This window comes from Ochotona princeps, chromosome 3 (genome assembly GCF_030435755.1).
Source record: "Ochotona princeps isolate mOchPri1 chromosome 3, mOchPri1.hap1, whole genome shotgun sequence".
NCBI classification, from domain to species: domain Eukaryota; kingdom Metazoa; phylum Chordata; class Mammalia; order Lagomorpha; family Ochotonidae; genus Ochotona; species Ochotona princeps.
In genome coordinates, this window is record NC_080834.1 from 96,431,801 (window position 1) to 96,640,278 (window position 208,478).

The 208,478-nt window shown below is 38.5% G+C and overlaps 2 protein-coding genes, 1 non-coding gene and 1 pseudogene across 3 annotated transcripts; 3 read left to right on the plus strand and 1 right to left on the minus strand.

Moving 5' to 3' along the window:
• Window positions 1–1,721: 1,721 nt before the first annotated feature.
• On the minus strand, window positions 1,722–21,185 carry CLDN16 (claudin 16). Its single transcript, XM_004578233.4, is given in 5 exon segments — window positions 1,722–1,855; window positions 3,047–3,238; window positions 8,104–8,268; window positions 10,795–10,897; window positions 20,862–21,185. Coding segments are annotated over 5 exon segments (918 nt in total).
• An 80,029-nt stretch (window positions 21,186–101,214) lies between these two features.
• On the plus strand, window positions 101,215–116,653 carry CLDN1 (claudin 1). Its single transcript, XM_058662117.1, has 4 exons — window positions 101,215–101,663; window positions 111,520–111,684; window positions 114,404–114,488; window positions 116,124–116,653. The coding sequence occupies exons 1-4, from the start codon at window positions 101,441–101,443 to the stop codon at window positions 116,284–116,286; spliced, it is 636 nt and encodes a 211-aa protein (XP_058518100.1). The 5' UTR covers window positions 101,215–101,440; the 3' UTR covers window positions 116,287–116,653.
• Window positions 116,654–119,227: 2,574 nt separating this feature from the next.
• LOC101534434 (histone H3.3A-like) lies at window positions 119,228–203,332 on the plus strand (annotated as a pseudogene).
• LOC118758958 (U6 spliceosomal RNA) lies at window positions 172,844–172,947 on the plus strand. Its single transcript, XR_004995901.2, has one exon. It is a non-coding gene; the product is annotated as a U6 spliceosomal RNA (small nuclear RNA).
• Window positions 203,333–208,478: the final 5,146 nt, after the last annotated feature.

Below are 208,478 nucleotides of genomic sequence, written 5' to 3' on the forward strand. Positions count from 1 at the left end.
TAACGGTGTAGGAATAATATTTCAAAGAAATTTTCACAAAATATATTATTACTTGTAGAACATACAAATATTTTAATTAAGAAAAAAGAAAACAGTTATGTACACAAATTATCCTAAATCTTTGAAATATTCTCTCATGCAAATAAAATAAAATTGGGGAAGTTTATAATCAAATAAATCTCAATTTTTCCTATTTTTCCCCAATGGATTTAAAGAAATTTAAAATTCATAAAATGCAATAAACATGTAACATATAGATAGGAAAAAATAAAGATGTAAAAAAAGATGTAAAGCAGTACAAGTTTTTACGTACATAGGATAATGCATGGAAATCAGCACATACCATCTACAAACAATCTTGAAATGTTCATCTGTCAATGAAACGGTTAGTATTCATGAAATAGAAAACCCGATTTCTCTTAATCCTAAGATTAGAGTTTCTCCTAGAAATACTGCCAAAAGCATGAGTTACATTATCAACAACATTAATACATTTGCTGGATTTTCGTTATAGAACTTACACATTTTAAACTTGCAATACATCTTACGGAGTTTCCAAACTCATAACTTAGTTTCCATGTTTTCAAATCACTGATTCCTAAGTCAAATGATAGGGCTTTAAAGTTTTTGCATAGATTTTTCTTATTTACATGAATTAAAGAATCAGGTAACAATATTACATTTTCAAATGTTTTAAATTCTCTTATGAAATTCAATGAGCTTACATTACTATCATGAATGAATTCCCTTGCATTTCTTGAATTTGTGTAAAATTCTGTTTTACAAAAGAATACATTTTTAGGAGCAAAAATTTCTTTTCCGTAGAAGTTTGAAATTTTATTGCTTTTTCTCAAAATACATTTGTTAAATCCTGTGGTTACTTTGCTGGGTGCCAATGACCTTTTGGTAAATGGATTTCTGAGTTGTTGAATCTTAATATGGTGCGTTCATGAATCGTATTTGGATGTTCAATCAATAAATGAGTAACTTCTTGGTTGAGTTATTTTGGCTCTAGTAATAAATTTGTGATATGTAGAACAAGTATGGGTAGTGTTGAAACAATACACAGAGCTTTAAGTTTTTAATGAAGGAGGAAGGCACCAAAGGCTCCAATGTTAGTTTAGATCTTTCCTTAGACATTCAGAGTATGTCAGACAGACTTCTTTTAATTGACTCTCACTAGTAACTGATGCACAATCTATTACGTTCTCTGTTTTACCAGAATCAAGGCAATAATAGGCTTTGATATTCTCCTGTGAATTTGAAAGGAAAAAAAAAATCTTAAAATTGTCAAATAATTTCACTCAGCAAGAATACAAAAATTAAAGACATGGAGAAAGTTAAGAAGGTGTCAAAAGTTAAAGTGTCAATGCTTTGTTTCAAAAATTAGAAATTTGGCCTTTTTAGCAGGTTGCTCAGCATTTTGCTCAGCATTTTGAACTTGCAATTTTATGTTTAAATCGTCATGTCATAATATACAAGAGCAATGTAGCAATCATCAGCAAATATTTTTACATGCTGGTAGCATTATTTTTCAAAAAAGAAGTGTGTTAGAATTAGGGAGGAAGAGTAAAAATAAAGATGATTAAAAAAATAGTAGTAAGTGGCTAATTTAGTTGAATGTGAAATCTAAATTGCTTTGTCTCAATTAAACTAATATTTCTATTGAACATGCTCATTGTTTAGTTTACAAATATCTACAGGGATTGACTATTGGCAATTTACACCCTTGTGTCTATAGCATACATTTTGGCAGTCTCTGTGCGAGGGGCTGCATATAACTTGGCCGCAGACACACCTGTGGTTGAATAGGGCTTCCTCATGGAATAAGGATAGTTTCTTTCAGATCCAACATCTGTTTGAGAGAGATAAATGCAAAGATATATAATATATGATACACATGTATATATTACAGTAAGCACCAGAGAATGAAAAAAAAAACTGTTGGTATATTCTTCTCCAAAAGAATTAACTTTATAAATATTCTTGGTAGAAAATAAGTGGAAAACAAAGAATAGCCCATGAAGAAAACCTGAGGACTTCATATCAAAAGTCATTTTCAGATTTAATTCGACCCAGTGAATTTCCCAACCCCCTATTTCTGTCTTTCTGATGAGGAGAGGGGTTGTCTTACTGCATCAAATGATATTTTTAGGAACTCAAAGTAAAACCCTAAATTGTTTTTTGAGGTTCTCTTTCTCTTAAATGATTTGCTGTATTTGTTTTTTAATATCTATCATGTATAATTGACACATAAGCGTTGTGTATATTTGTGGTGCACCTTGTGTGTTTGCATGTATATATTGTATAGATTGTGCAGGCTCAATTAAAGATAAACATACCTACTTCCTGAAGTATTTATTTCTTTTTGGTGAACACTTTTGTGTCCTATTTTCAAAATTTTAAAAATATACAATATATTGTGATTATCAAGACTTGTCCCAGTGTGCAAAAGCCACTAGAATGTATTTGTACTACTCATTTATGATTTAATACCTATTTATGAAGTTTCCCGTTTTCTCTACTCTGATAGCCATTATTCTACATGCTTTATTCTTTCACAATAAATATTTGTCTCTCAGTTTACTCATCCATTTAATTCTAAATATAAATTTAGTTCATTGAGTGAAGTATATGTATAGGAAAATACATCAAAATAGCCATTGTATTTTTTGTATATTGGACAACATTGTAAGTGTGTATTTTCTTTATCAAAACTGTGCCAATATTGGAGTAACAAGTGTTCACTATTTACTGTAATTTAATTGTTCTTTTTAAATGTTTTTATTGGTTACATTGCATTATGTGACACAGTTTAATAGGCAGTGGGATTCCTCCCACCCCTCCCCAAAGCCTCTACTCCCCCCCCCCCATGGTGGACTCCTCCACCCTGTTGCATTACCACAGTTCAAATTCAGCACTTTTGAAATATTGTGGTAATATAGATCTTGTAGGAAACATTATTTTGGCCAGCTGAGATGGTTTCAGTGGATTGGAAAAGAAGAAATTTGAAGGGAGGTAGTATGTTATTGTAGATTGTTCTTACCTTGAAGGCGATATAAGCAGCATGTGAGGACAGCTCCAGCCAAAAAGCAACCCAAGGACCCAGCCATTGCAAGCCAACAGGACCAACCAAATTTGTATTGGATGCCAAGAAATACATTGTGAAAAATCAGAGAAGAACGTTCCACGTAAACATCAACAGCATACCACAAAGAGCCAATGATTCCTGGGGCGCCTGGCAGGGAAGAAAAAGGCTATAGTAACTTGAGACAAAAATATAAGGATGTTGGCTTCCTACTCAATACGAACAGCATTTGGGGACAACTCAAAGACTGTGCAATTCCTGCATCCCTTTTGTATAACTTGTGAGTTATACAAATAATTCAGTGAAAACCTAAAGTTAGCATTACAATTTTCTTTATTTTTTCTCTTTTCATTGCTGTTATGGCATGAAGGAAAATACTAAAAACAATTATAAAACAGTAAAATCAAATCTAACACAAATGATTGAGTGCATCATCTTTCAAAGTTGAAATTTAAGATTGCACCTGTCCATCATTAATGATGTTCTATCATTTCCTAAACCCATGATTAATTGTGCACCACTCAGTACCTGAATGGAAATTAGGCTTCTAACATTATTAATTTTAGTGTGTTGGACTGAAAAATAAGTAATGTAAAAATAGTCTTCATTTTGAAGTAAATCCTTATCTGCCAACACCACATCACATAATAATGGGCAAATGATCCTCTTTTAACGAAGATTAATTTCTACAGTTTAGACACTGAATATTCATTTCATTTTTATTTGAGAAAAAGAGTTAGAAAGGGAGGGAGAGAGAGAAGCAGAAGCAGCTAGTGGGATATCCTGAATACAGTGGCCCCTCCCCAAATGACCGCAACTGAGGAACAGGGTAAGTCAAAAGCCAGAGACCTGTGCTCACTAACACAGGTGTGGGGGCTTCAGCATCACCCTCACAGGAGGACCACCAGGGAGCTGGATCAGAAGAAAAGCCTTAGTGAATGCAACCAGCATCCATTTAGAATGCTGGTGCTGGGAGGCAGAGAAATACCATGTTAAAGACACTGATCTTTTCAACAAACGCTGTTGGCGCCAATTAGATAGCAGCCTGCTATCTCACCTTATCCAAAAATCAGCTCCAAATGAATTAAGCACCTACGTCTGCACCAAGAAGCCATCAAACCATTAGAGGAAAACTTAGGAAGCATTTTCCAAGATACAGGAATTGGAAAAAAAAATTCTTAGAAAAGTCACCATATGCACAGGTAGTTAAAGCAAAACAAAAACAAAAGCAAAAACAAAAACAAGAACAAACAAATAAAACAAGTGGGACTACATCAAATTACAAAGCAAAGAAAATGATCATCAAAGCAAAGAAGCAAAAATGGAATGGGAGAAAGATCTTTGCACACCACACATTCAATAGGGGACTAACATCCAGCACTTACAAAGAACTTCAGAAACTCAATGACAGCAAAACAAACAATCTTGTAAAGAAAGTGGCAAAGGACAAAGTCCAAAGAACAAATTCCAGTGACTAATAGAAATATCAAAAAAATCCTCAGGTTTCCTAGCTATAAGGAAAATACAAATGAAAATCACACTGCAGTTTCTCCAGTGAGATTGGCCTATGTTCAGACCTCTGCTAACAACAGCTGCTGGTATGGATGCGGGGAGAAAGGTTCCCCCCTGCATTGTTGGTGAGTGTGTAGGCTAGGACAACCACCCTAGAAACCAGTATGGAGACTGCTAAGAGAACTGAATATTGACCTGCCATAGTCACAGTTTATTCGGTAAAACAAGAATGCTTATTTGAATCGACTGATTATAATTGACTAACTCATCAGGAGGCATTTACAATTTAGTAGCTGAAACTGAAGGATTACTATAAACATCAGTGACATTTTAGCTGAAGCTCTCGTGTTCAGATCCCACTGGACAGATTAAAATATCACTTTCTAAAATTCATTATGCTGTATTGATGCTTGCAAGTGACAACTGGTGCAAATAACTACTTTAAATGTTTCCTGCAGCAGGTTCCGGGAGAGCCATTGTGATACAAAAGATGAAGTCACAGCCTAGGACATCCACATCCCACACAGGCATGACTGGTTCTGAGATCTGCTTTTTTGTTTTTGACCCTACATGTCTGATGCACTCAGCGAGGCAGAAAGTGATGACTAGTGATTGGGTCCTACCACCCACTGTGAGACCCCCGACTGAATTCGGACTTCTGGCTTGGCTGTGTTCTCCTATCCTGGCTGTTTGGACATTTGGGGAGTGAATTTGGGAGGGTAGGCTAGTACAAACACCACGGAGGTCAGTATGGAGAGTACTAAGAGAACTGAAGATCCATCTGCCCTGTGACCCGGCTATCTCACTTCTGGGAACATACCCAAAGGAAATGAAGTCTGCATATGAGAAAAGTATCCATAATCCCAACTTTACAGCTTACAATCTTTTTCATTTCTTCAGTGACACATTGGTCATTCATCAGCATGTTATTTAACTTCATGTCATAAATTTTCTATTTGGCTTCTATCTGTTGATTTTGTTTTATGGCTTTGCATTTAAAGAGATATATAGTAACTGTAATACAGATAACATATCCAGATGTGAAGTATGCATCTCTACTTCCAAATCAAAGATGGATTTCCAATGAAACTGTTCAATACATCTTGACAATAGGAAGCTGCATTCCCTGCCATTGTCCATACCTACAACGTCAGGATACACTTATATAGCAGAATGATGGACTGGAGTTATGAGTGGTTATTAAGTACTATATTGTTGTAATGATATAGAGGATGTCGGGGGTTGGGGATTTGGGATGTATGCTTGGGAGAGGAGGAAAGAGACATCCCAGAACCTATCGAACTGTATCATCAAATAATAAAATAAAATAAATAAATTTTTAAAAAATTAGGTTTCAGAAGCTTCCACTATTTTTACTCTAAGGTGTAAAATATTTTATTGCATTGCAGCACTAACTGCTTAATTCTAGAAGTACTAAATAATAAACATACACCCTACATCAAACTATAAATTGCTGATATTATTTTTTAGAGCTTTTAGTTAAAAATTCTTTTTTGAACCTTATAAACAGAAATAGATTTTAAAAGACACTTTTTTATACAATTAATTCTGAATCATGTTTCAAAATGTTTGGTCAAGCATGGCCATATATTTGATCATCTATATGAATTCCCTAAAGGATTTTCTTCAAACATTTGACTTTCTTTAAATTTTGTTTTGCTGTTTCATTTTAAAAATAAGGCATATAATGATGTCACCAGAAGTATTCTTGAGTTAAAGCGGTGCAGTGTCATGCAATGTTTAAATTTCCTTTTTTTTTTTTTTAAGATTTTATTATTATTGGAAAGTCGGATATACAGAGAGGAGGAGAGACAGAGAGGAAGATCTTCCATCCGATGTTTCACTCCCCAAGTGAGCTGCTACGGGCCGATGCGCGCCGATCCGAAGCCGGGAACCAGGAACCTCTTCCGGGTCTCCCACGTGGGTGCAGTGTCCCAAAGCTTTGGGCCGTCCTCGACTGCTTTCCCAGGCCACAAGCAGGGAGCTGGATGGGAAGTGGAGCTGCCAGGATTAGAACCGGCGCCCATATGGGATCCTGGGGCTTTCAAGGCGAGGACTTTAGCCGCTAGGCCATGCCGCCGGGCCCCAAATTTCCTTAAAACTTCATTGGTACATGCTCGAGTTTTGTTGTATCAGGCGGTTAAAATATTTTTTAAAAAGATTTATTTAATTTTTTATTGTTGAAAGGCAGATATTCAGAGAGGACAGACAGAGAGAAAGATTTTCTGTCCAATGATTCACTCCCCAAGCGGCCACAATAACTGGTGCTGAGCCAATCTGAAACCCAGAGCCTACTCTGGGTCTCCCACGCAGGTGCAGGGTCCTAAAGTCTTGGGCTGTCCTCGATTGCTTTCCCAGGCCACAGGCTGGGAGCTGGATGGGAAGCGGGGCCACTGGAATTAGAACGGGCAACTATATGGGATCCTGGCATAGTCACAGCGAGGACCTTAACCACTACACTATTGCGCTGGGCCCAAGGAGGTTAAAATATTAAAACAAATGTTTTGAGAAGTAAGAATTGTTGAGAAATTGACTTTTTAATTTAAGCTGAAGATAAGGTCCTTAAGCCAGCATTTCTGGGTATTTAGTGGTAAAGACGTTATGTCGTGATAGAGGAAAATTAAGTTTTGAAGTTGAAGAAATATAAGAATTAAATAGTTTATTAATAAATCCCATAACATTTTATTTTATTAATTATGCTTCATTTATTCATCTTCAGAACACCGTGTTTTAATTGGTTTCTTCAATCCAGATAATAATGTAATCTGCTTATTATTATTATGTTAGTACAATAGTCAAACAAACTTATACTTAATAAATGTCTGACACAGGATCTGATACATTTTATCTCATTGCTAAAAAATAATCAGTAGAGGTGAATGAAGGTGGCAGCTTGAGGTTTACTTTTTCATTTAACTCCAGGTATAATCACAAAAAAATATTTTAAAATTTTCAAACAGTGTATAATGTTTTAAATAATTAAAAATATATAATGACAACTATTATATATCTTACCTGGCATGTTAGCCTAAGATTAATTATTTGACATTAAAGCTAGGTATGGCTGGTCAATGTGTTTTTAAAAAATAAATTTGTTTTTTTTGAAAAACGGAGCTACAGAGAGATGGTGAGAGATAGAGAAAGTGGTCTTTCGTCTGCTGGCTCTCTCCCCAGATGGTCACAATGGCCTGGCTGCCAGAAGCTTCAACCAGGCCTTCAACATATTTGTAGGATTCCTGCTTTTTCCAAGCCGTTAGCAGGGCATTGGGACAGAATTAGAGCAGCTGGAATACAAGAATCCAGATGCAATACAGACATTGTTGGCCACAGCTTTACCCAGTCCACCACCATGCCATTCCCCGATAGAACAAAAGCAAACTACACATGATCTTAAAACAAACTGTATCAGAACAGCATTCTTCACCTTCACCTCAAGTTCCTAGATGGCTTTCTCAACTGTAATTGCTAGTCCAGGTCAGTACCTGCTATTAGCATCATGGTTCCTGCAACAAAGCATATGCGGACTTTAATGTACGGTTCATCGGGAAGGAATTTTATGCAGTCAAGTCCGAGGAGCAGGCTGATGAATCCAAATCCAGCTAGAATATCTGCGATAATCATCAGAGCTCGAGTTGCCACCAGCTTCACTGGAAGACCAGGACATGTGGTTACATCAGAGTCAGAGGAAGGAAACGCAACTTGAGAGGCACATCAGAAAGCAGACAAACCGTATGTTTCAATACAGGTGCACAAATAGAAGTCAGATAGTACTTTTGCATGAACTTGGAAAAGAGGATCCTTAATTTTTTTCATGAATAAAAAATATAATATCACATTATTATTTAAACATACATTTTAGTTGGTTTTTCCAGCTCATAGCAAAAAGTGCTTTAATATGTACTGGGGAGCCAAATTGCCTCATGTTCTGGAAAAAATGGTTCACTTGTATTACCGTGCAAGGCTGAGCTGACAGATTGACTATTATGTAGAAATTACCCAATAACTATCAAATGACTAAATGGTTATACAGTTGCAATTTTGTTCTGCAAAGATGTAAAATTTAGTTAAAATTTGATCCAGGGAAGCAGGACAGAACATATTTTAAACCTTTTAATTCACATTTCTGGCAGCCATCAGCAATTCTTTAGAAGAATTCACTTCTGGTATCTGTAGCCGACTAACTCTAGAAGACAGGCTATGCCTTCCTTCAACATTTCAGATTGTGGTCTTTCCTGGACAACATTCCCTACTAATCTTTGCATTTTGCATTGTCAAATTAGCATATTTTAATGCTACAGTTCCACAAGAATACATGGTAGAAGGTCCAGGAAAGAGAAGATCAGGTATGTAGTTGAGGGGTTCTAGTATATTATGCCATTTGGTTATTTCTACAGTCAAAGTGGCCATTATACTGGTTTAAAAATAGGGACATTTTGTCACAAATGCAGGGCACATACTTGAAGTTGAATTACTGTGATATCTGATTGAGTGACAGTGACAGTAATACAATTTATTCCAATCATAGTACCATAATTCTATTCTATTTTTATGGTGATCCAGGGTCTGCTTGAATGGTAAATGTTTTTTCAATAGTTGAGGTAATCCTAGGGCTTACTTGTTAATAAATAGATTGTTTGCAGAAATACAGACAGTTTCTCTCATTCAAATTTTAAAGTTTGATTTTTCTGAAGAATTCAATATTAAAATTTATTTCTGCTAATGAATGAGCTAATATGCTATAGATATGATGATATATTTTTTTAAAGATTTATTGTTATTGGAAAGTCAGATATACAGAGAGGAGGAGAGACAGAGAGGAAGATCTTCCATCCGATGTTTCACTCCCCAAGTGAGCCGCAATGGGCCGGTGCGCGCCAATCCGATGCCGGGAACCAGGATCCTCTTCCAGGTCTCCCACACGGGTGCAGGGTCCCAAAGCTTTGGTCCATCCTCGACTGCTTTCCCAGGCCACAAGCAGGGAGCTGGATGGGAAGTGGAGCTGCCAGGATTAGAACCGGCGCCCATATGGGATCCCGGGGATTTCAAGGCGAGGACTTTAGCCGCTAGGCCATGCCGCCGGTCCCGATATGATGATCTTAACTATGTGAATGAGTTCATATTTATTCTTCTATAGTACATATAAAATAAAGGCTTTCTGGGTTACATTTTGAAATGTTTCAGCAATGCAACTCTGAAACAGCAGCTGTTTCTTGTCAGTGCTTGTCTTGCACTGCAATATCTGTCTAGATGAACAACCACATTCCAAGGGTCTACCTTTCATTGATCTTGAGAAAAGAAGTCGCCATGAGTTTCCATCACCCATTATTTGCATTGAAAGAGATGAAAACCACTTTGGTCTAATAACAAGTCCAGTATTTTTTGGCACAGTTCGAAGTTTAAGAAAAATGGGAGAAAGATTGAAGCAATCAAGGATTGCTTTTTTTTTAATTTAAGAAATATCCTTATTCATAACATTGGCTTTTCTAACACCTAAATGTAATTTCAAGCTGACAGTGAGGAAGATGAAAGATACAACTTTACTACTGCCAATGAAATGTCCTCTGTGCTAGCTTTTTAAAAAATTATTCGCCTATCATCAAGAGTCCCTCTCCAACTCTCCTTCCTAGAAACACTCATTTGAAGTTTCTGTAAACCTTTTCTATTTTATCCAAGTCTCAGGATGCAGACATTTGTAAAACACTTCTCATTTAGCATTTCTGTTTAAGTGATTACAACACAATGCCCCACATAAGTCATTTTAATTGAAAAAGCATTTCTTCCAACGGTTTACTATGTACGAGGGACTGTATCACAGCCTTAGGGGTACCCATGGTGAATGACATAACATTTGTAACCTCAAGAAATTTACAAATGTATGAAAAAATAAAAGATATGCCAAATTAATTGCAAATGCTATTTCAGAAAAGAATTCAATTGCTAATTGAAACATTTTAATACATACGGGATCTTTTTTTAAGATTCATTTATTTGGCAAGTCAGATATACAGGGAGGAGGAGAGACAGAGGAAGATCTCCCATCTATCATATAGCATATTAACACAATGCCATAGAAAACAAACAAAAAAAAGAAGAATTAAGGTTTAGGTTCAGTTCTGTTTAGGTTGCTCCAGTCTTCCCTTCCTGAAAAGCAGGGAGAGCCGAGGCATACGTACAGGGATGCTCTGCATATATAGAGTCGTACTCATCACAGGTGCGAATCCCATCAAAGGCGTTGGTGACACACTCCCACCAGAGGCCTCGACATTGTGTGCTCACCTGGAGGTTGGAGAAGACAGCAGATGAAACGACTTGTGCAGACACACTTCAGTTCCGGTGATCAAAGGCAGCACCATGCAGTTGTGTTTGACAGTAAAGTACAGTGGTGACAAGCATGATAGGATTTCATTTATAGCAACAAAATGTGTTCTAGCATATTTTCCCAAAGTTCTGAGAAGTAAAGGCCTTCTAAGTGAAATAAATCTGCTTCCTGAGGGGAGCGCTAACAGAGAAGGCAGAAAAAAGTCCAGGGTGGAAGGGATAAGATTAGAACTATAAATATTCAAATAGCTATTATTGGTTCTATGTTTAACCTGAAGACAATCCATTTCACTTCCCATGCTGACATTTACTTAGAAAAAATCTATATAACAGTGGTTGATAATTGTTAACATTTTAAGTCTATTGGGAACGTGTATTAATTTGTCTTCATCATAAATACTACATCCCATAAAGAAATGTGTGATTTTATAGAAGGCTCCCAAATGTAAAAACATTAGCCAAGAAAGCCAACAAGCAAAAACACACTAATATCTGAGGTATAATAGTGTATTCCACGTATTTTCCCTCCCTGCTTCATTGACACATTACAAATGTTTTTGCTGTTATAGATGTTAAAAAAATTCCAAACATTAATTTAATATAAGCTCGACCTCTAGAAACCATTTTTACCTGGAAATGATGATTACTAAGAGTTGCAAGCCATCAGTGCCTTGAACTTTCCCAAACTTAATCCATAAAATGCAAGTAATAATATATTTCTTAAGTTGCAAACATGCCAACAGCAAACAGCTTCAAGCGCTCTTGACAGAGCTCATGCATATGGAACACAGCTTTTTCAGACTGATTACAGATTCACATTACCTAGGAAATCCGGGAATACTTTAGTAAAGTTTAACTAAGAATTATTTGGGAAAAGAAAAATTTCAATATTTTTCCCAAAGAGGAATATATAGCTGAGAAAGAGTTTTAGAAAATGGAAAAGGAATTGTGAAACAAGGTAGCAAATTTGGCTTAGAGTAGAAAACAAGATGAACTGAACACTTGCATAAGAAAATAATGTCAAGGAAAACATCCATGATGAAACTCTGCCCATGCCCTGTTTTTCAGTGCTGGTTTGTGCCAAGGGAAGTGCCACCGCTGCCTGAAACCCCATTACTCAATATGAAACCTCTCTTTCTATGAAAAATACATTTAACTGGTAATACTTAATGACTAAATGCTGAATACATACTATAAAATAGATAATATATAAGCTTATTATTTCATATATCCTTAGAAATGTTGTGAGGTATTATTATTATTCATTTCACAAATAAATTAAGCAAAACAGAATTAAACAATAACTGCAAGAGAGTAGTGTTACAATATAGAAAGGTTAGGATTTGATCACACATGTCTCTGTGCTATTAAATCTTACAGTGTACTTGAAATCCATTTTCAAAACAAGTCAAATTTGTTTCAGACTAAAGGACTACAGAATTGGATGTTAGAAGGTCATTTTGGCTGAATTGAGCTCTAGCTTGAATCTCATTCCTGGACCGTTATTCAAAAAGGCACTCTTTCCCTTGCTTTTCTTATGGTTAAATCTGTAAGCAATGTTCTGAACTTTTCAGAAAACTAGCTAAGTAAAGCCAGATAACATGAAGTAGGTCTTTCTTGTGAAGTCTAAGCCATCGGTTCTTAAAGAAGAATGAGAGTCAACATTTGTTCATGCATATGCCTTAAACACAAATTGACACAAATATTAACTATGTTGGACATGGGGAAAAATCTTGTTTTTGAACCTCAGATCCTTATCTGTATGAAGAAGGTAAAATGGGAGGTGAATTATATATATCAAAAATAGCAAATATAGGGCCGAGCATGGTGGCCTAGCGGCTAAAGTGCTTGCATGCAGGGATCCCATATGGGCGCCTGTTTTAATCCCGATGGCCCCGCTTCCCATCCAGCTCCCTACTTGTGACCTGGGAAAGTAGCTGAGGGCAGGCCCAATGCCTTGGGAACCAGCACCAGTGTGGGAGACCCAGAAGAGGCTCCTGGCTCCTGGCTTCGGATCAGCTCAGCTCCAGCTGGTGTAGCTACTTTGGGAGGGAATCATCAGACAAAATATCTCTCTGTCTCTCCTCATCTCTGTGTATCTGACTTTGGAATAAAAAAACTTTAAAAATAGTAAAAATATATAATATAAATGGTTTCTCAATGAATGGAAATGGTAGTATAGTGCTCAAATATTATAATGACCTAAAAAATAGCTGTGTCAGATTTCATTAATTAAATAATTGAGGGGCTGGCACTGTTGTAAAGCTGACTAAGCCACCATCTGTGGTGCCAGCATCCCTATAGATGTTGATTCCAAATCTAGTCACTCCACTTTTGATCCAGCTCCTCACTGATGCAGCTGGGAATGTAGAAGAAGATGGTCCAAGTTTTGGGCCCCTTCCCCCATGTGGAAGACCAGAGAGAAGCTCCTAACTCCTGCCTTTGGCCTGGCTCTACATTGATCATTGCAACCCTTTGGGGTATGAACCAGTAGCTGGACAAGTTCTCTCTCATTCTTTCCCCATGCCCAATCCTGCCTTTGAAATGTACAAACAAGTAATTGGAGACAACATAGATTGTTGCCTCTAAAAACATGCCTGCATCATCCTAATAATTGGAGACTGTGAGCGTGACTCTGTTGGTAACAGGGTCTTCGCAGTTATAATTAGAAATCTTCAGATGGCAATATCATCTTGGATTATCAAGATGAGCTCAAAGTTAATGTCAGCCATCCACATAAGAACAACACAAAGGAGAGAGACATGCACAGAGGAGGCAATGTACCACAGAGGTGAGGAGTGTCCTGGTGCGCACCAGGGTAGGGGTGAGGAACAGAGCTTCCTCTAGACCTGCCAGAGGCAGTTCATCCTTGCCAACAATAAAATCTCAGATTTCTGGCCTCTGGAATTGCAAGAAATAATTTTTTTTGTTAAGCTCCTGGATTTTGACTTTTACTGCAACAGTTCTAAATATCCAAGTACAGATAGATCTCATTGAACTACAACAAAGCAGAGAAGGCCTTGTAATAGCCTTCTGCCCTCCATCAGTGCAAGCTGAGCTAGGAATGTGGATCTGAGGCTACTGCACCAAAATCAGGAAGTGACTATTCACAGTTTACTGCATTTTAAGTCATCCACTGGGGAAAAAAACAAGCTAACTAACCTACCACACTCTTTTCAAACATATATGAAATTATTTAGAAAGTGGTCTGAGATTACCTGCAAAAATTTATTTTCACTATTAAGAGTATTTCTGGGTTTCCAAACTAATCCAGTAGTAGTAGCAATTTCAAGGCCATTGATCATTTACCTGCAAAGACCATATTTAGAAAAGCAATGAGCTCATTAGCAGAAACAAGGAATCCAATTTCATTAGGTATTAATGCTCAGGGGCATACTATTATATTATTCAGTATTCACATCCAGTTAAGGTATGTGAAAATACGGGCTGTAATTAACTAAACTTCTGTGTTAATACAGCACTTAGGGGAGACACCCTAAAGGTGCCTTTGTGCACAAAAAACAAGGGGAAAATAGCTTATATACTTATCAGATTTATGTCAGACTTCCTTGATATAATATATAATCTCCATCTTCTTACCTCTCTGCTAAAACAGGGCTTGTTAGAAACTCCGTAGAAGTCAACAAAATGTTAAGTTCTTGAAACTTTTAAGAAAAGATACTTAAAAACAAATTATGCCTAAAATACTATATATAGTTAACATTTCTGAAATGTGGAAAACAGAAAAACAGGAAGTTGAAGTGGAGCAGCCGAGACTCAAATTGACACTCATATGGGATGCCATTATATTTACAGTATCAAAACCTAAAATTTGATTTTTAACTTGTCATGTGGAATTTTTACAGTGTAATGGTCTAGAAAAACTTAAGACTAGCCTTAACAAAGATGAAGGATTTCACATTTTTACAAAGCCATGGTCTAGAAGAACTTAAGACTAGCCTCAACAAAGATGGAGAAAGAATAAAATAACTGCAATAGCTACCTTTTTACTACCTTTATGTTCCATATTTATAAAATCTGAATGAACGTTGTGAATTTGTCTACTAAAATGAATTTGTTCTTACTGTATCTTGTTATTCGCCATGGAATAAAATTATAAATAATAAAGTATGTTATAATGCAATATATAAGCTATAGCAATTGTGGTCTTCATAATTATATGACCAATTTATTTCTTCAAAATCTCATTTCAATTTTAATATTTTTTATTTAATTTGTTTAAATTACATATGTTAGAATCATCTTTCTTTTGAGAGTATTTTGTCACAACTTTGCCATTATTACTGGCCAGTGAAAAAAATAACAATTCACTAAACTGTGAATACTTAACAAAATATTATTAAATTTTCTACTTCACTCTTTTTTTTCACTTCTGTAATTCTTAAAAGAGTAGGAGGAACAGCTTTTTCACATTTTTTTAGACTAGAATACATTCTTTGCAAACCTATTTAGACAGTGTATGGATATTACATTCTAATCCAATCTTATTAAACATTGAGAAAAATACATGTGTTAAGTTTTTAATCATAGCAAGATAAAAGCTCTTGTTAAAAAAAAATGCCTGCAAGTATCTTTTCATTTAGAGTTCAATGTGAGATTTCCAAAGATCATTTCTTATTATACTTAATCTTTATGCATTTTTTCAACACGTATGCCCAGTATCCAATCAGTGTTCCATCAATTCATGTGAACAAAGGTATCCTGACTTCCTATGATTTGATTGCCTTTGCAAGGTGCTGCAGAAAACCAGGAGATTAATAGAAAAATACCTATAGCCTCAAGCATCTGCAGAAAGAGTTTGAAATCAACTAAAAAGTAAAACTGGCATAAAAATAATCATGGTGAATGTAAGATATAATCATTTACTATGAATTTTATTTCTGAAAGAATTGTAGCATCATTAATGCAAATTGAATTGCCAGGAGAGAATATGATTATGGGATGAAATAAATTCACATGTGAGCAACCTTTCTTAGATGTAATAAAACTACGATCATAGTGGTGTTTGGTGTAGAGCAGATTACCAGCAAATAATTAACAAAAACTAACTGAAAATGAATGTATCTTTTTTTTTTATTAATGTTATGCATTATGTGACAGTTTCATAGGCTCTGGGAATCCCCTCCCCCCTCCCCTCCCCTCCCCCCGGTGGATTCCTCCACCTTGATGCAGCATTACAGTTCAAGTTCAATCAAGATTCTTTCCTTGCAAACATATACCAAGCTCTTAACATGAATGTATCTTTTTGAAAACTACCTTTTCCTTCTGATGACTGAGACAACACTCTGTGGAGAAACTGTTTTTTCTACTTCACTATGTAAAACCAAGAATTGCATTGTCTTGCAGTTAACACGCTAATAATGTGGGAAGTTCACAGTTTGTTTTCCTTGATAAAAGCTGACATTCATAGATAAGTTTTACTATTTGACTCTATTGTCTCCCCCTTTTCCTTTGTCAGACAAAGAGGAAACAGACATAAGTATATAAATGAGCAAAGAGAGCTCAGAGAAGTAAACGTTTATTTTCTAAAGAATCAATGGCAAAAATAATAATAGAATGAGCCTTCGTATCTATCTGTTCAGTGAACATGATACAAAATGGCATCCCCTCCTCCAGAACAAAAACACAATAATGAACTGCAAATAGACAATAATATATCAAACATTTATTGGCTGATTCGTATTTCCCTGGGGCTGTGGCAAATGCTTTAGATACACAAGCTCATTTAATGCTTACAAGAAGCTTCTGAGGGATATGTCATTATTCTCTCTTTACAGAACAGAACACACAGTTTACGGCATTTAGACAGATGCTGTCTGACAAGGTGAGATGTAATTTCAGATCCTTTGGATATATCAAGTCTGACCTGTACACTTTACCACCATAAAGGACTTTTTGTCCGCTTCCAGATGTTTGATAAACTAAATCAGAAGGGTGGGGGAATGGTGGGATGAGAAACATTGTTCCTTAAGAATACACTAGTTTTTCTCTATTTAATCTCTAAGTTTGTGTTTGTACCAAGCCTCCAATTGCCCCTGTTTGGTACAGTAGATTTGTCTTGACCTCTCTACCACTGTTTTAAATTATCAGTCTCCCAAATTCCAGTTCTTGAGGGTTTTCTCATATCTTGACATATTTCTTCTTGAAAGCCATCCCCCTTGTTCAGACCACTACTCTGTCTCCCACCACCTTTACCACATGTGACAAAAGCCTGAATTGCTTTTCCATGCTTCATTTTACTCTTTCCACTGATTCCCCATCAGTAATAGCCACGATGACCAGCCTCTAAAATACACATGTGTGTTTGTTTATTGTGAGGCATACCAACTGTACACACTGCATGAAATGCAAAGCTTTTGATGACTTAACTCTGTATGGTCTTTGCATTGAAATCTTACCACACTGAAATATGTAAAAGGCCACCAAGTTTCACTGTGTCTAGTTCCATCTGCACACCACTTTCTAATTAAAGCAGTGGCTCATTCACCTGTTTTTCAAATTCTCACAATGGCATATCTTCTTATGAGTAGACTTCCATAATTAGTTGATAGCAAGTGACCTGTCCAACTAGATAACTTGCTGTCAGAGCACTTGACACATTAACTGTCAATTTACATGTCTGTGAACACATTACACTGACGTAATGTAAGGAAGGTTCAGTTATTTTTCACTAAATTGTGCTTACTGTGGTTTCAAGCGTACAATATTTCTTAGAAAATACTGATGAAATAGAGGATGTAGAAAGTAAGGAGAGGAAGGAGGGATACATAAAGTAGGGATAAATAGAGAAATGATAAAAGACTAAAATGTAAATGGAAAAAGGGAGAAAGAAGTATAAAAAAGGGGGAAGAGTGGTAAGAAAAAAGAAAGGAGGAAGAAGAAAAAAAGATGAATGAAAGAAAGAAAAGAGGAAAAAGTATTATAAGAAAAGTAGGTGGAAGAAAGAATGCATAAAATTAGAGGGAGAAAAAAAGTAAAATATTTGCACTAACCCCTCAGTGACTTTTCTGGGCGATGTTTGAGACATCCCTGATCCCTCAGTAACTGAATATCTCTCTGGGTTCCCAACATAGTCAAAGCAGCCCAGTATTAAACAAAGTTAAGAATGACAAGGACCATAGAAATAAACGGTTCAACTTTATGTTAAAGTTGAGGAAATCCAGTCTAAGACAAGGATGTGGCTTATTAGCAGAAGAAAACTAATGTGGCTCAAGATTTGAAACTAGCTTGAAAACTCGAACAGTTAAGTTTTCTTCACCACATCAGTCTCCCAGAGACACAATGAAATCAATGGTGATAGGAACCTGTGAGTAATGTAGGGCTTTAGGTCACTGATTAAGGGCTGTGTCTACTGCAGGTTGCTTACATGATTTATCACTTATTAATATTTTAATTAATACAAAACTTTGCTTGTCATGATAGATTTGCTGCAGTATGCAAAAGAACATTTGATCTGCTTTGACTCTTGCTTTGTAATCTCAGATCCTGGGTCTCTCTTCGTTTCTATGTCAGATATCAATCCTCTCATCCAAAAGTCTACTCTGTATTGCTCACCTTTGGAAACACTTCACATTCTGCCAAGACTTTTCTCAAACGACTCTTGTTCTGTGAGTCCTGCTTCAATGTTCCTAACAGGAAGGATCATACTGTCTACTCTGTTCAAGTGTTACTTTGTTCATGTTTTTCTGAAAATTGTTTTTTTATTTATTTTATAGTTACGTTTATCTGCCTTTTCCTAAGCTAAGTGTACACCCATAAAAGGCAATATCCATTCATATTTTATGTTTACTTTTCACAGCAGTATTGGCATCATACATTTATATGGCATATTTTCTATATGTTGAAATAAAAAACACACCCACTTTCCTACTCTCATACTTGTCCAGCTAAACTACCAATTAACCTATAAATTCACTATACCCTTTTATTTAAATTATATATGTATATACATATATATATTCTTTTTACTTAACACTTGTGTTGACTTTTGTTCAACAATTGTTTGCAATGAGTTTTAAATATTGACTAAGGAGGTACATAACAGAGGGGAGAGATGTTTGAGCAATGCATATCATAATCTTTGAATTTGTGGATAATAACATGACATAATATTGGCCAACTGGAGGAGGAGCTATATAGACCAGTTCTAAAAATATATTGAAAAATAAAGGTATTGAAACATAAGGTATCTTAATAAAGAGGCATATCTGAAAATTTGTATTATTAACACATTTCAAGTTGGGGAAATGAGAAGGAAGCTACGAAATATTCACTAACTTTTATTCAAAATTAGCGTCAATAATTGCTTGAGGTGAATAAACTGAAATGTTCTATCTAGTCATTTTAACTAAACTTGTTCTCGTACAAGCAGATGGCAAATTGGCTTGATCTACTGAGAGCGAAGCAGGAAGGCATTTCAAATGCCTTGATGCAGAAGCTTTCTCAGAGAAGTTTGACCCTTTCCAAAACTCTGTTTCTTATCATTTGAAGTAATTGTATCAGCTTCAGAATAAAAATTTTTAAATTGTTTCAGAAAATATTTTAACAATGCCTCCAGATAGTTTTACAAAATTTTAACATCTTTAAAATATAATTTTAAGTATGTTCAAGCCAAACATTTTTCTTATTAATTACCTACTCTTAGCAGTCTAGATAATGGCAAGTTAATGGCAGCAGAGCATTTTATCTGTGCTTTCTCCTGAATTTTGTACAAAGGTCATGATTTTATTCATTGTTTGTACGCATAACCAGATAGAATGCATTAGTGGACTCACTTTAAAGCAGACATTTGTTGCAACACTTCAATTCTATCACAAATTTCAGAAATATAATTGTTGACTGTTGGAGAGGTATTTATAACTCCTCTGAAATGTCATGCAGAAGAAAGAGGAAAATTAAAAGTAAGATAAAATTCGCAGTAAGAATAATATACAATAAAATAGATAATTACTTGCCTCTTGTACTTCCCGCTTGAGAGTAATGAATAAAATTATAAGGAAAATGTATATACTTGCTCTCAAGTATCTTTTGTAGACCTCATAGAGGTGACATTATAACATTTGTTGCAGCAAATTGTTTCCTTCAGGAGTATCAAGAAGCAAACTGTGTTACCATATAGCCTGTGCTTGAGTTCCCTTTAAATTGCTTCTTTTCTTACCTGCACTTTCTGAAGCCTTAGTAACCAACAGCAGATTATGAAGATTTTCTTTTTTACTCAGTTTTACTTGTGTTAGAATCCTACGGCCTCAGGAAATTATTTTGAGTTTCAAAACTACTTTCTTCCTAGCTGCGACAGTGAGGAAAACAAAATGTGTAGATACTTATTTGTTTCTGCAATACAAATAAGTTCTCAAGAGTAGCTTATTTGTTACAAAGGATTTCTTAAATCTATGTATGTCTTGTATATCAGGATTCAATGGAAGACACCTTCTCCCTTGCTATGCATTCCACTTGGGATTTCATTGAAATGTATTTCTATTGCATGCCAGTTTTTATATACCTCGAGTTTAATTATTGAATTCTTAAAACATTATTTATCTTTAGGAAAATGTATCATACTACCATCAATGACATCACTAATATAAAAATATCTGTTTTTGAAAGAAAAGGTGTTCCTGCATTGTTGCTGAGTGTCGTAAAGCAGCAATGTAAGAAGTTAATTTCTATAGTATTCAACAGCAGAAATTACATAACCACACTCCTTTGAAGTTATCCTTATCTGTAAAATAGCACATCTACACAATCTATCTCATAGACACAGTCAGTTGTTGCCCCACTATTTACTACCCATGTCGACTTTCTTTGCTGTCATTGATAGCAAAGGAATGTATTGGAGATTGAGTGTGGCAGTGAAGCTTAGAAGAGAATGAAGACTTGGAAAGAAAAAAAATGTGGTTCTTACCTCCAATGAATCATCAGCATTCACCATCCAACAGTCTGTCCAGGTGGCCGTAATCAAAAACCCAGTGGAGAAAAAGGCCAAAAAACAGGCGAGGTACTGAAGGTAATCTCTCATGGTGGCTAGCAGCCTGCTGCCAAGCAATCCATGGGCAGAAGTCAGCCCCTGACCCACTTCAGGAGCTGGAATGCTGTCAGTTTTCTGCTTCTGGTACTCTGGAAGGAGGACATCTGATCTCTTGCTTTCCATACCCCCTCACTGCAGGTGTCTTAAGTTGTAATAATAGTACAAACAGGCTGAAACTGACAGAAGGGTCCTAGACGTCATTATCCGAAGCAACTGACCTCTAGTCAGAAGCCAGTTCAGTGGCTGAACTACCTGGGTTCTAGGTATGGGAGAGAAGGAGGGCTGGGAAGTCTCCCTCTCAGATTATGGACTGGCAGCAGATGCTGGTCCCTGGAAGCACATACCACTGCTAAGAGGGAGCTGAGGAGGTGGGTCCTAATTTATGTCAGAACCTGGAAACTAATGTTTCTCAGACCCTCCTGGGAAGGTGAGGTATTCTCCTCCCCCCTCAGAAAGCTACATGGTTGACTGAGCAGTACTTTATTGTTAGGACTGTTTTAATATTCACTGACTGCCATAGACAGACAAGCCACTAGTGAAACTATGCTAACTAACAGCTTGCTTAAGGGAAGTTGCATTCCGAAGTGTTTGAATACAACAGCACCTTAAAGGATTTCTAGTACATGGGGAACCCACAAAATCATGGCACCTAACATTTCAACACTACAGGTTTGGGAGTGAGTGCACATTAGAACCATACATCTACCTTCAACTGCTAATTGACATGAAATCACTCTTTGTACAGGATATGGTGTGGCATGTCAATATAGATGCATGAGTATTTACAGTTATTTGAGTAATAATTTATCAACTCAAACATCTGCTGTTTATGATGGGACATTTGAAATTGTCTCCTCTGGCTATTTTTAAATACACAATGCATGTTCATTAACTCTTGTCATTCTGCTGTGCCAGATCATTCCAACTCTTGGTCAGATTTACATGTTGTCTCTGCTCTCCTTAATGTCCTTCTCCCACTTGTCCCAGTCCCTGGTAGCCACCATTTTATGTTATGCTTCTACGAGATCAACCTTTTTTAGTCTCCACTGATACACTTTTCTGTTCTCAAATAAAAATGTGAGTGATAACTGTAAAGATTTATTTGATAGGTTTCTTAATGTAAGAGAGTGACAATGAGGAGGAGAAAAAAAGTCAGGGAGAGAATGTCAGGGAAATATATCATAAGTAAGTCATCACTTTGACAAGATCAGCTGCTGAGATAACACAAGGGATTACTTTTTTCTGTCTAAGTAATGCTTTACATGTAGTATTTTTAGGTAACAGACTAAAAGGCCAAAATCAGTATTGAAAAGACAATCATCAATCTGGAATAATACTGGAAACAAATATGTCAAACTACACCAGAAGATATGCAAATACCTGGTAATCAATTAACATTTAGAGGAATCCCAATCAGACTCACAGCTGACCTCTCACAGGAAAGTCAACAGGCCAGTATAGAATGGAGTGACATAGTCCAGATTTTAAAGGAGAAAAAAAAATGTCAGCTGAGAATAACTTACCTAGCAAAGCTTTCCTTTGTCTTTTAAAATGCATCAAAATTCTTTCATAGTGAAGAAAAGCTCAAAGAATTTTCTCTGCCATACCTGCCCTGCAAATGATGTCTAAAGATGTTCTCTTGACAGAGCTAAGGAAGAACATTTACCAAAACCAAAAACAAGGGTAGGTAACATTCCAGTTAACTGACGACAGATGACCAAGTCAAAGAATGAACAACCTATTGCTAAAAACACAGGACCAAATTATGATATCAACCTTGAATGTTAATGGATTAAATTCATCAATCAAATTACATAACTTGGCAGACGGGACCAAAAAATAAAACCCACCTACCTATTGTCTACAGGAGACACTTGTCACCTCTTTAGCATTCAACAATTTTATTTCTGAAGTTTGTGGTAGAGTTGAAGTATTGAAGCAAATGTCTGGCTTAAAGTTAGTCTAGTGACGAATAAAATCATGTTAATGTTAAGAAATTTAAAAAGACCAAGTGAATGAGCTAAACATACTTCTGAAGGAGTCAGAAAAACAGCAGCAAAGCAATCTGAAGATTAGCAGGAAAAATAACCAAAATAAGAGAGGAAATAAATCAAACAGCCCGAAAGAACAGTACATAAGAACAATGAATCAAAGGACTGATTCTTTAAGAAAATCAACAAAACAGATTCCCTGCTAGTCCAACCAATCAGAATAAGGCGGGAGAAAATTTAAGTCAATAATAACATTAGGATCATTACCATCATTTACTTAAAGAAGATTTTTAATTTTCATTTCTTCAGAGAAACATTGGTCATTCAGTAGCATGTTATTTACCTTCATGTTGTTGCAAATATTCTATTTTTGTTCCTATTGTTGATTTTGTTTTATGGCTTTCCATTTAAAGGGATGTATATTGATTGTGTAATAAAGACTAGTATATCCAGATGTGAAGAGTCATTGCAGTATGTATCTCTGCTTCCAAATAAAAGATGGACTCCCAATGAAAACTGTTAAATGTATCTTTTAAATTGGATGCTGGACTGTCTCATTGTTCATACCTAAAATATTAGGATACACTTAAGTGATCGAATGATGGATATATGACTGCTTGTGAAACGCTATACTAATATAAAGATATAGGGCAACCGGTGTGGATGGGGTGGGGAAGATAAATGGATTTGAGTAGAGGAAGGGAAATCCCAGAGCCTATGGAAATGTATAAAACATTATATATAATAAAACTAAATATTGTGACTAAGCTTCATTATTTTTCATTTTAATCATTTTTACTCATGCTTATAAAATGTGCATTTAAATGAAAAATAAGGAAAAAACAGAATGGCATGTAAGTCTAATTATTACCATGGTTAAAGACATGCATGCCAATAATAGTTGTCACTAGATGAGTGGTGCTTACATGGGCCTTATTATACTTGTTTTACTTAATAATTGGAAATAATAGCTAATTTTTAAGTGTTAATTCAAAGAATGCCATTACCTAATATGCTGGGCAGCCACAGGACACACATTCTGCTTTGGTGAGTCACAAATGAATATTTCCCTGGGCTATGAATTTAAATCCTTATGCTCTGTTGGTGTGGAAGAGCAATCTTATTTTCAAAAGTCATGCCTATTATGGGCAAAGGCCTGAACTTAGCTACTAGATTGCTTCCTGGAATTTTTCACAGGCCAGTGGCATTCAGCTTGTGTGTACAGTGAAGTCTTCAAGACCATTTGACATATAGGCAGACTCAGGAGTCTCACTCCCATATATATGTATTTAAAAAATTTGGAGTTAGGCATAAGAATCCAAATACCAATGCATTTTGCATATAATATGGACTCTGAGAGAGATTATTTTAGCTTGTGGGACTAATTTAACACAAGGAAAATAAATCACCAAAAAAACCCAGCACAGTACTTTTCAGACATAGACTGTAGATCAAGGACAAAGATGCAGAAAAAGGGATGTTGGAATCATTTCCATGGTACCAACTCCTTCATCACTACCAAGAGCTGATTCCAAATCCCAATAAGGAGTAAAAGAAGCAAATGGTAAGCATTGCCACATGGAGACATTAACATACACTTGTACACACATCTTGGGGAAATCAGAGATTTATCTCACAAGGAAGAGTTACACATTGACTTATGTATTTACTTCCCAATATTTCCCGGGAAATACATGTATTTGGGGATAGGTGCTTATTTGGGAAACTAAAGAACTGCTCCTGAATCGAAGCTTTTTTGCTTTTGAAGAATAAAGTGATCACTTTTACATGTTAATTCCTGTCAAGGTAAAACCAGAGCATGATATATCTAAGAAGGTGACTGAGAAGCAAAGATTCCAAGACTGAGAACTGAGAACTAAAAAAGAGGTCAATATTCAGGGAACTGTGAGAATGAAGGGTGCAACGCAGAACAAATCACATGCCAATATAGACACTTCATAGACAAAAAGCCAGGGTGGTAGATAACCAGGAGATTCTAAAATCTTAGCCTGGTGTAGTTAAAATGCTGGGAGGTCAGGAACACAATGTACAGTGTATTAACCAAGACGTTTTTCTTAGGAGTCTTGCAGAACAAACAAGTCAGATGCTTCCAAGCTGTTCAGGCCAATTCTGCCAGTCTACCATACATCCTGAGATAACCCTGAATGATTCAAACAAACTAAGTAAATAATAGCCCTTACTGTGTAAAATACAGAGGGATAAATAATTAGGCAATGGTAGAAAGCCAAAGATCCTATTGTCAAGATACATTTAGTATTTCCAATGGGAGTCAGTTTTTATTCAGATATAGAAATGCAAATTGCAATGTATTCACAGTTCATGGTATATTTGTCTCCATTATACAGATCCTCTAGATAAATATATGTGTACACATGTTTGCCTATATGTTTTTGATCTTATATTTTATATGAAGGTTGCTTTATATTAGAGAGAACATATAGTATTTGTCATTTTGCTATTGGCTTATTTCATTGAGGATAATGTTATGATATGCTTAAATAGAAAAGTTATGGACTTGTGACTGTTGTTGAAGGATGATACTACTATTACAAAATAGGGGGAAAGATTGGGAGGATACACGAATTGGAAATATCTGAGCCTATGGAACTGAATCATGGAAAATAAAAACTTAAAAAGATCTGAACAGGCAGCTCACCAGAGCAAGCAGTGGGCAGATGAGATGTTTCACACTGTTTATCATTAGGAAACTGCAACACAGTAAATAGATTCTAAAAATGACATAAGAAAAAGAAAGGAAATAATCATAGAACTGGAAATACTACAGCTGTTCTTTTGATCTGAAAGTAAAAGCAATACTGCTTTTTCAGTTAATACTTTTGAATTAATTATTTTTCTGCTAGTGTCATAAAACATGATCTTTCTACATTTAATATGCTAATATGAATCCTTAGATTGAACTAATTTATTTTACACCATATGAGTAATATTCTTGCTCCTTTTAGGTGATCTTTGCTCATTTGAAAGATCTATAAACAAACATACAAAAAATCAGTCATTATTGTGAAAGGCCATGCTGGCCATAACTAATAGTGACATGAATTAATGGCTATGAGCTTGTATCTCAGACTCAGACAGACTGACTTTAGTTTAAGCATTAAATATATGTAGGATTCTGAGTAAGCTGCGTAATATTTCTAAGGCAACATTCTTGTCCATACAATGAGAATTATGACTTCTATTCTGCATAAATCAAAACAAATAATTAATAAGTTATAATTATATACTGTTACCACCTTGCCTTTTAAAATGTGTTTCCTATATATACACATTTGTATAACATTATGTGCATATCTATATAAATCTAGTTATGAATTTTCACATAAAATGATTTATTAAAATGAATATTTAGAACTCAAAAGATAAAGTCATAAGAAACTTCATTTCTTTTTCATTTAATTTAATTTAATTTTTAATATCATTTACATAGTTGACAAGACTACAGGCCCATGAGAACCACTGACAGAGTGGGGAAGATTAGAGTACGGGAGAAAGTAGTGAGACAAATGCTTTCAATTTTCCTTCTCTTCACTTTCCTCTTGTATAGTGCTGGTGAGGGAGGAGGGGCTGCTCCAGCTACCAGGGCATATCAGTACCCAGGGATGGGGGGTATGCACTTGATACCATCTTAGAAATCCAGATGTGGAGAATAATGTTTTGATGCTATGGTTTGAGTGTTTTTTTTTTCTAAAAAGATTTATTTATTTACATTGGAAAGTCAGATACACAGAGAGGAAGATCTTCTGCCCGCAAATTTACTCCCTAAGTGGAGCTGAGCCGATCCGAAGCCAGGAGTTTCTTTTGTGTCTCCCACACAGGTGCAGGATCCCAAGGCTTTGGGCCATCCCTGGCTGCCTTCCCGGGCCACAGGCAGGGAACTGATTGGGAGGTGAGTCTGTCCGGACTAGAACCAGGATCCTGGCATGTGCAAGGTGAAGACTTCAGCTGCTAGGCTACCATTCTAGAGCTGCTTGAGTGGTTTTGATAGTTCCAAGTTATTGTTGGTTTCATTGCTCCAAGGTTGAGAAAATCCTTCCAAGAATCGAAAAGTTAGCCAGGAGAGTTATCCAATCTACTCTTCTCTCCATCTTCTGACATGCCACTCAATGTCCTCTGCAGGTCCCAATTATCTGACCATCATGTCCCTGGTATAAACCTTGGCATGTCATCCATTGCATAGACATCAGCAATCAGGATGGCCTGTCGCAATACAGGCATTCCAAGGTAGAACTACAAGTGCTAAGATTCTCCCTGTGACTGAAGCTTTGAGTACAGTTGTTAAGTTTGGTAGTCCCCAAGAAACCTCAGAACCCATACCTTTCTCTTGCATGTGCCAGTCAGTAGAAGGTTCAGTTCAGTCCATCACCCACATCAGCCTATGCACACATTGGTGATTGTGGCTGCCTGGTTAGTTCCTTTCCCAGCCCATTAGTGCAGCCTTGCTCAACCCAGCACAGCCCAGTGTACTTCTGGTCTGGCCTTTGCACCCACCAGCAGGATCTGCAGCCTAGTTGAGGCAACACCCACCTGACCCACACCCAGCCCAGGTTCTTATGCATGCCGGTATGTGCAGCAGACTAATTTGCTCCATGTTGCATCCCAATTGGGCTTTTGTGTACACCTATGAGTTTGGCAGCTTAGCTCAGCCCACACCACCACATGAACCAGTCTGCATGTATGCTGATGGATGCTGCCACCTTATCCAGCCTTGCCTGCTCCCAGACCTGATATTTTAAAAATTAATTAATGTATTTATTTATTTGTATCATTTTATGACACAGTTTCATAGGCTCTGGGATTCCCCCAGCCCCTCCCTAAACCCTGCCCCCATATTGTATTCCTCCATATTGTTACAGTAGTACAGATCATATCCAGTCACGATTCCTTTGTTGTGGGCACGGGCCATGTAGAGAGTCCAGCAGCTTATTGTCCAGATAAATTCAACAGTTTCATTGGGAGACCATCTTTGTTCTGAAAGTAGAGCTGGCAGAATATCATTTCCTCCAATGAGATGTCACTACACAACTTCAACAACAGGAAGAAACATAAAGATTAACAATGTCTTTGTAAAATCCAACATGGTGATACATGTGGTTCCAGCTCAATCATTTTCTTTTTTCAAAATCTACTTTTGAAACATGTCAAATAATAGTAAATATTATTTAGGCGCATGCTTAGTACATCAATACAATGTGTTTATGAACTGGCAATTTGCCATCTATTCATCAACTGTGCTTTGGGAAGGATTAAACCCACATTTAGCACAAGGATTATTAAAAACAAAGATGGAATATACTTGAGGAAGAGCTTATGGAAAATGGGTGAAATTTTAATTCTTCAGGTGATTGAAGAATGAGATAGAATTTATTGTGCTTCTTGTCTATGTCTGTAGATATGTTGAAGTGAAATTTTAAAATAAATGTTTTGAATGATACAGTAAAAAAAAAAAGAAAAAAGAAAAGGTTTGCAGCAAAATAAATTCCCCTTTGAGTTCCCAAAAAAAAAAAATTAACAACGTCATGAAGTTAATTAATATGGTATCCAGTGACCAATATGTTAGAAAATGCAAGTTCTTAACCACATCTTGTAACTACTTCCTTGGCATCTCAATTTTAGTATATACACAGCCAGCTGCTAAAAATTTTTTTTTCTCCCAAGATAGCATGCTTTTGAGTTTAACCTAAACAGTGTGGCACAGGAACAGTGGAAGGATCAACATGAACATCCATCATATATATAACTGCTGAGTACAAACTTAACATGCAAGTTTCTATGCAGTTACATCTTGTTCAGCATTAACAGTCATAAGCTGATAAAGTATTTTGGGGGGAAAATTAAGCCACGATTTAACCTTTGCAGTATATAGTGGTTAAGCATGGCTTTACAGAACTTTGCATTTTAACAACTGAAGAATAGAAAAGTTTTAGGCAAGTGAGCAAGGAAATCAACAACTCAGTGAGTTAGGAAGAATTTAACTCTACATCCTACCTAGTGAAGTCCAGGAGAAGCAAATAGGGAGCCTGACCAGCAAGTACAGGCTGAGCGATTATAGGCTAGTTGGCCTTTTCCCTGCTGTTCCAGACTTTCTGCATCTATGTCTATGTCTCTCTCTATCTGAAAAGCCAAATGGGAAGCCTGATCAGTAAGGTACATGCTGAGGTATTAAAAATAAATAAATTAATTAATTAAAAAAATTGGAACTGCAGTCAGGAGCCCTGGGTGGTACTCAGAGATAAAAGGGTTGTAAATTTCCTTCTGGATTCAGGAGAGGAGTTTTCTCTGGTCCTTATCTAGTTCCAGCCTCGGCTCCTAGGCCTCTCTTACACTGACCATCAGGGTTGATTGTGATGCCCAAAATTAGTTAAGATAGACAGCCTGATAAAGGATAGCTAATTGATACTCAGACCTGACTTTCATGCATGCCAGCAGGAGCTGTTGTTCAGTAGAGAAGTGCCACAGTTTCCCTATTAGGCCCACCCCAAGTCCCAGATCTTGCATGTTCCAAGGAGTACTATGGTCCAGCCCAATGATAATCAACACCCTGTTCTGGTCCTTGCTAGCAGATATTGCAGCAAAGCCCAACCAGTCAACACCTGTTTTGGTCCTTGCATGCACCAGTGAATGCAGTGGCCTGACCTAGCCTGGCCCTCCCAAGTGTCAGCTCACATGCAGGCTGACATTTGTTGCACTCATGCTGAGCCTAGTCCATCCCCAGTCCCAGCTCTCACACTCACCGCTGGGAGCAGTGACCCAGTAAGGGAGGCTTTGTAGCCTCCCAGGTTCACTCTCACCCTGGAGTCTTACATGTACTGGTGGATGGATGGCCCAGTCAAGCAAGCTGCATCTTGCCTCAGCATTCACCGCCATGTGCTGTAGCCCAGAACAGCCAGGCCCCAGTCCTGGCCCTAATGTGAAAGGGTGAGTATTGCTTCCTAACATCGTCTGGTATGCACCACATCTTGACTCCTGCAGCTGCCAGCAAGTATGGCGGACTGACTCATGCCAACATTTCCCAAGACAGTACCCATGTGTATGCTGATGGGTACTGTAGCCCAGCCTGGACATCCCCCAGACTCAGTACAGGGATAAACAAGGGAGTTCCCCAAGCTCCCCTATCAGATCAGCTCCTAGTTGTGAATCTTGCGCACATCAGTGGGTGTTTGACTGAACCTGACTTGTCCCACCTCCAGTCCTGATCTTCACCAGTGGGTATTGTGGATTTGCCAAACCCAACACCCATTCTGGGTATCACCAGTGGATGTTAAAGCCCAATCTGGCCTGGCCCAACCACTTGCCTGGTTCTCAAGTGGATCAGAAGATGCCAAAACTTATCTCAGCCTATCCCACACCCATTCTGGTTCTCATGAATACCAGCAGGCAGTCTGGCAAACCCCCAGACTCAGCCCACACACATGCAGAAGGATGTTCTAGCCATGTTCAGTCTGGTCCACCCTCATTTCTGGCTCTTACTCTCACTAGCAGGAACCACAGCCCAGCAGGGGGCCCATTAGCTCCCCAACCAGGTCTGTTCCAAGCCACAAATCTTGCACATGCCAATGGTTGCTCCAACAGCCTGCATGGCCAATTCTGCATCTTGGTCTTTGCCACTGGATTCTTCAGTCTGGCCTGACCTGGCCAGCCCTTTGTACCAGCTCCCATTGGTGGATGTTGCACTCTAGCCTGCCCCCATCCCTGTTTTTAATGCAAACTAACGGATATGATAGCGTAACCCAGCATGGTCCACTTCCTGTCCTGGCTCCTGTATATGCCAGTGTGGTTCAGTTTGGCCCAGTCTTTGCAGGCGTACCGTCCAAGCGGTTTCACACACTTACCAAGAAGTGGAGTCATCTTGCCTGATCTGGCCCACATCCACCTCTGACTCTTGTGATCACCAGTAGCAACAGCCCAGTAAGAAAGTTTCAGAAGTCCCCCAACCAGGACCACTCCCAGCTTCAGATTTCTCACATGCCAGTGGCTTCTAGACCCTTACCAAGTATACTCTACCCTCAGTGTTGGCCTTTGTGTGTGCTACTGGATGTTGCAACCTGGCCTGACCTACACCCAATTCTTGAATGTGCCTATGGGTGCTGCAATCTGGACCAGCCCAGTGTTCCTAATTCTAGTTCCCATAGTGTTGGTGAGTTCCATGATCATGCCTAAAATCCCTCGAGCAAACCAGCTGATATGGCAGTGAACCCCCAGAATATGCCCCCTGATTATGCCCCAGAATCATTTTCCCCCAGACTCAGTTCTCATGCATGTGTTAGTGTCATGACCCAGCCTAACATGTATGGCCCACCCCTGACCCAACACTCATTGGTGGCTAATGTGATCTAGCACTGCTAGGCAGGCCTCCCGTCACCCCCAGTCCTAGCTTTCATGTGTGCCTGCAGATGGTGATTAATACCAACAATGTTGTGAGTTAAGGAGTTGATTAGTGCTTGTTAGCTTGGGCAGGAACAGGAACTGGGCTTGTGGCTAAAAACACCTAGACTAATTTACTCATCTGTATCCAATATCCTGTTAAATGAGGATGTGGGGGGAAGAGTATATAAGGAGAGGTGATGGAGCAATAAAGTGAGACTTCACACAGACCTCTACCATCACTGGTCTCCTGTTGGTGCTTCATCCCCAGACCCTCCCCATGTCCACGTTACTGGCTCTGCTGGCTGGAGCACAACAAGACCATCTCAGATCTCTCACAGGAGTAAGTGTACTGGTCTGACCCAAAGCCCACCTCCGGTTTCTGTCCTCCAAACCACCCAATCTCAGTTCCCTTTATTTACCAGCAAGTACAGTAGCCTGGTCAGTGGAAGTCCCCCAGAAGTCATTCCTCATCTGAAACATTCTTCCACAGCAGTCCTCCCTCCCACACATCCCCATACAGCCTGACTTGAGCAAGCCACAGCCCCTATGCCACACAAATCTCCAAGCCTAGGCTTCCAGTGATGTTCTAGCTCAGGACACTTCTTTCCTGCACTGGCCCCATGTGTACTCACAGCGGTCTGCAGACATGATCCACTGGCATGCTGGCATTTACTTTAGATATCTTTAAAAATAAATAAATAAATAAATAAATAAATAAATAAATAAATAAATAAAAGAGACAATTATGCTGGCACACTGGTATAATAAACACAAATTTGGCTTTAATTAGGTATAAAATGCCTGCCAACTACTAGTCGTTTTGTCTTAGCAAAGTAAAATTTGCTTAGGTACAAGGTGACCCAGGCAGTTGCCTACAGCTGGGATTATTTTATTTTATTTTCGTTTAAATTTTAAATTAATATTCAACAGATTAGAAAAATTCTAGGAACAAAATGGAATTCCATATCCCTTTGCTTTCCCCTTCCCTCCCATCTTCTCTCCCTCTTCACTACTCCATTTCATTTTTTTTCAATTTTTGAGATAATATGTTAGAATTACACCACAGTAAGAAGTTTAACTGCTATTTATTTACAAGTAAATAGAAAAAGATCTTAGTTTAGTGTAATACAGACAGTGGCTACCAACAATAATTAAATAGAAAATTACCATTTCACGTATATACAGTAAATTATAAAATAATGTCAGGTCTTCAAAACCATTGTAGTATACGAGGTTGAAGCTGTGATATACAAAGCTAAGCTTCCACCTGTGCCCTGGCATCTCATATGGGTGCTGGTCCATGTCCTGGCAACTCTACTTTTGAGTCAGCAGAAAGCAGAAGATAAAGTCCTATGATTTTATACCCACACTGGAGACCTTGAGGAGGCTCCTGGCTTCTGGCTTTGGATTGGCTTAATTCTGGTCATTGTGGCTATGTGGGAAGTAAACCAAGCAATGAAATCTCTTTCTCTCTCTCTCTCTCTTTTTTATCTTTTTCCCTCTCTTGCACACAATCTCTCTCTCTGTATCTCTTCTCTGTGTAACTCTGCCCTTAAAGTAAAAATAAAATAAATCTTTGAAATAATTATAGTTGTATAACATTAAGATATGTTTGTTTTACTTGAAATTGGAGAAGGGACAAAGGGAGAGGTTATCCACCTGCTGACTCATTCATCAAATGGTCACAATGGCATGAGCTGGACCGGGCCAAAGTTGGAAGCCAGGAGCTTGTTATGGGTCTCCCAAAAGGTTTCTGGAGCCCTAGCCCTTAGGCCATTTTCCACTGCTTTCCCAGGCCACAAGCAGGGAGATGGGTTGGAGGTGGAACAGCCAGGACTTGAACTGGTACCCATTTGGAATGATGGAGTCACAGAGAGAAGACTAGTCTGCTATGCCAGTGTGCTGGCACTAAGTTGTATTTCATTCATACGTACATTTGTTTATTTATTTTCTTTTTTTTAAATTTTAGCTCCTACATATATGAGAGAATATGGTTATTTGTATTTCTGGGTCTTTTCACTCAATATGATGCCCTCCAGTTAAGTTCATTTTTCTGCAAATGATATGCTTTCATTGTTTTTTCATAGCTGAGTAATGTTCCATTGTGTATATATGCCACATTTTTAATCCATTCATCTGATGAAGGAGACATTGAATGATTTCAAATTTTAGCTATTACACAGTACTACTATAAACATGGTAGGTGCAAAAACGTGTTTGATTAATTACATTAAAACATATAGTATATATTCCCAGAAATGAGATTGATGCATCATAAAACAAACATATTGCTCATGTTTTGGGGAATCTTCACCTTGCTTTCCACTGTGACTGGATTGTTTCACGATCCAGAAAACAGAATGTGTTTCCTTTTCTCCTAATATCACCAACTCTTGTTATTCTCTATTTTGAATTTTAGCCATTCTGGCAGGATGACATAATATCCCCCTGTGGTTTTGATTTGCTTTTCCCTGAGGGATAGTGTTGCTAAGCCTTTTTTCATGTATTTGTTAATGATTTCTTTCTTTATTTGAGAATTCCCTACTGAAGACCATTTCTCAACTGAATTTTTTAAAGCAACTTCATTTTTTTAAAAAAGATTTATTTATTTTTATTGGAAAGGCGGATATACAGAGAGGAGAGGAGGAGAGACAGAGAGGAAGATCTTCCATCCAATGATTCACTCCCCAAGCGGCTGCAATGGCTGGAGCTGAGTCAATCCAAAGCCAGGAACTTGGAGCCTCTTCCAGGTCTCCTACGTGGTTGCAGGGTCCCAAGGCTTTGGGCCATCCTCGGCTGCTGTCCCAGGTCACAAGCAGGGAACTGGATGGGAAGCAGGGCTACTAGAATCAGAACCGGCGCTCACATGGGATTCCAGCACATTTAAGGTGAGGACTTTAACTGCTACGCTATCGCGCCAGGCCCTAAACAACTTCTTTTTTATCATCTTGGTCTTTTCTAATTCATTTGATGTGAGCCAATGGTTACTTTTTTCTTGGATAAAATCTGGGGCATGACTTATGACCTTTTTTAATTTTCAAGCATTATAACTCCCAGATATTTCAAGGCATGAAGATACAGCTTCATTCCAATGTTGTAAAGACCTGTTCTTATATATAGTCCAAGTCATTGCAGCCAACCATCCTCATATTCTTTACCCTTTAGATCATTAGATTAGACATACACAGTGGTCCAATAGTTCCCTCTGAATTAAAAGAGCAAATACCAAGGTTCAGAGTAGGTGAGTTAAAACCCTCTTCTTTAGACATAATGTGAAGTATTCAAATCCCCAGTGCTCTCTTCATGGTGACAAGGAATTGCACCCAACACTTTTCATACCAATAGATCTTTCCTAATCTTAACTCTTTCCCTGGAGTTTGTTGGTGTTACTCTTTGTTTAAGGGGATGAATGAAGATGTAAATAATGGTATACTGAAGACTGAAATACCAACTGTCAGTCATTTTGTTTTTAGAATTATTTATTTTTATTCAAACGGTAGATTTTACGGAGAGAAGAGACAGATGAGATCTTCCATTTGCTGGTTGATTCTCCAAGTGGCCACAAGGGGTAGAATTGAGCTGATCCGACACTGAGAGCCTGGAGCCTCCTCCAGACTGCTCATGTGGATGTAGGGTCCCCAGGACTTGGGGCATCCTCTGCTGCTTTAACATGTCATAAGCATACAGCTGGATTGGAAATGGAGTGTCTGGTTCTTGAACTGATGCCCATATGAGATTAGCCTCCTGCAGGTGGAGGATTATCCGGTGGAACCATCTTGCTGACCCCTCAGAATCATTTTTTCAGCTCCTACCTGAAGGTCTTTCATTTCATTTGGAACATGTTATTTATTACCTAGTGACCTCAGTTGAAACAGGGACTACAATTGTTCCAAATGAAACGCATATTTTGTAGTCTTGTGTTAGATTGGAACTCCAGTGTGTATCTTGGCCAGACCACATAACTGGATTTCTTTTGTCCACTCTGCAGTATCGCCATTTAAGTCAAACTGTAGTTCTTCAAGAGAAGATTTTAGTTAGTGAGATCAGTGAAGACCAGGTTGGCAGTTACCTCACATGACTCATAACTCGAGTAAGTTAGGAAGACAATCGTTTTAGTCTGAAAATGGAGATTAACCAAGTAACATCAGGAATTCTGATCCTTAAGTAGGCTTTAGAGAACATGTTTAGAAAACAAAAAACACAGAGAAGTAGCATTGTGCTCAAAGCATTGCCAACCAGTTAGAAGTGACTATAAGCCAAGCTGTCTGCTTGTGATGGAGTTTCTGAGAGTAGAGCTTTAACCAGAGGCAGGATCACCATTGACAAAAAAATGTGTTCTGTGGTGTTCATGGAACTGTTTACATAGGAATAACTGACTTCTATTATTAGGAAATGCTTGGGGGAGGATGTATTCTTTCAAAATTTATGCTGTGTTTCTTATAATGTGGAATTTGAGTTACCTGTTGAGATTCCCATATCTGCTATCATAGTACCCAGTTGATGTCTGCACACTCATCTTCCCAATCAGCTTCCTGCTTATACACACCTATGAAGGCAACAAGTGAAGGCTCAAGTGTTTGGGCCCCTAGTGCCTATGTGGGAAGCCAAGATGCAGTCCCAGTGTCCTCACTTCAGCTCTGCTCAGCCGCATCTGATGTGGGCATGGGCAGGGAACCTGTACATGCAGGAACTGTTTATGTCGGTCTCTCTGCCTTTCCAATAAAGTGAAAATGAATACATTGTAATTACACCACAGATTCAGAAACAAGCATATGCCATTACTGACTCTGAAATACATTTTACCTGGATGAACAAGATATTCTTCAGGATATAACTCAATTAATTTATCCAGGGTGATTTGGGTGAACCCTCAGAAAATAGACTTGATCTTAAAGGTTCATATTTTACCTCCTTTGTTAACTAATGGATAACTTATGAGGCCATTCTGGCATGAAATCCTCTCTTGAGTCTTCCACATATACCCTTAGGTTCATTACCAAATTGGAAGTAAAACAAATCCATTTGATTCAGGCTTACTCTTATAAGATGAAGTTTTTCAATTGACTCAGGCACATCCAATTTACCATTATCGATTTTCCTCCGCATCAATTTGCATTTCTTTCTTCTGGTTTTCTCTGCAAATATTTAAACATCATCTTATAGAGCGAGTGTCAGTTCGTTTGAAATCATTTAGTTATAGGAGAGTTTGAACTCTCAGAATATTCAGTATTTAAGTCCTTTGAAATAAACGGATACAGGACAGATTACAGAAGATAAGTCATACAAATTTATATGATTAGGGTTGTCTTATATTTAAGAGTCCTCAGATTGAAGTTTCAGAAGCCCAGCACAAACCATTCATTTTCACATGGAAATTTGGTGACATCTCTACAAGTCTGCATAAATCTAATTGGACAAAGTGTGCAATTCAATAATATACTGAGGAAGCAGGGAAAACCAAACAAAGCCCATCTGTTCAGAGTCATCTTGGGCTCGCTGAACGCTCCTATTGTCTGGGAATGAGGTGGGAACCTTTTGTGCAGTTGAATTTATGACAAAACATTAAAACCAAGTAAGTCAGAGTATTTCTTAATGGATAAGTCTTATACAGAAAGGCAGGGACAGCTTGGAATACAATTTGGTTTAGGTCTTATAGCTGGCTGTGGTGAATAAAGGCATTGTGGTTCTACGCCCTCCCTTGAGAGATGATTCTAATTTATGTGCAGTGTTCCTCAAGGAGCAATGAGGCGTGGGCAGAGTGCAAAGGGAAACTGTTTCTGAAGCTTTAACTTTGGGGTATAACTTCCAGGTTCTGATAAAGGCTATGTGTATATTCAGTGCATTCTTAATGCATTTTGGACAAAGAAATACTGAAATAATCAGGAGACTGTAGAGCACACCTGGTGGACTGTGAGGTCGTATCTTTATCATTGTAGTCATGCTCACCTTTCCAGTCCGGTTAGCTTAATTGATGTAACATTGCTCAGTTCATCTACTCCTATCTAATTACTCTGGAATGACAAGTGAATAAATAGGGTCACTATCTAAGACAGTGTATTAACTTTGAATTTTATTCGATTCTGCAGTGCATAATGACATCAGGGATACAAATAATGGATCCAAGGCCTATAGACAGGAGGACAAAGTCTAAGGTGAGAAGCAGTGAAATTTCAGTACCTCCAGAGTTTGAAACAACTTTAGGACAGCAGAAGAAATTGAAGCTGGAGTGATAGCTTATGATAACGACAATGAAAGATCTCCAGTGGCACATGGAGAAGAATGAGTTAACACAAGCTGACTGAAAGTCACTGAAACTTTTAGACAAGAGGTTATATGTGATCAAGCAACAGAAAGATTAAGTAGTGTACTTCGGGGCTTGACTAAATGGCTAAATCCTTACCTTGCAACTGCCAGGATCCTATATATGGGCATTGGTTCACGTCCTGACTACACCTTGTCCCTTCCAGCTTTTTTGCTTCTGGCCTGGGAAAGAAGTAAATGATGGCCCAAAGCCTTGGAACCCTGCATCCACATTCAAGACACAGAGACGCTCCTGGCTTTGGATTGGCTGAGTTATGGCTGTTGCAGCCATCTCTGGAATGAACAAGTGGATCAAAGGTCTTCCTGCCTATCTCCTTCTTTCTGTAAATCTCATTTGCATTTCAATAGTCTGGAGATTTCAATAGTAAATGCCAGACATAAATTCTCATTTAGGTTCAAGGCATATTTTATAATTTCTTAGGCTGTATTATATGACTTTGAGAGTGCAATTTTGACTTATGTAATAAATTTGGTTATTGTAGATACCTTATCTGTATAATTGGAAATCAAAGCAAAATATTTGAGCATATACCTTGAATGAGTAAAGTACCTATTGATGAACACTGAAGAATTCCAATAACAGTTTATCACTCCTCATTTTAGCCATATTACTACAATACATAACATTACCATATTGTCATGCTCTGTATGATGGTGTTAGGATCAACAGTGATGAACCCACAACATCAAAATGGAGATAAAAATTTCTTATAAACTGTGTTGTGTTTTAAGCAACATTTATTTACAAAATATTTTAAAAGTTAAAATGATTTTTATGAAATGTAAGATATTTCAGTAAACTCCAGTCAATTTGTTATCAAAGAAATACAAATTTTTCATTAAAAATATTTTCTGTTTATTTGAGTGACAAAGAATTAGAGACATACATGTATATAGGATCAGATTCCTCATCTATTTCTCACTCCAAAGACCTGCAATATGGTGGGATTGGATTAGTGTTGGAAGCTAGAAACTCAATCCAGATCTAGCAGGAATGCAATTATTTGCTCTGTTACTTCTGCCTACCAAGGTCTATATTATCAGGGGTAAGGAGACAGGAAATGGACCCATGAATCAAATCCAGACATTCTGCTATGATGCCTATATAGAGTTTATTTATTTTTATCGGAAAGTCACATATACATTGAGGAGGAGAGACAGAGAGGAACATCATCCATTTGTGGATTCACTCCCCAAATGGTCCCAAAAGCTGGAGCTGAGCTGATCTGAATCCAGAACACAGGGGCTTCTTCTGGATTTCCACTCAGGTGCAGGGTCCCAAGGCTTCTGTCCTACCTCGATTGCTTTTCCAGGCCACATGCATGGAGCTTGATGCGAAGTGGGGCTACCAGGACACAAACTGGCATCCATTGGGGATGCTGGCATGTACAAGGTGAGGACTTCAGCTAGGCTGCTCCACTGGGCCAAGCGCCCCTGCCCTCAAAGTTATAGATGTAATGCAAAGCATCCAAATTTAAACTGTGCAATATTTATAAAGCCTACAATGGCATACAAAACATGTTAGGCCTTCACATCGACTCATCAGGCATTCACTGACTCAATGCAACCTCCAGTCCTGCAATCTTCATTCATATGAAGTGTCACTTACAGGTGTTCCGTTTTAAAGAATATTTTATGCCATTTTCTCTGCCTTTTCTATGTTCAGATACATAAGCATCACTGTGTTATAGATGCCCACACTATTCAGAGCAGCAGCATGTTGTTTTAGTTTGTAGCCTAACATCAACAGGCTATACCATATAACCTAGGTGTGAAGTAGGTTATTCTATCAAGATTTGCTTAAATTCTAGGATGTTCACATAAAAAAATTGCCTAATGCCTTTCCAAGAATATATACTAATCATGTAGTCATGTGTGACTATGATTATTTATCTTTTTTTTTTACTTAAAAGTTTATTGGAAAGGTAACATGTTTTCATAAAGAAGATCATTTCTTAATTAACATATCCAATTTTAACAGATCAATGTGGTAGAAGAATCAGATTCTTAATCCAAGACAGTTAAAGTGAAACACAGGCAAACATCCAGCAGGAACTATGAAAGCTGAAGCAGATGAGTCAGGAAAATGGAAGCCTTCCCAGTGAGAGCAAAGCCTACTCAGACTGGCACCTGTTCAGGCAGAGGCTTCTACGCCACTTTGCCAGTCTCAAACCCTTTCTCATTAAGATTCCGAAGAATTCAGATGTAGTATCTATCCTCATCCATCATCAAATAGGATAGAAGCAGGGCTTGGCAGTATGCTTGGTTCATCATCCCAATTCCATGACACATCTTTGCTGAAACTATGAAGCAAGTAATTTTATTCCTTTGGATGCATCAGTGAAGCGGATCAATCAATCTGTCCTTGTGAAAGCATCAGTCATCAGTCATCGGAGCCAGAATGCTCCATTGTACTTTATGCCCTGCTTTATACGTGAGTGCAAACGTTGTGCAAATTCTTCCCTTACAAAGACTTCCTCTCTTACCTGTCTCTTCTCTCATTGTTGCTAATCCTACCTGTTGGGATCTACTTCATTCTTCAACAATTTCAAATGCTATCTTTTTAGGAGTGCAGAAGAGTTTCTATTTATATGCCATTGCCCCTTTTAGTCAATGTTCATTTTATTGTGGTGACAATTATATTACAATTATATAACAATCAATATTATAAATACATATTTAATGGGTGAGAAAACAAATGTTCCAAGTGGTAATTTAAACTATCCTACTTTTTTATGACTAGTGATTGGTGAACCTAGAATCCAAATTCGAGTCTGACTCTGCCAGAGAACCTGGTCCTAGTACCTTTGACAAACACAGGCATCCCTCTTGTATTATCATTGTATCTTTTTAAGAGGTCACTGAAGACACAGCATTAGTACTGCAAAGATATGGAATGGATTATTGTCATCCATCTTACTTTATAAATTGAGACTCCAGGAAAGAATTTCACACAGTGTGACAGACATAAATGAAACAGAGTTAGAATCTCCTCTTTACTTTTGGCACAGCCTCTAAGACTCAGAAAGGCACAGAGGGCACCAAGACATTCTCTTTTCACCTTCAGCATCATACGCACATCTTGCTCTGTAACAATTGGTGAACACATTAAATTTCTTTTTTTAAAAAAAAGATTTATTCATTTATTATTACAAAGTCAGATATACAGAGAGGAGGAGAGACAGAAAGGAAGATCTTCCGTCTGATGATTCACTCCCCAAGTGACTGCAATGGCCGGTGCTGAGCTGATCCGAAGCTGGTAACCTGGAACCTCTTCCGGGTCTCCCACGTGGTTGCAGGGTCCCAAAGCTTTAGGCCGTCCTCGACTGCTTTCTCAGGCCACAAGCAGGGAACTGGATGGGAAGTGGAGCTGCCGGGATCAGAACCGGCGCCCATATGGGATCCCGGGGCCTTCAAGGTTAGGACTTTAGCCACTAGGCCATGCCGCCAGGCCCGAACACATTAAATTTCATTGTAAATTTTTGTGACTAGAGAACTCTATGTCAAAGACAGATATGGGAGCTTATTATGATTGTTAATTATAATCACAGATACAAAGTAAAAATTATAACATACTTGTGTGGCTAAAGAGAGAGGGCTGCAAAATAATCTTTTCTGACTTTTTTTAGCCAAAGACCAACTAAACTCCATTAAACTAAAGCTATCTACAGCAATGAAATGAAGTAGTGTAATAAAAGCCCAAATTGTGGACCAGTGCCATGCCGTAACAGGTTCAGCCTCTGCCTTTGCTGCCTGTATACCACATGTTCGCTCCACTTTCAATCCACGTCCCTGCTGAAGACCTGGAAAATCTTTGGATGATGGTCCAAATGCCATGGGGTGACCTGGAAGAAGAAGCTCCTGGGTCCTGGTTTCAGACGGCCCCATCCCAGTGGCTATGTGTAGAGTGAACCAGTGAATGAAAGATCTCTTTCATCTCTTTCCTGTCTCTCCTTCTTTCTCTCTTTAACTCTGCCTTTCAAACAAATTTAAATAGATCTGAAAAAACAAAAGAAACACAAAATTTAACCTGAGAGTAAACACATATGATGGAAGGATAATTACTGTGTGACCCTTTCCATCTTAGTGAAATGTTTCAACTATGGAACTTAAATATCAATGTAAATCAAAAACAAGACAAATAAAACAAATAGCGCATCCCTTCTGTCCCACCTATTGTGTAATTTAAACCCTATCTCACTAAGAGCCTGAATCAAGATCCAGAAATGTAACATTCACCCACCACCATTCAATAGGCTGGAATCAGGATGTGATACAAAAAAAAGGAGCAAATACATTAGTAGTGCTTCCTTAGTTACTTCTTTGCCACATTTTTCTCCACTACCCTTTCGAATGTTGCCATTGTTATCAGCATAATATATATGTAGTACTAAATGCAAGATTTTTCACAATCTGCTGTATTTCCCTGATTCCCTGTATTCATTGCTTTTGAGCTCCTAGGAGTCAATCTGCATCCCAATCATTCTAAAATGCATGCAGTTACTTTCAACATCCTCTTCTCTGACATCTGAAAATGCCTCATTCCTTTGTCTGAAAATTCCTATCTTTCCTTTTTCCTCTCACTCTCACTACATAATTACATGCTCAGACTCCTGGACTCAAATTTCATCACTTCATAGCCCATTGATGTATGCATCTCTACTCCCAAAGAAAAGAACTCCCAATGAAACTGTTAGATATATCTTGACAAAAGGATGCTGGACTTTTTACCACTGTCTATACATACGATGTCAGGGTACACTTACATAGCTGAATGATGGACTTGGGATAGTTTCTATTGTAATAATATGGGAGTAAACAGTTGAGGGAAAGGGTAAAGGGAAAATCCCTGATCCGATGGAACTATACCATGAAAAATTAAAATAAATAAGTCAACAACTGGATGTCAAAAATCAGATACAGATATTTGAATTCCAAGTATCATAATTGCTTCAAATTACCTCATTAATGATTTGGAAGAATCATTTGTTTAGCATAATTTCTTTGAGCCGAACTACCCTGTCATCACTAGCTATCAGAATGCAGTATTCATCATTTCTAATCCTTATCACATTGAAAATTCTTCTGGTCAGAGTTCTGCCCTGATTTCCAGCAATCAACCAATAGCAAAGATTGGTGGGATGAATGAATAATGAGGTTGGAAAACCTTTAGCTTCTTTACTAAAATACAACAATATGATTAAAACTATCACTTTATGTTCTCATAATATTTTCATTAAAATGTTTATCTATCATATATTTTCATTATAATCAAGAATGTACTTCAAAAAGCTCATGGAAATGAGATTTAAAATTAGATTTATTTTTGCAGCAAAAACAAAATAAAACAAAACAAAACCTGAAACCCATCCATAGACTTGCTATAATACGCATTACTTCGAACTTTTCAAAGACTCATATTTTCCTCTTATGGTCCTTTCTAATCACTCTTATTTATTCACTTTAAGTATCTCCCACTGAGTCTTGACATCAGATAATAAGACTGTCTTGATTTGTGAATTCTTCAACATATTTTATACCAATTGTTTAGTTAATCTACATTTCTAGTTATTTCTTTCCTTTCTAATCGCTCCCACCATGCAGTCCCAGACTAACACTTGGACCAGTTCATACTTCACAGAAAAATAGGTCAGATCTCATGCTTATGACTTGAGGGAAATCTATGTTCCAATTGGCCAGAGAATTCTCAAAAATTAACAGTTTTGTAATTGGTGGTTTCAGTCAATGCAATATAGATTAATTTGCAATGTGTGCCCCAACTATCGATGTGTAGTGACATACTGTGCTGTGGCCCATATGTATGCACATTTATAGTTAGTAAAAATTTAAAACTATGAGATCATACAACTCCTGCTATTCTTATTAGGCAAGATATCTAAATCTATGAACTCTAACAGGGATCTACCATTTAACAAACTGGTCATGACTGAAGTATTTCTTCTTTCTTTGTGACATGATCCCCTTTCTACTGCGTTAATGTATGAGCAATGGCTTTCTGTTATGTGACTCAACTCACATTTATGACAATGCTACTCATAGCTCTACCATTCCACACAGCTCTGGGTGGTGGCAGAAGTAAATGCCAAGTCTGAAAAGTAGAATCAAATAGACTAAATCCCTTTGGTCAGTTAACATTTGCAAAAATTCTGTCAGTAAGTTATTAGACAAATATTATTTCTATGACCTTCAGGAATTACATATGAAAGGAAAAGGTAGGGCTGCTTACCACTTATCCTAAAGTACATCTTACTAACTGGAGTTTAAATATCCCTGCTGAATAAATAAAAATGGCAGAGGAGAGGCAGGAGATAAATGGAAAGATAGCATGTCACAATAACATAAAAGGTACAGTTGAAAGGTCATAAGCATATGTCTCTTTTTCCATAAGGAAATATGATATGCCTACACATGTCAGTGACTTGTTCAACATGAGCATACTATGCAGGTAAAGCTTATAGAATCTTCTTTGAGGTATAGGTAGTCTTCGAAAATTTTTTTAAAGAAGCTTTCATTTGTTTGTTTGCTTAAAAATCGTCTGGTTATTTTTTTTTACATAAATGTGACCTGAAGATTTTAGAGTACTGATGAAGTGTCTATATCTGCTAGATAAGTACATGTCTGGATGTAGCAAAGAAACCACAAATATTGCACGCTGAACTGCAGCTGCTGTGTGTATTAGATCCAACCACAAGAGGATTGTTTTTCAGAAAGATGATCAACAACACGTCAAGTCCTGCAGAGTGATGAAAAACGAAGCGCTTCAAGGTATCGGAAAGGTCAAAGGGAGAATCCACAGTAAGTCTGCCCCTCCTGTAGATGGCATGAGCTATGAGTTTTTTGGGCTCAGTAAATTGTCGAAACAGTTGATTACATACATTTTATTCCTAAACACATCACTTCTGCCTGTGCTTCAGGTAAAACTATGCACACACACAAGCACACACACATATATCCATAAAGACAGCTCATACGTTTACAACCCAGAGGAACAGAAAAGTACCCCAGACTGAAGGTTTAATGGCTGGGAAGTTTCTTCTTTCCACAAAGGCATATAAAGGAGGAAATCAGAAGCTCCCTAGCATGTAACATTTGTTTTCAATTGCAATGAAATTGTGAAATATTCTTCCATGTCCTTTGACAGACTACCAAACCATGACTGTTTTATCTCATATATTTTTAAAGTATGAATACATTCTAACTAATTTAAAATATATATCACTATCAAATGTGTTTTTAATTACACTGATGGTTCTGAAGAAATTTTTTATAAAGTAAAAATGCTGATTTGGCACTTGATATTGGATAATTTTAGATATTGGATGAATTTTAGATGACTATGAATTTCATCTCTAGGAACACATAACCTATCTCAAGCACAATAGCATTATTTAATGAATATGAATAATGTAAATGCAATACACTACAGCTTAAGAAATTCAGAAAAATAAGGCAAGCTTTATTGGAAACTCCATGCTGAAAACCCAAATTAAGCCAAAATTTCTCAAGCAGATTAGGAACCCAAGCAAATATTTTTGACAGATGAATAACTGATAAAATCATAAAATGTCCATATGTACGTATGTACGTATTTATTTTATCATTACATAGGCTCTGAGATTTTCCTTCTTCCTTTCCAAATGTTGCCATGCCCCACACTGATTTCCCATATATCATTTTAATAGTGTAGTTCTGAACCCGGCACAGTGGCATATTGGCTAATGTCCTCACCTTGCATGTGCCAGGATCCCAAATGGACACTGGTTCTAATCCTGGGCAGCCCTGCTTCCCATCCAGCTCCCTACTTGAAAGCAGTCAAGAACGACCTAAGGCCTTGCATGGGACCCTGCGCTCATGTGGGAGACCTGGAAGAAGCTCCTGGCTCCTGGCTTTTGATCAGCTCAACTCTGGCTGCTGTGGCCACTTGGGGAGAGAACCATCAGATGGAAGATCTTTTTGTCTCTCCCCCGTATATCTGACTTCCCAATAAAAATAAATAAATCTTTTTTAAAAAAAGCATAATCCTTCACAGTCATGAATCCATCATTCTGATATTTAACTGTATCCTGACATTGCAGGTACAGTCAGTGGCAGAGAGTCCGGCATCCTATTCTCAAGATAAATTTAACAGTTTCATTGAGAGTCCATCTTTGAAGCAGAGATGCATAATGTAGTGTATCTTCACATCTGGACATCTGGATGTGATAGTCCCTACTACACAGTTACTACACATCACTTTAAATGAAAAACCACAAAACAAAGTGAACAGGAAGAAAAACAGAAAATGTATAATGCCATGAAGTTAAACAACATTCTACTGAATGACAAATGTGTCTTTGAATGAATGAAAATGAAAATCAAAAAACTTCAGCAAATGAATCTACTCTATGGGCTATGAGTCAGTGAGGAAATTAGTAAGAAAAAAAATGAAAAACATGAAAATTAAAACAAAAATATCAAATCCCCTGAGATGTGACACAAACAGTATTGAAAGGGCTATTGATTTTGTATTTGCATGAAGGTTGCCTCATCTCAGAGAGAATTTTGTCCTTTGGAATTTTGGGGATTTGATATTTGTCCTTTTAGGATTGACTTGTTTGAGCATAATGGTCTCTAGTTGACACCATTTGGTCTCAAATGGTAGAATTTTGTTCTTTTTAATGGATGAGTAGTATTCCATGAAACAGAGGTACCATGATTTCTTTAGCCACAGTCTTTGGACCAGTATGTGGGAGGTTTCCATGTCTTTGCTATTACAGATTGTGCTTCTATAATTTATAGTATTACAGATTCCTTTCTCAACTGCAGATTTTATTTGCTTTGGATAGATTTCTGGAAATGGGAGGCTAGACTATATGGTAGAACAATTGTCAGTTCTCTTACCACTCTCGAATTGACTTCCATGGTGGTTGTATTGGCCTACACTCCTGTCAAGGATGAAGGAAGATAACTTTCACCGCACATCTAAGCCTGGGAGAGCAGTCGAGGAAGGCCTAGAGCCTTGGGACTCCGCACCTGCACGGGAGACACAGAGGAAGCTCCTAGCTCCTGGCTTTAGACCAGCTCAGCTCAGGCCATTACAGCCACTTGGGGTGTGAATCAGCAAACAGAAGATCTTTCTGTTTCTACTTTTCTGTGTAAATCTGCCTTTCCAATAAAAATAAAATAAATCTTTTTTTAAAAGATGTTTTAAAATTAAAATGAAACAAGACCTCCACTTAATTCCCTTGTGTTTTATAAAGGAAAAATACATTCTTTGATATGATATTAAAACCATAGAAAATATGAGTTCAGATACCTGTCAGTACTTTCTGAAAGGAAGAGATCTTCCAAAAGTTTCATAGCTGTAGTGACAGTCCTGAGTTTCAGAACTAGAATTTCCCAAGAGTTTATACGATACACATTGTACCTTGCCTCCAACACATCGTCATACCTTTAATAGAAAAGAATGCCAGTTTTGTAGAGTAGTATCAAATATTCTGTCTGTGTATCGGGCTTCCTCAGGATACAAAAATCCTCCTTGAAACACAGTTGTAATTCTGACTCAGTTCACGGAAACTTCACAGGTTTCATCCACCCACACCTGCTTTTATTTGTGCAAGGGAAAATAATATTTAGTTCTTTCCTCAATGAACAAGTCTCAACAATGTCAAAGCTGCTTTAGTCATTTATCCAGCCACTCTTTCGTAAGATTTTGTTTATAATAATGAACTTGAGTCACTGTTTTCCCTGAAGAGAGACAGAAAGAAATACATGAAAGTATGATTTCGATGACACACAACTGATACAATTAGCATATTTATCTTGCTTACTGGAATGGCATTTAAGATACATGCTTAAATGATAAGAAGGTAGTGTGTGTTCATTTTTATAAAGTAACCATGTAGTTTTTACTATAAGAAGATGATGATGATTTATGTCAGAATTTATAGTAGTTTTATTTGATACATTTATTTGATAGAGTAGTTTGCCTATACAGAATTTCAAATTTTTCTATAATGATAAAATGAGTTTTTCTATAAAGTAAGAGACAAAACCATCAGGTAATGCCAATTTATCATTAATGTTTTCACGTGGACATTTAGATATCATCATTAATTTTTAAAGTTAAGAAGCAGTTTTTTATCTTACTTAGTTCTGAAAGGCAAAACAACAGAGAAAGAGGAAGAATCACTTTCTATCCACTGGTTCACTCTGCAGATGACGGGAAAGACTAGGTCTGGGCCAGGTCGAAGCCAGCAGGTAGTCACTTCTTTTACAGAAGTGACAGGATTCTAATGCCTGAGCCATAATCCACTGCCTCAACAATGCTAGCAGAAAGCTGGTCAGGAAGCCTGACAGACAGAAGTCAAAGTTCCATTCTGACATGATGTGGTTTAATCTACTGAAACAGAATACAGGCCCCAAGGACTCTTTATGGTGGGTAGTGTGGCCATGCATTGGGTTAAGTTACCGTTTGTGCTGGTATCTCATTTAGAGTGGCAGTTTGAGTTCTGGCTGCTCTGTTTGCAATGCTTACCCTTTGAGGCAAAAAGGGTGACTCAGTTTCTTGAGTCCTATCACCATGAATGGAGCTCTTGGCTCCTGCCTTTCACTTAGCTAAGCTTGATACCAAAAACATTTGAATGATGAATCAGTGGATGGAAATATCTCCTCCACCCCTAGTTGTCACTCAGCCTTTCATATAATAAAAATAAATCTTAACAAAACTCATTATATTAAGAAAGCATTTTTCCACATTTACCGAAAATACACAGCAGACTTACATGCAGTTTGATCTACACCTCACAACAGCTAGATGAGTGGTTCGGGTAAATTATATACTGGGAAAGGACCTTAATGATAGTCAACAAAGGGCAAAGAGAAGTGTGGTCAGGTACAAGGAGACCACATAGCTTATCTGACCTTAGAACTGGCCCCTCAGAAGGTGTTGCTGTCAGAGAATGGAGTCTAAGTCACATATATGGTACAGAAGGATTTACTAGTCATAGAGTAACCTAAATGAAATGAATAACAGCATTATGCTGAAAAACAGCTTTATTTTTAGGATTTTTTAATTTCTCTAACAGGTACAGTTAAAGAGAAAGATGATGAGAGAGGTCTTCATCCACTGGCCCACACTCCAAATGGCTACAGCAACCAGAGCTGAACTGATTTGAAGCCGGGGACAGGAGCTTTCTCAGGTCCCCCCGTAGGTTGCAGGGACCATCCTCTGCTGCCTTCCCAGGTGCATTAGTAAGGAGTTGGATTGAATTAGAGCAGCAGGGACTCAAACCCTTATGAGATGCAGAGACTGTAGGCTGTGGCTTGATGCATTGCACCACAACGCTGCCCTGGGAAAAACACATTTCAAGAGGTGCTGCTTAACACCACATAGTCTACAGTAAAGGAAAGAAACACTAATAAGATAAAAATGACATGGTTGAGATCAGTAAAGCAGGGATATTCTGATAAGACTTCTCTTTGTATACTAATAATATAGCTTAAACTAAGACACATGAATATATAAAAATATGATCTATCTCTCTCTATATATATAGGTACACACTAGTTTTTTATACACATGACAAAAAACCCAATGGAAACATATTGAAATAATGAAAAGATTTGGCTACTCACTGTAATGGAAAGATATCGACTTCTGGATGTTCTTCCATAATTCTCTTCAAATGGGCAGCTCTCCTAAGCCTGGCTGCCCTCATCCTGACAAAGTGGCTCCTTAATTGTTGAACGGACTTCAGTGTCTAGGAGACAGGAGAGGACATCAATACATTGGAATTCATCTGAAAGATCCTCAAAGTTATCCTGAATGGATAAGAGCAAATGTCCATGTCTATTCCAAGCATTGCGGCAAGATAATTAAAGTACCTTGATGTCCTAAATGTAAATTATTGTACTAGGCATCAACTGATGTATAACAAGTGTCTGCCAAACTTAGCCTCATAAAATACAAACATGCAGAGCAGAAACACGAGATCATTGTATTTGCATGTATCTGTCTAGGGGTGGCTCATAACTTTATATTCAAGAGGTTGGCTGGTGTTGCCCACTAGTCTGAAGTCACTACTGGCAGAAGGCTCACTTTAAGTCTGTCATCAACGGAAGTGCCATTTCCTCACAGCTCATTGGCTGATATTTCAGATTTCTATCATAGAAATCATTTCCTAGGCTGCCCAAGGTCTCTCAAGACAAGATAAATAGCTTCCCATGGCAGGAGTGGTTAGAAACAGAAAAAGAATGTTGTCAAGAAAAAAAGAAACTGTGGTCTTTTTGTATCTTAGTTTCAGAAATGACATAGTATCAATTCTGTTGAATTGTCTTGGTCACACAGAAAGATCCAGACTAAATTTGGGAGGGAATTGTGCATCACATGAACACCAAGAGAAGAAAGATCATTTGGGCTCTTTTGAAGCTACTACCACAGTCCTGCGTATGCTTCTGCATTAGAAGCAAGATTAGCTTCTTCGGGGCTTCCTGGGAACCTGATATAAATTAGGTCACAAAGGATCATAGCAGGGTCTGGCACAGTGGCTGAATGGCTAATGGATGCCATGTGGGCGTCGGTTAGTGTATCCACTTCTCCACTTTCCAACCAGCTCCCCACTAATGGCCTGGAAAAGTCATAGAGGCTAGCTTAAAGCCTTATGTCTCTAGACCCACTGGAGAACTAGAAGAAGCTCCTGGCTTCTGGCATTGGACCAGCTCATTGGGCCATTACTGCCGTTTGGGGGAGCGAACCAGCAAATGGAAAATCTTTTGCTTTGTAGCTCCTCTCCATAAATATGATCTGCCTTTAAAACATAAAGAAAACAGGGCTCGGCAATGTGGCCTAGTGGCTAAGGTCCTTGCCTTGATCCCATATGGTCGCTGGTTCTAATCCCGGCAGCTCCACTTCCTCTCTATCTCTCCTCCTCTCAATATATCTGACTTTGTAATAAAAATAAAAATAAATCTCAAAAACAAAACAAAACAAACAAACAAAAAAAACATAAAGAAAATAACAAAAGATTATAGGAAACTTTTGAAAGAGAAAATGGAGTAAGTATTCTTAATTTTTTTAAGAGTAAAAATTTTATTGGGAACATTTAATTTAAATCACTTCTCTTGGAGATATAATTTAATAGAATTTCTCTACACAATACACACATTCCCTATTTGATTTAAATTTAAGACATATCTTTTATAACACACAGGTAGGTGTAAGTTCTATTTTTGTCAAAGAGCTGGAATCACACAGTTCCATTCCATAATTTTAAATTAATTTTGGGGTAGATTTATTTTTTGTATCCTTTTTTTTTTTTTTAATTATTTATTATTTAACTTCAGTAATTACATTGTATTATGTGACACAGTTACATAGATACTTGGGTTCTCCCCACCCCTCCCCAAACCCTCCCACCATGGTGGATTCCTCCACCTTATTGCATAACCACAGCTCAAGTTCAGTTGAGATTCCCCCATTGCAAGCGTATACCAAACATAGAGTCCAGCATCTTATTGTCCCGTCAAGTTCAACGGTTTCTTAGGTATACCCTCTCTGGTCTGATGACAGAGCCAGCAGAGTATCATCCCAGTCAATTGAAAGCTCCAACATACCATCAGCAAAAATTTACATCATTATGGAATTAATTGACATAGTAATGAGTAACCAATATGTTAAAAGTAAATGCGGGTTCCCAGCCACCTTCTGTGACCACCTCACCTATACTTCAATTTTAGTTTATACACAACATATAACATTCAAAACATAACATGTTATACATAACATCATATCATCTTAAATTAAGGCAAACATGTGGTATTTAACCTTTTGGGATTGGCTCATTTCCCTTAGCATGATGGTTTCCAGTTTGGCCCATTTGGCCACAAAGAACTGCATTTTGTTTTTTTTAATAGCTGAGTAGTATTCCATGGAGTAGATGAACCATAGCTTTCTTATCCAATCCTCTGTTGATGGGCATTTTGGTTGTTTCCATGTTTTTGCAATTACTGATTGTGCTGCTATGAACATAGGAGTACATGTTGGTTTCTCATAGAACAAGTGTTCTGGATATATTCCTAGGAGTGCTATTGCTGGATCATACGGTATGTTGAATTTGAGTTGTTTGAATATTCTCCATACTGATTTCCATAGAGGCTGTACCAGCCTGCAGCCCCACCAGCAGTGGAGTAGGGTTCCCTTTTCCCCGCAACCTCGCCAACAAGTGTCGTTGGTGCTTTAATCTTTTTTATTTATTATTATTATTATCACTTTATGATAGTTTCATGGGCTCCTGGGATTTCATTTGTCCCCTCCCCAATTCCACCCCCACCTAGTTCCTCTATATCATTGCTAAAGTATAGTTCCTCATACACAGTCATATGTCCATTATTGCCGGCATAGACAATGGCAGAGAGTCCAGCATCTTATTGTCAAGATATAGTAAACAGTTTCATTGTAAGTCCATCTTTGTCTGAAAGTAGAGACGCCTACTACATTGTATCCTCACATCTGGATATGTTAGTCTCCATTTCACAGTTACTGTACATCCCTTAAATGAAAAGTCACAGTACAAAATCAACAATAGGAAAAAAATAGAAATTTACAATGCCATGAAGTTAAACAACATGTTACTACACATGACAGTCTCCATTACACAGCTACTATACATCCCCTTAAATGAAAAGACACAAAATATGTAACCAACTAGTCACAGCTGCAGCCTTTAACTTGGCTTCCTATTTTGTTCAGTTATTTTTTATTATTATTTTAAATCGATCTTAAAAGACTCAATTTCATTTTTTAAAGATTTATTTTATTGTATTGGAAAGTCAGACATACAGAGGAAGAGAGACAGAAAGGAAGATCTTCCATCCATTGATTCACTCCCCAAGCGGCAACATCGGCTGTAGCTGAGCCAATCCAAAGCCAGGAGCCAGGAGCTTCTTCTGGGTCTCCCACGCTGGTGCCAGGTCCCAAGGCTTTGGGACATCCTTGACTGCTTTCCCTGGCCACAAATAGGGAACTGGATGGGAAATAGGAACTCCAGGATTAGAACCGGCACCCATATGGGATACCAGCATGTGCAAGGCGAAGACTTTAGCTGCTAGGCTAGGCCAGCAGGTCCTAAAAGATTCAGTTGTAAGAATGCAGTGGCCTCCCCTCCTTCCTCCTTCACTTCCCTTCTACTTTGTTCTTCCTGTCTTTTTTTTCTTTTTTGGTATTTGAGATACCTTTCTCCATACTTATACCACAGCAAAAGGCTTATTACTTCATCCAATAAGAATTTAAACAAGTAGAAATAAAAAAGACCTTAGTGAGAAAAAGACATTGTAAAAAAAAATAATTAAATATGGCCACTTCATTGTTATAAAGTTAATTCAAAAGTTATCAAAGATCATTAAAACTCTAGTATTACATTATTCTTAATCACTGATTTAACAAAGACACAAAACAAAGTTTTATAACTCTCTATTTGTGGTAATACCAATATATGCAAATATTTCTTTCTTTTTTTTTTCTTTTTAATTTGAGCTCTCCTGTGCAAGGGAGAACATGTGGAATTTACCTTCCTTGGTTAGATTTAATTCACTCAACATGATGTCTGGATATGCATAATGCTTCAGATTAATTCCATATTGGGATGGTGGGACATATCTTAGTTTTCTCACATCCTGGATTGTGGACTGCTTCTAGAAGGGAGGGTAGTCTCCAATGACACAAAGTTCTCTGAAAAAGAGCAATATCTGATAAGAACCTGAGCTGTGAACCAACAGCACCGGATACTCTGCATTTTGGGGTGGGACAGAGCATCCCAGTCTTGCAGGGGGTTCAGGTAACATGCCACAGCTTCTGCTACATTTGATACGATATGAGCTCGGGCCTCCAAGACGGAGAAAGTTTGAGAATGGCAAGGACTTTAAAATGGCTGCAACTAGCATATGGGCATGTCCCAGAAGCATACAAACACTGGAAGCAATTATTTCAACACAAAATTTCAAAGTATAGATAATTTTGAAACTCTCTCTTTCTCAATCTTTTTTTCCCCCTCTGTGGTTAATGATGTCATCCTTGATAATGACTCAAGTTTGGGTTTGAGAATGGATATAAAAATACCTACTAAGTTTAATGTGATAGAAATCATTAGTACTTCCTTGAAACAATTTAGCTGCGCGGTGATTTTTTAGAACATTGATGCATTGGACTTGAAATTATAGGAGTAAACTATCTTGCCTCGGGAATTTATTCCATACCATGTATAACTCATCAAACAGAGAAATTTGGCCTGTGACCTAATGACTCAATACTACTCCCGTGTGACTGTCTCCAGGGGGTAGATTTTACATATGCATTCTGAATAATTGAGGAGTATCAAATGTATCAAGGTTGGAAGGGTGTCTAACATTTTGAAAGCATCTTTAAATATACAAAGCATCATTTGTCAAAGAGTATTTACTATCCCAAAAGAAACTTACAAATCTGGTTTTCCTGTCTGAATTGAATTGTTTGAATCTTTACAATTCATTGCATAACTGGGGCCCAGCTCGGTAGCCTTAGCGGCTAAAGTCCTCACCTCGTATGCTCCAGGATCCCAGTGGGTGCTGATTCTAATCCCAATGGCCATGCTTCACATCTAGCTTCCTTCTTGTGGCCTGGGAAAGCAGTGGAGAACAGCCTAAAGACTTGCGTGGGACGCTGCACCCGCGTGGCAAACCTCGAAGAGGCTCCTGGCTGCTGGCTTCGGATCAGCTCAGGTCCGTCTGTTGTGGCTACTTTGGGAGTGAATCATTGGACAGAATATCTTTCTGTCTCTCCTCCTCTCTGTATATCTGACTTTACAATAATTAAAAAAAAACTGCAAAAAAAATTTCATTGCATAACAAACTACATGTTTTATGTGTTTTTTGGTTTTTTGCTGTTTGTTTGCATGATTTTATTTTCAGAAATATTTGGTGATTCTAGCTAGGCCCCCAAACAATATGGGCATATAAAGGAATAATTGGGCTAATGCAGGCTTTTTTTTTTTAAGCTTTATTTTTCTTTGGAAAGTCAGATATACAGAGAAGAGGAGAGACAGAGCAAAATCTTCTGTTCTATGATTCACTCCCCAAGTGGCCACAGCAGCTGGAGCTGAGCCGATCTGAAGGCAGGAGCAAGGAGCTTCTTCCAGGATCCTGGCGTGCAAGGTGAGGATTTTAGCTACTAGGCTACCGCACCAGGCCCACTAATGCAGGTTTACATACCAGATTCAAAATGGCATTTTAGAAATACTCTAACAATTGAACTGTCTCTTCATACTCAGTGATTAATATATTGTGATTTGCGTGATCAATAAATGCTGGCAGAATAAAACAATGAATCATACTTTTACATTAGAGGGCTCAATGTTTGTGCAATTATATTAAAAGCTTCTTTGCTCTTAAAATTTTATTGAGATAATTAGTGTGAAACCACAGGGGGAAAAGTCCCTATCTTTGAGATATGTATTACCAAGTATGAAAACTAGAATTTTTAAGGAATTTTATTTATTTGTATTGGAAAGGAAGATATATATAGAGAAAAAGAGACAAAGGTGTTCTGTCCGCTGAGTCCCTCCCCAAGGAGTTGATTATGGTTCATAGCTCCTGCAAACACTATGACATTTAATTTTTATTTCTTTAACCCTTCACTTGCTAGAGCATTAATGCTGTAACGATAACAGAAATTTAAAATATCGCACCTAAATATAATAAGTAAGACGTTATGTTGAAAAAAAGAGATAAAGTCACATTGCATAGGATATAAAAGGAGTTAGTTGATTGGCAACACGTGCCAAGGAAGATAAACCCAAAATGTAGGTACCTCGCAAATAGCAAAAAATATCAGAAGCTATTTAGTAAAGGAGAAAATTTTGGAGACTGAGAAGTAATAACATGACAGAAACTATAGCACAGAAAAGTTTAACTTTTTAAAAAGGTTTATTTATTTGTCTACTTGACAGGCAGTATTATAGAGAGACGGAGGAGGGGAAACAGAGTTGCCATTTGCTCATTCACTTCCCAATAGCTATAAGGTCCAGGGCTGGCCAGACAGAAACAAAGAGCTAGGAATATCTGGATTTTCCACATGGGTACATGGGCCCACATATTTGGGCCATTTTCTGCTACTATCCTAGGTGCATTATCAGGGACCTGGATCAGAAGTGCAGCAATCAGGGCTCAAACAAGTGCCCATACAGAATGCTGGCATTGCAAGTCGCATTCTGACCCATTGCATTGGCCCCAATGAAACATAATTAATTTAAACATAACATAATTTACAAAAGAACAAAGGAAATCATTAGAGATACACATAAATCTTCCAATTCCTCAGTTCCATTCTAGATCCAATAACATTCATCTGTATGAATATTCTCTGGTTATTGAACATTTAGTCAATACCCCTACACAATTAAAAAAAAACACACACAACTCTACTCACAGAAGAAGTTGAGTGAATGTCAATTGATAGTGATGGTCTCTTCCAAACTGATGTTTTTACTATAAACTGGAATATTTGCATGCTTCCAGAAATTTAAATAACAATATATGTAGAGCCAAAGAAGTAATTTTAACAATTTACACTAAAAATTTTCAGGGGAGATAACATCACGGTTCAGTGGAATTTGAATTTTTGATTCTGAATATTTGAATATCAATCTAAGCCCTAGATGCCCTCTTTCCATCCTAGCTATGTTAATGTGTCTGGGAGACAGTGGATGATGCTGCCAGTACCTGGATCCTTGTCAAACTTTTGGAAGACCAGGGGGAACTTCCAGGATCCAGAATTTCGCCTGGTTCAATCCCTGCCTTTAAAGATATTTGGGGTGTGAACCAGTGAATTAAAAAATCTGTCTGCCTCTTTATCCCTCTATCTTTGTGGATTTCAAATAAGATAAACAAATAAAATCTTAACAGTAAAATATTGTGTTTCAATAATGTACTTGATTATTAATAACTTAAAAAAAGAAGGGCCCTGAGGTTTTTTCTGTATGCAATTTTATCTTCTAAATTGTATCATGAATTTCTGTGAGCAAAGGTGTCCTTCCAAGATTAACTGCTAGAGGAAAGAAACATGATTTGGAGCAGAGAAGGAATGATAAAACATAATGGCTGCCGCATTTCAACTGGAGTAGCCCAACACGGTAAGTCAGGCCATCAATAATTTGCTATCATAATTTTGCCTTATAGAAATCTCAAGCAATGAATTCATATTTGAGTTTTACAGGAAATGTTCACCATGAAAATTAATGATCACATCCCAGTCAACTCATATTGAAAAACTTCACACAATTTGCTGTCATCCTACAGTTGCTCTCTCGCTGGAGGGGTTCTTACTTTTCAGGCACCTGTCCTTTGAGGAAGCTAATTTACAGGATGCATTTGTCTAGCTGTATGATCTGTTTATTTTGTTCATTTTAGATTTTTATCTGAACTGAAGTATGTGGTCCTGGATGGGATTGTTACTTCAAAAGTTGCTGAACTTGGGAAGCTAATACATTTGCACGTATTTGTTCTCTACTGTTAAATAAAAATTATTTTATAAAGTATGCTTATTTCCATTATGTACATCTCAGTGACCCTCATCCTATTGACATAAAATCTATATTGTTTGTAAAACAGGCATTTGGGGACAAAAATTATTTTCTTCCAAACACAAAACTAATTATAACAATTCTCATGAATGGAATAAATCTGAAAAGGAAAAAAATCAACGAGCAAAGATTGAAGCTTCAGCTTCCTCCAACAGTACTCTATTTTTAATTAACTAATTCATAGAAATCATTTTGTGTATGTAAAAAATCTAAGATGAATGGGTAGAGAGAAGCAGCACTCAGTGAATCATAGAAAAATACAAGAACATCAGTGGAAAGATTCCATTTCTAGGGAACTGATTCAATGTGTGTTTTTAGTAAAGAAGTGAAAGAATAGCAGAGATTCAAGTCAGCAGAGGGAGAAGACAAATATTCTAGTGCACCAGCTGCTGCCACTTATGTACCCCTGGCTCCCACCTAGGGGGTGACATCATAGTTGGAAAAGGAAAGAATAATTTGGTGTAGCCTCTGCAATCAATACAAACCATGCTCCCTGACTATGGGAAAATTGACCAGTCCTTGAGTCCAGCCTAGAGAGCTGACTGGGACCTCAGTGTCTCCTTGGCTCCAAATTGGGATCTCACATATCATCTCTTTGCCCAAGTACCAGACTTTACTTTGTTATGGCAGAAACACTTCTGAACTCTATTCTGACTTGGAGGACACCCAGCAGCCATGTTGCTATCAGAAACCTACAGAGCAAAAGACAGGATAACACCTTTCAGGACAGACAGAAGACCTCTGCACTCTATGTCTGTGACAGTTTCGCTCATAAACCTCGGAGCCTTGCATACTCACTGTGCTTGATCCAAGGGAGAGCCCCTTCAGATTCTTATAGCTAATACAAGCGACAGTCAGTAACAATAACAACAACATGAAGAGGACCAGCCCTGAGGAGGGTCCTCCATGTCTCCTAACGCACAATGCTGGGAGTCCAGGAATAAACACCAGCATCACTCATGCAGTCTGGCGTCGAACAGGTGGCAGGTCCATCTACCTCTTCCAGATCTAGAGCTACTGATGTCCTTGTTACAATGTATGCATGGAGTGAATATACACTCACTTGCAGTGTCTGGAGAATTTAATAAACATCCCTCTACTTGTCACATCTGATCCACAATCTCCAACACAGCTGGTTCCCATATTGAGCCCTGATTCATGATCTCACAACATCCTAGAGCACCAGGCCTATGAGTGTTAGTACGAAATTCCTCAGGTTTATCAAAATCAAGCTTCAAAGACCTAGAGAAGAAACCATCTGAACATCACCTCTCCAGACCGATACCCACCAGTGCAAAATCCACAACATCTCTTACAGTAACCCTGTAGGACTAGAGCAGAAACCCTTTTCATTACCCAGCTCTGGGACTAGGTCATTTGGTGTTAAAACCCCCAATACCAGTTACACTGTCCTAGCACAACCTGTGAGACACATCTACATTAAATAACCCTAGAGCCATATCTATTGCCTTGGTGCAATAAGCCTCAATATCACATAGGCTTGGCCACTGGGACAAGGTAAAAGCCTCCTCTGTGTATCCAGGCACCCAGAATGAGTGTCTAGTTTCAGAAAGCTTAGTTTTACTGACAATCAGCTCTCTAGGAAACAAAGATATATACTCCAAGAAGGCCACAAGTATTTCACAGTCATATTCCTACCTCCACAAACTGCTATGGACTAGACAGCTGTACCACTTACCATTACTGTTGACAATGAATAAGGACAAATAAACCACTCAGAGATTACACTTGTGGAATCACCTAAAACCAAAGCCAAGTCATTATGCCAAATTGCACCCTGTATTTCAGCTAAACATTTTTTCTATAAATACTTTTTTTCCACAAAGGAGGGACTGACACCTCACATGCAGACAGCATTGTAGGGCCACAGGGAACATAAAGAGGTGATGAAGCATGACACTCCCAAAGTCAAAACTGCCAAGATGTAGATTATGAACTGGACAAAATATATGAAATATATGAAATGCCTGCTATAAAATTCAACATAATCATTCTAATGATATTCAATGGTACAAGAGAATAAAGCCAAATAAAGAAACAAAGAAAATAATAGATGCTATGAATAAGCAATTCACTAATGAAATAAAAAATCACTTAAAAAGTCAGATGTTTTGGAGCTGGAAACCTCAATACCCAAAAACATAAACACAGTGAAGGCTTTCAACAGCAGAGCAGATCAAGGGGAGGACAGAATTTCTGATCTATAGCATAAGACTCTAGAAATAGAAAAGAATTTAACAGAATGTAGAACACCTACTTAAAACATGGGATACCAGTATGTGAATATTTGCTTCTGTTGTAAAATATGCAGTCAAGGGTCCAGCACAGTAGCCTAGCAGCTGAAGTCCTCGCTGGAAATTAAACAGTGTTGCTGTAAGACCAAGTCACTGACTAAATTAAAAAAGAAATCAACAATATTCCTGAAATCCACGAAAATGAATACACAACATGGCAAAACTGTGGAATAAATACAGTGAAAGCAGTATGAAGATATGAGTTTTGGGTCTGCTTCCTTAGCATGCTAAGCCTTTGTCTGAAGTACTGGCATCCCATATGAATAACAATTGAAGTCCTAGATGCTCCTTCTGGCCCAGTTCCCTGCTGGTGACCTGGGAGAGCAGAGAAGGATGGCCCGTTGGCTTGTTCCATGGCATGTCTGCGGAGACCCAGCGGAAGCTCCTTGTTCCTGGATTTCAAGTAGCCCAGTTTCAGTCATTGCAGCCATTTGCGAAGCGAAACAGTGAATCAAAGCGCTTTTTCTCTCTCTCATTCTCTTTCTCTCTTTGTCCCTGCCTCTCTCTTACTCTGTGTAATTCTCTGTTTCAAATAAAATTAAATATTAAAAAAAGACATAAGTGTATCACAACCTGTATGAGCGATACAAATGCAGAAAGTTCTCAGATAAATGTTTATATGATGCTTTTCATGGACTTTGAACCAAACACTGAATTACAGGGGGTGAGAAATAAAAATCAATACAGAAATAAATGAAATTGAAAGTTAAAGAAAAAAATCTATGAAACATAAAGCTGGAATTTGGGGAGTTATAAACAAAGTAAACAAATCTGTACCCAGACTAACATAAAGAAGAAAAAAGAAAGAAAAATCTCTAGAAAATAATATTAAGGAAGAAAAAGAAGAAAGGCAATAATTAATACCACAGAAATACAACACATCACAATAAACTATTATGAACTTAAGCATGTCAAGAAGTTGGAAAACTTTGATGAAGTGGATATATTTCTGTGTACAAGATTAAGTCAAGAAAATATATAGAAATTCTACAGAGACTTCTAACAAGCAATGGAGATTAAAGCAGTCATGAAAAGTTTACAAACACATAGGAAAAAAATCCAGGACCTAATGATTTTACTGTTTTATCCTGCACATTATTTAAGGAGAAAATGTTCAAATTCTGAGAAGGATGAAACTCTGCTGAATGCTTTTGATGAGGCTAGCAATACTGTGAAACCAAAAGTAAACAAACACAACGTAAAAAAGGAAATTTCATCCAATATCCTTGCTGAACAGGCTTGCAAGTATCTTCAAAAAATACAATAGTACACTGCATTAAAACGTGTCATATATCATGCTCGTGAGATTTATGCTGGAGATGCAAAGATAGTTCAAAATTTGCAAATCTATAAGTCTAATAAATCATAAACATAGAAGGAAGAACAAAATCCATGTGATCATCTCAATAGATGCAGAGTAAGCATTTCATAAGACTTAACATCCTCTCATAATAAAAATCCCTCAGAAATTATATATAGAAGAATAATATTTCAAAATTATGAAAGCTATGTGTTACAAGTGAATGACCAGTATCATCCTGAATGAAGAAACGTTGAAAGCATTTCCCATCAGATCTGGAACAAAGCAAGAATATTCACTTTTTCCAAGTTTAGTCTTTAAAATGCTGTGAATATTAGCAAGAATAATTAGGAAGGAGAAAAAATAAAAGGAATCATTGGAATGTAGGAAGTGAAAATGCCCATGTTTGCAAATGATGCATTGTACAAGATGTAAATATCCCATTAAAACAGAATTCAGACTAATAAATCAGCTAGTGAAGTTGTACATTACAAAATCAGCATGCAATACACAGTAGCATTTTCATACATCAATAATAAACTTACTGAAGGAGGAATTAAGAAAGAAATCCCATTCAATATATTTAAAAAATCCACAAATAATTAGAAAAATAAACCAAAAAAGTGAAAAATAACCACAATAAGAATTATAAAACACTGATGAAAGAAATCATCACGACACAAAATATGGAAAGCTATCCTTTGTGTATGGATTGGAAGAATCAATGTAATTGAGAAGTGTCTAGTACCTAAAGTAATCTATAGATTCAGTGCATCCTTATCATGATGATTCTTTGGCTGGTGAGCAAAACGTGTTGAACACGGCTCAGAGCCGAAGGTGATCCATTCTGGCCCCCACCTTCATATACCTGGAGAGAGCTGATCTGGGTATGCGAAGTACTTCGATTTGAGTCCCTTAACCCTAGGTGAGCCCTTCTGTACCAGTAGTGTCCCAGCTTAAATCCGTGTACCAATCAAAGCTCACCTGATCCACAAATTGCTGGACTTCCCTCTGTTCTCCCTCCAGTCAGCCACAGCCACTGGGTCACCACCATTAAGCCAACACTCACAGCCAGTGCCCAACTATAAGGAGGGAAATTTTTATAGGTGCCAATTGTGCTTTAGAACCTGTCTTGGAAAATACAGCTGAGCCAATAAAACTCAGATGTTACACAATTCAGGGGTTACTTCCTGTCACTATTTTTAAAATTAAACTGAATAGTCATTTTTTAATGTACACTGGATATGAGTGACTCAAATGCCCTCCTTTTCTGCAAATAATGATTAATATTTCAGTGTGGCATTTTCCTAGATTTATAGATGTTACTGTACACAATGATTTCTTGCTGTGGGAAATGTTGACTGAGCTGCATGTTTCTGAAATAAATTTTACAACTACTATTCAACAAACTTAAATCACAAAATGAATTTGGGACTGGGAAGGTATTTAAGAATTATCAATATCTATTGTTTTATTATAAAGATGATAATAAAGCCAGGTACAAAACCAAACAATAAGTAATACATATGTAAGACTTGCAACTCTCTCTCTCTCTCTCTCACTCTCTCTATCTATCTATGCATATCCTGTAATATCCAAATCAGGGTCAACACAGCTGTTTCCTGGAAGATGCATCATTCATTTCAATAGAATCATTAAAATCTCTTCTGGTCATTTCTTTTAAAGAAGATATATAGTACATCATCATTATAGTTATTATACAGTACAGAACTCCAGAACTTCTTACTCTTATCTAACCAGAATTATTTTTTAATTTGTTAATTAAAATTTCCTCCCTCACTCTTTGCCCTACTCTCCATAGCCTCTCCATGCTCTCAGCTTCTATCAGATCACATGTTTGCCTTAATTTAAGATGATATGATGTTATGTATAACATGTTATGTTATGAATGTTATATGTTGTGTATAAACTAAAATTGAAATGTAAGTGAGGTGGTCACAGAAGGTGGCTAGGAACTCGCATTTACTTTTAACATATTGGTTACTCATTACTATGTCAATTAATTCCATAATGATGTAAATTTTTGCTGATGGTATGTTGGAGCTTTCAATTGACTGGGATAATACTCTGCTGGCTCTGTCTTCAGACCAGAGAGGGTATACCTGAGAAGCCGTTGAACTTGACTGGACAATAAGATGCTGGACTCTATGTTTGGTATGCGCTTGCAATGGGGGAATCTCAACTGAACTTGAGCTGTGGTTATGCAACAAGGTGGAGGAATCCACCATGGTGGGAGGATTTGAGGAGGGGTGGGGAGAACCCAAGTACCTATGTAACTGTGTCACATAATACAATGTAATTAATGAATTACAAATAATAAATAATAAAAAATAATAAAAATAAAATAATTTTTAAATATTTATTTATTTTTATTGGAAAGGCAGATATACAGAGAGGAAGAGAGACAGAGAAGATCTTCCGTCCGATGATTCACTCCCCAAGTGACCACAACGGCCGGTGCTGTGCCAATCCGAAGCCAGGAACCTCTTCCGGATCTCCCACATGGGTGCAGGGTCCCAAAGCTTTGGGCCATCCTCGACTGCTTTCCCAGGCCACAAGCAGGGAGCCGGATGGGAAGTGGAGCTGCCAGGATTAGAACCGGCGCCCATATGGGATCCCTGGGCGTTCAAGGCAAGGACTTTGGCCATCACGCTGTCGCGCTGGGTCCAGATCAACATTTTTGAAGACATGAACACCATGTACATGTACACCATCCCCATTATCCCACTAGTTACAATAGGCAAGAAATGGGAACAAATGTCTATGAACTACTGAACTGCCAAAGAAAATGTGGCACACATACACAGTGGAATATTACTCATTCTCAAGAGGTGAATTCAGCCACGGCAGGCACATTCATTGGACTGGAGGTCATTAGGGATATTAGCCGAGCTCAACATTGCAAGAATGATATCATTTCACTCACACGAGAAACTTACAATTTTATAGCAGATTCATACACCCATATGTGTCTTATATTTAGAATATTACTATGTAAATATGTATTGAACTTATATTGAGTTCAATACATCTGGGAGATATCTGGGCTAATGCCTATGATACAGGAAAATTTACACTATTAGAACAAACAATTTCTTTCCCGAAAAAAATGTAAAAATTGTAATAGAGGGACTAATTAATGCTTAAAATATATCAAAGTGCAATTTGAGCCTGTCGTTCTGGAGATGGAAGTGTAACTGACAAGAAGAATCCAAGATGGCTTTACAGAGGTTGTCATGCACGGATTTTAAAACAACGGACAATTTATAAAGGGCAAGAAAAAGATAGAACAGCAACCTGGGCTAGCCATTGTGACTAAAACAACCAAGTGAGAGAAAAATGCGGTGAGTGCCATGGTACCGTAGGGAGCAGTGTGTACATCAGGAAGGGAGTTGACATCATGTGTGAGCAGCTTGAGGGCAGCAGTAGGGAACCAGACATTAATTCAGTGCAAAGAAGAATGGCTTGATGACTACATACAGTCAAGATGACATTGGCTTCATTTTTAGCCCTACATAGACTTAGAGAAATCTTATGCCTTAAAGTCAGAGTGTGGAGTGTGCAAGACCTGCAATATTCACCTGTGAAAAGCGAGGCAGCTTCTTTCTGAGTACAAAGGAGGAAAAAAGTGGATTGTGATTAATTGAAACCCTTTCAGGGTATATATTGACAAACATTAAATATATTAGATACTTATTAATAGGCACTTTCACTGCGTAGATTTGTATGTTTTGAAAATACAAAATGCAATTGTGTATAACCTAGCACAGAATTGTATGACAACTATACTAATATCCTTTATATTAATTCACAAAGGATAATTTCTCAATTTGAATGCAATATTATATAGCATGTTGAATAATTGAGCAATCTTTTCAAACTAAGTGATAAATATACTGTCAGCAATCATTAGGTTTCAAAAGTATATAAATGATTCATAGTTGTAATATTTTATCCAGTAAAATTTTATGGCATAAGAAAATGATCATATTTCATTTCTTCAAACTAGACAGCTATATCAATTCTACTTATTGAATATCATATCTCAGTTGCTTTAAATGCCAGCTTTATTACAAAATAAGTCATTTTCTTTGTTTTGTATGAATAATGTTAGGTTTTAAAACAGCCTAGGGAAAAGCAATCTAATCATTTTGGATAAACATGCCTTTGGTTGACCACAGATAAGTAATTCACCAGGGTTATTTGTGCCTGGCAGTACAGAATTTTCCATCACCAGGCACATGAGTCTGGAGCTGCACAGATTTGCCCCAACATGAAGTATTTATGCTCCAGGTGTACAAATATTTTGCTACAAACAGGAGTCTTTGAAACCTGAGCATTATTATATCATCTTGATCTTATATCTACCCTAGCTGCATTTTATCAGCAATTCAAGTAAACAATAGAAAAAAACGAAGAGATATTTTTTGCTCATTGGATAATCCCATTAGGTACAGGAACGAAAAAAGAGAATGTGATAACAATGGTCTTACCCACTTTCCTCTATCCCTTGACCTTTTCCCCCCTAAGGAACTATGAAAGATTATCAACAAAATAAAAATAAAGAAAAAACATTGGGCCCTTCAGGCAGCTTTCAAATACAAAAAAGAATTGAGTTAATATGCACAAATGAAAAATCTAAGCACGTGTTTTTACACATTATTTTTCTATGCCGAAGCAACAGCAATTTTACCATTATATGGGCAATCTGAAATAGATTCTGCATATCCTAGGACCTTCAAGAAAGGTGAACATTCCATTAGTATATGCTTTATTGGTTCTCACAGGCCTGTGAAGCTTTTTTTTTTTATTACAATGTGACAAATGTTTATTATTATGGTTGTTCTATAACAATATATAAAGTTCATAATTTACACATTTTATAACATAAGAGATGGGATGCTTTACTTGAAATACTAAGTATAAACCTATCACAAAGGAGAAGTTTTCTAAAATATGCTCATATCATAAATTTCATTAGAAGTATTTCAATAAAGAAAAAGGTCAGAGACTATAAATTGTTGCCTTTGTAGTATTAAAGCCACAATTTAAAGAAAAATAAAAAGGGCTTGGCAATTTTCAACAAGTCAGTGCCTGCTAAGTTTTGGACTAAGAAAAACATCATAAAAATGAATATTTTGGTAGAAACTAAAATATGAAAACTACAAAGTTTAAAATGTCAACAACTAGAAAACAATTGAGTCTTAGTCTAGCCATGACAAATCCTGTTTGTCATATCATTCAATTACCTCTGGAAGTGTATAATAATGGTGTGAAAAGGAGCAAGCAGGTTAGAGGATGGGTATGTACTGTCAGAATTGTGAGACATGTCTGAAATGAAGGTGTTCTTTAAAGAGCTTAGCATTTGTGTACAAATGATCAGATTGCTAAGCTTTTAAAAATGACACTTTCAATAATACTTACTTAGTAGTGACTTTGACATCTGCCAGTCAGAGCATTTGTTTGGTCTTCAATGTGCTAGAGCCAGGTCTTCAAAGTGTATAGAAATTCACTTACTATCAGTAAAGGAGATGATGAATGAGCTCACATGAAAACGCAGATATTAGAAAAAGGCAGCATTAAATCTGATATTGGTAATGTCCAAATTCAAGATATGAAGCTCTTTAGACATTCCCACTTCTTCTTTCTGCCCCTCCCTCTGTACAAATACAGTTCTTAGCCTCAATGTAGTCACAATTTATCCCTAAATGCAGTAAGAATTCTCCATAACACTATTATATGAATCTTGTACCATTGGCAAAAAAAAAAAAAAAAAAAAAAAAGTGCTAATAAGCCAGTGCTAAGACTCAACTGGGAATACAGAGTCATCTTTTTCTAAAACTAGGCTTGGTAATCTTTGCATACTAGGGACTTCCACGTGTCACTGATTAATGGATTATACTCCACACTTTTTTTTAAACATTTATTTATTTTTATTACAAAGTCAGATATACAGAGAGGAGAGACAGAGACGAAGATCTTCCATACGATGATTCACTCCACAATTGACTGCAACGGCCGGTGCTATGCCAATCCGAAGCTGGGTATCAGGAACTTCTTTCCAGGTCTCCTACGGGGTGCAGGGTCCCAAAGCTTTGGACCGTCCTCCACTGCTTTCCCAGGCCACAAGCAGGGAGCTGGATGGGAAGTGGAGCTGCTGGGATTAGAACAGGCGCCCATATGGGATCCCGGGGCAGTTCAAGGTGAGGACGTTAGCCACTAGACCACACCACACCAACGGGCCCTATACTCCACACTTTTTACTTGGGATTTGCTTAACTGTTAACTTTTTAAGTATTATTGTAACCTTTTTATATAAATAATTATACATGCTTATGGAAAATAATGTGATGTTTCAATACATGTATATACTATGTAATAAACAAACCAAGATAAATGTATATCTCCTCAAAAAAGTGCTGATAGACAAAGAAGTGATCATTTAAATTAGAGAATAATAGATGGCTGAAAATTATCTTATATTTGAATTGAGTGTTGAATAACAAAAAAAAATTGCCAAGTAGATGTAACTAGAAATTTGTTAGTAAAGTTGCTGGAATGCAGCTTTTTTAAAAAATGTGTAAAGTAGAAGTTTGCAATGAAAGTCAGTTCCTGTTCCAGGGCTGTTTTTAATGTTTATTTATGCATTTGAGAGGAAGAAACACAGAATGAGAGGGTCAGATAAAGAGAGAGCTAGTTTTGCCTTACTGATTTACTCCCCAAATTCTCAGAATAATTAGGGCTAAGCTGTGTTAAAAGCTGGACATCAGGATGCAACACAGGTCTCAGACGGGGTGCCAGAAGCTCAGTTCCTTGAGCCATCACGTGTAGTCATCCAGGTCTACATTAACAAGAAACTGAAGTCCAGAACTGGAACCGGGAATTGAACACAGGCACTGTGATACAGAACGCTGATGTTGATCATTTTATTAATGGTTAGGACAAATGTCATCTCCTCAGTACTTTTTTAACAACTGGGACACAAAATGAGAGATGGAAAAGAGAGAGATCTAGAAGAAAATTAGGTTGTGGATTGTGGAAGTGTTTCAAGGTCAACAACGATTTTAAAAACTGCGTTTGGACCAGCTGGATAATCTGAACAACAATCAACTAATCATATGTGAAGTAAAGTAAAGCAAACCACCGTGAGATGTAAAAATTAAGAGGCCTCTACGTCTGCAGCAGTATTTATTCAAAATCAAAGCACAGCTTGTTATATTGCAGTGTTGTTTTCCTATCCATAGACAATTCTGTCTGGGTTTGACTAAGCTGATGTTCACAAAAAACATGTTGCTTTATTTTGTTATCCTGTTATTGTTTTCTCTTGATGACTAAAGTTTCACCACAAACTACGTGGCTTTAAACAACACCCACTTATTATCTTACATTTCACTGCTCAGCCTTATATTAATAGTCTTGCCAAATGAGAAAAGAACTGTTGTAAGTGATATAATAATGTCTTACTGGAAAGCGTATCTTAACTCTGAAAGAAAAGAGACAGAAAGAATGAGAGAGAGAGAAAGGGAAAGAAAGAAAGAAAGGAAGGAAGAAAGAATGAAGGAAAGGAGGAAGGGAGAGAATACAGGTGCTATAGCTAAATCATAGCTCTTCATATGGAGAAATAACTGAATGTCTATGGTGAGCCCTGCTTGCAGCCACTTATATCATCCGTCATCAGTTTGATTGAAACAGAGGGGTTGCCTGTGAGATCACACAGGCAGAATCTAGAGACAAATTAGGGAAAGGTAGTCATAAGCTGAGAAAAGCTAATAGTCATTTGAATAAAAAAGACAAAGCATATTTCTCTAGAACTCCCAAAGGGAGTGCAGTCGTGCAATGCCTTTATTTCAACCCAATGATACCAGTTTTGGATTATTGTCCCCCCAATTCTTTGAGGAATATCTTCTATTCTTTTCAACTATCAAGTTGGTGCTAATTTGTCACAATAAACAAATAAAACTAACACTGAAACCAAGGGTGAAAATCAATAATTCAAAAATAGGGAAGCTCCATAAGAAGAAAAAAAGGATATAACTTTTATTTAATAAACAAGTAGTTTTCTGTTAGTAATTTCGTGAGTGTAAATGATGGTATAAGCATGTTTGATCAAGTCAACCATAAATAAATATATGAGTAAGAAACATATTTAGCATCTCAGATGTTAAAATGAAATCTTATCCTAAGCATATGCTAAGTCTTCAAAATTAAAATAAACTCGCTGTGTTTAATAATTATTTTTTCTAATAATAAGTTTATTTTATTTTTGATGATGTTTACATAATTAAGAAGGATGTGCGCCCATGTGGACCACCAATTAGGGTGGCAAGGGTCAAGGAATGGAGAAAAGTGGGTAAGACAACTCCAATATCCTTGTTTTCTTCCTATATCAGGGGAAGTAGGGAGAAAAGGTGAGAAGTCCGCTCCCAACAACCCAACCGCATCAGTATCCTGGAATGGAGAACAGCCATTGATGTCATCCCAGGGTCCCCAATGTGGAGCATATTCTGAAGGACTGCTTAAGTGGTTTGATCATTCTGAGATGCTGTTGATTTCATTGCTCCAAGGATGAGGAAATCCTTCCAAGATACATTGGTTGACATTGGCCACCTTAGAGTCTCCACTCACCCATAATCTCACTGTCAAAGTTTGGCCAGGAGATCTGTCCAATTTATTTTGCTTCCCATGGTACTAGACATCCTCTAAAGCCTCAAAGAACTGGTTGCCATGACTTCCATGTGCACCTGGGCATGCCATTTGCTGCACACCCTTCAAGAACTAAGGAGATCCAGTTATGAAACACGTAATCCACGAACAGAATACAGATCCTGTGATTTTCCCCATGGTTGGAGTTCTGAGTCCAGTGGTCCAGCTGGGGTTCCCCAAAGAAACCTCATCAGAGGTGACCCTAGATCTGACTTCTGCATGTGCCAGCCAGTGCGAAGAGGTTTGGATCAGTCCATCACTCACATCAGATTACATCCACACAGGAGGTTGTTGTCATCTGATCAGTTCTGTCCCCAGCCCTATCTCATATGCAAACCAACGGATGATATGACCCAGCTCCTCCTTTCTTACCACACATTTGGCCCTTACAAACACCAACGGGAACTAAAGTCTAGTCAGAGCAACCCAAAATAACCCCCATTTGGCCCACTCCCAACCCCAGTTCCTGCACTGGCTGGTGTATGTGGCAGACTTGTCCAGACTTGTCATATGTCCGATTTGGTTTTCATACACATCAATGAGTTTTGGAGACTGGCTCAACCTGACCAACTCCACTACCCATTCTATAATCCTGCTAGTTGGTGTCATTGCCTGTCCCTCCAGGCCTGACACCAGATCCTGATTGCCATGCTCTCTGATCGGAGCTGCATCCGACCAGATGGGTACCCACAATAACCCTACTAGGTCTTGGGGTTTAAGCGTGCCAGCAGGCACCGAGGTCACTGAGGGTGAGGCAATGGTGTTCTTTGGCCATAAGCACTGGAGACAAGCTGGTGAGGAATTACCACTTTATTATGCAAAGGTTACAGCCCACCAAAGACACTGTAATTCGCTACATGACACATGTCACTTGATCTTCTAGCCTTGTCAGAGGTCATGTTCCACATGACCTTGACCTTCTATGTTCCCCTTGACCTTATAGTTATGTTGAAGGTCACACTCCATGTGTAGGCCTGGGAACTGTGTCTCAAGCCATAGGGAAGTAAGCTTTAGGCCACGCCCACCAGGTAGCAGGGCATTTCCCACAACTAGGCCCACTCCTAACCCCAGATATTGCACTTTCCAAGTAGTTCTGTGACCTAGCCAAACAGGAATTTTTCCTAGTCCCAGCACCTGCTAACCAATGCTGTTGCAAAGCCCAACCAACCCACATTTACTTTAGGTCATGCATGAACCAATGGATATGAGTGATTACCTAGCCTGGGTCTCCCCCTAACTCAGCTCACATTCAGGCCAGCAGGTTTTGTAACCCTACCCAACCTGGTCTTCGCCATATCCCAGTTCTTATGTTCACCTGCAGAAGCAGTGGATCAGCAGGGGAATTCTTGCTGCCCCCTCCTACATGGCTCAGCTCCCCGCCTCCCAGATCTTTTCAGTGCTGGTGGATGGAGCAACCCAGTCTGTCATGTCTTGTATTACCTTGGCATTCTTGTCTCACCTTGGCATTCCATCACGTGCTATAGCCTGGCTCCGCCTGGTCTGCCCCCAGTCTCAGTTCATGCTGGTAGGTACTGCAGCCTCACCCAGCTAAGCCAGCCCCCAGTCCTGGCTGCAATGTGCATTGGTTGGTGTTGTGGTTCCTGTCCTCATTCTTACATTTGCCAGTGGGTGCTATGAACTGGCGCAGCCTAGCCCACACCCACACCTGGCCACACATACGCCAACAGGTAATATAACATGGCTTGGTCTGGGCTGCTCTCAACCTTGGTTCTTCGTCTCACCTGCACAGACTACATCTTGACAGAGGAGTTCCACAAGCTCGTCTATCAGGTCACCTCCCAGTCACAGATCTTGTACCCACTGGCGGGTTCTTGGCCTAGCCTGAATTGGTCCACCTCTTGTCCTGGCAGAAGCAGTGGCCTTGCCTGACCAACCTACACCTACTCTTACTATTTGGTGCTACAGCCCAGCCTACCCTGGTCCATTCTCAGACCCAGCTTTTGTGTGGTTCAGTGAGTGAAAAGACCTATCCCAGCCTGACTTGCACCTACTCTGGTTCTTGCAAACACCTGTGAGAACTGGACGCAAGCCTAGTCTGGCACACCTCAAACCAATCCACACCCATGTGGAGGGATGCTTGCAGTCATGTCCAGTCCATTTTGTTTCTTCCATTCTAGTTGTCCCAGCTGGGATGTCTCCTTCGTTCCCCAGCAAGCCCGTTCCTAGTCCAATCTTGTGTGTGCCAGTAGTTGCTCCAACCCAGCCCAGCATAACCCATTACCCAGCTTAGCCTCTGCCATTGATGCTACAACCTGACCTTGACTCACTTGCCCCTAGTCCCAATTATCTCTGATGGTTACTACAGACTAGACCGCCCCATCCCTAGCTTTCATAAAAACTAGCAGTTGTGATAGCTTAGCTTAGAGAACATGACTTGTACCTGATCCTGACTCCTGTGCATGCCAGTATGTCATGGTTTGGCCTGGCACTACCCAGTCTGCTCCTCCAGAGCCAACCCACACATCTGCCGACAAGTGAAGCAGCTCTGCCCAGCCTGACCAACACCCACCCAACTCACATGTTCACCAGTGGGAGCTATGGCCCACCAGAAGAGCTCCCTGAGTTTTTCTACCAGGCCTACTCCCCAACCTAGATCTCAAGCATGTCAGCAGATGGTTATGCCCTTAACTGGCATAGTCTGTCCCTCAGTATCAGCTCTCATGTGTGTGCTGGTGGATATTGTGGCCTGGCCCATCCCACATCCAATTATAAGGCACACCTGTACATGCTGCAGCCTGGGCCTGCTGGCCTTTCCCAACCCCAATACCCATGAGTGTTGGTAATTTCCATGGTCATGCCTAACCAGTCCCATCATCATCCCCAGTTCTTGAGAAAAACGACTGGTATGGCAATCTCACAGGGGTGAGCTCACAAGCTCCCCACAGAATCTGCTCTCAGTCTTGGATCTTGTGTGCCAGCTAGTGCTATGGCCAGATTTGACATGGTTTGCACCCTACCTTGACATTCACTGGGGGGTACTGGGGTTGAGCCTGCCTGGTAGTCCCCTCAGCCATGGCTGTCTTCTGTGCTGGTAGATGATGATGGGTTCCAACAATCCCAGCTCAGGTCTCCCACGTGGGTAGATGTATTCATCTGGCCCTCAAAGGTCCTCCAGGTTTCCTCTTTCACATCACCTGATCTCAGTCCTGTTGTTTGTCTGCAAGGGCAGTAGCCTGGTTGGTGGAAGTCCACCAGAAGCCACTCCTCATCTGCAACACATTCTCCTTCAGCAATCTTCCCTCCCACACATCTCCAGACCCCCTTCTGTGAGCAATCTATAGTCCTCCATGCTAGCGAGCATGCAGAGCACCAAGCCCAGTCGTCCAGTGGTGCATCATGCCACCTTGCTGCTTTGCGAGTCTGCCTGGGTCCCACGCAAACTTGGGTGTGTGTTCCTAGACCCCTTCTGCTGGTGTGCAGGCATCTGCCTCCCACATATCTTTATTTAAAAAAAAATAGGCAACTATGCTGGCATACTGGTATTTTTAACATACATTCTGGCTTTAACCAACTTAACCAGGCCCAGGATGCCCACCAGCTATTTGTTGCTTTTCTCCCAGTGGTGTAACACTTACCTAAGTACAATACAACCTAGGAAGTTGCCTACAGCTTATTTTTACCTTGATGACAACTTGAGGACAACTTTTTAAGGTTTTAGTTTTAGATATTTATAAAAAGTAATGCAACAACTTTTTGATCCGTGAGCATAAATTAAATAAGTAAGTATATTTCTGGAAAAAAATGCTTTATTTATTTTTGCCATTAGGATTCATTGACCAAGAAAAACTTTGAAAAGTTGTAGCCATTAAAAAGCAGAAGCAGAAGGTGGTTTGGAATCATGAACTTTTCATGATAAAAATAGCACATGTGCCACACACATTGCCTAGAAAAACAAAAGTTATAAATTCCCTTCCTAATCCTACCTTACTCTGTAAATTTTGTGATTTATAATTACAGCTGAAGCTCAAAAGAAACAGTCATAAGTTATCTTCTTTTCTTTTTTTTACTTAATGTATCCTTTTTTTTTAGCTTATCACCCCTTTAGTTAAGTTACAATTTCAGTTTCAGACAAATAATGTTGAGTGAAATGTGATCTCAAAATCATAATCATCATAAAACTAAGACCGTTAATTATCTGTGTGTTCTCAACCTAAGCAAAATGTAGAATGCATGCAATTACTAGCATCATTTGAAGCAGGGAAGGCATTTTGCTGTTCTTGCTAGATATCTTCCTGACATCCTAATTTGTGTTTGGGAGAATATATTTCAGTTTATCCTGAAATGTTCTTCAATTTTTTCCCCACAATTCAGAGATTTTAAAACTCAATGTCCCTATAGCTGCAAGGCCAAGCCTTCCATTTTAGATGGCTAAGAAGTAAAACAATTTTTGTGATGTTTCATTACTGTATTTACTCTAATTATCTATAGAGTACATTTCTCAATTATTTTATTTCTCACCATTAGCAGGATCTGCTCATGGGTCATGTGATTTTTTACTTAATAAACAAATAGCAGCTTTAAAATTAGTAACAAAACAATAATAAAAAGTCCCATTAATTAATTAAAACTTTACTAAACATCAACCTTCATGAATGTCGGGGACTATACATTTCTTGTTCTAAATGCATTGGTTCGTCTCCATGTTTGCACATACTTTGATCAGGCTCTACTTGACCCATTAAAAAGCTTATGATTCAGAGAGCCTATTGTGTTAGTCTAGACTTTGCCTAATGAACCCCAAATTTGAATTAAGTAGGCAAAGACTTAATTAGTACAAAACACCAGTAGAGAAGATACTAGGGCATTAGGGGGAAATGGAGAAATTGGGGAAGGGAAACAGGGAATGAGATATGTTTAGACCAGAATTAAGGAATCTGCTAATATGAAACTTATCTAAAATGCCTTCAGATTGAAGAAGTTTAGGGAAAATGGCCAGGTTTTCAGATGAGCTCACAACGTGAGAGTCTCTTGACACTGAGAAACAATGTGACCCCTTATCATGGTTATAGTCACTCACTAGGCATGTGAGCACAGAAGCAGGGCCCCAGCTCAGTGACGGATCACAGCCTCAGCTGTCAGTCAGTTATTCTCCATGTACAGGCTTTGCCAGGGCCTCACAAGGCAACTGACATGGACCTGAAATTCAACTCGGTATGTTTTCTAATGTCAAAGGCCTTTCCTGTCTTGTATTTTTCATGATCTCTGCATGTACTTTCGATTTTGGTATCAAATACGTTTTCAACATTTTAAAATAAAAATTAAGAATTCTTAAAAATACTTGTGAAAATATACTTTTCTCTGGTTTTAACATTGAGTGAATTTTTTATAGCTTTTAGATGGAAAAATAGTTTAATAATGTAATCTAACATCTATAAAGTGGTTTGCATGATACCGTTTTAATTATGATTCTTAAACTAAAATGTGTGTCTCAGGCAGAAAAGTTTTATCATTTTATCCCACACTATGGGTCAATTTGAAGAGGTTTATTGAGGTAATAAAAAGAAACTTATCTCAAAAAGCCTATTTCTCTCTAACACAAATCTGCAGATATTTCTAATGGATTTGACTGTAACATTCAAACATTCATAAAACACTGGAATATTCTTAGATATAGAAGATGACTGCTTTTCCCCACATTCTGCTCTAACCCACCTATCAATTCCTCGTGACCTCACAACCTGTTCGACTAGAAACTCATGTTAAATGAATGGTCAATCAGTTATTGAGTATAGTTATTCCACCCCCATTTCCAATTGCTTTTTTTTTTTTTTTTAAATCCATTTTATTGTATTGTTGTTGACAATCTTTACATAGTTAACTATAGTTGAAGGAAAATCAAGAAAGAGAAGAAAAAAAAAAAAAAAAAGGTTCAGGGGGATAGGGAGGTGGGCAATGCTATTATGTCCATATTGTTTCCATCATGTATCTGAGGTAAAAGGGGATATTGAGGGAGAAGCCCCACCCAGTTTCCCGCCCACCCCAAGTCCCGGATGTGGGGCATGCTCTGAGATATGTGCTCAAGTGGAGTTAATAGTTCTCCAGTTATGAGTCACTGCCAGTTTCGCTCGATGAGGTGGTCCACTGATTGATATGGTCCATCATGAAGTCTCCATTTGTCCCATATTTCGCTGCCAACATGTAGCTGAGATGAATGATTGTCCTATTCTGTCTTCTGTCTTTTCTTGATTAGAATTCTGAGTCCAGCAGTTCAAGTGGGGAGATCTCCAAAGATACTTTGAGGTATTCCCAGACCAGATTCTTGTATGTTCTAGCAAGCACAGGGCCCGGCACAGTCCATCACCCTGATCAGCTGGTGGTTGCAATTGCTGTGTTGGTTCTGTTTTCAGTCCCGAGTTGCACTGGAACCAATGGGTGTTGCAGTCCAGTCTGGTTCGGCCCTTACATCAACCAGTGGGAGCTGCAGCCTAGTCGGGGCGACCCACAATAACCCCCACCAAGCCTGCCCCCTACCCTGGTTTGCCAATTTGTGTAGCAGAAGACCAGTCTGTCCCCCATCCCATTTGGCTCTGGTACTTGTCAATGGGTATTAAAGCTTAGTTCTATCTAATCGACTCAACCATCCAGCCCTCACAGATGTTGTTGAGTGCCTCTCTATCTAGCCATCCCAGCCCCCGTCCTAGTTTTCATGCCCTCCCACGGGAATAGTGACCCAAGAAGGGGGAACCCACTTTTTCCCTCCCAGGTCTCTCTGTCCCGGTTTATGCACTCTTTAGGTGGTCCTGTGATTTGACTCGATAGAATTAGTCCCCAGTGCCAGCTTCTGCCAGCTGATGCTGTGGCCCTGATCTTGTCCACATGCAGCGCACAGGTGTTGTAGCCTTGCTTAGTCGTGTCTGTCTCTATCCCAGCCAACACTCTCCAGTGGGAGTGGTTGTCCAGCGAGGGGACCAGCCCCTTAACCCCCCCGCCAGCTCTGCCCCTCCCTTCCTGGATCTCACGTGTGCTGGATGGGTGCTGCATTCATATCCAGTACAGGCAACCACGCCCTGGCGTTCCAGAATGTGTACTGGTTTTGTCGCAACCAAACCCGGCCCATTCCACACTCTGTTCTGGTGATCGGATTTGCCAGAGGATGACATGAACTGATTCAGCCTGGCCTGCTCCTGACCCATGCCGAATGCATGCCAGTGGGAAACTTTCCATGGCCTATTCTGGGCTGTTTCCAATCATGCTTCTCACGCTTACCTGCAGGGACTGTGTCCTGCCAGAGGAGTTGCCCAGGCTCCTCCATCAGAACCCCTCCCAATGCCAGATTTTGCGCTTGCCAGGGGGTTCTTGAGCCAACCCTACTCAGTTCACCTCCTGTCCTAGCAGGAACAGTGGCTTTTCCTGGCTGGCTTTCACCCCATTCTGACTCTTGTTGTTGGATGTTTCAGCCCAGCCATGGCTCGTCCATACCCACATACAGCTCACACATGGCTCAGAAGGGGATTGAGACCCAGCCTAGTCAGTCCCACATCTACCCTGTTTCTCCATAACACCAGATGGTGCTGGGATCTGAACCGGCCTGGTGCATCCAATCCCAGCCCACACTAGTACCTCGGGTGACTGCAACTGTTTCCTAGATAGAATGCAGCCCCCATTCCAGCACATACACCCCTTGGTGGGAACCTCATCCCAGCTGTGGCATCCCAGATTGGGACCGTTCCTAGCTGTAAATCACGCACCTGCACGTGGTTGCTCCGAGGACCATTAGGTGCCAGCCTGCTACACAAGCCGGAGCTTATCTTTTACTTGATAGGTGTTCAAAGCTCAGCATTATTAAGGGATTGGAAGTTCTTCAAAGGAAGAGTTACTGGCATTGGGAATCTTTAGGATTGACTCAGATCCCAGAAACAGTGGGGTCACTCTAGAGCTATCTCAGCAGCGATTCAGATGTCCAATACCCCAGAGCTCCCCGGCCGGGCGGCCAGCAGGCTCAGCCTGGCGCCAAATGGCGCACTGGCCGCCCGGGCCCAGCCCGCCATGAGCCATGGGCACATGGCGGACTGGGTTCGGGATCCGAGCTAGACGTCCTCTCCCGCAGCCCTCGGCTCGCCTCTGGCAGCCGGAGGTTAAATCCTGCAGGCCCGAGGTTGCGCCCCTCCCCAATCCCGTTCACCCACCACCCAATGAGGGTGTTGGGTGGGTCCCGGACATGCCCAGTCACGGAGGCCTCCCCCCTCGGCGTACTCACCCCAGAAGGAAGCAGGCCGCACCCAGGCATGTCCGGGCCCAGCCCGCCATGAGCCATGGGCACATGGCGGACTGGGTTCGGGATCCGAGCTAGACGTCCTCTCCCGCAGCCCTCGGCTCGCCTCTGGCAGCCGGAGGTTAAATCCTGCAGGCCCGAGGTTGCGCCCCTCCCCAATCCCGTTCACCCACCACCCAATGAGGGTGTTGGGTGGGTCCCGGACATGCCCAGTCACGGAGGCCTCCCCCCTCGGCGTACTCACCCCAGAAGGAAGCAGGCCGCACCCAGGCATGTCCGGGCCCAGCCCGCCATGAGCCATGGGCACATGGCGGACTGGGTTCGGGATCCGAGCTAGACGTCCTCTCCCGCAGCCCTCGGCTCGCCTCTTCATTTCCAATTGCTTTTACAGTAATCCTTGAGTAGTGTAGTTCCCATGCTTGTGTGTTAGCTGGCTTGATTAGAGAGATCCAGGCTGGACCCATTCATACACATGCAGTTGAGCTGAGGGCTCTGCTCTGGGCATGGATGGAACAGCAGAGCTGTGATAAGCTGCATTCTGCCCAATGCATCCTCTTGCTGGGTCTAGCTTGGACAATTCCTCAACACGATGGCAAGAGTGCACGTATAAAGAGGAGAGGTGCAAGGTCCATGCAGCCCACATTCAGAACTGCTGTGTGCCTTCCACCTCAAGATACTGTCCAAACCAAATCACACAACAAAAGCCTGAAAATCTTGAAAAACTACTATTTTTTTTTTTGAGTGTGTGTGGGGGGGGGAGTGGATATCAACATCACACAGCAAAATCATGGATTTAGGAAAAATAAAGAGTTGGTGTTATTAGTGAAATGCCACAAATGGGAGCCTTATCTTACAACTGCTTTTCCCTTAGTTGAAATCAATGTGTGAAATATTCTTTCACACAATTGTGAATAAGACACTTTGCTTGATACAGAGGAATAGCCTTCATTTTTACTGAGAGACAGGCTTGAACGCACATGACTTTCTTTCTATCCGAGTAGCTCATTTCCATGGAATTTAAAAACTTCAGTCTTGTGTCAAAGGCTTTGGTTTCTCACTCTGCTGTCCGAACAATATCTTCTATTCCCATGGCTTTAAATTACGTAGAACCAATTTTGTATAGTGCGGTGTGTGTGTGTGTGTAAATCTTTGTAAAAAATATAATCCTCTAAACACGCACATGCACACACACACAGCACAAAGCAGAGCTTCCTTGGTAGCAAGTCTGACCCTGTATCATCTCACTCCTGCCTTAAATTCACTGTGTGCTCCAGCTAGGTTGGTCTTTTGTCCCTCACAAGCTACAAGTACATCACCGCATCTGGGCTGTCATACACTTCACTCCATGAGGTCAGGCCCTTCCGCCACTGCCTTTCCTGATTAAATGCAGGGTCACCGTCTCTGAGAAGCCTGCTCAACTCAACCTAACAGAAGAGGGCAATCTCTACCAGCCTTTCACTTAGACCTAGATCCTGCCCTTCTTATAGTCTACACAGCGCTACTTTCTATTTGAAATGATCTGTTTTCTGTTCATTGTCTGTGTCCCTCATCAGGAAAGCATTTCCATGAGAGTAGAAATGTTGTCCACATCTGTGCCCTGAGTATCTCAAAGAGTACCTGACACACTGTAGGCACACACAGATTTGAGGAAGGATGAAAGGGCATGTCGGTTTTTGGATTGAATCCATTTCTAATGATTATTTTATTATTCTGAATCTCCTCCCCCCTTCTTTCTCTCTCTTTTTCAGGTAGATAAAAATAAATAAATAAATAAATACACATAAAAAAGAAAAAGAAAAAAAAACACCTTTCCTTATAGATCTCCCTCCCAGTCCAGTTGTGCAATATAGTAGATTAATGATCTCAGACATTTTCTAGAACTTGAAAGTGACTTGATTTTTCTTCCTGATAAAGTTGGGTTAATCTCTCTGAGAATATTTTATTAGATTAAACAGTGTTCTCCAAGATTCTTTTTTTTTTTTCAAGATTTTATTATTATTGTTGGAAAGCCGGATATACAGAGAGGAGGAGAGACAGAGAGGAAGATCTTCCATCCGATGTTTTACTCCCCAAGTAAGCGGCAACGGGCTGGTACTATGCCAATCCGATGCCGAGACCAGGAACCTCTTCCAGGTCTCCCACGTGGGTGCAGGGTCCCAATGCATTGGGCCGTCCTCAGCTGCTTTCCCAGGCCACAAGCAGGGAGCTGGATGGGAAGTGGAGCTGCTGGGATTAGAACCGGCGCCCATATGGGATCCCGGGGCTTTCAAGGCGAGGACTTTAGCCGTTAAGCCACGGCACTGGGCCCCCTCCAAGATTCTTAATAGTCCAGAAACTCAGAATGTTAATTTATTTGTAAAGAGAATTCTTACGGAAGCAGTAAGCAATAATGTTGCCTTTGATTAGGATGCGCCCTAATACAATGGTCAGTGTCTTCATAAGGACGAGACATTTGGACACATAAACACGGACAGAGATAAGATGAGAGACAAGGGCAGCTGCTGCTGAAGTCAGCGGCTGAGATTGCAGTGACGAGTGTCCACAGTAAGAAGGGCCATGTCACCAAGGGAAGCTAGGAAGACAGTAGGCATCCCCTCTAGCGTCTTCAGGGAGAGCATAGTTTTTCTGGCATTTTGATTTCAACATTCTAAGCTTGGAATAGTGATAAAATATATTTATATTTATGTTATTTATATTATATTAGTTATTTATTTTAAGTGACTCACATTGTGACAATCTGTTGGAGTATCCCTAAAAAAAATAGTATACCTGTGAGGATTAAATAGGACTATCTTGTGCTAAAGAATTTATAGTTTTGTCTGGCATGAAATGAAACTTAGTTATCACTATCAATCCAGACGGAAACTTTTAACATACAAATATGACCAGGGCACAATCCTCTTTAAGATTTGTCAGAGGGTTTTTGTTCTTTTTTGGCTTCTGCTATTTTCATCATACTTGTGAATGTCTATTTATTTTCCTGGCAACATTGTACATTCTAAGTGATTGTCCTGATTTTCTTACTTAGTCTACAATTAGAAAGATTCTGGTTGAGTACATATGTACTATATAAATAAATGAATACAATCAGTGAAACGTAATGTACCAAATTTGTAAGAAATGTACAGTCATTACCTCATGGGCGGACAGAGAGGTAGGCTGGAGGTCTCCTGTGTGAAATTAAAAATGAGAAATTTAAGGAAGGAAATAATGAAGGTGCATTCATTACGTCTTCCTACCCTATTTCATGAATGAGTACCTGGAAAACCAGTGAGATAAAGCAACTATTCAAAACTGGACAGCTGTCTATGATAAAACTATCATTAGAATTCATTTACTGCTCAAAGCTTCCCATCACCTTATGCCCCTTACACTGAAGACAGATGGAGCTAGATCTGTTTAAGATAAATGATAAATGAATAAGAGATAATACAATGGGAGGAACAGAACTTGGAAAAGTATCAGACTTGTTTACAGAAGTAAAATAATAATAATAACAATAATAATAATAATAATAATAATAATAAAGCTGAGATGAGAGCAGCTTCATTAAGATTGCCACACATGGTGATTCAAAACTGATGGGAAGTGGCTCGAATTCCTTAAGAGCAGTGAGAGGATGTGCAACCACGGGAGGAAAAATCAAATTCCTGAAGTGCAACGAATGTGTGATCTGAGTAGGAAAAGAGAAATTCCCTAAACTGTGATGCACCACAGAAGCAGCAGAAACTTAATGGAAAATCCTATTACCTGGAAATGCCCTCCCCCAGCAAAATGCTGTCTGTCTGCTTCTGGAAGTTTTGTCAGATCTGTCTCTGGTGCCAATAAGTTAGAAAGGTAACAAAGATCAGCACCTAAAACAACAGATTAAGCCAACAGTGTCAGCACTGCTTTTGGCAGGGTGAAGTAGAGTTGCTTTCACCAGAGCCCTTTACCCCTTAAATCAACAAAATCCAATGTAAACAATGAAGTTAATTAACTTTTTCCTCCTTTCCCGAGTTCTGATTCTTTTTCCCACACTCTTTGTTAACCAAATATCCAATGACAAAAACATCTTTCTTAGAGTTCCACTTCTGACTACTTGGGATGAATTCAGTTCAATCAATCAATCTGAAGACTCGAACAGGGTCCCATCATAAACATTCACATCCTAAACCCCAAGCCTGTCCTTCTCATGGGCAAGAAGGCCTCCTTCACTGCACAAGCCAGGCTTTTATAAACCTCTCCTCAGATGCCTATTCTCATGTAACCAATATTCTAGCCATATGTTCTTTCATATCATTAATCATTTCTTTACATTTCACACCTTTATTTATGTTACTCATTTTAGAATGACAAGAGATAATTTCATGATTTGACTCTGAATGTCTTGTCAAAATAAAAATTTAGAATGACATCATTAATAATATATAAATACTATTTTAGCATGTTTTCACATGTATACATATAAAATACTTAATATGTAATACAATATGTATCATTTATTTCATAAAACCTACATATGACATATCCTTTGTGCCTTACCTGTATTTATAAAAGTTAAAAATTAGCAATCTAGATGTGCTTTAAATCCAAATCTTAATAAAGTTTAAAATTATATTTTCATATACATGTAATAACAGTAACAATATTGAACAGGATCAGAAAACATATCCCCTGGGAAACTCATGACTAAAAATCTACATATGGCTTCTTTTTAATTTTAAGAAATTACACAGAGATGTTTAAGATATAGTTTCTTTGAAAATAGTGCCTATTTATAAACATTAAGTAATTCTGCACTTTATAATAATAAATTGATGACCATTTACTGAGAAATGCTATCATAATCCTTGAATATTTTATTTTATTTTATGACTTTTAAAATAAAGTGTTTTATATGCATTTAAGGCATACAATATGATCTTTTTCAATATGTATGTAAAGTGTTTCATACAGTTAACCAAAGTATCATATGCAACACCTCATGTGATTGGCCATGTTCCCCTGTATTAAGATCAGAAATAATCTGTTTCTGTAGCCAAGATTCTGCATAGAATACCTGCTATTGACTATGGTCTTTAGTTTTATATGGAATCATCTCTATTTGCTTCTTGGTTTACTTTTCAAAAAACGGTGTATTAATTTTTATTTGTGTCCACTGGTCAGCCCTCAAGATGCAGTATGACTGTTGCCAGCTCAAAGCCAGGAGTCTGGAGCTTCCTTGGGGACTTGCCTATGAATGCAGAAACCAAAGCACTTGTGCCATCTTCCTTTGCTTTCCCAGGCACATGGAGAGTGAGCTGGACTGAAAGTGGGGCAGCTGGGGCGGGAACGGTGCCACATGGGGTGCCAGTGCCTCAGGCAGCAGCTTTACTCAATATGCCGCAGCTCCAGCTGCAATGCCTTTGTGTAACTACATCTCAGCTCTCCATCTCTTCCCCTCACTCCTTCTGAATCCTGGTTGCCACTGTGTTCTTTAGTCATTCTAATTCTATTCATTATTATTCTATGCACTATCTTGTCTTTTCATATGTTCATTATATATAAGTGACATCGTGATTTTTTTTTTCTGTCTTATTTCACTTAGCATTACATCCTAAGGGTTCATTTGTGCTGTGACAAATGATAGGACTTCTCTTATAAAATTGAATAATATTTATTTATTTTTGGGGGGATTTTCATCATATTTTATTCAGACAAAATTTACAGTAAAATAATCCATATTAACCTTGTAAATTGTGTTCCTTGGACAATCTTTTTTTTCTCTGTTAAATGCATGGGGCTATTCTTCCCTTTAGCAGGAAAGTGTGTTTCATCACCTTCTCTTGGAAACATGAGTTCAAGGGAGCTCTCATTTTTCTTCTTGATTGTGAGAAGAATAGGGAAAGGATAATGATTAAAGACAAAAACCTAAGACCTCTATATAGCGAGAAAAAACTGATAAAGGCCAGCATTCCCTGTGGTGCAAGAATTCTCCAGAGCGGATACAGCAAGAAGAGAGATTTACTGAGCGCTGCAATGAATCAGGAGGGAAGCAGGGGAGGGAGAGGCTGATTACTGTTACAACATAGTTAACAGTCTCTGAGGTCCACCTGTAGTGATAGTGGCAGCCCCTTCTTGGAGTGATTGTTGCCATCTGCTCACAAGGCAGCAGTGGGCACGACAGCCAGAGGCTGTCTATTGCAATGTGAACTGCAAAGCAAGAGGCAATACTTCTTTTTTTGTTTGTTTTGTTTTGTTTTGTTTTGTTTTGTTTTAATTTTATTTTAAATTCATTCATTACATTGCATTATGTGACACAGTTACATAGATACTTGGATTCTCCCCACCCCTCCCCAAACCCTCCCACCATAGTGGATTCCTCCACCTTGTTGCATAACCACAGTTCAAGTTCAGTTGAGATTCCCCCATTGCAAGCATATTCCAAACATAGAGTCCAGCATCTTATTGTCTAGTCAAGTGCAACGGCTTCAGAGGCAATACTTCTAACTGTAGTATTTCCTCATTTAGGATGAGTTCTAGGGTGGGTGATATGGATCTCTGGGTGGAGCAGGGAAACCCACATCCAGGGACACTGCATATTGGGCATGATAGGAGGCATGGCAGAACATGAAAAATTAGAACAATATTGCACCAGATGAAGGTTGCAACAATAACTTGGCCCTAATCAATTAGGACCATTGAACTAGAGGATTGAGGCCCTACTCATGTTTTATGTAATAACTACAACAGTTGCACAGGTTACCCAAATAACCCTTTTCAAAATGAACAATCAATCCTATTCTCAAACTTGTGTCTGTGTACAGAGTATTCATGTCTTATTTTCTGGATATTGAAGCCTTAACATCTTAGGGTCTTGTTGATCCTGGAGAGACTCTTCCTCCTACCCTTAATCAGTTCCTCATAGAAAAAAAATTACCTGAAAATGCAAATCAACCAGTCTAAAGTACACACTCCCAAGCACTGCTCTCAAACCCTTGGCCATTATGTCTTGTCATAATCAATACAGATTCAGGTATGAGGCAACTGAAGTTAGAGGAGCCTGTGTCTCAGAGCTTGTTGAAATTATGCAGACTATTATTTATTTTTTAGTTTTTTTTTAATTTTATTTTTTTTTTAATTCATTGATTACATTGTATTATGTGATACAGTTTCGTTGGAACTGGGAATCACCCCACCCCTCCCCCCACCCTCTCCCATGTGGAATATTCCACCTTGTTGCATATCCACTGATCAATTACAGTTGAGATTCCCTCTTTGCAAGCATAAACTAAACATAGAGTCCAACATCTTATAGTCCAGTCTAGTTCCTCAGCTTCCTGGGGAGACCCTGACTGGTCAATTGAATAATATTTAAATATATATAGCTTTAGCAATAAGCTTCTAAAGGGTAATAAATAGTATTTTTAATATCAGTAAGAAAGCAATCATTTTTTGAAGATGTATTTGGAAGACAATATATGTCGTTTCAATTTTTTAAGGAAGGTAAGACATTTTAATCATTAAATCTGTTTTATTGTCTACATATTTTGTAAATGTATCCCAACAAGCTATCTTCTAATTGAAGTTGTATTTTTTCATTTATTTCCCAATTATTGTCATCACCTATTAACGAATGTTTTTTTGTAGAAAGACTTTCCTTCTCCATAATCACACCACACTGTTGCCAGGCTGATGTTTCTGAAAGTAAATCTGACGGTAAGCTTCCCTGCTTTCTCCCGCTTTGCAAGTCATGATTATGACAAGAAATAAGCGTCAGACGCAAAGAGGGGAATTGAGCAAGATGAACAGAATGTTTTTCACTCTGTGGAATGGTAAAGCTTCCAGGATAATCAGCAGGAACAAAACACTGCAGCAATGTCTGGAAAGGGAATGGGCAGAGAGCCTGTACTAGTGCCTGGGAGGAGAGGTGTGGATACAGGAAAGAGCCGCCAGATAAGCCTGTGCTGCTGATAGAGAAACAGGCTGTTTCCATGCCCAGTTGAGCTGGATCATTGGGCTCAGAAGCTTCACATTAAGCAGGCAGTCTTGTCCAAGCAGTTTATGGAGGGAATGCTCTTAGTAGAGATCTATAAGAAAGAAGGGCTAGCAGGACAACTCAAAGTATGGAACCATACAAGAGGCGACTTCTTTAATTTTCTTTTTCCGCTTTTAATAGATTCAATACAATTCATAGATACAATTTTGACAACATATTGATATTTCTTTTCTCCCTCCCTTCCTCCCCTTGACAAACTGACCCCATAGGAAACTCTAGAACTTAGCTTTTCACCCAAGATTATTCAATGTCCAGACAAAAAAGAACTGTACTGCTATATCCCTGCAACCATCAGTTGTTGGTTACAGGATGACATCTTGGGAAATGAGCATTTTAATGCCTCAAACATTTCTAGGTGAAGTAATGTCAGTCAGCTTAGGGTAATGTCAGACAGAATGGTTCCAACATAATCAGTTACCAGCCAATATGCAACTGGGAAAGGCCACGCCAGTCAAGATGCAGGCAGAGGTAGCCTAAGTGCTTATGTGAATCACTTGAAATCTCGGATACACTTGCTTCTATTCCAAAGCCCTTCTAGTCTCAGGATGAATGCAATGCTCTCGAGGGAAATTCATCTCAAAATTCGAAACAATACTTGCTTTTCCCTTCAGCTACAATTTTAAATTCTTCTTAACCATCTATTAGAATTTGAGTTAGTCTACACAGCTTGTCTCATTCCAGAGAAGATTGATTTCACAGTCACCATGACATTAGTAGATAATGATTGCTATACTTGTTAATTTATAACTAAAATTTGGCAATGCTAAGAGATATCCTGTGGTTCATTCAAGAGCCAAAAGTATTATTCCTTGTTCCTATTAGGTAGATAATCCTACTGTGTTAGATAATCAAACTAAAGTAATCTGATTCATATTAAAATATCTTAGTCTATATGACATGGTTATTAAGATATTTCTTTGTTTCCTGCTCTTTTTTTAAATATTTATTTTTATTGGAAAGCCAGATATACATAGAGGAGGAGAGACAGAGAGAAAGATCTTCCCTCTGATGATTAACTCCTCAAGTGGCTGCAATGACCAGAACTGTGCCAACACAAAGCCAGGAACCCTGCAGGAGCCTCTTCAGGGTCTCCCATGTGGGTACAGGGTCCCAAGGCTTTGGGCTAATCTCAGCTGCTTTCCCAGGCCACAAGCAGGGAGCTGGATGGGAAGCAGGACTGCTAGGATAAGAACCAGCACCCATATGGGATCCTGGCGCATGCAAGGCGAGGTCTTTAGCTACTAAGCTATCATGTTCGGCCCTCCTGATCTCTTTTTTAAAGTGTTCAGCTATAAACTATGACTTTGTAAGGCTTTTGCTGTGTTTCTCAGTGAAAACATCCCTTCTGTGTACAAAAGGGCTTCTGAACCTGTGAGTTCTAAAGTTGGGAGCAGAAACACAAAATCCCATACTTACACCATGAAGTACGGTGACGTGGGCCCATACCTCTTCCATTTAAACTCATAGATTCTGTCTCTTGTAGACCTAGCACCATAACATGACCCTGGTATTGTGATAAAGTTAATGCTCCCTTGATGGTGGGTGCTGCTATTTCATGCTGTCTCCTCCAAGGTGGTACTGAACTACCACTTTGTAAGAGGATATCTGTTTTCTTCGGGGACAGAAAACCTCCAAGTGATACCATATATCATTGAACCAGAGGAGCCCTTCATAGTATTCCTACAGTCATGCCTTCCTTTCTGTAATAAGTCTCCTATTCTGGGATAGTTGAAGATGGGCTTACGTCAAATATATCCCCCTGTGAATACTTTCATATGAAATTGGCTGAGATTGCACTGATAGCAAAGGTAACTCAGGATGAACTTTTGCCTTTGTCAAGATTAAAGAAATCCATTTTTTATCACCTCACTGCTAAGTGTCTGCTATTTTCCTCAAAAGATGGTTTTATGTCAGGGCCTCAGCATAGGAATTTATTTTTGGATAAGATGCACATTTGGCCTTGGCATTAGCTTCATCAGTTTGTTGGGAGGAGATCCGGGGATTTGATGTGCACAGATTTTCTCCACCTGTGTTCCTTTATTTTTTGCATTCATGAGCTTATTCAGTTGTATAGAGTTTGCTTAATATCCTGTTAGAGTAATTATTCTCCACACTTCATTGTCTTGTACCTCTTTGATAGCAGATTCTTTCTCCTGTTGGTTAATCGTGGCACTCACTGCCACTAATTTGACATTTGTTTTTCTTTTAGGCCAAAGGAAGCCAGGCAAGCCATTCATCATCACCCATGCATTCATGGATACAGTAGTCCTCTTTTCTTTGTAGCTTTGCCTTCTGTGATTTCAGTTCTCTGTAGTAAACAATGGTCTGAAAATGCCAAACAGAAATTTTCAGAAAGAAATAACTTAAGGTTTTACATGGCACAGCGATTTGAATAGCATATGAAACCCCACTCTGTCTCACTCAGCGTGTGAATCAACCTTTTGTCCAGTGACTGATGCTTGTACACTGCCTTCCTGTTAATCACTGAACAGCTCTCTTGGTTGCCAGATCTACTGTCCAAGTATGTCACTGTTTGTACTTAAGTAGCCCTTACTTTACTTAAAAGCAGTGCAGAAGCACAAGTAAGAACAGTAAGGTTGGCACTTTGGATCCATCTAGGAGAAGCCACAAGGTGTTTAAGTGAAAAGATAAACTTTTGACATAATGTAAGAAGAAAAGAGTCCATGCTGAGGTTGATACAGTTTATCATAAGAATAAAGCTGAGGTTGGTGCCTTGGTGAGCAGATCAGGCCATGTGGATACCCTAATTGGGTGATGGGTGGGGTCCTAGCTGCTTCACTTCTGATTCAGCCCATGCTAATGGCCTGCAAAATCCCCCAAGAATGTCCAAAATTCTGGGACAGAAAAAAATGAATTTTGGATAACTCCAGTATTATACCTCAAACTGCAAAATATACAGCTACATTTTGTGATAAATGCTTAATAAATATGGAAAATCCATTAAACTTGGGTACAGAAAAAATCCATAATACACGTATGTTGTATGTATTCTACATGCTACTCTTGGTTTCAGAGATGCACTAGGGGCTTTAGAATGTATCCCCTGCAGGAATACAGCATTATTTCTGAATCACTTTTTCTCTTGATATTATTAGATGAAAAAAAGGTGACCCAAAATACCCAACTACAATTTTTTATTGTTCCATTATTGCTATATTTCAGAGCTTCCAGAGTGGGGCCTGTATTTACCAGTAGTTCATATTTGAAAAACAGCAACATACTAGGCTCCACCATCCACAGACCAACCTGGAGCTGTTTTCTTCATCTGTTAGCAAGTCATAAAGATTTTCAGTGAGACCTCAGTGTGCATGGAGTGACAAGTATCTGAAAAAACTGATGATGAGTTTGGAGTCTGAGATACTTTTTCCTCCAGCTCACTGGTGCCATTTGCACTCACTTAGGAGTGGTTCAAGATGAATGGCTTCCTTTTTATCAATAATTGCTTCTGGGCTTGCCTGAGTTTATGATGTGGCAGGTCTGCTGATCCTCAGCTCATGCTGAGCAGCTCTTATCTGATAGTTTCTTGATATTCCTTGGTCAAGTATTTCCTCTCCATTTCCAGTAGCATTCCAGTAGCTGTTTTTTTAATGTGTTCTCTGCTGCAGATGTTGTGGCCTTGCTCCAAAACTTCAGCAATCTACTTTAAATCTTTTGTCAGGGCTTGCCATGGACTCCATAATATGTGTTTGCATCCAAAAGATAATTCTTGCATCACAATTGGATCTGTTGAATCAAAGGATCCATGGGGGTAGGACATGTCCTTTCCTGCTCAGAGCCCAAATTGAAGCTGACAGCTTTTCTCATCCCACGTTAAAGTTTTCAGTGTGGTATTTTCATTGACAGCAGTTCCTTCTTTTTCCGTAGTAAACTGCACAAAATGCAATCTTTTTAACTTTTACATCTGAGGGGGTATACTGGTGCAAGTCAGATCATTTGCAGGTTACTACATACTGTTGTGGTTATTCTCTCAGTCCCAAAGCACACACTTGTGGTTTATCACAGTATCCTGAGTCTTACACTGGTAATAAATTCAGCCTTCTCTGAGTTCTGCTCCTCTCATAGTTAAGTCCTATGACAGCTCACTAGCTCGGTATGCCTTCCAGCTTCAAGCAATAAAAATCTCTTTAAAGACTTCCAAGGAAACCGTGTGACTTTTGCGTTCAATGTTAAATTAATATAGTCATTTTCTTTCCTAAATGCACCAAAAGGCATTCAACAACAGTCACCCAATTCCTATTCTGTCACCTTATTATTTTCCCTGATTCTCATAAATGTCTAAGACATATCAAAAGCTAATATATCTCCATTAAATTTGCAGTTGCATTGCTGCGTCCAAGGAACTATTAATACTCCAGGATGGGATCTTCATTGCCGAACATCTGGACTTGATTCATTTCCAGGATTAAATCTAGTGTGTAGGCAGAAAAATATTTCTGGCAGCCACACTCAGAGTGGTTTGATAAAAGCAGAGTTTCAGAAGAAAATCCTTTACAAGTTCTTTACTCAGGGACTGCTACAAGATACACATTAAAGAAAGGAAAAATCAAAGAATAGAAAATTATTTCCGAGAAAATAATTCTCTTCCTGAACCCATTATGACCTACAGTGTCAACTGTTCACAGAGGTAACTGCTGCCTAACTTCAAAAGGGCTTTGCTATAATACCTTGCCCAAACAAGCCAGCTGGTCACCTGCCCGGGCTGAAGTGCAAAGTTATGTAATTTTAAACATCTCCTGATGATACATCTCTTGATAATCAAGAGTTCTGTTCATTGCTGCTGGCAAAGTAAATTGTCAACTCATGACCCCAGGAACTCATGGGGAGTTAGTGTGTCATTCTCCTAATAAAGAAAATGGAATGGTTACTTAGAGAATCTACCACACTGGTCACATTCTCTTTCTGTCCCCTGATTTTCTACAGCTGTGTAAAAGCACAAGAAGTTGTGTGTGTAAGCATACACAATCACTATCTGGTGTATATAGTCGGCAAAGATTGGAGACAGAAGAACATACAGAAAATGCCTAGTGTTGTTACTGCTGATTTGTCAACATATTTATACTATCAGGAATTCCAAGATTTATAAGAGTAGTGACTTTTAGGGTTAACATCATTTTGAAGGAAGGAGATGATTAAAATATGATGTAGTTTGAAAGTGGTAGTTCCTCAGGGTTTATAAATCCAAGACGTATTGCATTTTAAAATTATCTCCTAGGGAGTCTGTGTTGTGGCATAAAGGTTTAAGCCACCATTTGCACTTCCAGAATTTCACATGGACCTGTCCTGTGAAATTTCACAAGTCCTAGCTGCTCCACTTCAGACCCAGTAACCCAGTTTCCTGGTAATGTGTTTGGGAAAGCAGCAAACAATGGCCCAAGTCAGCAGCCCCTGCAATCACATGGGAGACTTGTAAGAAATTCCTGGCTCCTTCTTTGTCCTGGCCCAGCATTGGCTGTTGTGGCATTTGAGGAGTGAATAAAAGGATGAAAGGTTCTTTCTCTCTTTCAAATAAATAATTATTAAATAACAAATGTTCTTCCTTCCTAATTGCTTTTGGTGGTGAGGGGAAGGAGTCTCCACTTCCTGTGGGATGAGCTTGCAGGGAGCTGCTGCATATGCACAGGCTCATGTCCACCACCCAGATAGAGTCCATTGTTGATGAACTTTGTTGAGTCCAAAGGTTTACCTGTATACAGTCTTATAATCTTTGATGAGATAATAGCTCTTCAAATTTCATTAATACTCTTCTTCATAACCTCAAGCTAAAATAAATGAGAAACATGAAGAGTTTTAATACATGTTTAATATTAATGGCTCCAGCTGATTGAACCGGAGCTACCAATGTTCCCTGGCTTCTCCTCTCTCGTTCTTGACCTTAGTAGAGACAAGGCTATACTGTCACAGTTTCTGGGCTCGGTTTCATTTTTCTCAACCAATTTCTCCATCTCTGAAGCCACAACATACCCTCCAACAAAAATTAAAACATGTGATTTTATATTTGACTTAATTATCTCTTTAGTCTTCCAATATGTGCTATCTTTTTTTTTTTAATTTGGACAACCACGGTGACTTATTAGTGTTTATTAGTGTTGATAGTGATATTGAAACCGAATTTGTCATGTTATTTTAATCCAAAAAAATTTTAAGGGTCACAAGGCATCTTAGAAATATGAGTCCTTCCAAAAAAAGAGTTAAAAATTGAATTAAAATCAGCTTGTTTTGGAAGCAACACTTGAAATTCAGGCATGCAAAATATCTTTAATACACTTGAGAAATGTATATTTTGAAAAATAATGCAGAATATCAGAATTTTTTCAGTGAAATGAGCTCACTTTTTAATCCTTTCCACAAACTTTTAAATGTAGCATCGTAGCCATTTCCATCTACCTACAGAACTTAAATTTAGTAATACATTTTAATAACTTAAAATTATAGAGATCAACACATTAAAGAAAAGCCTTATTTTCCTGACTAGTATTTCTGCAGCATCCTTTATTTACCAATTTTGCATCTTAGAAGGCAGTCAGTGTGTTTATTCACTCATTCATCCATGTGTTCCTTCATGTAACGTCTTAAGATTTTAGGCTTTTAGACCTTGCTTCCTGGTACTTCTTAGAATTTCATCAAATCAGTAATATAGGAAGAACTAATATATTTACATAGCTTTTTCCTTCAGGGAAAATCATTGAATTTAAGTATACAATATTTACTTATAATGGACAAGATAGTGGCCTCTGCCTCCCAAAATTATTTCTTGATAACACAAACCTGCAGAGACGCAATGTTATATAAAAACAGAGAAATTTAGACTGTAAATGAAATTAGGATTTGTCATTTATCAACCATGAAATATGCAAGTTACTTTAGATTGTTTAGGGAGTTTGCAGTTTATTATTAGAATCTTGGTGAGTGAAAGAGGGAAGCAAGACAGACAGAAAGAAAACTGGGAAGATGGGTTCATGGAAGATTTGTTAAAGCTGCCGGCTTTGAAGATGGAGCAATTGACCAAGAAATATCATTGGCCTCTAGAATATGCAAATCCCGAAAAGGGAAGAGCCCAAACAGCAGATATCAGTTTGGATATCTTAATTCAACCCAGTGAGACAGTTTGATTTTCTGAACCTCAGAACTGCAAAACTTTTTTTATCTGCAGCCTGCAGCCACTAAATTTGTGGTACACATAGAGGATCAACATATTCTTTTTTGAGGAATATAAGTAGAAAAATGTGAGGTCATAATTGTATTATAGCATGAAAAGCTTCCATCTGCAATTCCACCATGTCATGTCTGGCTGCTCAGTTTCCAATACAGTCTGCTGCTAATGTCCCAGGAAAATCAGCAGATGATGGACTCTGCCATTCACTTGGGAAACCCAGAAGAAGCTCCTGGCTTCTGTGTTCACCCTGGTCCACCCCTGGCTGCTTCAGTTATCTGGGGAGTAAGCTGTGCAGATGCAAAATCTCTCTCTTTTCTCATCTCTCTTCTTTTTTTTTCTCTTCCTCTGTTCTCTCTGTGACTCTGCTATTCAAATAAATAAATAAATCTTACAAAATGAGAGAATTTCAAAAGCTATAAACATTTAAGCATTTGATCAAATCATAGGACCAAAACCCCCCAATATGGTGATATAGAGACATATAGGAGATGATGGAATACTCTATATCTGCTATGACCAGCACATAATTAATAGTGAGATTGAGCCCTTTAAATACGGCAAGTATAACAAGGAAATTGGATTAAATTTCTTTTTATTTTCATTAAACAACACTTAGCCACATTATAAACTATGAGCTCAGTAAATATTTAATGAATCTCATGGAATGTGGCAACCGCTACTAACTCAAGGCAGGGAATGAAGGTAGTAGGTAGAAGACATCAAATCTTCGCAGCTGAATTTAGGCCAGCTCAGTCTCTGCATCAGTAAGGGCAGTGGTATTCAAACACACCACTGCTCCCCTGCGTTGGCCCTGACTTCATGCAGGGAAAGCACTGTAGATCAGAGTAAAAAAATGAGTCTCAAATTCGTTCTTAACTGGGAATGTTTTGCAATGTGATGCTCTTTGCCCTCTTTCTATTCTTCAAATTCACACATTGACTCTGGTTTGACCTCTAAGTTGTGCAACTTTCACACAATAAACAGTCTTTCCTAAGGTTTTCTTCAGTGGGAGGACAAGCTGGTGGTGGGGAAGATAAACAGAGGCAAATTTCATTTTCATAGCTTAGCTTTCTGTCTGAAGGTTGAAATGCATGTGTACGCGAACAGACCTTTGAAAATTAATTTCCATTCGGTTCAATTATTTTCTAAGAATTATTTGATTTTCATTATTTCTGTTCCATCATTTGACACAGTAAGTCAGATTCTAAAATTGTGAAATGTTTTGCTCCACTATATTCATCTTCACCTTATGAGTTCAGGTCCTCATATCTTCCTCCTACATCAATTGTTATAAGAGCTAAGGGTCATTGAGCACTCACCATGTGTCAAGCCCTCTCCCTAATGCATTGTATCTAGTAACCTTACCACTACCAGCTCGCATCAGTGATGACACTGACATTCTCATTTTGCACATGAAGCACGCTATGATTGGTATGCCAGAAACATGCAACCACATGCAAAGCTGTCAGCCATTTCTTACTACATTGAATGCTTCAGTTGCATTATTATATACATTCAGTGAGCATCACCTGGCAGATGAGGCACTATTAATTACTAAGATAAAGTAATATATTTAATATAATCATGTGATTATCTGTTCACTGCTTAGCAGCAACATTTGACAGTGAATTTGGTTAAAAGATACAATCCATGCTTCTGCCTATTTTAAAGGGGAATATTCGGAACAGTGAGTGTGTCATGAGAAATCAATAAATAAATGGTGTTTATTATGTTTTCAAATTAGGGAACATTTACCTAATGCATCTGGAATTCAGAGAATGTTACATTCCTTCATATTAAGTGATGGGAAGAAAAGTTGAGTCTTGTAACATATCAATACACTGCAAAAACAATTATCTTACTATACTATATCTTTTCACTGACATCTCCCAATTGGTATTTCTATTGATATTTCTCGCCCACAAGTTACACTAATGGTCATTGAATTGGAATGTATTGTAGTATCTCTCCACAATCCCCTCCCAACTCCTTCTTCAGTCTTTAGAAGTGATATTCCAGAGTTCAAATCTTATCAGAAATTGCTCCTAGTTTTAAGATCCTCCTGTTGCCCTTGGGGGGGGTGCCTAAATCACCCTTGCTTCAGTTAATGATGGGCATAAATATATCAGTGAGAAATAATCTCTAATACCGTTTCTTCCACCTCAATTGTTCCTCTTTCAATTCTCATTGTTCTTCCTAACACAATATAATAGTTACATCTTATAAGCTAAAATCACACAACATATAATTTCCCTCGACAATCTCTTAAAAAGGAGCCACATTAAATGTTGTATTGTTATATAAGTTCTTCATCAGTGAAACGATTAAAATTGAGAGAGAGTCAGAGTCATGTTTTCCATCCAAAGCTGTTTGTACAGGACCTGGTTCCAGGTTTGTTTGTTTTTTTAAGACTTCTTTATTTTTCATTGCAAAGTCAGATATATATATAGAGAGAGAGAAGGAAAGACAGGGAGGACGATCTTCCACTCACTGGTTCATTTCCCAAGTGGCCACACAACCAGAGCTGAGCTGATCTGAAGGCAGAAGACAGGAGCTTCTTCTAGGTCTCCCATACGGGCGCAGGGTCCCAAGGCTTTGGACCATCCTCAACTGCTTTCCCAGGTCACAAGCAAACAGCTGGAATGGAAGCAGGACAGTCGGGATTAGAACCAGTACCCATATGGGATCCTGGCGCATCCAAGGCGAGGACTTTTAGCCATTAGGCTATTGTGCCTGGCCCCTGGTTCCCACTGCTGAACAAAATATTTCAGAATCTTTTAAGCTATTTTTGCTCTTTATTCACCATAAATATTTTAAAAACACATACATAGAGACATAAGTCATCTCCATCCACTTGGGTGGGTTTAGTCTTCTGTCTCCATGTCTCTGTCTCAATCTCTTTCCAATCCTCTTGACTACCCATTCCTGTGTTCTTCCCAGAGCGTATTTATTAAGCTAGTTTTTAACCATGTCTGTTGTTACACAGAAACATCTTTTGAAAACACCAATCTGTGCCAGTCTGGAGGTCAAATCCCATGACAGCTCTTCATTGTCTGCTGTTTAATAAAGTCGTCACTCCTTAACATTGCATGAAAGTCCTATCAATTCTACCAATTATATTGTTTGCTCCAAAATATTAATACAAATGACTACAGAAACAAAAGAAGTAAGATGAACTAATTAATAAAGCAGGAATAGCAGAAACTGTGGGGAAACCGGACAATAGAGAATCTTTCTGTAGCTTGCATGGTACTGCTGTCTCTTTTGATCTTCTAAAATAATCTGAATTTTCAGAAAAAAAAGGCTGTTATATTGCAAACCTTAAAACTAATTTAAGACTAATTTGAACACAATGCATATTGAGATCAAATCTGAGATGTCGCTCACTATATTGTAATTCTTCTCTATAAATTTTGTATTTTTAAGGGAAATAATTAATGGCATAAGACACTACAAAAATATTTCTATTGTACGAAACAGTAATTTCTAAGTGTTATAAAGATTCAAAACAGTTCATACTACTTTTTAATTTCTTAGAAATTTAATCATTTTAACTGCTGCATAACAATAGTATATATTGAGAAACCATGTGACATTTTGATACAAATAAACATTGTTTCCTTCTCAAATCAGTGTAAAGTATCTCCTCAGACATTTCTTTATAATTTCTTTATGATGGAAACATTCAAATATCTTTTCTCTAAGTTTTGTAAAAACATAAACATACACTGTTTCTACCCCTTTCATTTCACTTAGCATAGCCCCAAATTCCATCCATACCCTCACGAGTGATTGGCCTTCATCCTGTTTTATGGTTGAACTATGTTTATATTTAGGTCAGTTCTTTTCTCTGCCTAGAATATTCTTTGTGTTATGTAGCTGGAGCTTTATTTACAACATTTTTGCATGGCATGATCAAATCCAGTGTACAGCCACTCTATTTTATGTCAATGAGGTGCTTACTCAGGTTCCCACAATATTGCTGTCAGTGGATAATCACATGTTCCAGGTATGGGACTCAACAATTCACCATATTATAGCAGTCAACTTCATTTCTTTTAAACAGCAATGTGAGTTAAATACATTCATTTTATTTTGTAGATGGTGAAAATGAAGTACAAAAATGAACTAATTTGCCAAATGTCACGTCTAACGTAATGTAAAATTACATCCTATGATCTGTCAAAATCATGATCTTCGCGGCATGCTATTTCTTTGTAGTTTAATCTTATCTTCCCCCTCAAAATCCAGAATGTCCTTGAATATCTAAGCTGTTTTCATTCACAAATGTGTGTTCAATATTTGAGATCCCTCTTAAAAAAGGAATAGATATTCTTTCTCCATCAGCTCATCCATAGAGTCGCTCATTCACTTAGTTATTCAACACTTCCGGTGTGCTGAGGATTCTGGTTTCAGAGCAGTACAGACTCAATTTGTAGTGCCCACTGTAGCAGGTGGTATAGTGAGTCACAATGGAAACAGAGACAAACATCTGTTGGTTGCAGATGTTTACAACATTATACAGGCTATGAGATGCCTGGCCTGGGAGCCACAAGGACTGAGTTTGGATGTCAACACAGTTCTTTATGAATTGTATAATTAGAGGCAAGAGACATCAGTTATATGAGCCTCAGTTCCCTTATCTGCAATGATAGTTACCTGCCGTACTGCCTGTTTTGGGTACTAAGTAAGTACATGTAAATGAGGTCATTGGTATCTAAATCACTAAGCACTACTTAGCACAATGATAAATTTCATGTGTCTATTTGACTAGGTTGTGATGGCCACTAGTTTGGTCAACATAGTTATAAAAATATTTTCAGGTGTGATTAGCATGTAAGTCAATAGATTTTGAGTAAAACAGATTAGTCCCTGTAATGTGGTGTGTATCATTCAATCAGGCAAAGACATATTTCCAAAAATAGAAAGAAATCACCTCAAAACTGCAGGATTTCAGAGGCAAGATTACAAGACCAACTCTTGGAGAAGTCTCAAGCCCTCCAGTCTACAGCAATGCTTTATCAGTTCCCTGGTGGAAGCTCCATGATGGCATGATGCAGAACACACATGGAGTCTCTTCCTGCTCCTGGTTCTTGGAAGAACTCTTGCTAATACTGGTAGCATAACATTAAGTCTATTAACAGTAAAATACCATTGCCAATTTGCTCAATGATCAATAGAATTGGTGATTAATGATTAAAAATGATTAAAAAGATAAGCTTTGCCAAACATGCAATCAAGAGGATAAAGCAAAACGTCCACCACCTTAATCCAGAGTGGACTGTAATGACTCAAAATTGCAAATTTTATTGCTGAAATACCCCCTCTGCCAATCCCATTTTTCTGAAGAGCTCTTCTAACCTGCATATTGGTAGGAGATCCTAAGACGGAAGTTACTTGCTGCTTGATAACGAAAACACCAACCCAAGATTTTCTTTTTTCTTCACTCTGTTGACTACTTGAAGCTTGACAGTGAGAGTCATTTGGCACCACATTGCCATTCCCCCATTTTCCTCCTGGTCTTGACTCCATCTCCTTTTTCAGAAGGTCTTCCATGGTTTATTCCTTTTAATGAAGTTCTAGGAGTACAGAACTGGAAGTAGAAAACCATGTAGGGCCTAGAAAGACAGCCTTGAGAGGCAGTAGTTGTGGTTAAATACTTGGATTCTTGCCAGCTACTGGTGAGATCTGGATTGAATTTCTAGCTTCCAGATTCTGGCCCAGGCCAGCTCTAACCATGGCAGGCATTTTGGGAGTGAACCGGTGAACAGGAACCCTCTGTCCTTGTTTCTCTCTGCTCCCTCTCTGTCTTTTTGCCACTCAAAATGAACAAAGCTAGTAACAACAATTTTGGGTTCAACAGCTAGTGCGAAGATCTGTCAGTTGTTATTGGAGTCATTTAGCTTCAGACGTGGTTCCCCTTGTGGTATTAACCTCCTTGGTTTCTTTTCTTTTCCTTTGTAAGGGAAACTGGGACATAAATAAAGCAATTAGTTGACGATACATAGATTTTCCCACTTGATATACCAGAACACTTGCCCCCATTTTCAGCCTTTCTAGAATCTTTATCACAGCAATGCCTTTATTGTTGCTGCTTCAGCCTCGTGTTTGTTTTCTCTCTGAGTTGCTGAATTTCTGTTGAGCTATTATCTCACTTGGACTTCATCCTGAGACTACGGACAGAAAATCAGACAGCAGAAGCATGCCAACAATGGACCTGGGTCCCAGAGAAGCCAAGAGCACTCACCTGAGCCTGGCACACAAGGCTGTGGGCAGTGAAGTCATCTGCCTCACACAGACCTGGAGCACAAAAACAAAAACACGGGGCCCCGTTAACCACAGGATACATCTCTCTAATGCCCTGCCAACTGTAGGTTGATAGAACCAAGTCCTAATGCAGACTGGAAAGGTACTTGTGAAAGATTGTTTACTGAACTCAAACACCACATTTGAAAAACATTTTTAATCCTCAAAGCAAGACAGTTGTAATCATGTGAATCATATATAATGTATGTGATACATATAATATATAGCCTAGTCCTGTAGCCAGTTCAGATCATGGGAATAAAGTTGCCTGTGGTTGCTATTCACACTTCATTCATGCTTGCAGGCTCCCACAGAGTGACCATCTGAACCTGGGAAGTAAGCATGACAGGCCACCCAGATGCTGGAGCTACCACAAGGACACAGCGCACCCTCCTGAGTTTACTTCAAGCCTTTGTGAAGTCTCAAATGACGACAGAAGGATGGTACTCGCGTATGTTTATCTTGCTTGCTCTAACTCCAGCCTTTTCATTCTTGCCTGCGCTGTCCTCTATTGCTAGCCTCTAGCCCCCAGGCAGATACATCATTTAGCCTTAAATCTTCATACAGGGAATCTGCAGGCAGCCAAGCAGAGGTGAGGGCAGCAGGCAGAGGCTTTGTCGCTCCTCTGATTGCACTCCAAGCAATTTTACTATTCCTCCCTTTTCACTAAGTCCTAGTTCTGATAACATGCATGAGCACATCCTGTTTTCTTCTTTGTGTTTTTGCCTCCTAACAGCTTCCCTTTTTACTAAAACCATAGAAACGTCTACTCCCACCACACTTTCACCACACACCAGAAACAGTTGGGAAAACATTTCAATTGTTCCTAACCACAGCACCACTTCTAAGTAACTATGAAGAAGAAAGATTTTAGAATCTCATAAGCGAAACTAAAGGCTCAGCTAAACCAAAACATGATGGGGTGGTCTAGACAGTGACTGTGAAAGACAAGATAGAACCCAGATTTCCTCCATCCCAGCCCAGTCCTCATTGTGCTGCTAACGCACAAATCCTGAATAAGCGACATCAGACAATCCATCCATTAATTCATTGCCTTGAATGTGACTGGGACTCTGGCCAGGTCCCTCTGATAATGAACTGCTGCAGTAAGAAACACTTCCGTGGTGAAGAGATTGTGTGTGTGTATGTGTGTGTGTGTGTGTGTGTGTGTGTGTGTGTGTGTGTATTGAGTCACTTGCATTTTCAAAGGGACCATAACTGATGGTGGAATTCAGAGTACATTTCATGTAGCAGAAAGCAAAACGAGACAAGAACTGTGCTCACTACTAGTGGATGTATGATTTTATGGAAAGCACGTTTTGTCTTCGGGTCTTCGTTTCCATAGAAGACTCTCATCTTGAAGATGAAAGCGGCAGAGTAGGGCAGTGGAGAGGGCAAGAAGCTGAACAAACAAAAAGCAAATCTTTGTGTGGGTTAGAGGCACATAGAAATAACCTGTATAAGGTCTCTGGGCAGAGAAAAGGGAATTAAAAGGGAAACTAGAGCAAACAGAGAAACTGAAGCTCTAGAGAACACCACCTAAGTTGCATTTTTATTCTTCGCTGCATTTTGGGGGTAAGTGTAGAGTTAGTGAATGAACGGGCTGAGAAGCCTGCCAAGAGGGAGAGGATTATGAAAAGCAGAGGCTCAGACCCACCCTGGATGCCGCGACTCACCTGGTAAGACTTCAGGGGCGCCAGGGCCGGCTCAGACACCTGCGTGTCCTGGCGCGCCCGTGCGAGCCAGCCTGAAACCGCTAGGTGGCACTCGTGGCTTCGCCCGGGACAGGCCCGAGCCTCTTTAAATCGCGGCGCCCGGAGGTTCTTCAGTTTCAGTCCCTGACCCTAGGAGCAGCTGCAACTTCTCGCGTCGACCAGGACGTCGCTCTGGACTCCTAACCAAAGCCTCTCCAGTGGCGGCGCAGCAAGCAGAGCTCCATGCAATAACTTCCTCGGTTTGGCCCGGCCACCTCTGGGAGGTCCAAGTTAACACTTGTAAAGTCACCGCCGTCGACACCTGCCAGCCCAGAGCCAGTGCGGGCGCCTGTGAGCCAGTCATGGCCAACGCCGGTCTGCAGCTGTTGGGCTTCATCCTGGCCTTCCTGGGCTGGATCGGCTCCATTGTCAGCACCGCCTTGCCCCAGTGGAAGATTTACTCCTATGCTGGCGACAGTATCGTGACCGCCCAGGCCATTTACGAGGGACTATGGATGTCCTGTGTGTCGCAGAGCACCGGGCAAATCCAGTGCAAAGTCTTCGACTCCTTGCTGAATCTCAACAGTGAGTGAACCCCCTACCCTATATCCCCTCCCCAGTGTTCCCAACCCCCAGGTGTGGTCCATTCTGTTCTGTCAGTCTTCAGGTGATCGGTCAAGCTTTCTGATTCCGAGCTTTGTCATCAGAAGTCAAGAGGGTAAAGGGCCTGGCTTGGGTAAAGGGCCACCCAAAGCTTCAGTTTTGCCCCTGAAACCCTGGGCAAAGCATTTCTCCCCCTTCTGGTAGGGTTTTACCTAAAAGTCTCATGAGGGCGGGTAGAAATTAGGATATTGAACTTGACCCTATAATACTCTTTCGGATAGTGTATGGTTCTCTGTAACTGACGGTTGATTGGTAAAGTTCAGATATAAAAAGTGTAGTCACAGTAACTCCTCAAACTCTCCGAAGTTAACTAGATAATCCCAATATTTACATAGGAACTATTTAAAATAAATATTTACTATAGATCTTAAAAACAAAAATGTCCCCCCCCCCCCCCAAAGGAGGACCGGGAAGAGAGCAACAGTGAGACAGAGAGAGAATTTTCCATCTGTTGGGTCACTCAGCAGGGCTGGGCCAGGGAAACTCCATTCCGGTCTCCCCCATGAGTGGCAAAACCCAAATACTTGAATTCTCACCTGCTGTCTTACAGGGGACACCTTAGCAGGACCCTGAAAATGACAAGGGCGCCAAGACTGAAACCCAAGCACTCAGATATGGAATGCAGTATCTCAAATGGTCTCTCAAACACCCACCTGCTACTGTGACTTTTCATAATAATAGTCACATTCTCACATGGAATGTCCCTTCTCAATGTCTTCTTTCACATTTGTGGCTTCCTTTTCCATTTCTTTTCTTTCTTTCCTTTTTCTGGAGGATGGGAGTGGGACTTATGATAAAGTTAGTCCAGAGAGGCCCTTTCCAAGACTCCCTGAAGACATCTCTTGAAGTTTCCCCAGAAATTTAGCGTTGGAGCTTGGGCCCACAGAAGAGGCAGAAGTGTGCTTGCCAACAAGACAGTTGGTGAGGCATGGAAAAGCAGAACAAGAAGAGTTCTGCAGCCTCCCCAGTTAACACGAGGGGAAGTGTGACAGGATTTAAGGGAGATGACAGCCAAAAAGACTGGTGGTGAAGGCCCACATCAGCTGGGCAAGAGAGGCTGGGGAGAAAGATGGGGCAGGGACACTCCTGCATGGTCTCACCTGCTTTGCTGGTATTTCCGTGTGATAAATCTGCCATTTACTTGTCAAGTTGGAAAGAACAAAGTAGAAAGGAGTCTGTAGAAGGATGTTCAGCAGTAAGGTTTTGAGTATCTTGTCAGAAAAATTGTCCAATGCTCACTTACTACCAGGAAGAAAAGCTTCCAAAGCTTTTACCTAAATAAGCAGAACAGCGCACCACCCCCCTTGTGTACTCCGTGGGCGCAACACTGGCACCATTCATATCGACTGCGTTGATCTCTCCAGCTGCTGGCCAGGAATGATCATGGGTGCAGTACCTATGAAAAGCTGTGCAGTTATTAAATATGCTCCAAATCTGTTAAGGATTTTGCACATCTGTAGAGTTTGATTGGTCATGTGTAAGGTGGTTCTGAGCTCTGTCATCACAACTTCTCCAGGTTCCCATATCAGTAGTCCCACATACAAAAAGTAATGTAAATGTTTAGTCATTAGGGATCCTTGTTGACCTATAGAGATCTAATTATAACTTCTGAGTGACTACTTGGAAAATAATCATTAAATTTCCCCATGAGAAGATAAATACATTTGAGGAAAATGTGTCAGGAATTTTTAATGCCATGATAAAGAACTGGCACATGGGGAAGTTTTTAAGGACAGTTACAGGGGAGTCTCCTTGTCCATTTAGTTCTACAATCAAAATAGTTAATTTTCCACAACTATAAATAGGTTTCCTCTTTACTTCCTGAAGTGACCAAATGAGTTGATTGATCCATGCTGTAAAACCTGAGATCATTCTTGCACATGATAATGGGATAAACTGCTTTGTTTTCATTTATTCCTCATTAGCGTAGCTATTGCAATGTTGAAACAGAGGTGGTAAAAATCAATGAACACCACCCTAACACACAGATACTCACACACACACACAATTTTGAATAATTCCTCTCTGCTTTGCTTGTTGTGTTTTAACTCAGATGAGATGTTGCTTTTGGTTTTGGTGAAAGCCATAGTTTATCCAAGGGGAGACAGAGGTCTTTCTCTCAAAACTAATTCCCAAAAGAGGGAGTTTGACTCACAGGTTCTCCCTTGTAACCTGCCAGTGACTCACTGGATGTCTTTGGCTGGAGCTCAGAAACCTGTCTCTGTTTCTCCACCTGGGAAGTGGTGCTCACGCCTACCTGCTGTGGAGATCTAGGCAATGATTCATTGGCTGCTTTTGGTAGACTTCTGTGACATCTGGAGATGAAAAGGATTATCTGTTTGTATATAAGTAGTATGCCTCATAAAAGGTTCAGTTTCATAAAGTGCTTGTAGATGAAAGCCTGTCAATAGGTTTTCTGAAATTGGACCTCACTCTTTTTGCCCAGGGAGTCTTCTTAGCATCTGAGAGTCTAGAGGTGGAAATTTATGAAGGTTTTAGCAATAGACATATTAAAAGCCTTTTTTTTCCTTGCTGTAACTGATGCCAGTCGTAAGCATTGCAAGGCTTTTTGCAAGGTTTCTAAAGAGGTACAGCATCTGTATACCATATACAGTGAATATTGTGTATAGCACAAGAAATTAGATGCAGTACAACTCCTTTTAGGTAGTTCTTGCCAACAGTTTATGAAAAACATAACTAAGAAACTTTCTGAAAAATCAAACATCATACTGTGTATTTTGGTTTTTACAATTAGTGGGATGATCTCATTTTCATCCAAAATATGTGACATTTGTTAACATTGATGAGTCTCGCAGTTAAAATTTGTAATATATATATAGGTAAGTTTCATGTGCAATCTGCTTGGTTATTAACCTGTATATTTTACCTTGTGTTGATCCATTTCTCAAACTTTTGGGAAGCTAGTATCTACCTATTTGTGCTTTATTGCTTCATTGCTTCTGCTTACTTGACTTCCCAGCTAGAGCTATGTGAATACTGGGCTGCCCCTGGAGGCTGCATGGTGGGAGGTGTACAACCAATGAACAAGTAAGCATTTTGTAGGAATGCTGTGGGGAAAATCCAAGCACCAGACAAATGGGAGGTTAGGCTAGACTCTCTCTCAGTCTCATCTAACTCTCAGATTCTGTAATTTGTTTATAAGCTCCTCTGGCCTGTTTAACTTGCTCTGCATGAATCCACATGTGTGTAGGTGTGCTTAATGAGTATTGGTTGTCATGAGGTTTCCCAGCACTCTCACCATGATGTCAGGCTCAATCAGGGAGACAAAATCACTGAGTTGGACAGGCTTTGAAGAACAGGCAGAGAGGACGGTCACAGGACACCCACTCATGCTTCTCGAGACTGCATTATGCCTTCCCAGCCAAGGGTATTCAGGAGGCCATCGATGCTCAAAACTGCTACAAGAATCAACAAAGACTGCTGGAATGATCGTAGTTGAAACAAAAATCCAACTTTAAGCTCAGAAGTGCTCATTTGCTGCTCATCGTTTTGCACTAGCTGTCCTTGTACTTAATGGTGACCCACTTGATATCTCTTGGCTCAAACTACATGCACATATTCAAAATAAGACAAGATGAAATGATGAATGCTGAGAGTATCTCAAGGTTCATGAATCCATTAAACAGATTGGGAACAGGGCATGTGCTTGCTCATACGGTGAACACTAAGGTTACTCCCAAGGTCCTCACCAGTGTCAACATGCTTTATTACTAACGTAAGTGATAGAAAAGGGGGAAAAAGACAGTGACAAAGCAGATTTCTTGATTGGAGTGATAAATGTCATGGAAATAATACAGGCATACTTGCAGTCCTGTAGCATATTCTCTCTGAAATGCACATACACACTCACACACACATACCCCCCCACACACACACTCATTCACCAGATACCAACTTCTCCAGCAGATCTAAAAACTGGCCAAAGCTAATGTACACCAGACCAATTTGTCAGTGATTGTCTCCTGAGGTCACACTAGCTTGTATTCAACTAAAATGAAAATACTATCAATGGGGGCTGTTATGAAACTCTGATGTTGAGTGAAAGTGAGAGATCTAAGAAGTGGAAAATCCACAGATGTACAGTTCAGCAGCAGCCTGTGATGATCTCATTTAACTACAAGGAGAAGAGAGTGTTTGTGTTCTACTCATCCAGTGGTCATGTCATTTATTCACCTAACAGTTATGAAGAAACTGCTGGTATAAAGAGGGACTGTGTGAGGACAGAGTCTATTTTGTTGGTGCCATACAACACAAAGGATAGCAATACGGTGATGAAACTTGTAAATCACCGAAATAATGTAAGTTATTTACAGGAGGTTGTGTAGCTTGCGTAGAAAGCATTTCAAGATTTAGGCAAAAGGTTCCATGAGCTTGTCTGTGCTTGTCTTTCTTCACTTATGTTGATTAACGTAAGTAATGTTCAACTCATTTCTTGTCTTATAAGTACAGATCTTTGTAGGTAGTTTAAAATTATACTTTCAGGTTGAAAATGGTGAGAACACCTTAGGGGGTCTTTAATCTCAAGATTATCAGTTTAGCTGAGCATAATTAAAAGGTTGCCTTCTCTGTTTACTGCTGAATAATGAAGAGAAACAATAGTGTAGCTTTTGAATGTTTGCTAAACCAAATTCTCCACAGACAACTTTAGTCGATGATTATAATATTGCGGCGGTATCTGGAAATTTAAGAGGTCAAGATAGAATATTGTGCTCCTAGCTCCAAGCTCCAGAGTAGCTCAGCGTACTGCAAGCCAAATTTTTTGTTTCTCTGATTCAAAATATTGCATTTGATTGTTTTTATACATGTCTTTCAACTTCTTGTTGGTACCCCTTATCATTTCATGGAAGGGTTTGTGGTTTCATAAGGAGACCTAACTGGGTGGTAACATAGAAATATATCAAAGAAAGCAAAGTGTAAACACTGTTCCTCTCCACATCAGAGTTTTTAACTTTTAATAGCCCAATTTAATTGTGACTTCATGTAGCAAGATTATGGCCTCTCCAAGCAACCCGATTAAGTAAAAGAATTAAGTACCTTTCCTGCATACTTCAATGTCCAAACACCAAGACCAGTCTAATTTAAACTCATTGAGCATAAGTAGAATACCCATGTGGCTTGTCAGGTATTCTGCTTAGTGGCTTGGATGATAGCAGGAATAAATGTCTGGGTCAAGTCATCCAGGAGTTCCCGATCGTATGTTGTAGCTCCCTAATTTAAACGGCTTCTGAAAGAACTCATTTTAAAAGGATTCATCTTCCAGTTTCAAACTGCTCAGTTTGGATTTGATCTGCACATAAAACCCTGCTAGCTGGTAACACAATCGTTGCTTACTTTAGCTTGTAATGTATCATCCCCTGTGCTTATTCAGTGAATGTTCGTGCAGTTCTGAATCTAAGCTTTTTATGTATAGGTGTATGTTTATTATCTTTACATTTTCCTAGCACAACACTACAGTTAAAATTTATCAACCTGTCTCCTGTGAGGCAAGATGAGATGTTGTGTTGGGTTTCAGTCTAATATTGTTCAATACAAACAAATTTCTTAAGTCAATCATTGTCAGAACAGCAACGAAAAACATTGCTTGGTAAATTAACATTCTTATGTTACTGCTTTAGTCCATTGTTAACATGAAATATAATCCCCTTGTTCTTCATGGTTCATATGAATTTTAAAAATTAATCCAATTCTATCCATTATTTGATATATTATGTAAATCATGCAGGGTTATATTAGAAAAAGAAATACAGTGGAATTATTATAAAACAGAATATGTGGCCTTCAGCCTCAGACATTTTGTAAAATAAGTCACAAAATAGATATGACATGAACCAAATGTATTATTATTATTGAGAGTTAAAAGGAGAAGATATTGGAGTCTAAAAATGATGACATTAGTTTATTCTAGCTGGGGGCACATGAAGCCCTGGCAGGAACCTATGTACATGTGCTTGGCCTGGGAGCACAGTAATTTCCCAACAAGACTGACCGGTCCAGTGTATGCCCGGTGGCTCCTCACAAACGGTTCCCTGTGCGGAGTGCTCAGACAGGCTCGACTAATGGCCTACGGTTCTTACTTGAAGGACTGATCGGTGTGATTACTACATAAGCTAGTTCAAGTTTGTGGCCATGTACACAAAGAAAACCTTGGACAGAGATGAGAGGAAAGCATCAAAAGTCATTAATAAAGTGTTGGAGAACCGAGTGTTTATGAGAAAACAGAGATGACTGTGAGATGTAAGCGTCTCCATGTCTTAAGGGCTTTCCTAGGAAGAGCGTTTTTCTTTTCTTTTCTTTTTTTTTTTTTTGGAAGAGGGTTTTTCTAATTGCATATGAGTCCCTACAGTGAGTAAAAGTAACATTACCCCTTGCTTAAAAACTGTGTGACATCTGTTTACACTTACATTGAATCCCATCACTTAGCCTAGCTTCTATGATACATGCGTTCTGCCAACTTGCTAAATCTTGTTTCCATTCTCCTTTCTTATCGTCCTTCAGGGGAAAAACAATCTCTTCGAGTTTTCCCAGGATTTAAGGACTCTCTTAGGATGTCATACGTTCCATTTTCAAGTTAAGACAGTCTTGGGCAAAGTAGAACAGTAGTCACCATATCCTCCAGACACAGAATCATCTCTGTCACTTTCAGCTGCTCCTCTTCCAGCGTTCCTTAGCCCCAAACGCTCCCCTTATTTGAGTGCAACCTTAGGACTGAATCTGGACTGTGTTGTATATAGGAGCTTACTACATCATTTTAAAATTTCCTTCTAAGCCGTAATTGTCTTTGTAAAGACTATCAGTACATTAGAAGGAAGGACACACCTTAACCATGGAATCCTTGGTACTTTCCCCTTCATCCCAGAGTATGATTTGTGATTCCAAGAAAAATGTTTTGTAATAATCTTGAAAAACAACTTTGTTTCTTAATATACATGTAGTGCAAGGGACATGCGTTTTGATCCAGCAATTCACCACCCTTGAACTCCGAGATAAGTGTGTGAGATATGCATAGTACCTCAATTGATATGGAGAGTTAGAAATGAAAGAAGAGGTGGCAAGTTCCGTTTGTTTTACTCAAACAAAACCAAATGCAAACTATATCTCAAATACTGTAAAATTAACTTGGCTATTTCTCAGAAAGAGGTTGCTATGGTTTAACACATTGTATGGTTATAGAAAGAATAGACATCTTGAAAATGAAATTTTAATATTTTTAGAAATATTTAATTATAATTATTATGATTGTTAGTATATCTTCTAAGCCTTGAAAATATTAAGACTGATTAAGTTATTAACTCTGAATTAACTGTGAAAATCAAAACCTTACCAATCTCTCAGTCACTTTGGATGGAGTGACTGAGAGGGTGGTAAGTTCTAGTTCCTTGGTAAGTGTTACAATTATGTACATTGTACGTAACGGAAGTATGGCTTAACAGAAAAATATGTGGCTTCCCCAATACAAAATAGTTTGTTAAAATACAAATAATATAGAAATATATAAGCAAAGATGCTTTTACATATTAATGCTATTAATGTAATGAGTGATCTTTTAAATTTATTCTATTAGAAACTTAGAAAGTGAGAGTAAGAGAATCTTTTATTGTAAGTACTGTTTTTATTGATTTATTTTTTTCCTTTTATTTATTTTTTATGACACAGTAGCTCTCCTCCCCCCTGCCCCCAAACAATGATCTCCACTATATTATTACAGTAGTATTGTCCTTCAGCATCATACAAAACCATCATTCCGCTAATTTTCCATCCACTGGTTCACAGCCAAATGACTGTGACATCTGAAGCTAGACAGATGTGAAGACAAGAGACAGGAACTTCTTTCTGCTCTCCCATGTGGTTACACTGGTAAAAGCACTTGCACTATCTATTATTGTTTTCCCGGACACATTAACAGAGAGCTGGGTTGGAAATGGAGAAACAGGAATTCAAGCTGGTGCCGATATGGGATGGTAGCACCTCAGGTGGAGGATTTGCCCACAAAACTATACTGATGGCTCTCAGAGAGGTTTTATTTTTAATTAAAAAAAAAGAAATACTTTTTTTAAAAAAATATCTTACTTATTTTTATTGGAAAGGCAGATTTACACACAGAAGGAGAGACAGAGAGAAAGATCTTCTGTTCACTGGTTTACTCCACAAGTCGCCGCAACAGCCAGAGCTGAGCTGATCCGAAGCCAGGAGCCAAAAGCCTTTTTCAGGTCTCCCATGCAGAAGCATGATCCCAAGGTTCTGGGCCATCCTCCACTGCTTTCCCAGGCCACAGGCAGAGTGTTGGAGGGGAAGTGGAGCAGCAGAGACACAAACTGGAACCCATGTGGGATCCTGGCACATGCAAGGCGAGGCCTTTAGCCACTAGGCTATCATGCTGGACCCAAAAAGAAATGCTTCTATAATTGAATCAGAATCATTTAACTAGTACAGGTCAAGGTCATTTTTCAATGTCTGTGGCCATTTGCCACGATAGTGATGCCACAATTTAACTACTTAAGAAATATATTAATGTGGGCCCGGCGGCGTGGCCTAGCGGCTAAAGTCCTCGCCTTGAAAGCCCCGGGATCCCATATGGGCATCAGTTCTAATCCCGGCAGCTCCACTTCCCATCCAGCTCCCTGCTTGTGGCCTGGGAAAGCAGTTGAGGACGGCCCAATGCATTGGGACACTGCACCCATGTGGGAGACCCGGAGGAGGTTCCAGGTTCCTGGCATCGGATCGGCGCGCACCGGCCCGTTGCGGCTCATTTGGGGAGTGAATCATCGGACGGAAGATCTTCCTCTCTGTCTCTCCTCCTCTGTGTATATCTGGCTGTAATAAAATGAATAAATCTTAAAAAAAAGAAATATATTAATGTAATGTCTCAAAAAGTGACCCTTCGTGTTTGATCATGAATTTGAATACCAACAACAATAACAGGAAATGTAAGAATCAGTGGAATTCTGAGAAACGTTGCTTTTATTGTTGTGTGATGTTTTCAACACAGAAATTTAAATAGTTTTAAACATTAGTTGTATTGTGAGTATGAATGAAACATACTACTACTTTGTTCCAATGTAATTTTCAGAGTATGGCTTTCCTTTTTCCTTCTGCCAGTGACTCATGATACAAATGTTGCTCATGCAGTCATCACTATCTATGAAAAATTAAGTTGTCCTCCCTATTTATCCTATTTTCTGAGGCTTGATGATTAGCAGGAATGACTGGTACCAAGGCCGTATTGTGAATCATCTTCATTATAAACGGTTAATAGCCAGACTAATGTGTATGTTTGTTATTTCAGAATTTAAATATCCACTGGTCAGGATTAAGTTCATATTTCTTCAGTTAAACCTATTCGACCTTGTTCCTAATTACCTTCTCAGTTGACTTTTAATTTAATGTTGGAAACACTAAATGTTATAGTTGGAGACTTTCATTCTTTACCCAACCCAGGTGTTTGCTTTTCTTAAGAAGATCTTGTGTTGGTTGCCGACAGAAAGATCACTAGGATTGGGGCCCCTTGAGTACTAGAAACAGAGTTAGATTTTTCCTTATTTTTATTTCCTGATATAAGACTTGTAGAGGAATTTGCGCTGGCATTAACATGAGAATTTAACCCGTGAAAGTTAATGGACTGAGAATGCTTATTACTTTGGCAAAGAAAAAGATTCCATTTTCTTTCTTCTATTACAAAATGAAGAGTGATTGATCCTCAACCGCTCTTCTGTTATTGGTATAAAAATGTTTTGACATGTTCTAAAATATTTTTTACCAGGCACTTTGCAAGCAACCCGTGCCTTGATGGTGATTGGCATCCTGTTGGGACTGATAGCAATCCTTGTGGCCACTGTTGGAATGAAGTTTATGAAGTGCATGGAAGATGATGAAGTGCAGAAAATGAGGATGGCTGTCATTGGGGGTGTCATATTTCTTATTTCAGGTAAGACAGGCCCACCTCCCGTTTCACCTTATCGAGCTGCCTGTGGTGTGGTTTTAAATTAAATTTTCATTTAGCTTACACAATTTTGAATTCCTTGCAGTTGAATTTATTTCAATCCTTTTGAAATTTAAATTCCAGTCAACTTTTTTGGGGCTCAAGGCAGAAATCCATGAAAACTGAGATCTGAGCTGGTAGCAGCAAGATTTGTTTGTTGAAGTTTCAAGAGCGCAGTGGTTTGTTAAAATCACCCTCACCAGATGGAGATGCTTACTGATTAACAAACAGTTACTATGAGAAGAAGATGGGGCATAAGAAGAGAAAAAATGAGAACTTCTAAATTATACAGGTCCATAAGTGATATATGGGACTGAAATTGTTGAAGAAAATTAGTGCAGTATTCCAGAGCGACAGAACCAAATTCAGAATAAATAGGGTGTGCCAATGGAGCACTGAAGAAATGGCTAGTAGGGGTGGGGTGGGGGGAGATAGAATATTTATATGGGAGGAAGTCAGGATTAATGAGCTGGAAAACAATGCTGAAATATACTGAGAAAACAATAAGGTTGTATTTCTCATAGAAAATAAATGTGTATTTGTTGCTTTATTTCAAAGTTGATTAGATCTATTATGTGTCCTTTGAGAAAATAAGGAGCAGACATGAACAATACGATTTCAAAAGTCTATAATATGCCATATTTCAAATATTAGAAAATGTGAGGTGATCTCAGAATATTAGTGGAAATGAAATTGTATACATATTTACCATCAACATTTGAATATCCTCATAAATATCTATATGGTACATAGAATATAAGCTTAATAATAGATTACTCCTCTATTATTAAGAGTTATATACATAATATATATTAGATTTAATATACAAATAGTCTATTGATTTGAAAATGATATCAATTTACTACTAGGAAAAAGCTACAATTATACTTTCTATGTATTTATATATTATTTTAAGAGATGAATTGTGGATTCACTTACTGTAAGATTATACAAGGATCTAACCATGGAAGTCAATGTAGGAAGACTGGCTTTGGTAGAGATATGGTTAAACTGGTCAGTCATTCAACTTATCCAAACATGAATTAGCTTCTATCTGAAAATCATGAATAACATTTTTCCTACAGTATGATTTTGCATGGAAGGCTATGAATAGAACTACTGCATTGAAACCTTTGCCTTTTTGTAGCTCTAATAAACGGTTGTGTCACTTCGACACCAGTCTCAGGAATTTCTTGGGAATAGGAGTCACAGATTTGGAATCACTCATGTGGTCTATTTCAGTAACCCAAAGCACTATTTTTTATCATATACAGGCAATTACACTGGATCACTTTTTTGGAGAAAAGAGGGATTAGTAGAAAAGCATTAAACCTGTGTGCATTGTTGAGTTCTTGGAAATACCATAAAATGAATTGTTTCATATTTCAGTTTCTGCTTTAAAATGACAAAACCGTATACATTTACTGTGTCCAGCATGTTGTGAACTATACACAAAGAGAGAGAGGATAAAAAAGTAGAACTAGCTGTGCATTATCTCAGATATTCTTTCTGTGATGAAAACACTGTATTAATTCACTTGGATAATTTAGGAATAAATTAACTGTTGTTGCCTTACTGAGTAATATATATCATTAATTTATTTCCCCAAATGTGAAATTGTGTATGCTTTGACTAGTGTCTTGTTTAGATGAGTATAACTTGGGAATTATATATTTCTCACAAATTATGGAATGAATTATTTGTTAAGTGACTTCTCTTTTTATATGGCATGTAAGATATTGGGAATTGAAACTATTGCATAAATTGATGTGATATGGCATCTTTAGCAAATCTCAAAACAATATCTGTGCCAGAGATTGGCTTTTACATGGGACAATGGGAATGCTTGTGTTTTGTTTCAATCTGACACAAATTCTGTCCTCCCTACCAGCTATTTGCATTTGATTTTGAACAGGTAGGAGATAAAAGGATTTTCATCTTGCTTTTTGCAAGCAACTATATGATAATAAGCAAAATGATTTTATCAGAAGTATTTTATCAAATTAATATGTAACTGCATGTTGAAAAAGGTTTGGAATGGTCCTGGCGCAATGACCCAATTGGCTAATCCTCTCCCTCGAAGTATCGGGAATTGCATATGGGTTCTGGTCTATGTCCTGGCTGCTCCACTTCCTGTATAACTCTATTCTTGTGGCAACAGAGATAGCCTAAAGCCTTGGCACTCTGCACCTGCAGGGGAGACCTGGAAATGGCTTCTGGCTCCTGGCTTTGGATCTGCTCAGCTCTGACCATTCCAACCACTAGGAGAGTGAACTGGAGGATGGAAGATCTTTCTATCTCTCCTTCTGTCTACAAATCTTCGTATCCAATAGAAATAAATCTTTGAAAAAAGAAAAAGATCTGGAACAGCATAGACCTGCTGAATTCTTTTTCCCAGAAAACACTGTTTGCTCCAGTGATCTTCAACTATAAATGAGTCAGGTGTTGTGACTAGAAGAAATAAGGCTTAACTTCACCTTAGTGTTATGGGATGTCTTAAAAATACTTATGATAAATCATATCTGAATTTCTGATGTCCTTTGTGCGAAAATAAAAATGATAGCACTATTTATATTGTCTTCTTACAAGCATGATTAGGTTTAATTAGCAATATACTTATAATCTGTGTTCTATGGTCATTAATTGTCTTGTTTTGAATCTGTAGGTCTGGCTACTTTGGTTGCCACAGCGTGGTATGGCCATAGAATTGTTCAACAGTTCTATGACCCTATGACCCCTGTCAATTCCAGGTAATGTTATTCAAGCATCAAAGTTCAGGCTCTGAGAAAATACCCTTTTTATGTTCTGCACATTGCTGCAGATTTATTTAAATGAATTTGATGTCAACTTTGCAATTTACTTAAATGACTTGTGACTCGTGTTCAAAATGAACTCAATAATTACTTTAACAATCTTTATTGACAACATGTCCTTCAAAGTTCAATAGCTACAGGCTTTATACTTACCCATTCTCTGCTGAAAAATCATTTGTGTTTTTTTCAAATATGAGTAAAGATATTTTTATATTGAAATTCCATTTTAAATGTATTCTGCCATTTATTGCATTTGTAACTAATGAAGTTAATAACTAATTGAAGAAAACAGTGTCCAACCACAGGAATTTATTAATAATGTTTTATTTCTACATATATAGCTGATTTCTACATATATAGCATTGAAGTGCCTTTTAAGTATGTTAAGAAAATATTTTAACATTTTATATTACACTACAACTAGAAAATTGGCTTTACAAAGGTCATCTTTCTAAACATAACGAGTTATGCAAGTTAGAGATCTGATTCTTGGTTCTCAAGTAACTACACTCTGGTCAGTGACAAAGCTCTTCATCTCACCATCTTCACATCTTTAAGACCTAATAACTATATTCAGAGTCAATCTGTGAGATTTAATTATTGTTTGTATGTGTTAGGGTGAATAAATGAAACATCTCTCAGTGTTTAGAGAGATAAGGTGTGCTTCTTTTCATACACCTACATGTGGAACACATACTGCAATGATTGTGTTGGAGCTTATCCCATAAGATTTATGATGTAGTGACAGAAGCTGCTGGAGGTCAATAGGCTAAAATTTTACCAGACCAATAATTGCAGTAATGCACATGAAAGCAGTTTATAAATTGCTAGGCACTGTGACCTTGCCATTTGCATGATCTCAAATGATGGTCAAAACAGTCAGGTAGGTGGAGTTATCCTGCCTAAATGGAATAAAATGGAGGCTCAAAGGCAAAGTTGCTATCACCATTTTGCAGCAGCAGCTGAAAGTTGCCATTGGAATTTAAGCCAGGATATTATAACCTCCAAATCCAGCTCGTTTTAACTCTCTGCTCACAATCAATAAATGATTCAGCATCCCAAGAGTCTAATTTAATGCATCTGCATGCATCGATTTAACCCAGGATTGCCGATGAGCTGCTTAGAAGCAATTCTTACAAAACCATAGCTTTTATATTTTAGTTAATGCAGGTGTCTGGGATCACTTGTTAAGTCTCTGATAGCTTCTATCATGCTCTAGCAGTTTCATGGTATGGTATGACTGCTTTTGATTGATTACATAACTTGTCAGTCCTGAGCCTGGGAACTATTGTCCAAAATCCACTTCTGATAGCAGCATGTTTTACATGTCTTCTATACATGCAGAAGTCTGCAAATATTTTTGTACTGTCCTGATGTTGCCTGATGTGATTTTACAAATTGTCAATACTTGCAAGTAAACATTCTTGTGGTTGGAATGTGTTCACAAAATTTAAAGCAATTTGCAAAGAGTTTATTTTCAGTGGAACAAATATAATGAGTTAGATATTGATGCTAGAAAAATTGGCAGTAATTTATTGACTAACAACACATCGTCTTTTTTGTTTGTTTTAGGTATGAATTTGGTCAGGCTCTTTTCACTGGCTGGGCTGCTGCTTCTCTCTGCCTTCTGGGAGGTGCCCTACTTTGCTGCTCTTGTCCACGAAAAACCACCTCTTACCCAACACCACGGCCTTATCCGAAACCCACCCCTTCTAGTGGGAAAGACTACGTGTGATAGAAGCAAAAGGAGATCAGTTTGTTGGAACAAACAAAATGGACATTGAAACACCATTCACTGATTTTAAGTTCTTAGACTTTTGACTACTAAAATCTGAACTGTGGTGTTTCAAAAGATATTTTTAAGATTATCCATTATTAGAAATGTTTTAATCATATTTTATCTTTTTTCTACAGTACAAGAAGGATATTCTTCCCTTTGTGTTACTGCTTGTCACTGAGTTACCAAGTTAAATGAGGAATACTCTTCAAATATATAGATATGTATATATACATGTTTTCTAAAAAAAACAAAAAAGTGACAGTAAAATGCTGTTATTATGTTGGCACCAGCATATTAAAAATATATAAAGAAAAATACTTTTAATTCCATGCTGATTAAATAAGAATGTTGTTGCTGTACTTTCCTATATACATATATAAGTCAAATAGGATTTACTCTTCTTCATCAGCTTTTAGTGTACTTACAATAAGACCTTCCCTCCTTTGCCAAGTATGACCCTTTGAGTTCTTAATGTGTGCCCTTTCAAATACTTATTTTATTCTTTATCACTGTCTTGCAATACTTCTTCATCAAGCCCTTATTTGCATTTTATTGTGCCAATCTCTAACTCATGAATCTGACCATATATTTTATGTTAGTGCCTAAAGCCAGTAAGAATATCTTTTATAATAGCAGGTTATGGAAAAATGTTTCTGCATAACAAAGATAGCACATTCCTGCTGCCCTTCCCACACAAACTCTGTACTCTGATCCATAGTACACTTGCCTACTTTGGAAATATTTGACCCTTTGGATAGCTTTGTGCTACTCACCCAGGTGTTGTAACAATTTTATTGATTAAATTTTTAGCTGTTTGCTCATGGTTATATATCCCCCACACTGTACTGTTCTTTGTCCCTTCTTGACAGTCGTGTTTTCCATAAGTAATTATTATACAGTTCAACACTTCTCAGAGAGGTGTGGTCTGTTTATCCGAACCAAGTGCTAGAATTTCTGTAGTGATAATTTGATGACAGATATTCTCTCTGTAGTTATGAACAAGTCATATGATCTTTCTATTTTCCCATCTGTCAAATTGAGATAATAATACTTAACCACCTGATAGAGGTAATGTGTTAATTAGTGGGTATTTTTTTCATTCCTTGAACATGAAATATGCCTAAGAAGTGTTTTTATTTGGTCAATTGGCTATTTAGAAGTCACTAAGCAAAATCAAATGCACACCTTCACATCATTCAGCATTTTTCCTTTTCCAAGTCAGTTTTCTTTCTTTCCTCTGTACCAGATGTATTGTTGGTGCTCTATTCAATTTTAACCGCTCCTTTTAATTTTCCAGTCTGTTTTTGTATGGAATTACACTTATGCAAGATGATGCAATGGAAAAGGTGTTAGCTTGCATGTCTGGAGATTTGGATTTGAATCTCAGTGCTATCAATTGTTGTCTGAGTTTGGGCAAGACATTTGCCTGCCCTAGATTTATTGCTTCATCTGTAAAAAGGAATTTGTAATTATTGACCTGCCTAACTCACAGCATTGTGGTAGGGTCCCTGTGAAATAGTATCCATGTAAATTTGGTTTTACAAGGTGAAAAGTGCTATGCTAGGGGGAAAAAAAGGAAGGAATTGAAGTACATTGTTGTGAAGTTATTTTACAAATGTCTGAAGAGAGAAATGTTTGTAAATGGGTTTCTTGTCTTAACCAGTCTTCGAAGTTGGGAAGCTTTAAAGTGAACTCAGGTCACTAAAAATGAAAAGAATTCTAAGAAAGTTCTGGTATCTTCAGTTAGTATGACCTAATGCTTTCTGTAGTAAAGTAGATACAGTGGAGAAGCAAAAACCTGACAGTTGACAAAGCCAACATTATTTGAGTGTTTTGTAAGATAACTTGTAAGGGAACATAATATGCTATCTATTAATTAGTGCCTTTGGAGTTTAGAATATTTGCAGATACTACTGCTAGTTGGTTGGTTAAGAAATGATATTTTATGATGAAAGCATATGGGAAAGATATCTAAAGGACTATTTCTCATGAAGACTCAGACCTAGCAAATTCAAATATAGTTTCCAAACTTGAAAAACTATGCTTCTAGGAGTTAAAAGAGTCTTTACTACATGTGTAGATTATAATGAATGTGAGTGTAAATACATGTGGATAAACATTGCTAAAATCTACAGAGAACTCTAAAGTCCAAAATGACACAACAGAATTGTTACACCAGAATTCATCTAAGTTTGACACTTTTTCTATTCTGCTCCCATACCTGGAAACAGAACAATAGATATTTGGGGGGTTTGTATTTGTATAAAACTGTACTCTTTTTTCAATAAATTGCTTTTTTTTAATTAAAAATGTAAAAACACATCGACTTAATTCTAATTATCTATATCACAATTGCAAAGTTTTGAAGAGGATGAGGCTTGGGATAGGAAACTGTATGTTCCAGTGAAAGAAGTAAGATTCCCTTGGGCCATCCACAAAATACTCGAATGACACCACCCACCAATGTCCCATTTCAAACAGTTCCTTACTTATCAGGTTGGTGATTAAAGAGTATGCCAGAAGATGCTGCTCAACTTTTCTCATCCGTGAAAACCAAATGTGTAGCAATGAGTGATTTAATAATAAGATATGAAGATATTTTGTCAGCTTAAAGTGCTGTGCAAGTTACAGTTGTCATAGTCCTTACAAATTTGGGAAAATGAAAGACAGTACACTAAAAATTCGTTGTTTTTGCTGTGACGATTTTATAAAAACTACCTCTGAGGAAAGCAAGCGATGACACTTGTTCCTTCATTATCTTAATGTGGCAATAACTGATAATACCTGAAATGTGACCACTCCCTTGGTAGCCTTCAGGTTAATGGCACTTGGCTTGTAAAGAATCGTGGCTCTATTGTCCAACCTGAGGTAACAGCGTGAGGATGAGTTAGACACAATGATCACTGCCAGCCAGTTTGTTGTGAATATTCTTCGTAAGTAGATACATCAGAATCCCCACTTTGTTTCTACACAAATTAAATGTATTTGGGTGAGGCCAGTTGCATAAAATATAAGAGCAAATAAAATTCCTCAGTACTCCTGACAAGAACTGAAAGGTACGGCTGGTGTTACCGCTCAGCAGAAAAATGTGTTGCCTGAAACAACAGTGTCCCATCTCAGAGCCCTAGCCCAAGACCCCACTGCTCTGCTTCTAACCCAGCTCCCTGCTAGTGCATCTGGGAAGAACACTGATGGTCCAAAGTTTTGTTCCTCTGTTGTCCATATGGGAGACCCAGACGGAGCTCCTGGCTCCTGCTGTTGGTTTGGTCCAGCTGTGGTCATTATGGTTATTTGAGGAATGAACAAATAGATGAAACACTTTTTCTGATACATGAATACATACTTTTAAAAGAAGAATTGACAGAAAAGTTGGATTGTAAATCATATCAAGTAGATATCCTTCTTTGTGGAAGTTTGCCTCACTTAAACTATGTGTGCCCAAGTCCAGGAAAACTCCACTTAACTCCCCAAGTAATCACATTTACTAATCCTGGCTGATCTAATTGAGCACTTGTCCTTTTTTGTTTGTGAATCAGATGTAATATATCTGTATTCCCTTTGTCTTCACACTGCACATGTCCTATTTAACCACAAACTGTCCTAATATTTCTTGTTCATGTAGTTAATACAATGGAAAGTTAATAGACATCTTTACAGGTTCTAGGATGATACGCAGACAGCAACATCTTGTAGAGTCTTAAAAAAATCAACCGGACTAACTCAATGTTAAACCTCTCCAAATCTTTTTTAAACTAATAATATTATTTTCCCCTAAACAGTTTTGTAAGTATGGGAATTCCACCTTCTCTCTCTCCTGCCTTGTTGTTCCCGCCCATCATTTTCTCCTCCATAAAATCACAGTAGCATATTGCAGCTCAGTAAGAGTTACAAGTTTAACTTTTTGCTATTTAAAGGTATCATGATATGGTAGGTACAGGAAAAGGTAGAAAATCTAGTGTCCTACCGTAAAGGTGTATTTAAATGATTCCTTGACCCCCTATACACACAAAACAGTACCATGGTAAATAATAAATATGCTTGAATAATTAAAAAAACTAAAATAAAAAGTATTTCCACCCAGGGAAAAAATAAGTAAATGTTTTCTCTCCATGACAAAAAAAATTTCCTTGTGAGTCGTGGTTTTATTAAGCGCTAGAGATAAATACTGTAAAGTGTCTTTACCTCCCAGGAGCAAAATTGCTTAGTACCAGAACTAGTATATAAGTAGTAGACTATGTAACTAGCATATAACTAGTCTCTGTTGTATAGTTCATTTATAAGATATGTTTATGTTTATTTACATGCGTCTTTATTTTATATTTTTCATAAAGACTGTCTTTTATCAGACAGAATGTGTTTTTCTGTTTGGATGGGCTTACTTCACTCAGCATAACGGATTGCAACAATTTTGTTGCAAATGGTAAGTTTTCATTATTTTATGGAGAGTGTTCTGTGCAGTAGATGCACCACAACTGCTTTATCCATTTATCTATTGACAGGCATCTGGTTGTTTCGATGTTTTCACTGCTGTGAATTGTGCTGCTGTAAATACAGGGTTGCAGCTGGCTCTCTCTCTCCTGCAGATTTCACTTCCCTGTGGATAGATCCCCTGTGGGAAGTTAGCTGGGGCATACCACAAATCAATTTTCAATCGTCTTAGCACTCTTTGTACTGTCTTCCATAGTGGCTGTACTAGTTTACAATCCCACACAATCGTGTAGTAGAGTAACTTTTTCCTCACACCCTTGCTAACAGTTGTTTCTGTGGATTTCTGTATGTAGGCTGTTCCCAGTGGAGTTAGGTGGAACCTCAATGTAGTTTACACTTGCATTTCCTTAATAGCTGGAGAACCTGAAAATTTTTTTCCTGTGTCTGTTAGCCATTTGAAGTTGTTCTTTCGAAAATGCCTGCCAATTCATTTTTTCTATTTCTTTTCTTTTTACTGACTTACATTTTTATTTATTTTTTTAAATTTCATTTTATTTTATGACACAGTTTCATAGGCTCTGGGATTCCCCCAACCCCTCCCATGCTCTCCTCCCATGTTGGATTCCTCTACCTTATTGCAGTATTGAAGTTCAAATCCAATCATGATTCTTTCATTGCAAGCATGCACCATGCATAGAATCCAGCCTCTTACTGTCCAGATAAATTAAACAGTTTCTTGGAAAGACCATCCCTGGTCTGAAAGCAGAGCTAGCAGAATATCAGTCCCTCCAATGAAAAGTCACAACATAACATCAACAACAATTTACAACATTATGGAGTTAATTGACATGGTATGGTATTGAGTGACCAACATGTTAGAAAATGCAAGTTCTTAACCACATCCTGTGACATTTCAATTTTAGTTTATACTCAACTGGTTGCTATACACCTTAAACTGCTTATAGGGTGCTATTCAGCTGTCTCTTGTCTATTTTCATTTTTGTATTTAGCAGTTTATAGTGTTGAAGCATGATCTTAACTGAACTTGGTGAATTTTAGGAGAGTCCAAACTGGCTTATAACTCTAACAAGTCATATGTCAACCGTTGAGGCGCCGAACAGTTTTAGGAGGGATGTGCAGAGAAATCTTCAATACCTTAGTGAGGAGTAACTAATCTTTGTGTCCTACCTAGTCAGGTATATGGGAGTCCCCACCGACCATTTCCTGTCTGGTTCTAAGCTTTTCTTGTTCTCTATCTAATCCAATGTTTTTTGTGTTTGGGGGGTGGGGGGCTCCGGAGCAATCCTGATGGTCATTGAAAGAGATGGCGGGAATCCCAAGTTGGAACAAAGTAAAGACCAGAGAAAGCTCCCCTCCCAAGTTCCGAAGGAAGTTTACTGTTCTGTTTCTGAGGTCTGCTCAGGGCTCCCAGCTATTGTTCCAATGACATTAGATCCTATGAGGAAGGATCTGGGCTTCTTTCTTCCCATGTGGGAGATCCGATAGGGAATGGATGACTTCAGGGTTCTCGGCCTACGAGGGCACTCCAATTCCCTGTGGTCTCCTTGGTAGTTGGGATATAGTCCTTAGTGCCCGTACTGATTGTCCTTAGTGAGGATCTGGGAGTCTCCAGGGTTGGGATACAGCCTTTTCCTGTCTGCCTGCTCCACTCTGGGATCCCCCCTTGCTCTGTGCATAGGGCCTCCTGTTAAGAGGTTGTCAGGATCACTCTTGATTCCCCCTGTATGTCTTTATAGTTTTGCTAATGTCTAATGCTGATTCGAGTCTGTTATCTATAAGTTACCTGTTATATTCTTGATAGGTTATACTTAACGTCTTCCTCACACATTTTAAAGTGGTGGAAATCTTTTTCTTTTTTTTTTAAAGATTTATTTATTTTTATTGCAAAGTCAGATATAGAGACAGGAAGAAAGAGAGGAAGATCTTCCATGCAATGGTTTACTCCCCAAGTGACCACAACGGCCAGAGCTGAGCCAATTCGAAGCCAGAAGCAAGGAGCTTGCTCCGTTATTCCAAGAGGGTACAGGGTCCCAAGGCTTTGGGCCATCCTTGATTACTTTTGCAGGTCACAAGCAGGGAGCGTGATGGAAAGTGGGGCTGCCAGGATTAGAACCAGAACCCATATGGGATCCTGGTGCGTTCAAGGCGAGGTCTTCAGTCTCTAGGCCACTGTGCCGCACTTTGATTTTTTCATTTCTTAACAGGAGTGTTTGTTTTACTGTTGTGGAGTTTAGGAAGTTCTTTGTAGGTTATTAGTCTCCTATCTGTTGTGCAGTGTGTGAAGATTTTCTCACAATCTGTTGGTTGCCTCTTTGCTTTGTTGACTGATTCTCTGACTGTAGATAATATTAATCTGATGCAGTTGTAGCTGTCCAATTTGTCTATTTTGGCTTATACTGCTTATGCTTTTGGTGTCATTTCTAAGAAAGCTTTGCCTAGGCCTGTGTCTCATAGAATGTTTACTGTGCTTTCCTCTAACAATCTGATGGCATCTGGGCATAAATTCAGATCATTGACAGGTGTTTTATAATGCAGTAATTGAAATATATAAATTGTGGCCATTGATTCACCATGCTTGAAGCACAAGTGGAAAGGTAACCATAGTGGAAAAGAGGTAAATGCAAGAATTTAACTTGCAGACTAGGAATCAGAACATATGCTTCACTGTATGAAAAGAACAGAACAACTTTTTCTGAGAATCAGTGTAAAGATTAAGTGTATATAGACCCTGTTTCCTGCTACACGGACTTCAATTACTGAAAAAAGAATAAGCTCATTAATTAAATGATTCAAATATAAAGAGGCTCTCCACTCAGAAAGACAGTAAACAATAACAAATCAGTCTCATGATAAATAAACAATAATAATTGAAATAATAACTGAATTCATGTGGGAAGACAGAAGATAACATTAAAAGGCATAATGATGGGTTTGATTCAAACTAAAAGGAAATTTTTCTGGTCCACGGCCATGCCACCCTGGTCTCGGAAGCTAAGCAGGGTTGGGCTGGTTAGTACTCGGATGGGAGAAAATCTGTCTGAAAGTCTGGAGACTCTTCTTAGTATTGTTATTATCACTATTGCTTGTCTGAGCAAGTTTAAACAAAACTCTATGGCATCTGGGTATGAAACCTTCACCCCAGAACTTCAAGAAGCACTTTTGTGAGAAATGACTCCAGCATCAGCCCCAAAGGCCTCCGCCATTGGACTCTGCACCGTTTTAGATATCTGCTTGCCCCTTCTCACTACTGGCAAATTTTGCATCTTTCTTGTTGCCCATCCATCCAAGGTGGCCCCTCCTCCCAACCTTACCCACCTATCAATCCCCTGTGGCTCTGACAATCCCATGCACCAGTTGCTCCCAGCCGCCCTCCCATCACTTCCACTTCCTTGTTTCTCCTCCTGCGCATGCTGTGCTTCTGCACCCGACTCTCCATCCTGCATCTTGCCCCGCCCCCGCCCTAGCAGCCCCCTCCAGCCACCATGGCAGATGTTTTCCTTCTCTCTCTCTTCTCTTTCCCTTGTTCTATCTCCAATCCCATTTTTACCGTGCTGAACAAAGAACCTCCTTAGCACCACACTGCATCTGCTATTTTGGCTTTCATGGAACAAACATGCTGAAAAGAGGAATTAGCTACGGGAAATTAGCTGCGTGTAAGAGCCTAATGTGTGTAAAAACTAACATTTTTCCATTCCATGTTAAAATCTTTCGAAACAAATGATAGAGCAATTGAAGAGCGAATCTCATTGAGTCGGTGCTGTGGCATATGTAGGTAATTTAGCAACTGCATAGGATATCAGTATTCAATACTGGGATGTTAATTCCTCCACACCTCAGATTTAGTTTTCTCATAATCCACTTGGGAGGCACAGGATAATAGCCAAGATTCTTGCATTCATTTCTGTTACTCACATCGAAGCCTGGAATGAGATTCCTGACTTCTGGCTTCAGCCTGGCCTGGTTCTGGTTGGTGCAGGCACTTGAGAAGTGAGGCAGCAAACGGAAGCTTTCTTTTACTCTCTGTCTCTTTTCTGTTATCCAGCCTTTCAAATAAAGAAATCTTTTTTCAATGTGTATTTTTCAGATCAAACTCTGACGCTTTCACTCAACATGCGTAGTCTGTTAAGTACTAGACATCAGGAACTTAGGGAAACCATAGAAACTCTAGCTAAGAGAAGGCCTAAGAACTTCTAGTCTATCAGTCTTTCAACAATAAGAACAGAACATCCCTCCTATTTGCTCATTCAGAATCCCTGGAACATCCACAATAAATCAAAGCAGACATTCATTGTCTAGTAAAGTGAGCTTTTCTTTCATTTAATTGTAATTCTGTCTCCTCCAGGGTCTTCTCTTGTCTGATTTAGACAGTCTCCTTTCCATTTCTAGTGGTCAGCTTCAATATATGTTTCTGGAGCCAGAGAGAATACACGTTTTCCTTTTATCATGAAAATCTTTGCAGCAGGGTGAAGACAAGGCTTCTCAATACCCAATCCAGCCAGATTTTCTTTCTGTTCAGAGAAAATTATGCTAACCCTCATTGTGTCCCACTGGTGTTTTTCAGGTCATGTGTCAATCTGCCAATTTGTCTTCAACTCAAGTGATAGAAGAATACGCAAATTTGGGATTGTTGTGATCATAAACAAAAAGCATATTATTTGTTTAAAGTAAAAGTTAAATAGTTTTGGACCTGGTGCATTAGCCTAGCAGCTCAAGTCCTCACCTGGCATGCACCAGGATCCCATTTGAGTGTCAATTCTAATCCCGGTAGCTCCACTTCCCTTCCAGCTCCCTGCTTGTGGCCTGGGAAGGTAGTCGAGGGCAGCCCAAAGCCTTGGGACCCTGCACCTGAGTGGGAGACCTGGAAGAGGCTCTGGGTGCCTGGCTTCAGATCAGCTCGGCTCTGGCCATTGCAGCCATTTATGTAGTAAATCAGTGGGTGGAAGATCTTCCTCTAAGATCTTCCTCTCTGTCCTCTCTGTAAATCTTTAAATCTTTAAAAAAAGTTAGATGGTTTTGTATACTAAGAGTGAATTTTAACTTGGTATCAATTAGACTAGGTTAAAATGGAATAGGCAAGATTGGGAATATGAGAGAAGATTGACCCTTGGATTACGTAGTTTGTAAATTTCACACTGCCTATTCCAGTGCAAGACTGCTAATATAAATGAAGATTTAGCCTTTGATTACCTAGATTTCATACTGTTTTTACTAGTGCAAAAGTACTTTACACGTTCCTTGAAAATGGAATTAAAATGTAAGTTTATTTTTGCAGCAAAAATTCAGCTTCTGTGCAGATGTGATTCTTCAGTTCATTAGAAATGTATATTATGAAACAGTTGTACATGAATTTCAAAAAGATTTGTACCAAAATAAAATTATCTTTTATTTTTCCAAAACTTTATGAAGTACTCTCATGTATTTAAAATATAATCTTAGACAGTATATGAGCACTTTATCTGTAACTAAACGGTACTAGGTACAGAGAAACTGAAAATCAGCAGGAGAAACTGCCCTCCTGTGTGTTTCAGATCCTCCCATTCTCCTTGGAATCTTGCCTTCTCAGTTGCGAGAACTGGAGAGAAACAGTAATTATTCATTCTCACTTTGCATTTCAGTTTTGTCATTTGCACCTGAAATAGTCCTCATTAAAGATTATTTTGTTTGACTGGCAGAGTTGGAGAGAGAAAAAAATCCTCTATCTGCTTGTTCACTGCCCAAATAGCTGCAGTGGCCAAGGTTGGGGTAAAACCAGAAGTCAAGAAGTCCATCACAGCTTCCCACTTGAAAGGTAAGGACTTAAGCACCTGAGCCATCTTCCAGTGCTAGACACATTACTGAGGAGTTGGAAGTGGAACAGCCAGGACTAACTGACACATGTATAGGAGACTGGTTATGGGACTCAATCCACTGCTTGCAAGGCTGCTCCAGCATAGTCCTGGCAAGACAGTCACCAATGCTTTCCTACGCATTTAAATTGGGTTCTGGTAAAAAGGCAACATTTTCCCCAGATTAATAATGGAGAAAAACCATCAGCTTAGATCTTCAAAATTCAGACTTGTGTCTTTTTTTTCTGCTCTACTGCCACTGGCTGTACCAAACTTTCGTGTGATCTTGGATGGGTATTTACTAAATAACTTAGAATTACAGCCAGGAATCCTAGGAAATTAAGCAGATTGCAATGAAGTTTCTTGTGTGTATTAATCTTTTTAAAATGTAAATGCCACTTCACCATGGGGGAGTTCAACTAAGAAAAGAAAAGTTATTCTGAAGAGAATATTAGCATAAATCCTCTCAGTCTAACTTAAGTTATATATTTTTTAGAGAAAGGAAAATTGCTCTCTAAAGATTACTTTTTGTTTTTCTCTCTAAAACCTGCACTTTCCATGCTATGCTTAGCCTGTGGATTTACTTCATGTCTTACATTTCTTTTTAAATCCTTACACCCTGATGAATGTAAACCAATCCTTATAATGTATGTTGCTGTGAGCCTGAAAATACCTACAATCTTATCCTGAGCTCATCAGAAAATTATTAGGAAATGTCTTGTTCAGATACTTAGAGGAGTGTTTTCTGTTAAATACAAACAAACAAGTAGGCTGCAAATGCCTTACATTCTTTAATTATTAGCACAAATGCGCCTTGTCTATAGAATTGTAAAATATTGCAGGGTTTTTTAATAGTACAATGTTCAAGTTCTGAGATAATCTCCCTGTTGGGTTCACGTGTTTCAAATAAAGCATTATGAATGGTGATTAAAATAAGCTGGAAAAAATACATTCCAACATCTTTTATTGAGTTTATTGGAGAAAACAAAACATTAAGTCTTGCAAGAGACTTTGTGTGTTAATTCTTGTATTTGTTCATTTTTTGTCTTGAATTTAAAATATTTGTAAAAACGAATTTTTAAGTAGTGTAGTGTATGTTATATTAAATTGCTTAATGAAGTGGGAACAGTTTAAGTAAAACCTAACTTTATTAGAATCAATGACTTGGCTTCTTGGACAAAGTTAGTTGACACTGAGATGGAATTGTTTAAAAAATATTAGATGAAGGCTATATTTTTGATATGACAACAGTGTACATAAAAGCATTTCAATACTCTTTGAAATAGGTTATTTAATTGTTCATACAGAATTACTGATATTTGTGGGGTTTTCGTCTTATTGGATTTTTGAAAGCCATTTTTTTTAACATTTGAAGACTACTTGTCTACAAAAACAATTTAAAAATATGTTTAACCTGTATTCTATGTTAAAATTTTAAGGTGCAGTTTGTCATTTTGCTAATATTAAATTATGAACTAAGTGTCTACAAAAATCAACTTCTTGTAGTTTGCTGTGAACACTTATCTAATTATATCGGTTTCAATTGTTTATTTTTAGAGAATTATCAGCTCTAACACAGTTGTAAGTCCAACACTTATCTATAAAAAAGACAAGATATGGTGGATACAACAATAACTTATGTGAGAGTATTCTGTTAAGAAAAAAAAAAAGAAGCAGCAAGCAAGCAAACAAAAGATTATCCTAGACAAAATATTTCCCAGACTGGAGTAAATCTTCATGGAAAAACCCCATAATAATAAATATTTTCCTGATTTTCTTCCAGTTCCTTTAGTTAAAACCAATCAGAATCTCCAAATCGTGAAACTCCAGATCATATGTATTTGCTGAACTCCACATTTGACATGAATCTACTTACTTAACATCTTCACTTGAATGTCTACTAGATATTTGAGTTCAAATATCTGTGAAAACAAATTATTGATCTATCTCACCTCCCTTTTTACTTGCCCTTACCAGAATGCCAACAAAATTCTCACACTCTCATCCAAGCTGATCTCTTTCATCAGTTTCTTGGCCAATGTCTACCAATGTCACTTACTACATCCTTTCTGTCATATAGTATGTCCAACCTGTTATCTAACCCTATTGCTTAAACTTTAACATATTTCAGATTAGATCTCTTCTCACCACATTAATGTAATGTCCATAGTGTATTGTTTGGTCTATTGATTTTTTTATTGGAATTTTACATGTGTCACAGAGCTTCAGTCTTAGACTTCTGTTCCAATTGCTAGACACCAGCATGACAATTAAAGAATTTAATTCATACTGTGTTGTCAAAGTCCTCTACAATATTCAGTATATTCCTTCAATCTACTGTTCATGCTCAACCATCATATTTCCCAGGAAGTTTCCCTTGACCAACAAGCACAAAATAGAAAGTAGCACAAGCCTGTCACCACTTGAAAATCTTATCTCTTGTTTATTCATAAGTTTTATCACCAAGCTATGCACATGTATTGGTTTATCTTAACTTTACTGTAATCCCATAGGAATGTGGAATATTTTTCTGTTTTGTTCACAGTTCTATCTCCAGCTTTAAGAGCAATGCTCAGGCTCAGAGCAGATATTTAGTGAGTATCAGTACAAACTTAACCTTTCCTCTTTTTCCAATGCTTGTGATGTTATTTTGTTTCACAGATCTCTAATAAGCACCAACTGTAACAATTATCCCCCTGATTTCCCCACTCTTCTGTGTAAGATAGAGGTCCTATCATTCCTCTGCTTTAGGAGATTCAGTGCTATGTGGATGGGAGAGGGAGTTGCTTAAAAAGCAAAACGTCCTCCTCAGCTACCTGTTCGTAGGTTTCTAGCAACAAACTTACACTTGTTGGAGAACTTAGGAATGAAATAGTTAGAAGTAAATGTTGTTCTCTCTCTCTTGCTCACTCGCTCTTTCTCTCTCTCTTTTCTTTTTTCTTTGACCAAGACTTTCTTCCACTTGGGACCAAAATCTATTCTGAAGGGCTTTCTTCGGTGTCCTGGATAAGTGATTTGCCCCCAAAGACAAGAATAACAGACAGCTTAAGTGAAAAACTTCTCCCAACTAACTTTTGCCGTTTGGCGAAAAGTTCACCATATTATGAGATTTTGTTTCGTTTGTTACTAGAGCACTTAGCTTTCCGGTCAAGTCCCCAGGGACAGAGTTCCAGCTCCTGTGTCAGTCTTGCCAGTAAGCAAGGGCAAAACTGTCATGATTTCTGAAGTCCAATGGCTGGCCCCATTCTCAGTACCCAGGCTTAGTGCTCCGCAATGTTATCAAGCTTTCTGTTAGCATCACTCAGCTTATAGATCCTCACACATAGACCTGTGTCTGCAGACCTCCAAGGAGAGACTCCTTTGTCATGAACTTAAACCAGAAGAAACTGCGTGAGAGGTTTGTTACTGTCAGTGAATGATACTACCAGTTACAGGTCTCAGAATGATGATACACTTGCCTCAACCTCAACAACCTCTACACTTTTTCTAATCAGGTCTGGAATTCACAATGGCATTTAGTCTTATCATTAAGTTCTTACGCTTAACTATGTGACCTCTAAGCCCCAGTTTCCTCTACTTTAATTGTGAATAATAAGAATCTGGTTCATACATTGTTAATATTATGTAAGTACCTAGAATTTCAGGTCATAGCATAGACTCAGTAAACATTGGCTGCATTGGTTATCCTTTTCGTGATAATGACATAGAGGAAACTGCTCTATAGATTTATCTTCTAGTATCCTTATTACCTAAGTTCATTAGAATTTCCCACTAAGCAGTAACTACAAACTAAGGTTTGTCAGAAGTGATACAAATAATAAAGCATTGATGATTCAACCAGAATCCTTTTTATAAATTATTTTTAGATGTATTGTTTGAGTAAAAGATAATCAAATGTTCTCATAAATTTCACCTAATAAATAACAACTTGTATACTAATAAAACATTTTTATTCAGCATTTGAAGTGCCAGTTGTCTTCATCTCCCCATGGTAACACTGGGTCTCTCCGATATAATGAAACTGGGTTTCTGGGGGAAATGGTATGAACTTGTTAACATGATAAAGGAGCATGATATTTTCAATTATTTTTCAGGTCTGAAATAAAATAGCCTAAATTCTGTGGCCATTAAACTGGGTATTAAAACATGGATATTAGGTAAATCTTTCCTTGAAACAGTTTAATTGAAATGCAGAGAGGCATATATCTCTAATGGTTAAGTTTTTCTTTAAGATGTGTTTATTCATTTGAAAGGAGGAGTTAGAGAGAGAGGAGAGAGAGAAATCTTTACTTGAGCCTTCATCTGCTGCCTTTTGGGGTGGTATTAGTAGGAGGATGGATTGGAATCAGACTGGGATGCAATCTGACATTTCAACACATGATGTGGAAATGCCAAGCAAGCAGCATGTTTGTCACTGAAAAACTAATACTTTCAGACAATGAAAAAAGCTTACTAGGTCAAACGAAAATGTGTATATTTTTACACATCAGAAAATGTATGCCTATCACTTATGAGTTTGATAGCTCCAAATACTTAACAGCCTTTACTGATGAGACTGATGATATAGGTAAATGTGATTTATTAGCTTTGTAGAACAAAGAATCTCAATTTTTCAAAGGTTTTCCAAGTTTGGTGAAATAACATTTTATAAGTGACCAAGGCAATGTGTTACAGAGCGTTGCATGAATAAAATGCCCATTCAAAATATGATTGGTCAATATATTTTTGTAACACTATAAAAAAATCATTAGTATAGTTTCAGAATCCACATTTCAATCAGTCTTTAAGAAATTATTTCTCAGGCCTGATGCATTAGCCTGCAACTAAAGTCCTAGCCTTGTATATGCCGGGATCCCTTATGGGTGCCAGTTAGTGTCCCAGCGGCCCTGCTTCCCATGCTGCTCCCTGCTTGTGGCCTGGGAAAGCAGTTGAGTACAGCCCAAAGTCTTGGGACCCTACATCCATGTGGAAGACCTGGAGGAGGCTCCTGGCTTTTAGATCCTGGCTTTGGATCGGTACGACTCTGGCTGTTGCGGTCACTTGGGAAGTGAACCAGCAGACAAAAGATCTTTCTCTCTGTCTCTCCTTCTCTCTGTAAATCTGCTTTTCCAATATAAATAAATAAATAAATCTTTAAAGTAAGATTTATTTGAAAGCAACGGTATTATATTTATCACATGTTAATAGATAATATTTAATTTAAAAAATTAGTTGTGAAGTAAAAAAAACAATTGCAAAATACAGCATTTTTTCATTTTTTGCATCTACCAGAAGGTAGCTGATTTTTCATAGCTTTTTCTGCATTCAGAATGCAGAAATTTTGCAACATATTATTCTGTATAAAATATATGAGAAAACAGAAACAAACCCTGTCCCTTTCAGAAATATGGCTGAACAAGGAAAACAAATTTATTTTTGATATTACTGTTGATATTGAACCAACAACTTTGACTAATTTCTTAAATATTAATTAATTTATTAATTAATCTGTTTATTTGAAAGAGTTGCTTGGGGAGAGAGACAGGGAGGAGAGAGAGAGAGACATCGTCACTCTAGTTGTTAACTCCCCAGTGGCTGCAATGACCAGAGTTGGGCCAAGCTGAAAGCAGAGGCCTGGAGTTTCACACACACGTCCCACTTGGGTCACAGGGATCCAAGCACTTGGCCCATCATCTGCTGACTTTATAGACACATTAACAGAGAGCTTGATCAGAGATGGAGAAGCAGAGATATAAGTGATCACCATATGGGAAGCCAACTTCACAGGTAGAATTGCTGGTGGCAACTTAAATTGCAGTGCCACAATGCCAGCCTGGAGAAAGAAAAATTTTGAAAAGATATATTTTATTTTTATGGAAAAATCAGATGTAAAGAGAGGAGGAAAGACAGAGAGGAAGATTTTTCATCCGATGATTCACTGCCCAAGTGGCCACAACAACCGGAGATGCACCGATCCGAAGCCAAGAGCCAGGAGCCTCCTCTAGGTCTTCCATGCAGGTGCAGGGTTGCAAGGCCTTGGACCGTCCTGTGCTGCTTTCCCAGGCCACAAGCCAGGAGCTTGATTGGAAGTTGAATATCCGAGATAAGATCCTGGCCCATATGTCATCCCAGATAAACAAGGCAAGGACTTTAGTCACTAAGCTTCCACACCCAACCCCAGGTAATTATTTTTAACTGTCATCAATTTTACTTTAAAATACAATAAGCATTGCCATATACAACCCATAAAGAAAGTTCCTCAAGGTCTTATAAAAGTGCACATGAAACAAAATGAGACAAGATCCTTATTTGTTGAAGAAAAAACAGAAAGTTTCTTTCATATGTTTTCAGACCTCCTGTCCAGTGCTTAGTCTATGTCCTGTACCGTGATTCAAACCTGTTTCTTCAATATAAAGGTAAAATCTGGATGTAAGATTTTCCTTGTTTTCATTGCAGCAATAGTTAAAACAACCGTGATGAGGAGATAAACTAAAAGTCTTCCAACAGATGAATAAACAGAGTATGATATGTATATAACAATGTACTTTCATGCAGTGTTAATGAAGAAAATTATTACACATAAGACAACATGGACAAAGTGAGGATTTATGCTAACTGAAATAATGTAGCCACATTCAGCCACTGAAAGCTATCTGGATTGTTTCTAGTTTTGGCTGTTTGTCATGAAGCTGCAATAAACATCCATGTACATAGATTTTAGTTTTCTGGGGAAAATGCCAGAAGTATAATTTCCAGGTCATTTTGCAGAGCATGGTTAAGTTTTACAAACACTATCAGACTACCCTAAATTGCTAAACCAGTGTCTTTCCCAACCAACAATTTATGTGTAATTCAGCTCTTTCATTTTCCCACCAACTTTTGGCATTTTTGCTTCTTATTTTTGGCCATCCTGATAAACATGTAGGGAAATCCCATCGGGACTTTGATTGGATTTATTTAGTGACAAGTGATATTTAATTTCTCTTCATGTGATTATTGGTCATGTATTCTATTCAGTATGATATCTCTTCATATCTTTTTCACATTTTCTTTTTGAATTGTTTATTTGCTTGTTTTTACTCTTGTGTTTTGAGGATGTGTTATACAGCACAGATACTATCCTTTTATCAGGCATATGATTTTCTTTCTTTTTTTGTTAATATTTTAAAATTTTTATTGGAAAGGTAGATTTACAGAGAGAAGAAGATGCAGGGGGGAAGATCTTCTGTACACTGGTTCACTCCCCAAGTGGCTTGCAATGGCTGGAGCTGAGCTGCTCCGAAGCCAAGTCTGGTCTCCGAGGCTGATTCAGGGTCCCAAGACTTTGGTCCATCCTCTAATGCTTTCCCAGGTCACTAACATGGAGCTTGATAGGAAGTGAAGAAACCAGGACACAAACCAGCACCCTTATGGGATCCGGGGCATGCAAGAGAGGATTTTGCCACTAGGATATCGTGCTGGGCTCTACACACATAGTTTTCAAATATGTTTCTCCCTTTACAATTTGTTTTTGGTAATCTAACATCTATTTAGTCTAACAGTCTTTCCCTATTCTTAATTATAAATGCAGATATATTTATGCTTTTTTTTCAAAGTACTTTGATACTTAATTTTTCTCTAAAGAGTGAGACTTATGTTTTAGCTTACCTATCGATGTTCACCTGTGAAACTTTTATGACTGTACCACTGATTAACTTTTCCTACTTTATCAAAAGTAGTTGAATATATTTGTTCAAGTCTAATTATACTAAGCTGGTCCCTATGCATATATCCCCATACCAATACACACCCTTTACTAATCTCCTTTTTAACTATATATTTTTTCTTAAAAATTTATAGATTGATCCTTAATACTTTGTTTTTGTTTTCAAGCTAATATTCCTCATTTAGTTACATTGTATTCCATGAAAATCCTGGAATCATATTATCTGAATCTATAAAGGATTTACTGAAATTTTTCTTAGGAACTATGTTCAATTTGTCAAAGTATATCAATTTGGGATAAACAGATATCTGCATTATGTTGAGTTTTCCAATCCACTAAGATATTGTGTCTCTGCATTTAGTTAGATCTATGAGATTTTATCAAAATTCACATATTTGTTAATCTGTGTAATAAACTCCAAGAAATCAACATGACTATATGTCTCGGGCATCTTCTGTCCAGCAGGCTCTGAGACCACCAAGGGGGTGAGGCCACAGTACTCTTCTGTAGCAGATACACTGGAGACAAACTGGTGGTGAAGAATGTCCATTTATATGAAAGAAGTCACAAGCTTATGTAGGAGAATGGACCAGACAGAAGGGTGGTCCCAGCACTGCTTCCACCCATCAACCACATTGTGACTGGCTAACATATGTCTATCTTTCTGGACCCTCCAATTAAGTTAAAGATCAGGAAATACAGGAAGCACAGAAAGCTGTGTCTCAGGACAAACTTATTACTTGCTGAAAAGCAGGATGAATGTAAACTTTGACTTCCCAGAGGTGTTTATAGTGGAAGTCCTAGCTCAGCCTGTTAAAGGAGCACAGAAGAGAGACTGGGGTGCAGTCCATCACTCTTGTTCCATGCCCAGTGAACAGGCCATGTTGGGGCCTCAGCTAGCCACGGGCACAGTGTACCATGTGCCTATGGCCTCCTTCATGGGCTAGGCAGGCAGATCCAGGGGTAATGTCCCACATGTGTGCATTTAGGAAGAAATATTTCCTAGTTATGTGAAAAAATTGTGTGAATGGCTTATGGAAGACCTTATACCAAGTAGTTTTATAGTAGAATACTTAATTTAGAAGCATGAATCTTCTTTCTTTTAATTTTAAGTAATGCTTATTCACCAGGAAGAACTTGTATTGGTCATAAAACAGTTTGTTCTAATAAAATGTGAAAGATTTTGTATAGCTCCTGGCTTATACCACTCTTAACCAACAGAGCAATATGCCTTAACACCATGAAAAGAAGGCATGGAAGTTCTATATTAGTACTCTCTGAAACCTTAGCTTATGAGCCTCTTCTATAAGTTGTTCTTGAATTGTAGCCTTTATAATTCAAATGAGAGTTTGAGTGTAGTAATTTCAATGAATCATTCCAGTAACTTCGTGAATTTTGGCTGGGAGTGCTATGGGAACATACAAATTTATAACTAGTTGCTAAAATGTATAACTGACTCCCAAGATTGGCAGCTGGCATCTGACGTGAGGACTGACCTATGCATGTCTAACTCTAATCCTGCAAAGAGAAATGGAGAGAAAGTAGACATGCACAGGCTCCTTCATGGACCAAGGTCAAAAAACAAGGCAACAGAAAAAAAGTAACTCTTCTATCCTGTATATGTCCACAAACAGATTATTTTTATTGCTATAACTGCAAATACATATTTAATTTAATGTTCTGTTTTTCTAATGTAACATTTATTTTATTAATATTTCTATAGTGCTACTTAATTCCCAGAATTGCTTTTTAATACCCAAATAACAGTAGTTCATTATATTTCAGTTAATTATTACATTAGCAAAACTCTTTTTAGTTATTTTATTTTCAATTTGATGATGATATTATTTAATTTTCAATATTTTTGGATTATTTCCAAGTATGATAAAAGAATTTTTTAAGCTTTATTCATTTGAAAGAGAATAACAAAGGCAGCAGCAGAAACAGATACAGGAGGGGGAGAGACAGAGTTTTCATCCACTGGTTCAACTCTCTAGATACCTGTAGCAGTCGACAGGGTCAGGCCAGTGCCAGAAGCCAGTGTCCATGATCTGGGCATCCCATGGGAGTCGCAGAATCATAAGGACCCATTTCATCATCCCTATATCTCCCAATTACTGTCTCCTTATTTAGCCATGGAACTAGTTTATTTTTATTTGTTTAGATTATTATTAATAAAATTACTTGATTTCTCTTTCATTGACATCATTACTGAAGTTAAACATTTGCAAAACACAAGCAGCAAAAGCATCTTGTGTTAAGTTTCTGACCGTCCCCTGAGAATGTGCTAGGTAAATGCTAATTGAGGACAGGTCTGATGACTCTGAGTTCTCATTTCAAGTCTGATCCCTTGAAATAGAACAGCGACTGCACGGAACTTGCCTGTTGCTATCTGTGTTCTCATTCATTAATTCCCCTTAGAGGTTAATCTTCACAATTGTGCCGATACCTTGAATGTAAAACACTATTTTTGACTAACTACTCGGCTCCTTGTAAAAATTGTTAAAATCCTTTTTAAGTACTTAATTTCTTACCTCCTTCCCAATCAAGTATTTGTTATCATGTCTGCTTGATACAGAATCCTCATGTCCTTCGAGGGTTTATTTGTGTAATAAGTGAAATGACACTGTTCTACAACCTTCAGGAATATCTGGTAGTCTCAGAAATGCAGTATTGTGTAAACCCTACTCCTTGTTTCTGTAACTGGTCTTTCCCCTCTCAGCTTCCTGGTGACTCTAACCAACCAAACAGCCTTGCCGTGGCAGCAGCCAATCTCGCTCAAATTCTGATGAATGATATTTAACTAAACGCTGCCCACTTCTCCTTGCTTATTAGTAATTGGAGGAATAACATGCTTAACTACTCAGGGATTATTTTTGCACAGCAAGTTTATAATTCTGCAGAAACCACAAAGCTATATTAAACAGAAAATACCTGAAGTGTTTGCAATTTATTTTCAAATCTAATCTGATATCATGTCTGATGCTTTCTCACCTTCAAAAAAAAAAAAAAAAACTCTCAAATCATCTGTTTCTTTCCATTTTTCTAAGTCACTACCTTAGCCTAAGCCACTGAACTATTTTAATACCTCTAGATATGCACCATCCCCCACTCTGCCATCTGTGCCAGTCCTGGAGCTAGTGGCCTTCAGAGCAATCCCTCAGTCTTCCCTTGTGCGCCTGGGCGCTGCAGAGAATTGAACCCTGGCCGGCTGTGATAACACCAGATTCTGTTCAGCTGCTTGCCTGCTGGTTCTGTCAGTTAGTGGCAGGAGATCTGAGGACAGAGGAAGGAAGGATCCAGCGGTTTCCATCTCCCCTCCTTGCGCTGGGCTGCAATTCTGCTGACTCTCTAACGTCATTTCTGTAAAGTCTCCCACTTCCCGTCATTCCACCTTCGATTAGGAAAGCCTGGATCTTGGCCATGATTGTATCACCTCCTTCCTGGGGCCCTCCAGCTTCAGCATCTGAGAGACTTTCACTTTGAATTACCTCATTTTCACAAGATGAATGTTAAATGCACTTTATCAGTAACATGACTAATTTCCCGAATCAAATACCCGGAGGTAGTTGTTTTTGCTGTTGTTTTGGGGTTTTTTGTTGGTTTGATTTGCTTGGTCTTGTTTATAATATGAAAATTCCTTTCTTCCTCTATTGACTTTCTTATATTACAAATAAGCTAATCTTTCCAAAATAGAATTCTGATTCAGTATCCTCATATTTGAAATATTTCATGTCCTTTCATCTCTCCTAAGAGAAGGATGAATGCCTTGACACTGCCTACACACTGGAAGATCCTCTCCTAACTCCCCAGTTTCATGATCTTTCCCATGTACTATTTCTTTCATTTTTAAAAAAGATTTATTTATTTATTTATTTATTTTATTGCAAAGTCAGATATACAGAGAGGAGGAGAGACAGAAAGGAAGATCTTCCGTCCGATGATTCACTCCCCAAGTGAGTGCAACGGCCAGAGCTGCACCGATCCAAAGCCCGAGGCACGACACTTCTTTCGTGTCTCCCACATGGGTGCAGGGTCCCTAGGCTTTGGGCCATCCTTGACTGCTTTCCCAGACCACAATCAGGGAGCGGGATGGGAAGCAGGGCCAACAGGTTTAGAATCGGCATCCATATGAGATCCCAGGCGTGCGAGGCAAGGACATTAGCTACTAGGCCACGGTGCTAGGCCCTTGTGTATTATTTCTTAATATTCAAGCAACAATAACTTTCTATTATTTCCTTGAATAGGTAAGACATACACAGTAGATATTTTCAAAAGCTGTTTACTGTGTTTATAAGTTTTTCCCTTAAACATAGTTAACTATAATTTTTTCTTTAGTTTGTAGGTTCATCCCTACTTTGGAAGAAAGCTGCTCATGCATGGGCAGGGAACACTCAGCCTGTGGACTACATAAGGACTGTGAAATCATTTGACCTGGCCCTGCCAACGCAACCACACATAGAACTCGAAATTCAATAAATCCATGGCAGGCTGATAATTTTGCTTGTAATTTTGTATGACCTGAGAGATTTATTATACAGATCCAATGACCATTGGCAGAAAATATTTCCTTCACCCTTTCATGACACTCAAGAGCTCAGGAGTCTTAGGCCTATTTTAAGACTGTTTTAGACTTCTAACTTTATATATATTTGCATAATTTTAATTAATTTCTGTATTCCCCAGCTTGACATAATTTCTGTAAGGACAAATATTTTTCCCCCTAATTGTTGAATTTATAATGCTGAGCACTTTCCCTCAGACAGTGGTATGCTCCCAACTATTTAGTTGTGTGCCTGTTCCAATGAGAAGTGAAGAAATGAAGTGAGAAATTAGGAAAGAAGGATGAAATGAAAAAGAAGGAAAAAGTACAAGAAAAAGCAACCAATAAAAATGAAGACGAAGAAAAGCCAGTCACAGAAAATTATTCATTTGCAATTTCATTTTTTAAATTGGATAGTTGATGGCATCTCCCTTGCACACCAAAACTCTAAACATCTCTCTTGGCTGAACTTGCTAATCTCGGGCTGGATCCCCCAATTCACAGCTTGTTTTATAATAGAGGATATTTTGTGACATTCTGACATTTTTCATGAGTTCAGAATCTATTCTGCCTAACACTGAACATTCTCCCAGTGATAATTTCTCTCAGCTTAGCTAAATTAAAATGCATCTTTTCAGGACATGCACGGTGGCCTTGTGGCTAAAGTCCTCGCCTTAAATGCACCAGGATCCCATATGGGCTCCGGTTCTAATCCTAGCAGCTCCACTTCCCATCCAGCTCCTTGCTTGTGGCTTGGGAAAGCAGTCGAGGACGGCCCAAAGCCTTGGGACCCTGCACCTGTGTGGGAGACCTGGAGGAAGTTCCTGGCTCCTGGCTTCCTAGCAGTGCAGCTCTGGTCGCTGTGGTCACTTGGGGAGTGAATCATCGGACAGAAGATCTTCCTCTCTGTCTCTCCCCATCTCTACATATCTGACCTTGCAATAAAAAAAATCTTTTTAAAAGATTCGAGCACTGTGCTTGCTAATACATATAGTAACCTGATCTGAGAACACCTCAAAGTCTCTTTGGGGATCCCTTCAATCAAAATGGAGGAAACAGAACATTAACCAAGAAAAGATGCACGATGGAGTAGATCAACCAACCACCTCAGCTATATGTTGACAGCGAAACACTGGGCAAGGGGAGACTCTATGATGAACTATGTCAATCAATGGACTCTGCACCTGCCTCATTGTACCTGGATTGCTGCTGATGGTATGTTGGAGCTTTTGACGGAGCGGGATGATACTCTGCTGGCTCTGCCTTCAGACCAAAGGGGGTCTCCCTGAGAAGGTGTTGAACTTGACTGGACAATGGGACGCTGGACTATATGTTTGTTATATGCTGGCAATGAGAGAATCCCAAATGAACTTGAGCTGTGGTTATGCAACGGGGTGGAGGAATCCACCATGGGGGGAGGGTTTGGGGAGGGGTGGGGACAATCCCAGTACCTATGAAACTGTCACGTAATACAATGTAATTAATGTATAAATTAATTCAAAAAATACAATAAAAATATTTTTTTAAAAAAACGCATCTTTTTCCTCTTCTCTCTTCTTCTTTTATCGCTTTCCATTAAAGACAGGTTTATTATGTTACTAAATACATGAAGAAAATAAAATGTATTGACATGGACAAGAGTGACTAAACTAGTTCAGATTTTATAGAAAAGACAGGTATACAGGCAGGAGATTAAAGGCAGGGAGATCAGTGCATCCCCCTTCAGAGGTAGAGGCTTGGCGGTTGTCACAGCTACTGGTTAGTACATAGCTCACGTTAGGCATAGCCCATAGCCGCTAAAGGTTTGTGGGTCCCCAAACATTCATAAACTGAAACCTAATCCCCACTGAGAGATTATTTGGAAGGGAAGTAATTAGGTCAAGGATGGGAAACTCTTCTTACTGGGAATAGTACCTTTAAAGCCAATACCCACAGGGATATCCTCGCTAACCTCCATAGAGATCTCCGTGCCAACCCTCCACAGTCTTCAGTCAGAAAGCAAGATGCTAAATTTAATGGAACCTTATCTTCAACTATCTAGACACTACAAGTAGCAGAAGCAAGGTTTTGCTCTATATAAATCAACAGTTCACAGTGTTTTGAAATAGTGGCTTCAGGGCCCGGCGTGGCCTAGCAACTAAAGTCCTCACCTTAAACGCGCCTGGATCCCATATGGACGCCGGTTCTAGTCCCGGCAGCTCCACTTCCCATCCAGCTTCCTGCTTGTGGCCTGGGAAAGCAGTAGAGGATGGCCCAAAGCTTTGGGACCCTGCACCCACGTGGGAGACCTGGAAGAGGTTCCTGGTTCCCGGCTTCGGATCGGCACAGCACCGGCCGTTGCACTCACTTAGGGAGTGAATCATTGGATGGAAGATCTTCCTCTCTGTCTCTCCTCCTCTCTGCATATGTGACTTTGCAATAAAAATAAATGGATCTTTAAAAAAATAAAAAATGGTGGCTTCAGCAGACTAAGTCAAGTGATCATCTTATTTTTAGCCTAGACATCCAGACAAGATCAAGTGTCATGAAAGACTCCCCAACTGACATAATCTTGTTAGTGTAACAGACAACAACCAAAGATTAGAAGCCAGAACTTCCATTCCGTCTCTGAATTGTGCTTGATAGCTAAGAAATCGAATATTTTCTCTCCTCGTATAGTAATTTTTATTCTAACATGTCTGATTATTCCATATTTATTTTATTGGAAAAAATAAACCCCACATAAAATGAATTCTTCTTTCAAGAACTAGGTATTGAATCAAAATCAAACTTTCTGTAATTATTGTACATCCCTGCATAATTATATCACTGAGGTCATAGATATATAGTCTAACAAAGAAAACCATTGCCTTCTTTACAAAAAAAAAAATTTTTTTTTAACCTAAGTTTGCAAGAATGTATTTGTTCAAGCAAGATCATTAAGTCTCTCACATCCATGTTTTTTTCAACTCTCTTGAACAAAGCGATATACAAAAAAACAGCCAAGGACAACATAAATCTCTTCTATCATTTTTCCCTGCAACTCTGAAATATCCATTTGTTTACTTTAATTTAGCGACATCATTTTTTCCAACACTTTTCTTCTTAAAACAGCAAGGATGCTTTTTTGCTGCCAGTGGCAATGTGTGTGTGTGTGTGTGTGTGTGTGTGTGTGTGTAAAACATTATTCATGGAACACACAAACTTATCAACTTCACAATTTGCCTGTTATGTATTCATTAAATTTTGAGTCCCTTAGACCAGATGTTCCCCAGCCCTACAAAATGCCTGTTGACTCATTTTCAATTCCTATCTCTTTAATTATAAATAATTTTGTGTAATTTCACTGCAGTCATGGCATTTTACAAGGATATAAATGTTTTGAAGACACTGCCCGGCCCTTAGAAGTTTTAAAATTGGAACAGTTCATGAATGATAATTCCAAGTTGTTACTAAAAGATGTTGAAAGAAATATTAAGAAATATGTCAGCAGATTTTAAAGAACCAAAACTGATTGCATTCTCTTTTTTTAAACTTTTTAAAAATTTTATTTGTTTTTATTATTATCATTTTATGATACAGTTGCATAGAAAAAGATGTCTGTACCAGCAGTGTTGGGAGACACTTAAGTAACAGAATGATGGACTTATGACTGCCTATGAAGGACTATACTATTGTAATAATACGGGGAAATCAGTCGGGAAACGGGAATTTGGGCAATGGGTGATGGGGAAATCCCAGACCTTATGGAGTTGTACTATACAATTCAAAATAAAAAATAAAAATAAAAACATAAATGCTTAAAAAAAACTGTAAGCAGGATCTCTGAAAAGTGATTGTAGTTTCATAATAAAAAGATAGGAACAGCATAGGCAAAGACATCCCAGGAATATCGAAGATATCATTAGGACACAAAGGATGGTCCAATTGTCTTCAGGTCCTTATAAGTCAAGTCAGTAGTTAATCATAAAAACTGGTTCCAAACTATTTTGTGGAATGGCTAGAACAATATATACCTGATTGAATGTGCAATAAGGTGACTTTAAGACAAGATCACAGAGTTTATTATTGCATGTTCACATTTTTCCATCATTTTGCTGCCTAATTTCAAATTCTTAGCTATAATGAACTACAGCAACACTTACAATTCAAGCATAAAGTCTAGCCAGTTCCTCTATCCAAAATGCAGTTATTTCAGTTATGATTTAAACATTTCAACATCCAGTGCTCTTTAAATTCTTGGGTGTGAAAATAAACATAAACATAGCTGTTCATCTTTATACTTGCTCAGTCTCATTACAAGCCTTAAGACTTGTCAGAACAATAAGTCACATTCCCTCACCTACTGTAAACATAGAGAAATTCAACCATTCTGGTTCACTTCACTTGATAGAAAGTTGGAAAATTTCTATGTGATTATTTTAAATGGCTTTGTTAGGAGAAGAGATTCTATTCTGAATTATTATTATTGGAACACACGAAGAAGAGAAAATGCTTTTTTTTTTCCAGCAGCAATTGAGCATTTTATGAAGAGTCTTGTAAAGAAAATTGAGCTGCCATGGCAAGCAGCTTTTGAAAAAAACATGAATCATTCATAAACAACTACTTTGCTAATCTACATTTGCTGAAGTTTTATACAATAATAATCTTATTTTCATTTACCTGTGCTCTCCTTCCCATGACTGAACTGAAAAGAAATATTTTCCTTCTGGCTATTTTCCCTTGAAATACTGCTCAAGACTAGCAGTCATATTCAGTATTTTTTTTCAGTCAATCAGCATTTGACTTTGATTTTTCTCTGCAATATATTTGTTTTTATTTCATTGACTTCTATATTCCTTATATCTTCCTCCCAAGTTATTTTGATTTAATTGATATTTTTAAACTTTTTGAGGTCTATATCTAGCTAATTAAATTCTGCCTCATTTTTCTTTTTTTTTTTTTTAGATATTTATCTGTTTTACTTGAAAGTTAAAATTAGAGAGAGAGAATATGGAAATGGCACAGAGAGAGAGACAGACAGACAGACAGGGAGGTAATTCAATAGCTGGTTCACTCCTCAAATGGCTACCATGGCCAGAGTTAGACCAGTCTAAGACTCAGACCCAGGAGCTTCTTCTACATCATCCACATGGGTTCAGGGTCCCAAAGACTTAGGCCATCCTTTGCTACTTTCTCATGCCCAATAGCAAGGAGCTGGATTGAGAAGTGGAGCCGCTGGGATAGGATGCTGGCTCCTCGGACGAAGGATTACCGCTTACTATGCCACCACACCAGCACCCTCATTTCTTTTCTGGTATGTGAACTTGAAGATAACAATTCCTCTCCAGGATCACATTAGCTATACCTGCTAGATTTTTAAATTGCAATGTGTTATTCAATGAAATATGCATTCTATTTTTCATTTTTATTTCATTAATACATTACATAGAATGGGGTTTTTTTTTACTCGTATTTATTTTTATTGGAATAGCAGATTTACAGAGAGAAGTAAACACAGAAAAAATCCTCCATCCACTGGTTCACTCCCAAAATGGTCACAATGGCCAGAGCAAAACAAGGAGCTTCTTATGGGCCTCCCATATAGGTGCATGTTCCCAAAGCTTTGGACCATTCTCCACTGCTTCACCAGGTCACAAGTGAGGAACTAGATGGGAAATAGAGCAACCAGGACATGAACCTGTGCCCATATGGAATGCCAGCAATCGCAGGCAGAGGATTAGCCAATTGAGTCACTATAACAATTTCCCTAGAAGTTATTTCTTAACATTTTTTTTTAATATGACAGGCTGAATCAGAGAGGAAAAGAAAGACAAAAGGGGAGATCAGTCATCATTTCATTCACTGCCCGTATGTCCAGGACTGGGCTAGGCTGCAGCCAATAGTCAGAACTCAATTGTGGTTTCTCATGTGTGGGGCGGGAACACGACTTGAGCCGTCGTTACTGCCTCTGAGGGCCTGCATTAGCTGGAGCCTGGAATTGTGAGAAGTGCCAAGATTCAAACTGTGGCAATTCAATGAGAAATGCAGGTGTCCCAATAATAGCTTAAATGTCATGCGTCTAACCAAATATCTGTTAAGTGAATTTGCTTTGGCTAATATTTATGTAGCATATTTTTCAATTTTCATGCCTTATTTTTCTCTATGCTCTTATGTTTAAATGTGTATCTTATAAACAGCATAAATATCGTGTTTGTCTAGTATGGCAGTTTTTTTCTATTAGTTGGAATGTTGAAGCACTGATTTAATCTGAATGTGAATTAATAATTAAAATAAATTATTAATATATTGTATTTAAGCCTCTATCTTATATATTTCCACATTTATATTTATTTTCACTTCTGTTTCTTAAAATTTCTTGAATTTATAACTGTTACTCCACTTTCCTGCCCATAACTTAAAAATGCTCCCCTGCACTTTATTAATTTTCTAGTACATTTAACTGTTTATGTTCACCCGTTTGAAAGGCAGATGAAGAGAAGACAAAGATCTCCCATCTGCTGATTCAATCCTAAAATGCCTTGCAACATGCAGGCTGGGAAAAGCCAGGAGTGCAGAATACCCTCTGTGGATCTCACAGGAGCGGCAGGGCAAAGCACTTGAACTTTCATCTGCAGTCATCCAGGAAGCAGTAGCAGGAAGCTGGATCATTAGCAGAGCAGCTAGGACTTAAACGAGCACTCCAATCTGGGATGTGGATATCCCAAGTAGTGGACTAAACTGCTACATCACAATGCCTCTAATATTCTTTCAGAGCTTGAAACCTGATTCTTTAATTTACAAATATAGTTTTTTTTTAATCTTTTTCTTGGATTGAAAATGATTATTTTAACTCAGTGTGGATGCTCCACATGGGTGGCAAAAACTGAACTATGTGAGCCATAATTTTTGTCTCCCCATGTGCATTAGCAGGAAACAGCATCAGATGCGCAGTAGGTGGGACTACAATCAAGCATTCCATTGTGGTATAAGGCATTCCAAATGGAGACTTAACCACAACACCAAACATTCAGCCTAACATTTGGCTCTTATTTGCTCTCTTGCATAGTCAGATTTTGTTTTATTTTAAAATCTTTACATTTTTATATGAAATCAAATGCTTTTTTTTTTTCAAGATTTATTTGAAAGGCAGTGTTACAGAAAGACAGTAAGAGAGAGAGAGAGAGAGCGCACACTTCCATTAGATGGCTCTTCCCCTGAATACCAACAACTCCCAGAATTGGGGCAGACTGAGCCAGGTCTCCCTCTTGGGCTATCTTCTGCTGACCCTCCAGGCAGAACGGTAAAGAGCTTGAAGAAAAGTGGAGAAACTGGACCTGAAAAAAAGAACCCATATGCAATACTGGCACTGCAGCCAGCAGATTAGCTCACCATGTCACGATGCTGACTCCTTAATTCTGTTTTTCCAAATCATGTTGCCTCTGCACAATGTTACATTATACATAGGCTTTTAGAAACCAGTATACATGGTAGCCAGTACAGTGGCACAACAGGCTAATCCTCTGTCAGTGGCTCTGGCATCTCATATGGACATCAGTTCTTGTTCTGGCTGCTCCATTTCCAATCCAGCTCCTTGTTATTGCCTGGGAAAGCAGTGGAGGATGGCTCAAGTCCTTGAGCCCTGAAGCCAATTAGAGAGATCTGGAGGAAGCTCCTGGCTGCTGGCTTTGGATTGGCTCAACTTCAGTTGTTGAGGCCATTTGAAGAGTGAACTGATCTCTCTCTGTCTCTGCTTCTCTCTGTAAATCTGCTTTCCAAATAAAAATATATTTTCAAAAAGCAATATGTTCCCAGTGTCATCTACTCTTTTCAAAATGGGAAGAACTTCTTAGTTGTTACACAAAGATATGGTTGTTACAGATAGATGGATAGATACATACATACATACATATACACATATATTTGCTTATATGGAGGTTCTCCATATTTGCATAGTGGTGATACGCAATCACAACATATTCATGTAAGTACTATAGTAGCTATGAGATAGAAAGTATCTAACAAAATGCTTTCCATATACTCTTTATTAAATGCATTTTACAATTTTGTGGTTAATTTTAAGTCCTAAAATCTTTTAAAAAGGGCAGAAGAGATCTTATTATGTCTTGGTCAAGCAGCTGATGCTCACAAGAAAGGCCTGACCTGTGCGGGATCTTACACCTTTTGATGGGAAGGGCTAGGACTCAATCCAGCACACAGATCCCAAATATATTTGCTTTTACACTGAATATTATGTTTCAGGGTTTGTTGTTTTTGCTGCTGTTGTTGTTATTATTTGTATGAAAACATTATGTCTTACTTAGATCCCATTGTGTAACTCTTGTTAATGTTTTTTAAGTGACTGTTTCAATGGCATTGCATACCAAAAGGAGGCCGAAGTGAAGCTCATATTGTCTCATAAGTCTCTGTAAAGTTAGAAAATTAAGCTGTGTTTCTTGTATACATTTTATTCCTTTCAGTTAAATGATTTTATTCTATCTCAATACACAAGAAGGATTGACGATGAATTGTAAATCTCATCAGATTAAGGCTTTCAGAAGTAGGATGTCGTTTTACAAGACACTATCACTTTAAGCTGACATTTCTGCCAGCTATTTTATAGAGGTGACTATAATCAGGCAACCTTATGTCATGGAGTTGGACAGGAGATGGCCTGGGCTTTTCTGAAAGCACAGTAACAAGTTGGCATGATTTAGTAGGTTTACAAAGGCATCCAGAATTCTGGGTGCAGCAAATTTCTCTATATCAGGCATGGCTTTAATAATACCCTGTAAGTGACCCTGGCTGATGTGAGTATCAGAAAGCTTCAGTACCTACTCCATGTTGACAGAAGGAATAGGCAGACATTTCAGGAAGCCTATTTAAGGCCACAGAGATCCTATTTCTTCTCCGTTTAGACCTCTTTTTTAAGAAGCTTAGAAAAAAAAATTTAGCTATAGAGAGAATGGTAAAATTTAAAAATTTCAACGTATTGTAATTGTCGCTAATCCTAACAGAAGTCTCTGTGGCTTTATTGCAATAGTTTCCAAAGGATCCTCAAGGGATTACTAAAAAATGGTGATATGGGCCAGTGTAGTGACACCTCCTGTGATGTTGGTGTCTCATATGTGCAACAATTTAGATCCCACCTATTTCAATGCAGAAATGGTCTCTTGCAAGTGTGCTAGGAAACCGGTGGAAAACACCAAAATTCTTGGACTCCTGAATTCACATGGGAGACTCGGAAGAAGCTCTTGGCTCCTGGGTCACAGCTGTTGGCTTCAGATTTGCCCAGCTCTGGACATTCTGGCCATTTGAGGAGGAAACCAGAGAAAGACGAATTCATCTCTTTTTTTCTCTCCCACTTTCTATAAACTCTGCCTGTCAAGTAAATAAATAAATATTTTAAAAGAGCAATATTTCCCTTTTATCATTTGATGTTAATACTCTCATTAAAATATCAAATATATTTCATAAAATATTACTTCCTATGAGTTTATCTTGAGTAAGCAAGTTACACACAAATAAATGCTGCATCTAGGGGCTGCAATGTGGTACAACAAGCATCTCATAGCACTGTTCTGAGCCCCAGTTGTTTCACTTCCAATGTAGTTTCCCGTCATTAACCTGGGAAAGCAGTAGAAGAAGGTCTAAGCACTTTGGACACCTTCAACACACATGGGACACCCAGATGATCTGGCCCAGCCCCTGCTATCGTACCCGTTTGTGGAGTAATGTAGCAGATGGAAGATCTCTCACTCTCTAACTCTGCTTTTTCAGATAAATAAAATGAATCTTTACAGAATGAAAGAAAAAATACAGGGAGAAAACATCTCAATCTCAGAAAAGAAAGCCTACTTAAAAATAAAGAAAAATTATGGCCCTCAAACTGTGGCTGAATGAAACAAGACAAATTCGTATTTCCTCATTATCTTAGAAAATGGTAGTGGGATAACAGGGACCTTTCCAAGAAGAAAGCATTAATGATGCTTGAAATATTTTTATTCAACACCACAGAATTAACTGTGTGGTTTGGTTGCTTCTCTTTATTACAATAAATATGCTTAAAATAACAATTTTATATTATTAAGTGGGATTCAGAGCAAGCATAAAATGTGTTAAAATATAAACATGTTTATTCTGTGATTCTCTGGGCATTAATTTTTATTATTGTTTTCTATCATTACGTTACAACAATAGGATAGAAAGTGAGAGATGAGAAGCTTGTGCTTTGAATGAGTCAGACCTATCTTGATTCTTCCATTTACCAGCTGTATAGTAACTGGGAAAATTCATTAATTTATATAAGAAGCTGTATCTTTTCAAGGAACGTGAAGAAGATACTATAACACAATAACAGAGAAAATGACGACTAGTACTCCAATATTTCTAAAGATTTATTTATTTTTATTGGAAAGTCAGATATACAAAGAGGAAGAGAGACAGAGAGGAAGATCTTCCATCTGATGATTCACTCCCCAAATGGCCGTAAGGGCCACAGCTAAGCCAAATCGAAGCCAGGAACCCGGAGCTTCTCCCAGGTTTCCCATGTGGTGCAGGTCCCAAGGCTTTGGGCCATCCTTGACTGCTTTCCCAGGCCACAAGCAGGGATCTGGATGGGAAGTGGGGCTGCTGGAATTAGAACCAGTTCCCATATGGGAATCCTTGCATGCAAAATAAGGACTTTAGCTACTAGCCTACCATGCTGGACCCTAGTGTTCGAATTAAATATATATATACACATATATATTTACTTTTATTTGTTTTTTTTTAAGATTTATTTATTTATTTATTTTTAATTGGAAAGGCAGGCAGATATACAGAGAGGAGATACAGAGAGAACAATCTTCCATCCACTGACTGCAACAGCCAGAACCAAGCTGATCCAAAACCAGGAGCCTAGAGCATTTTCCAGGTCTCCCACATGGCTGCAGGGTCCTAAGTTCTTGGACCATCCTCTACTACTTTTTCAGGCCACCCAAGCAGGGAGCTGGATGGGAAGTGGAGTAATTGTGACACAAAAATTTGGGATGCAAGGGGGAGGCATTTAGCCACTCACTAGGCTTTTGCACCAGGTCCTGTTAACTTTTATTTGAGAGGCAGTTTTTACCAAATGAGAAGAAGAAAAAGATAGAGATCTCCATCTGCTGGTTTACCCCCCAGATAGTTACAATCGCCAGAGCTGAGCTAATTAGAAGCGAACAGACAGGAGCTTCTTCAAGATCTCTCAGATGGATGCAGGGTTCCCAGACCATAATCAGGAAGCTGGATTAGAAGGGTAGCAGCTGGGACATGAAGTAAGGTCCATAAGGAATGCTAGCACCACAGGGTGGAATATTAGTCCACTGCACCACCACATCAGACCCTTACTCCAGTTATTTTTAAACAACCTATTCATACATGAAGTATCTATCAAATCAGAGAGGTATAAAAATAGAGATTATATAAATAAAAACAGTGTGTTAATATCAACACTATTATCCAACTTTCACAAAAAAAAAGACATGAAATGGAGGCTCATGGATATTAGATCACTTGACAAAAATCACAAAAGAGACTAAATATACAAAGGACAATGGGCAGACTGCATATAAAAACCAAGCCCTGACTCACAAACTGAAACACCTGTCCAACAAAGGAACCCCCTCACCTACAGTACAGACAAGTAAGCCAACCTGCAGAAATAAGACCTAGTTATCTCTAATAAAAATCCAAGAAGCTAAATACTTATGTAACAATCAGTCCAGGAACGGCCAGGCATGGAAGCTACCCTAGTTTTTGTCATAACTTTCAACTTAAGAGCAATCAGACAAAGCAAAATATCCCTTTCCCAATCAATTTCATATGATGTGTAACTTCTAATTAGAACACGCACACCTCATCTAGAGTCTTACCTGTGGGCATCTCTGCAATTTCCATTTTTTTCCTCATTTTAGAGCTCTCTCACTCTATACCTACTTTTGAGTCTCTACCACTCTGTGACTAACTTCCTTGCTACAATAAAATTTGATTCAATGCTATTTGAATGTCTCTTGTGGAACTCTCTGTATTTGCACAAAGGCATGTAAAACTGGATTCAAGAACTTCAATGAAAAGCACTTATAAAAGTATGCATTCTCATGTAATTTAGATAAATGCTTTTCAATAAGAAGCAGATGAATACACTGTTGTATAATCACATAATTAAAAACCCAACAAAAACAAATGAACAAACTACCATACACAGCTCTATGGATAAATACAACAAATATAATTTACATATCATTATAGTAAATGTAAGTACAATATAGTTAACACTAAGTACAAAATAATATTAACAATTATAACTAATTTTCACAAAGCTTGAAAATAAAACAAAATCAGCAAAACTGAATGATACCTAAAGGTAAAGCAAATCAAGGAAATAATTAGTCCATTAGTCACACTGGAATTACACCTCAGAAGCAGGCATTGGTGCTGAGCAGGAGGCAGCACAGGGACTTGTCTCGTGCCAGCATCTGAGTTTACTGAGCTGCCTGGCTGCTACGTGAGGCTTGCTTGACTTTCCCTCAAAATTCTTTCCATCAGTATTTCTTTCCTAAGATACATGTCTTGAACCTAAAGTTTACGTGCAAAAACACATAGGAGATTTGCAACTTCTGCGACATGAACTCTTGCTACACTGAAAAAAAAAAAACTCTTAAACATACAAGTTTCCTAACAACCCCCCCCAAAGAAAAATGTAAATTTCCCTCGAGTCAATTTTTAATAAGATTTATTTCTTTTTATTGGAAAGCTAGATATACAGAAAGCAAGAGAGACAGAGAGATAGATTTTTCATTTGTTGATGCACTCCCCAAGTGGCTGCAACAACCAGAGCTGAGCCAAACCGAAGCCAGGAGTCAGGAGCCTCTTCCACGTCTCCCACGTGGCTGCAGGGTCCCAAGGCTTTGGCCATCCCTGACTGCTTTCCCAGGCCACAAGCAGGGAGTTGGTGGAAAGTGAGGCTACTAGGATTAGAACCAGAGCCCATAGGGATCCTGTCACATGCAAGGCAAGCACTTTAGCCACTAGGCTACCATGCAAGGTCCTCATGTCAACTTTTTGCATCTTCTAAAACTACAACCAGACTTTTTTGCCTTTCAGTTCCGGGGACAAGACTGCTTAGCACACTTGCCCTGGCATTCTCCAAGAACGCTGGCCCCTGAATGCACCTGGAAGGCAGTGTCATTTCTCAGTTCTGGGCAAGTATTTTTGTTTGTTTGTTTTTGTTTTCTTTTAATTATTTATTTCAAGTGATGGAATTCAAGACATGTTACCACAAAATACTTCACTTTGAAACTCAAGAAAACAACTACAACAGAAAGATTCTTTACACTTCTCCTCCAAAACAAACCGTAGATTTCTCTGGGTGGACTTCCCCAATGAACTTTGTTTAACAGCAGCTCTTCTACAATCAGACAAAAGTAATACCCTTGTCCTTAGAAACAGAAGGGCACAGGAGGAGTTTTAGGAAACAGGTCACCCCTCGGTCTTCCCCTCCCCAGTTAGATGTCATCAGATGACACTTTGCCAATCATACTTCAGCAAAACTGTCCACTCCTCATCAAACTTCAGCCTAAAAATACACAGGTTTCTATACTTTAGGATGAACTCATTTTTGAAGGCTCTTGCATTACATACAATTTAGATGAAGGAAGTTAGTTTGCTTTTCTCCTACTCTCTGTCTTCTGTGACTGAAGCCTCAGTCATGAACTGCAGTAAATGAAGAAAGCCTTTCTGTTCAAGCTACATAGCTTCTTTCATATTTTATTATTTTTATTTGAAGGACAGAGTTATAGAGAGCAGGGAATACAGAGAGAGAGAGAGAGACCGTGAGAGAGAGAGAGAGAGAGAGAGAGAGAGAGAGAGAGAGAGAGAGAGAGAGATGTTCCACACCCTGGCTCACTCCCCAAATAGTCACAACGGCCAGAGCTGAGCCAATCCAAGGACAGGAGTCAGGAGCTTCTTCTGGGTCTCCCATGTGAGCACAGAGGCACAAATACTTGAGCCATCCTCCACTGCCTTCCCAGGACAAAAGCAGAGAGCTGAATTGGAAGTGGAACAGCCAGAACAATGAACTGGTGCCTAGATGGGATTCTACAGCCACAGGCAGAAAGCTTAGTAGACTACACCATGGCACCGAACCATCTAGTTCGCTTTCTAATTCATCTATTAGAACAAGAAATAATGCTCTGAAATTGTATCACAGATTTTAGTTTCTGTTAATAAATTTATGTTCTCGCACCCATGGTTCAGTCTTTTTCTTTTTCTTTTTCTTTTTTTTTTTTTTTGTTTTTAACATTTTATTATTACTAGAAAGTCAGATACACAGAGAGGAGGAGAGACAGATAGGAAGATCCTCTGTCCGTTGATTCACTCCCTAGGTGGCTGCAACAGCCAGAGCTGAACCGATCTGAAGCTAGGAGTTCAGAGCCTCTTCTGGGTCTCCCATGTGGGTACAAGGTCCCAAGGCTTTGGACCATCTTTGACTGCTTTCCCAGGCCACAAGCAGGGATCTGGATGGGAAGCAGAGCCACCGGGATTAGAATGATTGCCCACATGAGTTCCCAGCATGTGCAAGGCAAGGACTTCAGCCACTAGGCTACTGTGCTGGGCCTTCACCCATGGCTCTCACCTGCAGCTTCATTATCTAAGTCAGACATAGACACCTGTGCATATTTACAGTTGGAATGGGCTGAGTTACACATTTTTGTTGTCTTCTGATCTTGGGCACATGTGGGAAGCTGTCTGCCAAAATTCCAGGCAGCGGTGTAAAATCTTGTGCTTGGGAATGAGCAGACATACAAATTACGTATGTGGTGCTATTGTTTGATGAAAATTTATAGGTTTCTCTCTCAAGTTTCACATTCGTAAGTAGTGTGAATAATGATATGCTGTGCCTAAGGTTGTAATTTGATTCAAGAACACAAGTACGCACATCTAACACAGCAAATCATTACTATATTTTGCATTGTACAAGTCTCTTCCAAGAGATGTGCAGTTATTACATGTGGTAATATTCCCTAATTCTTCTTAAGTGAACATTTTTCTGATGTATGAAATAATATTTTCATTTTTTGTTGACTCAACACTATTCTTTACAGGCCCTCAAGTCCATTCTGCCTAGCGCAAAAGCGAAGGCAAAGTTTAATCTGATATATATAGAATATACAATTCTCTTTTTTCATGTATTACATACCCAGAGATGTTAGATTGATTGAGATTTAGAGGTTTTTAGTTTCAACTTAAGTAATACAAAGAGCTTGGAAAGCAACACTACTGTTTTTACAGTGACAAAACTTTGAATAAATTGAAAATCAATGCCTTTTCTTGGACCCATCAAAGAAATTTGCTTGTATTGGAAGATATGCCCTGGAGAGAGAAATTCAGCGAGACATAGCCAAGATCTGCTTACCTGGAGCTAAAATTATTGTGGGTGTAAACTGACAAGAATACTTAAATGGGGATTTGATGAATGGATCAGGCTGAGCAGAGACGGAAATGAAAATCATAAAATCTTCAGGCATGCTCCTCGGAGCATCTTCACACTTCTATTCTCATCAGCTTCTTTATTTGAAGAACTTCTTATTGCTCTGGCAGAAGGAGGCATGCAGCCTCAATGTCAAAGACATAAGCCTAATCTATAGCAGTAGCCTATTCACCAGGGACAAAATAATTTAAAATCTTATTCTATTTGCTTGAAAGATATTTCTCCATATCCAGGGCCCTCTACATCTCTGCTATCAGCTGAGGGTGTGGGATTACTTAGCTGAAAAGGATCTTACAATGCTATGCCATTTGAGTGCCGGTTCCTGTCCCAGCTGCTCCACTTCTTATCCAACTCCCTGCCAAAGACCTAAGAAATACAATAGAAGACAATAAAAGTATTTGGTGTTGGGCCTGGAATGATAGCCTAGCAGCTAAAATCCTCACCTTGAATGTACCCCGGGATCCCATACAGGTGCCAGGTCTAATCCTAGCAACCCCGCTTCCCATCCAGATCCCTGCTTGTGGCCTGGGAAAGCAGTCCAGGATGGCCTGAAGCTTTGGGATCCTGTACCCACATGGGAGACTCAGAAGAAGCTCCTGGCTCTTGGCTTCGGATCGGATCAACTCTAGCCATTGCGGCCACTTGGGGAGTGAATCATCGGATGGAAGATCTTCCTCTCTGTCTCTCCTCCTCTCTGTATATATTCCTTTCCAATACAAATTAAATATATATATATATAATAAAGTATTTGGTGTTCTGCCTCTCATGTGGGAGACCCAGATAAAGTTCCAGACTCCTGGCTCCTGACTCCTGGCACCTGGCTCCTGGTTCCTGGCTCCTGGCACCTGGCACCTGGCTCCTGGCTCTTGACTTCAGCTTTGCTGAATGAACCCTGGCAGTTATGACCACTGGGGAGTAGATTAGAGGGTGGAAGATTCTCTCTATATATATCAAACCATGAAGTTTCCAAATAATAAATAAATCTTTTTTAAAAAATGCAGATTGGTTCCCTTCTTCCACACTCATTACCACCACATCAGTGATCATTTATATAATTATAGAATACAGGTGAAATTGCTGGAAGAGAAACTTTGTCTGAAGGAAAGTATTTAGGAAACCCTAATGTCTAGAATGGGGACAAAAATACAAAAACTACAGCAACTAAAAACCACCAGTACCCACAAAATAGCCATTACTACACCCAATTCATAGACTGATTAGCATACCTACATTGTAGTCCTAATTGTCTCAGTTCCTATTATGAGAAATATTATGTACAACTTCAATCAAAAATAATAAGGCCTATTCAAAGGCAACAACAATAACAGCAACAACAAATAGACTAAAAAGAGAAACAGGTTTCAAAATCAGACTCAGTTCTGACACAGGTTTTGAAATTTTCAGACAGGAATTGAAAATAACAGTTGCTAATTAATCAGGATTAAAATGGAAAAAGTAAATGGCATAAAAGAACAAAGAAGCAATAATGATTACTAATGTAACAAGAAATATGGAAAATCTAAGAGGGAGATTCAAATCCTGAGAATCAAATCGATAAAATAGAACTAAAATATACATTGGGTGCCCTCATCAGCAGGCTGACATAACTGAGGAAAGAATAAGTAAACTTGAGAACAGACCAACAGAATCTACTCCAATTGATAAATTTTTTAAAAATGATGACAACAAACAACAGAACATCCAAGAACTATAGGGTCATTTCAAAAAATGTAACATGAATTTCTTTAAAACAAGAAGGGAAAAACAAAAAAAGTTCGAGCAATTATCTTGAATGGATAAAATCTACCTGGGAAGTATGTCAAGATCTGTGGGTACAGAGATCCATACAGATTATACAAAACTGAAACCAAAACAAAATTTAATAAATTAGAAATGTGATAAGAGACTTGATTAGAATTCCTCCATTGCAATCCATCCAGGCGACTACTGGCTCCAGGGGTTTTTTCCCATAAGAGCCAGAGGCGATCAACATGGTTTTTAATAATAGCCCCATTCAGATTTGAGATTCAGCTTCAACAGCTGTGTCTATGTCGCCAACCTTTTGTTTCAATCTCTTCTGTGCTCATTGGTTCTTCTCTATTAAAATTGTCCAAGAGCACATTTAGGATCAGAAAAAAATACATAGCAGAAAAAGTGGGGTTTTCTGCTCCTTTCGTAGTCACATTTGATATTCTATGTTTGAATGACAGCACAATCTTAAGTCATACAGTTCAGAAGAAATTAGGTCTGAGTCTTTTCCATATTATTATGCCCTAAATAAAATTTTAATTTTCGAAATACTCATTCATGATTTAAAGGCCGATGAGACCAAATAATTTTAACTTTATCTAGGAAGTCATAATAAATAATATTTTAGCAACATTTCCAAGAGCAAATTTTAGGAAAATATGACTGACATTAAAGCTATAAGGAGGTCAGAAATAATTCCTCTAAAAGTGGTGATGGGCTGAATCAACCTGGTGACTGTATCCCATAGAAAAAAATAACTTAAAGAGAATGATAATATGGGTCCAATATGTATGTTGGGGAAGAATGGAGAAGCAAAATTATAATCTGAGAATAACGCAAACTGAATGTATTTCCTAATTGGGATGGAACACATTAAGTTTTTTTGTTTATAGGAAAAAAAAGTTTAAAAATACATGAGACAGAGATCCTATGACTGAATCCAGCATCTGTGACATTTTCTGCCAAATTATCTGTGGCAATGAATGAGTCTAGGACTGATTTTCAGCCCCATCTCCTAGCCCCAACCAAAAATGTGTTATCCCATAGAACCTCTTCCTTTCAATCCTTAAGGGTGATGAATGTCAATTTCATGACTGACTCAAAGGTCACAAAACAGCATCGTTTGCTTCAAGAAGGTTTCTCATTTTCTTTTTCAATTTTTAAATAAAACATTGATTATTATGTAAAAAAATACATGAATGGAACAATAGTGAGCTCAATGGGAATAGAATCGTGTGTGTGTGTGTGTGTGTAACAATTGTTTGAGAAGACACATACATAGAGATATACAGAAACGGAGACAGACAAACAGATACATAGAGCTCCCATCAACTGGCTAGATCCAAATCCTCACAATGTTCAAGGTTGGACATGGGCTAAAGTGAGAAGTCTAGGTCTGTTGGACATTGTAAAAACCCAAATTCTTGAGCCATCACTGCTGCCTCCCAGGGTCTGCATTAGCAGGAAGCTCTAGCCAAGAGGCAAAGTCAGATAGCCAACCCAGGTACTCCAACACAGAACGTGAACAGCTTAACCTCTACACTAAACACTTACATCAGAATTTACGCTTTTAAAAAGTAGTAAAGTTTTAGCAGCATACTGTGTTTGAACATGATAACACAGAGGAAAATAATGAAGAATCATAAATAGTATAATGCCTAAACATGAAACATGCATAGTAGAAAGGGGAGAGACTGGAAGTAGAGATTAAAGGTCTTCATAGGATTTCAGTGATAAAAAGATGACAATCAGAAATAGGCAGAGACAACAGGGAGTTAGACGGGCTCTTCACCAACCAAGTGCACATAACAATAGACCTCTACACCTTGGTTTCTGATATATAAAGAAGGAGAAGCAATACTATTTCCACATAGTTATCAAGAAATATAAAGTGGTTATGAGTATGCAATGGGAAGTCAAACCTTGTGGGGTCAAACTTCAACTCTTTTACCTACCTCTTGAATACTACCTCACTCAACTATAGAATAAAATTTGCAGCAATATCTAACTCATAAGCTGCTATGAGTTTTTAAAGAACACCTTTTTGTGAATAATTCTGTTCAGATTATTAAAACTGTATGTACATGGGCAATAATTGCATATGCAGTGCATGTTTCTCAGTACTCAGCACCACAATCAATATTTGACACTACTTATACTTTAAAAAACCCAATATCTGGGAAAATTATAGTGCTTGAGCAGAAATTTAAGGCTATCACTGCTATTCCACCTAAGACTTAACTTCCCATCCCTTACATCTTCCTCGCCCTGGAGATGCCAATTTCTCGTTTCAGAATTCTAACAGCAAAGAGTTCAAAAGGGCACTTCAAGAGATGTACCAGGACTCAAGCAGAAGACACATTCTCTGCTTAAATGCTGTGGTTTCCAGCACATGGCTGTGAGTCATTTTCCGGCTACTTTCAGCAAGAGTCATAATACCAAGGGGGAGAATAAGAGTCCTGCCCCACCAGCAGTGGCCACAGCACTGCTGTCTTTAGCTAATGGTTCTTCTGGAGCACAAATAGGACCTGCTTCTTCCATTTATCTTGAGTTGATAGCATGGATAATGAGTTTGATCCACAACCTATGAAAAGCAGATTTGCATGTTTTCCTACAATGAATGATGACCTGTTGTTCTCTTTTGCGATAATGTATGTAAAAAGCCTAGAACTTGAAGTTGAAATGATTTGACAGTTACTGAACATATACAATCATCAGGCACTGTGTTAGAAAATAATTCTAAAGATGAATTACATATCAATATTTCCTTTTAGAAGCTCAAATCTAGTTAGAAAGAAAATAATGCAAAGCAAAATATGCAGTGATTTTTATTAGTAATAGATACTAAATTTTCCATTCTGAAACTCAGATTTTCACTTCTCTTGATCTGCTGCAACAATGGACATTAAAATCCTGGTGTAGGAGAGAGCTTGTTCTAGAATTTTAGTAGTAGAAATTGAATTTTAAAGGTGGCTATTATTGTTATCATTGAAGCTTAGAAATAGAATAATAGAAATGATAAAATGTACAGCATAAGAACATTACAAAAATTACAAAGTTTATTTCATGGACAATTTTACCTTGAATGTATAACTTCTGTTAGATGCCTGACTAATCTGTTCTCCCTCTATATACTCTATATATGATTTAAGTTAGCTAATGGGGAAAAAAATAAATCCCTGACAAGAGAAGGTCTTTCTAAATATATTGAGTGGTATGTGGAAAAAAGAAGGGGCAATGAGTTAATGATGGAAAACCTTAAAAGAGATATTTCACATGCATTTGAAAAACTGAAATTAAATAAGATGCCTACACCAGACATAGATATCATGAAGGCTTCCCTCAAGCACTGAAATAGTTGGATTGTAAATGGTGGAATGACTCTCTAAAGAGGGTATTGTTTAGAGGAAAAAGTTGTGATCCCAAGACAAAGCCATGGAAATTAAGTGTGGCTTACTGAGAGGGAAAGCCTACAATTAGGCTTTAGTTAGAAAGAAGTTCACTCATAAAATAGAAGAATCCAAGAAAGAACAGTCTCAGAGAACATATGGGATAAGGGTATTAAACTGACAGCAATGATAAGCAAATTTCTATCATCTGGGCAGGCAAATAAATTATTGAGTGAGAATTGTCAAAATTAGATTCCTAATAAAAGGTAAAATCAGTTCCAAAAGAGTAAGGATGTGGAAGCCAGAATTTGACAAGTTGCATTGGGATTCGAAGCTTGCCTTTGTAAATCTAAAGTACTATTTGTCTAAATCTGAGGCAAGACTGGAGTAGCGTCCTTGTTCTGTTGCCAGCAAGTGATGACTCCTGTTTGACTTAAGAGATGAGTTTCAACTTTTATAGAGCTTGATGCTACTCTGAGCTCTGCCTACCAAGTTTCATGGTTCTTGTGTTTTAAAAGAACACACACTTTTAAAGATCATATGTGTTCTCTCCCTAGATGTTTCCAACAGGATGCAGATTTTCCACATTGATTGGCACTACTGTCTAGAGTTGGAATACTTCAAAATCAACACTATTGTATTCAACCGTGGCTCTATGAGACCAAGTGCAAACTAAACAAAATAAAGCACAGTTCATTTTTGTGCAAAAAAAAAAAAGGAATTCCATAACAAATATCAGACTTGTTGTGCATAGGCATTCAAAGTATTCAGAAAGAATGAAAAGAGGAACCTGATTGCCTGAAGGTTTGTGTAAGGAAATGACGCATTCCTCAGAAAATCTGAGAGTTCTGGGCCTCTTCTCCCTCCTGCTTCTCCTTTCCTATCCACAACATGCAAATTTGTGGGTAATGAGTCTTGTTCCTACTCATGTGGTAGGACATCATTTTTGGGACTGCATTCCTGATTCTCTTGACTTACCATTTAAAGCCGCATCTGACTCATGTGCCACAGGTATGTATTGCTCAACAAATCAGGTATAATAATAATACCAGGAAATCCAAAATCCTACAGCCATGACTAAAGCTAGGATATCCAGTAAACCAACAATACGGCCCGCAATTTTGGCTTCTTTTCTTACTTGATTGACAAGTTACCTAAAATATACAGACTTTCAAAAGTATATATTTTAGATTAAATTTACTTTTTGAAGAAAACTAGTTTAATTGCAACCTTTCAAAAAAATTATAACCCTCTATTTTCTTGGACCTCTCCTTACATCACAATGCAATTCCTGAGTTCTAATTCAAATGTCTTGGAATCTTCCAATACCTGCATTAGAGTCAATCTTAAGAAATTATTTCATCTGGCCCTCCTATCTGGTTCTCAAACACGTCTTCCTTATCCATGTGGACATCCAGCCTTCCAGTTACCCAACATAGGGTGCCATGTGACTATACTTATGACCAGTCTATAACACTGAACTTTCTTTACAAAATGATCTATTACTTGCTTTGTATGTTATCCTTTCTGGCTTTTAGAGCAGAGCTTCCTCATAACCATCCTATTATCTGTAGAATTTTGCACAATTTTTAGATTACTTTTAGTTGCATGCCCTCATTCAAATCCTACACACCTATAGAGAAGTGAGAATTGATACTGTCATTTGGACACCAGAACTGCCACACAGAATTAAACTCACTAGCTCATGCCAGTCATTGTCAACATTTTCCAACACTCCTAGATGGCTGTTTGAAATAAATGAACTGACACTCAACACGAAACTAAAGACTCCTTTAAGACAAATACACATTACATTCCCATGTTCAAATTAAGTCGCTATTCCTCTATGTGATTATGTGGGGTTGAAAAAAAATAACAATAAGCTCATTACATACTATGGTGCTTTATTATTATCATGAAAAAGTACCATCCTTAATTTTTTCATCAATAACAAAGTCAAAACCTTATAAATATCAAAGCTTTTAAAAGTTTCCAGTTTAGGATAAGAAAGCTATGGTTCATCTACTCCATGGAATACTACTCAGCCATTAAAAAAAACGAAATGCAGTTTTTTTGTGGCCAAATGGGCCCAACTGGAATCCATTATGCTAAGAGAAATGAACCAATCCCAAAAGGTTAAAAACCACATGTTTGCCTTAATTTGAGATGAAAAGATGTCAATCTAAAGAGAGTACCTGTATATTGTAATATTAGTGCAATCTCTGACGGCCTGTATCCAATGCAATAAGATAATGCGATGTAACCTATAAATCAACAATTAATGTCAGACTGCTTATGATCTACATCAAAAAACTGTAAAACCTAAAACACTCTTAATAACCTATGTTACTCCATAATGGGGAGGGAATGCAGAGAAATCTTTCATATTCCTAAAAAGTGTGAGAAAAACGTGTAATATAGCCTATCAAGATCAAATCTGGTAACTCATAGACAACAGACTCAAGTCAGCACTAGACAATAGTAAAGCTACAAAGGCATAAGGGGGGAATCGGGAGCGATCCTGACAGCCTCTTAACAGGAGGTCATGTGCATGGAGCAGGGGTGTACTCCAGAGTGGAGCAGGCAGACAGGAGGAGGCTCGAATCCCAACCCTGAAGACTCCCAGATCCTCACCACGGACTATCAATACCAGCAACAAGGACTACATCCCAACTGCCAAGGAGACCATGGGGAATTGGAGTGCCTTCGGAGGCTGAGAACTCTGAGGTCACCCACCCCCATCTGGAGCTTCCACTGGGGATGGAAGAAGTCCAAACACTGCCGTGCAGGAACCAGCGTCATCGGAACAACAACCAGGAGCCCTGAGTGGTCCGCAGAAACAGAAGAACAGTAAACTTCCTTTGCGACTAGGGAGGGGAGCTTTCTCTGGTCCTGGCCTAGTTCCGGCTCTGGATCCCCACCCTCCATCGCAATGACCATCAGGATCGCTCCGGAAACCCCTCAAAACAAACAAACATACAAACAAACCAAAAAAACCTAGAATAGATAGACAGACAACAACACGGAAAGCCTAGAATAAGACAGAAATGGCCAGCGTGGATTTACTCATACCTCACTAGGTGGGACACAAAGATTAGTTACTCCTCACTGGGGTATTGAAGATTTCTCTGCACACCCCTCAAAAAAAGATGTTCTGCACCTAAACTGTCGACACATGTTTTGTTAGAGCTATAAGCCAGTTCAGACCACCTGAAAAACAGCCAGGTTCAGCGAAAACATGCTTCAATGCTATAAACTGCTAAAGACTAAAATTAAAACAGGCATGAGACAGCTGAATAGCAATCTATAGCCATTTTAAGGTGTATAGAACACGGTTAAATATAAACCAAAATTGAGATGTCTATAAAGAAGTCACAGGTTGTGGTTGAGAACCTGCATTTTCCTATTGACATATTGGTTAATCAATACCATGTCAATTAATACCATAATGTTGTAAATATTGTGTTGGGGCTTTTAATTGATTGGGATGATACTCTGCCGGCTCTACCTTCAGACCAGAGATGGTCTCACCAAGAAACCATTGAACCTACCAGGACAATAAGATGCTGGACTTTATGCTTGGTAAATACCTCCAGTGAAAGAATCTCAACTGAATTTGAATTATGGTAATGCAAAAAGGTGGAGCAATCCACCGTGGAGGGAGGGTTTGGGGAGGGGCGGGGGGCATTCCAGTGCATATAAAAATGTGTCACATAATGCAATGTAATTAATAAAAAAATAAAGGAATAAATAAATATTTCCTAGAAAAAGAAGTTTCCAGTTTAGACATGAGTCATGTTAGGTAATAGCCTACTGCTCTGTGGCAATCATCAGCACTAAATCTTTTTATACTCTTTGTCCCTTAAAATTCACAGCACACTGAGATTTTGCTATTCTCATTTTATAGTTGAGAAAATAGACGCTGGAAAGAGAAACAACACACTCAAAAGTGAATAACAGAGTCTGAGATTCTACAATGAACATTTTTGACTTGACTTTGAGTGTTCAGATTTTCTTGCAGTAGTTTCTAAAGTGTATCCAGAATTCTTGAATTAGATGTATCTGCTTAGGACATCAGTCCATCTGGTGCCTAGACATTTCTCCAAGGCTTCAGATTCAAAATCTCTGGAGAAAGGTCACAGGATTGTTCATTTGGAACAAGTTTTCATCTGGACATCAAGTTTTGAGAACTGTCACGTTCTGCCAACCTTCCACTCAAAATTTTATAGAAGTGAGGGGAAGGTATGGAAAACTGTTAGGTTTTATTACATACTCCTAGTGCTGCCTTATGGTAATGATGGTAAGCAGCATTTATTGGGGGCTTATATTGACCAAGTGGATTATTTGCAGGTATTTTATTGTAGCACAGGATGGCCTGGACCAAGTTCTGGGCAGAACTGGAAATACAGAGTTTCTTATCATCTACATTTCAAATGCAGTTGCATTTAATGTTTACAGATAGTGAAAACAAGATCCAAAATTGCAGAACTTTATGCTTTGTAAAAAGGCTGTGCAGAGTTTAAGCTACCTTTTTGCCCTGTTTTTAGGTCTCTGTAGTTCTCCACTGGCCTATTCTCACTACAACACTGTCTTCAAAAATAGCATAATCTCTCAGGGCCAGTGAAGAATGATTTGAGTAAACAATTGTCAAGGTGAAAATCTACACTTTCTTCTATGATGAAAATGTCCAAGGTAGAGACCATAACTTCTCCAAAACTCCTCTAGGAGGTCTCTATGGGAGAGGCACAGGTGGAGGCAACAGCTGAAGGATTTTATAATGAACCCAATATCAGACCAGAAGAACCATTGTACTTACGTATCAGTGACAGTATACACAATGAGTTCTTTTTCTCTGTGTAAGTCTTGCCTCTCTAGCTGATCTGTTGCACTTCTTTTGGTTAAGATATATTTTATTTATTTGAATGTTAGAGAGAATGTGATATTCCATTAGCTTCTTTTTTCCCAAAGTAAGTAGAGAGGTTGTTGGGCAAAGCTGAAGCGAGGAGTCTGGGATTCTACCACAGGCTCTCATGCGGATGGGAGGAGACCTAGTTTTTGGGTCATCTTCTCCCTTCAAGGGTTATTAACAGAGGGTTGGATGAGAAACACAGCGGCCAGAACTTGAACCAGTACTCCAATATGGGGAACCAGCCTTGCAGGCTGATGGATTAACACACTGTACAACATCAGTAGCACACACTTTTTTTGTACCTCCTCTAACTAGTATAGTAACATACGCCAGATTGGTTTGCTTGTTAAAAATTCAACTGAAGTTTTGCTAATATGTTCTGTGGAGGGTCTTAGTTTAAAAAAAAATAGCATCAGAAGTGGCTTATTACTTTCTATTTCTGTAAGATTTTTTATGAGCTTTGTAAAATAAATGTTATGGTCCTCTAATTTAACACATTTTAAAGTGCTGAAGTTTATCTGTGATTTACCAGTCATTGGGGTTACCCTGTGTAAGCCCCAAGAGCCTCATTTTTACTAACGACAAAACATAGTTCAGAGACATAAAGATGGTTGCACAAAATAAAAGAGCTAATGCCAGAGTCAAAACAGTAACTTGATACACTCCAACCAAATTGACTTTCTTGAAACTGCCATAGAGAAAATATCTACAAAGTGTGTTTTGAAAATATACATTACTATTGTAATTTCTGTACAATATTAATATTATTTTTTAAAGATTTATTTTTATTTTTATTACAAATCAGATATACTGAGAGGAGGAGAGACAGAGAGGAAGTGGAGCTGCCGGGACTAGAACCAGCAACCTTATGGGATCAAGGCGAGGACCTTAGCTACTAGGCCACACTACCGAGCCCCAGTATTAATATTATTATGCCTCATGTTGATTTAACTTCACTGTTTCTGAGATGCTAATGCATGTTCCAGGGACTTCATAATAACAAACTGCAAAGTATTTCCTGCTTCCCAATGTTTTGAAACTTAACTGCAAAGTCTGCTCAGGGGCTAGATGCTGTTTTCATTTCTTTCCTTTGTGGGAGGTCTGGTGTGTTTCACAAGACCACCACTATTGACAGACTGGGACACTGGTTGATCCTGCAATGGGAAATTAAGAGCTGTTGTTTGACATTCAAAACAACAGCTGAGCTAGCCAAGCCCAGGTCAACAGATGCAAGCACAAGCACCCACACATACACTCACATACAAACACACACACACACCCCTGCATGAAGAGATCAGCCTCCAGCTTCAGCTCCGCCCAATCAATTCCTTCATCTGCTGTTCCTTTTGCTTTTCCAAAGCTTCAGTTCCCAACATAGCTATTCAGAGATTTAGGCTTGTAGCTCTTAGACTCCCAAGGATAGGACTGCAGAAAAATTCTAAATCTAGGCATTTTTTTTTTCAAGTAGAAGCCTGAATATAGTCAGAACATTTGTATTTCTCAATATATGACTCTTGAAAACACATCTACTATAGAATCAACTTCTGACACTTGGTTTTTGGACTCCCTGTATTCAGTAAGACAAAATGCAATTAATTTCCCCACCTATAATGGTAGGGTTCTGTCTAGTCATTTGTTGTGTGTGAAGCATAGTCAGCAAATCAGAGGTAGGCTTGGGATCTGCCAAACCTTTGGATTCTTTTATATTTCAGCACAATGTCTGTGCCACTGTGTTAGAAGAAATGCTAGTTATAAAGGCTGATAGAATTTTTGAGGTGTGGTTTTGACAAATAATATTTCACAGCCCCCAGAGGATATGCCAAATTGCTTTGGGAGTTAACCATATCGCAAGCAAGGGATAACTAAGCCAAGGCCAGTTGGAGGCATTTCTGTTGACTTTAGACAAACTTGAATTGAAGTAAGAAAAAAGCGGTTTTATTTTTCTTTCTTTTGTTTGCCCCAATGAACTTTTGTTCCACCAGTAATGTTTTTTCTTTGGAATCTGGCATCTGCTGTTCAAACCACCCCCTCATGCTCAAACATGCTTACGAACTTTTCTTGCAAAGTTTTGATGTTACCACTCTGGGACATTTTAACAAAAACTTTCCTTATGTCTAATCCTGAATAAATTCACAACTACACTTCAGTTGGTAAGACCTCCCTAAGACACAGTCGTGTTTGAGGTTGAGATGGTCAATCTCAACTTTCTAAAAATAGAGAGGAAGGTACAGAAACAATCTTAAAGAAGTAGTTTAGGACCCAACGTGATGGCCTAGCGGCTAAAGTCCTCACCTTGAAGGCGTTGAGATGCCATATGAGCGCCGGTTCTATTCCTGGTAGTTCCACTTCCCTTCCAGCTCCTTGCCTGTGGCCTGGGAAAGCAGCCAAGGACGGCCCAAAGCCTTGGGACCCTGCATCTGCGTGAGAGACCTGGAGGAGGTTCCTGGCTCCTGGCTTCTGATCGGCACAGCACCGGCCATTGTGCTCACTTGGGAATGAATCAACAGACGGAAGATCTCCCTCTCTGTCTCTCCTCCTCTCTGCGTATGTGACTTTGCAATAAAAATAAATAAATCTTTTTTTTTTTTTAAAGAAGTAGTTTAGTTCTCTTTCCTGGGACACTCCCATGAAAGCTGAAGCCTGAGACAACATAACCTCATCCTAGTTTCAAAAATCTCCTTGGGAATAGGCACACAATATAAAATGTTCTGAGAAATCTTAAGAGGAGGTTTCAGGAAAAAGAAAATTAGAAAGGGTCATAGTAAAGAGGAACTGAAGGAAGAGTTTTCCGTTGCAAGTTAGTACAGGTTGAGTTATACAAACCAAAGAAACATGCCTACTGAATGACTACTATGTTCTAGATAATCTATACAACATAGTAAGGATACTATCTCATTTACTTCTCATTTTATAAAGAATGTATTATTCATGAAATTATGACTCCCAAATATTTTGTGTTGAAGTGTTTAACCCCAACACATCAAAATGCAACCTTATTTAGACATAGAACAGTTGTAGGAGTGCTTAGTTACTAAGATGTCAGTCTGATATGGGGAGGATCAAATCTAAGATGACTTCTGCAAAGGGAAAAGGTAGACAATGAGAAGACACACATAAACACAAGATGATGTGAATCCATGTAAGAAGAAAAGATGGTCATCTAAATCCAGAGAAAGAGAGAGGAGGAGGGTAAGGGAGAAAGAGAGAGAGAAGTTTAAACTCTTTTTGTACTAACAGTCCTCAAAAGGAACCCACCAGCCAACCCCTTTATTTTGGATGTTCAGTGCCCAGAGCTGTGAAATAATAGAGTTCTGTTGTCTATGCTACTGCTTGCCATGCTTCATCACAGTTCTCTGGCAATGTCAGACAAAAAAGATGATGATGATGGTGACGACTTCTTAGAATAGGAAACCAAGGTACAGGATATTTGCTTAGATTCACTTACAGCTGTTGAATTAAAACTTTCAAGCAGATCTGCCTGACGCCAGCCATGGACCTTGCTTACCACCTCATTAGAGATACAACATACCACATTGAAGAGAACCTCATTTGCTATTCATGAAAGCAGATATGTTCTAGATGGAGCCTGTTGACTGACACACTCATCCCTCTTCCCTCTGACAGTTCCGCAAAGGCTCCTGGGAAATCTCTGTGGTACAGAACAGTGTTTGGACAACATTGGATATACAGGCAAACTATGTCAGTACCAGTGCAGTTTTTATGTTAGGCCCAATACAAAGGAGTAAATGTGGCCACAAATAAATGATATTAATCCTACCACATATAAACAGAAAACAAACCTCTTCCTCCAGGATTCCTAAAGGAAGCAATGTCTTCTGATTGTCTTTGCTGTTCAGTTGGTGGATTACAACAGAGAAGGAAAAACCGGCTCAGGGTAAGTGAGCTACTTAGTTGGGATGTGATTCAGGGCCAGATCCTTCCTCCTCTTTCCTTGTCTCTAAGGTCTAGATGGTCAAATCTGTGAGATATCAAATGGAATAATAGATGGAAAAAGTACTTTGAAAATCATAGAACAAAATGCTACATCAGTGTGTGAATTATTCTCTCACTGTGTTCTTTTGCATTTTAAAGAAATCTATGCAAATGAAAACAATTAGTTACACATTCAGAGGATTCAGGGAGGGTTGTGGAGTGGGGAACAAAGGGGGTAGAGGTGAAGACTACTGAGTTCTCTGTTAAACCAGTAGGTCAGGCTGACCACCATGCATTGGGGAGAATCAGCACACCATGAAATTATGCAGTGTGATCATTAACTGGGCCATTCTGCGCAGCCCTTCATCTCAGCATTCAGCACTCTTTGAAGTCCATGACCTTCTATGTGTCACTGAACTGCTAAGAACTACCTATGAACTGAATCAAACATTCTAACCTACCCTGCCGATGTAATCAGAAAAGGCTCACTCCGCACAGCCGGAGTCTTAATTCAGCATTTGGTTCAGCAATTCAAGTGGAGCACTGAGGAGCTGGTTAAGTATGTAAGGCCTGCATTCAGCCATAAACCGTGTCAACTTCAAGCAAATGTGCCACCCATGGTTCGTATTTGTCCTACTGCCCCTGTTAAAAACTCGTGGATTTCATTTATTTTTAGTACTAGGTTCAACAACTGCTCTACTAATAGAAGTGAAAGGGCACTATTTCACTTTAGAACTAGGTTCCACAGAATGCTAAGATGTCAGTACATAGAGGATGTGCTGGAAGGTCACCCACTCATTTCAACTTAGAAACAGAAAAGCCACATTAGTTTTTCAGAGTTTCCTCAGAAGATTATTAGCAAATTTAGAAAAAATAGTATACCTTTCAACTTTGTGTTCTGTTTATTGACGATCAAAGCTGGATAAATTAGCGTAAGAGGGAAGCTGAGAAAGCTGAAGATATGGGATTCAATTTTTACAAACATATGTTACAGTCTCAACAGAGACACAATGCCTAATTATGTGGTTCCATGTTGGGCATCGGCACTGAAGGTTGTATTAAGTAAACATACTTAAGAAATAAGGTTGAACGATCTATGGCAGTTGGACACATATTTTATATTTTAACATATACTCTGAAACAGCTTGATTTTGTGCCATATAATATAAGTTGATGACTTAGCTTGCGATATCCAAACTTCTATAAATCACATGAGGAGAGTCTCCATGTTATTGTAGCAATGTACATAAATCATATAGGAACATGTTTCCTTGTCAGATTTAATAATAGTTGCTCTGTATCTGTAGCATTTTTGACAAATCCTTATAGAATAGAATTTATTCCAATATAAAATATTCTTTATTCCAAGAAACTGAGAAAAGAAATAACTTGTCATACTTGCTAGCTGTGTAATTTGGTCATGCAATTTAATTAGTCTGTGCCTCAATTTCTTCACCTGAAAAATGGAGACAATATTACGTACCTTATGGGAAAGTGGTGCTATATACAATAACATCCTGTGTCTTGTGATGAATTTTAAGTGTAAAATACTTGCTCTATATAAATGGCAATCATCTGAAAAAAACAAACAAACAACAGGACAGAGCAACAGGAGGGAATAGCGAAGTCTTTGAGACAATACAGAACTCCAAAGAAGGGTAATGTCAGCCCCATATTACCAAGCCTTCCTATTCTGTTTAATTAAGATTTATTTATTTTTATTGCAAATTCAGATTTACAGAGAGGAAGAGAGACAGAGAGGAAGATGTCAGTCCTATGATTCACTCCCCAAGTGACCACAAAAGCCAGTGCTGCACCTATCCGAAGCCAAGAGCCAGGAACTTCCTCCATGTGGGTGCAGGGTTCCAAGGCTTTGGGCCATTCTCCACTACTTCCCCAGGCCACAAGCAGGGAGCTGGATGAGAAATGGGGCCGCTGGGATTAGAACTGGTGCCCATATGGAATCCCAGACACTTGCAAGGCAAGGACTAGAGCTGCTAGGCCACCACACCAGACCCAAGCCTTCCTATTTTTTAAGAGAACTCAAAAATATTTTTATGTGCACAGTAATCTAATTTTTAAGACATTGTGATATTCATCTAAAACACATGTTAGGGTCATCTGTTTGCAATTTTTAATGTAAACTTATGAATTGTTGACCACATGGGCCTTGTTTTACCAATTAGATAATGTATTTTGGGGAAAAAAAAAAAACTATCCTTATCAGAATGCTGTCTTTTTTTCTCTTGTCTACTTGCTATTCTTTTTTCAATATGATGTGTTGAGACTAGCACTGTGGCACAGAGGCTAATGCCACCACTGGTGAGCTGATACTCCGTATGGGCACCAGTTCAGGTTCCAGCTGCTCCAGTTCCCTGATTCTGTGCCTGGCAAAGTAGTGGAAGATGGCACCAGTGCTTGGCCTTGTGCACGCAAGTGAGAGTTCTTAAAAAATAATAACAACAACAAAACAAACAAATAAAAGCAAAACAAAACAAAAACCTCGTGCTTCCTGGCTCTGCCTGGCCAGGCCCTGTAGTTGCAGCCATTAAAAGGAGAACCAAGAGGTGGAAGATCTTCATCTCTTCCTCACTCTTGCTCTCACTAACTCTGCCTTTCAAACAAGTGAAATGAATCTTCAAAATAAAAATTGAAACATTTATTTATTTGAAAACTAGAATGGCAGAGATGGATGGAGAGACAGAGAGAGAGTTCCTCCATCCACTAGTTCACTCCAAAATTTACCTCAGTGGCAGATATGGAATAGGTTGAACCCAGAAGTCAGGAATTCCATTTCAGTCTCCCCACATGGGCTGCAGGGGCACCTGCACCTTGAGCATCTTCAACTGCTTTTCAAAGCACATTAACCAGAAGCTGGACTGGAAGAACAGACGGGAATGAAAGCGGCACTCTGATACGACATGGTCGCATCACAAGCAGTGGTTTGATTAACTACATCATAATACCAACCTTAAGTCCACTTTTTCGAAAATCAAAATTTGAACTCCCATGACTATCAAATAAATTAAACTTAGTATAACTCAAATAGTATTATTATTCAGCTTTCATTTCTTCATCCAATCATTTTTCCCATAGATGTCTTGATTTTAGTAAAGATCATCATTATTAACCTTAGTTTTCAGACTAATACCCTGGAAGTCATTGTTGATTGCTCTCCTACCTTCCTATTCTATGCCTAACTCAACTGAAAGGCCTTCTTTCTCTCCGTAAAAATAAACCAAATGGGACCCGGCACAGTGGCCTAGCAGCTAAACTCTTCGTCTTGCAAGCATCAGGATCCCAATGGGCGCCAGTTCTAATCCCAGCAGCCCTGCTTCCCATCTAGCTCTCTGCTTGTGGCCTGGGAAAGCAGTCGAGAACGGCTCAAAATCTTGGGACCCTGCACCCATGTGGGAGACCCAGAAGAGGCTCCTGGCTCCTGGCTTCAGATCAGCTCAGCTCCAGCAGTTGCAGCTGCTTGGGGAGTGAATCAAGGGACAGCAGATCTTCCTCTGTCTCTCCTTTTCTCTGTACATCTGACTTTACAATAAAAAATAAAAAATAAATCTTTAAAAAAGTAAGCTAAATGCTCTTTCTCGCCATGAAACCACAATAATCCTATAAACAGCAGTGTGGATTCTCCTTTTTGTGGATGAGCATCTAGGTTGTTTCCACATCTTTGCTATTGTGTATTGTGCTGCTGTAAATATAGGCTTACAGACCTCTTTCTCATATGCAGATTTCATTTTCCTTGAATATATTCCCAGAAGTGGGATAGCTAGGTCATACGTTAGATCCATTTTCAGCTTTCTTAGCACTCTTCAGACTGACCTCCATAGTGCTGTACTAGCCTATGCTTCTACCAGGAGGATGCCTTTCTCTCCATATCCATGCCAGCAGGTGTTGTTAGTGGAGCTGTGAATGTACTCCAATCTTACTGAAGTTATATCTTAATCCATTTTGGTAGACAGTGTTTATTTTGCTTTTAGAAATGCCAACTAATACCCTAATAAAAAGGGTATGTGGACATCACAACAGGATTCTAACAGGATTGGCTTTGGTCTAACCTCCCGTTTGGCATGGGGATCAACTGAGGCCAAGACAGAAGGCTAGTCTGATCAACACTTTTATGCCCATCCCAAAGGTCTCTCAACTATTTAATTTGGTTTCATGTATTCTCTTTATTTTTTTTTTGCTATTCAAAATTTACCATGAAAAAAATTAATGTAAGCGAATAAACAAAGAAAATAGTTTAAAACATCTTAATGTAGATTGAACAACCATTAATACTTTTACATTTACACAATCTGTGTTTGACCCTAACAGTTTGAAGTAAATTACAGATAATGTGACATATTGTTCTTGTTACACAATCCAAAACAAGAGATTTTTTTCTGTGAAAAAAATAATCCTTTCACTGCATCTAACAAAATTAAAACTGACTCTTTAATATAAATTAAGCCCCAACCATGGCCATATTCTTTTCATTTGCTTCAATGATTCCTATGTGGCTGGTTTGTATAACTGAAATCAGATTAGGGTATGTTTTCTTTGATTATTAAGTGCTTGCTTAGGCAGCACATATACTAAAATTGGAACAATACAGAGATTATTAGTATGGTCCCTGCGCAAGGATTACTAATCCTCCTAAACACTCTTTAATTTAAGGCATTCTCCCTTCTAATGTCATAACATTACTTCATTCTATTTATTGTTGTGCCTTCATAATAACTATTTGTTAAAGAGACAGGTAAGTTATACTATAAAATTTGCTTCTAAATCCTTATTTATTGATTTTAGCTTATTTTCTATCCTTAATATTTCCTATGAACTAGAAGTTTGGCCAAAAGGCCCTATTGTTTGAAAACAGAATGCCTCTGTTTTTGAAGAGGGAGGTTTTTGTTTATTTGGATTATTTTGATAGAAAATTCACCTCATATAGTAGGGGTTTGAATGAGGTATAAGATACAATGGGGAGAACCGTGGAAATATGTGGTGGGTGGCAGGCAGTAGAGGAAAAAAACCACTGCATTTTAGGGTCTTGAATTTAGTTGTGATCTTCAGAACTTCAGTTTGGTTAGTGCTCCATGATTTAGAACTGATTTAAAAGGGCTGATAATATCAAGGCAAACCACTAAAATCCATAATTTATAATGAGAAACATATTAAGCTTTAAGCTAATGGAAATGTTAGCATTGTTGAAATCATCACACTTCCCCTAAACAGTGGTATCCAAGCCTGCTTACATACTAGAATTATCTGGGACTCAGAAAAAAAAAAGAAAAAAGAAAAATTCTGATTTAGCTGTTTGGGGTGGAGACTTGGCACTGGTATGCTTTAAAAGCTCCCCAGGTAATTCAAATATGCTACCAGAGCTGAGAAACACTGCTGTAGGTAGATCTAACCCAGAAGCCAAACTGTCATCAAATGTTTGTTTTGAAAACACAAAACTGGAATTTTGGATGTTAGTGATATGAATAAAGAAAGCCTGATGAATCAGTATTAATCACTGGTGTTTAAGAATCTTTTACCAAGTTATTGGGGGTTTATTTAAAATGTAATTTCAGTGCTTACTGGACAAAAATTCCAAATCCTGAATCTCTGTTTTCATTTCACTCTCAACTTCCCCACACTATTGAAAACCCTAATTTAAGAGTGTTAGCATGGATCCTTAGGTTGTTCTTTAATATACAAAGAAGATATATAATAAACAAAGATTATTCTGATAGTTATAATCCATGGTAAGGAGAAGAGGAATAGCAAAGAAGAATGCTAAGAAACCTTATTCCACATTATTCCGGCATGTATTTCTCTAAGAAATAGATAAGATCAATGTTGTGCTCAACATTCATTTGCAGCAAAAGATGCTGCAAAACAGCTGAATTCCTGCTACTGAGTTTTTCATTCAGCAGGTCTGGGATGGAACCCAAAGAGTTAGACTTCATAACCAGTTCTAAGGCAGTGCTTCTCAGCCAATGTAAACTGATTCCTAGGGGACCTCTGATAGAACCTGAAGACATTTTTAGTTTTCCTGTGGGGTTGGTACTACAATCTAGTGGCTGAGAGACAAGGAATGCTGTTTAAACATGCCCAATGCTTGCCTGCTACCAGATAAGAATACAGAACACTCAGCCAAATGTGAAATTTTAGATAAATGACTACAGAGATTATTTTCTTTACATAAATATATCCCAAGTATTATATGGAAAATATTAACACTAAAATAATAATAATAATAATAATAATAATAAGAAGAAGAAGAAGAAGAGGAAGAAAAGAAGAAGAAGAAGAGGAAGAAATATCATGACCTGTTATTTAGCTGAAACTCCATTTCAATTTAAGTAAGCATCATATATTTTCATAACAGGACAGTCTCCCATACTGAGGAATTATCTTATCAAAAATGTAATGATGTCTAAATGGGAAAACCCAATTTAAAGTTGATTCTTATAGCTTTCATCTGTGGATCACATTTTGAGAACCATTGGACCATACTTGGAGTAGAGCAGGTCTCCTTGTGAGACTCAAGTCGCATGCAGAAGCGCTTAATCACTGAGTCCTACCATCATCTGAAGTACACTTGAACAATAAGATTTTAAAAGCACTCCCTAGGAATCAGCAGTACTAGGAAATTTACCTTAACAGTCACAAAAGTAGAGCTTACATATTCTATACAATATTTGAATTAACAAAGCAATTCTGCCATTGGGGGTGGGGTCTCTTATTTGTGAGTAAGGATCTCAGAAGAAATGCCTACCTGCCTCAGTCATATAAGATGCTCCACTGAGTTAAAATATTTGAAGACTTATTTCTATCTGGCAGATTATGCATCATCAAGGAAATGAGTTGAAGAGAATAAAATGGAAAGGAACAAAATTCATCATTATCCAAAGATATGGATAACCATATCCTTTTGAATTTTTGTGAAAAAGACTATTAAAAAAAATATTCAGAATGACATCAATGAGAAATGCTTTGAACGTAAGAATCAATATCAAAACTAAGAGTTAGTGCATTGTATTGGAGCAATTCTTCAAAGCACGTCAAAGAGTAAAACTATTTAAAGAAAGTGACACAAAAGAAAATTAATTGAAAAGGTCCAGCATTCTGATTATATCTTTTTTAAATTTTTATTACTATTTTATGATACAGTTCTATAGGCTCTGGGATTTCCCTTCCCCTTCTTTAAATACCCTCTCACCCCACTGATTTCCCCTATATTACTACAGTATAGTTCTTCACAAACAGTTGTAATTCCATCATTGCAGGCATGGAAAATGTCAGAGTCCAGCATCTTATTGTCAAGATAAATTTAACAGTATTATTGGGAGTCCATTTAAATCTGGAAGTAGAGATGCATACTGCACTGTATCTTCACATCTGGATATAATAGTCTCCATTACTCAGTTACTATACATCCCCTTAAATGAAAAGCCACAAAACAAAATCAACAACAGGGAGAAAAATAGAAATTTACAACACCATGAACTTAAGTAACCTGCTACTGAATGACAAACATGTCGCTGAAGAAATGATAAAAGAAAATCCAGAAACTTCTTGAAGAAAATGATGTTACTGTATGACCTATGAGTCACTGAAGAATTTAATGAGAAAAAAAGTTTTGAAGAAATGAAAATAAATGCTAGAACATTGAAATCCGTGAGATTTTCTGATATTTGTTGATGAGATGTGACTCCTACCAGCAACGAATTTGATACAATTTGCCAATGTATAACATTTGATTGATGGATTTAAGCTACGTATATTCAGGGTTAACATAAATAGGTGGTAATTTGGTCTTGTCATTTTAGCATTGGTTGTTCATTGCTTGATTTAGTCTTCTGTTGTTATTTTACTGAGAGGTTCTTCACATTTGCCTTTGATTTTGGTGGGTGCTATTCCTTTTCTCTGTGAAGAGAACATCTTTATGTATCATTTGCAGGATAGGTCTGGAAGAAGCGAATTCTTTCGACTTTCTTTACTGAAGAAGATACTGCTGCCCATTATGTCTGAGGGCCACCAAGACATATTTTCACTTGTAGGTTGCCAAAGTCAGTATTAGTATTATCTTACCAGTGATACTTGTGCAATGAATTAAGCTGGATGTGAGTTTGCTCCCAGTTCAGTACATGCACAACTCACTGTTTTCCCTCTAGACTCACAGTCTTTATCACACTGTACAAAATGGTGCCTGATTTGCCACTGGTTGAACTCTGGATCTGCTGGCTGTTAGGTCTATGGACTACCCGGACCTATTTTCGGCGTAATCTATAGTTTGCAATGTCAGTGTAATGCACTGAATCAGAAATGATCTCACCCCAAGCTCAGTGCATATATAGTCCTGATCCACAGCCTTTGCCTTGCTACACAAATGGAGTCTGATGTGGCTCTTATGGAGGTCTAGGCTGTGAGATTCATACTGTTATTGCACCACCTGTTTGGGATCTGCTGCTGTGTCTGGCTCCTGGTTGGATCACGCAAATCAGCGGGACTGGCATTTCTTTGTCTGGGTTCATCTCCTGAGCTCCTGGGTGAACTACCCTTCCCACTTGGCTGCTGGTGAAGCTCAGGCCACCAGTCGAGCACAGTTCACCACTAGCTACTAATGCTGAGGTATTTGGTCACTGCAGCACTATACCACTGGCTTCGCTGCTTTTCTGTGTCCATCAGTCTCCAGGTGTCCCTCTTCCATCGGACTGTCCTCACCTATTTTCTGGAATATGACCTTTCTGCTTCACCGTGGCTAATGATTGTCTGTGTAAAGATGTCCTTACCTTATTCCTTCATTTTCATTCCTCCCAACATCCTAATTATAGGTATGTCACATAGAAAACAGAAGACAATATGAAGAAAGGTAAATTAAAAAAAAAAGATAAAGGCTTAATAATAAAGACCAAGAATCAGGATGATCTCAACTGTATCAACAGCAGAGTTAATTTGGAGAAGAGTGGAGTATTTTCCTCAAAATTGTTAGCCAAATTTCTCAGTCCTGAATTGCAAGTCCTTTGCTACTGGCTGAGTTATAAATAAATAGGAAGACAGTAAAGAGGGATTTTTAGGTTTGCAAGGTCTTAAACACTTTTTTTGCTCCTTGATTTGCAAAAACAAATAATTAAATGAAATTGTATAAGTTTGAAGTAATTTAAAAGAGAATGATACTCATAGCTTACTAATTCCGTAATGATGGTAAAAAGTATATCAGTGCTAAAGATGTTCATAAGATGTGGACAGAAACTGATTAGAAAGCCCCTGGAAATGTATTCTAGAAAAGGAAATTTTGGTTTAAACACATTGAAAGAAGCTTTTTTTTAAATTTTCTTTTTGATTCCTTGTATAATCCATTTTTCATTTAGCAACACATTGTTCAATCTCCAAGTATTTGCATATCTTTTGTGGCATTTTGAGTGGTTGGTCCCTAGTTTTACTCCATGATGATCAGAGAAGATGCATCGTATGATTTTGATTCTTTTAATTTGCTGATGATTTGTTTATGGCTTATAATGTAATCTCTCCTGGAAAATTCATGCACTGATGGAAAAATTGTGTTCTGCATATGTAGCATGAAAGCTTCTGTAGGCATCAATTAATTCCATTCATTCTATTGTCTGCATGAGCTCTGTTGTGTCCTGAGTTTCAGTTGCATTTATCTGTCTGTGAAGGTAAGTGGGATGTTAACGTCCTCAAATATTCTTGCATTATTTGACTCTATTTCTCCCTTTAAATCCATTAATATTTGTTTCATGTAGCTAGGTGCCTTGGCATTTGGCACATATACATTGATTATGATAATTTTTTTCTTGGTGAATGGATCTTTTGATTGTTATGTGGTAACCTTCTTCATCTCTTGACATTTATGAAATGAAGTCTATATTCTCTGATAACAAAATGGTTACACCAGCTTTTCCTTTCCCTTAGGCTGAAATATCCTTTTCCATCACGTCACTTTTAGTTTCCCTGTATCTTTTATGGTGAAATGTATCTCTTGTTGGTAACAGATAGATGGCTCCTATGTTTTGAATAGTCCACTAATCTTCATCATTCGATTGATGAATTTAAGCCATTTATGTCCAGGGTTATTATGCAGGCAGTGACTTGCTCCTGCCATTTTATTAATGGGGTTCACATTGTTTGATTTAGGTTTTTTTGTCGTTATATTGAGATGTTCTCCATGTTTGCTTTTGGAGTTGGTAAATGCTATTTGTGTGTGTGTGGGGGGGTGTTTTCATTCTGGGATTCTTTCTCATTCTTTTTTTGGGTATCCATTTCCAAGATACCCTATGGAATTGTATTTTTTAATATATATATTTTTATTAATTACATTGCATTATGTGACACAGTTTCATAGGCTCTGGGGATCCCCCAACCCCTCCCCGTACCCTCCCCCCAGAATTGTATTATAAAATAAAAACTAATAAAATAATAGTAAAATAAACATTTTAAATAGCTGTGTTATAAAAAGAAAAAAAACTTACAGAAATAGAAACGAGATTCCAAGGAGGAAATGGAGCTACTCCTTTGATGTGTAGCAAATGGATAAGCAGCATTTGCAGGGCAGATCTGGCAGTGATGACATCTTTCAAAAGTTTTTTTTTTTTTAAGCGTTTTATTTCATTTTCAAATACAAAAGCAATCTTTGTTGGGTATGTTACTCTGAGCTGACTTTTTTTTTTCTTTGAGAATTTGGAATTTGTCACTCCATTCTCTTCTGGCCTGAAGGGTTTCCCCTGACAGGACAGCTCTAAGTCTAATTGAGATTCCTCTAAGTTAATTGGTTTGTCTCAAGTGCATATTCAGGCATTTTTTTTCTGTTCAATCAGAGAGCTTGATTATAACGTATTATGGTAAAGATCACTTTGGTCAACTCTGTTTTGGGTTCTGTATTCTTCCTGTAGTTTGCTACCCAATTGTTTCTCAGTGTTAGGGAAGTTCTCAATTATTGTTTCATTGAATGTATTTTTTTTCAAAGATTTATTTTTTTATTGGAAAGGCAGATATACAGAGAGGAGGAGAGACAGAGCAGAAGACATTCCGTCCGATGATTCAATCCCCAAGCAGCCACAACGGCTAAAACTGAGCCAATCCGAAGCCAGGAGCCAGGAGGTCTTCTGGGTCTCCCACACGGGTGCAGGGTCCCAAGGCTTTGAGCCATCCTCAACTGCTTTTCCAGGCCACAAGCAGGGAGCTGGATGGAAAGCGGGGCCACCAGGATTAGAACTGTAAGCCCATATGGGATCCTGGCATGTGCAAGGCGAGGACTTCAACCACTACGCTATCACGCTAGGCCCATTGAATGCATTTTTAAATACATCTTGTCTTTACATACCTTCAGGAATTTCCACAGCTCTTATGTTTGAATTTTTATTGTTGTCCCTTAAATCTTGAATATATTTCCTGACTTTACTCAGCTACACTTCCAGTATTTTTGCAGGAGGTGTCTTCCAGTTCTGAGATTCGTTCTTCCACCTCAAACATTCTATTGTTGAGCTTTCCATTGACTTTTTAATTCACTGTATTGTATTCTTATTTCTAATATTTTGGTTTGATTTTGCTTCAATGTTGCTCTTTTCTATGTAACATATTTCTTAAATTATTTGAATGCCTTGCATGCCTTTACTTGTTTAGGAGGGGCTTTATAATGATTTTTAAAAATTCATTATCTGGGGTCTGATCCAGTACCCTAACGGCTAAAGTCCTCACCTTGTACCCACAATATCCCATATGGGTGCCGGTTCATGACCCAGTGGCCCTGCTCCATATTCAACTCCCTGCTTGTAGCCTGGGGAAGCAGTTAAGGACAGCCTAAAGCCTTGGGAGATCTAGAAGAACACTTGGCTCCTGGCTTCAGATCAGTTCAAGTCTGGCCATAGTGGTCATTTGGGGAGTGAATCAGCAGATGGAATATCTTCTTCTCTATCTCTCCTCCTCTCTGTAAATCTGACTTTCCAATAAAAATAAATAATCCTAAAAAAAATTCTTTATCTGTCAGTTGCTCAATGTCTTCCTAACTCAGAGGCTGAAATAGTCTTTTGCTCCTTTGCTTAGGAGGCATCACTAACCTCATTCTTCATGCATGTGCCTTTTGTTTGGCATTGATTTTTTTTGGTCATTGCCATTCCGAGTGGCAGATTCTTCTCCTCAGTGCCAACTTTCAGGTAATGTCTTCCAGAGGTGAACAGGTTCTTACCGATCCTGTTCAGTGCCCATTTCTCTAGTTGCTATCATTTGTGCCACTCCATCCAGTGAGTTTCAGTACCTGGATCCTATGTTATGCTTCTGTCAAGATATCTGCGGCCATAGCTCCCAGGGCAGCACTCTCTGCTCCCTGTAACCCCATATTGTGGTTGTCTCATTGTCTGCCCAGCTTTTCTCCCACTCCCAGTTCCAGGAGTACTCAGGTTAAATATGTATGATCTCTGACCTTAAACTAGGTCACAGCACTGTCAGCAGTGACTTTTGCATGGATTTTCTTTTTCTTATCCCCCTTTACCAGAACCTGCTGGCAGCTACGTCTGGGGGCAACCTGGACATACTTTGACTGGAATCCCTGGGATGTCAAGTTGATACTGTTTTCCTGGTGGGACTAGTATAGTGAGTTGAGCCAAGACTGATATCTCCTTTGCTTAACACATGTACAGCTCACTGTTGTCCTCCCCAGAGCCTTTGCCATCAAACTCAAAACGGCACCCAATCTAGCACTGGTGGGGTTCAGGCCATGAAATTCACCTGTTCTTACACCTGTCTTTTAGGGCTCTGCCACTCTGTTTCTGCTGATGGTCAGATCAATCAAATCTAGGTTCACCTCCTGAGTTCCTGGTGATCTCCCTTTCCACCTGAGTGCTGGTGGAGCTCCAACTATCATTGTGATATTCATTCACTGCAGCACTCTCTGCTGCATCCCTGCTGTTAAGAGGAAAGTTCATTTCAATTAAAACCCATGTAAATAACCTAAAAAGGCACTGGGACAAAAGGATAACCATACTTCTGAAAGAGCTAGAATAGCAACAGCAAAATAATCCCAAGATTAGAAGAAAAAAGAAATCATCAAAGTAAGAGGAAATGAACTAAGAGGAAATTTCCTTCGGGACTCAGGAGAGGAGCTTTCTCAGATCCTTACTTTGTTCCAACTTTGACTCCCCACCATCTCTTGCAATGACCATCAGGGCTGCTCCGGAACCTCCCCCTGCCCCGCCCTGCTAAAAAGTAGATAGACAGAGACCAATAAGGAAAGCTTAGAACAGACAGGAAACAGTCAACTTGGACTCCCATATACCTGGCTAGGTAGGACACAAAGATTAGTTACTCCTCACTAAGGTATTGAAGATTTCTCTGCACATCCCTCCTAAAACTGTTCGGTGCCTCAACGGTTGACATATGACTTGTTAGAGTTATAAGTCAGTTTGGACTCTCCTAAAATTCACCAAGTTCAGTTAAAATCATGCTTCAACACTATAAACTGCTAAATACAAAAATGAAAATAGACACGAGACAGCTGAATAGCACCCTATAAGCATTTTAAGGTGTATAGCAGCCAGTTGAGTATAAACTAAAATTGAAATGTCAATGAAATAGTCACAGGATGTGGTTAAGAGCTTGCATTTTCTAACATATTGGTCACTCAATACCATACCATGTCAATTAACTCCATAATGTTGTAAATTGTTGTTGATGTTATGTTGTGACTTTTCATTGGAGGGACTGATATTCTGCCAGCTCTGCTTTTAGACCAGGGATGGTCTCTCATGGAAACTGTTTAATTTATCTATACAATAAGAGGCTGGACTCTATGCATGGTACATGCTTGCAATGAAAGAATGACTGGATATGACTGTACTACTGCAACAAGGTAGAGGGATCCAACATGGGAGGAGAGCATGGGGAGGGGTTGGGGGAATCCCACAGTCTATGAAAGTGTCATAAAATGAAATAATAATAAAAAGAGGAAATGAACTAAATGAGACCAAAAGAACAATGCATGAGATCAAGAGCTGGTTCTTTGAGAGAATCAACAAAATAGAATACCCACTAGTCCAACTATTTTAAAAAGGCAGGAAATGATGCAAATCAATAAAATCAGAGATTAAAAAGGAAACATAACAACAAACACGTCAGAGAAACAGAATAATCAGGAACTAATAAAATGAACCATACACCAACAAATAGAAAGATGTAGAAGTTATGGATAGATATTTGAACACACACAATTTACAAAAATTGAATAATGAAGTAATTCAAAATCTAAATAGAACTATAACCAGATGGAAATGGAATCAGTGATTAAGTCCATCCCAACAACAACAACAACAACAAAACAAACCAGCACTGGATGATTCCACTGCTGAATTCTACAAATGTATCAGGAACTTACTTCAATCCTCCACAAGCTATTGAAAGTAATAAAAAGGGAGGCAATCCTTCTAAACCCTTTCTATGAAGCCAACATCACCGTTAATACCTTAATATCAGAGCCAGCTAGAGACTCAACAGGGAAAGAATACTATAGACGGATAGCCCTGTTGAAAACAGATCCAAAGAGTAACAGCAATGTACTATCCAATAGAATCTAACATTATATCAGACAGATCATTTACCTGGACGAGGTTGGCTTCATCACTGGCATGTAGGGTTGGTTTAACATGTGCACGTGAGTAAATGTGATATACCACATTGACAAATTGAAGAATTAAAAATCATCTGATCACTCCTGTAGATGCAGAAAAGCCACATGATAAAACCAAAACCCACTGCATGCTAAAAATCCTTAGCAAAATAGGCAGAGAAGGAACATTCTATAAGGCAATCAAAGAAATCTATGAAAAACTCATTTCTAGCATCATGCTGAATGGGGAAAGAATGGAAGCTTTTTCGATAAAAAAAAAAAAGATACCCACTTTTACCATTGCTTTTCAACATAGTTTTCAAAGTCTTTGCTAAAGCTATTAGGCAAGAAAAATAAACTAAAGGAATTCAAATCAGAAAAGAGGAACTGAAATTATCCCTGTTCACAGATGACATGATTTTATACATAGGAGAACCAAAAGACTCAATTAAGAGACTATTGGAACTCATTAGAGAGTTCATCAGGGTACAAAATGAATGAACCTAAATTGATGACCCTCATATACACACTAGAGATTGATTAACACTACCTAAATGGAAAATTACTTAAGTAGCAATTTAAGCATGTGGTGGGAGTTATGAAACAGGGTTATCAACCAAAGAGTTCTAAATCACTGCCTCCCTCGGAATTGTGGACGAAAGAGCAGGAAATGTTACTCCAGGCATCATCTTACCAGTACTGAAGTACAGACAGGCATATCTTCATTATCTGTCAAAATTAGTTGAAGAATTTGAAAAAATGAGATAATTAACTCAAAGCGGGAAAAATAAGAACTTCCCTTTGCTGGTTCATCCCTAAAATGATCACAATGGTCACATCCAGACCAGACTTAAGCCAGGAGTCCTGAACTCTATCTAAATTTCCCACATTGGTGGCAGGATTCCAAGTACTAATGTCATCTTCTACTGCTTTTCCAGACACATTAGCAAGGGCCTGGGTCGAAAGTGCAGTACTGTTAGCATTCAGTACTCCTACGTGGGATGTCGGAGGTGCCTAAACCTGCTGTGCCACAATGCTGGGCCCATGAATGCATTTTTAATGAAAAATCTATACTTGTGTCCTCACAACCCTTGGCTGTCTGACAATAGCATTCCCATCTTTCCCATATTCCTTGCAGATGTCTTAAGGGAAGGATGTGTATTCTGTGTCCTGCAGGGAACCATCAGTGCCGTAACTCATTCACTCATTTTAATATTACTGAATAAACCAATTAAGCAATTATATGGATTGCAATATCCATTTTAGGCAAAGCTAATTCTCACAAAACTGCAAAAAGGTTTTATAAGATGTTTGTGAAGAAATGAGCAATAATACCATAATTCACCAACAATAAGATGTAATTTTTCATACTTTAGCATCCCTGAAATCAGGATAATTCAACAATCATGGGCATTTTGATTAATTAGCCACATTTGTTTTCTTTATATATAAATGCAACTGACAACATCTTCAGTTTGGCTAATAACAGCACTGAAAACAGGAGACAACAGTGAAGTCTACCCATGTAGCGTGTTCTTAACCACCACCTTAAGATTGACTTAAAGGTATTCCAAACTTGTCAAGGTTTTCATATCTTAAAGTGGATATGCCACCCTACAACATGAAGGTAGAAGATTAGAATTTATCATATCAAAATATATTTTTCTTTCTTTTTGTAAAAAAGAGTTATTTTTATTGGAAAAGCAGATTTACAGAAAGAAGAGAGAGAGAGAAAGAGCTTCCATCTGCTTGTTCACTCTCCAAATGGCTGCAACAGTTGGGGCCAAGCTGATCTGAAACCAGGAGCCAGAAACTTCTTCTAGGTCTCCCAAACAGAGATAGGGTCCCAAGGCTTTCAGAAATTCTCTGCTGCTTTCCTAGGCCACAAGCAGAGAGCTGGGTGGTAAGTTGGGCAGCCAGGACACAAGCCAGTGCCCATGTGGGCCACCAATTCAGGCAAGATGAGGACTTTAGCCACTAGGTTATTGCACTGGGGTTATACCTTTCTTTTTGTCATAAATATCACTTTGAGTGAATTATTTTAAGAGTCTGTGGGCATAAGATGAATTCAGAAGGGAAAAAGTGATGAAAAGGAATGTATGTATATGAGCAAGTTGCAATCTGTAGGGATCTCTCCCATGTTGGCAGGAGGAGCCGAAGATTCTGAATCACCAGGACTTTTATCAGTGCAAAAGGTATAAGTTTAGATCTGCATTAATTAGCTTACTCCAGGGCCAAATGTCTGATACAGAAACTAAAGACTCGCTTGCCATGTCCACACTCAGTACTGGAGTGTGTGTACCCTGGGAGGCCGTAACTGATTGCTTAATTATTTCAGTTCCTGTCATCCAACTAGGAGCCTCGGAGGGAGTTACTGACTCGGGCCTTATCCGGACATCCTGGGAGTCAACCAGCAGGTGGACGGTCTCCTCCTCTTTACATCTTCCTGTTTCACTCTCTAACTCTCATGCTTACTTTCTCTTTTTCTCTCTGCTACACGCGTGTCTGCACATGCCTGCCTTCCAAGTAAGATTAAAATGAACAAATTTAAAAATAAGTTATTTGATCTTAATAGTCTCCTTCAACCAGTATTTTCTCACAACCTTCATTCCTTATTTCAAATAGTTTAGCTAGAACTCAGTATCACTTATTTGAGCTTTACTCATTTCTCTGGTATTTATGAGAAATACATGTTAGTTAACTACCCTAAGATTTTGCTTAATCGCTCTTATTGCAGAAGTATATTCCAACTAAAAATGGTGAAAGGCAGAGATAAAGCTAATTTTCACCCTAAATGATCAAATCATAATCTACAAGAAATCATACAAAAAATAATTGCTGCAATTGCCAGTGACCGCACTTGGTATATGAGATTGCTTACATTTTTCCTAGCAGGTTTTCCAAAGTATAAATTGCATCCTCAGGTATTAATTAGCAATAGCATGGAACGATCATATTTAGGATGGAATTAAGTACAAAACACAGAGAAAATTAGCATATTCTGTATATATTTATTAAAATCTTTGACTTGTTTTTACTGATTTGAAAGGCGGTAAGGAGAAAGAAAGAGTGAGGCCTTTCATCTGTTGATTCATTTACCCAAAGGCCTGCAACAGCCAGGGGCAGACCAGTGCAAGACAAGGAGCCAGGACTGCCATCGGCGTCTTCCAGGCAGTGGCAGAAATGCAATCAGTCAAAACATCAGCTGCTGCCTTCCAGCTGGCACGTGAGGAAGACACTGCAGTCTGAAGCAGAGGTGAGAGAAAAACCCAGGCACACTGCTACGCCATGTGGTTCACACCTCAAATGGCCTCAACTGCTGGAGATGGTCCTATTTGAAGCCAGGAGATTCTTTTGAATCTTCCACCTAGGTGCAGGGACCCCAGGATGGGACGACCCTCCTCTGCTTTCCCAGGTCATTTGTAGGGTATTGGATCAGAAGTGGAGCAGCCAGGACATGAACCAGAAACCATAAAAGATGCAGGCTCTGCAGATGGAGGCTTGGATTACTATACCACAGCACCGTCTCGAGCATGATCTTTCAGGCTGAGCTGAATACTCACCTCCATTTTGTTTCTCGTGACTGGAAAATGTGTGTTAAACACATGTATTAAGGCCATTTGATTCTTTATCTTGCATATTCTTAAATTTCATCATGTTCAGTGATGGTGTAATCATTAGCATATTACTACAAAAACATATTCCAACATTTCACTGAAGAGTGACCCTGCCACTTGTTTTGATTTATACAGTTTCTCCAAATATGACAATAAATGACTTTCTGCTAATGAAAATTACAATTGTGAGACACAACTCTATACATGGCTTATCATACTTCTTTCACTTTGTTTCTCTCTTTCTTCCATCTTTGTTTCTCTTTCCTCCCCTTCACTTTCTTCTTCTTGGATCCCTGTGCTTCACAGAGAGAGGGAGAGACAGAGACTGTATTTGCTGCCTCATTCTCCGAACGACTGACAATAGCTAGGACCCAGCCAGGACAAAACCAGGTGGTAGAAACTCAAGTTGAGTCTCCCATGTGAAAAGAAAGAGCTCAGCTACTTGGGCCCAGTAGTACAAATTAGACTCAGTTATACCTAGGCACTATGGATGCAGCCATCCCAATTAAGGCATATACTGTAGCAGCCAAGTTTCACCTCTCATTGATTTTTTCTATGTTGTATCTCACAGAATCATCTGGAATCCATTCCTGGAAAATTCTGTTTCCCTACCAATGGCTTATATCCATTGATGCGTCCCATGCTTTTGCACCGGGGGACTTTTCTATTTGTATTCACTCCACATTTTCCCCTAAAGGAGAAGGCATTGGCCATAATCAGTCCCATTCCAGTAACACTCATCCAGTGCCCAGATTCAATACTAACAGAATTCCCCACAAAATCAGACAAGAACTCCTATGAGAACTGATTAACTTCAAAGCTGGGGAATTATCAGTGTGATAGATGAAGGTGTAGCATCTTACTGTACCATTAAAAAGAAAGCTATAGAAATAAGGACAGAAAACAGAAGAAAAGAGAGAAAGCAGGAGATAGAAAGAAATGGGAAGAACTTGAAGAGGTTTTTAAAAGCCAAAAATGAAATAATTTTGACCACCAAAGTAATTATGTACAATACTAAATATTTAAAAGTTGTTATTTATGAGTCAATATTAACAGTGGTTTAGTCAAATAGCAGAGTAGGATCTCTTTTTTATAGTAAAGCCCAAATAGTAAATGTTTTGGGCATGTGTGGGCTGAATAATTAGAAGTATGACTCCAGTAACACACACATTTGCGAGAAGAAAGAAGACATCATGATCACTAACCACATATTTGTATTTGTAATAGGTTGGTAGCTTTTTCTTACTTTTCCTTTATTGATTTTATATTTTCATATATTCCAAGTTATATATTCTCATATATTGGGAAGCAAGATTTCTTAAAATTATAGTAGAAACTGGAGCAGACAAAAATCCACAACAGGTGCTAAATCTAAAAAGACATTTGTGTGGTATTTGTTTCCATGCAAACTTTTGATCAGTTATAACATGTAAAATATCAACAGTAATTACACAGAGAAGAGAAGGGAAACATCATCACCAGAAGACCACACCTGACATAACGGAGATGGAAAGGGGGGTAAACATGTGCTTATGTAACACACTGCAGAAGACATGCTATCACATACACCATGTTACAAATGAGAATGTACAGCATATGTCTAATCATGTGAAACAAAGCAAGCACACAATTGGGAAAAATTTTTTTCAGATGAACAAAAAGATGTGATAGGTAGTGACTTCAAAAACTTCAATAGTCACAAAAGATAAAGGATGTTGAAAGCTCTAGATTAAAGAAAGCTAAGAGGGCTGACTGGGAGGTGGGCAGGATTGGGCTGGAATACAACACCCATTGGTTCATGTAGAAGACGGGGCTCGAAAAAGAACTGACCCAGCAATTGCAATCACTAGCATATGCATAGGTTGATTGGGGCGACGGTTTCTGCTGGACCCTAAATTGGCAAGCACACACAAGAATCTGGTCTGGGATCACTTTAGACAAAGTTTCTTTGGGGATCCTCCCAGTTGAACTGCTGGACTCAGAATCCCAACCATAAAGAGAATCACAGGTTCCATGGTCTGACTGTGGAACACATGTGTCAAAGCTGAGCCTCCTCAATGGCTCAGACAGAGCAGTGGACAGCATATCCAGGTGCACCTGGAGTATATGGTAATACATTGGAGCCTGCTAAGGACATCTAATACCAGAACAAAGGACAGAATAAATCGATCAACTATTCCAGCCAAATGTTGGTAGTGAAAAGCTGCGCAAGTGGAGACTCTAAAGTGGACTACGTGAGCCAGCAGATTCTGAAGAGATATTGTCGTGCTTGGAATGGAGAGACTGGCAGCAAATCAGAACACTTAAAACCACTTGAGCAGTGCCCTTGGAGTATGACCCACATCCGGGCCTCTGGAATGGTTGGAAGGCGGGGTGTGGCTTCTCCCTTTGTCCCTCCCTTTCCCCCCAGATACAGGAAGGAAAAAAGAGAATGTGGAAACAATGGTCTTACAGTCTCTTCTGTACTATTTTTATTATTGTTCTTATTATGGTTCCAAAGGTTAGCAAAAATATCCAGTGCTTTGAAGTCAACTCACAATTCCTTGAACAATAGTTCATGTAACTTAGAACATATTTGCTAAGTTATTTGAGCTATATCTCCTGTTTGTTAAAAAGTAAAGGAGAATAAAAACTACATTACAACTGGTGGCTTAAAAAATTGACACTTGAAAGGAATACATGAAATAATAAATATGAAATATGTGAAATAATAGGGTAAAACATTTGGGGCAGGAATTCATTGTAGCTTGTGATATGGCTGCCTGCTGTTCACACTAGAGCCCCTGGGTTGAAGTGCAAACTCCACTTGTCAGTTCGCTTTCTGCCACTTCTTCCCTGGGAAGGGTGGGTAGCTACCACCCATGAATAAGACCCAGATGAAGTTTCCATTTCCTGGCTTCAGCCTGGACCAGCACTAACCACTATAGGCATTTGGGGAAAGAATAGGCAAATGAAACTTCCCTTTGCCTGTTTATCTTTCTTTCTGTCTCTTTGCCTTTAAAATAAGTTACATGAAATTTAAAACATGCACAATATGTATCTTGAAAAATACATAGGATTATATATGCTAAAGTTTTAAGATACTTAGAAACACCAGGTTTTCCATAAAAGACGGCTGTATGACATGATTTCCCTCTTAATAATGTTTCTAAATCTCTGAGTGTATCTCCGATTGAAATTACTGAACCACAAGAAATTTTACCACTAACACAATCAGTGGAATGAAACATGTAGAACACTTGCTGCGTGCCAGACACTGTTCTGAGTATTCTACATACATTTACTCATTAATCCTTTCAGGCCTTCACTGAGGAATCCTGACATCAGGCAGGAGAAACCAAAGCTCAGAAAAGTTAAGTACCTGCTTAAACTTATCTAGTGAGTGGGGATTTGGTTTGTCAGGCTGAGAATCTAAACTCTTAGTCACCATATTTGACTGTACATCATGTGGTTAAGTGGTTTCCAGTTTCTGAAGAAACATCCAGAGGGAACCTGCTATCTATTTAAGTAGCCTACATCTTGACTATGTAATCCTGCTCACTAAAATATTCTTTACATTGATTATGAAATTATAAAATTTATGCCCTCCTAGCTTCTACTTGTTTATTTAATCCATAAAATAATTCATCAATGTTTCCTCCTTGACACAAATAGAGTAAATCCAATTATTCATATATACTGACACAGTAAAAGGAAACTTCAGGGATTAGTGTGTTGGTTCCTGTAAAGCAGTGCATGAAACTGATTCCCAGAACTACTTGGACTCCAGCTTCCTGCTAAGGCATTTGGAAAGCAGTAGGTGATGGCCCACCCAGGTATATGGGCGCCTGCTATCCACATGAAAAACACAAATGGAGTTCTTGGCTCCTGGCTTTTGCCTTGCCCAGTCCTAACTACTGCCAGCATCTGAGGAGTGAAACAGTAGTTGCAACAAAGTTCTCAACTCTCTCTCTTCCTGCCTGCCTTCTCTCTTCTTTCTCTCAAACAAGTAAATAAATATCTATCTGTGTGTATATAAAAGCAAACAAATGAGAACTTATGGTATCTAGTCATTGCTGATATGTCTTCTCTACAAAATCTGCATCAAGCAGGGACATTGTAGTTCTTGAGTTAGTTGCTCTGTTACTGACTACTGTGAAGTTCTCTCATTTAGCACAGTATTTGTTTCTGTGGCTCAGAACAGTCGTGTTTAGTTCCATTAGCGTCATCATCTTCTACTTTCCTTTCCAGTTGCATCTTCCTTTCATATCTTTCTAATACTTTACAAGATCTCTAATATATTTTTAGGCACGTGCTCTCTCATGCCAACTTCCCTGTCATCAACATCATGCAACAATTGTTAGTTTTTGTCAGAATTGTTTGACATCTTTCATCTACGTGGCAATATAGGAAAGAGCCTGAGATATAATTGTGTAGAGAAAATACTATATTTTATAACAATTTTTAAATTTTCATGTTATTTTTCTTTGTGTCACAAATACTAATTTGAAAAAAAATTTAAATTCACTGAAGTAAAAGAAACAAAGATTTCTAGAGCAGGACATTGTCGCTCAATAGAATAAGCAGTGATTGGATTACCTGTGTGCCATATTAGAATATTAGTTTGAGTCTCGGACGTTCCAGTTTCTCGTTAATGCAACCTGGGAGTCACCAGATAATGGCGCAAGTGTTTGGGGCCCTGCTGCTCCCCTGAGATAGGTATCATTTCAGGTTCTTTGCCCTGCTTTTGTGCCCAGATTTTGTGGGCATTTGGTAAGTGGGCAAATGTATGAAAGATCCTTTTCTCATACTTTGTTGTTCTACTTTTCAAGGAGATGAAAATAAGTAAGCTATTTTTAAAATGTTCTAAAAGTTTTGTCAGCGTATCTACATTGCATTCTAGCAGGCCAATGAGAAAGGGCGGAACCCATTTTGGAAGTGAAGAACTCTCTTCACTGAGATTGAAGAACCAGTCCAGCAGGTTTGGATCTCGCCCCTGGCGTGAGGAGGCAGCTTCAAAGGGCCACAAAGTTTGAGGGGTATAATCATGACCTGCCAACTCACACTTTGTAAGCAAGGCCTTTGCTTTCTGGAGAAAGATGTTCCCATTCAGATGGTGACTTAGGATTGCACACATGTGTTTCTGATTAAGAAATTGCTATTATAAGAGCTTGTAAAATAATACAAACAAGTAAAATATAACCTAGTAAAAGAGATTCATGAGTTTCCGGTGGGGAGGTTAACAATTGTACAAGTAACTCTCAAGAAAGCAGAACACCTAAGCGCTCACTTAGAGACACAAGTTGGAGACTGTGATTATATTTTATTTCAGTAATCAGGGGAGGCTTCAAAAAAGATTTGGGGTGAATACTGCATTGGATGTAGAAACGTAGAGTGGTAAGGAGCATTTGTAATTTATACTCTCAGGAAACTGCAAATAGAAAGTTGTGGGTGTCGGCACAGAACAATAACCCCAAAGTGCATTGCATCTTCTAAGAAGGCAACTGAAGCTCCAGGGATGTATAAAAAGACTTGGTGGGAGATAAAACATATTTTTTAGGACATGAACTAAACAGGAACAGTCATCTAGGATTTGTTCTCATTTGGTGAATGGCTCTGAATCTAGGTAAACATTGGGGCTTTTTGTAGGTGCTTTGTCTTAAATTCCTCTAAGGCTTGATGATATCTTCTATGCTGTATCCTAAGCATAGAAAGGAAGCAAGAAAGAGGGATATTGTGGGGATACCTTTCTCCACCTAGAAAGTCAGCTGAGCTTACCCACGAGAACAACTTTAAGGGGCATTCATAAAGCTTCATCTCTCAACGGCACTGAAGTTGGCACATTTGATATGCCAAGAAATTTCAGAAAACAGTTTCAGTTTGTGTATTATTTTTCAAAGATTTTATTTATTTTTTATTGGGAGGTCAGATCTTACAGAGTGAAGGAGAGACAGCAAGATCTTCCATTTGTTTGTTCACTCCCCATGTAGCACAAGGGTGAGAGCTGAGCCAATCTGAAGCCAGGAGATTCTTCTGGGTCCCCCACATGAATGCAGGGTCCTAAGGCCTTGAGCCATCCTCTATTGCTTTCCCAACCCACAAGCAGGGAGCTGGAAGGGGAGTGGAGTAGCCAGGATACCAACTGGTGCTCATATGGGATCCCAGCAATGCATGGAAGAGCAGGACTTTAGCCACTAGGCTACCACGCCAGGCCCTGTATTATTATTATTTTTTAAATTCTTCATTATTTGCTTTTTTTTTTCCCCTTCCTTCCTTCTTCCCTTCCTTTTTCTCTTCCTTCCGCCCTTCCTCACCTCTGCCTCCCTCTAGTCTCTATATACGTGTTTTGCATCAAGAGCAGGTAGTCCTGTAACTCTGAGATGTGTTGATCTCAAATGACGAATATTTTTCGAATCACTGCCTGTTTACTACTGTCTGTTCCAACATGTTTTTAGTGACAAGCAATCTGTTAATTTAAAAAAGGTAGAGAATATCTAGCTGTGTATTTCTCTTTTTTTTAAAAAAAGATTTATTTATTTTTATTGGAAAGGCAGATGTACAGAGAGGAGGAGAGACAGAGAAGATCTTCCATCCGATGATTCACTCCCCAAGTGACCACAACGGCTGGAGCTGAGCCAATTTGAAGCCAGGAGCCTCTTCCGGGTCTCTCACGCGGGTGTAGGGTCCCAATGCTTTGCTTTCCCAGGCCACAAGCAGGGAGCTGGATGGGAAGGGGAGCTGCCGGGTTTAGAACCGGCGCCCATATAGTGTCTTGGCACGTTTGAGGCGAGGACCTTAACCTTTGCGCTATCGCGCTGGACCCTGGCTGTGTATTTCAAAAAGCATTTCTAGTAAGCAACTGATTTAGATCTCCACCTTACAAAGTAAGTAGACTGTTGACTCCAAATGACCCTCCAAATGGCCATGTTGAGGCAACTTATAAAAATCTGATTAGCCATAGATTGATTAATTCCAGATAGCACCTATAGTTGCAATAATTCTGATGTCAGTCAAGAATGAATTCACAGAAAGACTTTAGAAAGGTTGATGTCATTGAAGATCACCCATGGGTCTTTTTGTATAAAACACATGTCCCAAGTTGGTAGGACTGAGATGAAGTCTGGGAATCTCAAGTTTGTGTCAGGCTGTTTGTGCACTGAACACCTTCAAAGAGTCAGGTCACAGAGAGAGAACAACATTCTGTGTTCCTTGACTGCTATTAGGTGATCTATCAAGGTTTCAAGGAAGGACAGTTTACTATCACATTTTAATTTTCTCCTCCTTTGACAACTCCCACACTATCCCACATGCCCAGCACTAACACAGTAAAAAGCAGACATGCCTTGCATGGCTAGCCCTACTTAAAATGACAATCAATAGATGCTCTGCAGAGGAAGCTAAAGGGAAATTGACTTTCAATAAGATTTGCATGCATAATTTTCCTGGTGGTCTCTGTATACCTATGATATTTGAAAATTATGATGAAGCAAAAGAAAACTGTTTTAAGGAAAATTAAAGAGGATTTTATTAAAACAAGACCCTTTTATAAAAACACTAATTTTTCCAAGAAGCCTTTCATTCCATATTTCTACATTGCTTTTATAGTATGATCTATACATTTGTAAAATGTATACAATATTTTACTTTCCAAGGTGCTTTCTCATAAGACACCCTCAGTTAGTCTTTTAATAAAAGTAGGCTGGAAAGTATTATTTGTCCCATTATACAGATGACAAACTGAATTGAAGGTTTTCTTACAAGTTTTTCAAGGTCACATGGTCACTCCAAACTATGACAAAATTCACTTCAGAATCTCAGTCTATTGCTCTTTCTCCAATGACAAAACATGGCTTCTTGGGCCCTGCGGCATGGCCTAGCGGCTAAGGTCCTAGCCTTGAACGCCCTAGGATCCCATGTGCGTGCCGGTTCTAATCCCGGCAGCTCCGCTTCCCATCCAGCTCCCTGCTTGTGGCCTGGGAAAGCAGTCAAGGACAGCCCAAAGCTTTGGGATCCTGCACCCATGTGGGAGACCCGGAGGAGGTTCCTGGCTCCTGGCTTCTGATCGGCGCAGCACCGGCCGTTGCAGCTCACTTGTAGAGTGAATCATCGGATGGAAGATCTTCCTCTCTGTCTCTCCTCCTCTCTGTATATCTGACTTTGTAATGAAAATAAATAAATCTTTAAAAAAAAAACATGGCTTCTTTAGGTTAGGCGGAATCAGAATAGGAAGTTGGCAGGTGTCATAGATGGGGTTACTGTGGGGCACAAGGTTTATAGAGAACCTGTGCATGTAGATATCTGTCATTCTAATCAGATGAAAACCTATTCCAACCCTGAATTTTCAGATGATTCATTTGCTTGTTTCATTTGCAGCCAAGAATGGAATGTCCTATTCCTTTTGGAATGTTTACAGATGAGAGTGCCCGTGGGTGGAGGACAACTTGATTATTACAATCATCCAAAATGAATGCTTGGTTTTCTACTCTCTAAAAATATTGTGCTTACCTAGTCGATGTCCATGACCACCCCTACACCTAGTGACTTCAATCTGCCTCGCTTCCTTTTTACATACACTTACCTTTGTGCGTGCATCTCTCTGTGTGTGTATTCCATATGAAATGAAATTAATAGTATCTTGTGGGCAAGGACAAAGATGTGTCATGTTTCCTTTTAAACAAGGGAAATGAGAACTCCCTACTATATACTGAATTTGGCTTCAGATGATCTGCATTCACTATCGAATAGGCCTGTGATCCTGAATCTCTTTTAGGTTTGGTTGCTTAAATTGGATCAGTCTTGTTGTCTCCTCTCAAATATGATCATATAAGAACTTAACTCAGAACATTGTCATAAAAAGTAAAAAAAATAATCTGGACAAAAGAACTCTGCAAATTTGTAAGACTTGTACAAATTTTAAAAATGCGTCTGCACTTATTTTAATAATTTGTAGTATCAGTGCTATAACATGGTAGATATACCTCCCGTATGATCAGTGGATCCAGTTCTGGATGCTCTGTTTCCAGTCCAGCTCTCTGACAGTGGTCGCAGGAAGCAGAAGATAAAATGTTGTGCCCAATGTAGAGCCCACGTACTTGGGCTCCAGCTATAGCCAGCCATGTAGGAGACTGGGGGGAAGATTCTGGCTTCTGGCTTTGACCTGTTCCAGCAGCGATCATTGCAGCCACCTGGGGAATGAAGCGACAGATGGAAGATCTCTCTGTTTCTATGTATCTTTCCCTATCTTTCTGTAATCCTGACCTTCCATTAAAATACATGCTTCTTAAATAAAAATGATAATTCACAGCAAGTGCAAGGAGTCTGGTACCACCAATCATTCTAAGGTATGTACTTTTTACAAAGAACTTCATATTCCATGTCCCCTGTGCAAAGAAATGTGGGCATATGGAAACTACATGATCAAAGGATACTTTTGCAAAATGATGAAATTATAAGGTGTATAATTCAATGAAGGCTAACAACTCAGATGCCAAAAAATTTGGTTAAGAACTGTCAGCACTGTGGTTTCTTCAAACCCGGACACTGGGACACAGGTTTGGGCCCAGGGAATCCCCTTTTGAATTCTTGGTATTTCTGAAGAACTATTAAGTAATACAGCAAAACTATGAAAACCTCTAAGGGAGTGGAATATGATGTCGTGTCTAGAATGAGGATCCTGACACCACATCCTTCTTTTTCTGTCCTTGAGACCATTGTACAACCTTCCTTTTCCTCTTGATTACTATCAATAAACCCCACTACACAGACTAGCAACTACTAGGTGTTAATAATTACTGGGTGTTAAGAAATTGGTCATTTTCAGTGCCTGTGAACTCCAATACATCTTGCAAGGAGATTATTTTGTTTACGTCTTGCAGAAACCAGATCTCAAGCATTTGAGCACATTGCTTAAATCCTTCTGTGGATCAAGCTGAACCAGGGCTCTCACTGGGGCCATGAGAGGCTTTGCCCTGCTCTTGCTTTCGATAGCAGCCTCACCACCTCCTTTGCTTTCAAAACTACTTGTCTTTGGGAGTGAATGTTTACCCTAATGGTTTAGGTATGTGAATTTCACATCTGCATATCTAGATTTGATCACTGGTCCTGGCTCCTGACGTCAGCTTCCTGAAATGCCAGATCCTAGTAGTCAAAGGTGATGACTTAAGCAGTTGGTTTTCTGCCACCCAGGTGCGAGGCCAGGGTTGTATTCCCAGCTCCTGCCTCAGGTCCTAGCCCAGGACCAATCACTGGGGTTATTTAGGGAAGGAACTTGTTGATGAGATCCCTTTATCTCTGTCTCTCCTTCTATCTCTTTTTGCCTTTCAAATAAGTCCTTTTAAATGCTTAAACTTATTTGAACAACTTAAAAAATGTTTTCAATCACTAAATCCTGTCCACAAACTACTTTCAAATGAAATCATGACAACTTAATTTCATAGCATCCTCCAGACACATGTATTTTGAGTTAAAATGAAAGCAATATATGAAGTCTGAATAAGAATGGGCAAGAAAATTAGTTAAGCCATACTATTATTCCTACATATGCAACCAACTTATTTTTTTAAGGAGTGGGGATGGTTCTGTTATATTTTTCTATAGTTGGTTATACCCAAAAGGGAGAAAAGTGATATGTTTTTCTAAAATTACTGGCTTAAGAAGTAAAAGCTCCAGTCATTTCCTTATAAATTACTTCCTGTGTGATTTACAGATTTTCCCTTTTCCAGATCTCAGATTTTCCATTTTAAAAATGAGGAAGTTCTATGAAATGCTGCTTATATAAAGCCTGTGATATTTTAACATTAGATTTTCTAGTTTTGTTGCCCATCATTCCATACTCAAATTGGTATGATTTCTCTTCTGTCTTAAAATCTATTCTTACCCAGCAAATAAAATCTTGCTCAGGCATATTTTGCTATCTTTAACGTAAATTTTCTCTAAATTGATTATCTTGTAAAAGCTATCTTTGTTCTAATTAATAACATACACAAATTCACAAGTAGAGAAGGAAATATTTTTTCTAGCATACAAGAGACCTAACACATATGTTTTAAAAATTGTTTATTCTTGAATATATACAAATCACCTGAAAATTCCAAGGTATTTGGATACCACAAGGAAGTTGTTCTTATTTCGGTAAAAGAACAATGACAACCCCCTGCGGATAGTGTTCGGCTTGGAATGGAGCCATACACTCAGTTGTTCCCTTAATATCTTTAACATGTCCACGTTGCCTGTATATTCCACTGGATCTATACTTTCTGGACTGATTTGCCCTAAATCTAGCCATCTATCTCTAATCCCTTTTCCAGAATGACTTCTGTATGGACAAACTGTGTTTCTTGAAATTGTCACCTTGCTAGAAAACCAAGGAAACATGGCAAAGCAAATACACAGAACATGCATTAAATGTATCACATGGTGACTTTTAATGGCACAGTTATTTTTTGTTAAGATTTATTTATTTTTACTGGAAACGCAGATTTACAGAGAAAAGGATAGACAGATTTTCTGCCCTCTGGTTCACTCCTCAAATGGCTGCAACAACCAGAGCCAAGCATATCTGAAGCCAAGAGCTTCTTCCAGGTCTCTCACAGGGTGCAGCGTTCCAAGACTTTGGACCATCCTCTACTGCTTTCCCAGACTACAAACAGGGAGCTGGATGGGAAGCAGAGCAGTGGGAACACGACCCGGTACCCATGTGGGATCCCAATACATGCAAGGTGAGGGTTTTAGTCACTGAGCCATAATGTTGGGCCCAAGTACAAGTTTTACATTGTGCCTCCAGCTACGTTCTTCATGGCAAAGAAGAGACTGTCATATCTACGCCGCATATTCATCATGTGAACCTCAAAACACCCTGAACAGCCCTAGATAGCGTATTTCATCTCTCTTAGAAGCAGTCTGTCTTCTGTTGCCAGAGCAGAATATTGTTGAGCAAAAAACCGGATTCGCTAGTTTCTTGAGCATGAACAAACAACCACACTTGGAAATTGTATTAACTGAATTACAGACCTAGATCTGTCATTTCTGGGATGTGTACCATAGCGAATAAATATTCGATGCTTCAGTTACTTTACATGTAAAGCAGAACAACAATGGTTTCTTTCAGTGAGTTTAACAAAATAACACAGATAAACCAGTTTGGCATTTAACAAGATTCTTGTCAAATGTTATGTACAGTCACAATTTCTGAAACATAGTTATTAGCTGGACTTGTTGTTGGAAGGGATTGATTTCTGTAGTTATTATGTAAGCATCATTTCCACCTGTACCCACCACGAGTAACTTTCCAATGGGCTGCTTGTGCAAAACACCAACTCCCTTTAAGTTCCTGTTTTTGATCTATGGAGAGTCAGGTTGAAAGCAGAATTGCTCTCACCTTCTGTGAATGTTTAATCTCATCCTGAATTAACAATACACTTTTGTGACAGACTATTCAAGTGTACATTACCACCAACCTGTTTATTCCACATATTCAATCATATAAACCTAAATATGTACTAGAACATTGATTCTTACCTGAACGTGAGTAGACACACAGAGAGTCGTTATACTGTTTGCCTTGGCTCAAGATTCAAAATTTCCATAGTGAAATTGAAAAGCTGTTATTCTTTTATTCAAATTTCCTCTTAAATTTTTGGAAAATGGCACAAGTTCCTCATACTTTCATTTGCTATGTTCCTCACTCACAGTGTCTATCATATTCTCTGACCAGAAAACTCACTTGTTTTCTCGTGTAAATGAAGCACCTCATTTGTCCTTACAGCTTAGATATAGTCCTTGTCTTTTTTTGTTAAACATCGTCAGTACACGTTTACCGGGGATTAAGCAAATTCATTGATTTTTCCTGTCCAGAGAGATGAGTGTCTTTTCTCCTGTACACTAACAGCCACCATTTCTTCCGTAAAGACTTTCAGCTGCTTACCCTGGCCAGGTATGTTTCTGTTTGGATGTGGGTCCTATTTCCACAACAGTATGATGAGTTTGTAAATCTCTCCTGGGAGTTGCTTTCTTCTTTACTTGACAGTTCCTCAGAAATAGAGACAGGTTATACTTCCACAATTATTTGCCATAATCTCAAGTGTAGCATAAGCCCTCAGGATGTGAGTTCAGAGGTTCTTCTTTTTAGTGTGTAGAGATCTGAAATATTCTGACTTCATAGAGAAACTGTAATGACTAGTTTCATGGGATTAAGGTTTGGGCTCAAGACCTAAGGAACATGGTAACCACACAGCGTAGAGTTATTTTCTATCCCCCCCCTCTTCCTTCTAGTCTAGTGTGGAGACCTGTTTTTGATACTTTCATTTTTTCAGCTACAAATTGTCCCTCATTCTGCACCACACAATCCTTTCTGGCAGTATGAGCTTGCCTCTAGGATTACATATTTTTCCAGAAATTAAAAAATATGGCTGCTAGAGGGAAGCACTGAGTATAATTTGCAGGAACCTTAAATATTTTAAGAAATACGTTTTGAGAAAATTAATTGAATGCCTGAACTATTATCACTACCCTAGCTGAAGAGTCTTTGCTTTCTTTGTGCGAAGGTGAGCATCCTGATGGATAAGGAAGTTGGTGGGACAAAACTATAGCATTTATTGTGTTGATTAGGGAGAGAAAATCATTTTGGGGAGGAATGAAAACAATAGATTACTTTTGTAAAGCAGGAAAAACAAAAAGGGAAATGCATTCTGCCAAGGCTTCTGCTCTATTCCTAGCCAATCATGAAAGTCAAATTTCTTACAACTTATAGAAGTAATTAGAATACAGCATCATCAAGGGCAATTTCAAGTATAAAACTTTAACCATTTGATATTTAAAACACATATTTCCATTATTTTTCTTTTAATTAAGAAGGAAGAAAGGAAGAGATGGAGAAACATATAAGGTGAAAAAAATAAAGGAAGGAAGAAAGCAAGGAGGGAAGGAGGAAGGAAAGGAGAAGGAAGAAAAGATGTATTTGCTTGAACGACTTAAATAAATAATTCTATAAATACAAATAAACTGTGTTCATGTGGCTCCACCTAGAGACAGAAAGATGTCTTTCCAATTCTTGGTCATTGAGGTCCTTCCGGTGGCAGTTGCTTGCTAAATAAATAAATAAATAAATAAATAAATAAATAAATAAATAAACGGCAATGGCAGAGGTAAGCTAGGAGCCCAAATTCTCCGAGCAAAAATTGTTGTACTCTGAATAATAAGATGAACCACTTAAGTTGTAAATATTAGAGATCATTAAATTGCTGCTGATTTTACTTTTAAGAGTTACCTTTAAAGACCTTGTGTTATTGAAGCATGGTAATAAAATTTTAACGAGACCATACACCCTAGGGAGGCCTTATTAAAATACAATTTTGTCATTTCTTGGAATGATTTGTTTGGACTTCATTTTCTGCTGGGCTTAAAATAACCAATAAACATCAATATTTACAACAAAAGAATACCCTTCATAGGTTATTGGTCTTCTGAAAGCATTGCTATTAATTAAATCTTCTTATAAGGAAGAAATAAAACACTACAATCCACTCTGTTGCATAGAGAGGAGACTGCAGAAAAAGAAAGAAATAATGTACTAATCTGAATGCAAATTACTGGCTAAGGTTCAATAATGACATTGATAAGGAGCTGAAGAATTTGCAGTTCAAAAATCAATCCTCTAGGTCCCACATGAGAACACATGGATTGCTTTCCTCCTATCTCTTCCTCTAAAAATTACACTGATGCCTCAAGGCTCTGATCAATTACAACCCTTCCATTAATGTTTCTCTGACTTGGACTCAGGAAATACGTTTTTGCTAGTTTGCATTCTCAGGACACATAGTAATTACTAACTAAATCTATTCATTTGTTCCACATACACTTGTTGATGGCTTGTTAGGTAAGTCATGCAAGATCACAGATTTTTTGTAACTTGGCAAAGAATACATAAATGCAGGTAAATCACTATTAGATGAAAGGATTATGAGTGGAACAGAGCTGAGATGCAAAGTCACTGAAGCATCATGACTCGCCATAGCAGAAAGAGTCAGGAGACGCTGTGGCTACCAAATGACAGCGGCCTGACGTAGGGGATGGAAATGAGAAGGAAAAGCTGGGAAGGCCTTGGGATAGATCAGGGAAAGACTTGATACACTCAAGGAACATATTATGGCCATTGCTAAGAGTATAAGCAATGTGATAGATACCTTTCAGGTCATTTTACAGAGGTTGAAAAGGGATTCTACAAGGGCTTCATACTCATTTAAATAACATTACGCTTTATTCTGGCATCAGTGAAAACTACTGTAAAAATTTACTTCTTTTTTATTATTGTTATCATCATTTTATGATGCAGTTCCATAAGCCTGGGGATTTTCCTTAGACCTTCCACGAGTCCCATTCTCCTCCCACTGAGTTCCCCTACATTATTACTATAGGATAGTTCTTCATAAACAGTCTTGCGTTCATCATTATGGCCTTGGATATTGGCAGAGTCCAGCACCTTACTGTGAGGACATAGTTAACAGTTTCATTGAGGGTCCATCTCTGACCTGGAAATAGAGATGCATACTGCATTGTACCCTCACATCTGAACATTATAGTCTCCGGTAGATGATTACTGTACATCCCCTTAAATGAAAAGCCACAAACCAAAATCAACAACAGGAAGAAAAAAAGAAATTAAAAATGCCGTGAAGTTAAATAACATGCTACTGAATGAATAATGTGTCACTGAAGAAATGAAAAAGGAAATAAAAAAATCTTCTTGAGGAAAATGATGCTACTACTGTATGATCTATGAGTCACCGAAGAATTTAATGAGAATAAAATGTTTTTTAAAAATGAAACAGGGCCCGGCGGCGTGGCCTAGTAGCTAAAGTCCTCGCCTTGAACGCCCCGGGATCCCATATGGGCGCCGGTTCTAATCCCGGCAGCTCCACTTCCCATCCAGCTCCCTGCTTGTGGCCTGAGAAAGCAGTGGAGGACAGGCCAAAGCTTTGGGACCCTGCACCCGCGTGGGAGAGCCAGAAGAGGTTGATCCTGCACCCGCATAGGAGACCCAGAAGAGATTCCTGGCTCCTGGCTTCGAATGGGCGCAGCACCTGCCGTTGCGCTTACTTGGGGAGTGAATCATCGGATAGAAGATCTTCCTTTCTGTCTCTCCTCCTCTCTGTATATCTGACTTTGCAATAAAAATAAATAAATCTTTAAAAAAAATTGCAATTTGAACCATCGTAACGAAGACACCCTTTATATTTTCAAAGTAATAGACAGGAGCAGGTGTTCGCAGCCGCCACTACGCCGCCGCGGTTGCTCCCATTGCCAGCGTAGCCTCTGGCTCGCCGAGCTCCAGCCAAAGGAGCAGGGGGCAGGTGAGTAAGGAAGTACTTACACCGTAGCTCGTACAAAGCAGACTGTCCGCAAATCGACTGGTGGCAAAGCACCAAGAAAGCAACTGGCTACAAAAGCCGCTCACAAGAGTGCGCCCTCTACTGGAGGGGTGAAGAAACCTCACCGTTGCAGGCCTGGTACTGTGGCGCTCTGAAATCAGACGTTATCAGAAGTCCACTGAGCTTCTGATTCGCAAACTCCCCTTCCAACGTCTGGTGCGAGAAATTACTCAGGATTTCAAAACAGATGTGCGCTTTCAGAGTGCAGCTATTGGTGCTTTGCAGGAGGCAAGTGAGGCCTATCTTGTTGGCCGTTTTCGAGACCCCAACCTGGGTGCTATCCATGCCAAACGTGCAACAGGTATGCCAAAAGGCATCCAGTTAGCACACCGCATACATGGACAACTTAGAATCCATTATGAGAAGAAACATTTCATTCTGAAAACAAAATTTTTTTCTCTTCTTATCTGTGGTATTGTTAACTCTGAACGTTAGATTTTTTTCCCCCCAATAGGGTCAAAAGGTACCTAAGTATATGATTTCAAAGGGAAAACTAGGGGACAGAAATCAGGTATTGACAGCATTTGGATTTTTTTGAAACAAGTAAATTTCTTGTTGATGGCAACTAAATGATGTTTGTAGTATTTTTATCATACAGTAGTAGATTCCATCCACTCACTATACTTTTCTGAGTTGTCCTACATGCTTTTAATGTTGTCTGTCTTCTGTGCTATTCCTGTAAATTTTCTATTAAAATACATTAAACTAAAAAAGTAATACACAGAAACAAAACTCTTATTTTATGTATTATTTCTCACAATGCAGTTTTATGGGGTAGGGGTCCGTTTCTTCTCCTTTCCTTATTCTTCCCCATATTTCTTCCCACCATTTCTCTCTGTGTTATCATGGTGGTATAGTCCCTCATTACAATTTATAAACTTAACTTTCTGATATTTAAAGACATCATGATATGGTAAATATATGAAAAGACAGAAAACCTGTCATAATGTAAATGTAATTTACAAACAGAATTAAATTCTTAATTAGCTGCTTCCAAAACCTTCTCATCTTTCTCTTGTCATAGTGAGTGACATGAACACTGATGCATTTGGTCAGGTCCCAAATCCACCAATTCTACCCTCTTGCTTCTTCATATTCCTGATTAAACTGGACTAATCTCATCTTTGCATTCATCAGCTTCTACTTGTACTATCTTTATCTTGGTTCAACTCAGTTCAACTTTTTTTTGGCTCCACAAAAATTTTCTGCTAAAACCTGAAGGTTTTTTTCTTAGTTCTAATTTATCTATTTTTTAAAAGTCATGTATTTTATAAAACTGAGCCAAGTTTTACATGACTCCCCCAAAAGTTTTCAGTATTGATGCCAAAACAAAACATTATATTGTTTAAATGAATATTATGCCATTGCAGAATCTTTTTCAACCTCTATAAAATCATCTGAAGCATACGTACCACATTCCTTATATTCTTAGCATTGGCCATATGTCAAGAATCAAGATGGTGGAATAGGGAAAGGACACATTTAAACAGATGAGGAAACATTAGCCAGTGTGAAGCAGAGAGGGCACATTTCAGGAAATGAGAGATGACAGGATGACAGCAGAGGGGCACCTGGAGACTAACAGACCCAGGAAAGCAACTGACACAACAGTGTGGTGTTGCAGTGACCAATGCCCAAGCAGCATTCAGTGAATGGCAATCTGAACTCCACTGGCAGCCAGAACTACACCAGTAACCATGTGGGAAGGGAGATTCACTGGGAGGTCAGGAAGTGAACCCAGACAAAGAACTGCCCATCCTGCTGGTCTGCTTGATTGACCAGGAGCAGAGACAGAACAACAGGTCCTAAACAGGCGGTGTGATACTAGGGTGGATTTCATAGCCTAGCCTGCTCTTCACAGCCAAATCAGGCACCATTCTGTGTAGGGAAACAAAGGATATGAGACAGGACTGTGCATGCACTGAGCTGAAAGTGAATTCATTTCTCGCTCAGTGAACTGCAACGATATGGCATCCTACAGGTTTCACCCAAGATAGACCTGGGTAACCCTCAGACCTGACGGCCAGCAGATCAAAATCTCTAGTAGTGGCACATCAGTCACCATTTTACACAATGTGGCAAAAGCTTTAAGATTGTAGGGAAAACAGTGAGCTGCACATGTGCTGACCTGGGAGTGAACTCATTGAGCTCAGTGTGTTGCACTGGTCCCACAAGAAAAATAATACTGACTTTGGCATTACACACATCAAAATAGGTCCATGTGGCTCCCAAACCTAATGGCTAGCAGGTTGCAGCGAGATAAGTAACCAACAACCCAGTTGGTTGTCTCCCTAATGCTGGGACCTGCTCGAACTGGAAGTAAGAGGATGTTTGCACAGCCAATGGTGTAGTTTCGGCACGGTGTCACAGGAGGGGGAGAGTGGTGAGCCAGGGGCTGGAGCGATGGAGAATATGGTGGAAATCTAACATAAGAACGAGACCTGGAACTCACTGGAGGGAGTGGCAAAAGTGACTGCACACAAAGAACTGTGTACCAAAGAACCACAATAAGTAAAATCAAATTGAAGACCTGAGGATGACACAGCTTAGAAACCTGCCTCAAGGAGAAGAATCTGCGAATCAGAAGTACAATGGCCAGGAGCAAAAGAAGAAATAAAGGCACAATAAATATTTTTTCTATTTTATATTTTCATTTTATGGTACAATTCCATATAGTCTAAGACTTCCCCTAACCCCTCCCCCAAAGTCCTTCTCCCCAACTGATTTCCTCCATTTTATTAAAACTGTGTAAACAGGCATAAATCCATCATTGTCTTATTTATGTGTGTCCTAACATTGCTGGTACAGACAATGGCAGACATTCCAGCATCCTATTGACAAGATATATCCAACAGTTCACTGGGAGTCCCTCTTTGGTCTGGAAGTGGAGATGAATACTGCATTGTATCTTCACATCTGGATATGAAAGTCTCAATTACATTGTTACTATACATCCCCTTAAATGAAGAGCCATGAAATAAAATAAACAACAGAGTTGAAACAGAACATTTACAGTGCCATGGAGTTAATTAACATACTACTGAATAAGCAATGTGTTAATGAAGAAATAAAAAAGAAACCACTAAAGCTTCTTGGTGAAAATGATGCTACTGTGTGATCCATGAGTCAATGAAGAACTTAATGATAGAAAAAAACAATTTTTAAGAAATGAAAATTTTAAAAAAAATCAAGACCCATGGAAAACAATATGGAAAGGGTTATTGATCTTACAATTTGCTTTAAGATTGCCTTATGTCAGACAGAACTTATGGTATTGGTTTATTTCATTGAATGATCTCTAGTTGGGACCATCTAATTGTAAACGGTAGAATTTCATTCTTTTTAATGGCTGAGTAGTATTAAAATAAAAACCATATAATCATGAGTACTCCAAGGTCCTGGCCATTGCCCAGAGCTTCATGTGACCGGAGCCTGGGCCTGTGGCTGCAGGGGGACTCACCAGTGGGCGGTGCTGGAGCCTGGCCCATGGCAAGTGGGTGTCAGTGGGTGTCTGGGGTCACAGGCTGTTCCCCTTGGGCCAGGTAGCAGTCCTGTGACAGAATGAACATTTCTGTGCTTGTTTTCAGAAAAAAAAAGGGAGAGAGAGAGAGAGAGAGAGAGAGAGAGAGAGAAAGGGAGAGAGAAACTTGCATGTAACTGGTTCATGCCCAAGTGCTTACAGAGTCAGAACTGGGATACACAAAAGAGCGAAAACCAGAAATCCCAGCCGGGTGTCCCACATAGGTGACAGGTGCCCAAGTATGTACACTGTCAACATAAACAAGATTTTAAAGATTCCGTATCACAGATGAGATATTCTTCATACAGTGATACTTACTGAACACTTTTCTGTGCTAGACAACTATTTTAAGAGTAGAAAACTTGTTAGTCGACTGAAATTTTAAAAAGTCAACCAAACAAATAAAATATCTGGCCAACAAACAAAGAAACCAATCAATTGAGGAATACAGGGGAAAAAACGCTGAACAAGCCCATAAACTCTAAATATACATTATGGTATATGATCATACAGCTTAAGGTTTAAAAAAATTGTGATACTGAATAAAAGCTTCAAATATGTAATAGAGCAATAGGTGCATGGTCATATAGATTTTGTCTGAGGGCTTTGAGGATTTAAAAATAGGAAATAGATTTATGAATTATGCTGAAAGCAAAACAAAATCAAAGAGATATTGGTGGAAGTCAGGAGGCCAGTTAGGAGATTGCATTAGTCTAATTGATGATACTATAGCAAAACCCCTGAGGCTTACTACTTTGTAGTAGATGCTGGAAAAAAATGAAAAAGCTTTTTGTATTACATTGTTCTGTTGGCTAGAATGTCTAGTCAGCACTGGATATTAAGTCACAGAGTCAACACCTGAAGGAAATGATATTTGAACTGAGTCATGGGAAATTGCAAAATGTGGAAGTGGAGGAAATAAAGAGAAACCAAGAAAGGAGATACAGTCTAGCTAGTGATTGAAGAAATGTGAAATCCAAGATAGCGTCTTGCTGTGAAACGTTAAGTTAAAAAAAAAAAAGTTATTTCACTTTACACTGGTTCCCATATTCTGTGTATTTTTCTTTTAGTGGAAACAACAAACTTATATCTTTGTGCACATATGTGAACATTACCTTAAGATTGATTCCAGAAGTAGGACTGTTACATCAAAAATAGGTGCTTTTAAACATTTTATAGCTCATGTCAAATTACCTTCCAATTTTTTTTCACCAGTTTTTCACTCTTCAAGATTTTGAGAGCAACTGTACCCACATGATTATACATGCTTCATATTACAAACCTTTAAAAATAATTTTAAGCTTATTTAAGTTTTAATTTGAGTTTTGGGGACAGTGTTAATAATGGGAAACTTTTCATCATTTTATTGGCAACTTGTGGGGTTTTCTTGGGGAATCCCAGTCCAAGTCACTGATCCACTTTCTGTGGTCTTGCTCTGTTATTGATGAAGGGATGCTTGTATAATCTGCAAGCAATTTTTAATCTGTCATTTGCTGTTTCACATTATTTATAGTTTCTTTCATCAGGAAGAAATTGGAACATTTCATGTAGTAAGGTTTTTAAGCCTTCTCTTTATGTCTCCTAGGTTTTGTTTTTTTGTTGACTTTTCCGACCATATGGTTATGAAAATTGTCCTGAATTTCTTTGTTGATGCTCTCATACTTTTTACATTTACCTCTCCCAGCATAAGGAATTCATGTTCAGGTATGGCTTGAAGCTGAAAATAATATTTTTTCCAAATGCATAATAAATCGAAAGACACCATTCACTGAGAACTTGCTCCTCTTTTCCCCTGATAAACTTTAAATTTCACTTAAAACATCAGTTCAGTTTAAGTATTTTCAGGAATATGTCTCTGAACCCTATGCTATCTGCTTGGCTGTTTTGTATATCCCTGCATAATTTTACATTTTAAATTAATATTACAATATATAAGGCAATTCCTTTTTCTTTTCCTCCACTTTTTCCGCAGTTTCTTTTTCTTTTAACCTTGAAATAAAAATCTGCAATAAAAAATTTGTGAACTTTCCTGAAAATGTTTATATTATCATGGGATCAGTG

What these genes read in the sequence shown, in the direction of transcription:
- CLDN1 (XM_058662117.1), top strand. Translation starts at nt 101,441, where the DNA reads ATGGCCAACGCCGGTCTGCAGCTGTTGGGCTTCATCCTGGCCTTCCTG. An exon ending in TGTCATATTTCTTATTTCAG is followed by an intron (nt 111,685 to 114,403) that starts GTAAGACAGGCC and finishes TTGAATCTGTAG; the next exon opens with GTCTGGCTACTTTGGTTGCC. An exon ending in ATGACCCCTGTCAATTCCAG is followed by an intron (nt 114,489 to 116,123) that starts GTAATGTTATTC and finishes TGTTTGTTTTAG; the next exon opens with GTATGAATTTGGTCAGGCTC.